This window comes from Carassius gibelio, chromosome B9 (assembly GCF_023724105.1).
Source record: "Carassius gibelio isolate Cgi1373 ecotype wild population from Czech Republic chromosome B9, carGib1.2-hapl.c, whole genome shotgun sequence".
Lineage (NCBI taxonomy): Eukaryota > Metazoa > Chordata > Actinopteri > Cypriniformes > Cyprinidae > Carassius > Carassius gibelio.
In genome coordinates this window covers 24,502,755-24,746,547 of record NC_068404.1, presented here as the reverse complement: position 1 = coordinate 24,746,547, position 243,793 = coordinate 24,502,755, and the positions used below count along the sequence as shown (strand labels likewise).

The 243,793-nt window shown below is 36.0% G+C and overlaps 7 protein-coding genes and 3 long non-coding RNA genes across 19 annotated transcripts; 5 read left to right on the top strand and 5 right to left on the bottom strand.

Moving 5' to 3' along the window:
* Nucleotides 1–1,711: 1,711 nt before the first annotated feature.
* LOC127964663 (PWWP domain-containing DNA repair factor 3A-like) lies at nt 1,712–2,939 on the top strand. Of its 3 annotated transcripts, none has more exons than XM_052564917.1 (4): nt 1,712–1,826; nt 2,103–2,241; nt 2,451–2,539; nt 2,660–2,939. In XM_052564917.1, exons 1-4 carry the CDS (start codon nt 1,789–1,791, stop codon nt 2,748–2,750), a joined length of 357 nt encoding a protein of 118 aa, XP_052420877.1. In that variant the 5' UTR covers nt 1,712–1,788; the 3' UTR covers nt 2,751–2,939. The 3 variants fall into 3 exon arrangements, 1 of the variants encoding a protein (XP_052420877.1); XR_008155109.1 differs by having other exon boundaries at nt 1,764–1,826; nt 2,129–2,241; XR_008155110.1 differs by having other exon boundaries at nt 1,770–1,826; nt 2,134–2,241.
* A 1,414-nt stretch (nt 2,940–4,353) lies between these two features.
* On the top strand, nt 4,354–64,217 carry LOC127965203 (dual specificity calcium/calmodulin-dependent 3',5'-cyclic nucleotide phosphodiesterase 1A-like). 3 transcript variants are annotated; one of them, XM_052565869.1, is made up of 16 exons: nt 4,354–4,599; nt 5,030–5,160; nt 6,891–6,917; nt 44,048–44,161; nt 47,814–47,996; nt 50,189–50,255; nt 50,360–50,476; nt 52,516–52,656; nt 52,861–52,961; nt 55,631–55,756; nt 55,847–55,948; nt 57,023–57,143; nt 58,069–58,150; nt 59,787–59,901; nt 59,985–60,172; nt 62,704–64,217. In XM_052565869.1, exons 2-16 carry the CDS (start codon nt 5,063–5,065, stop codon nt 62,970–62,972), a joined length of 1,851 nt encoding a protein of 616 aa, XP_052421829.1. In that variant the 5' UTR covers nt 4,354–4,599; nt 5,030–5,062; the 3' UTR covers nt 62,973–64,217. The 3 variants fall into 3 exon arrangements, with proteins under 3 accessions (XP_052421829.1, XP_052421828.1, XP_052421830.1); XM_052565868.1 differs by lacking the exon at nt 4,354–4,599 and having other exon boundaries at nt 4,681–5,160; XM_052565870.1 differs by lacking the exons at nt 4,354–4,599; nt 5,030–5,160; nt 6,891–6,917 and adding an exon at nt 24,879–25,219.
* LOC127965206 (uncharacterized) lies at nt 54,896–61,439 on the bottom strand. Its single transcript, XR_008155265.1, has 2 exons — nt 60,812–61,439; nt 54,896–55,964 (listed from the first exon to the last, which is right to left on the bottom strand). It is a non-coding gene; the product is annotated as an uncharacterized LOC127965206 (long non-coding RNA).
* A 95-nt stretch (nt 64,218–64,312) lies between the features above and the next one.
* LOC127965204 (protein phosphatase 1 regulatory subunit 1C) lies at nt 64,313–86,292 on the bottom strand. Of its 3 annotated transcripts, none has more exons than XM_052565873.1 (7): nt 86,140–86,288; nt 85,833–86,010; nt 83,427–83,487; nt 73,208–73,242; nt 72,812–72,878; nt 66,586–66,741; nt 64,313–65,833 (listed from the first exon to the last, which is right to left on the bottom strand). In XM_052565873.1, the coding sequence occupies exons 2-7, from the start codon at nt 85,911–85,913 to the stop codon at nt 65,739–65,741; spliced, it is 495 nt and encodes a 164-aa protein (XP_052421833.1). In that variant the 5' UTR covers nt 85,914–86,010; nt 86,140–86,288; the 3' UTR covers nt 64,313–65,738. The 3 variants fall into 3 exon arrangements, with proteins under 3 accessions (XP_052421833.1, XP_052421831.1, XP_052421832.1); XM_052565871.1 differs by lacking the exons at nt 64,313–65,833; nt 66,586–66,741 and adding exons at nt 67,412–67,905; nt 68,802–69,005 and having other exon boundaries at nt 86,140–86,292; XM_052565872.1 differs by lacking the exons at nt 64,313–65,833; nt 66,586–66,741; nt 86,140–86,288 and adding exons at nt 67,412–67,905; nt 68,802–69,005 and having other exon boundaries at nt 85,833–86,015.
* A 3,722-nt stretch (nt 86,293–90,014) lies between these two features.
* LOC127964789 (protein ITPRID2) lies at nt 90,015–133,782 on the bottom strand. Of its 3 annotated transcripts, XM_052565126.1 has the most exons (19): nt 133,632–133,782; nt 115,725–115,920; nt 114,866–114,908; nt 112,707–112,756; nt 112,042–112,095; nt 110,588–110,630; nt 110,410–110,508; nt 109,306–109,514; nt 104,742–105,403; nt 102,781–102,841; nt 101,876–101,964; nt 99,425–100,993; nt 97,520–97,594; nt 97,239–97,354; nt 95,723–95,870; nt 94,979–95,044; nt 94,475–94,870; nt 92,815–92,943; nt 90,015–92,376 (listed from the first exon to the last, which is right to left on the bottom strand). In XM_052565126.1, the coding sequence occupies exons 2-18, from the start codon at nt 115,876–115,878 to the stop codon at nt 92,836–92,838; spliced, it is 3,942 nt and encodes a 1,313-aa protein (XP_052421086.1). In that variant the 5' UTR covers nt 115,879–115,920; nt 133,632–133,782; the 3' UTR covers nt 90,015–92,376; nt 92,815–92,835. The 3 variants fall into 3 exon arrangements, with proteins under 3 accessions (XP_052421086.1, XP_052421087.1, XP_052421088.1); XM_052565127.1 differs by lacking the exons at nt 114,866–114,908; nt 115,725–115,920; nt 133,632–133,782 and adding an exon at nt 112,929–113,157; XM_052565128.1 differs by lacking the exons at nt 112,707–112,756; nt 114,866–114,908; nt 115,725–115,920; nt 133,632–133,782 and adding an exon at nt 112,302–112,518.
* LOC127964791 (uncharacterized) lies at nt 123,499–129,336 on the top strand. The gene is made up of 2 exons (XR_008155137.1): nt 123,499–124,998; nt 127,935–129,336. It is a non-coding gene; the product is annotated as an uncharacterized LOC127964791 (long non-coding RNA).
* Nucleotides 133,783–139,381: 5,599 nt separating the features above from the next.
* On the top strand, nt 139,382–142,406 carry LOC127964486 (neurogenic differentiation factor 1-like). The gene is made up of 2 exons (XM_052564707.1): nt 139,382–139,541; nt 140,362–142,406. Exon 2 carries the CDS (start codon nt 140,371–140,373, stop codon nt 141,415–141,417), a length of 1,047 nt encoding a protein of 348 aa, XP_052420667.1. The 5' UTR covers nt 139,382–139,541; nt 140,362–140,370; the 3' UTR covers nt 141,418–142,406.
* A 1,812-nt stretch (nt 142,407–144,218) lies between these two features.
* On the top strand, nt 144,219–198,079 carry LOC127964763 (ceramide kinase-like protein). 2 transcript variants are annotated; one of them, XM_052565084.1, is made up of 13 exons: nt 144,223–144,679; nt 156,166–156,399; nt 169,675–169,806; nt 173,795–173,858; nt 180,449–180,591; nt 187,434–187,508; nt 191,245–191,422; nt 191,665–191,721; nt 191,983–192,014; nt 192,622–192,730; nt 194,537–194,633; nt 197,241–197,440; nt 197,964–198,079. In XM_052565084.1, the coding sequence occupies exons 1-13, from the start codon at nt 144,355–144,357 to the stop codon at nt 198,043–198,045; spliced, it is 1,728 nt and encodes a 575-aa protein (XP_052421044.1). In that variant the 5' UTR covers nt 144,223–144,354; the 3' UTR covers nt 198,046–198,079. The 2 variants fall into 2 exon arrangements, with proteins under 2 accessions (XP_052421045.1, XP_052421044.1); XM_052565085.1 differs by lacking the exons at nt 194,537–194,633; nt 197,964–198,079 and having other exon boundaries at nt 144,219–144,679; nt 197,241–197,424.
* Nucleotides 184,920–186,172, bottom strand: LOC127964764 (uncharacterized). Its single transcript, XR_008155135.1, has 2 exons — nt 185,501–186,172; nt 184,920–185,408 (listed from the first exon to the last, which is right to left on the bottom strand). It is a non-coding gene; the product is annotated as an uncharacterized LOC127964764 (long non-coding RNA).
* Nucleotides 198,080–198,128: 49 nt separating the features above from the next.
* LOC127964762 (integrin alpha-4-like) lies at nt 198,129–223,836 on the bottom strand. Its single transcript, XM_052565083.1, has 28 exons — nt 223,444–223,836; nt 222,649–222,764; nt 220,998–221,095; nt 220,185–220,314; nt 219,998–220,065; nt 219,789–219,918; nt 218,453–218,538; nt 217,142–217,204; nt 216,919–217,056; nt 215,324–215,432; nt 213,642–213,736; nt 212,201–212,291; nt 210,707–210,752; nt 209,516–209,670; nt 208,282–208,436; nt 205,518–205,670; nt 205,333–205,409; nt 203,484–203,631; nt 203,275–203,373; nt 203,125–203,201; nt 202,473–202,562; nt 202,288–202,375; nt 202,095–202,202; nt 201,717–201,842; nt 200,963–201,088; nt 200,745–200,843; nt 200,534–200,653; nt 198,129–200,227 (listed from the first exon to the last, which is right to left on the bottom strand). Exons 1-28 carry the CDS (start codon nt 223,791–223,793, stop codon nt 200,141–200,143), a joined length of 3,228 nt encoding a protein of 1,075 aa, XP_052421043.1. The 5' UTR covers nt 223,794–223,836; the 3' UTR covers nt 198,129–200,140.
* Between the last annotated feature and the right edge of the window lie 19,957 nt (nt 223,837–243,793).

Here is a 243,793-nt window from a genome sequence, read left to right as displayed (position 1 = left end):
ATATAGACATAATTCATTAAATACAAAAATGATTTTTTTTTACCCAATATTTATGTGATTATATCATATATTACCCATGTTTTGTGTGACTATATCATTGCATAGCACTAACTCTTGCAATCAACAGTCATGTCTCCCATGTGCTCTGCAGGAGAAGCAATGTTGATATAATATAGAATTGCTTCATATGCAGAGCGTTCCTAATCAATCACTTATGAGGTTTCATGTCAGTTAACGCTGCCTTAAAAGGCAGTAGACAGCAAGGCAGCTCACTAGGCATTGGAGCAGAGCCATTATGTTTGGTTAATGGAGTTCTGTGCACCGTCTAACCGTCGACACTCCTCACAAATCACAGTGGTACGACATGTCAGGAGGTCCTGCAAGTGTTTGCCACAACCACAACCTCTTAGGTGATCATGTCTGAACAGTCTTTACTGATCGCTCTCTAGCCGACGAGCACAAAAGCTTCCCTGATGTGCTGAATCAAACGGCACCTTCTTCCTCTTGTACTTGCTCTTTTGAGTCGATAATCACCGTCATCATAACGACAATCATACGGGATAAGTGGACCTTTATAGATCACCCTGCAGCACCGTTGTTATTTTGGGGCTTTGTTGCAGCTCTTTTCATCTCGATTTGTCTGTCTGTGCATCTGTCTCTCCATGAGACCTTCAAGTTATTCTTTCACCGCCGTAATCATTCCCTCCAAATCCATTTGTATGGCAGTGTGTGTTGCCATGGCAACACCTTTCATCAATCACCAGTTTAGTGCTGAAAGTGAATATGAATAATGTTTTATTTACACACAGACTGTCCCATTTTATGCATTTCCATTTATCAGGACTGCTTTATATGAAACAAACGGCTCAATCAACCTCCCAACAGTCAACAAACATCCTATCTCATTAAACAGAAATGAGATAGCAGACAGACAAGAGGCTATTTTTCCACCTAATGCAGTCTTAAGGAAAACATGGTTATTTTGTTATGGCATGACAACTGTCTGAACCACCTCTATGTGAACCCCCCCACCCCTATGAAGGTATTTTTGATTCAAATTAACTGAGCACCTGTGGCAGTGCGATTTGTAGTTGTAGAGAAAAGCCACACATGTGTATCAGTAAATTTGAAGTCACAGAGTGAAATGTTTTAAGAGTTGCAAACCTGTAGCCTTTTTTTCTCTCCCACAAACACAACACAACAGTTACACCTTCTCAAATTCTTCATTGCAGGTGCACAAATCCTATTCTACAAATCACACATTTAGAAACTCGTACGCTCACATTTTTGAAACAATTGCTGCAGTGAATGTGGTGCAAAACGCATTTACACACCCGCATCAAGAAATGTGCAGTCGTGGAGAAATGTTGAACATCCGCAAATCAGTACGTGAATTCATCAAATGAGAGTTGCACACTTGTAGAATATTTTCTCAGAATGTCTTGTATATTTTTCTAACACAAACACAAAGTACATAACTACAGCTGCTTGAATCTGCTGCGATGAATCTCAAACACTGTTTTTTCGCTTTCAAGCGACAAGTTTCGCGCTCTCCCTTTTGCACCGAGATATTTGGTTCAAAAGTGATTTGTGCATCTGTAGAGGTAGTGGGCGGGACTGTTTAGAGATTACAGAATTTCAGCCAATCAGAAGAGCTTACTGAGCCGGTAGATATACGCCCCAAGCAGTTTTACGCCCCTGTTGTTCCTCATGCGTCCAGTAGGGGGAAGCAGTATATTAGTATATGAGCCCAGTCATTTATAAGAACAGCAGACCATATCTATATGTATGATAGCAGCAGACCTTCTTGAAGCGATACGGATGAGGTATGTTAAATAATCTGCTAAAGTTATTGTTGTTGATTGTATTGTGTAATGATGCAACATTTATTATTTATAAAAGATTGATCAATTAAATAAGAAAGAATAGCGATATCAATTCAAAAGATGGATCAGTTTATTTCGAGAGGCAAAAGTACTTGATTGAGTCAGATGTTCTGTCTGACTCAAACTTAACTAACCACAGTCTATCATCAATGGTCAAAAAAAAAAAAAAAAAAAAAAAAAAAAAAACAATCAAAGTGACTTGACACTTTTTCCAAGTGTTCCATCAATATTGTTCATTGAAGATCAGGAGCGAATTGATGTTATCTACACTCAGATGACTTCAATTTTGGATGGCACACCTACACACACCCACAGTGACCAGATCAGATTCATTATGGATGTCCCTTTTCCAGAGGTATGGTCTTGTGTGTTAGTTGTGCTCTGCATGGTGTCATATTCACATTGTTTTTAATGTCAAATAGTTTATCCATAATGTTAGATAATTTCTATAAAATAATAGTTTTGTGCTTAATATAGAAAAGGAACTTTGGATTTTGTTGTAAAAAAAAAAAAAGCAAAATGATGCTTGGCTTATTTGGGCTGTGATAAATCTTTCTCTGGTAGTCCATCATCTGTGCTCTTGCTGTTGTGAAAGATGTGTCCATCTTGGAGGCTGAGGAGAAATTCCTTCGAGGACCTGTCATTGACGCAAGGTACTGTAAGGATCCTATAAAGGAAAAAAAAAATTGAAACATGACATCCTGCCATTATTTATAAATAACCATTGTTTTCTACCACTATGCAACTTTTGCTTTTTTATTTATTTTTATCAGTGAGTGGGATCACTTTGACCGCAGGATAAAGAAACAATTAAAGAAGAGTGGCAAACCATTGGAGAGTCATCTACAGGAGTCATGCTGTTAAGAAATAACCAAGTCATGGTGTTAATAAATTTTTTTTGTGAACAACAATATTGTCTTTCTTTTAAATGACCCTTGGAACTTTAGAAAATTGTTAAATTTTGTTGGTCTTCATAAAATGCTATGTAGAACATGTTCTGTTGCTGTATAACGAGCAATTGTGAATTGTAAAGCAAATATTTCATTTAGGATCCATATGATTACACAGTACTGTATGTCTAATGGCCTGAATATGGTTAATATCTAAATATAACTTAATATAAATTCACAACATCATATATCAGTCAATCTCTGTATATAAAAACAGTTTATAAATATATATAAATAATACATTTTACAGTAGGTCATAGGTCTGCAGCCTCCCCCTACTGGACGCATGAGGAACAACAGGGGCGTAAAACTGCTTGGGGCGTATATCTACCGGCTCAGTAAGCTCTTCTGATTGGCTGAAATTCTGTAATCTCTAAACAGTCCCGCCCACTACCTCTACAGATGCACAAATCACTTTTGAACCAAATATCTCGGTGCAAAAGGGAGAGCGCGAAACTTGTCGCTTGAAAGCGAAAAAACAGTGTTTGAGATTCATCGCAGCAGATTCAAGCAGCTGTAGTTATGTACTTTGTGTTTGTGTTAGAAAAATATACAAGACATTCTGAGAAAATATTCTACAAGTGTGCAACTCTCATTTGATGAATTCACGTACTGATTTGCGGATGTTCAACATTTCTCCACGACTGCACATTTCTTGATGCGGGTGTGTAAATGCGTTTTGCACCACATTCACTGCAGCAATTGTTTCAAAAATGTGAGCGTACGAGTTTCTAAATGTGTGATTTGTAGAATAGGATTTGTGCACCTGCAATGAAGAATTTGAGAAGGTGTAACTGTTGTGTTGTGTTTGTGGGAGAGAAAAAAAGGCTACAGGTTTGCAACTCTTAAAACATTTCACTCTGTGACTTCAAATTTACTGATACACATGTGTGGCTTTTCTCTACAACTACAAATCGCACTGCCACAGGTGCTCAGTTAATTTGAATCAAAAATACCTTCATACACCCCCCCCAAAAAAATAATAATCAGCTTTGTCTAATTTCATAGGAATTCCTATGTGATGAAATGAACTATGCTAATGTTCCTATGCTAATGCTGGAATGATTAAGCTGTTTTACATTGTAGAGTGTAATCCAATAGACCAGTAACCCCAAAGAAGGGATCATTAGGATTCAGTCTATTCATGCTGTGGATGCTCCGTAGGCAGGAGATGATGTGCCCTTCCCCCTAATGAATGAAATTCAGCCATGCCTGGCTGCAGCAACACCAAAAAAAATCCCACAATTCCTTTCTTATTTGCTGGAATGAGATACAGGGGTGTTGCTATATTAGGCAAGGTACTCTTCAAATTTATTCGCCGAAGAAACCCTTCATGGTCTCTTTGAGTGTGTGCCTGCCTAATCAGCCCTTTTGTATTTAACAAACAATCATGAAATTTTTATCAGCACGCTGCTTCTTGCAGCTGCGCTGGAATGAGGGGATAAGAGCGCGTTGAAACTAGGCTGCCGGGCGCGGGACGATAGCGCACAGGTTAATTTCATTAAAACGCCAGCCTGGGACCAGGAGATGCCGCCGGGGGAGCTTATCGCTCAGCTGGTTAACGGGAGGGAAGGCACGCTAAAGTACAAGGGCTTTGCGATGGCTTCTTCTGCCGGGGGAAGACAGGTGAATCTCGGCCGGGTGGTGATGATGATGCTGATGATGCTGGAGAGGATGTGAGGAGAACATTCTCTCTCCTTCTCTCTGGTGTTGAAGAGGAGGGGGAAAGCACTGCCTCCAGCCAGCGGATTCCATCGACACAGGTGCCCGTTTCGGTACTTGAGGTGTGTGTGTGTGTTTGTATAAATGCGTGAGATTAGAGATGCCAAAAGGAAGCAGCGCAGGGTGAAAGGCTGAGAATAAGAGGGTAAAAGAACGAGAGGGTGAGATGTTTAGACACAGTGCTGCTTTTCCGGTCAGCGGGAGAGCAAGAGCAAGCGAGAGAGAGAGAGAAACATTCGTGTGACGTGCGTGTGGTTGTGTGTGTGTGTGTGTGACAGCGTTCCCTCAGTGCATAGCAGAGAGACAGGTCTGCATGCTGACACTCACTTCAACGGGCTGATGCACTCTGGAGCAGCGAGCAGGACCCTCTGGGAGACGTTTGTCATTCAAACTGCCCGAGATGCTTTTAGGACCCTGATCTCTGCGCTACACGTGTTGAATCGCATACCTGCGTATCCCTCTGCATCTTAGATCACTCCACACGCTCGCGCGTCTGTGCAAACCATGGATGCTCTTTCCAACGACACGGACGGACTGGAGAACTCCTTGAAGTACTCCAAGTGTGACCAGACGGAGAAGATGTGGATTAGGCTGAAAGGAATGTAAGTGCTTCTTGTTTCATGCTCTTTCGTCAGCACTCGGTTTGATTCCTGCGCGGCAGAGCGGTGTGGTTGTGTTCACTGTACGCTGTGATGCTGGGAGTGGGTGAATCTTGACTCTTGGGGCAGCAAGTGTGTGAATGTAATACTAATGAGACCGTCAAGCCTAATCAAGCAATGTTGTTGTTCACATACTTGCTGCTGCTGACAGTTTTGCTTAATTAATTCATATGAGTCTTGAAGTGGTGAGATTCGGCTGTGTTTGGATTGGGTCTTTTTTTTTTTTTTGGGAAAAACTTTAACAATCCAAACGTCATTCGTGGATTTAATTTTTAATGCAGATGTTTGAACATTGCATTTCACCACAAACTCGGTTGTTACTACAGTTGTGTAACACATCTTTCAGCCACAATAAATAATAACAGATAATTTATCACACTTTATACTACAAACATAAATACTGTCCTCATTTGTAAGTCACTTTTGATAGAGGCGTCTGCAGAATGATTAAATGTAAAATTTAAAAGGATACTACAAACTACAAAATATTTTAAGTATGATTAATTGATGTGCAATTGAATTAAAATTAATTTAATATTAACTAAGCATTTCAGCGTATTATTCAACAATAAATCAAACTTTAGTGCTATTTTAATATTATTTATATACTGTTCAATTTTTTTTATATTTTAAATTAGATTTGATCTAACATCTTTATCAATGTTATTTTAATTTTACAGTTTTCGTATTTTTTTTATAAATCTAATATATCATAATTTATTTTATTGTAATTTTATGTTGCATTGGCAACTAGCACAAATAAGTTTGATTTTTTTTTTATATGTACGTTTTTCAGTTAATGTTTATAATTTTTATTTATTTATTTTTAATTCAGTTTTTCAGTTAATGTTTTTTTTTCTTGGGTTAGTTAACAATAATTGCCCTGCTTTATGTCCAAAACAGTAAAAAAAATATATATTCTCTTGACTCTTTATTCAGTATGACTGATGTACAATATTCATTTATTTTTATTACGGCAATAAATTCATTTTCCACCATAAAAATGACCTTCTGTTGCTCTAGTTGCTGCTAAAAACAAAACCTCCAGTCTGATGTTAAATGCAATGGTGCTGAAGCAGAGGGCAATTTAATCAGACATTATGACCCACAATAGAAGGAAATTTGTGGAAGTCACTGAATGGCTGATCCCTGGATTTAAACCAGGCTAGCTCCATTACCTCCATGCAAAGCCTCTTTGGTGAGCTCCATCTACCCCTATAGACTGATCGCGCTCTTCCAATCATCCCATCAGAGGTGGACAATGTTGTTTTGGGATGTGTTGAAACGTCCCTCCTGCTCAGAATCCAGGCCACAGTTGTTCCTCAGAATCTCCTAGTTGGAATAAACACAATCAAAATCAAAATGAATTATGTAGGCGGTTTAATATATAATGAAATATATTAGCTAATGATTTGCAATATGTTCCACTGCGTCTATGCTCAGCGAGAGCTCTAGATTTTCAGTTGCATCAGATAACAGCAGCTTCATACGATGACTAATTCACTGCAGCGGGAAAGTGAGAATTCCTCGAGATCCTGGCTTTGTTCACACTGGAAACAGAGCATGCTGTTCTTGTCAGTCCTGACTTTTACATACGTAAAACATCTTTCTCCCATGGCATGTGCTCATTATGGCTGCAAGCTAACGTGCTTCCATTTTTTTTTGTCTTACAGGCAGAAGTACAAAAGCACATCTCAAAGGTAAGTCCAAAGTTGGTCTCTATTTGTGTCACAGCAATTCATTGGACCAAATGAACATTTCACGCATGACAAGTAATGCAGGCTTAGATGAATCTAACCGCAATCTTATCACTCCAGCTGGGTCACTAATGGTTTCATTGCCACCTCCATAGTGTGGGGGTTGTGTAATGGGTAAAGATCTGGCGTGCTAAAGTGATGCTTGCAGCTAAAATCACGATAAAATAGGCCGATGAAGGAGCTGGAGAGATATTGACAACACAGTCCAACTCTTTCACCTGTGCCAATGAACATGGTGCTCCAAGGAGACAGTCTCTGTAATTAGGCTTCATTAAACGGCTAAGCATCTCGATCCAGACAAAACACCAACCAGGAACGGGACACTGGTGTTCTTCCATTTCCCTGTATGGCAGCCCACACAATACAAACTGCACTCGCTGTCTGATGCTGTCTTGTGATGTACGGATTACAGAAGTGGGGCAGCTCTGGAATGGAACGCTGAAGAGATTATCACAACGCTTGCATGGCAGCTCTGTATTGATATTCCTCAAACATTCTGCTTAGGGTTGGTTCTAAAGCCCTGACATTAAGTATTGAACTTGTGCTATTGATTCAGCCCGAACCATTTAACATACAGACTTTATTCGAACTGTTTAGTGGATAATGTTAGCTTTGGGTGTGCTTTTGTAAACTGTAAGCTTGCATAGAACATTGATACACTCTTAAAAATAAAGGTTTTTTATTGGAATCCGTGGTTCCACAAAGAGCCTTTAACATCCATGGAACCCTTCCATTGCACAAAAGGTTCTTTATAATGTTTTTTTTTTTTTTAGATTATTAAAATTGTGCTTTTAAGAGCTGTTCACTGAAAAGGGAAGCAAATGGTTCTTTTATGGCATCACTGCAAAAAGCACTTTTTAGAATCTTTATTTTTAAGTAGAACACTTTTCTTTACTGTATCTATTTGAATATTGAATTGTGATCAGTCTTGTCTTCATGCATAGGCAGATGCCTTCTAAGGCAGCGTTCTACAGTAACTTGAGATGGAGACTTGACTTAAATGATTCCTGCCTTGCAAATGATGCAGCAAATTGATAGACACAAGTGCACAATAATCACATAATCATGAATTAATTTTACATGCCAAAGCATTCAAAGTATACAGATGTAGTGCATACATCAAACAAGTGCCAATGCATTTTCTCTGACACACACAAAGCACCACTGACTCTAAAGAGCCCTGATGCCTTCACTGTCCCTCTGTGTGCAAGCTCTTATGTGAAGGCCAATCAGAGCAGTCTAGTTCAGGTGAAGTGGCCCTCACACACCCCCACATTACTGCCTCTGATGCTAAAGACTCGCCTGCCCTCGGTAACAGCCCCACATTTATGTAATGCACGCTGAGAGGTGCTACTCAAACAATGGGCTTCCTTCAAAGCACAGCTCTCCACTATCAGTTAGGCGGACCTCGGCGTGTGCACTTCAGAGTGTCTCTGGAGAGGACAAAAACATCTTTGCATCAGTATTCACCTCAGGAAACTAAAGTCGATTGGTAATCCATGCGTCAAAATCAGTCATGTCCCAAAGGTGGGAGAGGTTTATGTGCAAAACATTGGTTACTGTAATTGGGTGAACCTCTCAAAATCTGTCAGGAACAAGTCCAGGGGACATTTCACCCCCAGTTCAAAAGAAAGAAATAAGAAATGCATTTCGCTTAAAAACAACAAAGCCTTCTTTAGAACTATTGGAATTTGTTTTACATTATTTCACCCATAAATGCATATTTTTAAAAAGCACATTATATATCATTGATTATGTCATGGTGGTAATGAATTTATGCTGGTTAAAATATATTTGACCTGCATTAATATATTAATTGGATTACAGTTCTTCTAATTATGAGAATCAGCATTGTGAATAATGGATATATATATCACATTAATATTATTACATATAATATTAATATATAATGAGAATCAGCTTTAACAATAATGGGATGAAAAAAAAGTCAAATCAGAAGTAAAATGACCTGTCCATTGTTTTATGACAGTTTCTCCCTTAATCTCGGAATAAATAAATTAAATGTATTGTGATAAAAATATAAACATTACTGTTAGTAGGTACACTCTAAAAATACTTGGTGGTTTTAACCCAACTTTGGGTCAAATATGGACTAACCCAACTTTTGGATTAAAAATTCAGTGTAGAAATTTAACCTAAATTCTGGGTAATTCTATATTGGACTCAAAGCTGGGTTGAAACAAGTAAGTAAATAAATAACTCAAAAGTAAATTATCCAAATGTATTACAATAATGACAATTTCCTAGGAAATTGTCTTAATTGTTATGAAAATAATGCCACAATGAAAAAAAAAAAACTTAATTTATGTTATGTAAAAACAACCAATTCTTTTTTTCCATTCATTTTAAAATGACATGACACTAACATGTATTCATGAGATTCATTTGTAAATAAGATTGCACCTCCAGTTTTGTAAGTGGTTGTTTTGTATTGTGAGAGGTATATTCAACCACAATTAGTCCTGTAGTGTGAACTTAAACAGCTTGAGACACCTTATAATGCAGAAGATAATCAATCCAACTAATTATATCAGCAGTGCTTTAAGCACTGGGTGTTCAGCAAGCTGTCAGTAATGAATAATGTATGGTGGTCTGACTGATTAAATGACTCTAAATGATATTGATTTAAATTCTAGATGATGTTAAAATGAAGGTTTCTTAGACAAATCTTTGGAAATATAGAAGATATGAGTAATGTATCCACTAGAGGCCCCCATTAAACTGTCCCAACAAAGTTCATTTGAAATATTCACATGCATTATGTGGCTTCTTACTAAAAAGATTATTTCTAAACGGTTCTTTGGGGAACCTAAGATGGTTCTTGTAAAATATATCTGCAAAAAAATACAATGTTTTTTCAATAGCCTTGTCTTTTACTGACAATGACAAAGTTACCATTATATTAATGTGGGGTCAACTTATTTACACATGAAAACAACTGCATATATTTTCTTTTCAAACACTTATATTCTTGGTTTCAGCTGCAGCAAAACCACTTCAGAGTCACCAAAAGCTTGCTCATCCCGACCTTTACATTAGAGCAACGCTGTCTTTAAGGCTGTTGAGTATATATAAATGTGTGAGGAGCTGGATGTCAGCAATGTGTTGGCCCTCTTTCTCTGAAAACACAATAGAAAAGAATAAAGCATAGTACACCGAGTGTCAAGTAGCCATCCAACAATTTCCTGCTGTGTTGTCATTAGCTGTTGAAGTATAAAAGACTCTGAAACACAGGCTTGTGAGACGAATATAGATAAAGCATCAATTCCACACAAAATGTGCAGCATTAACATTTGTTTTTGTTGTGTAAGTGGTAAAAAGTAAAGGAAAGAAAAGAAAATTCATAGATAAAATGTCAATTGTACACATAACGTACTTTAAAAGAAAACTTCAAAAGATCATACCCAGCAAACTGAACATTCTGCCAAGGTTTTCTCAAAGTTTGAACAAACATTTTTCCAGTGATGATAATAGAATGTTTGTTCAATGTTATCAGGTCTTTAAAAATGTTCTCAATGTTATTTTAATAACATTTTTTTTTTTTTTTTAAATTTTTTTTGGGACGGGTGTCTTAATTGTCACTGCTTATTTCAGAAAGTTCAGACAAAATTCTAAAGTAACATTCTGAAAACATTTGCAAATTTATAAAATAGAATGTTTTCTTAACATTTGCATAATTGAGAAAGAAAGAAAAAAATCAATAAACTGGACATTTTTACCGTTCAGAGAATAATGTTCAGAAATATTGCTTTCATGACTTAACGGAATGTCAGCCAAATGTTCACAGAACATATTTTTGTTCGCTGGATGAGTACCAACTTTAGCCAGTGTCTGTCAGTTCTGAGGTACACTAATTTACTAATAAACATTGACAAAATTTATGTTATGCATGTATGCATGTATGCACATTTGAAATGTAAAGTCTTTCTCTCCTGGGAAAAATATATTGCTGGCTTTTCTTGCACTGCAACTTTTTGTCTGATAAAATGCTCAAAAATTCACCTGCTTGTGATTAGCAGGTAGCAAACGATGGCTATTTATGGCTATGTAAAGTCTATTTGATATTTAAAATTGTCCAACTTATTAAGCCAATGGCAGAATGAGCACACAAGCACAAATTGTTTAGTGTTTCAATCATCATACTGTGTGTATTTTAAAACTAGCTGCTAATGCGAGAAAGAAAGTATGACATCTGCACAGTAGACCTTCCAGATATTTCTGCATTGTGTTGTGTGGGCTTCCTGTCAACAGGTGCCTGTCTCTCAGGCCTCGTACCATCTCTCCAGCATTTGCTGAAACATTCTGGTGACGTCTCCTGGCAACTGAGTGTTTCCTGTTCTCTGGATCTGTAGTCATTTCAAGCTGTCCAGATATTGGCAGATGTTAACAAACAGACCGGCATCCTGTGAGCAAAAAGGCTTTAGGGTCTTTGGTTGTGTTACTTGAGCTCATTTGGGAACGTGTATCTTATTAATCTACTGTTGTTTCGGAGAAGTCAGAGAGGCGACCGTGAACATGCCAGAAGTGAGCGTCTGTTTCTGCTTCTTGTCAGAAATAAGCCACACACTCTCTTGCATGAGGGGAGAACGAATGCTGTAGTTTATTTTATCCACTTCCTATGCATGTCTGTGATTTACTTGAGAACTTTTGTACTTTGTGTGTCTACTAAAGCAAGCTAAAAACCATGTTTGGATTAGTGCACATTTATTTAAGAAGGCAGTTCATTAAAAAAGAGCTTCTGTCTTCATTTACTCACTGTTACGTCATTCCGAAGTGAATAATGATCACAGCTGGCCTTGATCCCCATCCACTTTCATTATTAGAGGATTGTGTTAAATCTATCCCTTTGTGTTACATACAAAAATTGATTCACAACATAAGGGTGAGTAAATGATGACAAAACCTCAATTGTTTGTGTGAATTATTACTTTAATACCTTATTTACACTGACAGCAACTTGCAGCAACAAAGTATCTGAAAAATTATTCTCACATACTGTATAATATAATATACAATCCCATTCAAATGTTTGGAGCCAGTAGGAATTAATTAATTTACTTTCTTTATTTATTGATTGATTTATCTATTGAAGAAAGAAACAAGAATGCAATAAATCAATAAAAGTGACAGTAAATACTTATACTTAAATATATATACAGTATATAATCTATTTGAAATACATTTTCTTGAAAGAATCCTGAAATCAAGGATCATGGTTTCAACTAAAATATTAAGCAGCACAACTGTTTACAACATTAATATTAAGAAGGCATGTTTCTAAATCAGTATATCATCAAGGATCATGTGACACTGAAGACTGAAAAAAAACTCAGCTTTGCATCACAGGAATAAATTAGATTTTAAAATATAATCAGATAGAAAACAGTCATTTTAAATTCTAATAATATGCCTTATTTGTGTCTCATTTGTGATAACGTTTCAAAAGGAAGTCCACAATCCTCCATTGCTAAAATAGCTGTCAGTGTGAACAGGCTTCAGCTGGCAGCTAAACTATTTGTTTAGTGGACTGGAATACCAGAACGTGGCACCATATGTGCACCAGAACAATACGCCTGTACGACAGCTATCTGCAGCTGTATTTAGAGCAGTTTAGACCATAATTTCTCCTTGCTTTTTAAATCTCTCTCTTCTAATTTTTGAAACCTCTCTTGCTTTGTTTTATGTCCACCTGATGTTGACTGTTTAAATATGGCCGGCTGACCTTGACTTGATTCGATCATGACCTGGAGGGAGATCGGCTCCCTGACAAACAATTTTGCCTGAAAATGAACGTGTAGCAATGCAATTACCATTTTCTCACATTCAATCAGCGAATGCTCGAGGCCTCTAATGATTTTGGCAAACAACCAAATCCTTGCTTTCTTAAAGAGGCTCTTTCTGTGTGATTGTGGAAGAATAAAGGAAGTGCTTTCATGACAATATGTCATCAATATGTTGAGAGCACCTATCAAAAAGGGAAAATGCCAACTGTCCCTTCTCAATTATTTTATCACTTGCTATCAGTGTAAAGCTTCAAAGCAAAAAAAGCTGGCCATGAGTGATAAAAGAAACAGAAGTGAACAGAAAACAGGACAAAAATCCATTTATTCTTGATATCAGCTCTATCCCCTCCGTGCTCACGTATGATGGTTGCTATAGCAACATGAATCACAGTGTGAGGCTATAAGGTTAAATTATGATTGCTTTATCAGTTTTAGATCGGGAGAAAAAACGGCTTTGCCTGGCTATGAAAAAAAAACAAAAACAAACAGTCTTTAGCAACTAAATGCAAAATTGTTTTGATTCTCTTTCTCTCCATGACATCATCTCAAATTTTCAGAGCTAATGTTTTTTTTTTTTTTTTTTTTGACAAGTCTGTCAAGAATAAAAGAACACAAGGCTTAGAAACGGTACTGTGGGAATTTCAGTGTGACTAAGCCGACCTGAGCAGCTAGAGAGAGAGAGAGAGAGAGAGAGAAAGAGAGAAAAAGAGATACTCAATCCAGTGGTGGTTTGTTCATAGCTCACAAGACTTCATGCTTTTCCAAATCAATATGACTTTCTTTCAAAAGTTGGGTTTTTGAATACAAAACTGAAAGGTATTTTATGAAAATGCATTAAAAAGGATTAAAGAAGCCATGTGAAATCCATTCCGATCTGACATAATGACATCATAATTCACATGGCGCAGCTGATTGGTTTCTTTTTGCATCAGCAGCCAATGAGCTTGCTGCTCAACATTCAAATACTCGTCTAGCTAATGCTTGCTGTAGCACTTGCAGTGACACTTCAGAAACTCTCCACCTTCCCCAGCTCCACCTGTATAGATCTGCTATGGCCTAATTTCATGTATGTTATATATGAGGTTATATTATATATCTTATATGTCCTGCAGCAGTATTTCTTCTGTGTTCTCAGCACCTGGTTTTTGAATGTATTGGCTGTAGCATGTCTCTGTACTTGCTCTGTCGCCACATTAGCAACATAGCAGATCTATTCTGCCAAAACCAAACACATTAACATTACAATGTTTATTACCATGCTAAACTCGCCGAGAGTCATCATGACAGAATCATCATTGCTGTCATGCATGATTTGACAGCTGACAGATATTTTGAAGAATGTGTGTAACCCAAGAGTTGACGGTAGCCATTGACTCCCATAGTATGGCTACCATCATTTGCTGGGTTTCCAACATTCTTCTAAATATTTTATTTTGTGCTCAACAGCTGAGTTAAATTTATACAAGAAACAACCTGAGGGTGAGTAAATGATGACAGAATTAAAATTTTTGAGTGAACTATCCCTTTAAATTGTTGTTTTGCAAATTACATCAAATAACTTCAGTACAATTGAGTCATATGGACTTAATATTTTTTGTTTATCACCAGAGAACGAAAAAAAAAAAGAAATATGCAGTTTTAAAACAACACAAATGTCAACACATGATGACAAAATAAACATTTTTGTGTAAAATATGTCTTTAATAGAGTTCCCAGGTCAACTTTGTCCTTAAATTTATAGGAGGAAAAAAATGGACTATTCCTGAGATATTACTTGGTCCTTTAATAAGAAATGTTTGAGTTCATATTGAGAAGTCTTATATTTATAAACATCTGACATCTGAACAGTTTGAGCCATTGATGATATCTCTTCTGAAACTCTAAAGAAGTAACATCTGAACACTAAAAAAAAATTAGTTTTTAATAAGTCTCCATTTGCTGTCTAGGACAAACAACTGTGACATAAAAGAAATCCGAGTTATGACTTTTCATCCCTGTGGGAAGCAATGGCATTTTTTAATTTAAGTTCAAAGCCTATTTAAGATCAAAAGGCTGTTTGAATGATGTTTGTGTGTTTTAATATTCAAGAACCAGCAGCTGATATTACCTCACTTTGATATAAAATAATCAAATGTTCAGTCAAAAGCCATCAAGGCCATTTGCACGGAAAAACACAATCTGAACAGTCTTCACATCGACTGTATGTTGCATTTAGTGCCACTCTGAACTGCAGAAATGATTTTATTTTATGTGCGTGAAGGTTTTTTAATAAGAAGCTCCATGCTTACTTGAAATGTCAAATCAATTCTCATAATATCATCATCTAAGGAATTTCATCAAAAGGGCTGTTACCACGAGAAACACACTCTTTAGCCTCATAATGGCACGAGCGATGTAAAAGGGGCCTGAGTGATGTTTTCCTCAGCCTCCTGCGGGGAATGACTCATGCTTCCCAAGGGCTTTCAGTCGGGGCTCAGTCTTTACAGAATGCACTGCAGACAAGCTAATTATCAGCATGTTAGCCTGTGCGTGCTAATTAATCCAACGTCTTGCTGTCTCAAACTTACAGCTTTGTGCTCCACTGCCCCACTAGTACAGTTCTGCCATTTATTTTACATGAAGTGCAACAGAGTTTTTTTTTGTCTGCCATGTTGTGTTCCAGTCATTTTGATTATGAGATTTTTTTAATGTTATCACATTGGACTAAAATGTACTGGCTTTTCTCACACAGTGCATACCTACACACTACATTAAAAGTGTGATAATTTTTGTATGTTTTGTGATTTTTTTTCTTGTCACACTTGTGTCCAGCATACAAAACATTGCTTAGAATCTTTTTATCAACATGTTTTCTTTCAGTTTGCACTGGTTTCATGTGTATTGCATGTGTAATGTATTGCAGTCACAGAGTGAAAAATAACAAGCAAAGATCAAATATTTAAAAACACGTGTAAAATAATAACGCACAAAACCGAAAAACAAATGTAGTTTTTTTTTTATGGCAAAAAGCGCAGTCATGGATCGAAAAATAATAAGCGTAAATCAAAAATGTAAACGCATTTAAAATTCTATTGCACAAAACTGAAACATGAATTCAAAATTTTTCAAATTTTGGTTTCCTGCTCATATGTAATTCGTTTTTCGGTTTTGTGCGTTATTATTTTACACGTGTTTTTAAATATTTTATTTATACTTATTATTTTTAGATCTGTGACTGCAATACATTTCGCGGGATTATAATCCCATATTTTAATGTTTTTTTTTTTAACTGATTGGTCATAGGCCTAATTGGTCTGAGCTTATGCATCTCAGTTTTTAAGTGAACACTGCCAAAACTATCCAACAATAATATATATATATATATATATATATAATTTTTTTTTTTTTCACTCAAAAACTGAGGTGCATAAACTCACATGAATGAGACCTATGATCATCATCTCCAAAGAGAAATGCAAAACCTGTGAATTAAAAAACAAGTTGACAAAATGACAGAATCCGAGATTTGGTGACAATTTAGCATAATGTGTTTTACATGCAGTTTTAAACACTGTTGGGAACGTTACTTTAAAAAAGTAATTAGTTATAGTTACTCACTAGTTGTTCCAAAAAGTAAATGAGTTAGTAACTGAATTACTCTATAATAAAAGTAACTCGTTAACAGGGAAAGTAACTATTTGCGTTACTGTAAAAAAAAAAAAAAGTTGCTATATGTCAAATATATATATATATATTTTTTAAGATTTTCACAAGTCAGTTAAAATGAGTAGAACAGACAGGTGTTCGTACATAACTTTCGATATTTATTGCACGTCAACAGACAGCAAGAGTTTTATCCTGCACTTCAAGTATTATATTTGTAAGGGAAAGTGTTTTTGGCCACTAGCTTTGTAGATGCGTGTGTCACACATTGCATGTACACATTACATGCAATTTCTTGACTTTGACCACAATGAATTTGAAGTAGTGCTTATATCTCCACCTTGAAAATGGCAAATTTTCATCGGATTGCTCCTGACTCGCCATTTCTGCTGCTGCTGCGAATCTCTGTGTAGCCGCGTGTGTGTGTTGTGTGTGTGTGTGTTTGGCGCCGCTGGCTCGTGTGCCAGCATGTGTGTAAAAACACTGGCTCTGATTGGCTACCATGAAACACATGACTCTGCCTTAGCCAATCATAATCTCGTTATTAAACCCACCTCCTCACTCGCTGTGTGAGCCAGGGGTGCGTTCGGATTACATAGTTTATTAAATTAATGCATAGTAACGCACCACATTTAACGTCCAGTAATGGTAACGGCGTTGTAACGATGGGAAAAGTAATTAGTTAGATTGCCCCGTTACTGAAAAAATAATGTTGTTACCTAACGCCGTTCTTTTAAACGCCGTTATTCCAAACACTGGTTTTAAAAGGATGTCATTTTTGACCTATAACACTTAATTAGGGTACATTTCCAGCACAGCACACTGGTTAAATGCTTGAGCTCTTTAATGCAGTATGGGTTCTGTTTCGGCTGTCAATGTTTTTATATTTTTCATCAGCTGAAGGAAAAATATTTTTGAAAGGGATTCTAGCAGTATTGTTCCTCTGTGTCGTTATTGTTATAGTTGTGATCTGGACTTCCATTTTCTCATAGAATTAGAATGAAAAAAATCTTTGAAAATCTTTTCTTGCAGGTTTTACATATCTGTAGCCACAGGAAATCTGAAACTTGGAAGCCAGCAGTGGAAGTAGTCACACTTCAGCAGTTTTGTGTGGGAGGTCTCAAGTTTCTGTGATTATGACACATATGAAGTAGTGCACTGAGAAATCTCCCATAGAAAAAGAAAAAATTTTATCTCCTAGACAGTATACAGACCAAATGGAGACTTTTTTTTTTATCTGAGATATAACATATGACATTTTAAAACTATGATGAAATTTGCAAAAGATGCCTTCTGCCAGCAAATGTCAGAGATCTCAATATGACCTCAAATATTTCTCAGCCAAATTCTTTCAAAAGCAAAATATCAGAAATATTAGATCCATAGTAATTTCCTAGCTCTGTATATATGTACTGTATATTTGTATAAACTATAATGAAATATTTTATGGTGCAAATAATGTACAAAGTTGTCACTTTAAAGGTAAAATGTGAATATTTTGAAAGAAATGTTAGGAGAAAAAAAGAATTTAACATGTCATTGCAACATTACTGCGAGCTCTTTTACTACGCCTGTCCCTGAAAGTGAGATTCCTGACACATGCTGTTTTTAAAGATGCCGTTGTAACACATTCGATAAAGAGTGCATTTGTATTGTGGAACAAATGTTGTTAATCATGAGGTGATGAAGGCACTTTAGGACAGGAATGCAGAGAAAGCAGCAGCGGTTTGTTACCATAGAGACCAAAAGCGCAACTTGTGGTGCAAGGCATTTGTTCAGCGTTCCACCTGCAGTTAATCTAGATACAAAAGGTTGAACGCATTTCACAAGACATAAACACTTTTCAAGACAGAAATATAGATTTGAAGAGGTAAAGGAATGCAGGTTTACTTCTATGATGTGGAGTTCTGATGAACAGTGTGTGTACAACTAGAAAATGATATGAAGTAAATGATGTATGGCGTAATAGAAATCAAAATGTTTCCATCTTTTGGTGAATTACTGCTACCACATGGTCAATGTACTGCAAAAGTCTTATACTTTATACTTGAGTATTTTGGTCAAATTTTCCATAAAAACAAATCAACATAATTTGTAGCTTAAAACAACACTTACTTAAAGCAACACTGCTCAAGATTTAAAAAATATATTTTAGAGTGTGATATCATTTCACAAAATTGCTGTTTTATAATATGTTTTGATCAAATAAAGGCAACTTTGGTAATCATCTGAGACTTCTTTTAAAAACAGTAAAATCTTAGATTTTCTAAACTTTTGACTAGTAATGTATATTGAAGTTTTTTTTTTTTTTTTGTGGACTTAATGAACTTTTTTTCTGTTTTAAGTATACTTAAAAGTTTAAATTTAGTGGAAAATATGCCAGTGCAGTACAACAAAATATACTCATATTTAATTTATTATTAATTTATGAAAACAAATCTTAATATTTTATTAAATTAGATGTTATCTTATTTTTACTGTAAAAAATGTCAAAAAGATTCTTTCTTTTCAAGTTTTTAACTTGTACACAATAATCCTAAATATACGACTTTTTATAAATAAGAACAGTGTGGGGTTAATAGAGACTTTTGAGTAAAACACAATGTATAAGGAAACTTAAAATAAAAAAGCACTGAAAAGAATGGCAGTGATGAAATTTATACTCAAGAAGTTGTGTTGATCTTTATGTACCTGGATATACTTGACTGCAGATGGTTAGTAAATAAGATGCAGGTTTTGTGGTGTTTGTGACTCTATAGTATGCAGGTTTCCATTACGGATTTGTGCAAAAGTTTACGAAATGTTCTAAATATCGATAAAACAATCTATTGAAAATATTCCTTTTTCTAATTGCCTGAAAAGCCACCTCATGTGAACGTAAAAACTTTTTTACGATATATGGGAGTTTTTGCGAAATTGACATTTTAATTAGGAATTTTAAAAAGGAAAGGAAATTTAAAGTGTAATGGAAACGCGGCTAGTGTCTATAAGCAAAAGCCTTCATCTGCTTTTGCAGTTGAGGTCAGTGATGTGGCTTTGAGACCTCACATTTATCGTGTGACTTCACAACATAAATTTGAGAATCAGGTACTGTTTTATCACATCTTGGCATCAGACAATATATCCAATGACCATCTGATACACATGCACATACACTAAAATCCACCCATACAAACAAGCCAAATCAGTATTTTTCTCCTGGCCAGGAATTGGTCTAGTTTCAACATTACTATAATGCAGGATGACCTTTGAAGTTTAAGAGAGAAAACACACATTAAACTTAATATTAGTGTCATGTGGCTTCTCTGGGGTGGTACCCAAGAAGAGCAGACCGTGCAACCTGTGCATTTGTGTTTTTAACATTGCCTCTAAAGAAGTCCAATAATAAAGTCTGTATTGTCCTTTTGAATATCTGCTGGATTCCTGGATTGTGAAGTCTGTTGCTATAGATACTGTGGCTGGAGGCTTTCATTGGGTGTTAGACTTATCCTCTATCTTTGATCTCTTCATTGGCTGCTTTCTCCTGTGTTATACCATGTGGATATGTTCAGTCATGTCTGAATGACATTTTATATTTGGCCGAGTTAGTGTTTTCCACATTGTGGTGATTCCATCTTCACGTTTCCATTCTGGATTTTAAAAAACATCAAGGATTATGGTAGGATTAAGTTTTCTATACCGCACTCTCAGATATTTTTGGCTTGCATATGGTATTCTGTATTGTTTCAAAAGCTAACTTGCAGTAAGTGTATAAGACTTGGTGTTTTCATATGTGATTTGGAAAATGGCAGATGTTTCTACAGCTGTTGTTTTTATCCATACTCAAAAATGTATTCAAAATGATATTTATACAGACAATTATTTGAATACACTTCTTCGATGAGCCAATCATTATTTTAATGTTATTACTTTAAATAATAAAAGGCTGGTTTAAAAATTAAACACCATTTTAAATCAATAAAAAATAAAACACCAACAACTAAAATATATATAAGTGAATTTAGGCATCACACCATTATAATGTACAATCTAAAAATGGATATATGTAAAGTTAACATTTAACTATGTTATTCAATTATTGGAGTTTTTAAAGATTAATTTTGGGAAAATTTAGCTGATGGCAAAGGCAATATAAATGTAAAAATTAGGTAAATAAGTATGCACAATTAAATATATAGGCCAATGTATATCCAAAACTGATTTAAAAAAAAAATCTAAAATTAGCCACTATATGGTACTGTGCTCATTAGAAGTTAAAAAATAATTCAGTTTGATATACAGTCATGCATAACCTAAGAGGTGTACATTACCTGGATAGCGTTTTCTGTTACCTTTCCCATTCATCTCAGTGGCCAATTATATGAGCTGTACAATAAAGGCCATGCATCACCGAGTCGTGGGAAGTGACATCATGACAATGTTGTTTTGCTGAAGGCTCCTCAAGAATGCACACAGTGCTACAGCCTTCACAAGCAACTATGCTGTGCTGTGACGTCAAAGACTGCAGATGTGGAAAAATATCACATTTCACATTAACAAGACCCTCCAAAGTGGATTCAGCAATGGCAAACATCTGCTATATTTTGACAAATTAAAAGTAAATATGTGAACACACTGCTACTTTTGAATGGCCGTCAATGGAGTTGCATTTTAGAAGCAGATGGTGTAGTTACAGTATCTACCAAAAGGGGCTAGATGGGTAAAAACGACATGCAAGGAAGCTGTTTTGTTGTCATGTGACAAGAAATCCGGGAAATGATATCACACAGGCCCTTTACTATCCTATTAAATATAAGTGCTTTTGTGTAATGTGTTTTATTTAAGTATAATCAAACCCTTAACACACAATGAACTAAATTAATTATTTAATGAACTAATTAATTTATGTAATTATTTAATTAATTGTTTTTATTAGAGCGGTCTATAAAAACGCATGTAAAAGTAGAGTTATCGGTCAGGAGAAGGAGGTGGATTTAAAGTGCCCATAAAATTTTTTTATGAGTCCTAAAACAGGTTTACATGCATGCAAGCTCAAAAAAGACGTTACTTTTCTCAGAAAATAGATTTAATTTTACCTCATTTCTAAATGATTCATAAATGACTTGTGTGAAGCAGTTCAAAGAATCAGTCTCTCTAAACCCCTCCTTTCCGGGAGCCCTCAGTGCTGTGATTGGTCAGAAGGCGCAGTCCTTTGTGATTGGTCCAGAGTAATATAGACATTTGCTAAGCGTGTCGGAAATGAAAGCCCATTGCTATGACAGAATGACAGCCCTGGAGACTTAAGGAGTCTTAATAAATAGAAAAGATAGTATCGATTGTACCTCACCAATTCAAGCTTGAGTCTGATGATGAAACGGTTGATCTGTCTGGTCAACAAGAGACTGATTCACAAGCAAGACATTTCTCAGTGGTAAGTGTCAAGTGTTAACAAGTTTGTGGTAATTATGAGATTTGATAAATTAAAATTACTCTCACAGCGAAGGATACAGCGTCTTCTCGAAGTGATGTTAACCAAACTGAAATTTTACTGTGTTTGTGGGCAGGCAAGTTTGCGATGTAAAACGTGGGCGGACATTATGCAAATATGTTCATTTGTGACATAGAGCCGTAACATATTCAAATTTCCTGACGACTCGTTTAGGCAATTGCAAGCCTTCTCTTTTTTTTTTGATAGGCAATAACTTTATCTATTGTGCACTGTCGGCTTAACAGCTTTGCAGATAGTTTATGTTCACATACAGCTACATGACACAATAGATGAAAGGTAGTAGTCAAATAGGCATAATAGGGGCACTTTAATTCTATCTTAAGCTCATTTTGTTATTTTTAAGGTATGGTGGGATTTGTATGTATTTTTATATTTTTTTTTAATATATAGCTATCTTTTGTTTAACCCACAAAATCTGACCCTGAATTCTTTATTTTTTATAGTAAAAATGTGTGGTATTTCATGTCACATGATTAACTGGGCAACAAGAAGTGGTTCATGGGTTAATTTTGAGATCAACACCCCTAGAGTTGAACCATCGTGAACAATTTTGAAACGTTTCGAAACAGTTTAACATAGCGAATCATTGTTTGGTAAAATCACATGACCTGGCCGGTTTGATATGCACTCTGAAACACTGATTCGAAGCAAAAGATTCAAAAATGTTTCAAAGCTTCGGTGAAGCAATGTTTTGAATGTGCTCATCACTACTATTTTGAAAGGTCAGTAGTTTTTTTTATATATGTATATTTATATATATATACCTATTTATGACATTGCAAGATTAGTTTGGGTTCTTTTATGACTCAAAGAAAATGGGAATTAACAAATTTTGATTTTAACTAAAAAAGACTATTTGATTTTGATGATTTTCCCGTGACACACCACTTGATTCATTAATTCTGTAAAAAATATTTTGTAGAATTTTATAGAGAATAATTTTTCAAAAGTGCATGACGCAAACAGATTGCATTTTCTAAGAACGTGGAACATGCATTTGATATAGATTTTACATTTAAAACAAAGCTTTTTTTAAATGGTGAAATCTAGTCTCCTTTTCATCATCTCAGATCTCCTGATTTATCACTGAGCATTAAGCCATTATTAAAATGGCATCAGATATGCTGGAGATGACTGCCTAAACCGTCTGCTGTATTCTGTCTTTGTGAGCCTCATTATAGATGAGTAAACAGTTTAGATTGTTTGTACTTTATTTGATGGGCCAGTTCAAAGTAACTCAAACATTACTCAGACTTTGCTGTCTGCAAATCCCCCCCCCCCCCCCCATATTAATGTTTCTTTGAAAAATGATCACATATGTTCAATCTGTAACTAATCACAGAGCCTGGATAATTTCTGGATTACCTGAAAACATGGGATATGTTTGCTTGAGGTTCATGCTGACTTTATGTGGAATTTCCTACATTTGAGTACCACTTTTAGCCCAGTGCCACATATTTTATTAGTGTATGCTGAAAATATAGCACTTCTTCATTTTCATTTCATTTGTATTTGGACTAGTCTAGTATTTCTCTTTGACACATCAGCATCCTGGTCTTCATAATTTTTGGTTTTATTTTGTTCACTGCCTTATTAGGACACTTTAGTCTTTCTCTCCAGTGCCCATGTTTGTGTAACATATCTGGATTTTATATGTCATGTTTTTTTTTTTTTTTTTTTTTTTTGATTGAGTGTTGTTGAATTTGTAATATATTAACAACAATGCATGTTATGTCTTATTATTATTATCTTGATGATGAGTTTTCCCAAATCAAAAGTCTATAGTGACCCCTGATGCACTATTAATGGTTTGCAGAACAGATTTTAGAACAGGTTTAATTTATTTTTCTATCTCCAGACAAAAAATTAAGATGCCATAGAAGAATCATTTCGGCTCCTCAAAGAACCTTTGAGTTATTTTCTTTGTTTTTAAAATTTCACATTTCATAACATAACATTTCAAAAATCCAAAGAATCTGTTCTTTCTATAAAGAACAGTTTGTAGAATGTAAAGGTTCTGTAAATATTAAAGCTTCTTCATGTAACCATCAATGGCGATCATGAACCTTAATTTCTGAGAGAATAGTATAGATCAGTACTTGTTTGTAGCTAGTAAATCTTAAAATAAATGTATTTTTCATAAAGTTGTGCCTTGCATATTTTGAAAAGGTTAAATTTTTTTTGACATACTGTAAACCTGGAGTTAATGTGTTCTTTTTAAAGATGCTTTTAATGATCAAGCAAATGTAGTTGCCAGATATGTTTCTTTTTTCCTCTCTATTTTTGATGTGTCGCCCTCCTAGTCCATGCCGTTAGTCTCTGTGATTGACATCCCTACTCTCCTGAAGATCATTTTAGCGTTTGCAATTATGTTCTCTCTGAAGTCCACTTATAATGTTAGCAACGTTTTTTTAGTGCCAAAAACGGTCAGTATTTAGTTTTCCATGACAATTTTCCACTCTCTCCCTGACCCTTTGACTGTGTCTTAACCAGGCATGATGCAACAAGCTTCAAATCAGTTTGTATTTCCACATACAGATACAATTTCTCAATACCAAATTGCCATTGTCGAAGTGTAATTTTATTTATTTATTATTTGTTCAAATGTAATATCAGAAAGATAAAGCTAGAAGCAGAAGGTTACAACAAACTGTTTTAGCATCTGGAGAAGTTTTTCAGAGATTAAAAGTTACAGTATGTTTGCAAAGTACACCAAAAGATGTAGGAAAATCAGATTCCTCATGACACAACCGTTTTAAACACACACCTCCCGAAACAAGGACCCGCTCTGCATCGCATAACTTTGTCCACACATCACACTAAACCCAAGCCAGATTGTGATATAATTACTGTTTCCTGACAAGGGTCCAGCCCCTTTTTTGACCAGACCCTGTCCGCCAGCGTTAATTTGCGTGCTCGACAGCTTTTCTGGAAGGGAGAGCGCCTGTACAGGACGTGACTCTTAGGAGGCAGGCATTTGGGAAGCGTTTTTGCATTAGGGACAAAGAGATAAGAGCCACCTTGAAGAGTTCAATATTGGCACAGGAGCTCCATTGGGTGCCTGGCTCTCTGAGCGTTTGGTGTCTGCCTCAGCGTTTTCTGTGATGTGGCCTCCGTGGCCTTTTGCACTGGGCCGTCAGTGAGAGAGAAAGAGGAAAGGGAGGCTGGATCGGGCAGAGCACACGGCGATGTGACGAGCAGCTGGGGACAGTCTGAATGAAACCTCAGCTCACACACTCTCTGGACTCGTGCTCTTAAATGGATGAGTATGTGACCATCAAAAGAAAGCTTCTCCATAGACCTATCTTCAGGTAAGAGGGTTTCACCTGCGGCCTCCTGGCCACTCCAGTTAAATTTTTCATCTTTTGTGACTGAGTTTGTCAGGGAACTCTGTTTTGAAGTTGTACGTTTGTTTTCTGTAGTCATGAGTCTGAAGAAGATTGGCTTGTATTGTAATTAAGTCATCTCCTCCTTTTTAGATGTTTCTCCTTAGAGAAAATACATCACGTGTATCTCCTTGAATTCAAAACAGATCAGTGTCAACAACGTGTTCAGATTTGACCAATCAAAAGTCAAATATCCCAGTATGGATTTATCAAGATTTTGTCTAAGTTATTCATGTGAATTTCATAGTGATAAACTCTTACTCTACAACAACAATTGTCACATTTCTCTTAAAGAATTGTAGGAGAAACATCTGAGACAAAGTCAACACATAAACAAAACTTTTGAGAGCGAATAGTATAATAATCTAAAGCATGACTTGATTCCCCTTACGAAAGGAAAATATATTTACCCATATATTTCTTAAAATATATTGTGATATATTGTAATATATTATTTTCCCTTTTTATTTTCTAATATTTTATATTTTTTAATACATTTAATAATATATTGATGATACATATATTATCTAATATATTTCAAAATATACAAATGATTGCCGCTTTCAATATATTGCAATATATTGGAAAAAAAATAATATATATAAGAATATATGCTAATATATTAAATGATATTTTCCAATATACTGCAATATATTTTTGTTTCGTAAGGGTCCCAGGGGCACTTCCAACCCTATCTGCTTTTTGCTCTGTTATCAGCCACAGTGCATTTCCAAAGAATGGGAGCAAAATACCCTCACTAAATGCCCACATTTAATGTGGTTACGCGGTCATTAGAGGCATAAAATTAAGCTGTGGTTTATTGCATTCTCTGTTATTTCAAGCAGGTTGCTAATTTTTTTTTGTGCATGTAAAATGGAAGCAGATGTCAAACAGGTACATCTTAAGAATGCATCTCAAACCGGAGTTCTATGTTCTTGAGGATAAAGTCCCGCTCTGTTTTAAAGCGCAGTGAGTTGCGTGTGTACATACTGTAGTGCTCAGGGTACTAACTCATTTGGGACCCTTATAAGTGACTGACTTGGAACGAGCTGCATAGACAACAACAACAACGACATGGGTCAAAAAAACAGCAGTTCTCACGCAAAGCTCGGTTGATTTGAGTAGTTTAGTGCTAACATGTTGCAAAGCTAATGGTACTTATAAGCATAAATATACATAGCATGCACACATATTCAGTACAATGCTTTTATAGATCATTTTGTTATCAAATATATTATAAAGATGTTTATAATTCACCTATCTCTCATTTTGTCCACCATCTTGGGAAACTTGTTGCAGTGCATTATGGGATTTTCTTCTACATGCAGTAATGTCTTTAGAATGTAGCCAGAAGTTGTCTTAAAAGTTTTTGCAACAGTCTTTGTGTCAGAAACCTTACATCTATGTCTTAACTCCCAGTGTTATCTTAGAATTATTTGTATATAATTATAGAATTTATTTTTATTTTGAATTATTTTATGCTTTACATTTTTTTTTTATTAACATTTATTTTTTGGCAGATTTAGTTTTAGCAATTTTAGAAGCAACATTTCATTTGTGTACAATTCTGAGAATCTAATACTTTGTTTTCAGCTTTATTTGAATAGTTTTAGTTTTTGTTAACAATGCCTATGTATGTAATTTGGTAGGTTTTAAAACAGAACAGTTTTTTGTCAGCTGTACAGAGTTTGCAATAATGTTGTTTGAAGGACTTTTAGGCTTCTAAAGACTTCTTGGCTTTTCAAGCATCCTTGGATGTATTTCTGTATGTGTCTCTTGTTCTGTCTTGGGGCTTTCCTGGTATGTTTTGTACCCCTGATGTTCCCCTAGAGGTTCCTCTCCTTACAGTCTCCAATATCAGCCTGCTTGGAGGCCTGCATGGGAATATAAGATTTCTGAAACTTGCAGGCAAGGCTCTGGAAATCAGACTTCTCCTACCATTTGTTTGTGATGAGTAACATCCCATTGGGCAGTTCTACGTGACATCTGCAGTCCATCACATGGAGTGCTTTAAAGCATGGTTGTTTACTATAAGGACCAAACAGACAAACTGAATCAGCTGTGATTCAACCAACAAATCATCTTCTTTTTTTCCTGCTATATTTGTTTGTTGGTCCAGACTGGTTTATGCTTGTTTAATGCTGGTACAGCATTGGCTAGTAAAATTGTTTGCCCTGCTTAATACTTTTATCAACCAAAGAAAATCTTGCTGGTTAGGTTAGTTAAAAGGTTAGTGGGCCAAATCTCACTCGCTCTCATATTGTTCTATATGACCTTCTTTCTTCTGTGGAACACATAAGAATAAATAGTTGCTCTGTTCCAAGCAGTTACAATAAATTGGGATTCCATGCTTTTAAAAGGATGCAAAAGTACCATAAAATTATCATAAAAACAGTCCATATGTGATGTCTGATGAAAAGCACAACAGCTGAAACCATTCAGTGGTCAATCAATTGCTGGATCTCTGATGAAACCTCTATGATCTTTTTTATGGTGCTTTTTCAGTCTTATCTTTGTTGATATGCACGAAGAATGCTTTGGGAAGCATCTAAAAGAAGACTAAATTAGTAAGGTAGATTAAACAGCCTATCCGATTGCATTTTTTGCAGATACTATCATAATGTCAAGGGAAAACAATGGAGTGTTGCACATTTTTCAGAGCTGACATCTTGCTTTTGCAAGCTATTAGGAATTCATTACAAAGCACAGAGGATGTCAATTGAATTAACTTCTTACATTTGACATTAGTTGCCTCAGTTAGGTAGTAAAAAATATATTTATGCAGATCTTTTCTCACCTTTAAAGCAAATATTCTACACTGAATTGAAGTGTTATACTGTGTGGCTTTGAATACAGAAGAATATAAAAGATTATTGTTATGAAGCCTGCATACATTAAACATTTGTTTGTAACTAAAAACAGCTGTTCGTCTGCTTGAGAGGGGGCACACTGTATAACCTTAGTATTAAAATGTGCAATGTGAGTAATATTTTCTGAAATGTATTGCAGGTATAACATAACTTTGCAAAATATACACTCAAATTCAAGAGTTGAGGGGTGAGTAAGATTTATTTATTTAAAGAAATGTAAGAAATGTTATATTTCTTTTAAATCAAAGATTAAATTAAGTTGGTCAAATGCAATTTGCTCAGACACTTTCAGAAACATAAAAACACATGATGACCCAAAACTTTTGCACAATTGTTCATTAATGTACATATCAATTATAGCAATGATGGAATGTAGTAGATTGAAAAAAATCTGTTTACCTTGAAGCAAAACTATGCAGAATGTATGAGCTGAAGAGTAGATTTTTACTTTCATAAATTATGCAGAGTTGTTGCCTGAAACCTCTGTAAATCAGCCTAATAGGCCTCTGTAGCTTTCTGTAGATTTTACTTTTTAAATCAACACTGTCTTTGCCAGGGGTGATTATATATGTTGCGATGCTTTGAGCTTTTTGTAGCGTTTTTATAGATTGTGCTAATTTGTCCTGTGAGACTTAGATGCAATCTGTATCACATGACTCGACCCTGACACCCATAATGCAACAGCATCTCACATCTCAAGGTTTGAAACATAAAGATTTACATACCAGAATCAGTACTCGATAATCTGTTTTGAGAACATACAGTATGATATCTAGTGTCTGTCACTGTGGAATAAGTCAGTGAGGAAAACTTTGGCCCATAGTTACCTAGTCAAAGCCAGCAACATTTAGTAAGTTAATGAAAAATATGAACACATTCATAACCCAGCCTTATTTACCCTGAAGAGCATATTGTGTATTCCTCTTTGGGGAGATTCAGTTTTCAAACCATTGACCTCACAAACGCGTCCCCTGACATTTCTGGCTTGTTTCTAAAAGAAAATGAGTCAAGGCTTTTTTAAGGGTAGAGAACGGCTCGTACTAAAGCAATGTGATAGATGACCCAATTGTGAATAAACAGTTACTATTGGGTTGTGTTAGATCAATCACAGCTCTCTTGTTTAAAGGGGTGTGACATGGCAATACATTAAGGATGATTTTGTTACTGCTATTTCACCCTGCTTATAATATTAATACACTGTCTGATTAATTTACCTTTCATCAGGAGTTTGTGCATTAATTGGTCAAATAAATCACAGGCACAGTGACTCTGTCATATTCATTTACCAGATTAATCCATCAGTTTATAATCTGATGACATGACATTTTATAAGAATAAAGCGATGGAAATAAGCCTGTTTTTTAAATGTTTTATTCTGAAAGTTTATGTAAAAGGTATACTTTCAAGGACAGTAGGACAAGACAGAGTAATACATGGAAATAATGAATGCTTGTAGAGTAATAAATGGGAGATATTGCAGTAAGAAAAATCCTCTCAGCTGAATCAGGTGCGAAATCTGCACAGATAAAGCACCATTTTATGTTTTAAAGATGTTTTAATAATGGATTTGTTACAAACGTAGATTTTTCACTTCACAAGACATTAATTGATGGACTGGAGTCATGTGGATTACTTGTGGATTATTGGGATGTTTTTATCAGCTGTTTTGACTGTTTGGATGGCACCTATTCATTGCAGAGCATCCGTTTGTGAGCAAGAGCCGTAATGTTAAATTTATCTAAATCTGTCGCCTGAAGACTGTATTTATAAATAGTTTTCAGTTATAATAGCCAATAACCTTTTAGAACCAACAGAGAAACTGTTATTTTGCATGATCTAAGATAAAGAAGCAAAGTTTTATACAGTTGTTTTACATTTTATTGCTGATTTGAAGTATGCTATTGAAACGTAATCTGTTTTTGGAGATTTTTGCTTGTAACCACAAATGTGCTAGCATGACTGGAAAGTAGCTTCCAAAAATGTAACAAAGACGACTGCAGAGTATTTTGCATTAACTTTTGGAGAAGTCTTTAAAAGACACATCTTCTTAGAATGGATGGGCTTGTGATAAATGATCAGTCTAGGGGCCACTGTTGCACCACCTACGTCCTCCTGCTCTCAAGTAACTATTTTCTGAGGCTTTTCTTTATACTAAGATGCCTTCATCATTTTCGTTTTTTAAAGCAGTCCTTCACTATGATAGCCCTCAATGATTCGGTGGTTGGTTGAAAGAAGAAAAATGCCTTCAGAAGGGCCTGCTGATAGAAGTAACTATACTATATATTTGCGTGGCTATGTATTTCTAAAGCTCACTTTGCATTTGTTCTGGACCATTTGACATGATGTTATGGTGCCTTTGGAAGCTGGATGGAAGAACTCTGCAGGCGGCGGATGTAATAGAAGCTTGTTTACAGAGTGAAAATGAAACAGGCCGGATGAATTTCCTCAATTTCTGTTGATTAGGGGTTGTTATCATTCAAACGGCTGGAGGAGCATTGACCTCCGTGACCCCGGACTTGTTCCTAAGTTAAATATGCAAGTGTGTTTCACTCATCATTGTGAATAAAGAACAATGTATTGATAACCAGGTATTCTTGGACTATCAGAAGTCTGTTTAGACTTTAACTAAAGAATTGTTCACCTAAAAATTTTAATTGGCTGAAAATGTACTCATCCTCAGGCCATTTTTAGATGAGTTTGAAATTTTGCATAACATCATTTACTCACCAGTGGATCCTCTGCATTGAATGGGTGCCGCCAGAATAAGATTCTAAATACCACAACTGAGGTGCCCTTGAGCAAGGCACTGGACACCCAACTGCTCCCTGGGTGCTGCAGCATAAATGGCTGCCCACTGCTCTGTGTGTGATCACGGTATTTGGTATGATGTATTAAATGCAGAGCACGAATTCTGAATATGGGTCACCATACTTGACTGTATGTCACATCTCTTTCACTTTCAAATATATATGACCCGTAAGTAATCACCTGTGCTCAGTTGATCTCTCCCTCTCGATGTCTGTCTAGGCATGTTAAGTGCAAATCTACGGAGCCTCTGAATGGTACACATTATGTTATCATTACTAACTTATTTAATATTCAGTACACATGCACTAAGTGTAAACGAGAAGGACACAACCCTATGAAAAAAGAAAACGCAAAACTAACGGTTGCTGTGGTTTTTGCATTCCTCTGTGGTTTGCTCATCAATATTCGCTCGTCATATTGCGATATTGCAGTTATCGCCACAGCCCTATCTTGAAACTTATCTCATGTTACATCTGCATTAAATGCACACTTTAAACAGCTCACTGTAAGCTCATGACCTCATCTCAGCATGACGTTTTTAGATCTGGGCTTCCACTGGAGCTGCTCTCATTATTTTTGTCAAGTGTCAAGTTACTTATAAAAGCATTCGATTAATTAAGATTTGACTGATTGCATCGCATCTCAATTTTCCCATTTATTGAATAACGTGTCAGTTGCGATAAGACTTTCTGGTTTGTTATGAGAATCACTATACTTGATATTCACAGTTTTCACTTTTACTATGGTACATATTTTATTCACAGTAATTATGAGGTATGAATAGGAAAACTCAAGAGTCACATTTATCAGTAAATATGGTTTTAAAACCCAAATACTGACTTTGGCAACAAAAATGCTTCACCAACTAAGTCACAATGGCTCCAGCTTTCTATTGAAGGGCAGACTGATCTAACTGATGATCACAAAATGAACATGACTGTTGAAATCCAAATAGGGCAGTCAAGGACTCCAGTCTGATTCTCTGCCTGATTATCTTGTGATTGTCTCTTTAAATTTCCATTTCAGGAAAAGATTTTTTTAAGGCAACTGACTAGATGTATTCAGAGCCAATGGCAGACAGACTTCGGTCTCTTTTGTGATGACATTTTTAATAGGGCTCCTAATTAAATTGATTTTTCTTGAGCCTTAAGACTGTAAGCTTTGGAAAAGCACTTTATTATTATTCTATTATTATTATTATTGTTGTTGTTGCATAATGAAAAATGTTTATTATTATTAATGTTAATTATTATTATTATTATTATTATTATTATTCAGTGTAGTAATAATAATAATTTATTTTAGATTTGATTTATAAATTGTTGTTTTTGTTGTTATTTATATGCTGTAAAAATATTCCTTGTGAGTAACTGATGTATGATTTTGTAATTAAATTTCATTATATTTTTGTAAAGCAAGTTAAATATTCAAATAATAATAAATAATAAATAATATATTATATAATTATGTATTTTATAATATAACGGTATAATAATAATAACAATTAGTAGTAATAGTGGTTGTTGTTGTAGTTGTAACCTAGGAGTCATGACGACAGAGGTGTGGATCCAAATGCAGGCTTTATTATTTATACGTAGTTAGACAGGCAGGGTCAAAACACCAGCAAACAGTAGCACACAAGGTAATCCAAAAGAGTAATCCAGAAAAAGGCGAAAGTCAGGGCAGGCAGCAGACAATAACAAAACAGAAAACAGTCCAAGATCAAAGAAAACAAAGGCAAGGCAAGGAAACACAAAAGACTGGGAAATGTTTCAGGCTAGCAATCAACCTCAATAGCCGCATTTCCACTGTCGGGTCAATGCGAGCCAGGGCTTAAAATGCGCCGGGCGGGGCTAATAGCCTCGGGCCAGTAGCACCAAGGCCAGAATAGTGCAGGGTTTCCACAGTCGAACCTGAAGCTCCGCTCGCGTCACTAAAACAAGCCCTTTACACACCTCTCAGGAACAACGTCACGCAACCTCATCATTTCACCAACAAAGAGAAGTTATCAGAAAACTAAGAAATAAGTCACTGGAACATGCGCGATCACAAAACACACATGATAAAAGAGGCAGAGTGTTTGCATGCTTTGTTAAATATTCAAATTCAAAAGCATCGATGTAGTGATATATTGATCATAATGAATTAATTTATCAGGACTCAAAATTAAATCACACAGAAATAAATGTATTTGTATTTTATTTATTTATTTTTAACGTTTATGAAAATAGCTTGCTTATTCAGTCGAGTCCGTTTCTGTTTATTGGTAGCCACAGTAGCCTATACGTCACATTTAGAATGAATGATAATATCTCTTTTTTTTATAAAAGCTCCAGAACAAAAAAAAAAAAAACATTATTTTCTTTTTATGATAGGCTACGTGGAGCTAAACTCTCGAAATGAGACTTATGACAGATAATATAAGTTACTAAATGAATACACGATTGCGATAGAGAAAAAGAAGCTGACGTCTGATTTCTTCAAGCTGTCATATTTACTATGTTTAATGTGGTAAAGTTATAAATATTTCTGCCTTGTATGATTATAATCCACATCGGATCAAATTATTTCAAACACACGCTGCCGACTTATGGTAATGTTAATGTTTATTGTGCATAGTGTTTTACATCGCTTTTAAATATTTCTGCCTTGAATGGTGATCATAATCCACATCGGATCAAGTTATTTCAAACACCCGCCCAAGGTTTTCGTCGGGCCAAGAAACCCTGGCCGTTGGCCCTGAGGAAGCCCCAACGAGGCACGATCAAGCCCCGGAAGTGACAGTGGAAACACGACTGGCCCTGGCACGCACTAGCACGCCCGGTTTAAGCTCGGCAGTGGAAAAACGGCTAGCGTGGGAGTGTTTGTGTGCCATTCTTATAGTGTGATACTGATGAGGTAATGAGAGACAGGTGACTGCAATTGATGATGAGTGCAGAGGAGTCCGGGCTCCGGGCAGTCCGGGCATTGTACGGCTCCTTATTTGAATCTAATTAATTGCAGTTAATTAAATATATCAGTGTTTGGTGAGAATGAAGATAACTCAGAGACAGTAATGTGCTATTGTGGCAGAACATGTCATGTCCTGAATGTGTCCTAACCAGCTCCTACAGGTATAGTAGACATGATAAATGACCCTAATTTCAGTATTTTTATTACAATTAATCACAACAAAATTGCACATTATTTTTTAGTCCAGTTTCTTGCACATCAAAGTCATTCACATCCCCCAAGGGTTGGGATTTATGTGGCTAGCGGAGGACAAGCACGGGGAGATGTTTAACAGAGATAGTCTTAGACAGTAAATCAGTGCCCTCTGTGCTGCCAAAACACGACTAGACCGACGTTACTTGCATTTAGAGCTTCAGCTTAACTGCTCCAAATAGGAATCCAAGAGGTTAGTTTACAATCCAGTGTAAACCAACCTGTCCTGTGGGCATTAAGATGTGGCTTCAATAATTGGAGGCCTGTGGAGAAACAGGCTTGTGAAGAATGGGATGTTTGTTTAATCAGAGCTCTGCTGGCTTGAGGAATTGTTCTCTGGCAGAGCGGATCACTGCAGACTGCTTATGTCAACCTGGGTTTAGCACGTCACCAGAGGGGCTGAAGTTCTCTAGTCAAGTCCATGCACGCACAATCTTGCTGGAATTATGGTTGTGCATGATCCCTAGGCACCAGCCTCATCGCAGGTCCCTTCTTGTAACAATTAAGATGTCTTGTCTGAATGATAAGAAATGTTATATTGTCAACTTGGAATGTATGTTTCTGATTGGCTAGTTTTCTGATTGTCTAAAAAAAGTGTGGGTTGCTTCCCTGATCCAAACAAGACATTTACTTCAGTGATATTTTTCAGGCTGTAGGGATTTTTATGTGTGGTATTTTAAACTAATGGCACGCCCCACCACCCAGCATGTATGTATTTGGATGCAGTAATTTATTTTCATGTAAAGAGACTTTGAGCTTTGAAAAAGTGCTATATTAGTATTTATTTATTGTTATTTTTTTGTAATGTATTGTTATACTGTATAATGAAAATATTTTATTTTATTATTATTATTATAATTATTTGAATTATGCAATAATATTGATTATTGTTAGTAGCAGTAGTAGTAGTAGTAGTTGTTATTAATAATGATTCACTATAAATGTAAAATTACAATGAAATTATAATTAATAATATATATATATATTGGTGCTATCAAACTATTAATCACATCGAAAATAAAGGGTTTTGTTTACATATTATGTGTGTGTGTGTGTGCTGTGTATATTTATTATGTATATATAAATACACATGCATGTATAAATTTAAGAAAAATAATAATATATATATACATATTAATAATAAATACATAATTTAATGACCCAGTGATTGAATTCATATTTTAGTTTGTGTTACACTTTATTTTAAGGTGTCCTTGTTACAGTGTAATTATGTATTTAAGTACTGATTAATATTAATTAACTACATGTACTTACTATATGGTTAGGATTAGGGTTTGTTTTAGGATTACTTGCATGCAATTATGCATAATTTATTGTTATTATAATAGTAAGTACATGTAACAAGGACACCTTAAAATAAAGTGTTACCTTAGTTTGGTTTTTGGTTCTTTTAATTTATTTCATAAGCCTTTTAATTGTATGCTATTACTGTAATAAACCCATATTCAAATTCCTAACAGTCAGTAGTTAGTTAACTGATCTCTAGGTTAACTGAAAAGAAAGTGGACTAAAGCATGATTACGATCCACTTTCTTTCAAATTTTTGCCTGTGTTCACAATCTATAAATACGTTTGGTAAGCAGTGTTGGCGTCCAGGGAGGACAATTTATGACAATATTTTCCCTGTTGCCGAGGGGACTTTTTTGGAACCGAAAAGTCAGCAGCGGGATATTTGTGACATCAGAGAACACTTCCATTTATTTGTCAGAATAAATGGGGCGGGAAACAGCTTGCGGATGACTTGTGCACATTATACATGCAATTTTTTATACTTGAAAAGAGCTGGTCTGCGTCTCTGGACTCATCACACGCTCTTCCTCACCTATCTAATTTTTCTCAGGTCAGTGAGTGGTCCTATGAGTGCCATCTTGGCGGGGTGAGGAATTTAGAGTTGTTTGAGAGACTGGCAGCACGTCTTTTCTTTTTTTCCTTTCCATCGCAGGGCCTTCGCCAGATTCCAGAGGGACCTTCAGTGACGGCAGTGGCTCTGAGTTTAGGACTTTTGTGCGTAGAATGGCACAGCAAGCTCATGGGAAAATGTTTGAGGTTGACCTTCCTCTGTACTTGTGTTATGGGGGCACGGTGGCCTGTGCCAGCGTCTCACTGGGCCGCTGCTAGTGACGACGAGAAACATCCCTTCGCCCTTTCTCCAGGGCTTTCTCATGCACCCTCAGAGAATGAGCTGGCTCTGAGGAGCACTTCTTGAAAAACTCGAAGCAAACTTCCAGGGTTTGTTTTGTTTTGCAATCCCTACTCTGACATGGACGGGTACACTGTGAGCTATCAAAAGCCTTGGTGGGTCTAGATTTGGAAAAAAGGGACTTAGAAAAGGGGTGGGGATGGATTTGAACGGGTCCCTGAGGAACATTTCAGATGGAGCAGCATGTTACTGCATGGCCCGAAGAATCCAAAAAGAGGATGATACAAGTCTCTAATATATATATATATATATATATATATATATATATATATATATATATATATATATATATATATATATATATATATATATATTAGGGCCGGGACTTTAACGCGTTAATTGAGATTAATTAATTACACAAAAAATAACGCGTTAACTAAGATTAATTAATTACAGAAAAAAAATCCCGCATTTTTAATAACTTATTTTTGCACCACGGAACATTTCTCACTGGATTTGTTTCGGCGGACCGATTATACTGGAGCTCCAACTAGCGTTCGCATATCACCGCAGCACATCCGAGTCTCAAGTATCACCTCAACGCAAACCATATAGCAGCTAGCGTGGACTTTACACTTTATGTTGAACTATGTATTATTTTGTTGGTGCAACAGTTTATGTTGAACTCTTTATTGTTTTGGCCAAGGTTATTGAGAGTTGGACTTAGTATGTTATGGCCTCTGAAGCAACAGAGAGATGTTTTCTAATAGTCAGTGTTTCCAATGTTCTGAATGTAATTGACAGTATTGTGTTTTACTTAAAAAACACTTTACAGAAGGTTCCAGCACCTATAAGCTTCCTGAATTTCTGAAATGTACTATTTCTAAATTGTTTCTAAATATGCTATTGCTACACTTCATGGCAAAAATTACACTGGTCTGCTAGACTTGGTTGAACTAAAATAAACAATATTTTGTTGCTTAAGCTTATGTATTCAGTTATTATTCAATGGTATACTATAAATCCATGTGAAAAAAAATTACTTCTCACTGTTCTCAGGTCAAATATTTATATGCGATTAAAATGCGATTAATTTCGATTAATTAATTACAAAGCCTCTAATTAATTAGATAAATTTTTTTAATCGAGTCCCGGCCCTAATATATATATATATAATATTTTTATTGTTGTTGTTTTTTTTGTTTGTTTTTTTTACAAAAAACTGTAACCAACATAAGATAACAAAATACATATATTTACACACACACACACACACGCAAAACAACCCAGACTGCCTCAATTAACAAATATATACAACATAGTATTCACAATTGTTTTATAAATGCAATACTTCAGAAATATATATTTAAAAAAAATAATAATACATAAAATAGAAGGGAAGAGTAAAAACCAAGAGACCATGAGTAATATGATTTACAGGTTCATTTATAAACAGTGGAATATTTTTCTTTACATAATTTCTAATTTTCAAATAACGGAAAAAAGTAAGACTGTGGGAGTGTAAACTTACTTTTAAGTTGTGAAAAATATGCAAATTGATCTTGATACAGGTCTCTTTGTGGGGTTTCTGCTTCTGGGAGGCCTACTATAGAAGTAAAAGAGTCTTTTTCTATGCAGGCCTCTTTTAGATGCTTATTTTCATTTCCATACAGATCTGAAGGCCCTCCCCAGTTCACTGTCCCCAGTCTCCAAAAGGACAGTCAGTCTAAGTGGATGTGCTCTGAAAGCACTCGACAGGATTGTCAGATATTTCTGTTTAACAGCCACTAAACCAGAGAAGATGGCACATATGCCTCGTAAGCCCGTCATACAGTATAATGCTCTGGCGCCGTTGAATCACTTTCAGAGTTTTACGATGGTCAGTATCCGCTTACCATAAAAAAGATTGCAGCTAAACTGTCTTTAACTTCTTTTAAACAACCGCAATTTTATTGGTAGCAGACATATTGGTGTAATTTTAGTTTTTTTTATTTTTTTATTTAGGCTTTATTTTTATATTTTTATATTATTAGTCTTCATTTTAAATTTAATTGAATTTTTATTATTCTTATTTTTTTTACATGCTTTTGTAATATTTAAAAATTTCTATATTGCTTCAGTTTCTTTTTATTTCAGGTTTTGTTTGTCATTTTTGTACTTAAACTTATTTTATTTCAGTTAGTTGCCAAGTTGCTCATATTCATTAATTTAATTACATTTTTTATAGAATCTTTATTTCATCTTTTAATTTAAATAAATAGTTTTAGAGTTTTTAATAGTTTAGTTTTAGTTAGCAATAACAAAACTGCTTCAAAAAGCACTCTCCTTAGTGAATGTGTCATGTAAAATCTTTGTATGTAAAATTATGCATTGAGATTGTAGCACAGTCTAATTTGCATCTAAGGTCTTTAGAAAAACGAAACAAAGATTTACACTATTAGTCATATTATACTTTCTTCTTTTCTTTCGTTAAACAATAAGTTAATTTATTAGTGGCTATATTGTGTATGTTGAAAACAAGCATACAAGCAGTGATTATCACAAAATCAACTCTTCAGAGTGGTGCAAGACCCCTCTGCTTTGTTTTCTGATCACCCTGTCAGTGTTTATTTTCCAATAATGACCAGATTACTTAGTGTTTGTTTTTTTTAATCATATTTAAGCAGGTTATATTCTCTGTGCATTGTAAACTAGTATACTTATTTTAGTATTTCTGCAGTATATAGCATGCACTAATCTGCATGTGATGCCCCATTGACCTACTACATTTGCTAAAATGTATGATACATAAAAAAAATTGAATGCTGCATCCCATAATGTAATGCAGTTGTTTTGAACTTCCAGTGTTATGAATGATTACAACTCTTTCTCGGCTGACTAGATTGCCAAAGTTAAGACATTTTTAAACAAAGTTACATGATGCATTCTGTTTCACATATTATATTACACATTCACATATTTCACATACACTATTATGGCAAATAGCAGGCAATATATTTTGCACAGTATTCTGTGTAAGTGGTGTTGTAGAATCCTAAAATGAGAGTACACTGGCATGAGTACATTTAATAAATCATCTGAGCGAGCAGTGCATGTCGGAGGTTCTGCTCTCTTGCTGTCCTCAATGATAAACACACTCTTACAGGCTTTATGTGAATGCTGATAAGCACAAGTTGTTGTGAGGGGACCAGAGGGAGGGTGAAGCACTCAAGGCTCTGCATCCCGTTGCATTTGTGTCATATTAAATGTCATATACAAAGGGGTTCAAAAGTTTGAAACCACAAAATAGGATTTAATGTTATTGTTTCTTTCTTCCATTAAAGCACAAGATGTTATTTTGAACACTGCTGGAGCACATGATGATCAGGCGTTGTACATGTCAGCATCAGTGCTGCTGCCATTAAATCAAAACAGAGACAAACTGAATACTAAGACTTTCTGAAATCAGTCTTTGCATTTATAATTTTCTTTGCATTTTTTATATAAATTAATAAAAATGGTGCATTAAATGAGTAACAATTTGCATTTATGTTCTCTTACACTACTAATTAAAAGGACACATTTATTATTAGAAAAAAATAAAGAAGTAATATATTAAAATAATGATAATAACACAAAAAATATTGGAAAGTACTGTCTTTCTTTCTTTCCTTCTTTCTTGTGCTCATTATAAGTTTGACTCATTGGGCCCTATTCTAACGATCTAATGCAAAGTGTAAAGTGCATGGCGCAGGTGCACTCAGGGAGTGTCATAATCCACTTTTGCTATTTTACCAACAGAAAAACGGTTGGCGTATGGTCCAATGGGTTGTCCCTATTCTCTTAATGAGTAATGGGTGTTTTTTTGGGCGTAACGTGCAATAAACCAATCAGAGTCTCATCTTCCATTCCCTTTAAGAGCCAGTTGTGCTAATGCCATGACGGATTTGCTATTTACGCGGCGGAATTTGGCAAGCGCAGAGACAGAACGCATCTCTGAGATGAAACGGAGCTGATAGTGTGCGAGCAAATTACTCCACGTAGGCATATCTATATATATATATATATATTATATATATATTATTAAACACAGGGACATATATATATATATATATATATATATATATATATATATATATATATATATATATATATATATATATATATAGCCTACAAAAAAAATCTTATGCATTGCAATCCTTAAATTTTGAATATTTGGCATGTTTGTGTGCTGCTGTGCGTCCCTGTGTTTAATAAGCAGCGTGTACGTTCTTTAAATAACAAATAAAAAACATTACGCCAAACTTTAGACCAGGTTTGAGCTGGTCTATGACGCAGTCTATTTTCAGCTCCTTAAAATAACAATGCGCCTGAACACACCTCTTTTTTAGACCAGCACACCCATGGGCGCATAAATGAGTGCAAATGCATTTGCTAATTAAACAACGTTGCACTGGACGGAAAGAAACAACATTTAGACAGGAAAATATCAAGGAGATATGAGATGTGAACTGTAAATCCCCTCCTAAAACAGAGCCTCATGGTTATCATGCTTTGGAAAGTCAACCCTTCTACAGCCTGCAGAAGTGATGTGATAATTATACACACTGTGACAGTTTAAGTTGTGTGTGTAATGCAGTTACACACCCTTGTCTGTATTATACTTCATTACCCAGGAGCTCAAAGTTGGGGATCGCTACAGACGCAGTTTACCATCAAACGAGGGAAGGAATGAGAGTTGCTCACAATGTTTCCAAAGTCCTTATCAATCTCTTGCCCTTTGCCTCTGCCACTCTCCACAAGTCAGATGGACTCCGTCTCCTTCACACACTTTCACACACTCCAGGTAAAAATAGGCCCTGATAGGTTGAGAAGTCACTGCAATGCTGTTCGCCCCCGGCCTCTTAGCCTGAACCAGATTCTGTCCTCCTGCTGATTGTTGTATGGAAACAACTCTAATCACATTACAAATATTTCATGGTATTTTAATGTGCTTGTTTATATTTTTTTATTTAGATTTAAAGGCCTTGAATTTAGATCACCCTCAGGCCTTTCAAAATGTAGTTTGTTTCTTCATCGATTGCTGTACAGTTGTTTTAGTTGTCACATCAGTTGTTTCTTTAACAGATTTGGAGAAATGTAGCATTGCATCACTTGTTTACCAATGGATCCTTGCAGTAAATGGGTGCCGTCAGAACGAGAGTCCAAACATCTAAATAAAACATTACAATCATTTACAAGTAATTTCACTGGAGATAATAATATTATGGATAGAGGACCTGAAGCATTTCGTAATTCAGCTCTCAGTTTGTGGTGATGAAATCTAGTAATTTAAGAAAGTCTTCATATTAAAAGAGCCGCAGTAATATCAGACCCACATTTTCACAGAAACGACAGTGGATCTTCCAAAGGTAATTCATTATTTCCGGTCACACTTGACAGACAAACTGGATGAATGCAAGAATGACTAGCTTGGCTTAGAAGCACTTTACCGTGAACATTTGCGTCACTTTCACATCAGATGTTATTCTGATCCACCCCAGACTGCAATCAGAGTCCGACATCATTCCAGATCCTATCGTGACTGGAATTGGGAATGGCTGGAGAATGAAGTCAGGTTAGACTTCAGGAGATTCAACACTGACAAAAACAACAGGCTCGGTGTTCACTGCTGTTTTTCACTTAACCAGTGGTTTCATCTGTTTGTATTCCTGCTGTTGTTTGTCTTTCATCCTGTCGTGGCGTTTCTGTGGCAGAGAGCCTCATCCAGTTGTAGTTTAGGCGTATGTGTTATCTGTCAATAGCACACTGATGAAGGGGTGTATATTCAAGTTGCTACAGTACCGAAGTCACAGTGCCAAGTCCACTGTCATGAACCAAAAGGCGGCTGGGTGATTGAAAGCAGACATTAATCAGAGGACATTTGGCCATTTCACTTGGCTGATTAATAGAAGTTTTACCTACCCTTTTAGTGGAATACCCATATTAACTGACTGACAGATGTCAACCATCAATCACATGGTTGTTTCTTTTAAAGCTACAGATATCACAGTGCTGGATACCTTAGTGCAGTGTGATTGACAGGTGATTGACAGGTGAGTGGGTGGTACTTCGGTGTTGTCTGGGACTCATCTGAATGGATAAGCATAATACCTCACCAATAAAACGTGCATGTGTTTTCAGCAGCTTTCGAATGTGGTTGAAACAGATTAATCTTGAGATATTTCGGATCCCGATTAGCTGTATAAAGTGTGGTCCGGTTTTAATGGGTTTCATATAGTTTGGTGTTCTTGGCTTCTTAATCTCTTATTATCCGATGTTGTCACCAAATCTTGATTCATGTATATTAGGGATCTTTATCCCTGAAATATCAAGCTACTGTATCGTTTTAGATATCAGAAGCATATGTGTCCCTTTTTGCTGCATATAGCTGATTGTGATTGAGACTTTGTTGATCAGGGACTGTGCTCGACTGGTTAGAAGTGTGTTTCTGACAGCTTCTCCTTAAGACTCCTTAAGTCCTTGAAATAGATGAAAGAACGTTGTTCTTTTCATACTCTGGGGTATATGTGAAATTGCAGTGTGATGTCTATATGTGTATAAAAATATTTGTAATTAAAGCTCAAATTAAAGCTCAGAGTGTGATCTTTGTTCATTATATAACTGTAACTTCAATATGTTTTGGTCAGCAGCTAAAATAATAGAATTTGGGCCTGTGTCCAATTTTTTTAGAGCTCAAACATTTCTTTAAAAAAAAAAAAAAAAAAAAAAAGACCAATCATAGGAGTCCCTCTAATTCTTCTTAAATTTTTTGAAAGTCTTTATTAATTTTTATTTTATTTAATTCTTTTAATTAATGTCTTTTAAGAAAACCATCAGAGACAAAACATGACGATGAGGATTCGGTGGGGTTATATTATATTTTTCTATAATTTTGTGCTTTCATCTCACTGCACTGTGTAAATCATTTCTACGTTATAATTTTTCAGGAGAGATAAGAGGGATGTTGTTCAAAAAACAAGGAATGAGAGGCAGTATGTGATTGGATTACATGGAATTCATTACTGTCAAATGTTAACTTTGTTTTTTCGACCTACATATTTACAGGGTTACCTCACATTAACTCTCCCAAGATATTTGCTTTGCTTATTAAAATAAATTCTTATTGTGAGTGCCATGAGAGATTAACTGAGCGTAGCGTTTTGGCTCATGAGATTTGATGATTAAGATGCTGATGAACTGTAATCTTTTATTTTATATGTTTAACGCTCTTTGTTTTTCTGTGGGTGTGGAATTGGCAGTGTCTGTCTCATTTATCTGTTTCGTTTGTTTTAGAAAACAGATTGCGTTCTCCTGTGTCATGGACAGATATCTCTTTGCGCGTGTTCATTGTAGGTTTTCAAGGAAAAATTCACACAACAATGAGGATTTTTATCATCATTACACACCCTCGTGTCATTCCAAACCCTTATTACTTCCTTTTAGAGCTGCTCTTTTTAATGAAAATAGACTGTGATATAAGGTTTGGATTCAGAACCAAATTTTGAACAAATCTGTTTGCATTTCACAGATGAAAAAAATTATAATACAGATATGGGGTTGAATAAATGATGTAAAAATGTGAACTATTTCTGTAACCGACAGTGGAATGTCAAAGAATAACTTTAGAGCTTTCAGATCAGACGTGGAATTTTCCCGAATTTCCTCACATTGACTGTTGTTTTCCTGCAGATTGAGATGTCTGGTGAAGCAGCTGGATAAGGGGGAGGTGAATGTCGTAGATCTGAGAAAAAACATTGAATATGCCGCATCGGTTCTGGAAGCAGTGTACATTGACGAAACTAGGTAAGTGAACGCTTGGCTTTCAACAGTCTCACGTATAAGGTTGCCAACAAAACACAAAATAAAGTCCAGGCCTGGTCCTCTCTCGTCCTTCACTGTCGCCGCTCCTCTTTTGTATCTTTCCAATCTCCTCCGTGGGACTTGAGACCGGTGGGTCGAGCAGGTGTCGCTCATTTCCAATCACTCCACCGGCCTCGCTCCATTCCCACAGCTCTCGGCCCCGCCCCACTCGTCACATATAATTTTATACAACTTATTAAAGTATTTTTTACAGTGTAAAACATTTTTGACTTTAAAGGGTTCATTTGATGCAATTTCAATTTTTCCTTTCTCTTTGGAGTGTTACAAGCTGTTCCTGATTAGATAAGGTCCCTAAAGTTGCAAAGACTAAAGTCTCAAACCTAAAGAGATATTCTTTATAAAAGTTAAGCCTCTTCCATGCCCCTCTAAAACACCTTGTTTAAACAAACCCCCACATCTCTACACCACTGTGTGGGGAGATTTGCATAGCCCGCCCAAATGTTTACGCAAAGAAAGAATGCGTAACTTTTATTCTCTCTGTAGTATTGTTTCATTGTGAAAGCAAAAACTACTTCGATTGGCTTTCCAAAAGAGTAAACAACTAAAAAATCTAGAAATCAGTAGTTAAGTTATATCTACAACACCAGAACAGTTCAACCCAAATATTCAGATGTGTGCAGCGCATTTAATGGAGGACTGTTTCCTGAACCAGGGAGAGTAGCCTATAATTCCAGCTGTTCTGACTCACAGCCTATAAGTATGATAAAGAATTTGCCACTGATGATTCAAACGCGAGTTTTGAGCAGTGTAGGGCAGCGCTTGTTGTTTGTCATTTCTTAGATCACAAAAACAGTTATGTTTTTTTGTTTACGTGGCACGATGCCACACAGCGCGTAAAAGACAGTATAAGTCATTATAATCAGTAATTATGTCCTCAAAGGATGCAACAAATGCCTAGTTTATAATGGGTTAATATAAATATATTATTATAATTTATTGTTTTGTCTCATCGCACCGGGGACATGTCATGACAGTGTGGCAAGGGAAGTAACATTGGCGTCACACCCTTGAGGTATTCAGCCAATCACAATGCACTGTATAGCTGGCCAATCAGCATACACCTCACTTTTCAGAATAAAAATCTATGCGTTTCAGAAAAGCGGGGCATAGAGGAGAAACAATAATGTACAGTATGTGGAAAATGTTTTTTTTTTTTTTTTACATTAGACCGCATAAATGCATTTCATTACACCAAATACACAAAATAATGTTATTTTTTAGCAACGTCATATGACCCCTTTAAATATTTACAGACAGTTTTTTATATTTTAGACATTAATGAACATATCATCACCATTTAGACAAAATGGTAAAACCCAACAGATAAAAGTTGCTGTTAATTACTCTTGATTTTTTTTTTAAAGAAATTAATACTTTGATTCAACAGAGATGTGTTAAATTGATCACAAGTGAAAAAAACTTTTGCATTGCACCAATAAATGCTGTTCATTTGAAATTTCTGTTCTTTAAAGAAACCTGAACAAATTGCAGTTTCCCCCAAAAAATTAAGCAGGACAAGTTTTGACATGGGTAACAATAAGAAATATTTCTTAAGCAGTAAATTTCTGAAGGATCATGTGACACAGAAGAATGGAATAATGATACTGAAAACTCAGTTTTGATTACATCTTATTGAAAATACAATGAAGTTATTTTAAATGGTAATGACATTACACAATATCACTGATTTTACTTAATAAGATAAGATAATTAATATGATAGCATAAGAGAAAAAAAAACATAAAAAATATGTTTTACATTTTAATCTGTAATTTTATTCAAATTCAAATGCATTTTCAGTTGTTTGCGAGTAAAACGCTAAAATATGGGACAAACAGCATATGGATTTAATGGGCCAGTTGATCTGTTTCATTTCTTCTAGTTTTTTTCTAGATAATAAAAGCTTCTTGGTTCTCTCTCTTTCTCTGATTTTTACTTTGATGGAGACCATGGCAAGGGTGCAACACATATAAATGGTATGAGTGCCCTTTCCCTGAAGGATCTAGTCCCTTCTGTTGTTCAAGCATTCTCATCTTTATTTCCAGCAGTTAGCAGGAGGTGTTTCATATTCGTCTAAAGAGTATTCATGTTCAGCTCGCTCCCTGCAGAAGTCAGCCTCACAGTTATTTGGCAGAGCTGCCCATGGGCCCTCGATCCTAATTAACCAAGACCTAGAGCTCTGTCACTCGCTTGTGCTCCAGACTGATGTGTACAGAGCGCTAGCGTTGTCCCACTAGAGCCCTGACAGCCTCTCGTTTGATGGGCTTGTGTTTAGACAGACTCGGCTATGGCTAATTACGTTTTCCTAATGACAGGCACAGGATGTATTTCCATGGTAGCAGCTTTGAGCAATTTTAGCTTGTTACTGGAACTCGGCGAATATTTGTTATGATAACATGTCGCATTTCCTGCGCCGGCCGGGCTTCCTACGTAAGACTGAGCAATAACAGTCACTATTCTTTCTGCCGCATTCATTTCTCAGGAAAAGCGTATTTATTTAATCTTATGCTGGTTGCTTAAGGTACTTCAGTGTTGAATACTGGCTTTCTCTCCAGTAGAGCGAGGGCAGGATGAGTCACCGCACTATGAGTAAATGAGCAAGCGGCTGTGGAGACGGTTTCTTGCTTTCTGTCTGCACGTACTCGTAAACAGCACCTTCAGTTCAGAACATCACACAGGTGTGGAACTGAATTTGGGTTAATGGTCACAAAAACATGTAGAGATCACATTTGACCATACACTACTACTTTGTATAAAAGTATGTGTGTAATTCTCTTTCTCTCTCCACAAACATCACACACACACATACACATTCTTAATAAATAAAATAACTTAATAAATAAAATAAAACCTATTTTAGGACCATTACCATTTTTTATTTTAAAGGTTCATTATCACAATGCAAAAAGTCTTACTGTTTCTGAAAATGGGCTGTATTTTCAAAAAGGTTTTTTTTTTTTTTTTTTTTTTTTTGACTTGGGTGTGAAATATGACTGGGACATATTCCTGACAGGTTTTGTGAGGCTCATCCTATTACAACCCACATAGAGAGCCAAAAATAACCCCTAAATACAGTATTCTTAATCTTTATACATCAGTTATTGCACATTCCAGCGATTGTAACACCCACCGACGCACATTTGAATGTAGACTGCAGCCTCCTATGGGTTTCCCAGCTCTGTACTTCTGATTTCCACTGATGTTTTCTTATACTGTCACTAGAGCACAGATTCCATGTTGACCGATATAGTTCGACCACATGCAGATATAGGTCGAACGGACTATAGCTTTTCAATTACTGTAGCTGATATCTAGAGACCAGCGTTGACAGATGTCACGATGGTGATTGTTTTTATTTACATATTTTTCTATTTGCAATATTCATTACTCAATATTTGAAAGCAAAAAATTGTCAATTCCACTTCCAATTGCACAACTGCTACCAGCACTCTTCTGCTTCGCACACTAACATGTAATATTTATCTCGGTAAAGGTCATGCTGTGGGCTCTTCAAAGCAGCTGCTGTAGACTCTTTGTAGTAATGCCCTCTCTGAAAATGTTTGTTGTTCTCCAGGCGGCTTCTGGACACAGAGGATGAGCTCAGTGATATCCAGGCAGACTCTGTGCCCATGGAGGTGCGAGATTGGCTGGCCTCCACCTTCACCAGGAAGATGGGAGTGGTGCGCAGACGGCCGGAAGAAAAGCCCCGGTTCCGCAGCATCGTTCACGCCGTTCAGGCTGGGATCTTTGTTGAACGGTATCTATTCTATTTGTTATCCAAGAGTTAGTATGTTCGCCATAATCAGAAATTATTTAGAATTAGCTTCAACATGACCAAAGTTCATGATAGTTTGATCTGGAAATTTTCAATGATTCATTTGATAATTAATGCATTGTGATTTATGCTAAGATAAGAATTGTCAGTAACATTTTACACAAAACCTCACGATGATATTTGTTAAGTTCACCCAAAGATTTATATTCTGTCATTGTTTATTCGCCCCAGTGTTGTTCTGATATAATATAAAGAATGTTGGTTACCAAACAGTTTCAGTTCCCATTGGACAAAAAAATACAATAGAAGTCATTGGGAGCCAACCGAAACATCTTGGTTACGAACATTCTTTCAAATAAATAGAAATTTATTTGATTCAGTACTGAAAAATATCAGTACAAAGTGCATTTTATTAAAGTTGCACTATTAACTAGTTGCTTATTGGCATGCCTATTATTAACATATTGGCTGTTTGTTAGTACTTATAAAGCACATATTCTGCAATGCGATATTCTGCATCCGTAATCCTACCAAACAGCTAAATAACAAAATTACTGACAAAATTATAAGTTTAATAGTTTGTTAATAGCAGGAATCTGACCTTAAAATAAAGTATGAATGAATATCATGTTGCTGAATGAAAAGCATGCTAACATTAAACTCAAATTAAAAAGGAATGTTGAACATTCTAAATCAGTTACTTGAGTTCCATCTTGACCAAGGTATTTCCTTTAAAGGAAGCGGTCTAGGTAGGCTTGCTTGCTAGGTTTTGGGACAGAGCCTTTGTTTGACCGTTTTACTAAGTGAGTTTAAATCATACAGACAGTCCCATTTCACAGACCTGCCTGTTTTTTCTCGCTAACTGGGGAAAGTGTCTACCAAGATTACCGACACGTAAGACACACTTAAGGGCTTGTTCTGCATAATCTTTTCCAGTTGCCATTCCATTTGCATCGCAGCCGTCCTCTCTGTGGCATGTCCCCTCACGTCTGAGTAATGCACATGAGCCGCTCCCTCCGACACGAGCAGAGCTCCTCATTTCCATGGAAACTCATTCAGAATGTCATAGACACCTGTTGAGCTTGAAGCGCTGATCCCCGCGTGCTGTGTGATATCCAGTGCATGTTTGGGCTCTCTTAATGATACGAGACATTTAAAGGAGAACAAAAAACAATTATAAAAAAAAAACACATAATGACCAACCATATACAGTGTATATATATATTTAAAGTTGGAATGATTTAGTTGATATTAAGAGATATTTACATTAAGAGAAATGCTCTGCATAGTGTGAACCTGTTCATTTTCCATTATTGTGATTTATCAGCGAGAGACAGGTTAATAAGAACGCTGGAACTGAATTCGATCACGATGTACTTTTATTTTGGCCTCTGGACTGTGAGAAGTAACATGACGTTTTAAGTGCTTTTCCAGCCTCATTAAAAAAGGAACGTTTTAGTGTTATGTCCTGCGTATTCTTTGCTTTGATTCCCACTTGAATGTACTTCTACAGGGGAATAAAGTTCTGTGATGGTTCAGTCAACCACATGTAGATGTATCACAAAATCTGAATTTATTGCCACTGTCAAAATCCAAGCCAAAATCCAGTGTTGTTTCTGCAGTTATGTCCCTGTCGGTAATATCCTCTCCTCCATCCTCATCTCTTCAGTAAAGATCCATTTATACTCCAGAGCTTAATCGAACCCTCCTGATTGTGATTGTCTTGTATATAATGTAACTTAGATTATATGCTTAAAGAGTTCTCTGAAATTCACTGTACTAAAGTCATAGTGGAAACATTTTGAACATAATTCATGTCAATTTTTTTAAACCTCCTTCAGACCCTTTTTTTTTAACCAACTTTAAGAATACTGTTTAAACTGTTTATTGTTTATATGTATTTAAAACATGGAAATGTATATTTCAGATTAAATTCAGAACTTTTATCATCTTAGGCCTGTACTGGTTCATTTTACATGGTGTGACAGATAGTTTTACATCCATCAAATAATGTGCTTTTTAAAAAATAGCTTTAGATGGAGAATGCAGCAACACTGCAGGGCTTCCAAAAAGTATTCCGTGTCAACTAAACTAATGCAAACCTGGCATTACATTGTGATTTGTTGACTAAATAAAATGGCAAAAGATTTATGATGGTTTGTGTATGTTTGCAGAATGTACAGAAGAACATCCAACATGGCAGGGTTGACCTATCCACCATCTGTAATTACAGCTCTTAAGGTACAGATTATCTTTACAGTAGACTATAACATGGCTTTAGTTTTGCATCCTTAAACTTTTATACTGTATCTGCCACCAATTCATGAGTCTTCCTCTTTTTTTAGGATGTTGATAAATGGTCATTTGACGTCTTCACGCTTCAAGAGGCGAGTAATGAACACGCTCTGAAGTTCCTGGTGTATGAACTGCTCACCAGATATGACCTGATCAGCCGCTTTAGGGTATGAGAGACTTGAAAACCAGACCCACTCCAAAACTGTGATATTAAACACATTGTTTACCTGGGATACTGACGGGAACATCCATAGGGAAACTGAATAGAATTAAATCTGTCATTCACTAACCGTTATGTCCTTTCAAACCATATATGTATATGCAGTTACAATGAATACTGACTGATGCATTCAAACTTCTAAAAGAACACACAAATAATCATATCTGTAGCCTACTGCATTTTACTTATGCATTTTTATTTAAAGTCTTTTGAAAGCATGTAACATTGTGTGAGAAAAGACTGAAATGTAAGTCATTATTCACTTTTGATCAATAAATCAGTTCAGTCTGATCAGTCCGAACTGATTAAATCTGATTCAGTGATTCAGTCTTATGAACCAGATTGGATGATCAATTAAAAAGATCTGACTCAAATAATGATGATCATGATGATTCAGTGAATAGCATCTTAAATTACAATCTGTTTTACTGACAAAAAGCTATAATTTGTCATCAAAAGACTTGAAATGCAATGCACAAGTTAAATTAACTAGTTTATATACATACATACATATACATATTATATATATATATATATATATATATATATATACACACACACACACACACACACACACACACATCAAATAATCTTTCCATTTGCATTCAGGAAGAAAGAAACTCATACAGGTTTGAAACGACATGGAAGTGAGTTGTTATGTGAAGTATTTCTATAATATATTATGATTTCATCCTTTTGGAATAACACTTTTTTTTCTTAGCCAAAGTTTTAACCAAAGTTGACGTTGTCTCCAAAGCATGCATGTTTTTTCCCCCTTTAACAGGAGATTTATGTGATATACATCTGATATGGGTCATCTGACATTTTCCATCTGTGCTATTTCTTTGTTTTTCATCATTGTGTCAGCTCTCATAACTTCTTACCCTTTTCACAAGCACGGTGACGACAGACTTTAACTCACACACACACACACAGCCTCATGATTACAATATAAATGCAAGCGACACACGTGGCCTGTTTTGGGTTTAGGTGGTCAGGTATGGAGTCCCTTCTCTTCATGTGATTACACACATGGATATAACGCTCCGGGAAATGTGTCCTTCACTCTTCGGTTGCCTGTAACATGCTCCATTAATCTGCTGTGGCAGGGAGTTTATAGCATCAGACTGAAGCCTGAAAGCACATTCTGTGTTTCTAGTGGGGTTGGAAATCAAATATTAGTTCCATTTAAAAAAATTATGTTAATGGATCTTAAACCAACTTTTATTTTAATTTTCTTAATATTTATTTTGAGGTTTAGTTTAGTACTTTATCTTAAACTTTTTTTTGTAAATTTCTAGTGTGTCATTTTCATCTAATATTTTGCTTTTGCTTTAAAAAAATTTATATTATATTTAGTTTTAATTACAGAAACATGTTTAATATTTTAAACATGTCTTTAGTTTGTTAGTTTTAGTAAACAATAACAACAGTGTCAATATATTTTAGTACTGCATTCTATCCACCTTGGTGAAAGAATACAGATGTTTCCAAGCCAAAAAAATAATTAAAAATGTATGATGGCGAGTTTGAGTCCAAATTTAATGTAATGATGAAGGAACATAGAGTGCAAAAACTCAAAAATCACTGGAACATGACATACTGTACAAATAGACAATAATGTTTTCGCCTTGAGGTGAAAAAAAAGCAATTGTGAGAGAAAGTTTTAAATAAATGTAAACCAATAAAATAAAAGTTATTTTACAATAAATTTTGTGAGATAAGGTTGCAACCTTGAGATATAAAGTCATAATTATGATAAATAAATTTGAAGCTTTAAGATATCAGGTCAAAAAAAAAAAAATTTATAATAATAAATAATAAAAAAATAATAATTTGTACACAGTCTTAGGTAAAAATGAGTATTACTTTCTTTTAAATAAATAAATATAATTCTTACTAACCCCAAACTTTTGAAATGTAGTGTAGTTCCAATGTAGTTGTACAGTGGTTTTGTAATTGTGAGTTTTGTTCTTCTCTGTGCAGATACCAGTGTCCTCCTTGGTGTTATTTGTGGAAGCTCTGGAAATAGGCTACAGCAAGCACAGAAACCCTTACCACAATCTGATCCACGCTGCCGATGTCACGCAGACAGCACACTATCTGATGCTTCACACTGGCATTATGGTGAGTGAGCGGTGCGCTCAGTGAATTGTGCATGCATGTCTCGCACCAATAAATATGACATCTGTTTGTAGTCAATACAAGCTGAATGCTTGAGGTCTCAACTTGCAGGTTAATATGCGCAGCTGTTGAAATTCATTTTGATGATGTTGTATCATGGTTATGATGATTATTTGGGTAATGGCTGATTGGTTTGCTCTCCCACAGCACTGGCTCACTGAACTGGAAATATTGGCCATGGTGTTTGCTGCTGCTATCCACGACTTTGAACACACTGGAACCACCAACAACTTCCACATCCAGACCAGGTGTGTGGTGGCCATACAGTAAGAAGCAGCCAGTGGTTCGAAATAAGCTACCGTAAAGCAATAGTTCACCCAAAAATGTACATTTTTTGAAAATTTTCTCACCCTTAGGTCATCCAAAATGTAGATGAGTGTGTATCTTAACCAGAATAGATTTGGAGAAATGTAACATGCTCACCAATGGATCCTCTGCAGCGAATGGATGCCGTCCAAACACCATAATGATAGATTACTTTCTTACAAAACACAGCTTTTCACTTCACAAGATGTCGATTGATGTACTGATGGTTACTTGTGAATTATTGTGATGTTTAATCAGCTGTTTGGAATGTCATTCTGACGGCACCCATTCACTGCAGAGGATCCATTGGTGAGCAAGTGATGTAGTTTTACACTTTTCTAAATCCCTTCTGATTAAGAAAAAACCCATCTACATTAATTTCTTTTATGTTTCAGTATCTTATGATGGACAAGTGTCTTTGTATATAGGCACCTGCTATAAAAACTAGATTTAGACTGGCTTTAAAAGACACAAGAACTTCAAACCTGCATCTACAGCAAATTCTATGAAATCTAGATATAAGCAAGCTAATATTTAATAAGTCAAATACTTGTTTCTTGGTATAAATAAAGACATATGTTGATTATAGATTTCATTTTTAAATTATATTAATATATTATCTTTTTTAAGCATTTCCAATATATATTTGAATATATTCAAAATAAAAATTAAAGCATTATTTAAAATAAAACTTAATGACTTTTTTTTTTAACAAAGCTTGTAGCAATGCATGTGCATTATTCTCTTTAATTGCATTGCTGCCTTATGGAGTTGTCTTAAAATTGTAATAATGCTACCTACCATTTGGAACAGTTTGCATCCGGATCGTGTCGGTGATGCATTACAAAGCTGCCTACATAGGCAGCTTACTAGATTTTGGACTGGAGCCTAGTGTAAGAGCCACAGAGATAGTGTGTGTGTATGTACTAGAGAGAGATAATACACTGGTCACATTTTAACACAGTTCATCTTCCTTCTGGTGGGCTGTTGCAGAGCTGAGAGCAGAACTGATCATGTTTTCAATTAATCTTCAGTGGCAGAATCTGCGGCAGAATCTCCACTCACGTTGCTGTTGTTGTTCTGTGTTGGTTCACGTCAAGCAGGACATCTTTTTTGCATTAATACATGCCAGATGATCCTTGAGATCCTTTTTACAGTAACAGGGCTCATTTTGCATGACAGCCCATGGCAGATGTCATTATTCTGAGAAGTATACTGTATCATGGCATTAGATTTTGCAGCAGACAGACACCGATGGTACTGCAACATGCAGTGATTTTGGAGGAGCGCTCGATCATCAGTTGTGGGAGACGACACTGAGCCATTACTCTTGATATCTCCGATTGCTGCTGATGTTCCACCTCAGCTTGTAGCTCTCCTCAAATTTATTCCTCAAGAGAATGAAAAAAAATATCTCACGGAATAAAATGGGTTTTCTTAGAAATGCATTTGTGTGGAACGGGCTAAAAGGTGAATAACAGGAACTTACAGTAAGATATAGTTAAGCCTTAAGGACTTTTGGTTCAGAAAAAGCCCTGTTCTTATCAAGAAACATTTTTGGTTAATATAGAGTTGCTTGTTTGGGTTTTAGTACATTTTTTTAAAGTCTGAATCAACAAGTAGTTTCTGTTTCAGATAAATTCAACAACAACAAAAAAATTCTGTTGATCAAACAAATATATTAGGCACGACAAGTTTTCAACATTTATAATTATAAGAAATAAAATCATCACCAAATATGCATATTAGAATAATATCTGCCGAACCATGTGACACTGAAGACTGCAGTAATGGCTGATAGAAAAAAATGAATTACAATTTAAAATACAATTCAAATGAAAACAGTTATTTTAAATTGTAAAAAGATTTCACAATATTAAAGTTTTTACTGTATTTTTTAATCAAATAAATGCAACATTGATGAGCATAAGAGGCTTCTATTAAAAACAATATATAATATACAGCAGGTTATTTTCATTTCCTAATGAAGTAGAGAATAAATATTTGTAACTTCATTTCTTCTTGCATGGGACACAGAATGAGAAAATCTAATGCATGTCCAAGCTGCTCCATTTCATACCAAAAAAAGAGAGAGAGAAAGTGTGCATTCCAATATTTAAACTGGTGCAATAAAATATGTAATTTACATTAAATGATAAAGCCCTAATTCTTTTCATTACCAAAGGTATGTACTGTATCCATCATGCAAAGTTTAACATCAATGATGCCGAATTAGTTCTTGTGCGTCACATCGCTGGTTACAGCCTGACAGGTTTGAACAACTAAGTGCAGTATTTTCAGCCAAAATCACTTTGAAATTTCCGTCATTTCTTCACACAAAACTTCAGAACACTTAAAAGGTACTGTATGAGTCATATGATCTACTTTTATGTTGTTTTATGGTCCTTTTTGAAGCTTGACAGCCCTTGGTGACAATAAGCTTCCATTAAAAACATCTTTTGTGTTCCACGGAAAAAAGAAAGAAAGACTTGAAATGATGTAAAGGCAACTAAATGATGATGAAATTGTCATTTTTGAGTGAACTAACCTTCACTAACCTTAAAGGTACTACACAGATATCTTTGGCTCTTCTTTCTTTGGTCCTGCACAGATCAGAAGTGGCCATCCTGTACAACGATCGCTCGGTTCTGGAAAACCACCACGTGAGCGCAGCCTACAGACTCATGCAAGAAGATGAGATGAACATCCTGGTCAACCTCCCGAAGGACGACTGGAGGTACGCTGGGGCTCGTTCCTGCGAGGAATGGAGGATCTGTTGTGGGGGAGTGCATGTGCTTTGAGTTGTGCTGTTTTGTGTTTTCCACAGGGAGCTGCGGACGCTGGTGATCGAGATGGTCATGAGCACAGATATGTCCTGCCATTTCCAGCAGATCAAGACGATGAGGAACACGCTGCAGCAGCCGGAGGGGTGAGAGGCGCTCCTGCTGTGAATCAATGAGTGTGATGGAGAGTGTCATACTTCTTGCGTAGTACCTGTTAGGACTGGGTTACATTGTATGACGTCTATGCTGTGTGATGATATAAATGCTTTAAAACTAGAGATTTTCTCTTCATTCATTTGTTATGAATGAATGCGTCCATTAAGCTCTGAACAGAATCTGTGGACACAGGTCATTAACCAGGCTCAGAAGACGATTAACAAAAACAACTAAAACTCCAGGGTCTATTTTCCCAGGGGAAAAAAGACAATTCAGATCTATGAGGACATGTATTCTCTCTATTTTGTACTTCAGATGCATCCTTCAGATGGAAGGAACCTTTTTTTTTTTTTACCAGGACTTTATTTCAAATGTATCACTTGACATTTTAAGTTCATTTTAAAATTATTTTACGTCTGCTTGTTTAATCTGACCTAGGCCGTTCTTTTTTTGCCAATGCCAAAGTCAAATGATATGCTAAAGTGACTAGATAATAAACCAAAAAGTGAATATACACTACTATAATATTGTGAAATAATATTACACTTGAAGAACTAATAATACATTTTTTACAATTAATTAATAATGTGAATTATTCTTATATGCCGATTTGATAACATGTATTATGAAGATTTATATTATATATAACTATATGTTTAAATTAAAAGATTTTGACCATATCTTAAATTTGTGTATATTGTGCTTGTTATAACATACATTTGATAGTAGTATTCATTTTTTATTTATTCCTTTAGTGTAGTGTTTTTTTCCAAACTGACTTTTAAAAAAAAAAATTCTACAATAAAATTCAGTAGTGTAGTATTTCTGCCAAAATATAGTTGTTACTACAGCGGCAAATTGCTAATTTTAAACCGAGAAACAGACTGACAGACAGAGGATGATGATGCCATTTAGACAATCCTCTCATGTCCTTTGTTTGCGAATGTGTGTGTGTGTGAATGTGGGTGTGTAATTTATGGATTCATAATTTGTTTACACGCACTCCAGTGGATTTTACAGCTAGTGTTTGTGACTGATGAAGCTCTGATGAATGTGTCTATCAGAATAGACAAGGCTAAAGTGCTGTCCCTGATGCTGCACGCGGCTGATATCAGCCATCCCGCTAAGGGCTGGAAACTGCACTACCGCTGGACACAAGCCCTCATGGAGGAGTTCTTCAGACAGGTACACTCTTCATAATATTTATCTCTCATAACACAAACAGAACTCCCAGAGACACACACTTACTAGATACAAACATCATTTGGGAAAACTGGACTCCATCAAAGAGCTGTGTTTTTTTTTTTTACTACCATTAAGATATGTATAAATATTTTTTTCTGTTTTCCATTTTGATTTTATTTTTTTAATTAAATAACAAACTTGAATGAATTTATATTTTTGTTGTGGGTTTTTTTTGTCATATTTATTAGTTATTGTTTTAAATATATCAATTTAGTTTTGATACTTTTTTTAGTTTTATTTTTAAAAAATGTTCAACAATGTCTTTATTGATTTTAATACAGTTTCTTAAATACAGTAAGAAAAAAAAGTTTAAGTTTTAGTTTGAAGGAAAGTGAGAAATTAGTAGCTTGAGCAACTAGCTTATTATTATAATTTTTTTACAATTTATTTGCAGTTTAAGTTAAAATTTATTTTTATTTGAAATAACATTTTATTATTATTATTAGTTTTAGTTTAAGCCATAATTAATAACCATATGTAAGAGGCTATGCACATGCACATGACCAAATAATTTAGTTGCAATTAATTGCTCTTTGTGAGTGTAAATTTATAAGTGTAGATATATTTAATGACGAAATATTAATAATAATAGAATAGAATAGAATAGAATAGAAGAAAAAGAAAAGAAACATTTATAACCATGCAAAGTTGTAACTGAACTTAACCAGGATCCATTTGTATTCGGAGTTGTTTTGGAAGTTGCACTCAGAATCCCATAGGCTCAGAAATCTCGGGTACATGATGTCTCTGTCTGCTTTGCTTCTCAAGCACAAAGACGGAAGAGGAAAGTTTTATTAGACTATTCACAGGACTCTGAATCAGTGCGAGTGAGTAATTCTTTCTGATTCCTTTATTGCTTCTGCAGGGTGACAAGGAGGCAGAGCTAGGGCTGCCATTCTCTCCACTGTGTGACCGGAAAGCCACCATGATTGCCCAGTCTCAGATAGGTACAGTAGAGTTAACACACACACACACACACACACACACACGTGTGAACACTGACAGCCACTGAGGCCATGTTTGGAACAGCATGCTCAAATACTACTTCTACTATCACTGTATAGTATTTTTATTTGCTTGCTTTACAAATGTTATGGATGAATTAGGTGGCCGTCTTTCTACAACTATAACGCTGTATTCCATGATGCTTCCATTTTCAAGGCTGACAAAGAAACATTGTTATTTTGAGTCATTATTTAATTGGATTACCAAATATACTAAACCAGTTGATTAACACCTTCAAGTACTGTTTGAACAAAACTTCAGTGTTTATTTAGAATAGGGCTGTTAAGCGATTACATTTTTTAATCTAATTATTTATATGTGACCCTGGACCAGAAAACCTCTTAAGTGTAAACTTTTCGAAATTGAGATTTATACATCATCTGAAAGCTGAATAAATAAGCTTTCCATTGATATATAGTTTGTTAGGATCACAATATTTGGCCGAGATACAACTACAGTATTTGGAAATACTGGAATCTGGAATCTGACAAAATCACCTTTAAAGTTGTTCAAATGAAGTTCTTAGCGATGCATATTATTAATCAAAAAATAAGTTTTGATATATTTACGGTAGGAAATTAAGATAATATCTTCATGGAACATGATCTTTACTCAATATCCTAATGACTTTTGGCCTAAAAGAAAAATGTACATTCATACAATTTTTTTTTTTTTTTTTTTTTGTGGCAATTGCTAAAAATATACCCCAGCGATTTAAGACTTTAAGATTTTGTGCTCCAGGGTCACATACTATGTGCTGATTAACTAATCAAACTGATCACAAATTAATCGCAATTTTAGCTGAGAAATTACCCTGTATAAAAGATAATTTATTAGTATTGCTTTACCTGAGAAAAAGCATTGAATAGACATTGCAAAAACTACCTTTAGAAAGAAAGATTTTTTTTTGAATATTGAAATGATTTTTTTTTTTATTATTAGAACAATATTAGTCAAGACATAGCAACTGATACAGATCTTTGTAAAATGAATAATATATAGTTTTTCATTTCCCTGTAATATTTTGTAATTTTTTCTTGTGCTTTTATATATTATGTTTAGATTTTTTTTTACATTTGGAAATATATTTAGTTTTGTTTTTTTTTTGTTTTCAGAATGACAATAAAAACAACAAAAGTTGTAAAAATATATATATTTTTTAGAAAAAACAATCAAATAAAAAAAGTTTTTTGCAAGATGATAACTTGATGCCACTAATTAACATCAATGTATTCTATACAAAATGTACATATTTATGCGCAGTATACATATTATAATACTGTAGAAATATTTCAGTATGAGAGAATAATATGAGAGAACAATGTTACTATTCTATTTTGAACATAGATGTGCCTCTAGTGGTCATGCTCAGCTCATTACTGCCATCAAGAGGCTGCTGAGGCAATTACAAGCTCTCTTGTGATATTTAATGGAGCTCATAAAACAAATGGGTTTGGATTTAATGACACAATAACTAAAGGCGTCTTGATTGGATCAAAAGCCATTATTGCTAATGAGTTTCTAGCTGGTAAATAAATAACAAAGGTTTCTAAACAAATAAAATTTTTTGCTTTAAAGGGTTCATCGATTTCATCGTCGAGCCCACGTTCTCTGTTCTTGTCGACACAACAGAGAAGATCATTAGTCCTCTCATAGAGGAAGCTGTAAAATCTGGGGGTGTCCGCAGGTCAAGGTGAGGTGATGGACATGTGTTCATCATGGTAATGGTGTTTGATTGAGAGATGATAATCTGTGTAATCTGCTGTTGCGGTGCAGTTTGACGGGCCGGGGCTCGGCCGCGGTGGTAGAGTCAGTACAGAGACACAGCGGTCGGGGTTCGAATGATGAGCAGGGAGGCACTACAGATTACTCACTGAGCAGCCTCGACCTGAAACGAGTCCGACACCTGCTCTGTGAGATCATCCAGAACAACAAGGAGCGCTGGAAAGAGCTGTCTGTTCAAGGTCTGCACACATCTGGTCACTATACACTCCAACTCATTCATTACAAATAAATTAATTAATAAAAACATGTGCATGTGCCAATGCCTTTAGATTAAACATTTAATTATCATAAAAAAAGCATACATTTAGTAGAGTGTCTCTAAACATTTGAGTGGCGGTGTTTAAGTAACAGAAGGAACAAAAATATAGGGATACTATATCTAAGTTACATATATTAGATTGTAATATATTAATAATTCACACAATGTTTTGTAATCCAAATAATAACTCTGAGTTAGCACCTCAATTATATATATATATATATATATATATATATATATATATATATATATATATACAGTAAAGACCAAAAGTTTGGAAACATTACTATTTGTAATGTTTTTGAAAGAAGTTTATTTTGCTATTTATACACAGTGGCGTAGCAAGTCAGTCCCGGGCCCATATGCAAAAAAAAAAAAAAATTACGGGCCCCCTTATAGCCCCACCGTTGAGCGGGGTGTCAGGTGTGCAAAAAAAAAAAACATCTTAAACACTTTTAAACTACTGATCTTGCCACGGTAGCCCAAAATGTAAAAACATAAAACTAATCAAGTCATTTTAGCACGGCGGCCAAAAATGTAAAAACACAAAACTACTCACTCATTTTAGTTGCATTCTCCAGGCCTTTCTTTCGGCAAATTCATCCACGATGAACGTGGTGTTTAATTCACGGCTTTGTGCATTCTCGATGGAAAGAATTGCCAGTCCCGATAGTCTGTTTTGCGACATGGTGCTCCGCCAATAATTTTTTTTGACATATTTCTTTTACTGTCTATGCATATTTCCCACCGAATATCCAGCTTTTGGCTCGTCTGCGACTGCTTCTTTGCGCCCAGACTCTCTGCACCTCATCAAGCTTTCTCATCCAAAGACGTGCCTCTCACCTTCGACGTCGTTGTTGTCCTTCGCACTAACGTTATGTAGGCAAGAAAAACGGTCTATTTTGGGTAGTTTTTGTGTCGTGACTAACTTCTCCATAGCCGCTATAGTAACCTCTCACATTGTGTTTTGGCGCGACGACGATGCGTCATGTAAATAAATGATGGCGTAGTAGTCTACGGCAGCCGCGGAGTGCAAAAAAAAAAGAAAATGACGCAAAAAATAAATGACGGAGAAATTAGACATTACGGAGCAATAAGAAATTAATACACATGGTATGCATAAAACAATATATTTACAAATTAACAAATGAAACTTAAACTGAAAAAAAAACAATTGTATTAAAAGCTGGCCCGGGCCCTGCATGCCCAGACGCTACGCCACTAATAAAATAACGCCACTAACACCATTTAATAAAAGTATATATATTGTATTTATATTTTATTTAATATTGTTTAAAATGATATATTTTATTTTATTATTAAAAAAATTCAATACATCTAGTTTTTTGACTGTGATAAAATAAGTTATTATGTATAGTTTTTAAAAAAAATGATAGACTTCACCATTTATAATTTAAATCCTTTGTTATCTTATATGCAAATTATTTTATTTTATTAAAGCCACTGTAACCAGACAAAAAAGTTATTTAATTCAATTAAAAGACTCTTTGTTGTTTGTATTCTCTTTTTACTTTTTTTTTTGTGTGTGTGTGTGTGTGTGTGTGATTAGCATTAGGACTGAACAAATTATTAATAGCGATTGATGGCGTTTAAAAATAAGTTTATGTTTACATACTATATGTGTAATGTGTATGTATATTATGTATATATATATATATATATATATATATATATATATACACACATACATGTATATATTAAGGAAACATATGTTAGATTTGTATATAAAATTTTTATATTTATGTACAATTTAAATGATATACAAGTATAAATATATATACATACAAAAATTTTGTGTGTAGTGCTGTCAAACAATTAATTGCATCCAAAATAAAAGTTTTTTTTTACATAATATATGAATGTGTACTATGTATATTATGTATATATAAATACACACACATGCATTCACATATTTCAGAAAAATGTTTTTGTTTATATTTGAAATATATATATTTATAATATAAATTATATGAATTTAAATATAGACATTTTCAAAATACATACTGAATGTGTGGGTATTGATATATTCATAATAACTATACACAGTACACACACATATAGTATGTAATCATAAACTTTTTTTTTTGAATGTGAGTAATCGTGGTTAATCGTTCTGCAGCTCTAATTAACAGTATGCCACTAATTCTTAAACTTAATTTCTATTGTATTAATTTAATTATAACATCTCTTACACGACCCTTTTGCTTGTTACACTGTAATAAATAAATAAAATGTAGCCTTTCTGCTTCAAAATGTCCTGTTCATTTCAGTGTTACTGGCCGATTCTCTCATTATTCTTGAAACTTACTTGTAATTTCTGAGTAAAAATGTTTTCTATACCCACATTGAATAGTGACCCATCAGTAGTGTTTAGTGAGATATGGATAACATCATGCCCTATATCTGACCTCACTTCCTGTCTCTTCCCAGAGTTTGCCAACAAACAACACGAGAGAATGTCAGACCTGGAAGAGGAGCCCATGAGAAACACACAAGTCACACTGTCCCGCAGCAGTCCAGCCAGAGGGAGTCACGACTCGGAGTCAAAGTCCCTGAACGAACTGAACAATACAGACTCCACTCACTCTTCCCAGGAATCTCTGGAACAGAGTTCCCAGTCCCCAGCGGAGGGGCCAGGCGACGGGTCACCAGAGGAGCACAGCTCAGAAACTCTGCCTTGGAACGGCAAAAGCGCCTGACATCCCACGGACGCTGCCAAGCCTGAATGTTTTTAATCAGAAACAGGATGATGTACATAGCATTGTCCTCATTGTATTGTAATGCTATTATACTCTCGGGCTCGGAGGGCTCATTGTGCAGACGGATGCGCAGAATGTCCCCGCAGCGCATCGTAGAGACGGTAGTGTGCAGTGTTGTCATTGAGACTGTGTTATTGCTGGAGACAGACCTCTATGGTCCTCTTGAGGAAGATTTAGCAAGTCCCTGAAATGCAACGCTACCTATTTGCTTCCTGGGCTTTATTCCTGTTGGGTCAATTCTCTTTTCTCTTTTTTTTTTTTGTTTTGTTTTGTAGACTGTCATTATTTATTAAAGATTATGCAGCTACACTTTACACCATAATTAGTTTCAGTATTTTATTCTCGATACGGCTCTCAGCGGCACATTAGGACAGAAAGGCTGGAAAATTTTACTTCATTCTGGCATGATATATCTCTGTAGACTTTTGAATGTTATTCCCTCCAATTTCCAGAACAGTCCATAAAGAGCTTTTTTTTATTGTAGCATGACACGTATAGTATGTGCAGCTGTAAAGTTTTAGTAGAACATGGCGCCTATTAAATTATGAGCCAATTTTTTAACAGTAGAGGTGCATGTCCTCGAGGGGGCGTTGTTTCATTTTAACAAACCACACTCTCCAAATGAACAAAACTGTGTCCCTTTAAATCCATACAGTATTAAAGTACATAGAAGTGTCTAAATAAATGTTACATACATTGGCTGTGTTCGGATGGAATACTAGCTAACTACTCACCGAATACTGTGCAGTATATACTGTTTCAATTGTGAAACAGAATAATTATGAAACAGTTTAATGGAATATGCTCTTTTAAGTGTTTAAAAGTTTTAGTCTGATGTTAGAAGTCGCTAATATTGTATTCGTTTTCATGAAACACTGGAGATGAAGGGGTCAAATCAAGCAATTTGGCAAATGTGGTAAATCATTTGGGTATTTCATGTAAACTGTGCCCTGTATACATAATGTATACTGAGAAACAGTAATAGTATGCTTTTCTGAACGCAGCCATTGTGCATTACACTGTTCTTCAGAATTTCAGAACATTCATGAGGTACTAAACATGTGCTACCAAATCACTGTATCATGTTTTATAACTTTTATGTGAAAATACTGATCAAGTTTAATTTATTTAATTTTTTTTTCTTTCTTTTTTTGCATTATGTATGACATAAACCGCCCAAAACAAGATTTTTGTCATTGTATCTCTTTTAAAGTCTGATGTAACACTGCTGCCTTCACACTCACACGCATTATGAAAAGCACATACGAGCTCAGGGTCTGTTTAATTGTAGAAAGTAAGTTTATTTAAAGTTTATTAAACAGAAAAGCTTAAAAAAAAAAGAATACTGCATTTCATTTATCAGTCAGGGATGACAGAAACACCTGTAGAATATATCTGTTGAAATCAACTCCTCAATGCCTTTCAGATGAAATGGGTCTAAAGAGTTGTTTTATAATGATGCATTTCATAAAAAAAAGTCTTGTCTCAAGAACCATATAATTTTTTTGCACTGATGTCATTTTCATTTTAATTGAGCACAAACACAAAACAGAAGGCTTAGAAACATGACATAGAAATGTATAGATGTATTGTGCAGTTTCACTTTTTCTTGCATTAATATGAATATTAAAGGGGATTTTCATTATAATGAAAATGAAATCATGCACCACCAACAACAACAAAAAGTAAAAATGATTTTTTTTGGTTGAAATGTACCTACATTTCTTCATAGTTTTTGTGAGATTTGGCTATAATTGTTTAGACTTTCTTTATAATTATGCTACTAACGTCAACAATAAGATGTTGAAATGTCCACAAATTTACTACAGATTTTAAAAGCATTTACACAAAAAATAAAACTGCCCTGTCATTTCATAAAACCATCTCTTTCTGACAGTATTATAGCACATTAATGCAGGCTGATTATTTTTGGGGAAGAAAAAAGTGTGTGTGTGTGTGTGTGTGTGTTGCAGAAGATCTAAAATACTCTAATAATGTTAGCATGTACAGTATCAAGCTTTAACTCCATGTATAATGCCCACTCTTCAGACACTTATGTCATAGAGCCGGTGGGCTGTACAACAGCCGTGTGGGACTTCAGAGTCACGTCTGCATACAAAACAGCCATATTCCTACAAAAATATTGCTTCTGTCAGAGAAAGTTATATCAAAGCAACGGGCTCTTTCCACATGAGGTGATCAAAAATAATATGGCAGGATGTCATTGGCTTTGCAATCCTCCCAGTGTATTGCTAAATCATCTGCGGAGCAAAAGTTTTCTTTCGTTTTCATATTACAACTCATGATGAAATACAACTACATTAAAGTTTATATTATGAAATAAATCACAATACGAGAGAATATAGCGTGGGGAGAAAAAAGGTTGAGATCACTGCTGAAAAAGCCTCTATTTTGAATATATATATATATATATATATATATATATATATATATATATATATATATATATATATATATATATATATGCTTCATCAATTAAAGTTTAAAAGTTTGCTGTCTCAACATTTGGACCTCTTAGTACTGCGTAAATGTATTTATTTACTGTAGATAAAAACTACTGTGTAATTTCCTCGCAAACTATTTCCACTCGGATAAGAAAAACAAAAAATGTTAAACTAAAAAAGGGAAAACAGTTCCCAAACAGTATAATAAATGACCTCACTTCCTCATGTAATTCAAGCAGTGTTACTCTGTGTGACTGTCTTTCCGATCCTCGCTGTTCTCCTCTTCCTCCTGGAAAAGTGAAGAAGGGTCTGTCTGGTTTTTCAGCATCTTTACCCCTGTGAAAAGAACGAGATTTGGGCAAGAGGCAACCTTTCACCTTTCCACAATAGGCGTGAGTTTTAAACCATCTCTGATCCTTATTAATAAGACTAGGCCTATATAACAACCCAGTGTCAATCCCCTTCGTTCTCGCATTAAATCGCGATACAGTTGCAGTATGAGTTTATATAAATGTATCTCTGTGGGGAACTATATGTAGAAAAGTCTAAACAATGCATATTAAAGTAGTGTTCATACTGTAATGCAGCTCTGCTTTGTTTACAGCGGTAACCCTTGTTTGGATCATGATTAAAATCCAGTGGTTGCCTTTAATTTTAAATGGAAACAGCACAGACAAAGCCTTTTTTCATTTTTCAATGAAAATTAGTATTAGTTTTTTTTTTTTATGTAATAATATTTCACAATATCACTGTTTTTTATTATTATTATTATTATTATTATTATTATTAATACAGATTTTCAATCAAATTAATGCAGGCTTGGGGAATAAAAGAGAATTCCTTCATTTGAAAAAAAAAATCACAAGCATACTGTACAGGTAAAATACATGAGTGACTGCATTCTGCTGTTTTGTGAACGTAACATTGGATTCTCTTTTGGTCAAGCATCTTTTTGCTGAATTCAAAAGACACCAAAACAAATTCAATGGACCATCAGATCAATAGAATATGCAAATCGCGGTGAAAGCTTTTCCTACATGTCATGTTTCTGCAGTATTATGTATTATGTGTTCTTGATCTGGTCCTACCAGGGACGAAGGGTGGCTGGTGCTGGTACGGTGTGTCTTTGCGTCGTGGTGACAGGTCTCCAGGTTCCTCAGACAATGTGTCCAGGTGTTTCTGAGAGAGTTTCGGAGGATGATGACTCTCTTGTTCCTCTTGCTGGCTATCGCTGTGCTCTCTACCTGCAGGACGAACACAGCGTGAGTCCCAGCATGCACCTGTCCCAGGGTGACCTGACTTACCCATCTAGAGCCAGCTGCCTAGACTAATGTTTTTTTTAAAGGTTGATTGCAGTCATCTTGATGCAGAAGAGTATAGACAATTATAGGAGGTTATGATAAGCCCCGGTGAAGCATGGTATTTCTGAGCAAACACAACTGCAGAATGAATTAATATTTTTTAAGTTTCATCTTTCATCTGGACAAGCTTGCTGGCCATCTTTATCATGCACTTGGACATTAAAAAATGTAAAAAGTTACTGCTCATATCTACTTCAACGGGTCAAGACCAACATTCCTTGATGCCCACAACTGTTGTTGGTGCAACATATTTTTATATCAGCAATAAACTCTGACATGGATCACATTTTGAATAGTGTCAAGTTACAAAAAAGCATGCCGTTATTGAAAAGCTGAACTGAAAAGCAGGACTTTAATTTTTACAGTTGCCATATTAAATGAAGTGATTTTTTCTCAATTATTGTTGTATCAGGTTTACTGCTGCTACTTTGCACATAAATTACATACTTAACCTATAAGCCTCATGACATTTATTTATCTATAAGACTGGGGCATTTTGGAAGTGGGAGATTAAAAACCAAAAGGAAAGTAACATTAGATAAACAGCACTTACTCAAAATTATTTACTTATTTATTATTATTTTTTATTTCAAGCTCCAAAAAAGTTTATTTCATCAACTCTACTTCACAAGTAAATCCAAACCCATAAATAAATTATTACAACTGATCTGAAAGTGCCAAAAATATGCTGCCCGCATTTCACAGATATACATATTGGAAATATTTCAAATGCCATTTTATCAAATAGAAAAACAAACAGGACGGATCATTTTAGTACAGGGTTCAAAGTGAAGCACAAGCATTTCACTTCACACAAGTAAAACTGATCAAAGGAAGTCATCACTGGAACTCAGAAAGAGGTGAGAAAGTACAATGTGTGTATTTAGAGAAAGCATGTCTTCTTATTCAGAGTCCAAAGAGTGGAGGGGACAGTAAATGTTTAGGAAGGGTCTGCGGTGAGCCAGGTACGTTATTACGGCTATCGAGAGACAGATGAAGGACTGCTCATGTTTTTCTGCTCACTTCCTGAGGTGTCTGCTGTGTCTCCTGTATATGAATATACAAAGCAATGGTAGTAATAATATTCAAAATAATAATAGAACAAAAATAAGAATTTAACAAAAAGTGGAGGAGAGACAGAGACAAAAAAAAAGCCTTGTCAGTCAAGTGCAGCAGATCTTCCAACCAAGCAATCAGCTTTTATTTATATAATCGTACAAAAAATATATTGTTTATGAAGGATAAACACACTCAAAATAAATTAATCAAATCAATAAGTAATTAAACAGAAATTACATGTATTAATTTAGTTTGTATTTTTAAAAATGTAAACAATTTATTAAATCTATTATATGTGCACATTTATTTTGCAATGATAAAATTTATCAATAACCAATTTAATTTGTAATATTTGTTTTAAAAACCTGATTAAGAACCTTTTCATGATATCCACTTACATAAAACTGTAAGTAAAAGAGCTAAAATACTGCATAAAATAAACGAATATGCTTACTAAAACTTTGTATTTCCAGCAGGGTTATTATGGTTCATTAAAATGTCAACTTCAAATTAAAACCATAAAAATTATAAATCATAAAAATATTTTTGTTACATAATAAATAATTAAAAACAAAAAATGCTAAAACTTAAACTATGAAAAATTCTGATTCAAAATATTATAATAAACAATAGTATGATACTACATACTACATATAATTGAATAAATTATATAATAAATTGAAATAAATTAATTATTTATTTAACTGATTTCATTATTTAATTTAGAGTACATTGGTCCTCCATAATTCTCTGCACAGATTTATTCTAACCTGATTTTAATATATTTACAAATGACGGATTGTTACATATACATTCCTAGCTTCCTGTGTATTGTTAAAAGCCACAATATTATCACTTCTTCCCAGTTTTTGTTCTGGACTTACCCCCGTCCCCACTGCTGCCTGGCTGCCCCTCAGTACTGACACAAGAAGCATTGCCATTGGGCTCTGAGCTGTTCTGATTGGCCCACTGAGCTTCGTTGGCAAAATGCTGTGCTGTGATTGGACTGGGCGTGTCTGGGCTGTCAGAGAGCCCCGCCTCCTGCTGCTCCTGCTTCTGAAAGTGCTGCTCCACCACCAGCTGCAGCTCTGCACTCAACACAGGACACACAGCACAGCGCCACACAGTGGACACAGGCTATCAGCACAGGCGTGCAGTGTGCGGAAACAGTGAGAGACCTCTGAACTCCATCCAAATGTATGACATCAATCAAAGTGCACTCAACGGGTGGCTATGGGGCGGCTATGAAATGGAAAATGAATGAATTGCGAGATTTATGCATGTATGTCAAACCAAAAAACTGTTTGGACAAAAAGACAAGTATTTAGTCATTAAAAGTATTTATTGCAGTTCTAATAAAAGTAAATATGAAAAATAAAATCATGAATACTCGATATAGCCCAGCCCTAGTGTCGCTGACATCAGTTTTGATCAACAGCACTATATTTCTTGGTGACGTTTCAAAGTAGAGAGCTAATGCATTGTAAGCTGATAGCTCTCTCATGAAGCAGGTCTGAAAGCATCTTAAGAGCTTTCAGCAGGTTTCATCAGCAGACCTCCAAATGTAAATGTCTAACATACTCATCTAGAACGCCATAATTACCAATGTGTTAATAAAATAAAAAAGTAAATCAGGGAATCCTGAATAATAAACTACTGGTAACAAAACAGAACTGTGATCTACACAGAGACGAAAGAGCGCAACAGATATAGATGAGTTTGTTTCTTAATCAAAACAGGTTTGGAGAATTTCTTAATTGCTCACTACTCACTAATACAGTAATGCTGCAGTGAATGGGTGCCGTCAGAATCAGAGTCCAAACAGCTGATCAAAACATCACAATAATGTACAAGTAATCCACACCACTTCAGTCCATCTTGTAAAGTGAAAAAGGGTGTTTGTAAGAAACAAATCCATCATGAAACTGGTTTAACTTGAAACCGATTCGTTGAAGAAACAAACTCATCTACATCGTCTGAGGGTACTTTTCACAATTGTTAATTTTCAGGTGAATTATTTCTTAAGTCTTTAAACAATGAAATTAATACTTTTTTCCCCCTGCTTCACATCAAAGTATATAATATTATAATTGATCTCAGATCTAGTTGGCTTAAGTCATGGCTTTGAACTCTTAATTGAAGTGCATTTTGAAATCCCAATAGAGAAAGTGAATGAGGAAAACACTCCCACAATCAAGGGCACTATAAAGTGGGAGCTCAATGAACTTCTATACACTCGTTGAGTGTATGGGTTCAGCTCACCACTTTGTCGCAATCAAAAGCAATCGTCTCAAAACTTTTATCGATCTTTTCACAGACAAGAGACCACTAAACAAATGAGGTTCTGACACCATTGAACCATGACTAGCCCACACCAGCACAGCACGCTAGCTTGGCATCACTGCAAATCAGATTGCTTTAGCTGTTTCTGCCCTGCACTGACCGAAAGGATGCTGAGTGTTGATTCAAAACTGCTCTGCAAGGCTCTGCATTTGAGCCCATCTATCTAGTATGATGCATTTCTCTCTCCTCCCCCCACTCCAATCAATAACTCAAGCTAATGTGAATTTAGCACATCCATGCCAGGAAATGGCCTTGTCTATGTGTCAGCGAGGTGGACTCCACTGTCCTCCCTCCCCCATCTCATTGCCTTAAAACTTCGACTTTGTCACAAACGTGGCCTGGCAGACAGTCCACATGTGATGCACTGTGGCACTTAAATGCAGACGAGCTTAAATTAAAACGAAAAAGCTTAAAACGAGTTTAAATCCAGTTTACTGCCCTTGTAATTGGCAAAAAATAAGCAATTATTAAAATAAACAAACTCTAATCTCAAGATAAAAAAATTTTCATCTTTGATCTGGACAAGCACTCCTAAAATTTTTTTTAGGAGTGACAGAATCATTACAAGGCTCAACATTGTATAAATGGCATAAACACAAATAAATCAAAAATAAACTGCAGCTGAAAATCAGGAAGAAGTGAATATTAAATGAAGTGCTAAATGATGGGAAAACTAAAGAATCAGAAATTTAAATAAAATCTGAAAAGCTGTTCACTAGATCTATTGCCATGATCTGTGCAAAAGACTTTACTTTGAATTAAGTCACTGCTTATAATGGTCAAATCTTTCAGATTATTATTATTATTATTATTCATTTATTTTTAATGAAGAACAATGAATGAACACAGGCAGTGTATTTTATTTTTTACATTGGGTTTAAAGTGTTCAAATGTTTGGTATTCTAATTTAAAAAAAAAAACATTTTTTAAACGTTGCTGGATTTCTAGGCTTTTAATAAAATCTATGACAATGATCATGTGATTAATAGATGTTCTTTCTTTTGTTGGAGCTCAAGATGCTCTTTGGATGATTCTCAAATCATGCTGGGAAAAACAGACGCATCTTCACTAGTGTACTCAGACTTTGGACCTGTTCGTGGTTAAGAGTGGAGGAATTGTATTAATATCAGCGACTGATTCATAAGCACACGCAGTGTGAGTAGTCTGTTGAGTGGGCTGCATGTGTGGGTCACTGGATGTAAAACACCGCCTCCATTGGTGAAAGATGTAATGTGAATGGAGAAGATGGCATGGCTGATTAAGTCAGTGTACTGTGCATCACACTGTACACTCACAGATGGCATAGACATATCATTCCTACTATGCAGTAACTTTTCATTACCTTAATATATATATATATTTATATATATTTAGAACTATTTCAAATGTTTCATTTAAAAAAAAAAAGTTTTCTGATCATATTTTATTTATTTTTTTTACTGAAAATCAATTTATAGATTTCTTTTCTGTGTACTGTCCAGTATCACTTTGCAACCTGTTAGTCCTTTGTATAATCAAGTAACAGAGTAAAAGTAACAAAAATCAGCTCCTTAATTACATAATACTCCAGAAAGTGACATCACTTTTTGAGGGAAAACAGCAGCACAAACATCAATAAGTGAATCTATCATCAGTTAATAAGTACCAGAGTACATACATACATAAATATATAAAGCTAATATAACTCATTTTATTTCAAAACAAGTCAAAACATTTCTCATTTTTGTTTAGTTTAAGCTAAAATAACGAAAACTAAATACTCTAAAACCTAATAAAAACTGTATACTTTTATATGTATATAAAAAAGATAATAAAGATGGCAAATCACAAAACAAAACTACTAAAATTTTACTAAAATTAAATAATAATAATAATTATGAATATTAACAAAAAATACAGTATAATGGTATATCAATTATTAATGGATCTGTTATGTTCCGTGCATCACTAATCAGAATCCAACAATATTTATTTGCCAAGTGTGCAAATAAGTAAGATTAAGAATAAGAATAAAAAGCAGTATAAAAATTAAAAATAATATACATGTATATTGAATAAGCAGTAGACTTATGTACCGATTGAGCATATTATAAATATAAATTATATGGCAATAATAATATCTTATAAATATATTTACTCATATTAACTGTATAAATCTAAATATTAATTGGGTTGTTTGCCTCTAAATCAATCCATTTAGACTGATACCGTACAGTTACAGTATAAAAACAGTGATAAAATCAAAATATAAAGGTATAGAAAAATATCAAATGTAAGCTCTATCTTTAGCTCTTAATTTCCATCATCCAGTAAATTTCTTGTCATTGTATGAATAATTAAGTGTAATTCAACTTTCTGAGTTTGGCCTTTTTTATTCTGAAAATGTGGTCCTTTTATAGAAATACTAAATTATGACAAAAGCATTTTAGTTTTTTTTTTCAACTCGAATGGTACTGCAGAAGAGGAATGACTCAGATGGTATGGTTAGGTAAGAGCCTGAAACGTCACATAATATGCAGATGGTGTATATGTTTGAGTGCAGGTCTCATACCTCTCATGGTCGGTGGCGTGTAGACGCTCTGTTTCCTCTGGGCTGGAGAGAGCTGGTCACTCTGGGCCTGCCGTGGACAGTGGAGAGAGAGGATCTGATTTCACACCGACTCTATTTCAGGAGCTTTGCTCCAGCAGGTAATCAATGACAACTGCATCAGAGCTCCACACATCTCATAGCAAACCCTGCACTGAGCATCATAGAGAGCTCTGCAGAGAAGCAGCTGGAGGCTTTGCTTATATACTGCCACGGCCACGGAGACGTCTGAACAGAACACCGTGTGATGTCTGATACAGTGATGGAGGAGACCAGAGTGAAGGAGATCATATCTAATGCTCGTTTGAAGTGCTAGGGTTAATCTCTCATCTCTGTGATTGATATAGATACAGTACTCACCTCTGTTTGATTGCTTGTAGTCTGCTTGTCATCTCCTGAAGGGGAAAAAGAACAGGGGGACTTACTTCGAATCCCAATTTATCTATCTATCATTTTGCCATTAACTGTAATAGATTTGAGGGTTTGGGGGTTTGATTCCTCGGGAACACATGACATGTAAAAATTGATAGCCTGAATGCACTGTAAGTCGCTTTGGATAAAAGCGTCTGCTAAATGCATAAACTTAATTTTAATTTAATTAAATTTTTATGGACATTTTTAATGTTCAGACAACATGTTTTCAAAGCAAAACTTTAAACATTTTTCTTAGCTGCAGTGTAACTAATTGGCTGTTTTTTTGTTCAGGGACCACAAGTTTTTTAACATTCGAGTCACATCTAATCTGTAAGACTGGGTCACAGAACCATCTGTGTGCTTCATTTCTCCTGAGTTTCTATCTCCACAAATTCTGTTAAAGGACACTAAGAGCAGAGCCATATTTAGACCAATTATATCTTGATCCAAGAATGGAATGCATTAGGCAACTAACAAAATTAGATTTTACACTCCCAAGTTTCTTTTTCATAATGCAGAACTGCTTTTAGGAGGCTGACCCATTTATTTCTGTGACTGCACTAAGAGAGGCTTATACATTATTTTAGATGGTATGAAATGTAGGGCTATTTGTTCATTTTAGGACTTGAAAGACCAATTTATCTTCTATATCTTCTAAAAATGTTTTATTTAATTAATTTTGTTTCATGTTTTTTAAATCAGTCGCTAAATTTATTTGATCAAAAATACAGTAAAACAGCAATTTTGTGATATTTTACTAAAATTGAAAGATCAGTTTTTGTTTTATTTTTATTATTTTTATTTGAATATGTTTTAAAATGTAATGTATTGCTCTAATTTATACAGTGTCATTACTCCTTCCTTCCAATTCTTTCTAATTTTTTGATTTGGCACTCAAGAAACAATTTTTATTATCAATATTAAATATTAAACAAGATTATTTGTTTAATAGAAAGTTGAAAACAACAGCAGTTATTTGAAATGTAACTATTTTGTAACAGTATAAATCACTCTTGATCTATTTATTGCATACTTGTTTAATGAAAGTATTCATTTGATGAAAAAAAAAAAACATTCTGACCTAAAACTTTTGAACAGTAGTACATATTTGCCACCAAAATATCTTCAGATGTTACTGCATTTAAATTATTTGTTAGTTGTATTTCAAGTGTCCTCTGTGAATGACATTCTTCATGACAAAATAAGTTGTTTGTAAATGCTGTTTAGTTCGAAAATGAAATTCATATTTTGGAGGGCCACTGTATATATTTAAATATATGTGTTCCTGGAACATTAAACATTTTTTTGAGATGTATCTTACTAAATAAGTTTCCACTGATGTTTGGTTTGTTATGATATAAGAGAATACTAGGTCAAGATACAACTATTTGAAAATCTGGAATCTGAGGGTGCAAAAAAATAAAAATATTGAGAAAATCACCTTTAAAGTTGTCTAAATTAAGTCATAAGCAATGCATATTACTAATCAAACTTAAGTTTTTATATATTTACGGTAGGAAATTACAAAATATCTTAATGGAACATGATCTTAAATTAATGTCCTAAAGATTTTGGGCATAAAAGCAAATCGATCATTTTGATGCATACAATTGGCTATTGCCATAAATATACCAGTGTGACTTTGTGGTCCAGGGTGACATATACTGAATTGTTTTGAATGTATTCTATGAACTATTATATACAATTAATAGTTTTTCATACCATTAAACTATTATGTAGTCTGAGGACTGTGTGCACCACTACTGGACTGTCGTTACACTTGTTTAGGGTGGAAAGAAGACTTTAAAAGCCCCTGATTTCTCTTAAATCCACTGAGCATCTTTATTTCCTCACCTAATAGCCTGACGTTAAGTAGAACCAGAGGCACACAGTGAATTTCTGCTTTTATGGGCCCAGTGGCTCCACACACAAGGACCTCATTACAAAGACGTATCGCACAAAGCGTTTCTGCCAAAGCCACAGGTTCTGCTTTATGAACACTGCACCAAATTACCACTCTAACCACAATAACGAGCCAAGCCGCTCTTCAACTTCATCTTCTGTTCATGGGTACATGGTGCCCAGTTTATGACGAGCAGCAATCGTGTGACGCAAGTTCATAAAGCTTCAAAAACTTTCTTTATAAGGGACCGATTCCAAGTGTTTTGGATCAGAGGAAGAAATGCCAGCCAAACAAAGAGGTGCTTGTTTTGTGAATGCAGCTCTGTGCGTCCCACCTCCTCAACACGCCCCTGCGATCTACATCCAAAATCAGCAGGGGAAAATAGGCAGCACAACCACAACGCCACAACAACCTCCCAGCGATCGCCTGCATCAATCAGGAAAAACAAACAGCTCTGAAATTAACAGCGCTTCCCGGTCATTTGTCGAGTTTGAATGGCTTTGCTGGAGAGCATGTCATCTCTGTTGAGTAAGACCTGGCACCCGACAGGAGACAATAAATGCTCTTAGTCGAGGGAAGCTCGTGAGCTCATAACAAGGCCCTCTTCTCAAGCAGAACTAGCAGATGGCAGTGCTGGCTCCAGCGAGGAGGTTTGGTTAAGCTTTATCAAGAAAACCAGCCATATCTGCCAAGTCCAATACATGATACTGGCTGTGGGTTTCGGTACCCAACCCTACATATGATATCTGTGAGCTTGAACACTCGGATGAGGTGGATCATTGCTGTTTATTCACTGAACCATTTATGAAGACACTCTCTGATTCTTGAGACTCAAGACAGAAACATAAATCTTTACCTGTCATTAGATTATATGTAAAATACATATTATCACTGGAATGTTCCTAATACATATAAAACACTTTGATTAGCAAAATAATGACATTAAATATCACTCACAACCGCTAACATCACCTCCAATCAATTATTTGTACATATGAAAAATAATAGATGTATAATACTATATAATATTTAAAACAGTACTATGTTAAACATTTTAATATAAAAATGTTTAATGTTTAATAAAATATTTGATAATATGGTTTGGCATTTGTGGTTTGTTGTGTGTGTGTGAGTGTGTGTGTTTATATAATACCTGGTGAGTTAAACAATTATAATTATAATTAAGTGTTTTTTCTTTTCTTTTTTTTTCTGTCACAACCATTTTAGCATAAGTAATAATAATTCAAAAACTGATGCTTCAAATCAGCATTTCAAACCAGTGGCGTAGTGGCAGCTGACACCTAAAAATAGATGAAGAATTATTTTTTATAGTCTCAATAAAAAATGTTTACTAAACTTGGGCTATTGTTGCAGTAGTGTAGCCAGAAAAGAGACTCTGGGTGTGCATATGAAAATCTGGGTGTGCCACATTTATTGTCAGATTACTGTGCAAAATTATGGGATAGTATTTTTGTCACACTGCTTCTGTCCAAATATAGCTACTTCTAGTGTTAATTTGCAGATCGTGTCAAAATGTAGTTAATTGTTAAATGTAATAATTTTCTTCCAAATACGATAATTTTGAACTTTAGCTATTTCATTTTGTTTATTTCCATTACAATTTATTCATTTTAAATAAATTATAATATATAAATATAGGATTAAAATGAATTGTAGTTGCTCAATATAGATCTTTTTTTTTCATGTTTTTGTAATGTCTGGGAAGCCAGAATGCGCATGCATCAACAGAAACATTTATTAGCTGAACCCTGTTTTTTTTTTACGTGCCATTTATAGCAAGCCATATTACAGATGATATTACAGATGCTTTGTCAGATTTAAGTTGAAGCGCGTGCCGAACCGTGTGTGGTGAACCGAACGGTTTGGTTTTTTTTATTTCAGCGAACCGTACCATCCCTATTACCTCAATAATCAATCAATTACAGGCCTAAAACAATCATGCCCGAGCAGACGGATATTAGTACATCTCATCACACCGGCACCCGCGTCTAAATCAGTTGTATGGTCTGGTTTTCAGTCTAAAACAGTTGTGTCAAGTATAAATGTCTCGTCTGTTTCGGGAGGTGCGCGCGCAGTCAGCGGAGGCTCGCACCTCCCAACTCGCACCGGAGGCTCACACCTTTTTTTCTCAGATTTTGAAAAATCTTCGCGATCGACTTAAAATGCTTCCAAGATCGACTTGTCGACCGCGATCGAAGGGTTGGTGACTCCAGATATAGCGACCAACTTTTTTTGAGCAAGCTTTGATTATGCGTGACACAGTCTCAATTTGTGGGAGGCACGCATTGGGCTCAAACGCTGTGCGCGCACGCGCTAGCGGGACGGGTGGTCACCCTACCTGGCACACCCGTCTAGAGTGTGTCCACCTTTGTGTGTGGGTCCATGTACATGCTGAATCGACAGGTAAAAAAAATATTCATTTATCACCAATTAACTGTTTGACAAACACTTCCTGCTTCGATGTCCAGATCTGAATTTAAAAAAATCTCCAACATGCTACGAAGTCCCGATCTGAATTAACCGAGCCGCGAACAGGCTCCGAAGTGCCGATCTGAATCAGCCGAGTCGCGAACAGGCTCCGAAGTGCCGATCTGAATCAACCGAGTCGCGAACAGGCTCCGAAGTCCCGATCTGAATTAACCGAGCCGCGAACAGGCTCCGAAGTCCCGATCTGAATCAACCGAGTCGCGAACAGGCTCCGAAGTGCCGATCTGAATCAGCCGAGTCGCGAACAGGCTCCGAAGTCCCGATCTGAATCAACCGAGTCGCGAACAGGCTCCGAAGTCCCGATCTGAATCAACCGAGTCGCGAACAGGCTCCGAAGTCCCGATCTGAATCAACCGAGTCACGAACAGGCTCCGAAGTGCCGATCTGAATCAACCGAGTCGCGAACAGGCTCCGCTGTGCCGATCTGAATCAACCGAGTCGCGAACAGGCTCCGAAGTGCCGATCTGAATCAACCGAGTCGCGAACAGGCTCCGAAGTGCCGATCTGAATCAACCGAGTCGCGAAAAAAAAAATATTCTAAGTAAACAACAATATCCCAAGTTTAGTAAACACTTTTATTGAGACTATAAAAAATAATTCTGCATCTATTTTTAGGTGTGTCAGCTGCCACTGTGGGTTGGTTGATTCAGATCGGCACAGCGGAGCCTGTTCGCGACTCGGTTGATTCAGATCGGCACTTCGGAGCCGGTTCGCGACTCGGTTGATTCAGATCGGCACTTCGGAGCCTGTTCGCGACTCGGCTGATTCAGATCGGCACTTCGGAGCAGGAAGAGTTTGTCAAACAGTTAACTGGTGATAAATGAATATTTGGACTTGAGGCTTTTTTTTACCTGTCGATTCAGCATGTACATGGACCCACACACAAAGGTGGACACACTCTAGACGGGTGTGCCAGGTAGGGTGACCACCCGTCCCGCTAGCGCGTGCGCTCACAGCGTTTGAGCCCAATGCGTGCCTCCCACAAATTGAGACTGTGTCACGCATAATCAAAGCTTGCTCAAAAAAAGTTGGTCGCTATATCTGGAGTCACCAACCCTTCGATCGCGGTCGACAAGTCGATCTTGAAGCATTTTAAGTCGATCGAGCAGATTTTTCAAAATCTGAGAAAAAAAGGTGCGAGCCTCCGGTGCGAGTTGGGAGGTGCGAGCCTCCGCTGACTGCGCGCGCACCTCCTTCTTCTTCTTCTTTTAGAAGCGCGCGCACCTCCCGAAACAGACGAGACATTTATACTTGACACAACTGTTTTAGACTGAAAACCAGACCATACAACTGATTTAGACGCGGGTGCCGGTGTGATTAGATGTACTAATATCCGTCTGCTCGGGCATGATTGTTTTAGGCCTGTAATTGATTGATTATTGAGGTAATAGGGATGGTACGGTTCGCTGAAATAAAAAAACCAAACCGTTCGGTTCACCACACACGGTTCGGCACGCGCTTCAACTTAAATCTGACAAAGCATCTGTAATATCATCTGTAATATGGCTTGCTATAAATGGCACGTAAAAAAAAAAACAGGGTTCAGCTAATAAATGTTTCTGTTGATGCATGCGCATTCTGGCTTCCCAGACATTACAAAAACATGAAAAAAAAGATCTATATTGAGCAACTACAATTCATTTTAATCATATTATTATATATTATAATTTATTTAAAGTGAATAAATTGTAATGGAAATAAACAAAATGAAATAGCTAAAGTTCAAAATGATCGTACTTGGAAGAAAATTATACATTTAACAATTAACTACATTTTGACACGATCTGCAAATTAACACTAGGAGTAGCTATGGTTGGATGGAAGCAGTGTGACAAAAATACTATCCCATAATTTTGCACAGTATTCTGACAATAAATGTGGCACACCCAGATTTTCATATGCACACCCAGAGTCTCTTTTCTGGCTACACTACTGTTTCAAACCAAAAAATAAAAAATCTAAACCTTTACAAAAAGCTGTCTTTGAAAATGTCTAAATATATATCCAAATCTACAACTTCATAAAAATAAGTATTTATGTCTAAAATCAACTAGAGAATATTTACGTAGGTCTTTTATATGGAGCTATATAAAATACAAAATAAATATTATTAAACAAAAATACATTACATTGATCTTACTGGGAGGGTTGAGGTAAATTTCAGGTGTCTGGTCACTTTTGACCACAAAGACCACAAGTGTGACTCCCAAATAAGGAGCACCACATGAATACATAGAGTAAACTTTATTTTTTCAGTTCTCTAGCCTGTTTTGTCCTAATTCTCAGAAAGCATTGATGTCTGACCACAAAGTAGGTGGTAGGTCTCATCAGCAACAGCGATGTAATGCACTACAGAGAGGAAATGGCAAAGCTGGCTGAATGGTGTCCCTCAATGTGGAGAAGACAAAGGAGGTTGTGATGGACTTCAGGAGAAACTCCTCTGACCACCCCCCACTGACCTTCGATAGCTTGACTTTGGAGAGAGGCAGCAGCACTTCATAACCCTGAGGGTGCAAATCACAGAGGACCACCAACACCATGTCATTCTCCAAGAAGGCACAACAGCGGCTACACTTTCTCTGCTGGCTGAAAAGAGCAAGTCTCACTCCACACATTCTACAGAGGAACCATAGAGAGTGTGCTGACCAGCTGCATCCCTGTCTGGTACAGGAACTGCAATGCTGCTGACAGTAAGACCCTCCAGAAGATAGTGAACACAACTGAAAAAAAGTCATTGGTGCCCTCCATCATGGACATGTTCTTCACACGATGCTCTAGCAAAGCCAGCAGTATCATGAAGGATACAATCTCTTCCAGCTCCTACCATCAGGGAGATGTTACCAGAGCATCAGAGCCTGCCCCGCCAGACTGCTCAACAGCTTTTTCCCCCAGGCTATGAGAGCCCTGACCTCAAATCACCCCACCCTCCTCTGAAACCCCATACAAACCCCCTACCTCTATTTTGTGCAATTCTCCTCTATACGCACTAGACACTTTTCACACACACTGCTATATGTACATGATCCCACAAAAGACTGTTTACATGCTCATGCACTACAAATCACCTTGCACTGTTCCCCAGCCAGCTGCTTGACTTATGATGCACGCGTACAGTATTATGTGAAGCATTCGTATAGTCCATATATTTTTCCTTTTCAGTCTATGCATAGGTAAACATTTATATATATATATATATATAGTATATTCATATTCAAAATCTGTCAGTAGGTTAGCTGTGTATAGGTTTATACTGTTTTACTTCATTGTTGTATGTCTGTATTTATGTAGCACTGTGGTACTGTGAGGCACGACATTTCGTTCCACTGTATGTCCACACATGTAGCTGAATGACAATAAAGCTCAACTTGACTTGGCTTGACTTAAAATTGGACGCATTGAGCAATTTCATATTTCTCTCTTTTCACTTGGCAAACACAGGGAATGTTTTTAGCACTAATGCAACACTGTAGATCAAAGGATGTGCATTAGGTGTGGAAGTTATGCTTTATCTGTGTATTTTACCATTTTCATGCTGCCACAGAGAATTATGGGAATTTTTGTCCCACAAGCCTGGCGCCTCATAAGAGTGCTGTCTGGCAAGCTTTGTTGTTATTCTTCATCAAAATACAAAGCGCAAAGTCAATTATGTTGAAAATTAAAATGTAATTATGAAAGATACCAATTAGCTTCCACCTTCACTGTTTAATTTCCAAGCAAAAACATTGTGATGTCATTCACGTGTGCTCAAATCGTGAACGTGATCGTTCTGACATGACTTGAAGGCAGCATTTGTTTAGACTGTGGAATGGTTTCTCTACATTTACAGTGCCAAAAACTGGTTTCTGGTGTGGGCTGTTGAGTGGGATTAGGGTTGAGGTTACCGTGTTTACTGATGACGCTGATGTGCTGGCAGTTCCCTCAAGTGGAAAACTTCATTGATTCAGCTTGCATAATGTAGGTTTAATGTACTGTAGGTTTGAAAACAAAAGTCTTAAGGTAAAGACCACATGAATGTTCCATGAAAGTCTTTAGGAACAGTTATAGTATTTTACTGTATGTAAAGCCAGTTACTGTAAAAAAGAAAAAAAAAACATAATTGTGAGTTTAAAATAAGAAATGAAGTGAGATAATATGTCACACTGTGAGATTTTCAATTGTGATATATAAAGCCACAATTTAGTATGAGGAAAAAATTTGTGGTTTTCAAAGCCACATTATTTGTGAAAGATAGATTTACACTGAGCGATAGAAATCCACATTGTAAGATTTAAAGTCACATTTGTGAGATATATAATAATATTGTGAGGTATAAAGTTACACTTGTGAGATATAGTCACATTTTGAGATATATTGTTGGATAAATAGTAATATTATGAGATATAAAGTAAATTATTATGTAATCATATTTTGAGATATAGTCACATTTGTGAGATATATAGTAATAATGTCAGATATAAAGTTAACATTTTAAGATATATAGTCGCATGGTGAGATATAGTCACATTGTGAGATATATAGTCACATTTGTTAGATAAATAGTAATATTATGAGATATAAAGTAAATTATTATGCAATAATATTCTGAGATATAGTCACATTTGTGAGATATATAGTAATAATGTCAGATATAAAGTTACAATTGTGAGATATATAGTCAAAATTGTGAGATATATAGTCCTATTGTGAGAAATATAAAGACAATTATGAGAAATATAGTTGTATTGTGACAAATGAAGACATGGTTGTGGGATAAGAAGTCATCCTAGGAGATTTAAAGTCACACTGAGAGCTATAAAGTCATTTTGTGTTATTTAAAGTCACAATCTGGGATATATTTCCCTTTTTATTTGCTCTGAGGCAGGAACAGGCTTCTGTATTAACCTTCTAAAGGGTCATTTGGAGATAGTAGGTATAATTGAAGCTCAGCAAAATACATCCCATCCATTCCCCAAATAACCCTGAATTCCACTCATAGATAAGCTGTATCATTCTACATTGAGGTTAAAATGAGAGTTCACCCAGAAGAGACAACACTTGAAAAAGATGAGAGAGCTACAGTGCACCGGTCCACACAGCCTGTCCGGCTGCAGATGCTGACGCAATAGGTGGGTTGTTTGTGCTGATAGTGGCCTGTTGACCGTTGCCACATTCACAGCGTGTTGGGCTGTTCCGAGCCAAGGCTAGATTACAGACGCTCCGACATGAAATGACCTCGTCAGACCTATCAAGCTGTCCTTTAAACCAGAAGAGCACATTTCCTCCCGCAATATCATATAATGATTGTACATGAGAATTGGAGAGGGCCTATTTTCATAACAATACAGAAACCCACGGCTTTATGTAAACAATAGCGGAAATTCAAAAGAAATACTCCACAGCTGAAATACTACAGCACCGAACCTTGAAAAACACCTCTAAATGATGCACAAATAGGCCAACTATTGTATGTTTTTGAAAAGAACAGTAATGAGTTCTAGTACTAATTCATTAGGGATGCTGATCAAGTTAACTGAAGCAAACCTATAGAGTTAGAGATCCGCACAATGAGGGAATACTGAGAACTTTACTCTAAACTTACAGCTTAATGAAAGAAAGACCATTCAGTGTAGATTTGTATCTTAATTTAGATGCACAGAAGGGCTGTAGTTCAATAGCGCCTTGTTTGCTTTGACCCAATGGCCCATGTAGGTTGAACCAGCCCTTTCATTGACTACAAAGAAGCACACAACTTGTTTAATGGTTTAAGGCTCTTACCTGATGCACTGGGTTCATTGTAGATGACCAATGTGGCTGGAGTAGGTCTGCGTTTGCGAATCTGAAGAAAACAAAAAATATATATATATATATTATACTAATTATACTGCCATTAACAAAAGTAAAGTGGATGTAGTAAAACCCATTTAACTGTTTTAAAATCACTGATTCACATCCCCGAGTGGCTTACCAGTTTAATTTAATACAATGTCCAGCTGGAAAAACCACAAGCCTAAGCTGGCTCACTGGTTTAAGCAGATCCCACAGCCCTACCAATAGGAAAATGCCCTAAAACCAGTTAATAGACCAGCCTGGAGACCAGCAGTCAAGCTTAAAGGGATACTTAAAGAGATGGACTATTCTGACAATGTCTTTCCTACTTTTCTGGACCTTGACAGTGTAATTTACTTGGCAGTCAATGGGACAGTCACAAGACTACCAATTTTCATCCAAAATATCTTAAATTGTGTTCCGTAGATGAACAAAGCTTTACGGGTTTGGAACAACATGGGTGTAAGTGATTAATGACTAAAATTTCATTTTGTGGTGGAGTAACCCTTCAAGCTAGTTAAAGATTTTTTTGTTTGTTAATTTTTTTTTAAGCAAAGCAGCAACAGTAATATAATAATCTAAATGAAAATAATGGAATAATACTAATACTTAAATAGCTAGGGAATATTTGTAGCAACAGCCAACAATACATTGCATTGGTCAAAATTTTTCTTTTTCTTTCATGCCAAAAATCATTAGGGTATTAAGTAAATATTATGTTCCATGAAGATATTTTGTAAATGTCCTACTGTAAATATATTAAACCTTTATTTTTGATTAGTGATTTGCATTGGTAAGAACTACATTTGGACAACTTTAAAGGCAATTTTCTCAAAACAATATATATATATATATATATATATATATATATATATATATATATATATATATATATATATATATATATATATATATATATATATATATATAAATCAGAATTTAGCTTGCACTTGTAGTATTGCCATGGTACTTTTAGGAACTTTTGTAAGTGCTAAGTGACAATAACAGATGGGACATGGGCGTAAAATGTTCATGCTGACTGATTTACCCCATGTGCCCAGACACCAGCATTTGTTGTGTGATTCACTAGGGGCAATACAATCAATTCCCTGAAGAAGGCTGCTGGGTTTTTGATCATGTTTATCCTCACAACATGCTGTCTCAACACATGTGAAACAGCAAGAGCTCACACACAACAATGTCGTCCACGTCCATGCGGTTTGAAATATACCTGAACATCAGAGTATGTTTTAAATAAGAGATAAACTTCTTGAGCCATCACCTGACCTATCAAGCCAGTACTGGGTTCTCACAACATGCAATGTTTGTTGATCGTGTACATCTGTTATCAAGCCCAGCCACCTCACTAGTTGCACAACCACAAGTTTCTCATGACCTTAATGTTGTGTTGGTGCAGTGGATAAGACACATGCCGTTGATGTGAGAGACCCGGGTTTGAATCCACTGTGAGACACCAATGTGTCCCTGAGCAAGACACTTAACCCGTAGTTGCTCCAGAGGCGTGCGACCTCTGACACATTTAGCAATTGTAAGTCGCTTTGGATAAAAGCATCAGCTAAATGTAATGTTGCTGCATTATATAATGCGAATGGTGACACCAAGGTAACATTCAATTAAAATGGCAAAAGCTGAGTAAAAACTTCATCCTAACAAAAAAAAAAAAAGACTTGGATTGGGTCTTAAAGTATCTTTCAATATGCAGATATTATTAAATCAGGGTCAGTACACATTAATAATACACAGATCCCTGAACCTGCAACAGACTAGGTTCTTTAAAAAAAAAAGAAAAAAAGAAAAGAAAATTGCTCCAAGAAACAAAGTCGAACACTGCCTTTACTGAGCACAAGAGAGACTGCCACTGATTGGACAAGTCAGCATCGTCATAAAATCAGCCCAGCGCTTTCCTGTTATGACATTGTCAGCAACAGCGACAGCATCAACATCAAACACTTTAACTGACGGGCATGAAGCCTCACCGCTGGATATGGATCCATCAACAGCAGGAACACAATAAGAATCTATTCTGCTGCACAAACAACAATTTTACAAAGAACAAAACAATTTTTTTTTTTTTACCACCAATTCACACTCTTTGAATGAAAATAGTCAACAAAAACTCCCTCCTTGCACTAAAGAGCATTCAAAACACTATTTGATCAAGCCATTAAAATGGTGTGCACTACAGTCTCACTATGTATGACATCATATCATAAAACTGATTTTGGCAGCAATCTGAACAGATCTGATGCTTCAAGACAGCCTCAAAGGAGCCAAAGAACAATGCAGGCCACTCTCTATTAGACACATGCAATAAAAGAGCTTCTCTCTACTTACATGCTCGGCTGCCTGGGGATCCAACTGGCTCTGGAAGAGTGGAACAGCAAACTGAATTTTCTTAGGGCTGTTGGGCTCCATGCTGAACGAGAGCTGACGGAGAGAGAGAGATGGAGACAAACTGGACCCTATTTATCAGCCCCTGTGATTTCCTTTCCCTCCTGTATGGCCCGCCTTCCTTTACTCCACAGAGAGAGAGAGAAAGAGAAAGAGAGAGTGTGGGTGAGAGAGAGAGAATGAGCCACACAGACAAACAGCAGAACAAATAGTCAGTTTGTCCTTCCCACATTCGTGTTGTCCCACTCACTTTGCTGTGATCCTGTGTCCCATAAACCTCAGAGAAGCAGAGATGGCTGCAGGTCTTCTCAGTGTGAGTTTTCCGACTGCTCCGGGACACACTCAGATCTCTCTCTGCTCTGCTGTCTCTCTCTCTCTCTCTTTTCCTCTCACTATCATTAGCAAGACTCAGAGCAATGCAATATAAGCCCCCACCGGGACCTGCTGATGCTCCTACATTATTTATGATCCTGATTCAGGATGCTGTCGGCAGTTTTCGCATCACATGGCCGGATTTCTCTGCATGGGCACGGGTAAACTGGGAGACAAGAGAATGTTCTTTATAATGTATAACAAGCTCTATCACACTGGCACTTCATTTATGGATTTTTAATTATTCAGGGATTCTTGGGAGGTGGGAATGATTCACTGTCCTGCTAAAACAGATGTTTTATTTTTAGCCAGAGCGGATGTAGTATGAATCAAGGATTTAAGATTCAAGGATTTTTTTTTTTTTTTTTTGTAGTAATATGTAAAATGTTCAATTAAGATTCCAGTACTTTTGATACAGTGGATTAAAATTAATTAAACAAAGCTATATCTAGCTGATATATTTTATATTAATAACACTTTCTAAGGCAAACATCACCAGTGCTATAGGTTTTGGTATTTGAACAAAACATAAACTATACATAAAAAGGTATATTAAACTTGAGTGCACTTGTTGTTCTGTACCATCTGGTCTATACAGGCATGAATGACAGCTAAAATGATATGGTATATTGAGGTAGATGTATGTTATTATGTTTCTAGATTTACAATTTTTACATGGCAGATGATAAAACAGGAAATAATAATAATTAAAAAAAGAAAGAATGAATTAATTAATCCAAATTAATATCATAGATACCTGGGGGAGATAATTTCTATTTACTTATTTATGTTGACTTGGGCTATAAGTAACAACAAAACATAGCCTTGGGAACCAACCACAAGTTTTGAACATACACACCCTCCCTTATAAAATGTTGTTTATGTTGTAAATCCAGACATACAATTCATAAATGTAAAACACTACTAGGTTTCTACTAGTCTCCTACGTTTCTAGTAGATATTTCTACTAGGTTTTCCATAACCTTGAAATAAAGCTGATATTAAACATAAATATTAAAAGGACCCCCCCCCCCCCAAAAAAAAAAAAAATGAAAATGAAAATGAAATGTTGCCTTTGTAAAATGAAAAAAATAAGATTAGAACTAACCTTTTGATAATAAAAAGGTTCTTATTAAAATAATAAATTGATATTTATTGTTAAAAGCAACTTTTACATTTTATTAATGAAATAATTAGCAAAATAGTTTTAGCTGCATTCTGGATCACAGCAATTTAACTAATTTTTTCTATCCTTTATTTTGACTATTGGTTTAATATCTCCATTTCCCCCTTCAGGTTGTGTTTTAGACAGACTGCAGACTAATGACCTATTTCAAAGCAGGCAGGTGGATCAATAACAGTTACCTCACTGGCAGATGTCCAGTGACCCGAGCAAGCAGGGTGGCGTCTGTCCTGGGTTAAGCTTAGGATCAATACATGGTCACACTTTGAACTATTATGCCACAGTTTACTTTCATTAATCACAAAAATGCCATCGCTTCTTTTCCAAGGAACTGGACAAATTTGAAATGGAGATAACATCAAGTTTAAATGTGTGTGTACATAATTTACATAATTTATTCCTTTTTTTTTAACTGCCACTCTAATTTGCCGTAAAACACTAGAGCCATAGCTAAACAAATTGTTCCGAAACGGTTTTCTGTTTTTTTTCCACGCTTGTTAAACAAATAGTATATTATGGTCAGGAGTCAGCAGATGTAACCTGGGGTTAGCAAGAGCGAAGAAACGAACCCAGAGGTTCACCCTATTAACCTCTGGAAAAAACCACCTGACCTCACTCATGTTTACACCCTGTCCTCACTGTCCCATTTAGGTTAAAGCGTGACCTCATGACCCTCATCATCAGGAGCAGGTAATATCAGGGAGGAAATTACTGGAGCTTAGTGAACGTCACCGGGTGGAGAAGGCACAAAACAGGCACTGTTTATTACCCACGTCCCAGTGCGTCTGACAGAGTGTTATGCAAGATTTAACAGATATACTTTTATTTCACTGCGAGTGCAATTATTCTGAACAGCAGAGGCTTGTGTCACACAAGCTGTCAAAATCATTGAGGTTTGATGAAAAAGCAAGGTGATGTCATCATTTGACTGACCAGGTTGTCCCGTCCAAGAGTCCATTTGTGTTTTCAAGTACAAGCGTGTCCTTGTGTTCCTGGGTGTTTGCCTGAAGCAAGAGGCTGAAAGATGAAGAAAAGTGGGACTGAGTGGTCGAGAAACATATCCAGCAGCCTCTCTAAGACGTGACGGTGAGTGAAATCCAATAGTGACTGTAATAAAGTTAATTTTTCCTGACTACTCAGTCTGTCTCCTCTGTAGACGAACTCAAAACACCTTTATGCTGCTGTTCTGGAACAGTTCGAAATCATCGAGCTATTCAACCCAGAACTGTTATATATATATCAGTATCCCCCAGGTCTAAAGTAGCCTTTTTATGTTAATGGCCCTCTGAATCTATTCAAGCGTGCCCAAAATATCAAACTCACTCTCCTGCCAACCTTCCATCTCGGAGATGTGTTGCCATGGTAACAGTGGGCCGAATTGAGTTATGTATCAAAATAATTTTTCTGACCCACAGGTATTTTCATCGTCATACTTGGCTAAACACAGCAGTGGGAGTCCGCCATTAACATTGCTGCCCGCATCAAAAATGTTAAGCGCAAAGGACAAGCACGATCAGGACCAAAAAAAAAAAAAAAAAAGAGCAGCATTGCTGAAAAACGTAATCCAGCGTGATTCAAATATTGGAGGGTTCTAATGGGTATATTTGGAACCCTTAAAAAGGTTTTATATAAGACGGCTTTTAAAGGTTCCATTAAACATGTTCTATATATGCAACATGGTAACACTTTAGAATAGGTAACACTTGTTAACTATTAACTATGACATTTCTTCCAATAAAGTCTTAATTTGCTGCTTATTAATAGTTAGTAAGGTTTTTGGGTTGCACTTTATTTTACAGTACGTGTACTAACATGTACCTATAGTGTACTTACAGTGTATTTATCTAAGAAAGTTCTGGTAACAGAAGGTAACTACATGGGGTAGGGGTAGGTTTAGGCGTAGGTTCAGGGTTAGTACCTAGTTATTACATAGTTATTGTAGTTACTATTATAAGTACATAGTATGTACTTGAGGAACAGGACTGTAAAATAAAATGCTACCGGTATTTGTTAGGTTTAGGTATTGGGTAAGATTAGGGATGTAGAATAAGGTAAAGTAGAATAAGGCATTAATATGTTCTTAATTAGCACTAATACATGGCTAATATTTTAGTAATATGCATGCTAATAAGCAGCTAATATGTATTACCTATTCTAAAGTGTTACAAAAGCTTTTAGGGGTTCCAAACATGGAACACAGCCTACTGTTCAAAGGTTTGTAAGCATGCAGTATTAATATTGTTAACCAAAAGTCACAGTAAAAAAATTTCTGTTTCAAACAAATGCTGTTCTTTGGCCCTTTCTATTCATTATAGAATCCTGAAAAGTGCAACCCAGCTTCCATAAAATATTGATAAGGAATTTTCCTTGAGCAGCAAATCAGCACATTAGAATGATTTCTGAGGGGTTAATGATGCGGAAAATTCATTCATATGAATAAATTAAAATTTTAAATATATTAAAACAGAAAAAAAAATTCCTGTATTTTTGCAGCCTTAGTGAGAATAAAATACTTATTTCAAAAACAGTTGTTACAAATCTCACCAACCCCAAATTTCTGAACAGTCATGCACTTTATGGAATGTTTTATTGCCAAATCATATCATGGTTCATATTTTCCTGGATCAGCATCAAACAAATGTACCCAAGATCAGATAAGAACACAATTAATAAGAATTTAAGACATAAGAAACATAAGAACAAATATTTATGTATCAACAAATGTAGTTCAACACAAGTATGTTTACTTTCTGGAAGCTGAGTTAGCTGATCAAACACCATATATGAATTCCCGGACTGGACAAGATTTTCAGGCACCTCTCAGATCTTAAATACACACACAGCACGTAAAACTCATAAAAGAAAAAAAAAAAAAAAAACATGCAGTGAATAAATGCACTCGATTAAGAAGACTAATGAACTGTTGTTGACACAATAATAACAATCATTTGTAAATGTAATTTCAAACTCAATAAACCAAAAAGAAAGCATAATAATAATAAAAAGTAGGCATTGTAAATCCACCCTTCAGACATTTATGGAATGCGGCATACCAAAGGTATGTGCAACTCATATTTTTACTTAAGTGCTTATATATAACACTTCTGTTCAAACTTGAGTGTTATTACAGCTGTAAAAGTGTATAAAAATCATCCAGACTACAGGGAATTTGCAGGGTAGAGAGGTAAACATTCCCTTTCCGGTATCTTTTCACATATCGTTAAATAAGTTAAACAGGTTTTATAGTAAAAAATTGGGTGTAATTTTACATGGACAAAATTACTGAGCATTTAAAGAAATAGTTGCTGCAGAAGTAATAGTTACCCAAAACATATAATGTGCTGAAAATGTACTCACCCTCAGGCCATCAAAGATATAGAGGAGTTTGTTTCATTATCAAAACAGATTTGGAGAATAATAGCATTACATCACTTGCTCACCAATGGATCCTCTACAGTGAATGGGTGCCATCAGAATGAAAGTTAAAAAAGCGTATAAAAACATCACAAATAATCCATGAGTGATCTACGCAACTCCAGTTCATCAATTAACGTCTTGTGAAGTGAAAAGCGGTTTTTGAAAAAAAAAAAATAGTCCTCTATCCATAATATTGCGTTCTCCAGTGAAATTTGTATGTCACGTGAATCAGGAGAGAAATATGCACATATTAAGCACCACCGACAAGCAAAATAATTCCAAAACTTTCTAAACAAATAAATCAGTGGCTTTTTTTTATGTGAGAGGAAAACATGGGCAGGATGTTTCTTCTGGAGGAAGCTTTATTATGGATTATGGACTTTGGCCAGAAGCAAAAGTTAAAGTTGTTAATTGAGGGACTGGAGCAGTGTGGAATGCTTGTGGATTATTGTGATGTTTCTATTAGCTGTTTGGACTCTCCTTCTGATGGCACCCATTCACTGCAGAGAATCCATTAGTGAGTAAGTGATTTAACAACGAATTTCTCCAAATCTGTTTCAATGATATGTACAGAATACAAACACCATCGACCATCCCCAGGAACTCAAACAAAATTAATTATAAAATAAATAAATCTTTATTATTTGCATTAACGATTATCCCTCATGCATCCCAAGCGGAAAGGAAACATGTCCCCTTTTCACATAAATCAATTAGTATTACAGTTCATTACAGCTTAGAAAAAAAAAAAACTTATTCACACTGAGGAAAATTAAGTCGAACACTTTAAATCCTCATCAGAAGATCTGACAGACTATCCACTGTTGTTTGTAAGAATAAAAATATATTTTATGGGCGTGCTAATGTATATATATATATATATATATATAGTATTTAGTGCTTTTTCTTCTCACAGGACAGTATGTTTATGAATGTGCTTTGAAGACTTAAGTGTCTATACATACAGTATGTGACCATCAACAGGAAATGAAGACAGCGGTGTGCATTTGAGCAGAACAGTAGTTGTGACTGTTTAGTTCAAGTTTAAGAGAAAAAAGTGAAATGTATTGCACAGTTAGTTTAGTTCCTCACAGAGGCTGAATTAGAAAACAAGTCTGATTACAGTAGACATTTTTGTCCTAGACAAAGACACACTTGCACAGAAAACCTTAGTCTCCCACAAATCTTTTCAACTGCTGCAAACATCCAATAAGACCTGCATCACATACTTGAATACATCCCAATAGATTCATTACATTGCAGTAATATGTACCAGACGGATATCACAATAAGCTGTATGCCCTTTGTGGATTCGGACAGTGGAAGATCTCAACCACTGCAAACGTGGAATCTGGACTCAAACGCACGAGCAGATTCTCTGCAGCTTTAAAGTCCAGAAGCAATCGAGTCTGGAAGGGCTTTACAGACCGAAGCAGAGAGAGGTGCTGGGCCGTTCTCAGTGCAGAGCTTTAACCAGTGTTCATTGTGACTATTTCACAGGATTTACTTCTTCACCTGCCGAAGGAAACAAAACAGTGATATTGATTGATAAGATTGTTCCAAAACCCAGTGAGCTGCATTCCTATTGCCTTCTATTGAGAGTAAAATTACACAGCCCACACAAATATTGGATAAAATGCTGAATATATTTCAAGTGACTTTTTCCCCTCAAAAAGAACTATTACTTTAGCACCAAATCATCATATTATAGCATGTGACACTGAGGACTGAAGTAATGGTGCTAAAAATTCAGCTTTGCCATCACAGGAATAAATTCCATTTTAAAACATATTAAACCAGAAAACAGTCTTTTAAACTGTACTAATGTGTCACAATATTATTTTTTTACTGTGTTGTAATCAAATAAATGCAGATTTGGTAAGCATAAGAGACTCATTTCAAAAAGTTCAAAACAGTTCTGTATTTGGCATAATGTGGTCCATCAAAACCAACCTCCATTCTCCGTTATGATTCTTACACAGGGGGCTTCCTGGCTGGGAGAGGAGATCTATGTGGTGACACAGCAGCCAGAAGCTCGTTCACAATCTCCTGCCTGATTTCATGTGCAATACTTTCTTTAATCTGTGGGAGGATGAGTAAGAAATGATGTTAAACTGCAATAAAGGCAGGAAATCAAACCTAAATCAAACCTAAAATGCTGCATAGAGACTCAAAAATGTTTATTTACAAAAACGTTTGGCGACACCCTACTACTAATCCATCAAAAAAGTAGGTTACATTTTATTTTAAGGTGTCCTTGTTGTGTGATTATACATTTAAAAGCACTGAGTAATATTTCCTAACTACATGTACTCACTACTGTATACGGTAAGGTTTGAGATTAGGATTTGGCTTAGGGTTACGTGCATGCAATAATGCATAATTAGTTGCTATTATAACAGTAATTACATGTAACAAGGAAACCTTAAAATTAAGTTTTACCAAAAAGTATTTTCTGTATTATAAATCTTCGTTAAGCATATTTATGCCGAATGAGAGTGGTACAAAAGCTAGTTTTGCATGAAATTAATTTAGTCTTGGCTTGCTACTAGAAGAATACAGTTAAACTGCTATCATACTGCTGAAAAAGTTAAGTTACAACTTACAGACCAACACTGTTTGGGAATAGGCATCTATAAACATCCCATACAACAACATCATAATTTATGTTAAACAATTTGAACAGTTCTTTCTATATGTAATCCAAAGAACTGGCAGTGTTGTGCAGTGTCAAAAACATATTGACACACCGATGAGGAACAACAGGTCTTGCCAGGCTGTTCCGTCACTCCACAGGCCATGAAATTACCCAGGCGACTACAAGGATCCAATTCAGTCCAAGTTTCCCTTAGACCGTCATGACAGTCTAGTAAATTTGCATAAACTGATGCATGATATTTCATGAGAAACTCTGTCAATCATCACAAACACCACCAAAATCCATTAGTGTTACAAAGAACTCGCTCAAACGGTGCCAAAGACACAGTTAAATATGCTTTTTCCGCTTTCTTTTCAGATGGAGAAGGAAACACATGTGGCTTTTTTGTTTTCAGGATTGAAATAGCGTTAATTTCTAGATACTTTGGCAGAATCTAACAGTATAAGTCTCTCTTTGGAAGTTTATTTCATAAATCAAACCATTAATCACAAATTAGCATTTATATCTCAAACTTCAGACTTTTTCCTCACTGAATTGAGTGTTTATATCTCAAAAATCAAACCTTGCATCACAAATTAGTGTTTATATCTCACAATTCTGTCTTTACTTCATAGAACAGAGTGTTGACGTCTCGCAGTTCAGGTCATTCTTCACAGAACTGAGTGTTTATATCTCACAAAACAAAACTTTCCTCTCGGAATTGAGTGTTATGTCTCACAATTCAGGCGTCTCTTCTCAGTTTGCCAAGATAATATCCCACAACTCTTCACTTTTTTATCAGAATTGTGAGATAAAACGGCTTCTCTTCTTTAAAAAAAAAATTTGGAGCCAATAAGACCATCCCATTCTGATTGGTCAGTTGTTGCATTTAGCTGTCAGATATTTCTTTATATTAGCTGAAGGCAATGCTGTATTTTAGTCTTCATATCAGGGTACCTGCATTAGTTCTCTCACCTCCTGTATGAGATGTTGCAGGTCACCATTCCCTCCACCTCTACTCCTCCATTCAGTGGGAGTGCACACATCTGTCGTCCTGCTCCTGCGACCATCCAGTGACATCTCGTCCTCATCTCTGTTCAACTCCAAGGAAGTAGGTGTCACGCTCTCCTCCATCCTCTCTGGAGAAACGGGCCGAGCAACCTCCATTCCAGGCCGTGGAGGGACGGTGGGGGTGAGATTAAGGGTGGCCCGATAAACGCTGCCTCTCTGCGGGGAAGAAAAGCAAGACTCGAGCGTCTGGTTGAGTCTTCCAGGGCTGGACGCCCTCGATGAGCGGCCAGAACTGGGTGTGACATCATCATATCCCAATTCAGACTGAAGGTACAATTGCTCCTTCAGGAGGTCCGACACCTGTGCATTCACATACAAGAATTTATAATGGATGAGAGGAAACAGTAGAATAAGGCATGCAGATGATATTTGATACAGGACTCTAGAACATGAGAATAATCCCCTCACCGGCTCCATGGCCCGCAGTGCTGAAGAATTAGACAGGCTGTCCATGCTGGGACCTCTGTGCATGCCCTGCGAGACACATATCTGTCACTGAAGGTTCAAAAACATCAACACTGCCAATCAAAAGATTGAAGTCTGTAAAATTTTTATTGTTTTTGAAGGAGGTCTCTTATGCTCTTCAAGGCTTTAAGTTTACTTAAAAAAATATAGTAATAATGTGAAATATTACTACAGTTAAAAATCCAAGTACATTTTAAAATATAATTTATTCTTGTGACACAAAACTGAATTTTCAGTATCATTACTCCAGTCTTCAGTATCACAAGTTTCTCCGGAAATCATTCTAATATGCTTATTCGCTGCAAAAAAAAAAATAAAAAAAAAAAATATTTATTTTAAAATATAAATTGTGTATCACACCAACGGTGTATAACAGTGATAGTTATTTTTTCTGTATATGTAACTAGATGTTACACAATCACAATGAAATGTCTGTTTATGGTTATTCTAAATATATCAGGTTTATTGAAATACACATTGGAATTCACATTTAGACTAGTCTGAACTTCCAATCCTGAGAGGTTATAAGAAAACTGAGGAAAAAATGTTTTGTTCTATTACCTTCTAACAGATGAAATACTCTAGGGTGCATATTAGTTCAAGCAGAATAGGTCTAAGTTATGCTATTACATCATAATTACAGTATTTATTCATTCTTATGTGGCAGTTGTGGTTAGATGCACTGACCATGTGTTGTCGGTAGAGGTTGCTGTGCTGCGAGCTGCTGCGCATCTGTTCATTCAGGGACAGCAGACGATCTTCCAACTGCAGCTCCAAGTCCTGCAGCTCCTGCCTGACTGCAGTCCGCAGTGACTGAAGTTGTTCTGCATCCCGCCTGCAACGTCACACACACAAATAAAAGACATAAGCATTCAAGTTTCTCACACTTTGGTTTGGCGAACAGTCAGTAAATACTTAAGTCGCGTTTCGAGCAGGCAGTGATCATATGAATTAAAGCTTGATACAGAAAAGCAATATTAGAACACTGTGATTATCCAGTAGCAAACTGACGGCTTTTATTTATTTTTTAACACTGAAAAATCATTAGTATGCGTTAAAATGTCCACCTACTTCAACTACCACTTCATTTGGATCTCATTTAAACTTACATTATATTAAGTTATTAAGTTGAATTCCATATAACTTAATTTTTTGTTAAAGTAATAAGAAAACTGCATTTTTTTTACAGTGTATTTATGTTTTGTTCACACATTTTAGAGCAATTTGTTATACAATTGATCAAGTGATTGTATATTTATTCAGTGCTACAGGAAATTAAAAACATAATATTGTGAAATAGTGAAATAGATGTTTTTTTATTTTATTAAGTTGTTAAATATAACACATTACTGTGACGGCACAGCTATATTTTCAGCATTATTACTCCAGTCTTCAGTGTCACATGATTGTCCTGCAGGAATCATTCTGATATGCTGATAAATCATTAGTAACACTTAAAATATCAGCTTAAAAACTTGGCTGAAGGCGAATCAAGTATGTGATCATTAATCCATGGAATGTGTAACTATATCTGTGTTTTGGTTTATATGCGAGTACGGTTTGTTACATTTTGTTTGTTTTATGTGTTTTGATAGTATTGTCTATATTGTCTGTATTGCTCCTTTTTTTCTTTTATTATTATTGTTTTTTTTTATCTTCCTTGCCCAGGGACCACAGATGTAAATTAGCTTTACAGCTAACTCTTGTACAGGGCTTGAACTGTGCACGGTCCCTGTCAAATAAACTAATAAAAAAATAAAAAAAAGTATTTATGATTTGTTTACACATTTAAGGGTTCTTTGTTTAATGATTAATTTATAACTATACCCAGCTTATAGGCACGTAGTGCAACAGGAAATTAATACAGTATTTAGATTTTCTTTAGACATTAGAACCGTGGTGCAAATATATACATGTTTTTTTATTTTTAAGGATTAAGTCTATTATTTATGTGATTTAAAAAAAAAATAGCAACAAAAAGGAAATTTTAAATATCTACTTTACAATATTTACAGTACAAAACACATGTCATATTATATTTTTTCGTAATTGTTTTGTGGTCCTCAGACCCACAATAAGAACTGTTTTTTTGGCTTTCTAGACCATAAAATCATATGGTGTCTGCGATTTGGGCAAAAGGAGCCAGAGGGTTAAGCTTTTGCCCTTTATGGCTTTGTGATTTGGGGACCTATGAGTTCCTCACCTCTCGTCTGGACTAAGATGCTGGAAGACCATTGACTGCTGTCTCATGAGAGCCAGCTCCAGATCCATCATCTGAGTCCGGAAGACATTCAGACTCCTGCGCCGCATCTGGAGCTCCTGCAGCACACAGCAAATCAGCAGGGACAAAAACAATGAGTTAAAGACTACTCTTGCACAAGCTATGAGCATCTCGATTTCAGTAGAGGCTTCTAGTGATGCAACACAGGTTTCCTGAAAAAAAAAACTAGCATGTGACTGCTTCATCTTTGGGAAATGATGTACCTCATAAAGCAGTTGGACAGAGCGTGGTGTACTGATCCTGTCAGTGGGTGTGTGTCCTCCGTGCACAGATGAGCTCTGCCAACAAAACCACAGATGGTTTATGACTTATGAGTCACACAGGAAAAGCATGTCTAAACTGAGCCCAGGATAATGCAGAATGCTGAGTCTGCTGATTATTTGCATTTCGGGTGGGATTCGCAAGAAACCGGAACATACTTCCTTGTTCTGCTTTATGCAGATATATTACCGTGCAAAACAAAACAGTTATTACAGGTCAGAGGCTTACCAGACACGTATATGTATATGTATGCATGTATACACAGGGGTTAAATTGGGATTTGTTATGCCTGGGGGCTTTATAGTTTGCAGTTTTTTTGGAGTGCACATGTGTATGCAAAGCCTACAAATTTAATTAACAAGCAATTAACAATTACACTGTAATTATATTGTAACAATTAACAATTCTATCAATTGACAAACTTGAAAACAAAAAACAAAACAAAAAAACAAAAGGAGGCAGGCAGTGGTGTATGATATCACATCTAGTCTTATTGTAAATATACAGTGAGGAAAATTGCAGTAGCCAAGACGAGCTGACTGATTTTATCAAGTACACTGCTGTTTGCAGAATTACCGAACTTGCGTCATCCGTCAGTGGGAGTTCACATTTAACCCGTGTGTATATATACTTTGTATATGTGTGTGTATCATATGTATAAGTACATATGGCAGATTTTTAATATTACTTATAATATTAATAATATTTAATTATAATTTTTATACATTGTAATTCAGCAACGATGCATTAAATTGAAAAAAGTAACAGTTAAGACTTATAACAGATACAAATGACTTCTGATTTCCATTTAAACTATACAGTATGCTTTTTTTTTTTTAAATCAAACAATCTTGACAAAAATATATTTGCACAATTATTAAGCAGCACAACAGTTTAATGGCACGAAATACTATAAACACAAAATCCTTTGATGATTTTCTGTTTTTATTTTGAAATTATTTGTTCATTTATAAATAATAAGAATAAATGTAACTGTAGATATGTAATAACAGCATTATCAGCATAGGCATAAGCATTATCAGCATAATAACAGCATAAGTCGAGGCCTAGTGGTTAGAGAGTTTGACTCCTAACCCTAGGGTTGTGGGTTCGAATCTCGGGCCGGCAATAACACAACTTAGGTTCCCTTGAGCAAGGCATTGAACCCCCAACTGCTCCCCGGGCGCCGCAGCATAAATGGCTGCCCACTGCTCCGGGTGTGTTTGTGTGTGTGTGTGTGTGTGTGAGTGTGTGAGTGAGTTTGTGTGTTCACTGTTCTGTGTGTGTGCACTTCGGATGGGTTAAATGCAGAGCACGAATTCGGAGTATGGGTCACCATACTTGGCTGAATGTCACATCACTTATTATTATTATCATTATTGTTAACACTATTATTATTATCATCAATAATAATAAAATACAACCAAAAGTGCTGACTTTGCTTATCATATTAAAATAAATACTAAGTTGCAACACTGCTTGGTAATCATAAACATCTAAATTCCACTTCACTAGCAACATCACTTTAGAAGTTATTTCTCGTCTCGACTTGTTTGGGACACACCCCACTCTATGTTTCGCAATCACTGTTATGTGTAAATAACAAAACAGTTCAGCCCATGCAAATATATCTTCTGTGTTATAGCAAAAACCAGCTAACCTATTCCTACCGTCAAATAGTGTATACTGTCATTCCACTCAGCTTTTATCACAAACAATTACTAATAAGAGCATGTCAGGCACAGCCTTATTAATAACCACATTTACCACAGATTAAGATTGTTTAGAGAATCATGAAATCAGTTCATGTAATACATAAGTATACAAAGAATTTTGGCAATTCTTACCTGACCAAGATTCTGCATTGTCCCACGAATGTCATGCAGGACCCTCCTGAGCTGCATCTCTGTGCTGCCCATTGCAAGTGCTGGGGCAGGTGGTGTCTCAAATGAGTAAGGGAAGGGGGGAGATGGATAATATGGATGACTGTAGGCGGCGCCAGAGTGATGAGTATAACAATTGAAGCCCAGACTGTAGGGGGCGCTGTGGGATTGCGCGAGAGGGACGTGAGGTTGATACAGGTTGCCCTGCATGTTCAACGAGGGGCCGTAGGGAGCTCCCTGAGGAACGTGATAAGGTGAGTAGAACGGGCTGTAAGGCACACTGTGAGGATGAGCATAATGCATACTGTGCTGGGGTGTAAATGGCGCCCCCTGTGGTGGAGTAAATGTATTGCTCTGAAGAGGTTGAGGATGAGGTGAGCTCTGTGGTTGTGGGAAGGGATTGTGGTGGGGAAGTCTGGTAGGGTATGAGGAGTTGGAGGCCACTCCTTGATGTGGAGAGTAGAAGGCCCCATGAGGAGGAAGAGGAGGAGGGTGGCCCGGACCTGTAAATTGACTAAGGTTTGGGACGCTACTTGTGCTCCAGTTTGGACCTTCTCCCAAGGGCTTCTGAAGCCAGTCTGCAGGGACACTATAAAGCGAGCTGGAAGAGCGAGTCAGATGCTGGGGTACATTGAGAAGGTGTGGTGGTGTTTCCCTGCCTGTCTTTAAACCACCTGCTGGAGCAGAATTTAAGAGAACTGATTGGCCACCATCATGATCCACTTCATCTTCTTCCATAATGGAATCCCCTTCTTCTCGGTCACTGCGATTCTCTCCATCGTAGCGGTACGAGTATGAGGGTGGGGTACAATGCTTGACCGAACCCTTTCCGAGTTGGATTCGCATGGAGGTGACCACTCGAGCTGGGCTGAGCGGAGGTGTTGGGAGGGAGCTAGATCTCCTTAAAGGATTCCTCTCCAAGCTTTCCCTCAGCAAGTTCCTGTCCCTCACCCATACTCGGCCGGGACGTTCCTCGTCCACAGAGGATGACCTTTGATGGGCTGTTTGGAGGGCCATTTGTCTTCTTTGAGTTGTAGGGTGGCATTGCTTAAGATCCGAAGACTCTGGAAGATCTGAAGACTCTGGTCCGGAGGATGGATGTAAATCCTCAGAGTCGAGATCTATGCCTAAATCAGGCTGGGATAGGTTGCCTTCATGAGCTACATCCAAGATGGAATCTGTTGCAGGATCTACCATCGTACTCAAATCCACTTCTGGAGAGTCTCCGGTGGGTTTTTGTGCTGTGGTGAAATTGCATTCAACTATGGAAGCCCTATCAGAGTCAGGAGAAAGGGGTGGTCCATTGGTGCTAAAATTGTCAGAGTCTGAACTGGGAATCTGGAGGCTGGTGATCTCAGGGACTTCTCGGTTGGCTCTACTCTGGCTAAATGTCCCTTTGTTGGACTGAGGATGGGCTTCCTCACACTGTAACCTCTCAAAGTTGGGGTACTCCAATGATATGTTTGTTCTGACTTCTCCTGCATGTGATGTCACTGTGTTTTCGCTGTCACAGCTATCTGAGCTTTCCTGTACCTAAGAAAGTTCAAGAGAGAAGTTTCACTTCCATTATCCATGAGGGACTGGTTCTTAGAAACGTTGTTGTTGAAAGAACACAGCAATTTATTTTTGTCCTCATTTATGTTTTGTAAATTCCCCTATGAACACACATGCCACAATTTTAAGCTCTGGTACATCTTAATTCATAATTTCAAAAACATTTCTTAAGATTCAGAGGGAGATACCAAGATTTCAGAGATACCAAATACTGGGTTAGACCATGACAATGTCCACTACTTACTACATATTCATATTCCTATGAAAAAAATGGATATTCCTATAGAACTTATTGAAGTCAATATTCTCAATGTTTGTATAAAAAGTAATCTGAAAGCATGTTCATAAATTACTAGACAATATTAATGAGGTTGGGAACATCCCAACAACATGTACTTTAAACCAATAAGTATAATAAGCATTTGCATATACAATTTATTCTGTATCTTTTATAACATAGCAAGCACAAATTTGGTTTATCTACATTTAATGAAATTTAAGATTTCTTTGGCAAATATATTCAGAAAAACACACTTGATTACATTTCATTTAAATGGAGGCACTGCTAATTTATTTTATTATTATTCATAAAAGTTGTATTTGCATAAATAATAAATTAATGCATTAATAATGATTATTTTTTATAATTAAAAATAATAATAATTTTCCTACTATAAAATATTTGTAAAAAATATATCAAACTTTTACATTATTTTAAGTTTCATACTTTTTGATGTCAGTGCAAGCTGAATTCAGACAAAGTTGTTTTTTTTTTTTTTTTTTACTGGGCTCAAGGAGAATGACAATCTTAGTATTCATAGGCTGTAGAGAGCCCAGATGGTTATGCCCACACTCACGTACCTTCAGGTGATTACCCGAACCGTCTGTGGATGGGTCCTCAGCAAACCCGCTGCTGTCAGACTGCTGGCTGGCAGTCCTCAATAACCTCTCTGTAGGGAGACCAAACTGAGAGTGACTGACTGATTTCCCAGCAGTCCAAGACTTCTCAAAATTCAAGCCTGTTATTATAAATCATGCTTATGAGTTTTAAGGCTTCAATCTCATTATTTAGGTTCAGTCCACCTGTTTTTGTTTTCATATCACTGTTTTAGTGTAATTCCATAACCTACTTTGAGGAATGTCTGAACACAGATAGATATAGCTTTGGTTGCTTAAGACCGATCATAATAATGGCTCTACTATTTTATGTTGAAATCTTCATAATGACACACATGCTATTGATAAAACTTGAAGCCAGAATTCTACGTACTTGAATAGTGAACATCTACTGAATTCTACCACACGAGGGCAGACTTGATCCAAACTTAATCTAAAACACATATTACAGTCTCCTTCAGCTCTTTAGGGCTGGGCATGATAAAACACATCACAGTTATGTCTAGTGTTTAAATAAGACATGTCTTCCTCTGCATTCTTGGAAAAAAAGTGCCTGTGTTTTTCTTTAGGGAAAGGAAACCGGATTTGATCACATGGTCATTATGTTCTCAAGAGGAATGAGTCTGAAAACATTTTTAAAACTCAATAAAAAAAAAAAATACAAAAACACAAAAGCCTTATATAGCAATCCAAATCTCACAGATGTTGTAAACAATACCATAGCCAAACAAACAACAAGCTAACAAACTAAAAAACAAACTATTTTACATGATATTTGTTTTGATTTAAAAAGGCATATACTTTTAGACACTATTACAAATTTGGTTTCCTGGTAGCATGACTGATAACCGCAGTGGGTACACACTTACCGCTGCCAGCTCGAGACATGCCACCAGGACCAGGAAGAGCTTCATCCTCATTACTCTGCAACTGCAAAGAAATCGATTATTACCAGTCAGACAGATCACACTTGACACTTGAACATTACACCAATTTTAGATACTCAAACTATGCAACTCATGAGCCATCCTTTAGAAAATGCACTATGAACAGAGGCCAGCATATAAAATGAGCTGATAAAAGTACTGAGTGGTTGGACAAACGGATAGTCACACCCCGGACTGACACTGTAGGTCAAGCCAGTGTTACTGTCTCATACCCTGACAGGATGTTCAGACAAATAGAGCTATAACAGACTTATAAATGGTTTACTTATAATTTTCTTAGCTTTTTAAAGGGATAACTCAACCAAAATTTTAAAGTGTAATTATTTACTCACCCTCATGTTGGTCCAAACCTATAGTTTATGACCTACTGACTTGCTTCTACAGAGCACAAAAAATAAAAAAAAATAAAAAATAACTTGGAGTTCACTGGAGTCCCCTGACTGTGTTTAAGTGTGTAAAAATGACACATCAAAATATTATCATTTGTGCTCCACAGAGCACAAGAAAATATGTCATACAGGTTTATAATGATATGAGGGTGAGTAAATGATTAACTTTTTTGAAACTTGATACACCAAAAAAAAAAAAAAAAAAAAAAAAAAAAAATTAACTGAACACTGATATTAAAAATTATATTTATCATGACTATTATTATTTTCTAATAGTAAATTACAATTATTATTTTTGAGTTTTCAATTCTTTAAAATATATTCATATAATATAATATAATATAATTTAAGCTTCCTTCTAAAAAATACTACTAATAAATTAATAAATAAGTACCAATATTGATATACAAATATTTGTATAATATAATATGAGTAAAAAATAAAGAAATTAACTGAACACTGATATTAAAAATTATATTTATCATGACTATTATTATTTTCTAATAGTAAATTACAATTATTATTTTTGAGTTTTCAATTCTTTAAAATATATTCATATAATATAATATAATATAATTTAAGCTTCCTTCTAAAAAATACTACTAATAAATTAATAAATAAGTACCAATATTGATATACAAATATTTGTATAATATAATATGAGTAAAAAATAAAGAAATTAACTGAACACTGATATTAAAAATTATATTTATCATGACTATTATTATTTTCTAATAGTAAATTACAATTATTATTTTTGAGTTTTCAATTCTTTAAAATATATTAATATATAATATAATATAATATAATATAATATAATATAATATAATATAATATAATATAAGCTTCCTTCTAAAAATACTACTAATAAATTAATAAATAAGTACCAATATTGATATACAAATATTTGTATAATATAATATGAGTAGTACAGGGCTTAAAAAAATCACCCTGATCATATTTTTATTGAAACCGTCGAATCTCATCACAAATCATACTGAAGTGAGTGCAGGAGTCATCTTTCTGAATCATGGACAGAATCAGCTCAGATGATTCACTCGCTCAACTGAAGTGCATAATATAATATCAAACTCAAAATTAGTAAATAACTTTTAATTCGTTCAAATAGCTAAAATAGCAGAAAATGATATGAGGAAACGTTTTATTGTCAGAAACTGCTCACTTGTACGTTTTGGAGGCCATGGTGTTGGCCACTGATAAACTTGCGGCAAGCCGGACTTGAGTATCACTGATGAACACTGTCTGCTATCAGGATCAGGATCCAGTAGCATGCTTTAACATTATCAAAGGCAAAACCATAATCCCCAGAACATCCTCCCTACTTATTTTTAGCTTGCAGTGTCATGACCCTCCGCTGTTTTTACAACAAAAAAAACTTTGGGAGAAGTTTGGAGATGATTGTCAGCGTGAGAACTGGACAAGGACAAGCAGGGAGGATTGTTCTGTTAAAGTGGAAGCAAGAGAGAACCGTACCTCCTCCATTTCAAACGAGTCTCTGGGCTGGCTGAGCAGGTGGGCTATGTGTGGGTTGGGCAACAGGTTGGACGCTTCTTTATCTGGGGTGGAAGTGATGGTCTCCTGGCTCTCAGGTTTCTTGAAGTCACTCTCGTCGGACACCCGACTGATGTTCACCTGGACGGGGGAATGTGGCATGTGTTTATCCAGAGCTGGTGTCTCAGTGGAGTGGTCACCATTCATTAACGTAGAGTCCTTGAGCAAAGGTTCTGGGAGGTCTCCATTGACTGAAGCCTCTGAGATACTTTGCTGGGCCTCTTCAGTCACTGTGGCCAGAGATGAATCTTTTTTCCTAAAGCCTTTCTGCTGTGGTTTGTGCTCGGTATCCATGAGTCCGGCCCGTGCGTCAGAGATTGCACCTTCTGTGTTGTCAGAGTCAGGCGCTGAAAGCTGTTTGGCTGCTCCTTCCATGGCAGAGGCCAACAGGTTCTGTTTCGTAATGTTCCGTTTTAGGATCTTGGCTACATTTAGAGCGGAATTATTCCTTTTTAATGGAGTGGGGGGTTTAGTCTCCATGTCGCAACTGCCGATTTTCTCCATGGGTCTTCCAGACACTTGGGAGTAGATCTCAGAGAAGACGTTTGCCACCGTGGCCAGAACTTCTGTTTGACGGAACCGACCTACAGAAAAAGAAGGAGAGCTTTAGAACAGACCATTTCCTGCCGGTTTCCAAATGCAACTTTTATTTACTCTTCAATTAAAAATTTAAGAAATTCAAACGAAAAAAAAAAAAAAAACACTAGAGAAACGGTCAATTTTAAACAGTGCTTCCTGCAATTACTATGGCAATTAAAAAAAGTAATATTTAAAAAACTTAATGTAATACAATTTACAATTTATTATATTCTATTATATTGTTGTTTTTGTTAAAATTTTAATATAATATAATATAATATATTCTAAACATTATGTATTCTAAAGCTCTAAACAAACAATAATTTATTATTAATTTAATATTATAAATTATATAATATAATATAATATAATATAATATAATATAATATAATATAATATAATATAATATAATATAATATAATAATATTCTTAATTGGAAAGAACTTCAACAAATAGATAAACAAACAAACGAATAAATGATAACTGACAAATAAAATAATTTCTGAAATGGATTCCATAGGAATCAGATTTGGCTCAGTCAGATTCAAAATGAGTCAAGAACCGTTTCTGTTTAGGGTCTTGTCATTTAAACCGTTGCTCTAAAAATTTTGGCGAACAAAATTGAGTCACTACAATCATAATCCGTGCAATTTGGAATATTCTAAAAATTCAGGGCTTCCTGTTGCAAAAAACCCCCCCAAAAAAACAAAAAAAGGATCCAGTACAAAACACGATGGTGTTCAAGTCCTGTACAAGACTTGATGGTTTTTATCAACATCAAGCTCATCATTTGTTCCGTCAGACATAAAGGTAAAGGATTTGACAATACTGCAGGCATGTGTTGGAATGATAACAAGTGATAAAAAGCCAGTGATGTGTGCTGTTCAGAAATCAATAGTCTTCATTTATCTCCTACAATGCAGTCAGCGTTCAGGAACTGCATGCAGGACTTAAGCCAGAAAAAGAAAAGAGGAACAGAGCACATGGCTTTCTGTAAGAGAGGGACAAGCACGTCCGATTCGAGATCTCAGCCCCCACAGACGAGTATTTGGGGAGGAGGAAGCAAGTCTTATGTAAGAAAAGTCAACAAGACATGGGAGAACAAATCCACTGAACACTTCACTGTAATGTGAATAAACATTCACATACACTTCTTGGTCGGAATGTCTGCCTAGTGGTTATTAGCATAAACTGTTGGTCTTAAGTGAATGTAAACAAGCAGCAGCAAACAATAAATAAAAATAATAAAGTCAGTAGTAAGCTTATAGACCTGTTGCTGATTGTAATGTTATTTGTTTCTTAACACTTTAAATTGTCCTTATTACAGTGTAATTATACATTTAAGTACAAAGTAATATTATTTGACTACATGGTTAGGGTTAGGATGAGGGTTACTTGCACGCAATTGGATAATTAATTTTTATTATAATAGAAAGTAGATGTAACGTGCAAGAAGAACACCTTAAAATAAAGTGTTACCATTTGCTCTATTGCTCATAATTTGTTTCCTTGTTAATTTTTTAATAATTAACTTAAATAATTGCTTTACAGTAATTACTTTTAATTTGTAACTTATTAACTTATTATTGCTGTAATAATTACTTACTGTAAGTACTAATATAATGTACTATGTAATGATTACTTGCGTCAATATTTATTTAAATTAATTTACGAGTGACAAATTGTTTTATACACACACACACACACACACACGAACACACACACACACACACACACACACATATATATATAGACTTTATACATTTTTATTAATTAGTTTTAGTTTTTCAACTAGTACCTAAAGTTAAACAAAATTAAAATAATACATGTTACCTTGAACACTGGCTGGAATAAAAATAGTTTACGTTTTTTTTTTTGTTTGTTTGTTTGTTTTTTTAATTATGAAATATGTTTTAATTTCAGTTAACTATAATAACATACATATAAATAAAAATACAAAGACAGAGAGACAGATGGATAGATAGCTAGACAGATAGCTAGACAGACACTGAGACAGACTGACCGATTTTTAAGTTAGACGTAAGTTTTTATGGCTCTTTTCTTGGTTTGGAATGACATAAGGGTGAGTAAATTATAACTGGCATATTAATGATATTGAAATTTACATTTTGTCCCAACAGTTAAATGTCAGGCTAGTTAAAATCAGCAGAATGTGCACAAGCTTTAACTAAAACTAAGCTGCAAAACAATCCTGAAGCAAAAAGCAGTGCACTCCCAATCAAACAGGCCGTATTACAGACTTCACACATCCCTACCCTCACCCAGGCTCTTCCTGTTCCGCTGCTTTGTCTTGGCTCAGTGAGAATTATGCAAATGTAGGCCAATTCACAAGCTGGCACAGAGCTGGCACACAGGCCGAATCCTGATGTGAGCGGATGGCAGAATCAGCTCTGCTTGACACTTTCTCTCTCTGTTGCCGTCTGTCTCTCCCTCTCGTTTCTGTGCTCATGGAGGACAATGGCTTCATTGTGTTCTGCTTCTTTTGAGCTGAGTCTGTACAGCACTCTTAGTTGATCAGAGAGTGTTGGAAGGCTCAAAGCTCAGCGTTTGCTTAAAGATACGTAGTTATTGATAAATGAGCACAAAGCATTTTGCAATGTGATCTTAAAATTAAAACCACTTCTCTTTTAGGCACCACAACTTCCTTCATCTCTTGCCTGGCTGTCTTTGTCTTTCTTCTTTATGGTTAGATACATGCATCCAGTTGCACAAGACTGTCTAGTGAGAATCTCTTTCAAAATGCTGTTCTCAAAGATCGCTCCACATAGCTCTGTCTATATACTGACGAAAATTTGAACCGCTGAAGAAGAGGTGGATTAATTTGTGGATTAATTTGCGCATCACAGAGCGTCACTCCCGGAAAATCAAAAATGGGCAAAAAGGCGGGAGCTGGCTGCTGAAACCACGCCCACCTAACTCAAAGGTGGTGACAGCAGCGGCAATTTTTGGGTATGAGCCAAAGCGCATAATTTCCGTGTCTTCCCCTTTAAATGCAAATGAGCTGGTGCAACTTTATATTTTTAGTTAAAGTCTGACTAGTTTTGATGTTTTTTTTATTTAATTTTATTTCAAATATCTATGAAGTTATACATTTTAATGTCTTAGTTTAATATTACTAATATTTCATGTTAGATAAAACATTTTGAATATTTAAATATTTATTAAACTATTAACATTTTGAAGAATGACTTTAAGATAACATGAACAATTAAATAATTGATTATTTTAAATTTGTAATACCAGTAATTGATACAAATGAAAAAAAAAAAAAAATACTGGTCAAAAGGTATATAACATCGATAATTTTGATTGCATGTCAGAAATATACATTTAATTAAACACTAACAGACTAGAAGCAAACAAAATACAATGAAGATTTGTGAAACATTACAGAGATTATATTGGAAATTATAATAGATTATTATAGGAGACTATAATAGGAAACCCGGAATGGAGATATCGGAGAATGTTTTGAATGTGAGCCAAAAAAGAAAGTAATTTCAAAATGTAGACAAACGTATTAACTTATTTGGACAGAAGATTTCTATGACAAACATTTGTTATTTGAAATAACACGCACAATAGGACTGAGAACGTGCATTAAAAGTAAACTTTGTGTTGATTTAAAAGTTGTCCAGTTGCCTGGTTACAATGTTTTTTCTTTGCACCATGGCTAGCGAAAAACGAAACTATGATGTAATTATTATTTTTCAAATAAAAAAAGCAGGGGACAATCAAAATGACTAATTGCTGTAAATGCTACACCCTTCTTGAAACATGTAATATTTACTTTCATGCCTCCATTAATTTTGAACGTGCACAGGCACGGTGGCTGAAGTACTATCAGATGCCATGAATTGTGTTGAGCACAGCACGTTCTACATACTTGTCAGGGCATAGTTTGGGTTCTCCAGCTCCATGCGCTGAATCTGGGCTCCCAGGTAAACTTTGATATCAATGCCCTTGGCGCCAGAAGAGGAGTTGAAGAAACGAGAAGGGATTTTTGAGGCGATGTCAGGCTCCTCACGCCCAAAGCCGAGGTTGTACAAGATCTGCTCTGGATCCTCCTCATACAGGTCCAGAAGTTCTGACACGCTGCAGGAAAAACAACAAATATTAAAGACATACACCTTCATCTACATGCAAACAGACAATCGATGTTTGCCAAAGCAATTAATAAGTCGCTGCATACAGAAGATCGTCAGATAAACTTTACCATGTGACTTACCAAGTACATTTTAAATGAAAAAAAAGTACTCAAAAGTCAGCTAATATTTATAATAATATTTTAATATCGATATTGATAGATATTAATTTAAGAGGTACATCGTGCAATTTTCTGCACCATTAACAGTATCAGAAAGAATTACAATTTGTTTGTGAAAATTAAATAAAATAAAACTAAATAAACAAGTTACAGATCAAGGCCAGAAAAAACACTTAAGCGACACTTAAAAACAAAATATCACACAAAAAGATTTCATGAAATAAAGGCAAAAAATGTAATGATGTAATTTCATAAAAATGAAATTATAAATCAGAAATGAGGGCAAAAAGTGAAAAAATAAAAATAAAAGCACTAATGGCTCAGGAATGTGAAGTTTTGAGAAGACCCTCTAGCAATGTTTGTTTGCAGATGTCACTTGGAAATATATTATTTGTATTATTATTTTACAATATTTTATTATAATTGGTATTATCCAGCTAACCGATATGGGCATCAGTTTTCATACAAATATCTAGAGTGCAGTATATCAGCATAATTCTGATATAATAAGTTAATATACCATAGCTTTGGCTTTTTTTAATGTGTGTATATTAGAATCTAGCTCAGTTATGTAAGAAATAGGTTGCCATTGACCACACACACACACACACACACACACATATATGGCTAAAATGAGTATAAAATATATCCCTTGCCCTATCACTGGTTCACTGGAGATTTTGCATGCGTTAATGACCACAGTCCATCATTGTGGTAAAGTACCTGGACACAGTGGTGCTGCTCTTTCCAGAGCCTGTGGAGTTCATACTTCTGCCCTTCTGCTTGAACTGGCTCCTTTTTGCCTCGGCTGCGATTTCATAGCTGAGGAAAGAAGACAGTGACCAGCCTGTGACCAGACCAAAACGGAAAGAAATGGGAACATTTAGCAAGACCTACTTACCCATTGGCCACCATTTTTGTGCTGCTCTTCTGGAGGTGATTGGCTTTAGAGACATGAGAGAAAGAGAAGCTTAACTGTGCTGGATTCCTACCCAATGATACCACATTGATACCACACTCCCTTGAACCCACCTCTCGATTTTTGACACAACAAGGGAAATTTACCATAAGCCCTGGCTGTCATTTTAGCATAGTGGGAGTTGTCAGAAATTCCTTACGAAAGAGCCTTATTCAACATTGTGATGATGTTAATTTCCAAAAGTGATTTATTCAGTGGAGAACCATCCACTCCGGATGACAATCCACATTGTGGAACATTTTCCTCAGCACTCAGCACACAATGACAGAATTATATGAGCACACATCCTAACCTGCCAAATGATTCGTGTTACAAATCACATTAGACACCAGGTTTTAGTTCACTAAGGAGGACAGGATTGAACACAGAGATGTAGAGGACATTAACCAGAGCTTTTCTGTTCTGAAGCGTCCTGTCTCGCATGTACTCATCCATCAGCCTCAGGTAAAAATGCTCAACCTTAAATTTCCACAGAAATTCCAAGAACTGGTGCTGCCTGATTCCTGTGCTCTTGTCAATAAGAGCAAAAAGAGTTTCAGTGGAACTAGTCTGGACTCGTTTCTTCACGTACAGACACACCGAAGGGTGACATCTGCTCGACTGCAATAACACAATAGCTTGTGGGGAGTCTGTGAAGAACGTTTTCACTTTAAACTAGTCATTCTAGAAGTGTAAAAATACACCCACACATACAATACAATTTACCAGGAAAAAAGAGCTCCAATTATACATGCAAATACCACGAGTACTTTTAACAATAATAATATTTGTAAATGTTACTGATGCAAAGTTATAATTATTGTTTTAATTATTTGGTAACTTTTTTTTGCACACATAGGGTCCAAAATGAACAATTATCAAGCACTAAATGTGAAAAAAATTATGCATCAGCATAAAATAATTCCTGATTGCAAATAACTGTCAGCTAACAAAAGACTTCTGCTACATTTCTGACATTGAGACCTTGTGGAATAAAAAGTGAGATGTAAAGTCACTTTTATTATTAAACCCTTCCACACCCGTTAACACATGGGCCATAGGGTACACACCATGAAACCAGAGATAAGGTATCTGATGTGCCAAGACCAGTCTTTTAACCTGAGTATCACATGCAAGTGTGTGCATGCCGCCTTGTGTCCTTGTGCAAACTCAAAACAGCACATAATCCAAAGAGAAAGCAAAGACTAATCAGCACAAAAATCGACAAATGATATACTATGTTAACAACGGCAGCAGTCATTCTTGTTTGTCAGTCGCTTTTTATAAACCTCAAAATAGCTATGTGGAATTCTTGAAATTCTTTGTCAGATTCCTCACAAAGGAACACAATTGAGAGAAATGATGTCTGATTGAAGAAGAAAGTGGAGAGTACTTACCCTCAGCTCCCAGGGACAGGTCATCTTCAAAGCTACAGCCATTCTTCAATGGTCCTAAAAAAACACAAAGCAAAGAAAACAGCTTTCAGAGAGCAAACACTTTGCACTGACCCATCGTGCCGAACAAGTGTTCATTTCCCATTCTCTTCCCCCATAAAAAAAACACTCCAACGCTACCCTTCAAAGCCTGAATGTGGCTTAAGCTCGCACGCACGGAGAGGTTAACGGTAAATATTTACTCTTAAGTGCAAATGGCTTACCTAAGTAGTTATCTGAAATAATGCCAATGCAGTTTAGAATGACCTGATCCATAACACATTATCCTGCTCTTGGATTCAATCCTGTTTAGCATTAAACTCTGAGGAAATGTACGTCTAATCAGGCGCTTCTTTGCCTGGAGTGTGTGGGGGTCTGCTATTGGCCCCAAAGCAGTGAGCGTGCATGTGCGTGCATGTGTGTGTGTATGTGTGTGTGCCAGTGAATGTGCATGCGCTGTAGTGCAGTGCGAGAGACCTTGCTCCAAAGTTCACAAGGAGTGGTAGAGAAAAGAGTCAGCAGGCAGTTGAGTAACTTTTTGCAGTAAAACCTACTTCAGACTAACATAGAAATCTTCTGTAAATGCAGATAAACGCAGCAATTCGGTCTGAAGATGATGATAGACTCACCTCTGGACGGAGTGCCACTTTGTTCATCCAAAGAGGCCCCGAGAGGAGTCCTGTTGAAAGATCAGTAACACGTCATATCCTCTTTCTATTCGACAAAACTCTCCCTAAAAAAATGTCACTCGAGCAGAAACACGCACAAACACCTTTCCCTCTCTTGAAGTGTTACTTAGCAAAGCGCTGACACAGATTTTCTTGGCATGAACTTGTCGTCTCGACACTTACAAAACGCTGCCTTCGAAATCCCCTGCCACTTTCATCCAGACACCTGGAGATCCGAACGGCGTGAGAAAAAACACACACCACGTAAAACGAGGCTAAGAATAGCTTGCGCTCTGCCGCGCGCTGGCCATGTTTCACAACACCAGCAGCAGCACCAGCACCGAAATCTCTCTAGCTCCGGATATCCAGCAAACTCTCAGCAATAAAGACACTTACATTTCCTGTCAGGCTACAGGAGGATGTCGGTCTCGTGTGTGTTCTAATGAGCAGGAATTGGGAATAGGACGAGCACGAGGTATTTTTATTGACCTAGTGTGTGGCGTTGATGCTCAAACACCCTGCATCTGGGTGGAATTTACACTAGGAGCATTTGATTAAATCAACTGTGAAAGATAAGATCAGCCCCAAAAATGTACTCATAATACCATCTCAGACTGGTTATTTACATTTAATAACAGTTATTTATTTTTCATTAGGACACAAAATTAGTTTTTTGTTTTTTTTTAAGCTGTCAAAACGATTAATCACAGCCAAAATAAAATTTTATAAAATACAAAAATAATTATTATAAATATATAAATGTACAGTAAATACATCTAAATTTTTTCATAATAAATACTGTATGTGTGTGTATTTATATAAGCATAATAAATATACACAGCGCACCCACATATATTATATAAACAAAGAAAAATATTTTGGATGTGATGAACTGCGATTAATCGTTTGACTTATAGCACTTATATATATGATAGACTATTATATCTTACACTTATTACATATACTAAAGTTCAAAAGTTTGGATGCATTAAATCGATCAACAGTGACAATAATGTTTTATAATGTTACTAACACTTTTTTTTTTTTTACTTTCTATTCATCGGAATTGGTGATGATTTTCTTGATTACCAAATCAGAATATTAAAATGACTTCTTAAGGATCATGTGACAATGAAGACTGGAGTAATGGCTTCATCTATGCCATACAGGAAATACATTATATTTTACATATAATCAAATAAAAAGTAGTTATTTTTAATTGTATAAATATTTCATAATATTTCAGTCTTAAGTTCCTCTTAACAAATTTTTTGGTTAAAATAAATGCAGAATTGGTCAGCATAACAGACTTTTAAAAACATTTAATGTTAAATTTTTTTATTTGATGTGGGTCCATTTTAGTAGTTTTTCTTTACTCTGAAACAGCGGCATAACTTAATTCTAAACAAAAGTTTTTTATTCCTTCACTGTACCAAAAAAAAAAAAAAAGTGAGTATGGCTCAAACAGCAATTAAATATGACATCATCAACAACAAACGGTTCTCACATGTTTTCTGTGAAAACCCAAGTAAATGACGTAAAGCCAAATCACCTGCAACATTCAAACAAACATACGGCTTCCTTCTAGATCACAAGATGACACGGTTGACAGGGACACGTACCAGAAATTCTGGAATCTCTGTTTTGTTTTTCACATGGAAGGTTTATGTTGGTCATGAAGGACGTATATCTACTAAGTAAATCTATGGCTTTTTCCTCCTACGCTTCAGAGCTTAAAAAAAAAATAAAGCAGCCTGGCAGTACAGAGAGAAAGACTAAAAACTCTCAGAGGAAAACTTTAGCATTAATGGGCCCCAAAGGACTTAAACAAAACACCAAAAAAAACACTGGCAGCACAGAGAACAATGGTCAGTCCTCACAAGTAACGACTTTCCTGAGTCTGAGAGAACCAGGACTGAACCCTCTGAACCATTCACACGATTCTCCCTAATTTACTGCTTGTCAGAGACACCAAAGACAACGGACAGAGTGCTTTTCTCTGCCGCATCTGAGCGTTTTGTTTGCTTACCGATTCACGTCATACTGTGGCGTGTACACAGATCATTCTCACACCATTTGCATTTGTATTTTATGAGCAGCGAGTCTGTTAGCTAACTCACCTGCAGGTCCTGAGCCAGTTCTCTACTTGATTTGGTTTACGACCTGAGGAGAAAAAAAGACAAGTAAATGTTCCGTGTTATAAACAAATTAATTTCCCTAAAAGCAAAAAACGAGCAAAGAGTAAACAACAAATCTAACAGAGACTACTAACACGGAGTGGTTTTCTGAACTACCACTGTGGTCCGCGATTCTTTCGTTTTCCAGAAACCTTTATTAGTTCTTAATTGGTTTATCGTGACTTGAATGGAGAATCAAATGCCAAGCCGAGCAGCCAGACCTCAGTAAATCTCTCCCTGCTGTGTTCAAAACCGCATTACAGCTTCCAGCACACCTTCCCACAGAGTTTCTAACCCTCAAAATCCCAGCATCGAGTTGGGAATCTCAGATATAAATGATCAAAATGACAACCGTACGGTTTGCATCTGAAAACAGAAATATCATGCCAACTTTATTGCTGAATCTTTATAGTGCAATAAATGCTGACATTCAAAATGCAGAGTGTTATCTGTAAGCCTAATGTATGGTAAAAGCAGTGACATTTAAAGACAATACAATCCATAATAGGCAAATTACCTCTTTTTAGTTTAAAAAATGCTTAAGTAAAAAAATATATGGTAATAAAAATAGAAATATTGCTGGTTATTAGTATGCATTGCTATATTTAAAAGCACATACAATTAAAATAAATCCTTTTAACTTGCACTGTATGTATTTTAGCAGCATTTCTACTGATCTAAGTTCTTGCAATAAATATTTTGAATCTACATGGCTGCTTGGTTAAATTCTCTAGTATGTAGTGTCTGTTAGTACAGAAACAAATAGATCTGAAGCATTACACCATTAACAGAAGCACTGTACCTGTTTCTGAGGCTGTCGAAGTCTTATCCTCCATAGGCTGTTCAGACAGCGGCTCCTCTGCGCCCTGGTCCTGAGACTCAGAAGCCTGCCAGGAGCCTCGGCTCTGAGCCCAGGCCATCCTCTTGACTCTGGCAGGGGGGGACTCGCACTCCATGTCCTTAGCTTGGACAGGATACTACAGTGGAGGACGGTTCACCTGCAGAGAAGCGAAAAGGGACGGAGTCAGACCTGAATGACACGACAATAGCCAATCCCCCTTGTCTCCAGAGGGATTGATAGAATAGTCTTGTGTCATATGAAGCAGATATGTAAGAATCTCAACGAAGTCACATTAAACAAAATGGTACACATCTTATGCTCATTTGAGCACTTTAAGAACAGAACTGCAAGAGCCAGCATGTCTTTAATGCATTAGCTGCAAATGAGTTTAAGGGTCAAAACAAAATGTGTAACAGACCATTTTTCACACTGTCTGCAATCACACATACACCCGGAACTCCCGAAATCAAGGTGCATAGCATAGAGTAGATGGCCTTGATTCAAAACCTCTATAATAATATACATGTACTAGCTTAAATTTGTATGAATTTCTACATTCTTATTTTACATGATAATTAATGTGAATTTGCAATCTAGGGTAAGTGTAATGCATATCACAAAAGCGGAGTGTTAAAGGAAGAGTGCACCCAAAAATGAAAATGTGGTGAAAGTTGTAGATGATTTGGAGAAATGCAGCATTACATCACTTGCGCTGCAGTGAATGGGTGCCATCAAAGTGAGTGTCCAACAACATCAAACAAGTAACACACATGGTCCATCAATTAAACAAAAAAGAAACAATTCCATCATTAAGGCATTTTAACTTTAATCTGTTACGTCTGGCCAAAATATGAATCCATGATCTACAATAATAATGCTTCCTGTAGTAAAAACGGCCATCACCTGTTGTCCTCACACATCAAAGCCCACAACATATTTCTTTAGAAATGTTTTGGAATTTGAACTGTTTACAACTTGTAAACAGTGTTTAATCTGTGCATATCTCTTGCCTGATTCAGACAAGCAATAATATGACTAGATGACTTGTATTTTAGCCAGAAGCAACAGTTAAGTTGAAAACATCATAAAGATGCCAGCTGTGTGGATTACTTGTGATTATTGTGATGTTATTTTCAGATGTTTTGGTCTTTGATAGCCTAAGGGTGAGTACATTTTCAGCATTTTCTTTTTTGGGTAAACTATTCCTTGAAAAAAGCAATTATCTGTGGCGTGTTTTTGTCCAATAATAGATGCTAGACATGCAGAAATGTGACACTGCAGCTTTAAATAGCATAGTCATCATCCAAAAAATTTTGCTAAAATTTATATATATATATATATATATATATATGTGTGTGTGTGTGTGTGTGTGTGTGTGTGTGTGGTGATAACACAAATAACCTAAATAAATAACCTATGCCTGTCCAACAGAAATACATTTCACTTAGCAAGAACAAAAAAACAGATGGAACATTGATTCCAGAAATTACTGGAAAATCAAATAAGAGACAAGGCCAAGTGAAGACAGCAACAACAAATAACCAGCATGAGAAACTAATAACATCTACAGAGATTACAAGATTCTTGTCCATAAGAAGCAAAGAAAGTGATTGAAGAGGAGGGAGAGAGAGATGGGGGCGAAGCTGGGTCTTAACTGGAATATATGGTAAAAAAGGAAAAGTCAAAAAACAAGTTGAGCAGGAAATGTCTGTTTAGTTGAAAGATTACAAGCTGGTGCGGAGTCATTTCCTGTTTTGGGATCTGGCACTTTTTGAAGGAACAGATGAGCTTGACCAAATGGGATGGCCAAATTCAGCATTCTGATCTCCCACAATTCACACACTACTATTAATAGAATTTGTCTATTTTCAGACAGATCATTGAAGTGTGACAAATGTAAACCACCAAGAAACACCACCACATTTTATGACCAAAGCCTATAATAAGGAAACACATCAACATTGGGGAATATAGCCTACCTACACGAATACACATTCCAGAATTAGAATCTACAACAATGGTTCTCAAAATAAGACCAAACAAGCATTAAAATAAAAATAAAAAAATCCCACCATCCTGAAAAATGCATATATGAGGCAGCCGAATTTTAAAAGATCTGTAAATGTCATGGAAAGCAATAATACATTATCATTTCAGGGGCATTTTTTAAAATACATTTTACTACTTTTGTCAAGCTCTAAAATATTTATTGGGTGGAAAATGTGTGAAAACTAATTATTTTTCGTACATTCGCCTCTTTATTAATTATATGCATCTATTAAAATATAAAAAAAATATACAATATTAATGAGTAGACTTTTTTTAATTATTTGAGAAATAAAATTAGCAATACATAAGAAACAAACTACCACAGTTATGTCTGGAAATCATCTGACAGCGACAACATTTTTTAACATTCATTCTACAACAATATATAACGGAAAAATGCTGCGAAGCAACCAGTCACAATCAGGTATTCCATAGAGGCATGTCCTAATATTGTAGAATAGTCTACTAGGTTTTGATAAATAAGTCTATAATGCAAACACAGTCTAGGTTTCATCTGCATATCTGTTCACAAGTTCAAATCCCATCAGAGGTTTGTTATTTTTGGACTCCAGGAAGCAAACCGTGTAGTACTCCAGAATGTAGACTCCCTAAAAACCGTTTCAAACACCCGTTTTCTCATTAAAAACAAATTGTTCACTCGCAACACACAATGATAAATTACATTGCCACACAAATAGGCCCTCTATAACGTCACGTTAACCGTAAGTTATGCATCACATCAGCAAATGTCGATTAGCTATAGCAATCCAAACTAGAACACTGTGTCCACTGACATCTTTTATGTAGTTCAAAGAAAACATTAATATCTGACTTGAAATACTAATAAATACTGTAAGTATGAGTCGTACTACCAGTTTGATACATGGCTGCTCCAACAAAAAAGAACAAAATGCTAACCTAAATAGCGTGTTTATTGATTCAATAAACAGACAACAAGAAAGTCTGTCAACAAGCCATGTAACAGCAGTCATATATGAGAGCAACAACTTCCATTCCCTTTCACTGACAGCGTAGATGTTTAATTCTATAAACACGGGAGGACTTGTGCTCTCCGCTCCATTTTGGACCTGAGATTTGTAAACAGTGCTGACTGAGTTACATACTCTGCTTTAAATGGATAGAGACTTCAGGAAGGAGGATGAGGAAAGCAGTGACTTTACATAAATAAGCGCTACTAAGCAACGTCAAGCATGCCGCTCATCTACCAATCACAGAACAGATGCAGAATGCTAACTAGGGGAAACCTTTGCAGCAAACTGTAAACACAATGTCCCAATATTCCCAGCATTCCAGCTGTGTTTTTGTTATGAACCTTGCATTATATAAGATACACTGTATGCATTCATTCGACTGAGATACAAAACTGCAAAAAAAAGTTGCATAAATTTAATTTAATTTCTATTTTTAAATGCATCTTATTGTGAACAACTCATTTGTGCATTTTCTTTTAAATTTATTTGTCTATTTAAAATTTTTTGACTTCGAAATGTTTAATCACAACTAGACCTTCCATTTAGAATTACGTTCTCTGTGGTGATGAAAGCAGAACATATGCAATTATTTAGTCTGCTTATCAGACTCCATGCTTTAACACTTAAGTAAAAGATCCAAACATAGACCCCTTAAAATGCAGTCTATATGTACACATGTTGGTCCACATTGGTAGGGGCCACATCTCAGACCACTTTTTAACATCTCAGACCACTTTTCATTCATACTATGGCTTTGTGGAAACCAAAGAACTGTAATTTTTTATATTCAATACATTTATAATAATAACAATAACAATAATAATAATAATAATAATAATATGAAGAAGAAGAAGACAACGTATGTATAAATAGTGAACAGACTTTAAAATGAGAAAAGAAAAAAACGTATTTAACCCTGATCCTTTGTCATTAAAGCAGACTAACCACTTCAAACATTGGAAACCAATAGAGTCTGTGATGAATAGCTGGATGTCAGAGCTGTGAGGAACATCAGTGACCCCCTCAATTCCACAGAATAAACACTCTGTCGATATCATCCTTCTCAAACCCTTCAACAAAAGCTTGTTTGGCTGAAAACGCGGACTATTTTTAAAACGCTGCATGCACCCCACACATGCTCCCGCTATGACCTCTTTCTGTTGAAGTGAGTACGTCCCAGTTCCCACATCTCATTCCAGATTTGACCGGTTGCTCGTTGTGTCAGTCCCCACGTCCCAAGGCCCCAAACAAAAACAGGACTGGGGCTCCAAAACAAACAAGGCACAAACAACAGAACATCAAAGTCCATCCTAAGAAACATCCCACAGTTAATGCATCATTCTTACACAGAGACCTAGTGATTTAATACCATATCCGGTCCAAACAGGCTGATTCTCAGAAGAACCAGGCAATTTATTTAATATAATCAGGATGAGTTCACTGGAAATATATATTTAAACACATACATTTGGATACTCAGGATATCACAATGTCATAAGATTTTATTATGCTTTAAAAAGTCAGACTAGTTTCAAGATCATTCCATGTCTCAAGCATGAAAGTTCAAGACAGACAAGTATTAGTGATTCTGAGTTATACATGAAGCCATTGGATGGACAAACTAGTAATTATTAAATATTGGGGGGGGGGGGGCATGCCTTGATTAGAGGCTATTTGAAATGGTTGGCCATTTGGTTGAAATGATGGTTCCAGACATAACAAATCCCAAATGTTAAAAATATTTTTAATCATACATAGTCAAAATGTTGAAAAAAACTGAAATCCAATTGCTTTTAGCAACTCCGCACAGCCATGAATCTCAGTACTATTTAACCTTTAGAAGGAGCTTAATCATTTTACAGACATCTACAGCGAAAACAATATCCCAGTGAGGAAAACACAGCTAGTTTTAAGAAAGAATGGCCAGAGACCTGAAAGTAATGTTATCTTGCATCCATGCAGTGATGTCATGAGCTTCAAAGCAGAACAAGATAAGCCTTGCACAGCAAGCTGTTCTTTTCGAACCACACCTGTAATGTTTTCTTCCAAATATAGAAACACAATATCCAGTAGAAACCAGCACCAGTGTCTTGGTGAACTACCACCCTTAATGACCTTTAGTATTGGCTCTAAACACAAGCCCAAGGCCTAGCCTGTGAAATAACATGGCATTTTGACGAAGTCCTCCATTGTGATATTGTTTTAGAGACCACAGCATCTAAGAAAGAAAAGGTTATTCTGTAGCTGTACCATAAATCCCATGGGTGTGAATGTGCTGCTGTTGACAAAATTTTAGGGTTAAATATAGAGCCCTGTGGTACGCCAAAAGCAAAACAACCCTATATTCCTCCAGCTCAGGATTTTTAAACTGATAATGTTCATATATAACTACATCACGAATACTTTTAGAATAAGGCACCATTACTTCAGGATACTTTTATAATTTATTTTTATTTTATCATTTATTGCTTTGATAAATTTTACAGATCAATTATTGGTATGAAAAATGATGCATCACAGACTTCTATAATACTGCAATACTGGCCAAAAGTGAAGCTACCTAGGGCTGCACGACAAATAAAATGCGATTTTTAATGAGCATCTTGTCAGTAAAGCCGGTTCTGTAATCAGCAGTTTCATGGAGTAGCATATACTACACAGAGCAGTTGTTCATTGACAATATGCACAAAACATTTTTGTGCTTTTGCGCAGCTTGTCAGTGAATAATGGCTCTGTGTAGTAAATGCTGCTCCATGTGAAAGCGTGCAGGTGATGGAGATTTACCACTGATTAGAGAACCCGCTTTACTGACAAGATGTGCATTAAAGCTGCGGTAGGTATCTTTTGACGCTCTAGCAGTTAATAAACAGAACTGCTTGCGTCTTGCGGAAGAACATCGTAGCCGGAACTACTTCTCTCTGTTTATGTCTATGAAGAATCACAAAGGTACTGGGTTACTCCGCCGCGGTACCCCCGAAGCAATCTAAAATAGTCTGAATATAAACACTTATTATAGGTGCACCCTAGTGATTCATGGCAATAGGACCACTGGGAGGAGCCAGAGGAGCTTGATTTTTTCACAGATTATCTGTCTCATATTCTACTGTCAGGACATAATGACAGGTTTAACAAATATGTAAAAAATATATTTTTACAAAAGTTACCTACTGCAGCTTTAAATAGAGTGAGAGAGATTTAAAATGATACCACAGATTCACACTCTCTCCCACACTTCTGGTCCAATGTTAATCTCAATCCAATTATGTCACTGATGTTTCACAATATTCTAAATCGTAATACAATGTGTATAATGAGGTAGTTGCTGATGCTCAAATGTAATTTTTAGGATAAGAACATTACATTGCACAGAGAACATTTCAGTAGTTGCATAGAGTATGTTTCTGGTCTTTCACATGCCGTGTGAATACCACAACATGTTGATATGGGCACCAAATTGTATGTGTCACTTGTGCACCGCAGACAGGAAATACGTAGAACAGACCTAAACCTAAAACTGCCTCGCTGCTTTCAGCTTAAAAAAAGATCAAGGGAAAATGCTTCGGAACATCTCTTTGTTATGCAAGTGTTCACCCGAGGGCTGAAGTCCAAAAATCAGTCTCCTCTGAGAATGTGACAAGCTTTTGTTTTGAACACGTGACACAGTATTTACTTTAATGCCAATTTGGGTAATTCCCCCTCTCTGCTTACATTTCTTTGACAGCAAGTGAGAAGAAGGATTGTGACAATAATTTCAGACACTATCAAACTCAGTGTGTCAAGAACCAGAACAGCTGGAAGTTTCTCTGGTGCACACACACACACACACACACACACACACAATGTGTGTTGTAAATGGTGAAGCACAATGAACTATATATTTTTAAATATAGAGGTAATATATGTAAAACATCTTCAGTCTTGCATTACCCCACATTAGGCTAAAAGTAAATGTTGATGGAATAGCTTACTAGTTAATATTTAACCGTTTCATTTTTTTTTTCATAAACTGCAATATTGATTTTTTTGTGAGGGGTGGGGGGGATTCTTTCCTTTATAATTGCACACAAATTCATAAACGTTTTTTTATACAGTGTAAGCAGACAAAATCATAAAAAAAATCATATCATGCAGTTATTGCATGTGTTATTACAGCCATTCTTAAGTGTTTTTGCTGAAAATTTCCATTATACTTTCGAAAACAAGTGGCGACCCAACAAATTAGCATAACTGTGTATGATGCACAGGTAAACAAAACGAATGGTTTATAAACATTTATTTTACCTTGCATAGCTTTGTAAGTTCTAATAAATTAGGCATCTGCCTAATTTGTCTAGTTTCTAAGCAACAGATGGACCAACATTTTAATGTCAACATCAAAAGCCCACTCATTTTAAGATAGCTATCAAAACTATTCCCCTTAAATCAGTGCAGAAAATGTGAGCACACCGAGTCCATCTGGGCCTTCTCATTTTCCCAGTTAATTTAATTCTAAATATGTTTCTAATTGCAAGAGGCAGATAAAAAACACTGATTTGCGTTCCTCGGCCTTGCTTCACACTGTTTTTTTTTTTGGTTTTTAATCCATGTGTGTTTTATGGCACACTTTGTATTCCAGACACTGTGTCCTGGAGCTTGGAAGTGAGCAAGGGTAAAAGAGAGAAGGGGGTGCCAGGGTAACGCACAAGGTCAAACAAACCATTTGACAGATCTTAATACTTTACAAGTGGCAAAAGCAACAGGACATTCTGTCACAGCTACTCTACCACCCAAGAAATGAGATGGGAGATGTGGGACGTCATCTGCGTTTGGAGAGCTGATGATGTAACCTAATAATAACCTAACGTAACCTACACAATCAACACAGTTCTTGTAATGCAGTGAAGTTAGTTCAATTATCTTAGACCTTAAACAACATACCTCAAGGTCTGTGAACCACTGCCATCATGCATCTTATAGCAAAAATGAAGCCAAACGACATTGTTTCTTAACAGTTGAGGAACCTTAATGATTTTTTTAGTAGCCTACTTCAACAATAACTGATTGTATAATTCAAAAGATTTTATTTTAGTATTTCTTTTTATTTTATAGTTTTTTTCCTTTTTTTTTCAGAAAGGATGCATTAAACGGATCAAAAGTGACAGTAAATAGATTTAGGTATAACGTTATACATATATATATTTTTTTATTAAATGCTGTTCTTTTGAACTTTCTATTAATCAAAGAATCCTGAGAAAAATACATTGCGGTTTCCACCAAAATATCAAGCAGTGCAATTGTTTTCATTGTTGATAATAATAAGAAATGTTTTCTTGAACATCAAGTCAGCATATTAGAATGATTTCTAATATGCTGATTTCAAAGGAAATTGTATTTTCTGGTAAGGATTTTAATGTTAAGTATTTAATTAAGCAACATTCTGTGAACAATTAACTATTCTAATTCAAGTGTCATACCACTTTAGTACACATAATACCATAATAGTCCTTGGATTATTTTGGGTTGGACATGATGCAAGTAAAGACATGCACCAAGTCCAGAGCTGTTTTGACTAGGGCTGCCAATAATACAACTAACCGTTAGTCAATCAGAAGAGGCTTGGTCGACCAAAAATTTTATTAGATGCTTAGTTGCAGAAAAAATAAATAAATTAGGTTAAACCGACTTGATCCAAACTAATAATTGAATGGTCCTAGATTGATTCATTAAAACAGAATCTGCTCAGAAGAGTCATTTGCTTATGAGATAGATTACACTTAATTGGTAAAACACAGTAAAGAAATGAAATAACAGAAACAGATTTCAGTTCCCAAGCCAAATTGTTTCCTTATTTAAGAGCTGTATCAGATCTGTAGCACTGTAACAATGACCCAAAAAGGCAGAATAGAAAAGCAACGTACAAAAAAAAACTGATTATACAAGCCCGGGCCTCCTCATTGCCTGCCTGTTCCAGCCACAGAGACACACCATGTACCAGCATTATGATAAAACCGTTTAATCATTAGCCTGAACAAGGTCAGTGGTTCCCAGGGTTTCAATTTGCGTAGTGTGAAACAAACATATGGAGCGCCCAGGGTGTTACCGTTAGCATGCTAGCACAACAGACACTGAGATTCAGTCAGAAACAGGTGCGGCTCCAATTTCATACCTTTCAGTAGAAATCTCTGACTTCCAGCACCTCACAGAGTCAAGCTTAAGTGAGTAATAATAATCTTTTATTTTTTCATAACATTACAAACGCACACACACACCCTTGTGATGAATAGCACTGACATGGGACCCAGAGGAGGGCTGGCTGGAATCCCAGGCAACTAGACCTTGGCTAAGGATCTGATTATGAAAGAAATATGGAAAGCAATAGGAGGGAGTTGATGAGATAAACCAATGCGAGATCCATCAGACTACCACGCTTCTTCAGAACAGCACTGTAAACATCTCAACACATAGTCCTGATGGATTTATGAGCTCACTGCTTTTCATTCCAGCTACTCTTAGATGCTCCACGCAGAATCGCCTAGAGCACTGCCAGAAGTACGAGTAATGAATATTTAATGGCAGCTTTTTCACATGAATTTCAAGCTTTGAAAGGGAGAAAAACAAAAAAACAAATGTCAAAGCTTAAATGTCATCATAAAACTTTAAATCATGATTAGAGGAGTAATTTTTAACATCACTGGAAACTGTAGATAATAAGGCTGTGCAAAAAAATCGAATGCGATTTTTATGCACATCTCATCAGCAAAGACGCTCCTGTAATTAGAAGCATATCTCCAGCACATGCATTCAGATCAGGGTTGCCAGGTTTTCACAACAAATCCTGACCAGTTGCTTCTCAAAACTAGTCCAAAACTAGCCCATTTGCATTTACAGGAGGTTCCCCAAAAAATTGCTTCCCGGGCTTAAAATATAAGTTTTTTGACAGGGTTGCTTTGATAAAACTCACATTTTAGGGGCTAAATATTACGTTGTTGACAAATATTTTTGTTGTTGAGTAGTCGTTTGATCTCAAATGACGTAATGTTAGGCTGCAATAACACAGTTTGACCAGTGTGGCGCTGTAGTGAAAGACTGTAATTTAGCCCTCCTAGATGCAATTCAAGAGAAGACAGCACTTCAGAGCAAACGCAGAACGGACCCTGAAGCTGCTGAGTGGCGTTTGGAAGATTATGTAAACATATGCTGCACGCTTTCTTCTCAATAATAAATACAACAAAAACTGGCCGTGGTGTGAAAGCAGCAGTATAAAACATATTTGGATGTTTGCACAAACTCTGCAGTTGGGTACTCCAGTGAAGTCACGTTTATTCTGACTATTATTAATTCCTCATTGTTATTAAGATATGTCCCCAAAACCTTCAAACTGGCTGTTATTAAGCCTCTCATAAAAAAAAAAACACAACTTGACCCCAAAGAACTAGTTAATTATAGACCAATCTCGAATCTCCCTTTTCTGTCCAAGATACTAGAAAAGGTGGTATCCTCACAATTATATTCCTTCTTAGAGAAAAATGGTATATGTGAGGATTTCCAGTCAGGATTTAGACCATATCATAGTACTGAGACTGCTGTCCTTAGAGTTACAAATGACCTGCTCTTATCACCTTATCATGGTTGTATTTCTCTATTAGTTCTATTGGATCTTAGTGCTGCGTTTGACACAATTGACTACAACATTTTTTGCATCGACTTGAACACTTTGTTGGCATTAATGGAAGTGCATTAGCATGGTTTAAATCGTACTTATATGACCACCATAGGTTTGTAGCAGTGAAAGAAGATGCATCATATCGATCACATATTGATCACATATTGATCACAAGTCCAGTATGGAGTACCTCAAGGCTCAATACTAGGGCCGCTACTTTTCACGCTTTATATGTTACCCTTGGGAGATATCATCAGGAAACATGGTGTTAGCTTTCACTGTTATGCTGATGATACTCTATTTTTTTGCGACCTGGTGAAACACACCAATTTGAAAAACTAATGGAATGCATAGTCGATATAAAAAAACTGGATGACGAGTAATTTCTTACTGCTAAATTCTGAAGAAAAAAAACAGAGGTTAATTATAGGACCTAAAAACTCTGCATGTAATAACCTTGAACACTAGGGCTGCACGATATTGGGAAAAAATGACATTGCGATATTTTATTTTTCTGCGACATATATTGCGATTTTTTCTTACAAACAAAAATGGTGTGAGCACACTTACATTCTCATTTTAAATGATTTAAACATCGACACCATCGTGTCAATTGATTAATATGCACGAGGGAGAGAGAGCAAGACAGCGGTCGCTCTCTCTCTCTCTCGCTCATGCTCACTCTCTCTCTCTTGCGCATGCTCTCCCTCTGTCTCTCTCTCTCTCTCTCTCTCTCTCTCTCTCGCTCGCTCGCGCTCTCTCTCTCTCTCTCTCTCTCTCTCTCTGTCTGTCTCTCTCGCGCACGCTCTCTGTGTCTCTCTCGCGCTCTCTCTCTCTGCCCTGTTAAACTTGCATGTGTTTTTCAGTCCTGTCAATGATAAACTTTCACTCTATGATGGTTAAGATGTGCAATTAATCCACGAATCACATTCGTCAAGGGCCGGGGAGCAGCTGGCCCGTACAGTTAATGAATAACAGATCAACTACGACAGCCTACATCGCACATCCTGCGATGTGACTATCGTGGATTCGTACATCGCGATATTGATGCTTAAACAACACATCGTGCAGCCCTATTGAACACTGTCTAAAACTTGATGGCTGCTCTGTCAGTTTTTCGTCATCAGTTAGGAACCTAGGTGTGCTATTTGATCGCATTCTATTCCTTAGAAAGCCACGTTTCTAGCATTTGTAAAACTGCATTTTTCCATTTCAAAAATATATCTAAATTACGGCCTATGCTCTCAATGTAAAATGCAGAAATGTTAATCTATGCATTTATGACCTCAAGGTTAGATTATTGTAATGCTTTATTGAGTGGTTGTTCTGCACGCTTAGTAAACAAACTACAGCTAGTCCAAAATTACTAGAACCAGGAAGTATGACCATATTAGCCCGGTCCTGTCAACACTGCACTGGCTCCCTATCAAACATCGTATAGATTATAAAATATTGCTTATTACTTATAACGCCCTGAATGGTTCACAGAGGGTCACTGCAGTCACCCGGATCCAGTACGTATCCAGACCAGATGGTGGATCAGAACCTAGAAAGGACCTCTACATCCCTGAAAGACAGTGAAGACCAGGACAACTGGAGCCCCAGATACAGATCCCCTGTAAAGACCTTGTCTCAGATGACCACCAGGACAAGACCACAGGAAACAGATGATTCTTCTGCACAATCTGACTTTCCTGCAGCCTGGAATTGAACTACTGGTTTCGTCTGGTCAGAGGAGAACTGGCCCCCCAAATGAGTCTGGTTTTTCCCAAGGTTTTTTTATCCATTCTGTCACCGATGGAGTTTTGGCTCCTTGCCGCTGTCGCCTGGTTTGCTTAGTTGGGGTCACTTCATCTACAGCAATATCGTTGACTTGATTGCAAATAAATGCACAGACACTATTTAAACTGAACAGAGATGACATCACTGAATTCAATGATGAACTAACTTTAAACTGTCATTTTGCATTATTGACACACTGTTTTGCTAATGAATGCTGTTCAGTTGCTTTGACGCAATGTATTTTGTTTAAATACATTATACATTATATGCGCTATATAAATAAAGGTGACTTGACTAATTTATATAGTAATTTATACAATATATAGCCTTAAATCACTCAGCTTAAATACAGTATTAAACATAAAAATACAGTATTAATACAGTATGAAAAAAAAAAACAGAGTCAGTGTCGCTTTCAGTTAGAATTACAACCTGATTTTCTGTTATAAAGCAGCTCTCCAGTGTAGAGCTAGCTAATGATAAAATATATTTTTTTTATATTTAATTAAAGTGAAAGTTTGGTTTGCAGAAACTAGCTCAGGACGGTTTTGATTATCATTACCCTATAAGGTATTTTAAGAGAGATTATGTTCTGAAGGTTGTGCTTGAATAAAATAGTTTATCCAAAATAAAGGGCTCGTCATCACTTACCTCTATTTTGTTTCATATCCATATGACTCACAAAAGATGTCAGTCAGAATGATGTCATTCAGTGCATTTTTCAACTAAATGGTGATTGAGAGAGTTTCTTTGTCATCTCATTTTGTGCCAAATACATTTATTTGTATAATTAATTGTATAATAACTGTAATAATATGATTTTCAAAAGCTTTATTTGTTTGTTAGAATATGTATAACACAATATTTAAACTAATTGCAAAGGCTGAATAATAAAAGACTACTGATTAATCAGTGAATTAATCATCAAATCATCATACTAATAATCTTCAGATTAATCGATTATCAAAATAATAGTTTGTTACAGCCCTAAATTACATTAATGCGAATGTTTACACATGAATGAAATTCTGTCATCAGTTGTGTCCACACAAAACTGAGCTCCATTGACTGTCAATGTATGGACAATAAAAAAACAATGTGTTCCAAACATTTCTTGTATACATTTCAAAGAAGTTAAGTCACACAGGTTTTGAATGACAAAAAGGTTGACTATATAGTGAGAGAATTTTCATTTTCAGATAAACTATCCCTTTAATGCAAGCACATTTAAAAGCAATAAGCTTTAGTCCCACAGTAAAGGAGGTATAAAATCGTCTGTTTTACAATAAGTTTCATAAGTTAATATTAGTTAACTACTTTAGTTATCGTGAACTAAGAATGAATAATACTTCTACAGCATTTATTAATCTTAATGTTAATTTCAACATCTACTAATACATTATTAAAATCAAAAGTTGTGCTTAACATTAGTTAGTCGTGCACTTTGAATTGACACAACCTAACAATGAATGACTATCTTCATTAACTAAAACTAACAAAGATTAGTAAATACTATAATAAAATGTACTGTCCATACACAGCATTCAAATATGAATAGCATAATTACCCAAAACAGGAATATCACTCCTTCTACATTTGACTAGAAATAACATAAGTGGCAAATCATGACTTATGACAGACTGGCCATTAAACAAAAACCTTTCAATTTCAATACATCCAAAAAGAAAAAAAATTCTGTGTTGTAGTCATACCATTTGGGTTTATGAATTATTCACCAAACCCTCATCTTACTAACAACTATTGAGTGAGTGATGTAAACTGTACAACACAACAGTGTCATTTCCCTCATGTATCTTTGAAGCCTTTCTCTTGAGGTTTCAATAAGCCGGGTCTGTTTCAGGCCCCTAGCTGAATTCATTTCCTGTGGACAAAGCCCCTGATAGCATTCATATTGGTTTGTTTTTCTGAAAAGGGAAAAACAAACAATTTAGGACTCATTAACTATTACTAGGACTCATTTACTATTTGTAAGATAGCTCTCTTAAGTGAAGCAAAGCATGAGACAGACGGCTGCTAAAATGCACCAGAAAACCTTCTCACCTGCTTTCGTTCTGTGTTACAGACTTCCTTCTTCATCATGTAAAGATAAAGCAGCATCAGCAGTTGGCGCATAACAACAGTTTTGCATGTCTTATATGGGAAAATTACAGTTGATAGCTGTAAATTGTTCCTTGGATCTGAAACAACAGGCATTATGCCAAACTAAACTAGATGGCATCTAGATCTGGGAAGGAAATGCAATATAGTTGCAGTGACCGTTTCAAAATGGAAATTGTTCACTATAATATAATCTAACTTCCCACTGTAAATAACAGTACTTAGGAAAACAGAGCCGCACCTTTTGTTTAGTTAACGTGACACATATTCCACGAGAAGCAACTTGAGACCTGTTAACACAAAAACTTGGCTTACTTTTCCAACCACTAATGCTGATTTCTCTTGTTAAAGAGATAGCTCACTCAAATGGAAATGTTACTAATTGCAATGCAGTGAGTTTGAGTAACAGAACCACAAATGAGATTTCAGAGCTCTTCCAGTGAATGACGGCTTCAATTTCAGGCTATCCCTATAATTGTAAATCTACAGAGGTATGTTTTTTCTTTCTTTTGGAGGAACTTTTCCTTTAAGAATTTGTTAACATGGTCTCTCCCTGTGGCAGGAATGCAGTGAATCATGCGACAACACGGATTCAGCCGTGTTATCTCTGCAAATACACATCAGTATCTCTTGTTTGCTCAAACACTCTTTTACACACACACACACACACACACACACACACGTCAGCTGTGTTTACACCTGACCAGTGTTATCTGAAGACACCCAGAAGACAGCACTCCTGCTTTTATGTTTGCATAGAACAGAACTGCCCTACTTTTAATATTCACATAAAAGTCACGAACATGAGACAGTGGAATGAACTTTTAAGGAGACTAGAGAGCCACTAAACTAAACTTAACTAGGAAGTCCTGGCAATGGTTAAAAGCACTAAAGCTTCAGTTCAAAAATTAATAAGTGTCAAACTTAAACGCCCAAAAACTTTCTTTGTATTTTAATATTAATTTATTTTTAATTGCTCAACAACTCCCAAACGATTCACTCGATTATTCATTTTTCCAAACCCCTCCTTTGCGTAATGCTAATTTGCGGTGATTGGTCAGATTGGTCTCATTTTAATTTCATCATGCCTGATGAAGCAGCGTTTGTAAGCGCAGTGCTACTTTATGTATACCGTTACCGGAGAAACCGTTATTTTATAACTAGTGGTAAAGAATGAATTTGCATTTTCATTCAGACCAACGAGAAAAGACCAACAAATGGACGGGCAATATGCTAATATTTCAGGTTGACATTACTATGAAACAACTTGTTTCAATTATTCAGAGTTGACTCTTTCTTTCAAGAGACAGTCCCTGTGTCTCTACAATTACAGGTAGATTGTTGAAGTGTGGATCCGTGCACACACTGATGGTTAACACTACCTACAATCCATTGCACTTCGACGAAAGATTTGGTTCAGAACTACAAAACATTAACAAAAACTTTAAAAAAAAACTACAAACATGGCGGATGTGAGCGACCGACGGTTAAGTAGAAAGGTTTAGATAAAGGGGTTTGAGTTACTAATAATCACTAAACATTTAACCTGCTATCTATGTTAGGATATTGCATCTAGAACAGCAATTTGAACTTTTATAAACATCCATTTGCCCATTAACTTTTAAATGCATCATTATGCAAAAAATATATAAGCAGAGCTCTCTTCATAAAGACTAGCGACTGGAAGATAAACTTGCTACTTCATTTCTCTCCAATATGGAAGGAAGTTAAATGAAATGTGAAGGATGTTATCTATGACAAGATGATTGACATGCCAGTTTACAGTGACAGTGTGCGTGTAACTATGCGTCAGAGCGGTCTGTTAAAGACACAATTGTATGAATTGATAGTATGCCCTAAAGCTTGCCTACACTTTTATTACAGTCAGTAAAAATTTACTTTTTGAAATACCACTTTGTCCACCAAGGCTGTGTTTATTTGTCAAAAAATACAGTAAAAATTTTAATAGACAAATATTAATATAATTTAAAATAAAGGTTTTTTATTTTGATACATTTTAAAATGTAATTTATTCCAGTGATGACAAAGCTGAATTTTCAGCATCATTACTCCAGTCTTCAGTGTTCATTTTTTACTGTCACTTTTGGTAAATTTAATGCATCATTGCTGATTAAATGTACTGACTGTAAACTTTTGAACAGTAATTTACATAACATAATTAAAATTGATAGGGGGCACCAACATTTAATGAATCAAGTGTTTAACTCATAAAAATAAATAACAGATCAAAAATAATTAATGATCAACTGCTTTAGTTGTCTCACTTAATTAACATAACATGTCAGTGTACGAAAATGTTGGATCCAACTTTCAGAAACATTATGCATTCGTAAAAGTAAGGCTATTTTCATTGAATAATGTATTTTACAAACTTATTTTTACATTATGTAAGAATAACTGTTCTAGATGTTAAGTGTTTAAGGTTTTTTGTGCTGTTCAGTTGGTCCAACTTCAGAAAAAGTTTGAGACACTAAACCAAAAAAAGAGCTTGTTTTAACAGCACAAAGCATCAAATAAAATACATTTTTCAAAAAAAGAAAAGAAAAAAAGGATGCAATCTGGGATGGTCAACATAACGTAAAACAATCACAAAGCCTAAACCACTTCAGGTGAGAGCTTTGGGTGGCCCTAAATGAGTTCAGATTTTCTTCTAGTCACCTAACCTGATTAGCAATGGATCAAGAATGTAAAAAGAGAGATATCTCCATCTTTGAATAGCATGTAATTATCATTCCTATAAACATCACAAAAACTCAAGCAAACAAGGAGTATCTGAAGAGGCTATAAACTTAACAGGTGGTCGCTTTCTAGACATATGCAAGAGGGTGCAGCAGGTGACACGGACATGACCCACTAACCTATCCATGATCATCCGTATCAGCCAAAGGAGGCATTCAAGAAAAAAAAGGGGGGAAATCATTGCAACGTCATCCGATTAGTTGTAAAACTGTTCGCCGAACCTAAAAGCCCATTCATTACAACGCAAAAGTCCCCTTTACTTTGCTTTTGCAAATATTAATACTAATATAGCGTTTCATTCACACGCGCATGCAAAACAACTCCATTAGACTCTGTAAATAAACTTTAGAAATGAACGCGAGCGTGCTGAAACGCCATATTACGCATTAAACTAGCAAGAGCGCTTAAATGTCTGTCTTTCAGTAAGCATCTGCGTGTAAAACAACATCAATCCAGCAACAAATACAGGAGAGCGCGCAAGATTAAACACAAACACTAGAGAAATAACAGAAAAACACATCTTACCATCTCAACGGGACGTGATGATGATCGCACGCGGATAGTTAGAAAGTATCTAGTGCACTGAATCATCTGCCAAAACTATTCCAAAACTTCAAGTACAATGCTTCCGCTTCCGGAAAAAAGAGTGAAAAGTAACAACATGGGCGAGACGGAGCCCAAAAATATGCCTGGCCTGAAACCTGCTGGAAGATGATAAGCAGTGCACCGTTCCTACCTGATCCAAAACTGAGCTGTCACACTTGACATCTGCAGTGTGAAGTCTGAGTATTACACTGGGGAAAAAATGGCGTACAAACAATTTTCACTCAGAAAGATCTGAGACTGAACGTGAAATTGAAAGAATGTGAAGGAGAAAGATCTATCTATCTATATCACACACACACACACACACACATTACATACATACACACACACACATATATATATACACATACATATATATATATATATATATATATATATATATATATATATATATATATATATATGTGTGTGTGTGTGTGTGTGTGTGTGTGTGTGTGTGTATGTGTGTGTGTGTGTGCTTGTGTGTGTGTGTGTGTGTTTGAAAGTGAAAGTGTCACCTGAGCACTCTGCAAGATTAATATTAGACTAGTAAATACATTAATGAATTTTAATGCTTTGAAGTTATGAATGTAAGTATAATATTCATTTTCAGATTTTGTTTTAGGTCTGGCTGTTTGGTTGTTGACTTTTTAACAAGATAGCTTTAAGGATAAATAAAGTTAATGTATCTTTATGAGAAAGGGCATGAAACCTTTAATGTCATACAGACAAAAACAGATGTCTGTGAATGTATTGATGAACTAAAAAGGAAGTTTCATTGGTGAGCAAGGCGGGGAAGTGGTTCACCAAGCAATGCAGCTGTGATGAGGCACCTGTGATAGACATCTAACCATGAGACTATAAAACCACAATGTATCTTATTCACTACCCTGCATGAGGGTCAATGTATAAAATCTACTGCTGAAAGGGAGACAGCTGATTTACAACACCCCTCGAGCTGTTATAAGAGCTATTCGCCAACAGAATAACACACTATGCTGTGTTTCTAGAAGGGAAGAAATATTTTAAAACATCTGTAATGTAATTATTTCAGTCTATGTTAAGTGCTCCAGAATAATTCACAAGAAATTATTAATAATAAAAAAACGTTGCAAATGTGATGCCTATTTGTTATAGCTAATTCAATTCAATTGTATTGCCAACTTTTCTCAGTGGAATCTTAATTACTGTTCTTTTGCCATAAAACAGATGGGAAGAGGTATTGTGTTCATGTTATTACCCAGTGGATGGTTACAACTTGATTTATGGACCACTGTCAGGATTTCTGAAGCAGTATATCTCCGAGGTGCACAACAATGAGTATCCATTTGATATTATGAATCCTAAATGTTTCCAAATATGATATATGAGTAGAATATATTATCTGCCCCCTTAAAAACATAATATACGTTGTATTTACAGTTCTGGGTAGATTTAATCTTAAATGTAAGGTAAAGCACTACTCGTGGAAAAGGCAACATATGCTATAAAACTGCAGAACTGCATGAGTTTGCTAGAATTTTTGAACTGCCCAAATAATGCTGAAGACCTTTACATTTTTTTGCTTGCGAGGTAAAAACCCAGTAGGTATTTAACAGGTGGTAAACGGGTGTTCACGATTATTGAGGTAGGGTAGGCCAGAGCTAGTTGTCACACATGGACTACACCTATATCTTAAAAACTTTTAGTAAGGTTTAGTAAGGTTTTCAGTTAAAAGCCAAATTTTGAAAATGCTTGTTTGTTCTAGCAGTGCACTCTTATGTAACACACACCTCTAAAGCGCTTTTAAAATTACAATCAATTAATTTCAGTATCAGTATAAGCTTGAACTGTGTTTACAGGACAAATATATACGGTGTTGGCCAAAATTATAAGAACACTAGTATTTTGACCAGCTAAAAATGGGTTTAAGTCAGTTATTATTACATTTCCAAACATTCATTTTGCCATTAATTGCAATAATCCAGAGAGATTTTTGTTTGCACAAGGAGTCTGACAACAGCTAGTGCTCCACACAGAGATGTGATCTCATCATCATCAGTCTGTCTGGAATGACATGAAGAAACAGAACAAACTGAGACAGACTCAATCCAGAAGAACTGTGGCAACGTCTCCAAGATGCTTCAAGAGACCTGCAAAACTACCTGAAAAACTATGTTACCTCAGGCAAAAACTGCTTTAAACGCAAAGGATGTTTTGCAGATATTTAATTTAGTTAATAAAAGTTGATTGATAAACAAAATCTATTTATGACATTCTTTTTGACAGCATCTTTATTTCACAAAAGTGCCTAAAATATTTAACAGTACTTTGCAAGTAGATTTCTTGAAGAATATTATATATATATATAATTATTATTATTATTATTTATGTTTTTTATGAATTATTATAAAGTATTCTTTTTGAAAATTTGTGAAATAAATTTGATATTTTGAAAAAGAGAATAAATTGTAGGATTTTTTTTACTTAATAAAAATAGAAATAAATTAAATCATTAGATTACATTGTACAAGAAAAACACTATTTCAAGTCTATTTTCATTTTTCACATTTACTTGAGTGTTACTTGCCTTTTTTTCAGTGTAGTTTCTCCATTTAATCAGAAGATGGCGCTCGTGACCATATTTAGACTCTTCCGATCTCACACACAGGGTTCCTAAGTAAACATACCAGAATATTAAACGTAAAATGCGTTGACTTATAAGCATTTTAAATAATATAATATATTTACAGTACATTTAAATATAATAAGGGAGTTGTTTGTATCTATTTAAATAGCTAGGCTCATTTAATACACTGGCAATTAATTCCATAAATGATTGCTAAATAATACAAAGAATGTTTTTGTTAAACATGAATACAAATGTTTTATACAATCACTTTAATACAACATTAATAAAAATTATTTCATTAGAATGCACATGATTATTTAAAGATGAATAGCCTGCTATAATTATGTGTTTTTATAAGCTATGATATGGCGAGGCCTACTGATGTTTTTTATTAGGCTATACAAAATTAACGACTTGTTAAAGGAAATGATTTTACCCCTGTTAGCCGTTTATTTTCTTGTTAAATGTGTGTGAATTGAAATGCTGTTGAAGCGTGCAGCAGACTGCCTCGAGTGTGCAGCAGGTGGCCTTACCTGCATCCCGAACGAGTTCTTGAACTACAGTAGAGAAACACTGAATCCACAGAGCTGCACAGATGGGTCACCAGCCAAAACGAGCGCCTCTGCATGATTTATTGCGCCAAAATACCACAGAACTAATCAGCGGACAAACTAATTAATACAAATCTGCATTTTTGCATAAGTAATTAGAGCAACTCGCAATGAAATAAGAGATAGGGCTTTATTCAGTCGGGAGAGCCATACAAGCAGAGAGAGATTTGGTTTGAATCCACTGTTCCAGTCTGAGGAAAGGTCTGCTGGTTTAAGCAGAGGGCCTTAAAGGTCAAATAATTAATAAATATAATTGGGGTGACCTCATATCGTGTCGAGAGCGGAAGCTTACAGGAAGCTTAAAGAACGCGACCTACTTCTGTTCTTTAAATACCGGATAGAATGTTGTAGTTGTTGTTGTTGTTTTAATAGGCTATAGCATAGCCGGGTTTTTTTATTTATTTATTCAAAAGATAGAATACAAGTTCACGAACAAATCGTCTTTGCCGGTAACCGTAGCAAGGCTCTCGGTTTGTATCCGACGCCACATGAATATATAAATAGTTGTTGTAGATTAGCACAGATTCGAGAAAAAATAATGATGTGACAGTTGGATAATTGTGCTAAGGGCGTCAAGCGAACTAGAATTGCCCTATTAATTACGATATTTTACTCAAAGTCATTGAATAAATACATTATTTTATATATCAGCTTAAGCAATAATCTGACATTTAGCCCTTTATTTATTCACCTCAGATTTAAGTCAGAGAAAATATCAGTATGTGCAAAGCAATGTAATAAGACATCATACTCTGTATATTTTTATGCCTGTAAATTGTACTAATAGCAGATCAAATGAAAAGTGCCAGTGTGTGGGATGCTGAAGAAACGAGGACTGCAAAAGCAGCATGAACTAAATCGAGTTGCTGTCAGAGGTGCTGAAATCACTCTCCTCACGTCTCTTGGTTTGCATGGCAACAGCGAGATACACTCACAGGCAAACAGACGGCTTCCTTTCGGACCTTTGACCGGCGCAAACTTGTCGATTTTTATGAGAAAGATTAGCAGCACTCAGAGCCCATGAGTGTTCGTGGACACTTCACGGTTACCTGGTTCTCAAATGTCTGCGGTAGGCCATTAACAGATGTCAGGAGAGATAATCACAGAAAAGCAAACAATGGAAATGAAATATTTTCCACGCATGAACAAACAGCATGGGAAGGATAGAGACGAGAGCAAGACTTGGAGAGCACAAAAATAATTGCATTACCTCAACGGAACAAATGGAATACATGAATGCAAAAAATATTTAATATGCTCTTATGAAGTTGACATATTCAAAGCTGAGCAAGCCTAAATTACACTTAGCCTATTTATGCATATGCTATGTTCGGTGGTCTGATATTAAGATTTTTTTCTGAACTGATTCTATCGCAAAAATAAATTGGTCAATATATTAAATGCTCTCAAAACTAACAAATACGTGATTAATTGATACATGATTAGATCATGCACCCATATTTACAGTGAAAAGGTTACTTTGTCAGCTGTTTAAATAATTCCAGGGGAAAAATATAGCAGGCCTAGGGTAATTTCCTCAAAGCACAACTGCTCCACATGCGTTTAAATGCCATTGTAGTTATTGCCTCATTTATGTCCTCGCTTTTCAACGGTCATCACATTGGTCTATCTTTTTGTAGGGGGGTTGGATTGGCAATGATATTAAATTGAATAGAAACCAGCAGATTTCGGACGCTGGATCAGGTTAGTGAGGCGTGAAACAGGCTTTTTGTCAGTACGCGTGTGACTCGCGTGCCGACCGACCAGCGTTGAAAAGAGGGGGACTCATTACCGGGGTCTCGAGCCAGACTTTGCAATCACCGTTTACAATCAATATCACGAGATCTTTGTAAAAGATTAGCGACGAATCCACCCCAACAAACCACACATTTCTCAAAAATCATATTGTAATTCAGCATAAAATTCGATTGTTTTATTTATTTATGTTTTTAAAAATAGGCCCAGTAGGCTAAAGTCAGATAATAAAAAGTACGAATAGTAATAATAATATAACAATATCCTAATACTTGTGATTGAATTTACATATTATATATAATTTGGGCGTATTTATATTCTTTTAGACAGGACCTATTTCCACTTATAATTAGTGACAAAACCTAGGCTACTGAGTGATTGTGAGCTAATTTATGGACACGCATAAGGAATTAAGACAACGGGATGTATCCTAGCTAAAGAAAGAGCCGGTCGTGATTGAATGTGTCCCACGCTTGAAAGGGTTAATCCATCCTGCGGGTACAAACAGGTCCACGGAGTCTCTAACTGGCGACAGATGGCCACTTTCTTTCGGCCACAAAGGGACGGAATACGGAGCTCTGGCGAATACAAATGGAAGAGATCACGTGACGCTCGAGGCCGTTTTCCTGACGTAGCCGGCCATATGGCGCGTGCCGGGGGAAGGGGCGGGGCCAGATGCCAATCACGGGCGCAGGGTGGGACTGTAGAGGCAGCCAGAGACAGACATCCACTCGCATCTTCCAGCATCAGCAGCACCGCTATATAACCAGAGCATCCCATCGGCGCAGCCACATTAGGCTTCAATCCGCAGGACTTCCCACATCACTACGAGGGGCATGAAACTATCATAACAAGACATTCAACACATCCTAGGTAGGCTATGTCATGTTTTTTTTCTCTGTATTTATGTATTTCACATATTTGTGTAGATCTATTTTACATTAAGATCATTCTTATGATGACGATAACGTTTTGGTAAACTCAACTGATCAGACGTGTAATTTTGATCGGCATAGCTAGATCTTGTTTAGCTGATCCACTATAATGAAGAATATAATTCGTAAAACCCACACAAAAACCTATAAAACCCGAAAACGTAAATTAATTGTTACATTAGATAGTGAAGAAGTGCTAACTTGCAATGACAAGTTAAATGCGCGTTTCAGTTTAATTGCTGATGAAGAAAACTATTCTGTTAACAATTTTTTTTTCCAGTGGATTATACACATAAAAAAATACAAACTTTACCATCTTAATATCTAAACTTCTGATGTTGCTACAACACTTGCTTTTAAGAATACAATTCAAAACTAGTTATAGGCAGGAATGCAATAGCCTACCAATTTACTTATGAGAATTCAGTTCAATAATTGATTCTAAATCAAACAGAAATTAGATTTGGTTTCTGAATACCTATAGAATAAAAAAACATAAAAATATATTCCTTATTAAATTCCTTTACTTCAAAATGAACAACAAGGGCTCTATCTGATTAGGAAACACTGATGATGTTACATAATAAAGCTGCATAAAGTAAGCAGCTATGATTCATCCACAGGTCATGTGTTGTTGCATTTTGGGCGTGCAGCGTAGCGCATTTCATTTCTTAATGTTGCATGGCTCTCTCATTTGAAAGATAATACAGAAAATGTGACCGAGTGGACGTTTAAAGGCTTTATTTATCACTTTGCAGAGTTCCAACATGACGAAATCTTACACCGAGGAAAGCATGATGCTGGAGTCTCAAACCAGCACGAACTGGACCGACAAGTGTCACAGCAGCTCCCAAGACGAGCGAGACGAGGAGAACTCCAGCGTGCCCATGCATAAAGATATGGAGGACGACGAAGTAGGACTCAACCGACTCGAAGATGAGGATGACGATGAGGAAGAGGAGGAGGAAGAAGACGGCGACGACACCAAGCCGAAAAGACGAGGACCCAAAAAGAAGAAGATGACCAAGGCGCGTCTGCAGAGGTTCAAAATGAGGCGCATGAAGGCGAACGCCCGGGAGAGGAACCGCATGCACGGCCTCAACGATGCGCTCGAGAGCCTGCGCAAAGTTGTGCCGTGCTACTCCAAAACGCAGAAGCTCTCCAAGATCGAAACGCTCCGACTGGCCAAGAACTACATTTGGGCGCTATCAGAAACCCTGAGGTCGGGCAAGAGCCCGGATCTGATGTCTTTCGTGCAGGCCCTGTGCAAGGGCTTGTCCCAGCCCACGACCAATTTGGTTGCAGGATGCCTCCAACTGAACCCCAGAACTTTTCTCCCCGAGCAGAGCCAGGAAATGCCCCCTCATATGCAAACAGCAAGTGCTTCCTTTTCCGCTCTTCCCTACTCCTACCAGACGCCCGGTCTTCCCAGCCCTCCGTACGGTACAATGGACAGCTCTCATATCTTTCACGTCAAGCCACACTCGTACGGGAGCGCACTGGAGCCGTTCTTTGACACCGCGCTCACAGACTGCACCAGTCCCTCGTTTGACGGACCCCTTAGCCCGCCTTTGAGCGTCAATGGGAACTTTTCCTTCAAACACGAGCATTCGTCGGAATTCGAGAAGAACTACGCCTTTACCATGCACTATCAGGCAGCGGGCTTGGCCGGCGCGCAGGGACACGCGTCTCTTTACGCGGGCTCCACGCAGCGCTGTGATGTACCCATGGAGAACATTATGTCGTACGAAGGGCACTCGCATCACGAGCGGGTCATGAACGCCCAGCTGAACGCGATATTTCACGACTCGTGATTTTATCGGACATTTGTGAGACTTGCTCGTCACGGTCTTCTGTTATGGCTGATGCAAAAAGAGCAACAACATTATATGCTTAATCTTATGTACGTATTTATTGTTGTTACTGCCTTTAGGAGAAGAGAGAATTCGTTTATTCTCGTTCACCTTATGTATTGTATTCTATAGCGCTTCTACGTTGCGGTCACACACAGGTGGGAACATGCGTGACCTTCTTCAGAATGTGTTACTTATCCATGCTACAAAATCACAAGCAATAATTTGGAATCTATGCAATTTTTAATCCAATACTGGGCCAATTATAGAAATTAATAGAGATTGATATATTTTTCAACCTATTACATTTTACTACTTATCTATCCCATACTGAATTATTTTGTTGTGATTTTGTATAGAATTGTTAATTTTTATAATGTCAGATCCCTGCACCATTCCATGCAACCCCTCATGTTAATGTTTTATAAAACTGATTTATCTCTTGTTTATACAGAACAGTACTCAATCTAGTAATAACCAGCAGGCAAGTGCTTCAAAATCTGTAATGTTGCCTTAGCAATGAATTACTGTAAAATCATGCAGAGTTGCACAATTCCCATCCTCTGAATCCCGTCTAATGTTACGTTCAATCAGTGATCCTTTGTGAAATTGCGAATTGCTTTGAGTGCTGGGGAAAAAAAAAATCGATGTTAGAGTCTCAGTGTTGTATATAAAAGCTTGACTATCACCTTTTAAATTCACCCTGTGTAAAAGCTGATCGAGAGGCCTGTCTTTCTAAGATGGAAAATAAATCATGGACTGAATTAGTCTGCTCTAACTATTCGGGTATTTTCGACTGGGAATTTTAATTGGTTGCGAAGAAGGAACAAACAACAAAGATGCAATCAAAAAGAGGTTGATTTCAAAGTGATTCTAGTTTTGAGACTGTTGTATGTGTGTATAGGTTCATGATGGAGGTTTAAGAAATAAAACAAATGGTTTGAACTGAACATTATTAAAGTCATTTATGTGATGAACTCCCAGCCATTCAGAATACGTTTTACCTTCATTAATTATGATTGGTATTTTCTTTAAAACACATACTTGCTCTAATCTGATTATTTAGATAGAAACAAAAATATGGATGAATAAATGTGATTCAAGTTAGTCTGAAAATCTAGGCTACAGTATCAAAAGTTTCGTGTAATGAATAGTTTAGACATTTGAAACTGTTGGCTAAATTGTGAACATATTAATATTAAATCTCAAGGTCATGTGAATTTATACCCTTGAATATGAATAAACACAAAGCCTATTTCTTTCTGTCCTAAATGATATTCACTTTTTTATCGATTTATTGAGCAATGAAGGTGTTTCTTACCTGAGCGCACTGCCTAGAGCTAAAATAAATATTAAAACAGTGAGATGAGCCCAACGCAGAGCCACGATATAAATGCACCTTCTACAGTCTGAAATTTCGATACATTTGTAAAAGGTTTTCATCTCTAAAAAACTATTTTGAATTTCTAGACACTATATTACCAAATACATAGAGGAAAAATTCACATCATGCATCAGTGTAAATGAATTTGTCCTGGATTCGTTTATAATCCACAACTGTCCGTGCCACGCCAGCAAACAAATCTTCTTAAAATGTATCGGGTATTTGTTCACTAATAAATTACATTAGTTGTCACGCAAAATAGAGATAATAAAAAAGATGAAAAGATAATGGTGTAAATTAAAGTTAATGAAATACCCCCGCATTTTAGAAACGTTCACGTAGATAAATTATTAAAACAACGTTCTGTGTGAAGATCAAAGTATTTGAATATATAATATAATATAATATAATATAATATAATATAATATAATATAATATAATATAATATAATATAATATAAAAAGACTTAATAAAAATATGGTAAAATCCTGTAAAATAGGCACCTGTTAATTGAGAAAAAGATTTTTGGAGGCTTTGGGAGAAATACATTACGACTAATACCGCTCTTTAGAAATGTGTTTAATTTATACTACTTCATCGAGACTGTTGACAAGACATTAAAAAAAATCATCTGGGATATAAAAAGGGGAAACATCCACTGAGAGTAAAGTGCTTATAGTCTCAGAAGCTTTGGCCACATCCAGGAACTGTCCAAGGTGCTGTGTGAGGAAGACTTTTTCTCACCTGTTCACCTAGTACTCGGGCTTATTCTTTAGCACACCAAATAAACAAGGCATGCAGTCATTAGAATAAGAAGACAAATGCAAATAGTCGTCCAAGTCTGAGGCAACCTATACATTTATTAACTTGTAAATACTGTAACATAAGTGCCATCAATATTTGACAAAATGTAAGTATTTTTGTAAACTCCTTTTCTATTGCAAGATGTTGTTTATTATTTAACTAACTAGTATCTAGGCTACTTTTAAAATCACTAGTAATTAAAAGTAATGCAATAGTTAATTTTTTTTTTAATTAATTTCTATAGGGAAATGTTCACATATCAGCTATAGCTATAGGCCTATGCCTATTAATTTTTTTTAGCAGGCCAATGCTTTACTAGTAGCACTACTAACTACTAACTCTATAGGTTTTTTTTTTTTTTTACATTTATAGTTGGTTTTCCAATCTTTTTTGTTGTTTTTCAAGCACTAGCACTTTAACTGCTGATTTTAAATGAAACATTTTGTTACTAGTTTTATAGTTTAAAATGAATAAATGTTAAACCGGTTTGTCATAGTATTTCACACTGCCACACAAATGTTATGAACAGTTGAAATAGTAAAAACAGACTAAATGCCGAGTGAGGGCAGCGCGCGTGCTCGGCTAATAAAGCCCATCGGGCGCGCGCGCTCTAGAGGTGCACGGAGACGGGGAAGTTCCTCAAGAGCCTAGCAACCGAGAGCCGGTGAATAAATACACAAAGGCGAGTTTGCCCTGCAAGCTTTGACGTTATGTTTGAATCCCCGTGTAAATCGTTAGATGTCCTCAACGCTTGGTCGGAGAGTCAGGAAGAGTTGCGCGAGACACAACCGGTGGCGAGAAAGCGAGTCAAGGCAAAAAAGAAAAAGCGAAAACAGCAACAGCAAAACGAGAACCGCTCTGTTTCGGCCCCTCAGTTAAGCACGGATGACGCCGATAAGGGGCGAACAGAAAAGAAATATAGACCGGACGAACCGATTGTGAGAGGAATCTTCCAAATCGGGAAGAAGAGCCATGACGTGGTTCTCACGGAAACGCGGGTAACATGGACGCCCATTCAGCCCGAGACCCCTACAGGTGAGGCCGCCGTCTCCATGGTGATTGCGTGCTACTCCTGTTTACTTCCTGTGTGTCTGGCGCTCGAAGTCATTCAAGCAACAAGGTATTAATGTATCGTGTTTACTGACACGACTGCGACTCTCCTGACACTGCGCAAGTGCTTGCTGAGATTTATTAGCACGTGGACTCAAAATAAGCAATGACTGTAGGCTAGCCTGTAAACCTGGTTTTATGACCGTTGTAGAATGTTGGAATTAATATTAATTCGAAATTTCAAAATGAATCATTTGAATTTTATTAACTTTTTCTTATTTTGGTTATGTAGGCCTCTTTCTGTCTTGCATATTAATACAAAGAAGAGAAAAGTGCTTACTGAGATTTATTATGAGAGAGACGTTAGAAACTTGGTTTTATGAATGTTTTAGAATGAATTGTTTTTGAATTTAGAATTAAATACTCTAAAATACTCTTACACTCACATACTTTGGTTATGTATATATATAACAGATGATGCACACTTAGGCCTACAATTAACACACAAATTCTAGAATCACACATCAGAAAGTTGCATTTTCAGAAATATATGCATCCTTCTACCAAAGCACAGCTTTCCTAAACACCTGTTTGTCTCTGTAAAGTTTGCAAAACAAAGTGACGTCATCCACAATGCTATTGCTTCAATGACAAATGTTAAATATGTAGATATGACAGATATCTAGCCAATGAGAATAACTGAAATTATCACATATAAAAAATTAAATTGACATTTTATGGATTTGGCAGACACTTTAATCTAAAGCGACTTACATTGCAACAGTGGTGTACATTTTATTAAATTATGCATCCCTTGGAAATTGAACTCAAAGCTGAATTAATACGCTTTCCATTGATGTATGTTTTGTTAGGATGGGACAATATCTGGATGAGATACAACTATTTGAAAATCTGGAATCTGAGAGTGCGAAAAATCTTTAAAGAACATTGCCTTTAAAGTTGTCCAAATGAAATTAATATTGTAGCAATACATATTACAAATAAAAAATAAGTTTTAATGTACTTACAGTAGGATATGTACAAAATATATATTCAAAGCCTATAATTTGGACCCATACAATGTATTTTTGGCTTTTGCTATAAAAATATACTCCAGCTAGGTAAGATTGGTTTTGTGGTCCAGGGTCACATTTGTGAAAACAGTGACATCATGCGTATTATGCATTCAGTATGGGGAGCAATGCTTCTTTAGAAAAAGACATTGCTGACTACTGGCCTGGCATGCATAATACAGCATTTTTTAGTAGTTTTCATGGATCCGTGTGAATTAAAAAAGCCACCTTGTAACAACATTAAAAAGATCCATAAAGATCCCTTTTAAATGCTTTTTAATAAAACACATTTCTTTGTCAATTATTTTCACAAAAAGTGTGCTGCTCCATCAATTTTCAATAAAACAAGTTGATCATTGTAAACATTCGAACCAGAAGTAAGCAAACTGTGGGCCGCCTTTAGTTGCATTGTACCCTACTGTAATAATTACACAAACAAAAGAGGGGTACAACCATATAACAATCCAAATAAAGGGGGGAAAAAGGGGGTAATGTTAGTCCTGCCAGAAACTCATGTGTAACAGCTGTGTTGGTAATGGACTCCGGCTGACTGTTGTGACCACCTAAAGTAGGGCATCTGTCAGTCTTGTGGACAGTTAGCAAATGTCCAAGTAAATGATACTCAAAACTACCATCTGCATCATTAAAACTAAGAAGATAACCATATGACTTTAGGAGGATTTAATTTCATTCAATATTAGTGAAACTCTAAGCTGTGTAGTTTTTCGCTTTGGGTTTTATTTAAGGAATCCGCACCCGCATTTGGAGTAACTAGAAATTAATGCAAACATGAGGGGGTCTTTATATGGAAAACACAGCAGCAGCAGCATCAAATACAAACGTGCATTAATATGTATATAAGACCACCTTTGCTGTCGTCTTTGAGGCATTCATTTAAAAAGCCCTCCAAAATTGCTCTTAAAGAGTGGATTCTTGATTAGTGTTGTTTGATTGATCAAGGAACAAAACCGAATGGGGAAAATGAAACAATGTTGAAACACGCCCAGCAGTTTGAAGCTGAGGCATGTACTTCCTGTCTTTGGCTGTTATTTTGTGCAGGCACTTCAAAGCGTGAGCGCTGCCGAGTGCAAGAGAGACTTTCAGTCAGCGTAAGCTTTATAGACAGTACTTTTCATCTGTGATCCAAGCTAATGTTATTAAGCCAGAGCTCTCATTACACAGAAAGCATTCATCTAATAACCCCCTATGGCCTTTACCAAATGTTCTCTTGAAAATGCCAAAAAATGACAGCGAGATCCCGATATGCTGGGGTTCTCTATTTGACGCTCATGTGCTTTTTTTCTGCTGAGGGATAACAGATCAGAATATTGCCCCTGATCCCTCACTACAGACAACCGAGAGAGGGATCGAAGGATATTAACCAGCAGACAAACACAATATCAAATTACATGATTGCAATGTGGCATTTCAGTGCTTGTTTCTATGACAACACTGTGTGTTGGATTTCAGTGATGATGTGATACCTGTTTACATCTCCCATTGCTTAATTTCTGGTTATGCATCTTATTTGCAATGTCACATGCTTTAGACCTACAAAACAGAAACAGCCGTTATCAAATTTACTTATTAACATTTAAACAGATTGATGCAAAAACCTCCAAGATTTTTTCTTTTAAATGAGCATTTATATCAGGCTTCTATGTTTAGTTCAGTGATTTCACTGTAATGGCAAAGAAAAGGTTATTAGACAGTTGTTGAATGACTTCTTTTCTAAAATTATCCAATGTTATTTTCATAGGTGCCTAAAATAAAATAAAAAAACATGACTGATCTAGAATATATTTGCATAATTATTCCAAATGCTTGATCAAAAGTGTGTTTGTGTGTGTATGTATATATATATATATATATATATATATATATATATATATATATATATATATATATATATATATATATATATATTTGTTCTTGAATACATTTGTGACACTTTTTTGTCTTTTGTCAGAATAATATCATGTGGGTTTGGATGGAATGATGTGAGTAAATGATGACAGAAGTTTCATTTTTGGGTGAACTATCCACTATCCACTATCCACAGAGTTGACAAAAGACAAACTGTAAATAATATATAGAGTTTCTTTTTTTAGCACTATTCCTACTGTATGTTTTAAAAATACCAGTGAATAATTCTCTCATTGCATCAGCCGATCCAGAGTAAACACCTTGCCAGTTAGCTCACCTTTCAGAAATGAAAGTAGAGCCGGGTGAATTGGCCTCATATTCAGCCGCAACCACAGCGCGCAGGAGACTGGGATTGTTTGCCAAAGGGATCTGCGTTTGACTTTTTGAACCCTGAATTTGCTTAGCATTGGCCTTGGCTTTACTTCAGTTTGTCTGCTGAATGTACAAACACCGTGATTTGATCTAAGTGCCAGAGCAGTTCACGCCTCCAGTCCACGCAGTTCATTTAGATCACTCTGGTGGGTTCACGCCTTGTGTGCGCTGATTTTACCTCTGGCTCTGTAGATGTATACAAACAAAGCTCCTGGGTCAGAGATTGCAAATGTATGCTTTTAATTATTTTTTTAATCATAAAACTGGATACAGAAGGAAACAGTTTAAGTAAATGATGCATTTTGTATAAACACTGAATTTAATCCACCGCTAAAATGTTTACACTGAATTCTACTGATTAAATGATGGCTAATTTAAACAGATTAACCTATAGGACAGAAAACACACATGAGATTGCTTCAGTATCTCAATTGATTCTCCTTAAAAGCAATGTTATTATATTGAAGTATTTTGTTTCTCAGATTTTGTACTAACAAAACATTCTTATAATCTCACGTGTCAGAGTTTCATAAATTGCAAATTCGAGGCGGCATGTGAAATCTGAGATGAATATGGAACCAGACATTATTTAATATCTCAACTGTTGTGTCCTATGCAATTTTAGGAGAAACATCTGACGAAAGTCCGGCTAAGAACTCAATTAGGTCTTCTGAGCTATGCAGAGCAACCTCTGTGCAATAATAATAAGAATAAAAAAGAACATGGTTGGATTAAACAATTTTTAAATCCACAATCAGATATGACCACTGTTGGGATTTTCTTTCTACAATGAGAGAATCTAATTACTTTCATAGAGTATATCCTTTATGCATGCTCACTTATCTCAAAGATGGAATAATACATTAGATGAGAGATGCACAATGCCATTCTTCTTCTGTATGCATTTAAAATGATTTTGTTTTAGATTAGATCCTAACATATTGACTTTAGTTCTCAGCTTTTTATTTCATCGATCACTAGCAATTTACATGAGCACTGAGCTGAATGAGCATGTCATGCAAGCAAATGCTAGATGGTTTACCATACACAAACTGCGGTACTAGATCTTTTAAAATGACCTGTTTTTCCCAGAACTCAGAGGACTTTGGTTGACCATTGCGGTGAGCATGGAGCATCTGCCCCAGTGTAGCTCTCTGGAACTGGACTGACTGGCTCAGCCTCAGATTTCTGAGGCTAATTGCACCGCTGAGGTTATCTGATCCCATTTCACAGTACCGAGGGACAGAAGGGGGACATTTTTTAGTCCAGACACATTCTCCATCCTCCGCATGGAAAAATGCTGGGCAGAGTCAATGTCAGTTCTTCATAATGGTACACTCTTCAGTAAACATCAATCAACCAACAAAAATCATGTTTTGCAACTTCAGATATGCTGATAAGTAATGTTAATTTAGCAATTTAGCTACATTAATGAAGTTATGTTACACATTAAGGTATACACTCTTACAGATCACGTTTTTTCCTCTTTCATATCTGTAAATTATTTTGGCCGGGAGCATAATGAAAAGTAGGTGACGATAATTGTTTATTTCTAGAGCCTGTTTAAAAATAATGAGCAGAACATCATTAGCATCAATAATGAGTCATTATGCTGAGACATGCTCAGCTCTTCTACTAACACCTGAGACTCAGAGTAGGAGCCTCTGGTTACAGACCCAACGAGATAGATGTACAGTACATGCTTCCAAAAGTGCATGACAGCATAAGAATAAGCATAAGAGCTGTTTTGCATTGTATGAAAAAATGCATCTCCCTGTAAGCCTGCAGTGTTTTTACCAAGGCAAACTGTTTTAAACACAAGTCGTTCTAAATTTGTATGACTTCATTTGTTTGCAAAACACAAAAGAGGATATTTTGAAAAATTCCAAACAACATTTGACCTTACTTACAAGACAAACAAAACAAAACAAAAATGTGCCTATAACAAAACAAAACAAATGAAAACAAAATGTGGCTAAACAAAACAAAACAAAACAAAATGCGGCTAAACAAAGCCACAAAAAACAAAACAAAAAAAAAACATCAAAAGAAATGTTGATAATAATATTAACTTTTTATGAATCAACCAATATTAAACAACAAAACAAAACAGAAATCAAAACAAAAAACATCAAAAGCTCCAGACCTGTCCGGAACCACAAATTGGATTCTGATTCACTTTGGACCTTGACGGATAAATCAGTAAAATGTGTTTAAACAATAAAGTGAGAGTATTACACTTATTGCTAAAACATATTTAATTAAATTAAAAATACAAGGGGCTGTATCCAATTTATGGAAATCTGCATGCACAGACCAAAACCAAAATATACAGTACGGTAATAAGCTGCACTGCAAATGCAAAGTGGTGTTTCATTTTATAGAATCTTTTAAAATGCTACTTTATCAGGCAGATTGTCCCATGCACACCACTCAGCTGGCTTGTGTACCGAACACAGTCAAAGTTCAAGTGTGTGACCCCTCTGTATTACAATAGGGATATACAGTGTCACAGTCTAATTGCACACAGGGAAAAAGCAGACGCTGTCTCCTTTGTTTGCTTCCTGGGGGCTTGAAAACGGCAATATAAAAATGTAAATATTGGGTTTTGGTGTGTGGGTCTGGGCACACAGGCTTCCACAGGCACAGGTGGAAAATATGCTCTCGGACGCCATGCTGGGAACCACATGGCCCCACACAACATGGGGGCAAAGAGTGGCTTGCTGACCTGGCACACGCTTTCCGCAGTTGGACTCTTTTCAAACCACCGTATTAGTTTCATCTGTGAGAGTGATGCACGCATCAACGAAGAGTAGGGAGAAGATGAGACAAAGAGACCCTCTGCCAAACTGCACCCTGTGAATGCAGATTTAAAAGACAGTCAGGGATAGTTTCTATATGGAGAAGTAACTATAGATTTTTATATTTTCTGAAGGAAAGAGTGCAGATTTCACTAGCACGATGCTAGGATGTTGTAGGTGGTTACCAGGGCTTTGCTAAGCAGTTTCTAGAGGTTTCTATGAGGTTACTTGCTGGTCCAAGTTGAATAGCCTACTTTAAAGTCTTTACACTGCAAACTCATGCTTAAAGTTACATTTTCCTGGTTAAAATATCACAAAAAAATATTTAACATGATTTTAATTTACTTGAAATGCAAGATTCATTAGATATTAGACTTGTATTGTTGTATCTTTAATACAAGTGTATTTTTATCTTACTGCACTGGCAGATTTTTTATTTATTTTACCATATAAAAAACAAGAGTTAAAAACAAGAGGAAAAAACAATTGCAATATTTTATGGACAAGTAGGAAACGACAATAAAGTCTTAATATTTTACGCAGTGTTGCTTATCTTGTTTTAATGATTTTTACTGAAAAACAAGTCCAAAAATATGACTATTTGTGTCATAATCTTCTGGCCCACTAGCAAAAGTCTCTAGATATGGCTTGGGTCCATATGTCAAAGCGAAATCTTTTGACTATTTTATTGTCTAACATGCAAAAATTGTTAGTCTAATCACTTAAAAAGTAACAAAACACTTCTCAGCTAGCCCCAGGTATCATTTATGTCTGGCTCACGAACTGTATAAGATGAGTAACATAATACCTTAGCTTTTTCATGTAACTGATGTTAAGTACGAACAATAATAAAAACGATTCTTTAAGCACTGCTCTTAAAATCAATGCATATACATCAGACCACATGCATATTGAAATCTCACTGCAATAAAATCTAACAGCTCAGATCACTGCCGGTGTAGAATTGATTCTTTTTGTCCATACATTAGTTGCATGATGACATGACGTCGGGCCCCCTGCGTCTCGCCTTTGCTGGAGCACTGCTGAGAGGAAGCTTGTATCCATCTGGAAGCAATAAAGTTTTCTAGAAGAGTGCACAGTTTTATTTAATCTCCCCATGTCTTACTGTGCCTCAAATGAAGGGCTGTTCCCATCTTGTCATCTGAAATCAGCCTCATGTGCGCCAGAATATGACACTTGCCACGCTGGGGGCCACAGACACGTTGTTCCCTGCTTTGTTTTCTGCTCTCTGGATATCCGCCTTGCAAGGTTCAACAGAATTGGTATTTTCAAACTAATTAACAGTTTCCTAGCATGCAAAGCTTTTATGACAACCAATTCTTATTTCTTAAAAATATAATTTAAAATTCTTTTTAAATTCTTTTTGTTTTGCATGCATGCTGCACAGTGCACTTGTGCATGCAATTTTAGGATTTAGGTAAATTTTTGCTAAAACAGGCATCACTAATAATATTTATCATGCGTTAGGGATTTGTTTAGATCACTTACATAAAGTAAGGTGTATTGGACATGGATAATCTTTAATCATGTGGCTTGTTGAAGACATCATAGATACTTGGATTTGGATTATTGCTAATAAATTGGATTATTGATAATAAATCTTAAAGATGTTTGAGGCACAATTCCAATTAACATTTTCAGAAAATGTTTCAGAGTGTAATTACTCGTCCCGCTCTACTGAGATTCATATCATCCAGCCTGATTTCATAATAATCCAGAGAACATGAATCAGCAGCCGGTGAGTGTGATGAGAGCAGGCGTGTGTCATCGCTGGCTGTGAGTGGTGCCTACACACAGACACGCATGTAATTGTCAATGAGAGAGATGAGATCTCTGGAGATGACAGATCCATAGTCAGTCTTCAGGAGGGCTCTGTGTTATATGACCTCGTGTGTTACCAGACGTGTCATATTGATTTGGCCCCTTACAGCCCCTTTAGACCAATGACCCTGAACATATGGACCTTCTTATTTGCGAACTTGTGTGCCCTGCAGCAGAGGCACCAGCGGCCAAAATCTTCTTCAACCCCCTTCTCCATCCCCGACTGGGTTTCTGTATGGATTACTCTCAAATCCCTTTTAGATCACACAAAAGAGGCGTGACGGCTTTTACAAGAAATCTACATATTCTGTCAATGCATCTTAAAGGTGTATTTTGCCTTTTTAATTACTGCAATATAGAATCTTTCAGATTATGTACTGTTTGAACTTGTGAGTGTGTGTATATGCCACTGGTAATCACAAACCACATGATCACATGATTACCTGTGGCATACAAAGGGACAGTTTATCCCAAAATTAAGTTTCAGTCATCAATTACAGTTGAGGTCAAAAGTTTTCATCCCCTGTTCCGAATCTGCAAAATGTGCAGATGTTGGGATCAAACAAAATGCATGTTATTGTTCATTTAGTACTAACCTGGATAAGATATTTCACAGAAAATATGTTTACAGTACATATAGTCCACATATAGTTACCTAAATGATCCACAGCTGTGTTTTTTGTTTTTTGGTTTGTTTAGTGATAGTTGTTCATGAGTCCCTTGTTTGTCCTGAACAGTTAAACTGCCTGCTGTTCTTCAGAAAAATCCTTCAGGTCTCAAAAATTCTTTGGTTTTCCAGCATTTTTGTGTATTTGAACCCTTTCCAACAATGACTGTATGATTTTGAGATCCATCTTTTCACACTGAGGATAACTGAGGGACTTACATGTAACTATATATTGTAACTGAGGGACTTATATGTAACTATCACAGAAGGTTCAAATGCTTCAGAAGGATAAACCATGCATTAAGAGCCAGGGATGAAAACCTTTTGAATTTGAAGATCAGGCTAAATGTAACTAATTTTGTCTTCAGGGAAACATGTAAACTATCTTCCGTAGCCTCTGAATGGTAGTAATAAATTAAGAAATATAACATTTAGGCAAAATAAGAATAATGTACACATCTCCATATTGTTCAAAAGTTTTCACCCCCAGGCTCTTAACGTAATTTTTTTCCTTCTGGAGCATCAGTGAGTGTTTGAACCTTCTGTAATAGTTGCACATGAGTCCATCTGTTGTCTTCTAGACACTATTGCCTATATCATGAAAAGCTCCCATTATTACTTAAATATTCCAGTATATTGATAGTAGAGTAACCACCTTTATACATAATTGGAATATGACCAAATAAATAAATACAAAATCATTCAGTGACTTTTATTGTGCAAAGCCATGACACTTCAAGTTCTCATTGCACAAGGAAACTGGAACAATCATTCATCAGCAAGAAGTTCTTTATCTTGGTTTTTCTTTCTTTCTAGCATAATTTCAGTTTACGTCAGCTTTCTAATACTTGCGTTAGCTTCCTAATTGCATCAGCAAAGCCACGTCAAGAGATTAATTTTGCTGCCAATTTTAATGTAGTTGTTAAAGTTGCATCATTATTTCCTTAAAAATAGATTAGCAAGTGTGCAGCTGTAAAGTGGTTAAAATACAGTAGAGAGATATATATATATATAAAAAGTTTGTGTAAGCACAAATTTATGGGCTCCCAAAAATAGAGGGAGCACAGTATTAGCAAAAAGTAAAGTTCCAATTGTGTGGCCTGTTTTTTTGAGCAGATCAGCAGGAAACACCAGTCAGGCTCATGCTTTACTAGGTGTATTATCTCAATCTACATCTCATTGCTTCTACTTAGCGGGCTGCTCATTTAAACTCAATTTTCCTGCTCTTAATTGGAGGGACTAATTAGGTCCTATTGCCAAAGACTTAAAAAAAAAACTCAGAGCCCAGACCAACCTGACTAGTGCCCATGCTGATAAGCTCGGCCTGAAAAGGGCAGTTGCACAGCAGCATTTGGAGTCTCTCTATTAAAAGGGTGGACATGTGCAAAAACTGCAACACAATTAGCATCAAGCAGATAAGTCGGTCTCTAATCCTGTTTACGGTCGGCATTAGGCAGATGTGCCAAGATTGATTCGGACAAGGCGCAGGCTTACTGTAATGTAGCAAGGAAAAACCCCCCTTTTCAGCCTTGTCCTGGTCTCCACCTACCCTTCAAGACCCTCCCTCGCCCCCTTGGAGGAAGCTTCCTGTACACGGCCGTTAACATGGGCCATTTTGTCATTTGCCCCGGCTCTCGGAAACTCTGCCGGGAGAGATTATCTCTAGTTCCCACTAATTCAATTGACTCAGGGTTTTTGTAGAGTGACCACAATGACACGCAGCTTCGGAGTTAAATAAATAGAGTGGTGGAGGTATAGAGAGGTTCAAGCAGAAGCCTGAGTAGGAACAGATGGCGGCGGGTGTCCTGCGCAGTAATGTGAGAGGGTAGTTAATGTTCTGAAACGCGGAGGTGCAGCTTGGGGTGCTCCTAATGAAGAAAGGCTTTCACATGAGGAGAGAGAGTGTCATTTAGAGAGGCAGCTACAGAACTTGGTCCATCTTGAGGCTCGGCGACAGATTTCAGTGTGGTTTAATTGGAGTTTGCCTGTGGGTAATGGTTTACATCAGGGGGTCGGGGAGAATAAGAAGCTCGTAGCCCAATGTGACGCTGGGGTATCAAGTGTGGCGCTGTTGAATGTCTGAATTCTAACCCATCAAAACTTTATGGTGTTGCTTGTTTTTGGTACATATTTTATCTATACAATGCAAGTCGAAGGGGTCTGATATTGAGACCCCACTGATCTTTGAAGGTTTGGAGTCAGTAGTGAAGACTTTTATTTAACAAGGACACATTTAACTGATCAAAAAGTGACAGCAAAGACGCTTACATTGTTAAAAATTCTATTTCAAATAAATGTTGTGAACTTTCCTATCGTGTACTTTCTATTCATCAGGAAATTATAAAGAAAAAAAGATATATTAAGCAGCACAAATGTTTTCAATGTTGGTAATAATAATAAAAACCCTTAAGGCTGACGATAGCCATTGCAAGAATAAATACATTTTAAAATATATTAAAACATGGAACATTTCTTTGAAATAGTAATTATGTTAAAAAATTATGTTTTTTTTTGTGAAATATGCCATTAAAACCATTTAATTGTCAGTGCTGCTTCCCTGTTATCAAAAAAAAAAGTTAAGAAAAAAGGAAATAAACATAAAGAGAGCCAAACTTAAATAAGCTGGTCATATTTTACATAATTATATCTGCTTATTGTTTTGAGAAAAAAACTTTCTCCCATGCACCAAGTTTTGCCATTTGAAAACATAACGTTAAAACCCAACTCAGGAGAGAAGAAATGTGTAATATGAAATATCTTTTTGAAATATGTCTTGTGTGTTTGCTTTAGCTGACCGTGATGTGAAGAAGCAGGAAGAGTATGTGGAGCTTAAGGACGTGTTTGCTGTGAAGGTAAAGAAGCGGCGCTCTGCGGGGCAGCAGACGGGTGGAACTCTGCTGGGCATCACACTCTTCCAGTGCAAGAAGAAAGGACTCAAACTCAAAGAACATGCCATCCACTTCAACAACCTCAGTGCGGACCACTGTGAGATTTGGTTCAAGAGCCTCAAAGAGATCCTTAGCGGTACGTGCACACACCAAAGCTGCTCAACATCCACCAGCCGCTGAAAAAATAAGGTCACAAATCAAACATTAGGCATTTTAGAATTACTTTATCTAGGAGCTTCAGTGAATTTTATGGCATGCAAACAGTAACCTGGTCAACATTTGCTAAATTTTATTGTGCTTGCTGACATTTATTGAATAAAGATAGCCTTGCCCAGTAATGAATCGGAGACAATTACTCTGTACCTAAACCTAGTGTGTGTAGCATTTTAAGTGTGCTCTTTATGCAAAGACAGTGTTAATTATGCTGTTTTCTAAGATACTTTTTATGCCGAATTCTGTAGCAGCATGTCTCATTTGCAGTGAAGGCAATCTCATAATGCACTGAAGAGAAACAAAAATATTGCAAATGACAGAGAAAGTCAGAGAAATACAGCAATCTTTAAATATATATATATATATATATATATATATATATATATATATATATATATATATATATATATATATATATATATATATAAAATTATTAAATAAATACCCAATATTTTCGTGTGCTGTGTTTACTAAAGCTTAAAAGTTTGAGGTATTTTTTTACATGCTTTAAATTGATAAAAAGTGACAATGAAGTTCCACTTCTACGTTCTAACAAAAAATTACATAGCTCAACTGTTTTCAACATAGATAATAAGAAACGTTTCTTGAGCACCACATCAGCATATAAGAATGATTTCTGAATATCATGTGACACGGAAGACTGGAGTAATTATGCTGAAATTCAGCTTTTCATCACAGGAATAAATTACATTTGAAAATATTTAAACAGAAAACAATTATTTTCAGTTGCACTAATATCTCACAATTGTACTGTTCTTACTGTGATCAAATAAATGCATAACATATTTAGTCAAAAACATTGGACAAAAATCTTACTAGACTAACTTTTGGACATTTTGTGTATTTTTATGCTTATTAGAGTACAGTTTAGCAAAATGTGAACACCAAACTCAAAACAAGTTAGCTATATGTATATGTAACTCATTGAGCTGCCTATTAGCATTAAACTCACTTGCTCATTAGGATTTGGAACAGAGCCTTTGTATCACAATTAAATGATTTCTCAAGTATGCATCAGACCTACAAATATGATGTGAAATGATGTTCAAGGTGTGTCAGCAACATCCTGACTACACAAAACAGTCATGAATAAACTCCACGGACTGCATTATAAGGTACTCTTGTTGAGAAAGCCGAGGGGCACCATCTCTTTTGTGTGATGACCGTATCATTGTGCCTGAAGGGGGAAGGGGTCTTGAAAGAGGTGGTGTTGGCCGCAAGGACCTGCTGGATCAGACTAGAGGAACAGGTTGGTCCTACGGCCTCCCTGGAGTTTGTAATTATCTGTGCTCCTCTCGATAGCATTCACTGCCAAGACGGGCCAGCGGCCTGCCTAGCGCTTCGCTGTGCTGCACGGGAGACAGGTGTCCTTCCAAATGCGTCAGAGCTCTTCGTTCTCTGGTTCTCCAAAACTTGGGGGAGGGATGCAAAGAGGAGATTTCATAGCGGGGGATTCAGTAAAAGCCCGTCTGAGACTCTCCCGAGGACCAACAAAATGATTTAGGATAAACTTCCTTCGTCAGCTAAACAAGCGTTGAGCATTCAGATGATGCCTTTGTGAAAATGTTTAATCTCTGTTAATCCCGGTCTGCAGACAATGCAGCGCTGCACATTTTCACTGATTTAATCTAGCGTCACAATTAGGCTGAAAGTTCAATTTCAGGAATCCTTCTTCTGCCCACTGTGCACCCCACATAAATACCAGACACCATACATGTAGTAGGCTGTATTTCAAACCAGATTGGATATGAGATGTGAGTTTGGGACTAGATAATGGTGTGGGGGAAATCTCTGGAAACTTGTTTTTGTCCGATGAGGGCCTAGGCATAATGCTGTATTAATGCCGGCTAATCCTTGAAATTTCAGTTACAGCACTGAGTAAGAGGTGATGTAACAGCAGCAGTGCTCAGGAGGTGCATTACTCACTGGGAATTAAGGAGGGCATTGTCCAGGCCTCACAACTTTATACTATCAAACCCTTCCCCCAGCTTGATGAATCCTTCTTAAGACTATGGCCATGTAACTTCTTTGCACGAAAGTGTTTAAAGATTGAAATGCTGGATTTTTTGCTGGTAATTGTGAGTGAGGGCTGCATGTACTGTGGGTAGAATATGAATTAATTAGCATAATTAAAGAATATGCCTTGAGGGAGCCCAGAGGAGAGAGGACATGCTTATTTAGTGCTGTGAGGAGAGAAATTAATAAGCAAAGATGAGATTCATTGTGGTGTTTTACAATTGAATTGTTGAAACATTTAAAAACCATCCAAATACAGTGTTTAAAAAGTATATAGCATGTAGATTTACACTGTATGTCTGTTGGCATAACATTTGAATCACTTCTGGATCTTGTCTTAGTTACATCCAGTCTTGTATATTCATGACTTGTAATGCTGGTATGCTAGTAAAATAACCACACATTTCACAGCTAAATATTACTTCTTAATTAGATTAATTTGTTGTAAAAATATTTAAAACTTAAGTCTTAAAGTAACCTAAATGTACTTTTTTGCTTCTACATCAGATATTAAGACTTGTTTTCTAACAAGGGATGTAGCGATTCACTCAACTCACAATTCGATTCATGAGTTTAATTTAACGATTCGATTCAATTCACTATTTCTTTTTAACAAAATTTGATTTTAGGCAAATTATAAATTAAATGTGTCCTTTTATTATTTCTTGGACAAAATGATGCACTTTTATTTGTGAAATTAAAATATTTAACACTATAATAATATACTAATAGCACTTGCATATTTTAATAAATTTAAATTAAAATGTAATTAAATTTCTGCTCTATATCATAATGCTCTACCACTTGAGCCAATGTAAATAACAACTCTAAATTGAAATTTTAAAACAAGACCCAAATCAAATAAATAAGAAACGCTAATAAAAGAAAACTCTTCATGTAAACAAGATAAGTCTTTATCTGTTCTCTTTCCATTTAGAATTAAAAGCAGGCAACCACTGCATTTTAATCATGATCCAAACAAAGACGCTACATTTGAAGCAAAAACAGAATGGTTTGATGTTAGTTTTGTGAAACTATACATAACAAATATCAGCATGAAACAGAAACAGCAAACGAGCTGAATGAGATGCAGATTCACTCTCTGCCAGCAGGTGGCGATTAAAGTGTTTCCTTGGTTTACGCTGTTAACAAAGCAGCGCTGTAATTATGAACTTTAATATGAATTACACAGAGGCAAGAGAGAGAAAAAATACCCTCAGAAGTTTGTGATCGTGATTTTCTAGCATCTCAACCGAATTGAATCTTCACATATTTTAATTGATTTTCAACCGGCTCACAGTTAATCGTTACATCCTTATTTATAACAAGTATTCTGCAGACCAAATTATAAACAAGTTTTTACTGAATAATTAATTTACAGATGAGGTCATTTCGGTGACAAAACAGAATTACAAAAGCAATTAAAAATACTTGAAAAAAAAAAATTCATTTCACATGCATTCATTTGCAACCTGAGGAAGGTCGTTTAACAGATATGTTGCTTAAAAATATATGATGATGACGCAAGTTTGAGTACTGCAAGAATAGCATATTAGTAATAGCATATTAGTAATAACACAGGCAGAAATAGTGAGAGTATAATGAAAGGATCTTTTCTTGATTTCAGCTACAGAATTAAAACAAAAGTAAAAATGCAATTGGCTGAACAAGCAATAAAAAAACGTACTTCACACATTAAGCTGAATTGAGCATCAGGTGTTTCTTCTTAGAAGTGTATGGATTTGTTTAACTAAACCCCAGAGCTATAAGGTTTTTTTTTTTTTTTTTTTTTTTTTTTTGGTAAGTCTGATTGTTTAAATGAGCAATATCTGATCATTGTTTATTGTAAATGAAAGGTTTCAATAATTTTGGGTCATGATAAATCATGTACATTATCTCTTCTATACAGTATGTGACCCTGGACCACAAAACCAGTCAAAAGGGTAAATTTTCTAAAACTGAGATTTATACATCATCTGAAATCTGAATAAATAAGCTTTCCATTGATGTATGGTTTGTTAGGATAGGAAAATATTTGGCCGACATACAACTTTAATAAAATCTGGAATCTGAGGATGCAAAAAAATCTAAATATTGAGAAAATTGTCCAAATAAAGTTCTTAGCAATGTATATTACTAATCATAAATTAAGTTTTGATATATTTACGGTAGGAAATGTACAAAATATATTCATGGAACATCTATATCATAATGATTTTTGGCTTAAAAGAAAAATGTATCATTTTGACTCATACATTGTATTGTTGGTTATTTCTACAAATATACCAGTGCTACTTATGACTGATTTTATGGTCCAGGGTCACATATACTGTATGTAATAAAGAAACATTGATTAAGGCCCATTTCTTTCCTTCTCCAGGTTCTGATAAGCAGCAGCACAGTTGTCATGTGCTACACAATCACCAACTAAATCTATACCTTCACAAACACATGCAGTTGTTAAGAAAGCGTGGCAGTTTGTTTGGTCCTCGTGGAAACATCCACCCCACTCTCTGCATCCCATGCACATGCTCTCACACGCACATCGACACATGTTTTCCATAGCTGGATTATCTCTGTTATTTTATTGGCTGTTAAGCGAGTGCTGCCGAATCATTAGACCCGAGGCACACTGGATTACAGGGGTGCTCACCTGTTACAGTGATGTTTCCCAGGGAGGCGGCACAAAGGAGGGTGTGTCCCAGCTGACACTCCGCACAAAAGGTGAACGGTCCAAACCCCCAACCACCCACCACCCAGACCCACAATCCCCAGTGTGATTTTATTCAAGGTGAGCTGTGAATGCCGTCTGCAGCATCGCCGTGTTTTTCTGACAAGCCATGTGATGTGTGCTGACACATGAGGTGCGGCCGCCCAGCTGACAGATTAAACCCTGCGGTCATAGAGCGAGTGCTCGGGCCAGGCCACAGACCAAACGTGTGGGGAGACGGCCGGCAACAATAGTAGCACCTGTACTACAGTCTACTCGGGTCCGACGTAGTCATCGAGTTGAACTGGAATAGACTCCTTGTGTCCTTAAACCCTCTTTTGAAGGATTAGTCTAGGCAGGTCAATCAGAGCCCGGGAAGCCCTCCGCGCTCCGCTCCGGACACATAATGTGCTCTTGGTGCTCTTGTCAAAGCGCATGGTCACACTCCTGCGTCAAGCTGGACTTTATTGTTGTAGCCCTAAAGGAAGGAGAAAAGACAAACAGAGAGAGGAGAGAACTCAAGGGTCAAGCACCGGGTCCATCTCATTCCTCCAAAGGCTTTTGTCACCCATCTGAATTCATATGTGCATTTGGCATAAAGCACAACGTTGGCTATTGTGCGCCGTGCATGAAATTGCTTTGAGTTGTTTAACAAGATAATAGGTGAAGCGAAATCTCCCTCGGAACGCGATTTTAAAAACACGTTCGGCATTTGAAGGAAGCATGGGCCTGCGCTGCCTTTACGTGAGCTGATGTACAATAGCTCGATAGCTGAGTGGATAATGTTACACATTAACAGGTTTTCCATTAAGTCAACCTGCGTATCCATGGTGACTCTTTCCCCTTGGCTCTTTGGAAACGGATCAGTCTGTGTATCTTATTGACTGGAGCACTCTTACTTCAGCTGGGATGTTTTCTGACCAACCCAAACTCTGTCTTGCTTTGATCCTTTTTTACATTAAAGCCAAAAAAGGTTAATAAAGAGTTAAAGGTTTAGTTCAAGTCCACAGTGACAGAGTTAATGGAAAGATAATTCTGGAATAATTTATATATTTACTCTTCTGTGGAAGAGTAAATACTTTCTATTTCTTATAAGTGGCACCACCAGCACTGCCAAACAGAAAATAAATAAATAAATAAACCTAAATTTACTTAAAGTTTAACTTTTCTTACACTTCCCTGTCTTCCATTATTGACTGCAATTCCTATTGGCACTACTAGTGGAGTAAAAAATAACAGACTTGACCTTTAAAGATTATGTTTAATGTAGCACATCAGTGCATTTGCATAGGCTTCACTTGAAAGTTGAACACCGTCATGCATGCATGACGACAGAAAATAAGATGCTAATGAAAAAGTCTGCAAAAAATCTCTTTAGTGAGTATTTACGTCCTATTTTAAAATAACAATATTTAAATATCTGGTAATCTGCTTTAGTATCGGGAGCAATTCTCACTATTAACTAATTACATATTAGCATGCCTATTATTAACAAATTAGTAGTTTATTGAGGCAAAAGTCATAATCAATGGTTTGTTAATAGCAAGAACTGAACTTCAAAGAACATAAACGTATCTGGACAATGTACAGTATTTCACGATTTGTGGTAATATCTTAAATATACTTGTATTTTATCTTACTGGCGATTTTTTTTTTAATAAAATCTATTTAACAATAAAAAACTCTGCCAGTGTAGTAAGACAAAATATACTTATAAAAGGAACAATCTTTGAAAACAAGTATTAATGTCTTTTACAGCATTTCTTCTCAAGGAAAATTCAACTTAGAAAGATTTTACCTGAAGAACAAGTCTAATTAAACTGAAAGTCTAATTTATATAGACTATATTTTGACAGTAATATTTTTCCCTTTTTGCAGTTGAAGTTTGCTCATAAATTGTAAGATTTGTTTATAGCCTTTGTACCTTTAGAGTTACAACAACTTATCACTTGGACAGGAGCCTTAAAGAGAGAACTTTGTGTCTTATCTACCTTTAAAAGGTGTATATTTGTACCTTAGAGTAGTAATGTGTATCCTAAATGTACTAATATGAGCCCTTTAGGGGTAAATAAGGAACAAAGATGTCCCTTTTAGGGTACTGTCCAAGCTGTTAGTGACAAGCTGTTGTAACCTTAAAGGCACATTTTTAAAAAAAAAAATTTTTCCTGAGAGTGTCCAAATTCAATCAAATCTTGAGGTGCCTAAAGATTCCCAACCCACTGTGAGAGGTATCTGGGGCTCTGTCGGGACGTCTCAGGGTGGACAGATGCTCCTGTGGGCTCTGCTGTAGGTACAACAGTATTACTTTCACTGAGTGCTGCTTGTGGATTTTTTCTGCGTATTCCCAACGGATCTTCCCCATTTCTCTGTCTGTCCCACCTGCCCCCAGATAGACATGTACGGAGACATAATGGAGTCACCTTACTCATGGGGCTATTTTTCCCCTCTCTGCTTAATATTAGGAAAGGTGTTTTTGTCCACATCGAGAACTACAATGGCTCTAATTGAACAATATGCATGTGTGTCCCACGTTTTAACATGGAATAATTAATAGAATGCATTATACGCTTAATTTTCTTCTCCAAGCAGCTCTGTTCGTCTCATTATATGGCGCCTGTTTGAATTAATTGTTCCAATGAAAGCAAGTGTATTGATTTGAAGCCCAAACCTCCACCGCAGTTCCCCACCTCGTCTAGCGGTTGGAGCAGCTCCTGCCTGGTGATGCCCTGCTGGAGGGGACAAATCTGGAGAGGGCTGGGTCTCCCCCACTGCTAATGCGCGCTAATGCCAGTCCCTGACACCATGCCAGATGCTCCGCTCTTGGCAGAGGATCTAAGGAAATGTTGAAGCACTCGTCCCCCGTATGGAGATCTCACGGCCGGTAGGAAAGCGGGACAGGACAGTGACACTCTTTTTCTCTCACCCATTCCATCTCCTGTATGGCCCCCAGATCTCTTACCTCCCCTCGGGCCTGCCGGATCCAGCTCCTCTCCGATCATGACCTTTCCCACTGCAAGGCCCCAATCTGGGCTTATCTGTTGGAGGGCTCACTCCCCTCGCCAGTCAGCCAGCCAGCCAGGGATTTCAGGGCAAAAATAAGACATCTGTTCTTGAGGATTAGCAAATATTCTGTGCACCCCAGAAAGCCCGTTTGGGAGCTGTGGGCTCAGGGAGTGGAACGCTTTATGGGTTACTTAAGTGCAGTTTGATGGCTGTGTTATGTATGTTGTGACTTTCTTGTCCTCTATGTGCCTTTTTAAGTGGTCTTGGCCAAATGAATATACATTACTGGAATTGTATAAAAATTTACTTATTTTTCAAAATCCTTAACTTTTTTGATCTATCTATCTATCTATCTATCTATCTATCTATCTATCTATCTATCTATCTATCTATCTATCTATCTATCTATCTATCTATCTATCCATTGAGTTTCTATCTATCTATCTATCTATCTATCTATCTATCTATCTATCTATCTATCTATCTATCTATCTATCTATCTATCTATCTATCTATCTATCTATCCATTGAGTTTCTATCTATCTATCTATCTATCTATCTATCTATCTATCTATCTATCTATCTATCTATCTATCTATCTATCTATCTATCTATCTATCTATCTATCTATCTATCTATCTATCCATTGAGTTTCTATCTATCTATCTATCTATCTATCTATCTATCTATCTATCTATCTATCTATCTATCTATCTATCTATCTATCTATCTATCCATCCATCCATCCATTGAGTTTCTATCTATCCGTCCTTCCTTCCGTCCGTCCAAAATGCTTCTCAAATCTTCTCAAAAGGCTTTATTCCCCAAAAATTTCAAACAAAGATTTGTCAAGCTAATATTCAAAGTTTGACTTTATGAATTTCAATTTATTTTAATTCTACTTCCTTACATTTTAAACCAAACAATTTATTTGGAATTCTAAAGCAAATCTCCTTCAGAGTTCTTCAGGGCACATAACCCAGAAAAAGAATGAATTCACAGTCACTCAAATGATGCTGCACTGTAATATAAAGCATCGATGTCTTGCAGTCAAACCATGAGTGGACCGCATGGTCAGTCCTCACATTAGCGCAGTGGGCGAGTGTTTACGGGCAGTCCTGGGGCTTTGTTTGTCTCTGAAATCAATGTGTAACCTGACCCCACTTTCAGGTAATTTACCCCTGATTATGGGAAAAGTGCTCCCCTGTGCCGAATTATCTTCTCCACAGGGAGACCCTCAGCCACACCATTCAGATGCTCCTTACCTTTCCCATCAGCACCCTCTGTGCCCTGAGACGGGGGCTGGACAGAGACAGATGTAGCTACTGTGTTGGGTGACATTAGCCGGTCTTGATAGCCCTCAGGGGTAAAACAGCCTTAAGCCTCTGAGTCATAAGGCGGCTGTATCACCGCAGAACGTGCTGACCTCATGGAATGTCCGCAGGTGGCAGAGACACATGTCTGAAATGTGGACGTCACTGCAAAGCTATAGAGAGGACAAACATGGCCAACTTGCTCACTTGAAGGGCATAATACATTTGGGTTAATGTCAATGAAAACATGCCCAGGTCACATTTCATCCAGGTCATATACACTTTCAGAAAATAAGGCATAAAGATTTTACTGAATGGTTCCCTATGGTAAAAAAGCTAAAAGGTACATATTTTATATTGTATTAACCTGTAAATGATACATATTAGTACCTTAAAAGTATATATTAGTACCTAGGGTCGACAAATATGTACTGTTTAGGGGTAAATGAGATTCAAATATGTACTTTTTAGCTTTTGTAACTCAGGGTACATACCTTAAGTGACAATGACAGCTTTTTTTGTCATTTTGTAAGGGTGTATAAAGTGTGTGTGTGTGTGTGTGTCTATATATATATATATATATATATATATATATATATATATATATATATATATATATATATTTATGGTAACATTTGTTGTACAGACTTTTCTTTTATATATATATACACTCTTACATACAATTTTCATTTTCTCGAATAAAAATTTATAAAAGTATTATTATTACTTGTTTTATTATAAATATTTATATTTTAACATTGAACTACTTATATAATATAACTTTTTTGTGAAATGTGACCCTGGTACGTTCTAAACATGTTTTGTGAAATTCACCCATTTAAGTGAAAACACTACCGAATTGATTAATGTCAGAACACAATATTTAGATATGTCGTCTGGTGTCTCCAAAAGGTTATAATTAACGTGTGAACACAGGTTGTCTGAAGTCTTTCAGGCTGCTAATCACAGTGGCCTTTTGCGGGAACACAAACAGTACTTATAGAGGTGAAACCTGAGTGTGGCCCCTTCGTCTGGATTGTCTTTCAGCGAGCTCCTGGGAGCCACCGTGCATCGCTCACACAAACATGGGATTATGTGCCATAGTAACACGGTATTGTGCATAAAGACGGGCTACGTCCCCACTCTCCCTTCTGTGGAGTTTAGATTTACTGTATCCTGAACTCCAGCTCAGATATGATCATTTAAACAACAGAAACACAAGTTTCCTGTTTCAGTGTAATTAATTAATAAGAGATGAGGGCTCTGTTCCAATACCTTGTGAGCTGTCTCGCTGTCTACTGCCTATATAGACAACTACCTTCTAAGGCAGGATCCTAACTGGAATAGAACCTGAACTGATTTGGAACATTCTATACATACAAGTTTGGTGTTAGCATATTGCTAACCTAACAATGTAATATGCTAATAAACAACAATTCATATACAATGAACTCTAAATAAACTGAATAAACAAATAACCAAAGTCAAGCACCAATACTATTATTGCAAAAGAGGGAATAACTCCTGAAATGAATGAATGAATGATATAATATATAATGACTTATATATTTTTTCTTGTACATGATCAGGACAATAAAAAAAAAAAAAAAAAAAAAAAAAAAAAATATATATATATATATATATATATATATATATATATATATATATATATATATATATATATATATATATATATATTCATAATTTAAAATAAAAATCAATAAATCAAGAACAAACATTTTTATAATAAAAATAAAAATTGTCATATATATATATATATATATATATATATATATATATATATATATATATATATATATAAAACCTAATAAAGGTTTTTACATTTTTCATTTTCAGTATTTGTTATAAAGTCTTGCTATCATATATACATTTGTAAAAAGCATTTCTCTATTTTTTTTGTCAGCAAGCTTTTCACCAAGTTCACTGCATTTCTGGGATTACCCTCTCTGCAAAGTGTACATTAAATGCAGTACAAATTATGCATCATAGAACGCATAATGGTTATGCTACCTACCTTTGAGCATAGTCATTGCCCTTTATATAATATAATAAAAAATAATATAATATAATATAATATAATGCTGTCTATATAGGAAGCACACCAGGTTTTAGAACAGAGAGCATCTTGGGAAAACCAGAGACTAAAAGGAGACTTTATAAATAGCATGTTTTGTGTTGGTATTTTGAACTACATTTATGAAACGATGATGCAAATGTGGCCACTAAATCTGATGCAATAGATGAGTGTTTCCTCACAGCGTTGTTTTCATGTGTCGTGTGGTGGGCCCAAAGCCCCCTCGGTGAGGATGAGGGTTACTGAGCCTCCTGAGCCCCATTCACAGTTATAACAGCAGCGGTGGTGCCTCCCCCCTGCACCTGCTCCCCGCGTGGACCCCACCGTCCCGGCACAGCGGCCCCCAAGAGCCACATAGTGGGAGATGGGATCAGCATCCCCACGCTGAGCGAGACTCACAACCTTCTTTCAAGATCCCAAATCCCCCCCAGCCTCCCCATCTCACATCCTGCATCTACTTTGGTGCACGTTTTGTGTCTATTTGAACTGTGACCTTGGGCACCCCCTAGAAGTCCTATGCTGTGATGTCAGCAGGGGGTACGGCGGAGGGCAAGCCGAGGGTAGCGGCTCGTTAGCAGGTCGAGGGTCGAGAGCTTCAGGGGCAGGATTAGAGTAATGAGGGAGATGATGGAGGAAGGAGAGAGAGCGTTGAGCTTCCCCTCAGCTTCCATCGATCTCAGGCACTCCAGGAAGGCCGGGAGAGATAGCAGCTCCCTAATTTCTGCTAATTATGATCCACTGTTACTCAATACTGGATTCTCCCTTTTAAAGAAGGAAGAAGTACAGAAAACAATAAATCAAACATCGATGGCAAATCCTGTAAAAAAAAAGTATCACAGTTTTCACATAAATATTAATTGATAATAGTCAGAAATGTTTCTTGAGCAGCAAATCAGCACATTAGAATGATTTCTGAAGGATCATGTGACACTGAAGACTGGAGTAATGATGCTGATAATTCAGCTTTGAATCACTGGGATAAATTATGTTTTATAATATATGAAGAGTTAATTTGCAAAAACAGATAACTTTTTTTTAAATGTTCAAAAATCATGTTGTTGTTTTTTATCCTGTATTACAATTAATATTAATCAAACTGCAATTAGGTTGTTTTAATAAAATAATAATAATAATAAAAAAATACAGCTAATTAACATGACAAAACAATAAGAACATGATAATACAATAAAAACATGATTTATGAAAATGAATAAAAATGTAGTTATTTGCTTTTGCAAATTACGTTTTCATATGAAAATATGAAAACAGTTATTTTTTATTTAATTATTATTATTATTTACTGTTTTTTAGATCAATTAAACGCAGATTTGGAGAACATAAGTTTTTTTTTTTTTCTAAGACATTTAAAAAATATATTTTACTGATCCCAAACTTTTGATTGGTAGCGTAGGTGCACATAGACGTAATTGCTATTTGGGATTGACAACAGTTATTAACTATTAACCAACAGGTGCAACTGTCAAACTGTCTTGTTTGTCCTCAGATTGACCTGTAATAAGAACAGCTTAAAATATTTCAGATTTAGCTCAATTCTGGGTACAGATCTGTACCCATATAATAATCACATATTATGTGTAATTAATGCACAATAATGCATTGACTACCCCACTTTATATTTTTTGGTATCACTCATCAATACCACATATCAATCGACCACTTCTCCCACCACAAAAACAGAGAGAAACCAAGAGCCTACATGGTGTATTTCTTCAAGCTTTCTCCTCATTCTTGGCAGAGGTTCAGCTGCTGTAAACAACAGACACTGATCTGACCTTTTCAATTGGTGGAGACTGAACTCACACTGTGTGAGAGCCATTCTGCAGCAAGGGTGGCAGACAAAAGCTGAACTCACCACAAGAAATCGTTATTATGTAGGACAGGGGCTTTGGCTCACATTAACAGATGTGCACTTCTCTAAACTGGACAAATATCAAGCACTTAAATGAATGCCCATGGGATTCATGACACAAGGGGATTGATGAATCTTCCCGCTCTTTGTTTTTTTTCTTTGCTCTGCAGGTTTTAAGAACCGTCCCAAGTCTCTCAAAGTCTTCGTGAACCCCATCAGCCACAAGAAAGAGGCGTACCAGCTCTACCTGGACGAAGTTGCCCCGCTCTTCAAGCTGGCTGACATAGAAGCCGATGTGACCAGTAAGTCTCATGCATCTGCGCTGTACAGGATAACAAATAATTACATAGGTAGCTTTTCTTCACTGTTTCAGCTTGAAATCATCACCCACAGGTGATTGCTGCCCCCCGAGGTCAATGTGCATTAACGTCTGCCCTCAGGATCTGTTCACTCATAGGATTCATCCCTCAGTGCTCAACAATTCCCTATATGATAACAAGCTTGTGCTGGTGCAACGCCATTAGGCATTGGTAGTGGATCATAGGAAATCAATATTTTAGGGTGAGGAATGTCAAGGTCCCTATGTTAATGCATAATTTGAATGCACACTTAAAAGCAAAATTAATCATGTTTACCATTGTAATTGCCATCTCTCCAAGCTACTTATTAAAAACCAATGTAACTGGAAAAACGAAATATTAGAATATCCAGCATTGACCATTTTTTTTTAAATTCTAAAAATGCTTGAAATGAAATACTTAAACTTGTTTTCATAGATTCATAGTTTGAATTTAAATGCATTTTAATAAAAAAAAAAAAATCACAGATTATTAAAACTTGTTTATACTTAAAACAAGTGGATAGAAACTGCCATTACAGTTAAACAAAGTACACTTGTGTTACTGGTGCATGCTCTGAAAACATATTTATGTATTTAACATGCAGTGATGCTTTTTAATACATTTATCTTGTTTAAAAGTATTTTTTGCTATTTTGCTATTTATTTTAACTACTAGAAAATTGGACAAAGCATTGCTAAAAATAGGATTAGTGTAGAATATTAAGAGTGGGCCATCAAGTTACCACCTAGCAACCACTCAGAATTCCCTAGCAACCACATAGCATCAGACTAGCCAACTTTCCGAACTTTATTATAACTGTGTGCTGCAGTTACATCATCTGCTGCTCAATTTGATCATTCATCATCTGAAAAAAGAAAAAGGTTGTGAAAGTGATACCAGTAATTTCGTTCCTCAGTGTTATAGTTGTGATGTGGACACTGAATTAGAATAATTATTAAAACTTCATAGTTATTGTTGTCAATCTTGGTGTGAACAGCCATCCATTTGAATAAATTTGTACAATTGTATTCTTACATTTTCATACTGTGATCTGCTTATGCCCCACTGGTGGTTTAAGATAGAGGAGAACCCTGATGCTTGCTTTGTTCTAAAAATCGTATGCTGGGCTTGCTCTTTAGATTTGGGTTGTTGTAACTGAAACAGTACAGTTTGGTGCTAACAACTTTAAAAATCATTCCTAAGAAAAAAAACACATACTGATCAAACCTACCAAGTGCATACATGTAAATGCATATGGATAGATCTTCTTATGCCCTGCTAACAGTTAGGTTTAAGGGAAAACTTCAATGCTTATTTTATTTATTTATTTTTTTAAATCATACGTTCCCATACAAATCACATTCTACGAATTTAAATGAAATCACCACTTCGTAAAATAGTCAAGTTTTCCCATTAATTGGATTGAGATAATTAAATTACTTGCTTTATTAAATTTGGCTTGCTGTAGCAACAACTGATCAAATGAATACAATAGAGTTATTTTGCTTTCTTAAATTTGTGTAGAGCATGGGGCTAGCAAAAACATTCTCAGGAAATGCATGAACTGATAAAATGCATACAGATGTGGTGCTTATGAATATGCACAAATGTTTGCAGAACCGAGCTCTCCTTTTAATTTATTCCCACCTCTCTCGATATCTCTTTGCAGTATGTTTGAGGTTGTGTATGTGTGTGTGCTCATCCTGGAAGTAGCAGCTGTACAAAACTGCTGTGGATGGTCCTAAATGCATCTCACGCTCATAATGACAGGAGAAGTGTATCCTCCGTCAGTAACCTGACCCAAGGGGAGGGACTGCACCCATCTGTTCTAACACAGTGTGGGACTCCCCCCCCTCTCCCCCCCTTTACCCACCTCCTCACACACACACACACACACACAGGACCCCATACTATATACATAGACATCCACACTAGTACACACACACCCGAACACGCACCAGGCGCCCCCTGCTTTTGGGAAGGGGACTCCACAATCTGTGCTCTAATGAATGTGGCTACCTGATTCCAGAAGCCATTTGAACAGTAATAGAATCCGTTTCCTGATGATGTGCTCCCGAGGGCAGAGGCTGAGAGCTCGAGGTGGAGCCATTAAACAACATTTTACCTAATAGAAATTAAATATCTCATTCTGCCGCTCACAACGCAGAGCTTTGAGAATATATGTGATCGAATTAGCTCTATAGAATTTGTGAGAGATGAACTGGCAATATTAGCGAACTGTCACAATTGAGAGGAGCAATTACAGTGTGTAACTCGAGGCTATTTTCTGATAACTAAAGCTTATACATGGATATCTTATTTTTTGTACTTTTATGGTATTTAAGGGTCTAATTTAGCATTTTGTGTGCTTAGACCAGTTTTAAATCTAAGTTTGATTTTTAATCTAAATGAATGATATTTCCCAGCTCAGGGCAGAATGTGGCTCAGTCAGTGAAGTGTGACAAATGTACCTGGGTTGTGGTTTTGTTTGGCAAGGTCAGGGCCACATGATCCTTTAAGTTCACTTTGATTTGCAAGCTCTCCCCCTACAGGTCAGAAATAAGAATTGAACTCAGAATGTCTGGAACAGCATACTTACTACTATCTCTAAAAGTAAAAAGATTATTTTTTTTTTATTATTATTATTTTATTCAGCAAGGACATGTTAAATTGATCACAACTTTTGTCATTTTTACAAAAAATATTTCTAATAAATTGTTCTTTTGGACTATTTATTTATCAAAGAATCCTAATCAAATCAAATGAAATTAAAATGTATCATGGTTCTTAAAAGTTTTTAAAACTGATAATAATCAGAAATGTTTCTTGCAAAGCAAATCAGCACATTAGGACGATTTCTGATGAATCATGTGACAATGAAGACTGAAGTAATGGCTACTGAAAGTGTACTTTTTCCAACACGTGATCCAAAAAAAAAAAAAAAATAATAATAATTACCACAATTTTTTTTTTTAAATCTATTAAAATAAGAGTATTTTTATTTGTAGTATTTTTTCACAATACTGCGGTTTTACAGTATTTCTGATCAAATAAATCCTGCCTGGGTGAAACATCTTTCAAAAACAAATGAAATCTAAGTAACCCAGTTTCTGAAATGAATAAAACTCAGACAGAAAAATATAAACAGTTTGATTTAAAGCTTTAATCATATGATCTTCTGTCCCCACAGTCGTGTGCAGGTTCTGTAGTCTGTGTGCTTCGGTTTTGGAGCTGGTACCAGGAATAGCCGGGCATGTCATAATGAACAGACACAGCACTTGCATCTCTGTGTGCATCGTAAAACACGTTCTTAAACAACAAAAAAAAAACATCCATCTGCAAGTGTCACATCAGCCACGGTGAGCCCTTTGATGGTTGGTCACAGCTGGGACCCGCTCAATGGCGGAGATGCCCCAGAAAATGCTAAGTGGGGCACGGGCGTGCACAATACCATCTGCAGCGTGCCACCCCTCTTCCCCCGCATTCAGTGGCATTCTTGCGTGCCACACAGGCCAGGGGTTTCTGCCACACGACACCAAACCTGAATCCACAATTCTACTGGATCAAGCCTTTGTCCAACAAACTGACCACATTTAACCTTGTTTTTTGGACCCATGACCCTCTGATTACCTTGTTACCCAAGTGACGTCACAGCACTGCAGTAAGTGTAAACCACACAGTGAATGCTGGGAACAATCTTGACCTTGTTTTGTGCAGCTTGGGCAAGCTGAACACAAGAGCAGTTGCCTCGCTGTACCACAACTCATATTCTTGATTAAAAATGCAAACAGCATGCAAGTATAAATTCTGCTTTACAGCCAGGACCATATGTTCGGCTTAAGCCATTTGCCAATGCCTGGAAAAGGGTACTAAAGGCAGTTTGGAGTGCTTTGGTTTAAAAAAATAAAAATAAAAAAATAATAAAAAATTAACTCTTTCTTTTCCACAGTCACCAAAAGAAAGGGCCACGCACTGTCCATTCTGAAAGACTGCAGCCTGGAAGACTATAATGGGTATGTATACTTCATGACAAAAATATTAAATAAAAAAATCTCCAATAGTAGATTCTGTCTATGAAACATTTTAGCAGTGGGTTGGAGCAGTGCATTTTAACTGTCATAAATATGCTTCACTTTTAAACAGATATATTGTTTTTTAAATAATGTTTGTGCTTATATATATATATATATATTTTTTTTTTTTTTTTTTTTTTTTTAACAATGCAAATTATACTTTTTTTCTTATATTTAAAGTCAATTATATAAGAAAATAAGAAAAGAAAAGTAAATGTAATAAATAAATAACTAGCTAGCTCAGCTATTTGCCAAGGAAATATTTCATAATCTTTAACAATATTTAACCAATCTAATAAAAATTATAATCATGACAAAATGAAAATAGAAAAATAAAAACGAATTTAAATAAAAAATTAATTTAAAAAATCTCACTGATCTAAAATAACAGTGTCCTCTCTGAGCAATTGCCAACCAAAAGAATAGCAAAAGTAAACTAAACTAATTAAAAGGATAGAATTCTGTCATCAAAAGTGTCATTTATGGTAGTTAATGTTCAAGTTGCTCCTTTCCATACAGTAAAAGTAAATGGTGACCACGGCTGTCAGTCAGGATTTTGGTCACACTTTAGTTTTGGAAAGAATGCTCACAATTAACTAGCTATTAATGATGACTTTTGCCTCAAACTCCTAATTTACTGCTAATTTAAACTAGTTAGCATGGTAGTTGTTACATTTAAGTATGGGGTAGATTTAACCAATCCAGAGTAAAACATTAATATATGCTTTATTAGTACTAATAAACAGCCAATATTCCTGGTAATATGCTTGCTAATAAGCGACTACTTAATAGTGAAATGTGGTCCCTTAAAGGGGGGGTGAAATGCTATTTCATGCATACTGAGTCTTTTACACTGTTAAAGAGTTGGATTCCCATGCTAAACATGGACAAAGTTTCAAAAATTAAGTTGTACGTTTGAAGGAGTATTTCTGTTCCAAAAATACCTCTTCCGGTTTGTCACAAGTTTCGGAAAGTTTTTTCCGAGTATGGGTCTGTGTGACGTTAGATGGAGTGGAATTTCCTTATATGGGTCCTGAGGGCACGTCTGCCGGAAGAGCGCGCGCTCCCGTATAGCACAGCACTGAGAGCACAACAGACATTCACTGATCAGAGCGAGAGCGTTGCGAATTGTCACAAAAGAAGTGTGTTTTTGGTTGCCAGGGCAAGACAACCCTGCACAGATTACCAAAAGAGAAACAGCATTAAGGGACCAGTGGATGGAGTTTATTTTTACAGAGCATCAACGGAGTTGTGCAAGTGTTTTTGTTTGTTCCCTGCATTTCGAAGATGCTTGTTTTATAAACAAGGCCCAGTTTGACGCTGGATTTGCACATCGCTTATTTCTTAAGGATAATGCAGTCCTAAAACGAAAAAGGGTCACGATCGTGTGTTGGAACCGCAGGCGGTGAGTAAAACTGCTTCAAATATCTCTGTGCTGTTAACTTAACTATCGGCGCGTAAGCACATCAAGTAAACAACATGCGATGTTGTCATCAAACTGCACTTTCCACATGTACAGCTTAAAAAAAAAAAAAAAAAAAAAAGACGTTCTCGGGCTTGTGATTCTTTAGCTCCGCCCACACGTCTCGCATCCAGGCGCTCGTGTTTTTCCGGGAAAAATCAGTACAGACCATCTTTCTCTTATAAATATAATAAAACTAAAGACTTTTTGGAGTTATGAAGGATGCAGTACTACTCTATAGGTACTCAAGATTAACAGGAGATTGTGTGAAAACAAGCATTTCACCCCCCCCCCCCCCCCTTAACTAAAATATTACAAGCATATTTCCATGCATTTTTTGCCTTTACTGATAAGAAAATATACAGACCAGGCATGAAAGTTGTGAACAGCATCTGTAAAGGACTCAAGCCGGAAATCGATCTCCGGTTTATTTGAGGTGTAATTGCACTCTATGTCGGAATGCAGCTCAGAGGCTATAGTTTCCGATGGGATTTTCAATTAATAAATACATTTTAGTCTATTCATCACAGAAAGCTATCATACGGTTTTAGAATATTTGTATTATACTGTATCGCACAAGTTGCATGAACAACAAGTAGTCCTTTGGGAGTTCGTCAACCTCTGGTCACCATTCACTGTATGGAAGAGAACGGTCATTCTTTTATAGAAGACAGCAAGGAAGAAAGAGCATGACAAAAGGAGTACCATGCCTTTAAAGGTCGTTTTACGATGTGAGTGAAGATGGCATGGATTCAAAGCCAGATGACAGAGTAATCCTGCCTCTCTCGAGGTGACATTTAGCCTTAATAAATAAAGTAGTGTTTGGGACACAGAGAAGAGAGAGAGAGAGAGAGAGAAAGGCAGAGGTTGATTTTTGCAAAATGAGTGATAATACTTTGATTGGAGCGGCGTGCCGCAGGGCCCAGTGCGGAGCTCTCCGGTAGAGCAGGTCTCTCCGGTGTGGCTCGGCAGGTGGCTCCTTAATTACCTGTTCTGGAAGCAGTGATGAAGTACCACCATCCAGCCGACCGCGGGTGCGGGGCATCGCTCACACCACATTGTACGGTCTCTCTCCGTGTGCTCCAGTACTTCTCACAATTAGCTCCTCTTAAATATCTCCGGCCCCGGCTTAACGCTCATCCGTTACTGCCGCCCTACTGTTCCGCTGCATCCTCTGGGCTCGGTGGGAGGGGACGTGCTGGGTCTGGCACAGTGGTCTTTGATTAAAAACACAGCGTGCAGGTTCACGGCAGTGACAAAGGGGCAAGGGCAAGCGCCGAGTGAAGAACACATTCATGTTGAATGGTGATTAATCTGTGGTGTATGAAGGTGGTAAGAGGGCTTGGTGGCCAGGTTCTTGCGAATCTAGAAATAAAGAGATCAGACACTGTACGAGGTCGAAGTGGAAGAGTAAGATGGAGTTTGCACAGGTAGACGTAAAACCACAGGGTTGCGGATCAAAGACGTGGTGTTGGTATTACTGTGAGACCTATAGGGCTGGGTGGTATCACAATATTTACTGATGATAGAGATGTGTGCTGGACTGACTTATATTATTTTATATGCGAGAGTGATGAAGAAACATGGAGTGATGAGAAAATAGAGAGCATGAATTATTCTAGATGAAGTCCAGATGAGGAAAAACGGGTTGATTTTAGTGATTTATAGAAATGTGCCACATTTATATTAAATTTAATTGAAGTGAAGCTGTTTTCGCACCAAGTGCGGATAAAAGGGGGTGGGGGGGGTGGACTAAGAGAAAACTAATATAATTTTATCTGCTTTAATATAAATATTATTCTAGAGATGTATATATATTTTTTATATTATTTTGTTACTATTTGGGGGCTTTACGATTTTTTATTTTAATTTTAAAGTATCTTAGGCTCACCAAGGCTGTATTTATTTGATCAAAATCAAGTAAAAGCTTTAATATTGTGAAATATTATTACTATTTAAAATAACTGTTTTCTGTTTGAAAATATTATAAATGTAATCTATTCCTGCAAGGGTAAGGCAATATATATATATATATATATATATATATATATATATATATATATATATATATATATATATATATATATATATATATATAAATAAAATTGGCATAGCCATTTTTTTAGGATTTGGATGAACAAAGTTTAATGAACAGCATTTATTTTATTTTTCAAAATAGAAATGTATTGTGACATAATAAATGTCTTTACTGTCACGTTTGGTAAATCTAATGCATCCTTACTGAATAAAAGTTTTAATTTATATATATAAAAAACAAAATGTACTAACTTGTACAGAAATTTACGGATATATAATTTAAGTCAAATTCTGATCAGATTATATAACGGCCTAAAAAAAGAGCAATATTAAATCAAAGAATAATGCTATCAATAAAAGTGATTACATTAAACCTAAATCATTTTACAAAGAAACAACTCAAAGTAATGCTATTGAAAAAAATGTTGTTATAGGTGAAGTGTGTAAACATACAGTAATTCCAAAGGTTTTTTTCCAACACTGAACAAACAGAAACATCCAACTTAAATTTACCCAGTTGGCTGAGCCAATTTTAGTGTGTAGAGCTGCTCAAACACTTCAACCCACAAATACCTTCTAGTTTTCTCTGCATGTAAAAAAAAAAGAATAATTTCAGCTTAACATTATGTTAGTAGCATTATTGCTTTAGTTACACCTTTATTTACTCCTCACTGTTAGGACCCTGTGGCATCATACATCATATCTCTGCACTTACGCTAATAGATTTCATTTCAGATAATAGATTTCTCTTGTTCCTGTAAAGCTTAACGCTGAGGATAATGCCTGGAATTTCGACATCAGTCATGATCTGTCTGTGTATTCCAATTTCACAAAGCTTATTCTTTATCGAGGATTATAGAAATGATGCTCCGATGATTTTTGTTGAAATTTAATTTTCTGTCAGCATGACAAATCACTGAGGATATCTAAGCTACTTAACCCGATGGGGGAAAAGAGAGAGAGAGAGAAAAAAGATCACTCTTTCTGTTGTTTGCTAAACAGGATAATCTTCAAGAAGGGAATTTGTGTCAGTACAATTGTTACAGCAACATGGGGAACATTTCAGTCACAAGTGGTCTTCACAAGGATAGTTTGCTTGAGAAAATACAAATTGTCATCATTTAGTCCCTCTCATGTTGTTCCAAAAGTCAGTTATTGTACATATACAATATATACATAGGCTGCATATATATTTCAGTAGGCTTTATCAAGGTGATAATACCAGTCCAGATTTTACACAACAGCTTGGCAAGAACAATTATTAGAAACATTAAAACACACCATCTTCAAAACCTCAGCAAAAGCAAAAAGAAAGAAGGAACTTGAATAATTCCCCACATCCCATTTCTCCCGGTCTTGGAAACGTGTTACAGCGCTCTAAACCCAGTCCCCTGTCCTCATTCCTCTGAACTCGATTAATTAACCTCTGAAGAACTAATTCTGCAAAGGTAATACTAATCACACCTTTTTTCATTAATAGATCATCACTCATTAATTACTCCAGCAACTGATGCTTCCGCCAGTTTAAATGGAGTGCTGCTATTTCATTTGTGTCTCACGTGCCACACACAATAGACGTTAAAGTGATGGCACATCAGCGATAGATGCAATTATTCCCCTCACACTTTTATGGTAATTATCAGCACCATGAATGGAAAGACCTTATTTGTGCAAATTTTAATGCCGTCACATTGACTGCTGATAGATGGGAAGTGAGATAAGTGCCACAGTATTAGACAGACATGCTGCATTGAGGAACGTTACTTTTATGTAATCAATATATTATATTACTTTTGCATTAGTTTTCCGAACCTTCAGCTCCCCAATATTCTCTTTCCTTTAAAATGGAAGCCGTATGGCTGGACTTTCAGGCATTTTTATATTGAAAATTCTGTTTTGCTTGCCTTATATAAGCTATAATAGGCTCTCAGACAAAAACATACAAAACTATTAAAAATAAAAAGTACAAAACTGGGGCAGTACACTTTCAAAAGTTACTAATATGTACCATTAGAGAGTAAATAAAGGACCCTGATTTGCCTTTGTACCACTGCAAAATTGTGTAATTGATCTGATTAATATTCTTAATAAGTTCCTCCTCATGCAACGTTACCTTCAACCGTTAACTTTGGTTAATGTGGAATGGGACTTGTTCATCTCGACCCCATCCGTCATTCCCATAAAGCTCTACATTGTCTCTGCACGCCGTGTGTTTGGTGAGGCCTCTAGATTGAAGCTTTAACCTCTACAGATGAAGATAAGGCACAGTCTCTGACACCTGCCAAAAGGATCACAGTTAGCCCCTTCCACTCCTCCATAAAATAACCCAAAGGTGAATAGGTGAGCTTTGATGTATCGCTTAATATTTACTATCCCGATTTGGTAGATTCGCGGCGTCCTTCGAGGCTTAACATATATGGCGGATCAAAACATCGCAATCAGATTTATCCCAAACACCTGCGACTGCAAGGTCACAGAACTCATTTTGTGAGTGGCATGACTACTTGCTTATTAGTGCTGGCCGTGTCTCCTAAACAAATCTATTTGTGAGATTGTACAGTATTGCTAAAGGGCATTTTTGAATTAAATGTAATCAGCTTTACTAGGCTGTGTTCATTTATTAGTAATGTGCTTAAAGCAGATTAGTGGGCTCAGCCGTTTTTAATGATTTATTTTGCTGCTGAGATCTGACAGATTTTCTGCTATTCTTGAAAAAAAAAGGACATTTCCCAATTAGAATACACGCTTTCCACGGTTTAATCCATTGTTCAATACGCCGTAATGGGAATTATGGTTTCCATTAATTGAAATGGATTCCTCTAATAAAGACTTGCTAGGAATTTTTAATCATATTTAAGGAATAACTGTGCCATGTGTTATCTGTATTTTCAATCAAATACTCGTCCATATGGACTTACATTTATCCACATATGAGTGAACAACAGCCTAATTGTTACATGTGTGTTAGCCAGCCCTTGGCCATGAGTTTGGGTCACGTGACTCACTGCCCATCCGTTTGCTTTCTCTCTAGTGTGGTATGTGTTGGGGGAGATGGCTCTGTAGCTGAGGTGGCCCACGGGTTGCTTCTCCGGGCCCAGATGGACGCTGGGAGGGACACAGATTCCATCTTCACGCCTGTCCAAGCAGCACTTCCTCTCGGCATAATACCAGCAGGTGAGGATCAGGGGTGGTGTATCTCTTTCTCCTGCAGCTGTCCCAGTACAGCCCAGAATGTCCAGCTCTTTTCAAAAGAGCGCATGAGAATCAGCTCAGTGTCCTCGCTGAGTCAACACAAATTCAAAATTGACCCAATTTGCTTTTATTACACGTTTCTGATCTTACTGTGCATAATTCATCATATGCTTTAGACACGTTACATAGAGTACATGTTATTCTGAAAGTAAGAATTTTATTTTTTTGTTTTGCATATTTATATCAATACATCCCTGGCTTTTTCCAGATGATGTCACAAAACCAAACCTTTAACCCCTCCCCCTTAAACCACCTGGCTCCATTCTAGTATGTAACACCCACTTTCCAAAACACAAATTCCCAATGGTTATTCCTGTTGAATATCATGTTTCAGAAGTACATTAGAGTATTGAAGTAAATGGCAATTTTACTTGCATAATCTTTCAAATTTATTTTATTACAAAACCAAAATATTAATGAGAACAATAGCATACGTTTACATACTCAAAAAAGACAAAAACTAAAAGCCACAAACAATTTTGAGGTACTTGAATACCTTCATGAGGTATTTAAATTAAGAAAACAAATAAAACCGATAATTAATAAATCGCAGCAAGTCAAAATAGGAGTAAAACATGACAATTTATAACATCAGCATTGTGGGTAAACCATGGGACTTTTTATGCTTCATTCCAGCACTAAAACAATCAGAGGCGTGCTGCCAATTAAAAATCGAACCCTGTAGTAATTTCGGGTCTCTAGTTTCTGTGCTGTCAGAATGATTTAGTTTGATTGTGTTCTGAAACTCCTCTAGCGAAAACAAACAGGCAGCTCATAACAGCAGCAAGCGAGTGTATCATTATCAAATTGATTTAATCACAGTCAGGCCTCCGAATGGCCCACTCGCACACTGAGTTAATTGCCTTCAAGAGTGTCTGAAATGGAGCATCCTCCATTTGACTCTCCTTTGCTGCCTTTGAAACAGACTCCACTGGCCTTGGATCAGCAGCCCAGAGCCCTGACTATTGTGCACACTCACACAGGACTGACTAAGCTCAGATATTTTCTCTTTTTTTGCGGGAGTGTGGCACAAACCAACCACGAAGAGCTGCCAAACTGGGCTGGGAAGAGGAGGGGAGAGCAGGGTAGATGGGTTCGGTTGCGGCCTCTACTTTTTCGGCCAAGAGATTGACCTTCACTTGTCATTTCAGGCACAGCAAAATGGAGTGCTGTTGTTAGGAGCAATGGAAGCCCTCCAACTCCACACCCGCTGCAAACTGACCGTATCAGGGTCACGCTTTCTCTTCATTAGTGCCGTATCCCACAGGAGTATTTGTAAACAGTTTCCTGTCACAAATGCAGAGGGGAAAAAAACGACCCCCTGCTTCTGCCGTTTTCCTGGGCAGGTTTGGATGTGTCGTTTGGTGTGACATCAGTCCCAGGTCAATCCTCAGGGATAGAGGAAATGGAGTCAAATCGACTCTCTTTGTTACAGCTTTGCAAAAACACCCATATAATCTCTTAAAAATAAAGGTTTCCAAAAGGGTGCTTTCACAGCATTGCCATAGAAGGACCATTATTGGACTTTTTCAGTAATCAGAATCAGATCCTAAAAGAACCATGATTTTCTTGGTGTGAACAAAATTGTAATAATCTACATTCTTAAAGACCACTTTTTTTTTTTTTTTTTTTTTTTTTTGCAGAAGTAGAACAATTTTGGGGTCTTCAAAGAACCTTTTGATGAACCATTCAATTTTTTTTGTTAGTGTGAAGAACACTTTTTCCACTATAAAGATCCTTTTGCATTACGGAAATTTTCCATGAATGTTAAAGGTTGGACATGGAACCATCAATTCAAATGAAGAAACTTTATTTCAAGAATTGAACAAACCTTTTGTGTAATCGAAACGTTCAATGAATGTTAAAGGTTCCTAATGGAACCATTGATGCCAGTGAAGAAACTTTAACAATGTAAAACTTTTGTGCAATGGAAAGGTTCAATTGAGGTTGAAGGTTCTTCATGGAAGGGTCTATGCCAATAAAGAACCCGAATCAACTACCGCAAGTAGTTACAATGTGCACATCAATAAAATATACAAGAAATGCCAAGCCAAGTTGATGTCTAATTATCTTAGCTGGAAAACAGACTAGCTTCTTTAACACTTTAATTTGTCATTTTTATGCTTTTTGTCAGTATTCATAACACAGTGAAGTTGAACAAACATTCAAGTTTTTTTTTTTTTTTTTGGAAAGACTAATTCCAATGAGCGTTTCAAATACCTTCTTTACACAATGCAGGATAAACATGCAAAAATGCAGCGCCCTGCCCAATTAAAGGCTTTCCCACTGCACCATAGTATATACTCCTCCTTGGTACATATAGCATATAAATTGCAGGCATCTAATTAATTTGCCTGCTTTTAAGGGTTTCAGGGGGACTGTTAATTTCTTTGATATTCCAGGCAAAGAACCAAAATGTTGGTGCAGTTTCCACGAGACTCTTAGACATGCTTGACTAGCGAGTCATTGCATCACATTCATCTGCCTGGATGAGGGAGACATTAACTGCCTTATGAATATTCATGCTGTCTGCTTAATTAAGTTAATTGTTCTGCAGAAGTGCTCGCACTTCCAAGGACAATTTTTTTTCTCTCTCTCCATTTCTCCCCCACATCTCTCTTTTTCAAAGCCCCCTTCCTTCCTATTCGCCCCCCTACTCTAATATCTGGGCGCTACTACCATTCGTCACCGGGTTCTGGAATGGAGATTGGTAATATATGGAGCTCCCGATGATGTTGGCACAGGCTGTTGCTCTGAGCCTTGCGGGAGAGACAGATGCACGCTTGAAATATAGTGTTACTGCACGGCAGCAGCGCTACAGACACCACCCAAAAACAAAAGAACAAAACGATCAATGTCAAACACCGAAAACATTGTCTTACATGCAGTACATACGATGTGGTAGGACAACACTTGGGCGAACCTCAAGTGGGATTTACCAGATCTTTGTTAGAAATGGTAATTTTAGCATTCAGATAATGAGTTTTTAATATCATACTCACTGAGACTGTTAAGTAACCGCATTCATTATATTTATTTTAATTGGCTGTAGACCAAGCGCTCCTTATATTCCAGATTCTCACATGACTATTGCTTGCACTGGAATTTATTCCTGCAGAACTCGCTTTGCTAAAGCCACAGCTTGACATTTATGATGGGGAGTGAGATCAGCTCTGTTCCAAAACCTAGTGAGCTGTCTACGTAGGCAGTATTTTAAGATGTAATATGCATGCTCCTGATGTGAAGACTGTTTCAAAATGAAAAAAGAAACTATGTGCATCAGGCCAAATTCTGAAGCATCTTCACGCTGAGAACGCTAGCCCCATAATTGAAAAAAATTCTAAGATGGGATATACTATATTATAATCTAAAGATAACACTGTAAAAAAATTTTTTGATCAATACTTCATGGTAACATATGTTTTTCTATTTTAAATAAGTTCACCTTTAAAAAAAATATACAAGATTCAGCTAAATCTTAAGTCATTTTAATACAAGTCAAAATTACTTGTATAGCTATTGTGATTATAAATTTGTGGCAGCAACTGAACTTAATTTTAAGCAGGTGGGATTTTTTTATAGAGTACAGAATTTTTTTTTAGAGTAAAATGTGAATGATTAAAAATTACTAAAAATTATATTTAATAAAAAAAATAAAAAAAAAATCCAATCAGTGTGCTATGTCTGCACATTTTTCAAAGCAATTTGCATAATGACATTTTGCCAAACTTTTCTTTTTTTTTTAAAGCTAGAATTAGTATTAATTAAATTCAGTACAATAAAACTACAATATCATCTACATAACATTTAAATAACTATTTGGGCAGATTATCTTAATTGTATTACCAAAAGACTAAAATCCTCATTATCACAATACAATAAATCTTATCATTACTGCAGTGAGGAAAATTTCTCATAAATATATATATATATATATATATATATATATATATATATATATATATATATATATATATACACAAGTTTTCATTCTTACAGACACTGTAATAATATGCACTTCTTTAAAGGTGGCATGAATAAAATAAAATAAAAATGTGATTAACTTTCATGAAAACATCACGATACTTAAATAGCATTTGAATGGTATCGACTGAAGGGCCTACTGTGCACATTATCAATTACCACTAAACTCAAAAACATTAATAATTAACATTGATAGCCATGCTCCAATAGTTTAATTTAATATGGGGCAAATATCTATTCTGCAGAAAGCTCAGAGATACTCAGTTTTATTGAGTTTGGCAGCAAGTCTTGCCTTATGTTTTAATGGGACATAGAATAATAAATATACAAAATGCTTCCAAAAAAGTGACTTGTGAAACAATGCCATGTATGATACATACAGGATGTACTCATCTACCAAGTACTCATGTAAACGAAATGACTAAAAATGTCCATCCCTAGTAGTTAGTAGACAGCACAGCAGTTCACGGTTTTGGAAGTCAGTCCGTCAGAAGCTGTTATCTTTACCGAGTCTCAGAGCTGGGCTTTTGTGTTGAAATCATCATAACATATGGAAACTCCCAGAGAGGCCCGGAAGCATCATGGATGTGTTTGGGAGGGAGGGTTACATTACCAGTGACCTGGTAGGTGGGAAGAGGCACATGTACTTGCAGCCAAATTCAGTTGGAGTGTGAGTGAGTGTGTGTCCAGCACTGTAGGCCTGGCCGTCTCATTCGGCAGAAAGGGAGGGAACGGTTTCATCCAACACCTCCGTCCTGTTCTCATTTACAGACATTTGCTTTCATACCCTGTTGATCTGAGCAAACACACTGGCCAGATAACTGCATGAAAGGAAATGCCTACTCACCCGACAAGGACAAGCCTCTCTCTGCTGTTTGTCTCTGGTAGTAATCAGTACAAATACACACACCTGTTCTCCCTTCGCAAGCTGCCAGCAAGGTAAACTGCCTTAATTGGCACAAGGCGATATTAACTTAAATTAATGCCCTTTAACAAAGTCCTCATCCTGTAATGATTAACTTTACCTCACTCATTAGATGGGTGAAGCTGCTGCTGTTTTTAAATCAATACTGCGTCCCAACTCAAATACAATCTAAACAGTGTGCCAGACGAGATTTAGTGTGTCCCAAATCACAGGACATTGACAATAATATTGCAAACTTTCCTGATATTCCTAATGGGTGAATATTAAGACCGTAATGCCTTTATCTCCCGTTTTACCTTAAAAACAAATATGTTGCACAGTATTCAGATGATCTCGTAGCATCAGCATTTGTCTAATGAGAAAGCTTTATCTAAAAATCACCTGTCCAGAGAACAGATTATTATTATTATTTAAATACTGTGCTATATTCCAAGCCTTATGAGGCCATATGATAACTCTGTGTGACAAACAGACAAAATTTGGACGTTTTTCACTGATAATTGCACAAAGTCTCATATCACATTCAGAAGACTTGGAATATAGTGCATTTTCTATAGCATTTGTTGAAACAACATTGTGAAATTGACAAATCAAGTCTTGTGTACAATATTGTGATTATAATGGATAAAATATTTTCATTTTAATATACACTGTAATACAATTATCGACTGTTTGGACACAAAGGCAGCATACATTAAACGTTTATATACTAAAATCAAAAGGGTAAATACATTCAAAAATAGTTGCATTTTTAGGATTATAATATAATATAATATAACATTTTCTGACTTTTGATTTTTGGTGGGGTTTTTACAACCATTGGTCGACAAGTTTTTAAAATTCACAGCATAAATTAAGTAAATTTGTACAAATATGTGTACTTACAAATTTCATATTTGACTAATAATATAATATAATATAATATAATATAATATAATATAATATAATAATATTGCCCATAACTTCTTGTGCTATGATGTTTGTGGACAAGTATTTCTTTGCAGTACAGTATGTCACAACAGCATCACTACAGACTCATAAGCATGCACTTGGTTTTAGTGCATAGTGTATCAATTTAATAGAAATAACTAAAAAAATCGGCTGAAATCCATCTTTTAATATTGATATGCTCTGAAAAAATACATGCTAAACAAAGAAGACTGCAATTAGAAAGTATAAAGGCCATAGATTGTTAAGGACTTTAAGTGAGCCGTGATTGGTCGAACAGAAATTGAATGGACAGGTTCCCATTCTGTCCCCTGTAGCAGGTGCTGGAGAACATTGATATGCAGAGGAGAGAGTCTACTATAATAAAGCAAAGCTACATTTTTTCACGTTTCTGTAGCCATTCTTAATGGAATCTCATCACTCACGGAGAGTAAACAGTGTCTGTGCAGGGATACACACTATAGCAAACATCATGGGACCATATGCCACAGCATTCAGACGGTCTCATAGCATCAGCATCAGTGTGTGTCTAACGAGGAAAAGCTTTATCATAAAATCACCTGTGCGGAGAACAGAATTTATCCACACAGAAAGCTTGCTTGTTTATGAAATGCACAAGTAACAGTTTACCCTAAAAGCAAATCCAAATCTGAGTGCTGTGTCTGTGGCACACAAGAGAAATACTGATGAATCTTAACTCATGTTATTTTCTTACCACGAATCAGGCTCCAAATATAAGACTTGTGCTATATTCCAAGTCTTCTAAAACATAGCTCTGTAGAACAAGCAGACCAAAATATATATGCCATATGCCAGTTTTTGGTACTATCACGTTGGTTCTTTTAGTGTGTTTTGGGGCTTAATCACTATTAAACGGTGTTAAAATGTGTTTATTATCGCTCTATAGGTTCTACTGATGTGGTGGCCTGCTCCGTGCATGGAATAAGACGCGCTGTGACTGCTGCATTACACATCATCATGGGTATGTTTTTTTAATTTGGAGTTTCTTTCTTTACTTCATGCATGAGCTTCTAGTCATTCTCAGTAAGGCCTCGAGGAACCATGGGACTTAATGGAGCACACATATACATGATAATAATACTTATATGGGATTCGTATTTACTTGAGTTATGTGTGAAGGGGCGACGGTTTCATTTTCACCCACTGGAAGTCTCTCTCCCTGTTTTCGGTGTATCATAATGGCGGCGCATGCGGTGGCTCTCTGTAATCTGTTGTTTAATTAGAGTGCACAGACTGTTATTATGGGGGCCGAGAGAAGACAAACCCCCCGGACGGGCTCTGCCTCTCTAGCTTTGGAGATCATGGTTAACAGGTCCCATGGAACGATAGACGTCCCGGGAGAGGTGGAGATACGTCTGTCGTCAATCACCCATACGGTCTCGCCACAAACACTGAGTTTCTTTGACGTTGCTGTGGGCCGGCGTTGGAAGTGTTACTTCTGGCTGGCAGTGTTCGCTTTGGCTTTAGTGCTGCGTGTTCCTGTCTGTCTGTCTTTCCGCGAGGCGTTTCTGAAGTTAGCACCAATATGTCTGGGCCATTGTGTCGACTGTGCAAGCTCTCCTGGGCTTAGCTTAACAGACAAGCGGATTTGGCTTGTGTCAGGGGATTACATGCACAAGCTAAGCTCGCATCCTCCAAAAAAAGAAAAACTGAAAAGGAAAAAGAACACGTACTGGCAAAATTTTTGCTTTACAGCTGAATTACGACAGGGATGAACACAATCAGAACTGCACAACAGAATTACAGAATCAGTTGTGTGTGAGTTAATGAGTTTTTTTTTTTTTTTTTTCTGTTTGTTGTTGTCACTGTATTGTTTTTTTCTTTGTGGATTATTGAGAAATGATTATCTGGTGATATTTTGTTTTCCAATCACAGGCTTCATATGAAGTTCCTTGTTGCATTAAAGGGATGGTTCACCCAAAAATGAAAATCCTGTCATTATTTACTCACGCTCATGTTGTTCCAGAACACTTCTGGAGAAGACAAAGAGAGCATTTTAGGGAACCTTCATATTGTTATTTTCCATACAATGACAATCAAACTTCAAAATGTACAAAAACAGCATGAAAAGCAAGAAATATAAAATTAGTCCAAATGACTCATCTAAAGCTTTGGGTGAAGAACAGGATGATAGTTCACCCAAATATGAAAACCCTGTCATTTACTCACTCTCATATCATTACAGAATGATGTATGCAGTTATTTTCTTCTGTAGAAGACAAAAGAAGAATTGTCAGTGAATTTTCACAGGTCTTTTCCATAAAATGACAATCAGAGTTCAAAATGTACAAAGCAATTTAAAAAGCACCAAAAAAGTGGTCCACATGACACATGCACAATATATTCGAAGTCATTTGAAGTCATATTATAGCTTTGTGTGAAGACACAAATTCTGAAAATTCTGTTATTATTTACTCACCCTTACATCATTCCAGAATGATATATGCATATTTACATCTGTAAAAGACAAAAGGAGATTTGAGAGAATATTCACATAGTCCTTTTTAATACAATGACAATAAATATGACTCATGCACTATATTCTAAGACTTATAAGATATCCAAGTTAACCCAAGACAGTTAACCCAAAAAAGATAATTTATCCTAATCTTGTTCCAAATATTTGACATTATTTCTTCTGTGCAACACAAATATATTGAAGATTTTCTGTGTATATTAAAAACAATTCTACTTTATGGAATTCTATGTTGTTGTTTTTTGATTGTATGGAAAAAAAAAAATCATGCAGGTTTGATTAAATCCTTTAAAGGGACAAAACTGGATTGTGTGACAAAATGGGATGACAAACCCTCAGAACTGGTGCTGCCTAAAACGTAGCGGCCCATTTTTGTACTCGCTTGGCTACAGACTTGGATGATTAACCACAGTCTGACCTCCACATGTGCGAGAATGCATCTCATCATTAAGTCCTAAGAATTGAGCCATATGGTATTGTAACTCATAGCTTTTGACTAAAGGGAGGTGTGAGTTTTAAGAAGGAGTGCTGAATTTCTTTTGTTCGCCGAGATTGGCATCTTCTCTGAGCACCGCGGTACGCTCGCCATCTCAGCAGGAACGTTGAGAGACATCCTCGTACCGTCGTGATTAATTGCTCCATCAAAAAATTGTGGCTCTTGGTACGAACCGCTGAGCTAAGTGTAGGCACTCGCTCAACAAAAGACAGCTTTTCCTTGGAAGACATTCTGACTTGCAGGCATTAGGCATCTTATGTTAAGCGAACTGGATGAAACCACGTTTTTCCCCTTTCTGTACTACACAAAATGTCTGGCTTTTGTCGCTGCGAGGCACAAGAGAAACATCAACGGCACATAAGACATAAGACACCTGACACGAATGAGAGCGTAATGCCCATTTAGGAGGGCCAATATAGGGCTTGTACATTTCTAATTAAGCAATATTTACGCATGTGAATAAGGCCAACTGGCGGGATTTGGAAGGTTTCGGATGAATAATTCATGAGCGGGGAGAGCGTATGCATGGAGAGACAGAAGGAGGTCAGGAATGTGCCGGGGCGACGGGGACTGGACTCAACCAATGGGCCACCAGATCCAGTCATTCCTGTTCACATTTCGACATATGCAATGAATTAACTCAAGAGATGTCACATTGACACTTGATAGATGACTCTATTGATTCTAATGCACTAGAATTAAATTTGCTGATTATAGAATGCACATTAATCTTTACTTAAATATGTACATATACACACGTGCATAAATACATGCATATACTTACTGTACACTACCGTTAAAAATACTTTTTTTTTTTTTTTGAAAGAAATAATAGTTCTGTTCAGCAAGGACACAATAAATTAATTAAAAGTGACAGTAAATATTTTTTTTGTTGTAAAAATGTAAAAATGTATCAGGGTTTCCTTAAAAATATCAAGCATCACAACTGTTTTCAACATTGATAATAATAAGAAATGGTTCTTCAGTTCAAATCAGCATACAGTATAAGAATGATTTCTGAAGGATCACGTGGAACTTTAGACTGGAATAATGGATGCTGAAAATTCATCTTGGCCTCACAAAAACAAAATGCATTTTAAAATATATTTAAAATACAAAACTGTTGTTTTAAATATTAATACTATTTCACAATATGACTGTTTTTACGTTATTTTTGATGCAGCCTATGTCTTTCAAAAATCTTACCATATTTATGTTTGCATAAGGTATTGTCATGCTCTCAATGGCTCTGTTTTAAATCCTCACTGTCTACTACCCACATAGGTAGCTACCTTTTAAGACAGCATCTTAAATGATGCCTCATAAGTGACCCCTTTCATTTACTAGCAAAGTAGCGCTCCTCTCATGAAGTGCACAGGACACTCGACTGAGAATATCAACAGAGCATATATAGGGGTAAAACCGTCAAATTTTGGGTAGAATGGTCAATTTGATTGGATTTTTATACTTTTTGGTATGGAATCCAATGTATTTCAAATTAACACCCAATCTCTTACCATTATTTTTTAATCGAAATGCTTTATGAGATGCCATACTGCTTTCGAATTTGGTCATATGTAACAGAACTATAATCTTCATTTGTAATGGGTTTGTGTTTAACCCCTCCTGTGGCTCTACTGTTCATTGTTCCCAGTGGTTTGTACTTGTTTTAGGGCAGTGCCTTGGTACTTCAGCATACTGACTGCATTACGTGGCTTGTTCTAGGTCATCATCAGCCCGTGGACGTGTGCAGCTTTAGCTCTATGGGTCGCCTGCTGAGGTTCGGCTTCTCTGCCATGTTTGGTTTCGGTGGGCGGACGCTAGCACTGGCAGAGAGACACCGCTGGATGCCACCCAGCCAGCGCCGCGAGTTCGCTCTCATTAAAACACTGGCAAACCTCAAGTAAGCATTCTTTCTTTCTTTCTTTCTCAGTTGTGTTGTCAGCTGTAGCTGTCTCTCATCTGGTGGGCTCCAAGGGACTGGCTGGTGCTCTATCAAATCTGGGATTAGTGTCAGAGACGCCTGGCACAGCACACATGGGCAGCGTCTCTTAGAATCACCCTCTTCTTATCATAACACTCCATCTAACGTGTTTGTTCTCTCTCCTCGTGTCCCTCCCCGATCGACCGGCGATGCCTGTGAAGACCTGAAGACTGCGAGCTGTCCTTTATAACCAGCAGAGGAGCCGCGGATCAGACAAAGTGTGTTAAAGTGCATTTTTAAGGTTTTCTCGCCCCTCATCCCCATCCAATTTTGAGCATAATTATTTGAATGCTATTTTAAATAAACCACCCCTGCTTAATTGGCCACTGGAAAGAAATCAAAATGCTGGAGATGCTGAAGGTCACCCAGCTAATGCTAATAAGTCAGGATGCCCCACACTGTGAGGAGCCCATGAAACTCTATTACTACCCTGATGCAGATAATGGTTGTGCACTAAAAACATCTCTTCTTTTACACAGAGCTGAGCGAAATGGAGATGGAGGGGACATTTGTGAGTACATCTAAATTAGAAGATAGTCTGAAGATAATGCACCACTAGATATCTGCTTCATTGGGCAGCAAATGCTCTTGGATAATAAGGGCCTCCTATGACAAACAAAGGGGGTGTTTACCGGCTGAATTAAAGGCTGAATTCTCCAATGAGCTGCATTCAAATTTTAGAATAGGTTTTAGAATACTGGATTTATACACAATACAAATCTGAAAATGATTGATTAAAATAGCCTGTTATCACAAATGACTGTGATGGGTTCTATATGGTCCATCTCTAGCAGCGCTGAGAATAGTAAATGCACCATGTGACAAAAATGTTTTACATCTTAGTTCAGCAGTGGTCTGGATGATAATGCCTTGCAATTAAATATTAATATAATTTATACAGGACTTTATAATTGCATTGTATTAAATTATATCATATTTTATCATATATATATATATATATTTTGTAAGCGTCATCATAACTACCCATTTAGAAAAATCATCCAGATGGCTGCTGGACCCCTGCTTCAATGCTAGCTGCCGTTCTTTCCTATTTCTATTTCAAGTGCACATAAGAGTATTATATACATGTGAAAATCTCTCTCTCTATTTTTTGATAGGTGAGGGTGGATCCTGGCAGACCAGACAAGGCCTGTACCTGAATATCAGCATCATGGCTATTCCCTGCCTGTGCTCCATGGCCCCCAGGGGCCTGGCCCCAACCACCAGGTCAGAACTTCCTCCACACCACCTCAATCCCTTCAGGAGAAAACCTTTTTGCAGTAATCATGACAATATTCTTCCAAGTTTCTAATACTCACAGAGCCTGCATTTATTTGATTTGAAATACAGTAAAGGTTTTTTTTCTTTTGCCATTTAAAACACATTCTCTATTTGAATATATTTTACAGTGTAATTTATCCCAATGATGCAAAGCTGAATTTTCAGCATATTCCTCCAGTCTTCAGTGTCACATGATTCTCCAGAAATCATTCTAATATGCTGCTTTAATTCTCAATAAACATTTCCAATTATTTCCAATCAATTATCAATGTTGAAAGCATGAAACTCACCACCAGTGATGTGGCAGTATATCAATGCATCTGTTCTATTGAATCTACACTATAAGCGACCGTTGCAACTAAACAAAACCAGATCAGTCCCACTATGTTCAGTGAAATGCCCGGAAGCTTTGTTAAATGTCAATAGAGTAGGAACGATGTTTATGTACAGAGGTCAACATTTGAAGTGGATCAAAAAAAGTTAAGCAAAGTTGTCCTAAAACAAGAACAGGTATTGTTTTGGTTTTTGGACAAGGTTTGGATCCATTTTAAATGTTGACTACTATATTTATTTTTATCTTGGCTTTTAATGTACAAACTAAGCACTGCCCTCAATCCTTCAGACTGTACGGCTTAAAAGCAAGTAAGCTGATGTGAGAGTAGACTGTAAAACCTTGAGACCAGGTCAGTGTGTCAGCAACACGCAAGGCTGAGTATCCTGACTGTTTTCTGGTCCGTGTCATGGGTGTTTGGTGCGTGAAGCTGGCCAGAGTAGGCCAACATAATCCTGGAATCAGTGTTTGAATCAGACTCGTAAGGTCAAAGCCACCTAACTGGACTAATCAGCACATAATTACTCTGATTAAAGGGAGTGACCGGGCTGACTTAAGGACTGAGCATCTGTCTCTCCTTCCTGTCTTTACAGAGCGACACAAGTTAAGCTCAGCTTCTTGTAAGCAGCATCTTTATTTGGGGACGGAGTCCATGCGGTCACAGAGTTCACCCTGCAAAAAATCTTTTCTTTATTTGATATTATTTTTTTTTCCATTACAAAAATCTTTCAATAAAATACATATATTTGAAGGACATTGCATAAAATATGAAGACGAGCTTACTGAAAATATATCTTCAATTATATTAACAATTTTTTTTCTTGTTCTAAGCAGAAATCGCACAAAACTTTGTGATGCTTATGCAGAAAACAAGAAAAATGGAAAAATCTAATCCGAATACATACAGTAACACAACTTTTTATTTTTCATCAACTTTTAAAACTTTACGTATATATATACAATATATAATTTTTTGCTCTCTCTCAAAAAAGATAATACAGAAATCAATTAAAAAATGATTTAAAAAATATTTACAAATAAATATACATAAATATCAGAGTCTTCCTCATAGCTAAAGAAGACACTGGTCAAACCAATTGGATTGACAACATTTATAGTTTAATAGATTCTCTCAGGACCTGTTTATGTCTTGAAGCTCCCATTTACATTTTCCTGTGACGTGTAGATATGGAACAGTACAAGTAGGAGTTACATCTATTTATAGACCTGTGGTAAACCAGAAGAGAAACTGGTTTTATTAAATCAACAACTCTCATTTCCATATGAAAAGAGTGTGGGCTTATTATAATGTTGAACTGGCTTACCACAGACTCTCCATACACGACAGGCACAGAAGATTTTATTAACAAATGTACCACCTTAACACAATAAACACAAATAACCTTTTCTGTCTAGCGCAGGTTAGACAATGGCAGTATGGCACTGATAGCTGTCGGAAACACCTCCAGGTCAGAGTTCATCAAGCACTTGAAGAGATACAGCAGCACAAACAACCAGGTGAGCTCACCTGCCTACTGAGGGAACTTACTGAACTCACATCAGCCAGACACGCAGGAAAACCAGCCCACGCTAACGGAGTTAACATCCTCCCCAGCTTAAACAGAATTAGCATACTGTCAAGTCAAATTAGTCGCTGATTGTCAGCTTCCCACAAAACACTTTTCAGACTAATACAGATTAGCCCATTTCAGAGCCTGTTTCTTCTTTTTCTTAAGCAATCCAATCTAGTGCTGTTTGTTAACCCACATTCTATAAATAATCTGTGTACTGTGGAGGTACTGCTCTTCACTCTCGCGTGAGATGTCATTGTGCCACAGAGTGGGGTTCTCTGCTGTACTATTGGGCTTTTATTGCCCACTTTAAAAGAGCTTGTGTTGTGTGTGTTCAGCTCATTTACATGAAGAAAGACACATTTATTTAAATATGATTGAAATTTAAAAAAGAAATGTATCTAGAAATGTATTCAAATTAATTCTATTTTTAAAACCTATTGCAAAAAAGAAGAGAATAAAAATAAAAACATTCTTATTTCAGCGCTTTGAAAAAATGGTATATATTATTTACATTTTAAATATTTAGAAATCCTGATAGTGTTTTTTAAACAATTTAAATGTGAATTAAATTTAATTCTATTAAATTAATGTGTATCAGCAGCATTGAGAATGTCAAAAAGGTTAAACACTGAAATATAAAACATAATTTACTGTCAACTTAATATATTCTGGTAATGGAAAATTGTAATTAAAAATTATAACAATTTACAATATACAATGTAATTATATATATATATATATATATATATATATATATATATATATATATATATATATATATATATATATATATATATATATTAGGGTTGTCACTCAATTCAAACTTTTAATATAATTAATTTCATGATGTTTCGATTAATTAATTTAATAAATCACAAAATAAAGTTAAAGTTAAGAGTTCTTTTTGTTTTAAATGAGCGTATCAAGTAGACATTACAAATTGTAGCCTTAGAAATACATATTTTATTTGATTCAACATAAAATGTATTACACATAAACATTAAGGCTACAACGGCATAACATAAACTATAAACATAAAAAATGATAATTTGAGATACATCTCAGTATTTTTTTGTTCATATAGTGAATGTAATTGATAACCAAAACAGCTTTGTAACTAACAAAATACCTTCTCTTACGTTCCAAAACGTTCCGTTTGAAACGACATGAGGGTGAGTAAATTATGACAGAATTAACATTTTTTGGGTGTGTGAACTATCCCTTTAATGTGTTTTTATTTTTATTATTTTATTTTTATTAAATTATACTCTAAATAAGAAACGAAATCTGCCAGCAGGTGACTGTAAATGTCTAATGAGTCATTCATTCATTTGAACGCTGATTCATTCAGGAATTAAGTAATGGCTCTCTTTTTAAATGAATTTTTGAATCATTGAATCATTGATTCACGCGATTCGTTCAAAGCACAGATTTATTCAGAAGCTAAACACCACTGTGTTCTTCGGAGATGCACATCAATTCTGCTATGTCTTCAAAGGTAATATGTTCTCTGTAAAACTGAGAAAAAACAGATAATATTGTGTTTTAAAATATGACAAAATATCAACTTATTTACTGAACTGTTGTATAAAATCACATTTAAACTCATGATATTCAGGACAAAATCAGAACTCGTTTGATATTGTTCTCACTCTCTGCTGATGTGATATCGCCTATTGTATAAAAATATGAGACAAAAACCATACAGGGGCATTTTGTGAAAATATCTTGAATTTTAGGGCATAACTGCATATATGGAGTTGTTACCCTGCGTCATATTTATGTCAACTATATGAAATGTATTGTACAGCATGTGTCCAGGTCACATTCCACCCCTGAATGACAGCAAAATGTAATTTTCTGTCATTCTGGGGTGGAATGTGAATGTTTTTTTTTTTTTTTTTGTGAGATTTACAGTCAAATCAATTTGCATGTGAACTCATCACCCACTAAGACCCTAAACAGGAACATTCCTGTAGTTGATACACATTGTCTGGGTCAAGCTTTACATCATGACTGCCGTAAAGATTTGGGTCAGAGCCAGTATTATTCCACCAAAACACTAGGGTTAATATACATCACATTTACACTAGGTAAATTGTACTAACAGAAGACCTCTGAAAGCACTGAAGAATTCTAATGCCTGCTAAGCCATTTATCTAATTAGGAATTTGATGGACATACCTGGTTATCTGAATATTGGGACATATGTTGTGATGGACTGAAAGACCAGTCCTGGCCTGGTTCTGTATCCAGGTTCACTCCAGGTCTCTCTCTCTCTCACACACACACACACACACACACACACACAGGACTGAGGTGAGCCGATGAGGATCAGCTGTTCATTACTGCCTCCTTGTGGACCTAAAGTAAACTACAGCCTCCAATAAAACCGATTACAGAAAAATAAACCATGCAGATTAATAAAATAAATACAAATAATGCAGTACAGTCAAATATATATTTTATACATGATATATATATATTTTCCCTTGAGGTTTGGTTATTGCCAAAATCATTAAATGAGAGAATGTTCTTTATCTCTCTGCAGTTTGGATTCTCATTTATTGAGACACACACCGTAAAGGCTGTGAAGCTGCGGCCACGCTCTCAGGGAAGCTGGGCTGATGACGCATCAGAGGAGAACGAGGAGTCTGATTCAAAAACTGTGCCCATCATCTCCTCTGAAGGAACATACCCCTGGAACATTGACGGAGATCTATTGGAGATCCCATCCGAACTCCTGATCAGGTCAAATCTCAGTCAGACACAAACGTACAGCAGTAATCCATTAGAGGACAGTGTTTTATGTGTTTCTGACTCAGAAACTGACTCATAACCATAGTAAAAACACTGTGATACATAACATTGAGTGTCTCTTGCAAGATGCAAATACAGCAATATCATAAAAGACAAATATTCAATGTCCTAAAAGTATTACAAACGTCAGAATTGTCCTTTTCAAACCACTGAATAAGTCCCATCTCTATTTATTTGCACAACAGTAGTACAGGTAGCCACTGTATACTTGTAGGTATGAACTTCAGGTGACCTGTGTAAGCACAGGCTGTGTTGTTTAAAGACACTGCAAACATTATTTGAGCAGAACTTGATAAAAGAAAAATCTCAATTCATCTTCTTAAAGCTGCAGAAAGAGTGACAGAAGAATAAACAGAACAGTGTTGAGCTTCTAGGGAAAAGGGAGGGACGTGTGCGTATATCAGATAATTCCTTGTAATGTTTAAATGTCCTGACAGCTCTGTTTATTTTCCAGAGTTCACCCGCAGCTTCTCACACTTTTTGGAGCAGACATGGAGGAGGCGGAGGAGGCGCCGGTTAAATGCAGCTGTATCTGAACACACACAACCACATTAAAGAGAGATTGTGCTAGATAGTAGAGCTACAGTACCAGAAACTGAAAGAACAAACTGCCCAGAGCCAAGCTTTAACATTTATATGTTAAGACAAAGCAAAAACATATGACACGTACTGTTGTACATTCCAGTGCATAACAACTTAAACCAAAGTATTTTTTTTTTCAAAGTAATTTTTTCTAAAGACATGAAATAAAATGAAAACATTAACTTATTAAAAATAATGATAAAAAAAAAATTATAATTGCATTTTTTACACCATTTCCTGAACAGAAGAGACTTATTTTTTATTTTTTTCTCTTTGTATATTTTATATAAAAAGCCCTGACAAGCAACTCATCCGATGTGGCTTCCCAAATCTAAAGATTATATCCCACATTTTCAGCTTTAATTATTTTTTTATTCATGCACCAGCACACTCCTTTGACCAGGCCCAAGCAAAAACAGAGAAAGAATATTTGGGGAAAAAAATGTAAAATTATTTGGGGAAAAAGAGATTTGTAAAAAAAAATTGTATAAATGTTTTATAATCTGGAATACATCAAAAAAAATATATATATACATTTTTATTTATAAAATGTTTTTATTTTATTTTATTATTATTAACAACTACAACAACCATTATGATAAAAAAAAAAAATTCAGTTTAGTTCATAATTTTGTTTGTTTGAATATTTAGAAACAAATGTATTCATAAAATGTCAGTAAATTTTAGTTTTAGTTTCTTATAACAGCACCAAAATCACTTTGCATATGATGATACATTTGACATAATCGGGTTTGGGAAATTAAATGTAATTAAAAAAAAAAAAAAATCAATATCTAATTTTATAGATTTTTTTCCTCTCTCTAATTTTTCCTTTTTTTATTGACTCTGTGTTGTTTTTTCAAATGTTTTCAATTATAACAATTATAGTATATTAATTATAATATTAAGTATATATTGTATTGAATATAATTTTTCACTAACATTTGATTTTGGCGGAAAGATTTCTGTGCGTGTGGGTTTGCCATGGACCTGCACATGAGTGAGTGGTCATGGTGCTTTGTATATTTGTGGATTTCATGTCCTATAAATGAATACAACACACACACACACTCCCTCTCTCTTAAGCAATGGCTGGGAGCCAGACACATGCCAATCCTGTCACTCTTCTGTAGCACAGTACAGACACACAACAGCAGCCTCCTTTGCCCCGTTTCCATGGCACCCAGCCAGAGCACACAGCAAACACTCGCTCTTTCCATCTGGCGTCTCAGTTAAACTTCTAACTATTGAACTCAGCAGCGAGAGTTTGGGAGGAGGGAGAGAATGCATCCTTTTTCTGCAAGAAGATCCGATACTGCAGTGATGCAAAGGTGTGAAAACCCTTATCGCAGCAATGTTCCGCTTCGCAAAGGGTGACTGAAAGTGCAAGAAAATCCTGTGTCACCTCTGTAGAGGGTATACTAACTTTCAGGCGTAAAAGAGCAAGCCTCTATTCAGATAAACACAGGAATAACCTTAGTAAGAAAAGCTACAGCAGTGCAATTTCTCCTCTACAGCAGGCCATCAGCCAATGTTCAGTGATCATAGGCAAACCTGTGATGAACCATTTAGGCTCCGTTCCAAAACCTAGTGAGCTGCCTTGCTGTCTACACCCTAAATAGGCAGCTGTTAATGCAGAATCCGAACTCAAATAGCACCTTATAAATTGTAATGCTGCCTTAAAATTTGGCCCTGCTTCCTACCTTTAAGAAACGCCTCCAAAGCAATGCTGCCTACTTAGGTTGCTCACTAGGTTTTGGAACAGAGCCGTAACGTTTTGTAGCGACAGTACATTCTGAATCCTTTTCTCCCTTGACACAGTCCCGGAGCGATTCATTGAGCTCATGTAGTATGTTCCGTTCTCTAAAGTGCATTGGCTTCATCCTGCTAACAGAAAATGCAGATTCTTTTGTCAGTCTTTGTACTCTTCATCGCTTTGTGGTTCATGGCTGTAGGTTATTATGAGTCCAGCTCATGATGTCGACACAGCAGTAGTCCTTCATGGTTTGTCCCTTCCAATCGAATTGGTTTTGTGATGTAAATCCCTTATTATGACACAGACTCTTTCTTAGGTACATAGTCCCAACTGTCCTGGTCAAACTGCTCCTCCTTCAACTTCCGCTCAAAGAATCCAAACTAATAAAAGCAAGAGAATGCACGATAGTCAATAAGCAAAAGTATGTCTCAAACATAAAGAATCGTGCTGGATTAGAACTGGTTCTCGTTTACCAGAAACCAATCAGACTACTTTCTTAGCTACTTAAACCATCTGTGAAGTTAAACCATCCGTGAGATGGTGTATCTCTAAAAAAAGACATATCTTCAGATATTTCAGGTCTAGCTTTAGTGAAATGAATGAACGATTCCTATGAGTCTTCCTAAGAGTCTTGCATTAGGATATGACATTAAGTCACACTTGAGAATGTGTCATATGATACATACCTTCCAGAGGGCAATGACAAGCAGTGCTAAAATCATCAGTCCAACGATCAGACTGGATACTATTAGAAAAATCTGCACAGCCATCACAGGATAACTGCTGTACAGAGCCTCCAAGGAGACCTGAAACATTACAAACATTCAAGTGTAACAAAAAGCTGTAAATGCAGCATCTCGTCAAGTATTTCTGGCTTTAGAGATTCAGACTACTTACTCTAGCAGAAACGTCATCCTTTAGTAGGATGGTGTCGGCATCCTTCACTGGTGAAATAAGGTCAATCATGCCACGTATCGTCATGACATTGTGTCTGCCCTGTAGGAAATATACATGCATAAGGTCATGTGTCTTGGTTATGAAATTCAGGTTATCTATCTGTCAAACAATGGTTTGAGTGGGCAATATTCTTCTTCTCATCTCTAACAAATACTCACTGGACTCATCTGGAGAACCCTGGGGTTGAGCTCCACTTCCATAGTGATGGTAACTTCCTTTCCAACTTCCAAGTCACCGAAGTGACACTCTACCATCCTACAGGTCTTATCTTCAGGAGCACAGAACTGCAGAACAACAGAGCGTGAGACCTCCTCATAACATTTACACTAGGGCTGTCAAAAATGATTTGAATTTCGAATATCTGTCAAATGATAAATAAAAATTCACATTCAAATGCAAAAACGTTGCATTAATTTTTTTTTCATGTGCGTTAAGGAGGCAGACTCATCAGCGGCGAACGAGATAACAATAATGATGTACGTTTCGTTGCATTATAATGTTTTGTTAGCCTATCTAGTTGACGCCACTAGATGTGGCGCTGCTGCATTATTCATTAAAAATATTGCAGAAAAAAAGAGCATCAATGTGGAGAAAATCTTATTTAGATTAAACTGAAACCAAGCCGTTCGCACAGAACACATATTTCGCGCATTTTCTACAGGGAGATCTTTTACCATTGCAATCGCGTCTCACACGAAGAAGTTTTTTTATGCTCGATGTGACCTCTTGTGGTCTCAGAAGAGAAGCCGAAAGCTTTTCTTCACGCCTACTGAAATTATGCATTTTAAATTCAAATATAATTCAGATTTTGATCATATTTAAGTAAAAATTTGACTTTAGTTTTTCAGCCATTTTGACAGCCCTCATTTACACTAAACACACTAGAACTCAATAGTGTGACTATTATTTTACCATTATGCGCTTGGTTTTTGGGGGAAAAAAGAAAACAATTTCTTCAATAAAGGAAGCTTCTGGGATGTCACAGTCATCAATAATCTGTACTGAATCGTTCCTCTGGAAGCAATGCCCAAGAGTTGTCTGCAAGACAAAAAGCAACTAAAGTTTAATGAAAGAAAAAGATGTGTACATATAGATCATGTATAGCATATATTACAAGCCAAGTAATAGGCACCTTTAGGAATAATTTGTGTGTTTCTTCTGTGAATAAATGTCTTAATGTCACATCTGATCATTTTAATACATCCTTAGTGAATAAAAGCATTCATTTATTTCATTCAAAAACAATCTTACAGACCCTAAATGCATATTTGTTACATATGTAAATCTCACCTGTAAATCGGTGATCCTGATTAGCTGGTATTTGTATGGTACCAGCATCAGAGGCAAGCCGATCTTTACTCCTGTATCAAGAGATTTACTAGGACCCATATTCATCACCTGCGAGTTGTAATGAAACAAATCATGTCAAATGATTCATTAGTGCTTAATGACATTGTTGTCTGTCTGACGAGAGCTAAAATACCTTGAACGTATAATTGAACTTCTCAGGATAGCAGTCGACCGTCATCGACTCTTCTTTTCCAATCAGAAATGAAGTCGGAGAGACGAATCTGCAGAGGAGAGATGAAGAGAATCGTCCCGTAACTTGGCCTGTTATTCTTCCGGAATTTACGGGATCCACATTCATTAGCAAACCAGACAACTTACCCGTGAACATTGAGGTCAACTGCATATCTCAAGGGCAACGTGAGAACAGCCACATTGTCGTGCTGAAGATCTGTGTTCTCAAAGTTCTCGCTGAAAAACACACATTAGATTGGTTCACACTCACTATGAAGGAAACATACAACAGTGACAAAAATTAACTAGCTATTTTATGCATTTTTAACAGTTAAAAATGGTTCTTAAAAGGGTGTAGTTAGCTCTGAGGAAAGCTCTAGCAGCTTTTATTTGCAGACGCCGCTTAGTTTGATAGTGCCCTATCTAATGAAATGTCATGTTAAGTGAAGTGTAAGTGTGCTTTTTGGGGTCATTGTATATGTGGGAAAATGTTTAATGAGTTTAATTATCGGAGTAAAACCCTCATATACCCTGAGATTTCATTATAGGAACTCATTACGTAGGCTATGTAGGCATCCATCTTTAGATCCAGTTTTACTTGTTTCTAATATTAAAACTGAAAGCACACAGTGTGCTGTTTAATGCCTTTGTTTGTCTTTTGCATTCTGATGTCAATTTACAACCATAAGCAGTAGTGAGATGCTCTACACAAATGTTTACTTTTGGCTCAGATGTCTTTGTATTTGTGTAAACCATCATTTGTAATGAATTCCTCAGATCTAGTGCTGAGATCTCTCACCTCGTCACATTGATGTTAATGCTAAGGTTCCCCGCGCTGCTGTTCTGCATCACATCCAATAAAAAGGTGATGTTGATCTGGAAGAAAGCAAAGAGATGTTTATATTCCAACAAGCAAACTCATTTATCTACCATTGCTAAAGACATGTACCTTTGAGAAAGGAGAGATGTATAAATTCCCAACATTGCAGTCCAGTCCAATGACCACTTTGTTCTCCTCTGCGATTACACAGCTGATGTATTTATCTTCCTGAAATAATATCACAAATATTAAAGCACATTAAAGGCAAGAGTGAAGTGAAGTGCATCAGAAACAAATAGAGCTAAAAGCTGTCTGAAAACCAAACCAAATGAAATGACCTCCAGCACTTTGATGAAATGCAGGTTACTGGGAAACCTCAGGTGAAGTTTGGGTAGAAGAGCATCATCTCCAATGTTGACCAGTGTGGTGTTTAACATGATGCTTTTTCCATGACCCAGCGCAAAGTATGGCATGTTCCCATAGGACCTGTTGAGGAAACAGTTATTTTAAACATAAATGAATTCATTTTATAAATGAAGCATTTTTAATCCATATTAAATCTATTGTTTAGTCTGTATAATTTTTATATCAGAGTGAAGAAAATATTCTGAAAAAAAAAATACAAATAATAATAATAATAGTTATTATTATGGTTTAAGCATCATTTTAACCACAGAAAATGTTGAGTATGAAATACCATTTTCAATATTTGAAAATATTACACATTTTAAAAGCTGCCAAAAAGAACAATAGTTAAAAAAAAAGTTCGGTAATTAAAAAATAGTGAATAACTGAATAATAATTGTATGCCAAAGGATGTGCAAGACAATTAAATACTTTAATATAAAAATTTATATATTGTGGTAACTGGTGCAAAAGCAAAAATTCAATGTCACTGCAACTGTAATCAGTTCCTTGCAATCAACTCCTCTTTATTTCATCCCATTTAAAAAATAAATAAAAAATACAAATAAAAACATTTAAAATATTTGTTTTGATCAATTAACTAAACTGATAACTGTAAATACACACACACACACACACACACATAAATATATTAAATTAAAATTTAATTTAGTCATTTAGCAGATGCTTTTATCCAAAGCGACTAACAGTGCATTCAGGCTATCAATTTATATATATATATATATATATATATATATATATATATATATATATATATATATATATATATATATATATATATATATATATATATATATATATATATATATATATATACATGAAGATATATAATAGTTAATACTCAATATTGTAGAATTTAATAGGAAAATGAACCAGTGTTTTTCCTGCATGTGTTTGTGTAGCTAAAGCCTGATGTTTCACATCTAAAGGCACCAGGTGCATCTGGGAGAGTGACAAGACACTCTCCCCCTCACTCTTTTTCTCTCATACACACTTACACACACAGCCCTTATAAATAATCAGATCATGTATTATCACCAATGGGTGAGGGGTGGGGGGGGGGTGTCCATAAATTAGTTTGCATAGGGCTGCAAACATGATCCAAAATGCTAATGTGCACACTCACGCTTTCGCCTCAATCGGGCGAGTCCAAGAAATGTGATGCATAAAGTACATCGATATAAAGCTTTGGCTGCTGTGCTGCTTGGTTTAATGGGTGTATCCATGAGGAGAGCAGATCATCTCAAAAACCCTCCTGTTAGTCACGAACAAAACCAGCACAACTAGAATATTTAGAGAGGTCTGTACCTGTCACCGTGCACTAGAAAAGAAAATCAGCTCAAGAAAACTATAAGTATTAAAGCTTAAGCTTACAACAGTGTACAATGTACAACATTTAATACAGTAAATATCCTCATTTTATCCCACAATTAAAATAAATATTTTTTATTAGGAGTATTTTTAATCTTATTTTAGGATTGTTTAGATGTTTTGTATTGTGACATTATAAATGTCATTATAAATGTAATATCTTTCTAAATGCAATTATTTTTTTATGAAAATCAGCATAAATTAAATTTTGTACATAAATGACTTCTAAGATATATATATATATATATATATATATATATATATATATATATATATATATGTACAATTGTAATTTTTGTATTATTTAAATCATATTAAATAACAAATACATTTCTATGCAATTTCCCAGAGATGCACCCAGTCTGCCTAGAAAACACGTTGATGACTTACTGTGGTAAAACCAGATGAGCAGAAACCTGTAGGTTGGTCGAACAGTTTTCCCAGGAACAATATCTGGCAAAGATGGTCTACAGAAACAGAGAAAGATTTCAAATCAAGACACATTGTGACTTACAATGAGGTTAATAAAGTGGCCTCAGAAATGAACCACAATAACGAAGCAAAGAAAAACAGACATTGTTTTTCACAACGTTGCTTTGTTCATCCTTCTGCTGTAGAATGGGTTTGAGCGAATGCAAGTCCCCGGAGTCCTTCTGTAGCACGTGGTGCTCTCCAAGTTCATATTTCACCTCAAAATGGATGGGTGAGAAGATATCCCGGATGTCTTTCTGCACATGTAAGAAATAAAATATATTATATATATTCATTCATATAAATATATATATAATAGCAAGATGTTCTAAAGAAAATGACCGGTGTTTTTCCATCCAAATGTCACCTCCACCAATGCAAGGTGCTCCGATATACTCTTAAATTAAATTAAGACATAATATTACAAATGATTTATATTTCTAATAATTGTTTCCAAACAGGTTTCTGAATCATTCCTGCTATATGCCATTTGGTTAAAAACCCAGTTTCAACATCAAATTTCACATGATTCGATTAGTTTCTACTTGTACACTAGTACTCTCAGAAAATCTGCAATCAGTACAATTTATTTATCTTTGGAAGGAAATTAAAACATTTAATTCAGTAATACAGTAAATAAACGTTTGACATTATAAAACATTTCTATTTAAAACAAATGCTGTTCTTTTTAACTTTCTACTCAACGAAATCAGGACAAAAGTATGTCATGGTATCCACAAAAATATGAAGCACCAATGTTTCAAACATTCATAATAATTAACCAGCATATTATTTCTGAAAGATTGTGTAACACAGAAGACGGGAGCCATGATGCTGAAAATTCAGCATTGCATTACAGGAATAAATGACATTTTAAAATATAACAAAATAGAAAACAGATATTTTATATTATACGAATATTTCACGATATTACTGTTTATTTTTGAACAAACAAATGCAGCCTCGTTGAACAGAAGATACTTTGTTTAAAAGCATCTAAAAACCTTACCGACCCCAAACTTGTGTTTGACAATATTTCTTATTCCTATCATCTTAATTTTCCTAACCTAAGTGCAGATAATTCATGCAGGTTTGCTCTGTCGGCTGTGATGGCCGTCTCTAATTGGGGGCTCAGAGGTTGGGAGTTGTCCTGTGGGGTCTCTCGGGCCCGTATTTAGCTGCAGGGGAGATGTGTGACCGGGGTTTTGGAAAGCTCTTCCATGGCCAGTGTAAATGAGCTGGACTCTAGCCACAACAACAACCTCAGAGAGACACTCGTTTCTGCAGCAAAGGCTAAACTCAAAGTCAAAGTCAAAGCTGTGAACTTGCATACTTTGCTCAGGATGTGGCCGCTAAACTCAGTCATCCAAATGTTCTCACACGCATCTGGTGTATTACTGGCGTTTCTAATCTCATAGGTTTAGCCCAGACAGACGGGTGATATTTCATAGAACCTGTAGAATGATTTTATGAGAAAACTGCTGTGGTTCACTATGGGTGGTGAGAATGGCTTTACATAGTCGTGAGCAACTGGGTGTTTCCTTCACACCTTTATTCAGCTCAAAGCAAGAGCTAAAACATTGCTTGCTTTTTCAGAAATTCAGCGCTGGTACATTTCCAACTCTCAGTGACACACTATCAAAACAACAGCGCTTTAGATAGGCTTCCTTTAGTTTTCGGTGGAGAGGTATTGAAGAAAATACATACCAAAATACCAAAACATTTCCAACAACATCGCTCTCACCAATACCCCCTGAATATTAGCAAGCAGCAACTGACATAAACAAGACTAAAGCTATTTTTAAAAACGAACACACCCTTCAATGCACTCATCTCAAACTTCCTGTTCTAATAATAAATAGTAAATATGACAAAATATAACAGGGCTCGACAAGCTCCTCTGACACCTTTCTAAAACACAGCACACATCTGTTTGTGTTCCGTTCGTTACTCTTATTGCTCATTAATAATTAAACTCTAAAAATACCTGGAATAGAGCAGCCTCCTTGTTTAGGTTTACCTCTGACAGATAATCACACTTGTTTATGGCCATCGTCTCCATCGGCAGCCATTAATAACAGTGAAGCTACACACTGGCCTCCATTAATTACTGTGTAAAACATGAACTGGATCAGATGGCCGTGATTACAGGAAGAGACGGAGGGAGAGGTGTCCAGAGGGGCCCACCAAACACCTGGAACATTCACTCATACTCACAGAGCCATCTATCTGCACTTTATCAACTGTCTAGGTGTCTTTCTGCACCATCCTCCCCCGCGCCATCCTGCCTGGCTCTTCCTCCTGTTCGCCAGCAGCGACAACCTGCTATCGACTCCAACAAACTATCTGTAAGAGCCTCTTTATCATCCCGGCCTCCTGCGTGGAGCCACGCTGTAAACCTAGAGAGAGTCACACCACCTGGGTTTCTCAGAGAGGCTGATTAACTCCAGCATGAAGAGCAGAGTGACGTGGGCTTCGGTCTGAATCAGCACTTTTGTGTAGAGGATTTAAGTTTGGGACACACAGCAAGGGCCGATCTAAGAAAACATCAAGACCCATCTGGCTTTTTACATGAATTTCATCCATACACTGAAATGCTGGAGGAGATTTCTGTACCTAAGGGATTTTCGTTACTGTACTTAATCTAACTAATGGTTCTCACTAGTGAACGGTAAAAGAATGCCAACATAATAAATAAACACCAAACAACAACATTTCTAAATCCAAAAAACAGTGTCGGGGTAACTTCTAAAATAAACTAAATTATGAATCTGCCTTTGTCATAAAATGCATAGTAATTTGTTTAAGATTTAAGTCATAACGTGACATCCTCCAACACAGGTAAAGAACATAAACAGAGTCTCGCACCTTCATGAAGGCCTGATGGGTGGCACAAGTGAGCTTCTGATGCTCGGCCTTCACTTTCCCCGATGTGACATTGGATGTGCCATTTCCAATGAAATAAAATCGGGAAGGGAAGCCATCTTTGTGGTGAACATCGGCTGTTATGTTGTACTTCAGCTCTGCACAGGAAGAATATGGCATTCAGAGACAAAGTTAAAGTCAGGCAAAGACATCCTGTTAAATCTTCAGAACAATTCAGATTCTCATTATCATCTTATGGTGAAGGAACTTCAGGGGATTTGTAAGATGCCGAAAATATATTAATTGCATTGAATGCAAAAAAAAAAAAAAAAAGCCTAAAAACATTTGAACATTGAGGTCATACAGATTTAGCGGACAGAAAGGCTAAATAACAACCCGTTTTAGATAAGCAAGTGAATTAAATACGTTACAAATTAAAAGTTAATTATTTTCTCTTTAATGAAGCCTAATCAAAAGGTTATTCATTATAAAAAAAGAAAACATGGCATACAACAGTACAACTAATAATATAAAATATACATTTTGATTATGAAATCAGATTGGATGAGCTACAGTCAAAGCCGTTATGATGTTCCTGTGTGACCGTTAACAATGAAACGAAACAGTTCTACTCTTGTTTGGGACATCCCGCTCTTTATTATCGCACTGTTAAATAACACATGCAGCAGTCCTGTAAACGGACAGATATACTGTATCAATCTACTGTTGTATAAGCGCTACAGCAAAATCTCTGGGGGGCACATTTCTGCCATCGATACGTCATATCAGTTTCAAGATTGTGAGTATTTGTCATCAAGCACGGCTCTGTTGTTTACTATTTGGACACAGAGCGTCAATCTATCATTAAAGGCAGGCCTTGACACACACCCTGAGCCCTCCAACCGCCACAACAAAAGAGGGGATGTGGGGCCGAGATAAAGAGCTAGGAAAGATGTCTGAAGCACAGCGAACTACCACTGCCTTAAGCGTGGCAACTGATAAGAGCAGCCAACACACAACCTCTCACAAACAACGTCCATCCTTGAACTCTGAGAGCATGTGCGGGAAGCTCAAAATATCACAGGTCACTTCAAATCGTATCTAAAGAGTAAGATAGCACTGCAGGAAGTTGCGTAATGAATCACTTGAATCACTGTTGGGTTTTATTGAAGACATACTGTTGATTTGAAGGGAATTTAAGTCAAAAGTACAGTTTTCAAAACGGTTATGCTCTTACCTATAAGTCCTGGGATTTTTTTCCCTTCGACACTAAAGCACACGTTAACTTTGACACATACAGCAGGAAGACCATTTTCAGTGCACTGGGCTATGGACCGGTTCAAGCTCTCAGGCAGCAACATGACAGCATCCACCTTCACTACTGGACGCGTCCTGAAACAACCAGAGTTACTGGGTTAGTTGTCAGGTCCAAAAATTACCACAGGAGGCCAGGGCTATCCAGAGAATCTGTCATACATATTGTGATTAATTATTGGTATATTTTTTTTATTGTACTTTATTAATAAAAACTTTATCTTTTCCATTTAAAGTGTTGGTAGCATTACTGAAAGCCTTCATGCATTATGCATTACAAAAGTAGTTTTAATAGATTAATTATGCCTTGTAATGCACCTTTTAATGCATTATATTATCTCATGGAAAAACTATAACCACAGTTAATACACCATCAATTCATTGTTACATTATGCATTTTAAATTTGGTTATAATTATTTACAACAATATATAATGTATTACAACACATTACAACATTATGAATCATTATGTTGCATTATACCCTTTAATAATCCTTTATAATGCATGGTAAAAAAAAAAGGCTTGACATAAAGTGTTACAAAAGTGTTTAGATGTTTAGTTTTTAAATACAATTTAGTTGATGAATTAAGTTAGTATATAGATTTTTAGTTGCAGGATCCCATTATGACAGCTTATCCCATACAACAACAAGAAGTGACTTTTAATATATATATATATATATATATATATATATATATATATATATATATATATATATATATATATATATATATATATATATATATATATATATATATATATACACATATACATATATATATATATATATATATGTGTGTGTGTGTGTGTGTGTGTGTGTGTGTGTGTGTGTGTGTGTGTGTGTGTGTGTATTCATTTACATGCTGATTTTAGAAGATCATTAACATAATTCTATGGAATCTATTTAAATTTGCTAAATAAAGTTCTATAGTCTTATTGGAACCGAAAAACAACATTAAATTTGCTTTAGTAAACTTAAGGAGTGGAAGATGTATAGAATTCAATGATGGCCATTCACATTCAGTTATGCAGAAATAAATTCCCGTGACAATACCAAATCTTAAAAGTTACCAAAGCAAATGTGTGTGAAAAAAATGCATCTGCTGTTTTTACCTGAACACCACAGCTGAGTCTGACAGGAAAGCTCCCACTGCAACATCTGGGTGAGAACATAAAATTCCCATAAAACATACAGTACCTGACTGGGTTATTCTTTCACACATTCCTAAGTGCACTAGTATTCTTTAAAATATTAAACAATTCTACAAACAAACCAAAACTATTGTCTAAATAATGTTTTCAAGACTAGGATTTTCTCTGTTATAAAACCAAAATAGCTGCCTATTATTTGAGACAAAACAAGATCTCAGAACTCTCAGAACTCAAAACTTTCTTGTTTGTCTAAAAACTGTTTATGTTGAAGCTATACTGCCAAAACGACAGATTGTGGAATGTACCACACAGAACACAGAAGAAGATCAACACAGATTCACAAATATATAGTGTAAATAACAAAGGCGCAAACGCCGGTTGATAACATTATAAGTGAACCTCAGAGAACAGTACAAAATAATAAAAAAGGTAGTTCATGACAAATAGCGAGCCTGAAAACAGCTTGTTCTTAATTAAATGAAAGTTGAGTACAATCATCTTCCACACACTGTGCTTTAATTGCAAATTTGAGAAAAAGTAGTGAGCTAGGTAATCAGGGTGTTTCCTTCATACAGACGATTTGCATACTGTTCACAGTAAACATACAGTACTACTACTTTCTTTCACAACAGTATGTAGTACTTTTCCATTCTGGTTCTGTGCATATTTTTCTGCCTTCAAAAAGTTTACTTCTCAAGACAGGAAACAGAGTCTGAGAACAAGAAGTTCTGACACATCTGAGAGAAAAAAAATGTTGTGTCAGCTCTATTTTGTGTCTCTTTTTGATTTGTGATACATACTAAGGAAGTTCTTCACAGCTGACACCCACAGCATAATTAATAACACAAATGATCTGAAAACGTCACACCATGACATTTCCTCTAAAGATGTGCTATAATATTGCCCTGTACACACACTAACTGGCTGCTCTTCATTTGTGCATGCAGAGTTTGGTTGTTTACAGAAAGGAAAACCACATTTGACTAGTGAATTCACTCCCAAAATGTCAGGGAGTGATGACCACATTTACATTGAATGCAAGTAGTGTGCACAGAACTGAACAACTATACGTCGAGGCAGTAACACCACTCTCTAATACTTTGTCTGAGGTCCAGTCTATAGAGTCACATGATCCTTCAGAAATCAGTCTAAAATATGCCTAATGTTAAAAAGCTTAATATTTCAATATACAGTGCTGTTTAATATTTTTGTGGAAACTATGATCATTTTTTAAAAATTCCTTCAGGACACAATTTATTTAAAATAAATATTTTGTAACATTATAAATGTCTTTTTTATGTAATTTTTTTTACAAAAATGCATACATTCTGAATAAAAGAATTAAGTTAAAAAATACTACTGAGCCCAAACTTTTGAAAGTATTGTAGGTTGAACATGCTTCCTGTTCCCAGAGGAAACATATGCTATTTATGTTTTTTGTGCTTAAAGCGTTACCTGGGTAATTGTTGCTATCAACATCAACTCCTCCAGACACTGATTGGCCAAACATCCTGAAGTTGTTGCCCAACAAAGAGCCCGTTATTCTCTGCATTGAAGAAAGCACAAAGACGGCATTCAGAAAATATTAATGGCACTTTTCCACTGCGGGGTACAACTCGGTGCGGCTCAGTACGGCACGGCTCCGTTTGCATTTCCACTGCAGTTTAGTATCGCTTTAGAGTGGGCGGGATTATTCACATCATTGTAATTGTGCCACCTCTACTGCCGCGACTCCTGAAAAACATTTTCATTGCATGTTATGGAACTGGGCTACTTTAATACTCTTGACGCAGGTTTTTTTTTCATGTCCGCAGGTTTAAGCGATCCTGTTAACGTGATAATTAGCCCCTTTAATGCTAATTTTGCTTTGTTTTATCCACACCAAAAACATATATTTTACCCCCACCTTAATGCGATTCACTGGGGGATCCCCCTCAAAACATAATTGGGCTAGTTTTGAGAAGCAGTTGAGTGGGTTTTGTTGTGAAAACCTGGCAACCCTGCTTGGAACCTCAAACAAGCTTGTACTAAAAGAAAACCCTAAAAGTGAACCGTACCAAACTGTACCTTGCCATACCATACAGTGGAAAAGCGCCATAAGAATTCAAATTTGACATATTGAATGCCAATGGAGTTGCGCTGTATTCCAAGAGAAATGCAAATAATCTTATTTATGGACATTCTTACATCTATTTCAAGAGATCACATGTTAATATAATACTTAAACGGGAAGAAGGTAAACTGATTTGGTAATCTATAATGGAAAAATGGAAAAATTTGTCAAATGAGCAATGTTTTCTCATTGTTTTGGCTAATTTAAATGCCCATGCTCTCTGGAATACTTGATATTGAATTGTTTATTTTGCAATAATGACCAGCTGAATGCATATTATAGCCTTTTTTTTTTTTTTTTTTTTGCAGACACTTTTATTGAGTGACTAACATTTAAGTTCTACATTTAATTAGTTTGTGTAACCCTGGGATCAAACCCATGACCTTTGACATTTGCTCTCATCATGCTCTAAAAATACTGAAAAACCACAGTACTGTCACAAGGCCACAAGAGCCGCTGCTGATCACTACAAACATCCTGTATGTAATCATTTTGGCCTGAAGTTAATATAATTAGATGATGTTCTTCTTAAACATTTGTTTTTATAACTGGATTCTCATGATTTGGATTTGTCCTGATCACTGCTCGAAACTACACATGGAGAGAGAAGGATTTCAGGACTGAACACTTAGTACTCCGGTGTGGAAGAGAGAAGAAGAAAGACTCAAAACAATAGGGCAATTTGCACAGGATGGGAAGGACTGCTCAGGTCTGACCTTTCCCGCCTCCGTTTCATTCTTCCCTACCCATAATATCAGCATTAACAGCAGCTGGGGAACGTACTTGAGAGAAACTCTGTCCAATACCACTTCTCCTCCCATTGTAGATATATATAGCACCACGCAGATCGTCCTCCTGAGGGGCTCCGATGGCCACATCTGAAACACAAGCACTGTTCCGTTAGCTTTGTTCCAAAACCTAGTGTTCAGTCTAAGGAGACAGCATTTTATGAGTCTTGCAAAACTGTAAGGTATTTAAGGTACATTTTAAGGTATAGCATTAAAAAGATTTTTTTAATGTTTTTGAAAAAAGCCTCACCAAGGCTGCATTTATTGGATCAAAATATAGTGAAAACAGCAATACTGAAAAATACTATTGCATTTTTTTTTAAATACAGTTTTGTATTTTAAGATTGTTTGTATGTATTCCTGTGATGACAAAGCTCAATTTTCAACAGCCATTACTCCGGTCTTCAGTGTCACACGATGGTTTAGAAATCTTTCTAATATGCTGATTTGGAATTGGAGAATTATTACGAAGAAAGATTATTATAAATGTTGTGGAAACAGTAAAACAGTTGTTGATGAATAGAAAGTTGAATAAAAAACTAAAAACAGCACATATATTTGAAATCTTTTGAATGTCTTTACTGTCACTTTTTAATCAATTTAATGCATCCTTGTTTGATACAAATATTAATTTCTTTACAAACAAATTACTATTCCTAAACTTTGGAATGGTACTGTACATTATTTTGGTCACATTCTATTATTTTCTTATTTTGGTCAAATGGTCAAATTCTAACCTAGCATTGCATGCATTATATAATATACATACGGACCATAAAACCATTCATAAGCCAATTTTGACCCACACAGTGTATTGTTGACTATTGCTTCAAATATACCACTGCAACTTATGACTGCTTTTGTGGTTCATGGTCACATGATATATCATTCACAAAAAGGCTCAGTGAAAGTATTCATTTCAGAGAAATCCTAACAAATATACATAAAATGCATGCAGTTCTGACAAGAACTGATAGACTAATGATTTGTGTGCTAGACATTTTCAGGTTTATTAGAATAGATAGATTTTAATAGATGTTTTCTCAAATAATAGGCAGCTATTTGGGTTTTATAACAGAGAAAATCCTAGTCTTGAAAACATTATTTAGACAATAGTTTTGGTTTATGCTGATGCACTGACACTAGTCAGTAACAATGTGACAATATGACAGTAAGGTCTGTGCAAGTTTAAGTATGTGTGAGCAGGCGTGTTTCACTCTTTTAACAGCTGTTTTACTGTGGTCCACTATAGTAGATGTGATATTGTTCTTTCTAACCATGCTCTGTCTGCAAACCTCTGTCTATAATCTACTGAAAATTATCAAGATCATCTTCATATCTGATTCAGACATTAAGAAATACCTAGCCATGAAACCACTCTAAAGTGAAGATGGGGTTTCTATGACAAAAAACGGGCACTGAAATATAAAGAAGATACAAAAGGAGGAAGTGAAACATTGAGGTTTACCATCAAACCTTGCTTGAGAAAAAAAAAAAAAAAACCCTTAACGAAAAAAAAAACATTTTTAAATCCAGCAAAACATGATACAGTGCAATTTTAGTACACTTGGCTAGTCACATAAAGCAATTCACCGTGAAAAACCTACAAAACTGAAGTGGTTTATAAAGGATTTATACACAGACATTGATGTGTCAGTCAGACATACAGTACTGTACCTGGATATCCGTCATCATCAATATCACCAAGGTTCATGATGGTTTCCCCAAAACGTGCTGCATAAGAGTCACTCCCAACTAACTCAAAGTCTGCCTCTTTCAGTTTAGCCTGAGAAAGATACACAGTGATGCTGAGGATGTTTTCAACAGAAGCATGGTGTTAAGTGTTAAGAAGCAGATAAACAATTGACCACAGTTGACCAAACTGTTTTTGTACTTCAACTGTGACCAAAAAAATGTGCAAACTATGGTTTGTGGTAGCATAAAACAACACAGAAAAGGGTGATAGTCAAGCAGTCATATGTGTAGTGTTAAAAGCATGGTGCTTTTTGGAGTAGCTGGTTAATTTTTGACATTATGGGAAAGGGAAACCTGTTCTATTGATAAGGGCTTGGTGGTCACAGTCAAAGCCAGAATACATACTTGTACACTGAACAAATACAACAAGATAAAACAGTCCTAAATATGCAGATATAAAACTCGTACCATTAAATTATTAAATTGGTTAGGAATAAATGGGTGATTTGCATCAAACCCATCAAGATCACATACTGGTCATATTCCACCCCAAAAGCTTTATGGTTTAAAAAATTAAGCACATTTTCTAATAATCCTTTAACATCTTTTTTAGCAATGCAAATTTATTAAATATATAATATAAACATATTATTTAGAAAAATATTTAAATAAGTAAATATATATATATATATATATATATATATATATATAATATACAGTTAAATAAACATAAAATAATATCATGTATATTAAAATTATATATATATATATATATATATATATATATATATATATATATATATATATATATATATATATATATATATAATAAAATAAATATAATTTACTTCATTATTATTTAAAAATAAATTACAACTTAGAAATAAATATTTAAAAATCGTTTGGTAGTAATTTGATTTAATGCATTTAATTTATGCTAATTTACATGTAAAACAATAAAATAATATTTATTTATTATTTTTAATTTCGTTTATTTTTATGCATAGTTTAGGTCCATAAAAATTACTTTTAAAAATTATTTTATGTGTGTCTGTGTAATAACAAAATTTATTTTAACAGTACTTTTGGTGGTCCTAAAAACAAACATACATTATTTTATTGCTTTTATTTTTAGAATAAACAATTTCTTTGTGAGATCAGATCATAGGTATGTATTAAAACATAATGAAATGTTACTCTGGACCACAGAACCAGTCATAAGGGTACATTTTAAAAAAAAATTGAGATCATGTGAAAGCTGAATAAATAAACTTCCCATTGATGTATGGTTTGTTAGGATAGAGCAAAGAGATACTGTACAACTATTTGAAAATCTGGTATCTGAGGGTGCAAATAAATCGAAATATTGAGAAAATCGACCTTAAAGTTGTCCAAATTAAGTTCTTAGCAATGCATATTATTAATCCAAAATCCAAATGTAGGAAATTTACAAAATATCTTCATGGAACATGATCTTTTCTTAATATCCTAATGATTTTTGGCATAAAATAAAAAACATTAATTTTGACCCATACAATGTTGTTTTTTGGTCCAGGGTCACATATCATGTCACTCACCTCTCCCTGGTTTATGTAGACATGAACTCGTCCCTCCTCCCTGACTGAGCTGAACGTAGGAGCCCCAACCAGCAGATCGGACAGTCCGTCTGCATTCAGGTCAACAGCACATAAACTAGCTCCATAATAAGAGCCAATCTGTAAACAGGAGCAAACATCACTATCGTGTTCATTCAGCAGGAAAATGACCTACGAACACTAGGAAATTCTTTAAATTTCTTACCTTCTTGCCTTTGGTTTTGGCAACGATTTTCAAAGTGTTGCCCTCAATCCTAAATATGTAGGCCTGGAGTAAAAAAACAACAACACAGGAATATGGGAAATGGGAACTTGCTAACACACAGTAGCCTAACAATGGATTGTTTATGCTAGTGAATTAAATACGTTCACATAGTTTCAACACAAATATGAATGGTAGCTCACTGATAAGCTTTTTTCCAGTGTCTGTTTCTTTGGTAAAATCATCAGACAGACACCATAACGTTATCCACAAAACTCATAAATGCTGCAGACTCAGCACATCTGCAAATAAAAACCTACTTCCTCTTCCGCACAGATGGAAGAAGAGTTCAGTTTAACTGTTTTACCTTTCACATCTGTCTACAGAGTAAAGATGTCAAGAGGGTCTCATATTTAAATCCATTTAAACACAACTACTGATATTCAGTATAGTGTATTCAGAAGACTGCTATGAACAGGGGTGCACATAATTGGTCCGCATGCGCGACCAAAATAAAAAATGCGTAATATAAATATGTTCTGACAGCGCATTTGCGACATTGTTGACAGCTGTTAATACACAATTACCATTTAAGATCAGAAACTGTACTATATACGTTTTATTTTCAACTTGAAAGCCTAAATCTAAGTTAGGCCATGCCGTTTTCAAAGCACAATACAAAACTGTGACGTTCATCCACTGACGCGCTTTAATCAGCTGCGCTAAATCCGGAAGCGCGTATACTTACTTGCCGAAAACCCGCCAAAATAAAAGCCTGCTGATTTTAAGTTTGAATATGATGAAAACGCTTTTATTTATTTATTTTTAGATGCTTTTATCCAAAGCGACTTAAAATTAGGGAATACATAAAGCGATTCTTTTTAAAGAGGCAAACAAAGAAAGTAGTAGTAAATATTAGCATTTTATTTTTAAGTTTACTATAAAATAAATGTATTTGTATTTAATACTAGGACTGCCTTTTATTTTTATTAATATTATCACACACTATTATTTAGTTTATTTACTATTATTTTATAAAAAATAAATAAAAAAAACGAAATGAATAAAGTGCAATAATATTATAACTATTATTAATTCATTTTTTATAGTTATATTTAATGGGTCACGGTGTATGCAGTGTGAGGACCAAATCAAATCTGAACCAGGCCGAAAAAATTATGTGCACCCCTGGCTATGAAGCTACAAAAACCTGACCAAACTAGAGAACTGTGACATTAAAATACTTCAAAATTGGGTCTGTTCTAATAGATAGATGACTGTGGTGGTGGTGGTGGTTGTGGTGTTAACCCTTACTTTACCAGTCTGTTCATGCTGGGGAGCACCACCCACTATCTCAGTGCTTTGAGGATCTAGAAAGTGTCCAGCACCAACAGCATAACCTGATGGGAAGAAAAGCCTACATTGTGGTAAAATGTCCCAAATGCCCATTCAAAGTCTTCAAAAACACTGTAAAAAGCAATTATTTAAAGACCAAATCTTCCTAATCTACAGAGTTATTATGGATAACTAAAATGTGACATAAACATTAACTGAAATAAAACAAAATACAAAAATTGTATTGATGTAGTTTAACTCGAAGAACAAAAAAACTAACATTTACATTAAAAAGAACTGTGAGGACATATTTAATATATATATATACATATATGACAAAAAAACACTAAAATCCCTAAAACTTTCAATTTAGCAGCAGGAGCCCTTTAAATAATGAAGGTCTGAAGGGCGTGAAGATTTTAAGATATTAAATATAAACATTAACATTGTTACAATATTATTATTTAATTGCTTATAACAAATGTATTGTGAAAATCTAATTTATACAAATAAATTTGATTTGACGGACTACTTTACTGTTAAGAGAGGAACCCACAAAATCACATGTACAAAATGCAATATCCATGACTAAAATGAGACATTACTGAAATGTATGTTTGTTTAGAAAGTATAAATAGGTTGCCATGAGATCAAAACAAAGTGACACATTAGTTATATTTTGCAACAGTGTGATGCTCGTAAATTATGCAACGGTGTCTGTTTCCTGTTTAAACTGAAAAACATAATGCCATATAAAAGCAAAAGTCTGTATCCTGCTGCACGTCTTAAGAAGCTGATTATCCCTGGATTATATGTATCTTTTTACACGCTTAATAATAAACATTTTAGCAAAATTAGACCACTGTATCTCTAAACCCCAAAAGGAAAATCACTTATTATCAACACGACCCAATAAACAAATCTTAAAAATAAAAAAAAAACAGACCATACAGTATTTCTGTTCCAAAACCTGCACAGGCAGGAATACACATACACACACCTGCCATTATAGATGTAATGATCTTGTGGCTTTTAACTTTTCTAAATAAAGTGAGAACAAGTGTGCAGATCCTTTTCCCATGATTTGTTGTATCTTTTGATCTTGCACCTGCCTAAGAAGCTTCAACTCTTTTTATGCAATGATCTTTTTTGCAATGCATTTTGGAATGGCCTTCTCCATGAAAAAATACATGCTGCCTTAGAATATTTATAAAATGAAGTATCTTAGCAGACAGCACAATAATTCTGCCTTAGTTCTTATAACTGTGCCTACTGTATATACTTACTTGGATGTGTTATCAATTTCAGAACTCACCTAAATAGCTGCCATAGAGAACTTCGCCTTCATCATCCACATAAGCAGCTGAAATGTTGCTTGTGGTGTTGTAGACAAGAACGGATCCGGTCCAGTATGAGGTACCAGGGGCTCCCATGACCATCATGTCCTACAAATCCAATGTATTCTTACCAAATCAATTGAATTAAATGCCAGCTCAATCAAAATGCCATAAAAGTTCCTTATACCTCTGTGAATAAATTGGATATCCCCGCTTGACATGACCCATAACCTTCACCAAACTTCCTTTGATGATCTAAGAAGAGAAAGTGAACACTGGTGCTCATTTGACAACAATTAGTTTGCGGTAGGATATGCTAGGTTTAAACCTGTGAATCACAACCTAACCAATGCAGTAGTTATGGATATCTGTACCTTTATAGCAGGGGATAATATGACTGGCACGTTTCAAATCTGGGCTGAAACGGAAGCAAACACCAAGTGGCAGCTTGTTCTGATTGTCTTTACTAGAGTAGAAGACGTTCTTCCACCGATGTCCACATGCCTAAAGTTTAAACCAGAACAGTGTTACTAAACAATTATTTACTCACTATACCCTTCATCATACAGTACATATTTCACACAAAAATACCAAAAGCTGCATTTATTCGATCAAAATACAATAAATCAACAATACTATGAAATATGATCATTTAAGATAGCTGTTTTCTATTTATTATATCTTAACAACTAATTTATTATTTTGATGGCAAAGCAAGATTTTCAGCCGTCACTGCTCAAGTCTTCTGATATACTGATTTGGTACTTAATAATCAATTATTATTGGTGCTCCATTATTAATAATGTTTCGTATTACGACCAATCTTTAAAAACTGTTGTTGCTGCCTCTTTTTTTTTTTTACACCAAACATTTATATGTTAGCATGTCACAGTTTCCATAAAACACACACACACACACGCACACACACACACATTAAGTGGCAACTGTTTTCAACATTTACAATATTTAAGGAATGTTTCTTAAGCAGCATATTAGACTGATTTCTGGAGGATCCAGTGACACTGATTTTTGGAGCAAAGGCTAATAAAAAATTCAACTTTGTCATCACAGGAATATATGACATTTCAAAATGAATTCAGATAGAAACAATAATATTACAGCTGTGTTTTTGATCAAATAAATGCAGGCTTGGTGAATGAAATGCATGCTTTAACCAAAAGACATACCAAAACATGGCCTTTTGAGGGCTGCCGGGACAGACTGACACCAAGCCACTGGTTATTATTCTCTGCCAAACAGTGTTTTCCACAGTACTGTACACCTCCTGAAAGCATGCAGTCAAATTAATACACTTAATATGCCTAAATTAATACACAATCCATCAGAAGCCCAAACTACTTTAGTAAAAGTGCAAATTATTTTCCTCTCAAGCAAATTCACACCTGTGGCTCACAAGCTCACTACTGAATGTCACCGGATGAGGAGCATGTGGTGAAACTTGCGAAAACAACTCTACAAATATATCTGAAAGTATCACGTTGAGATGTAAAAAATGTTCTTTGAGCATCACTTATGAACCATGTCCATTCCACACCATATTAAATCTTCTTGTAAAACAATTAGCAGCAACTAGATTCCTACATTTCAGAACAAAACTACACAATGTGGTCTTGTAGATGGTTCCCAGGGTACTGCATGTGGTTGCTAAGGTATTTTGAATGTTTTCAGCCTGTGGTTGCCACCTGGCCCAAGTGAAAAGGTGTCTAAAAAACCAAATCTGGTCACGATGTATGGCTCAGTCACTCAATGAAAGTCTATTATACTGTAGTTTTTCTCTGCCATTTTATTATTGCCAGGAGAAACCCATATAAACTTGATTGACTAGAAAAGTAACAGCACACAACTCCTCAAAAACCCATCTATAGCACATGGATCACAGTGAATTACGTGGAAAAGTTACAGTAGATACAAGCAATAATAATAGTGATACCTCTCTTAGCAAATGCCACTAATAATGAAACCTTTTCAGACACATCAACAATCTCTAAATGAGCATGTTTTCTCTCGAGCTTGGCTTTTGGTGGGAATTATTTGTTTAATGCCATTTCCCTTAACTAAACAGAGATATTTTATTTGCGACCTATATATATCCTGTAGCTTGATCTACAAAGAAGACTATCCCTCGCCCTTGTTTCAGGCTGAGAATATAAGCATCCTCTTCTTGACAGGAGGAAACCCTCCACAGTCTGGCTTACCCTGCAAGGGGAATTCATTCACAGGATGTTTTCACACTCAGTGGTCTATAAAGCATACTTAAGTTCAATCAGAGTGCTCTCAGAAAGTGTGTCTAAACGGTACAACGTGGTCAAATGGAAATGCATGCCTGTTAAGAGGTGGTCTAGAAGGACAAAAACGAGATCCAGAGGAATACATATATATATATATATATATATATATATATGATATATATATATATATATATATATATATATATATGATCAGTCTTCGTTTGGATATTTTCTTTGTCCCCATTAGCATTAATGACTGGAGCTGACATGGACAAAACCTGATGATCATGTTCTCCATCATGATTTGAGAGCAGTTTTAAGATATGATTATCTAGTAAAATCCTAATATATATATTTTTTTTCAGGATTAAATTGGATTTCAATGTTTTGGTGAATTTTTGGACCCCACTTGAACTGCTGATCTCTTAAGCATTGTATAACAGTTTACTGCCAAATGACCACATATTATTTCACTTTTAAAAGTAACATTTAAAAAAAAATATTTCTTACACAACTCTACCTTTCAGATTATAGATAAAACAACATTTAGAGAAGCTGGATTTCTGAAGGTAAGGGAGGGAAGACCTACCAACAGGGAGCTGCACACATTGGGAGCTCCTCACACTGCAGCTGTAGATGGCTCCAGGCTTTTTGGTAGTATTAGGATAAAAGCTGGAATCTGCCACAGGCGCTCCAACTATCAGCCTTAACAATAAATATGACATTTAACAAGTGGGTTTTGCCACTTTTGAAACCAACATCAATATTTTAGAAAGAATGATTCATTATAAACAGTCCATCAGTGCGACAAATGAATATAAGTACAAATATTTGCCATTGAATTAATAAGATAGCATTAAAGCAGCAAGCTTGCAGTTTAAAATAGTTTTAGACGGAGAAAAGCATGTTTTGCAAACATGAATCCATGGTCTGAAGTTACTCGGGGCTAGGGGCAAAAGAAACTCTGAGATATGCTCATGTGAGATCCTATCATGAGCAAGTTCATCTGCAACATTTGATGCAATTCACAATATTCTTCTAGGCCTATTAGTTCAGACTTTGAATTAAAAACAAATAATAAAGTAATCTCTGAAACAATAAATGTGAAAAACCACTCCCAACAACTCTAAAGCTTGACACAGTGATTAATGCGTATAAAAATATACACTGGCATGAAAGTTTGATAGTAAAGGTGAAAGTCATAATCATTCACACGTGAGAATATATTTTATGCAATTGATTCGACTTGGGTTAGAAATACAAATGCACCAAATTTGTAGAAAATGCTCCTGAGCAGGGCAAAAATTACAGTAGTTTAAATCTCATTGTTGCCCATTCAGCTCTGAATTACAACATCAAAACTTCTCAAGCACGAGTCTCTTACCATGAGTCCTCAGCATGCTGATGAAGCAGAACCGAGTATCCGAATAATGATCCATTGGGTCCATGAAAAACTAAAGGATGCTCCACATCCAGATTATAGCAGTCACACAGAATCAACAGATACCACATGATCCCAACTACACATCTCCACTTCAGCGAATCTCTATTGAGTTGAGATGAATTCATCTCTTCAGCAGTCATAGCACCACACAGAACACAAAAGAAAGCCAATACTGCCTTGGAACGAAAGTGCAAAGAGTTCGAATAAACTTTTGGTAAAGATATCAGGAAGTTATCATTGCAGTTGTGAGCTCGAGATGTGCGCTCGCCTGTTGCGCTCCGGCATCTCATCTGCTCGAGCGTATGCGCGCCTCGCGTCTCATGACGTCACAGCGCTCTGAGTCCAGGGAAGCCTTTGAAGTGAGTGCGGACGCGCCGCGGGGACGGGAACGCGCGGACGCTTCTCACAAGCTCTGGTCTCCAGACTCCAGAAACTGAGGAAATGATGAAGAACACGATGTAGAAACCGTCAGATGTTCTGTTTGAGAACTGCTTAGAAATACGATCCGACTTTTTTATTTTATTTTTTAATTTTACTTATTTGAGTGCTACTATAATTCACCGCCCACCGGTGGCCCCAATGCATTTTCGCACATTTTTTTATTAGGCGAATCATAATAAACTATGTATAACCAAAGTCGTTTTATTTTTATAAACTGTCTCTGGTATCACTTAAAAGCTTAAAACCTTAGCATCCAACTTCATTTTTAAATCGGACATTGCGTTACCATGTAAATGGTAGATAACCCTTAGTGGGTGGAGTCAAGTGTCATATTAAAAATGTATTACGGTCTTTTTCAGCTTTCCTGAATTATAACAGTTTTGGATAGTCCACTTTCACAACTATGTTAAAAAATGGAGGTTGACACTTAAAGGGTTCATCTAATAAAAAAAAAACTAAACAACATTTTATATTTGGAATTACACTGCAAATATTAAATTTAAAATTAAATGAAATTAAAATTGAATATTTAATAAAAAATTTTAATACAATTTATTTTTTATTTAAAATATAAATGATTAGCCCTAAAAAAAGTGTTACAATGCTTGATAATCATCTTTTTGAAAATGGCATGACTTATTGTGGTAAAACAGAGTAGAGAATTCTCAGTAGAGAATATTAAAAGAATCTGAAGAGCGAAAAATTATATTTTGATATACAGAATATTTTTCAAAACAATGAGAAAGTACATTTTTAACAGCACTTGTAAGCTCGCTCTAAAAATACTTTCAGAAAGATTTTTCAATTTATATGGTTGACTTGACGCAAACCGCTTACATTTGTTTATGCATAAACTTTAGATTTACAGGTCGTGGAAGCAGTTATAGAGGAATGCAATGGGTTTTATGGACAGATGGTAATGTCTTGCAGCACAAACAATGTACACAAATAAAGCCGAGATTTTAAAAGCTTTGTGAAAGCTTGTTTAGTTTGGGTGATGTCTGTCTATTACTGTTCTATAAGACAATCTATCAATCTAACCATCTTTTTAATCCTTTTTCACTTTCATGAGAGCCTAATGACTATGACAAAGCAGATTATTACGCACACACGTGGCCTTATTAAATGTGTGAGTCTCAGGATGCCTCAGACACAATTCCCCTCTGAGTGATAATAGCGAGCGCACATGTGCTGTGGATCAGGAGCACAGTGTGAGTCCTGGGACATCATCAAGTCTCTCAGACACTCTTTAAGCACATTTGTGTGTCACTTTTTTGCTCTGAGACTCACAGTTTATGAGTGCATTTCTTTCAGTACCTATCAATAGTTACAGCCGCTCTCTCCTTCCTCCTTAGGGAAGAATCCACAGAGACTCTTTAATAAGTGTGAAAGAGAGTCTTGTCTCTCTCTCTCTCTCTCTCTCTCTCTCTCAGAATGCGAGGCAATGAATGACCAGCCAGCTGCATCACTCACTTGGATATTCTGGGCGTTATATTTTACATCTTTAAAGCGTTTTTATTTTTCCTTTTACCTTAACATATTTGATATTTTGAATAACCATCAACAGAGAATTATACTTTATCATCCTTCATTTGTTTTAAAATAGGCCTACTGTAAAAACAGCAATACTGTGAAATAATTTACAAATTAAATGCATCTTTGTGAATTATGAAGTATGTATGTTAAGTATGTTAATTACCCAAACTTCTGAACTGTTGTGGAGCTAACTAGATTATGCAAAACAATGATATGACAACCCACCCCTCCCCCCCATCCCCACCCTTCCCAGCTTGATATTGTATCACTGGCTGTTTTTTGATTGAGTATCTGGGAAACCTATTTGAAAACAATCAATATTTTTTACATTTACAGTATAGATGCCGTAATTATATGCTGCACCTTTAACTATGCTGAGAGTCAAATGCTTAAAAAAACACATCTGTTCTGTCCAAGTGAGTGGCCCTGATATTTTCACCCTTGCTGATGGAGTTTATGAAATACATTTTCGGATAAACAAACAATCCTTAAAGTGTGTTCGGGGACAAAATGGGGCTGATTTGTGGAAACTTCTGGGAGGTCCTGAAAAAAAAGAGAGAGAAAGGAATGAACTGAATTTTAAGAGGTGCTAAACTTTAAATTTACAAACAATTGCAAATGCAAAGAGCAAAAAAAGAGAGCAAAGGTCATGGAAGGGATGACTAGTTCTTCATGGGTGTTTTGCATGGTCATTGCAATACATATTGCTTATGTTTGTGCAAGACACCACATGCAAAGCATGAAAAACACATGCACATATATACTATATATGATTACACATTCAGCCAAATGCATTTCACAACTTCACTTTTCATGTTCCCCTCAGCATCACAGTACATAAACACCAGACAAAACTTTCCTACATTGATTTTAGGTGAAATCTGCAGAGTATCTGTTTTATAAACGTATTTTCTTTTATTAAATATTGTTAAATTATTTTTATTATCATTATTATTATTATTATTATTACCAACTAATGTATTGGATTAAAAATATATAATTCTTTGTTATTATTTAGCTGAAATATTTAATAAACTATCATGTAAAGGGGTGCACATAACAATGCAAATTACAATAAACCAGTTTGTGCCCTAGACATGTTATACTGAACATTAATATTAAACAAAAAGCTTTACTGTCACAGATTCCCTCCATTGCCCTGTAGGTCATGACCTTCCAGTGATTCACAACCAGTTTGGGAAAAATGTCCATGCTAACACCTGCCAGATGGACCGCTGAATGTTTCCACAGTTGTGCTTATTCAAACTATTACATATATTGCAAATAAAAGCCATACATAATTATATAAAGGGTTAATTACAGCATTATGGGATTATTTTGAATCCGCAGATTAATTAAAGTAGCACATGAATGGAGTTATTCTAAAATGTGACCCAGATTCCTCTATCTTTTGGAAAGCTCCCATTTTGAACACATCGAGGGCTTGCTATCTGATCCTGCAAACAAAGTGGAAAGAAACTGGATCTGTTAAGATAAAATAAGGATTATATTGTGCAATCCTGATAAGGGTCCATTTTCCTGTTCGCTCTGTGATGTTATGGCCTCTGGGAGCAGAAATAATGCTTGATGAATTGCCTTTAACATCAAAACGTCCTTGTTCTGTGAAACACCTCATGACCCGGGTGACGTCTCTGGAGCTGCGATAGAAAAGCAGTTTTGCTAATCAGATGGTCAACATGGATATGGCTACTACTAAACTTCATACAAAGATCTGCGTTTTCCCAAAAATTGGAATGTCCATCAAGTTGCATAAATGTTCGAAAGAAAGAAATCATGGTTAAAAGAGGTTGTTGTGTAAAATGAGTGGCCTGTTGCTTTTATTTAACATTGACTACATAAAAAATCATAGACACAATGGCAAATAAATCAATAAATAATTTAATTAATATTAAATAAATCAATAAATACATTTATTCTCACAAATCTGACTTTTATCTCACAATTTTTAGTTTATTTCATGCAATTGTAAGTGTACAATTAGAATTACAAGATGCAAACTCAGAATTGCAAGTTCATATCTGTGAATATGTTTTTTTAAATTTTCGAATAAATTTTTAAATCACAACTTTTAATTAGCAAAAATGTATTTTTATTCAATTACGGAGAAGCAAATTAATGTTTACATCTATCTATCTATCTACATCATAATCATAATATAACACATATAATACAACACAATAAGCTGAAATTAAAGTGAACACTGAAAGCATAAAAATAAAAGCCAAATCAAAATACTAATAAATACTACGTAAACAATACCAGAATAACATCCCCACTAGCATTAGCTGAACTATTGCATTAGCTGAACTAATCAAAGGACTATCTGTTTGTCCAATTCATGAGAGATCGGTGTATTGTGGTGTGTTAGTGGAATACAAATGTCATTACAGGAAGTATGTTTGGCTAATGCTTTTAGCCACCCATACAACGGTAGTATTCTCACCTTCATTTAACACATTTTAGCATGTTCAAATCCATTCAGAACCATAACATGCACAGATTTCAAACTGGCCTGCTAATCAGTCTACAACAAGGTTTCAGATCTCTCAAAGCAGCAGAGATTCTGCAGGAGGCTGTTCTTGGCAGATATCGCTATCAGCAGAAATGCTAATGGGATTCACCTCTTACCTAGGCAGAGCCAAGAATGTGGCCTCACAGTGGGATACAGACCTTCCCTCCTTCCCCCGCTACTGTCCCAGAAACACTTCCCCATGAGATCACTACCTTCATCACCTCTCAATTACATACAAGACATACATACAAACATCATAGAGGATGTTAAAGTTAAGACTGTCCAGACTTGCTCTCTGTTTGCTATTTTACAATATGAGCTAGTTATTTACATTTATACAAAGAAAAATGTATAAACATAAAAAATATGACTGGAAACCTTGTTTTGGTACTTTTTTTTTTTTTCATTGAAAAGAATGTAGGACTTCCTGTGTGTCAATGGCCCTGACCTCCATGAATAAACTAAAACCAACTGACAAATGATTTCAAAGACATTATGAAACCATTTTCAAGGCATAAAATACAATTGATACAGCAAAACCAAAACGCAATTCATAAAATATATATGTTAAATATATAACATTTAAATTGTTTTAATTGTAAATATATTTCAATTAAACCCCTGAATGATGAAAATATATTGCATTATTATTTTGGGTAAATGCAAAATGCATGGACAATATACTACAAACAAACAAACAAATAAATAAAATATCTGAGTAAAAGTTAATATGAGACTAAAGAGAGAAACCGTAACATTAATGATATGAATGAAATAGCTCAGAGCAGTACAATTTTACTCTGTTTGGGAGGTTTGGGGAGCTCAGGAGAGATATGATAAGAGCCAAAGCTATCAGTAAAGATGAAGCCCAGCTGTGGCCGTGGCATGCGGTGTTCCAGGGGGCTTTAAATCTCTAAATCTTTCTCCTCTACCCTCTGTTTGAGGAAGCGATTTAAAAGACAAAGAACAACAGTGTTTTAAAACAGTCAGCAGTGGACCAAACATCCAACAAATGTATCATCAAATGTTAACTCAATACAATAAACTACAAAAATTGTTTTGAATAAAATAACAACAACAACAACAAAAAGATCAAATTAAATGTAAAAAGTGATTTATATATTACCATGAAATATTCAAAATCAATAACATGACACATTAATTATTAGTCTTCCAAGCATTGGATACATGGTCTTTTTCACCTCCCTTTGCTACTGTAGCTATAGATTTCACCAGAATTTGGCATTGTTTTTTTTCTTCTCTCTGTGCCCGTTTTTTGGTTTGCAACACACCAACAGAGAACAACTGGCTTAGGATTTTTAGTAGGCCACCCAGCATCTCAAGAAAAAACGACAACATGAAGTCATTTCTGAGAAACTATTTCTATGTAAAAATTTAGTAATTCCAAAAAAGCCAGTGAAAACTAATCAAGCAAAATTAAAACGGATGTACAAAACCAGGCAACTCCAGGCCCATTGGGCAAACAAACGGTCACTAAATCGTCCACAGGCACATATACAGCCCAGCTAATTGAATCCATCAGCACATGAGCACAGCGTGGAGAATGTGAACCACTGTCATGGGAATAAAAACTATTTAAATCTTATGGCGTTACGCTGCCGGGGACCGGGGGACATCTCTCACGTGGGACTGTAATTAGTCATCGTTACTTTTCAATCACTGGCTGTCGTTTGGAATTGACGTGAGGGACTTTTTGACAGTTATGACTTTACTATCATTGGCCCGTTTCACCTGCCATTAATTATATCATTGTTTCACCATATTCTATTACATCAGAGGTTACAGCTCCTCAAAATCTTCTGTCAGCTACCAACTTAAAAAATAAATAAATCAATAAATAAATAAAGACAATTAAAAATGCTTTCCTATCATTTTGAAAGATAAACACAAGGTGGTCTTTTTATGCTTCGCTACTTTAAAAACATTCCCACAGTAAAGGATGCCATGGAGATTAACAGTGAAAATGGGGAGAAAGTTACTCTACAAAAACAGATCAAATGTTGTGAGTGAGTATTGGTGTGTTGCCTTTTTCACATTACAAGAGCAGAATAAAAACAAAAACAAACCAACAAACAGGAAAAAAGAGCATGACAGAAAAATGCACAATGATTATTTGTAATATGAATAATTAAAATACATTAGCATTTACATTATTGTTTTTGTTGACCAAAACTTTTTAAAAGTTTTTATAACCTGTAGATGACAAATTCAAAGTTAGACAAAATAGACAAAGTTTAAAGACACACGATTATGGGTTTATAAATTAAGTTAGACATAATGTGAAAACAATGTGTGCAAAACCTTAGATTTCAAAAATCATTTGAATTAATTACAGTAATTCATTAATACAGTGCATTAATAAAGTGAAGACCGTTGGACAAATCAACAACAACAACAACAACAAAACAGATTAAATTAATTCTTTTTTGACAATGTGCAATAGGTCTATAAAAAAAAGATTGTTCACTTGATGCAAATAATGAGTGATTTACAGTTTTGTAGTTATTATTGTGTCTAAAAGAAGAAAAATGACAATAATTAAAGACTTGAATATCATAAAAAAAACAGTAGTTGATTCCTGATGTGGTTTTAATGATCTGACCACAACGCATCTTAGATTTATTTAATGCAATCCAGTTGTGATCCTGAACAGAAAGCACATGTTAAGTCTGATGTCACACTATCCGTTTCTCCTTTTGCTGGTTTCTTTCCACTCTCCAACTTCTCCAATCCAGCTTCCTCCCCTTCCTCCGTTCTCAGCTCATCTCAGCTGGGACGTACCCAGCTGAAGGCGAGCAGCGGGCTGCTTCATCATCCGATCCTCTCATCTCATCTGATCTCCAGGCTGTGGAGACATTTGGCATGTGGCTCGGGCCCCTCTCCCTGACATCTTCATCAGGGGGGCCGAGCCGAAACGGCAACTCTCTGGTTTCGGTGCAAGGCATCGCTGCCGGGAGGCCTCTTGCCCTTTCGGGAAGGTTACAACGCCCCGGTAAGCCCCACAGTGGAGAGGGAGACAGAGGCGGCCCTCGAGGTGCAGCCAGCCAGAGGAGCTCAGCTGTGGCAGAGCGTTGGCACCAACCACTCGCCATATACCTGCACCATCCTGTGAATCTAATTGGCATTCAGTGGCTTGATAAATGAATTGGTATAATGGGACAATATACTTGACATATGTGGGGCTCTCTTGAGAAATAGGATTCATCTTTTGTACTTCACACGTCGACATGCTGCAGATACCGACACAGGCTCTTCCAAAACAGCTGCGGCCCTCACACTGACAGCCCCCTACCCATCACCTCGGCAGCCAATCAGCTCACAGCCAGGTTCACGGCCCAATGCCTCCCTCCACGGGGGATGAGATTAGAGAAGAGAGGAGTCAAAGCTCTACCTCTCGCTTTCGCAGCTGCTTTGAGGCGACCCTCAAAAAAATCCACATTGGTTTTCAGCCCTGTTGAAGCATCCAGTGATCTGTGTCGCCGTTCCTTCCCAGGACTAAAGGCAGACTGCAAATACACAAACAGAATCAACCTCATTTGTCTCAGGGGCAGTGAATAACAATGAGCATTGGATCAACACATTTGCATATCCAATGAATACAAACCGGTCACATCTGTGAGCGGGACGCATCAAGGCTCTCTCGTAGGTTGCCATGGTGATGAATAACAGACGTGATATCGCAATAAATGAGGCGGTTTGCATGCTCCGCTTTCCCCTTTTGTTTTTATTTATGTTTATTTGCTGGGAACTCATTGTGACCACCATTAATCGAAAGCAGGCCAAACAGTACGAACAGACTGGTTCACAGTGGAACTGCAACTCGGAATTCGACCTTTGTATGTTCCTGGGGTCAAAGTTCGCAGCAGGTATTTAGTTTGGTTTGGATGATCCGCCGCTGTATAATCGGTTCAGGCCTCAGCGGATGGCGGTCTGAGAACAGATGCATCATCAGAAGAACTGACCGGAATAATGAAATCATATGTGTCAGTAGATCTTATAGGGGAAACACAGGAGAAGCCTTTAAATCAGTGTTTGTTCAAATATATATGTGTGTGTGTGTGTGTGTAAGAGAGAAAAAGCATAGGACAGATTCTAATTACTGTGTAAAAACAACATATGGAAACTTCATTGTCCATTTCATCCTTCAATGTGAGCCATCAAATCGTATTTTTCTTGCTCAATCATCTTCAGCAATGGGAGGGGCTATCTTGTGGCGGGCCGATGATCTTATTTACTGCAGCTGCCATTACACTAAAAATTAATCCAACAACATTTCATACAGGTTTATTCTATCTATCCATACTGGAAACACATATAAAGTAGGCCTGAAGCACTTGTGACATTTCCAATCCTGTTTCCCCCTCTTCTTCCTGTTATTTTTCAATACAAATATGATATCAGTATCAATAAATTGGGAATAAACACAGAAGAAAATCAAATAACATAATATATCTATCTATCTATCTATCTATCTATCTATCTATCTATCTATCTATCTATCTATCTATCTATCTATCTATCTATCTATCTATCTATCTGTCTATCTGTCTATCTGTCTATCTGTCTATCTATCTATCTATCTATCTATCTATCTTTCTATCTATCTATATATATATGTGTGTGTGTGTGTGTGTGTGTGTGTATAGGTCAATATGTTAGGTTCCTTGATTTTCTTTTGTGTGTGTGTGTCTATATATATATATATATATATATATATATATATATATATATATATATATATATATATATATATATATATATATATATATATATATATATATATATATAGCTTTAATTTATTTTTATTTCAGTTTTAGTAATGCTAGTTACACTATGGTACTAGTTAGTAAAGTAATAGTTAGTAACATAACTTTAATCCATTGCCGATGCACCATTTCTATTTCTCATTTCATCTAATATTTCAGCTTTAATTCAATTAATATTAACTATTTTCAATAATTGCATTTGTTATCTTTTGAAATGGTGTGTATACATATTAATGTACATTTATTTGACTTCCATTGTAAGTGTAATTTTGTGACAAATTGTAATAAAAAGTGTAATATGAGGCATACATTTTAAAAAGTCAAAATACTTTGTGGAAACTGATACTATACCACAAATACTGCAGAATTTGATAGAGCTAATGTTGTATTGAACCTGACCTCAAATAGGTGTCATTTATGTCTGTGGTCTATAGTTAACACACTGGTGAGTAAGAGCACACACATTCAACACTGGCACCCCTATCATTAAAAGGACTTTCCACTAATACACACACACACACACACACACATAGACAGAGAGAGAGAGAGAAAGTGAGAGAGAGAACATATCCCAGGGAGCACACTATCTTTCTCACATCACGTATACACTCATGTCTCTTGGTTAACCCAACCCCTCTTCCCCCACTCCAGCACCACAACCTCCCCTCAAATATCTACCGTAAACCCCTCTGGCCACTGCAACTACGTCAGTTAATGAATCAGAAAAGAAGCTGGTTACCAGATGTCCCAGCTTATTAACACACTCTATGTCTCCAGCGTACAATGTAATGGAATTCAGGGTTTAGAGAGAGACTGAGAAAAAAGTCCAAAAAGAGAAAGACAAAGCGAGTAGGAGAAATGGGCAAATACATACATTTTTACCTAAAATTCATGTTTATCCTGCTTTTTTAGATACAGTGTGTTGTTCAAATACTAAGGCAGTGCATGCATCCATCACGGATGTTGCTGCTGTAAAGCAGCTTTACAGTGCTAAACAGGAAACAGTGTGTCAATAATGCAAACTAAATTAAATTCTGCTCTAAAGCAGCTCTAAAAAAAAGACAATAGTAAACAGTTAATTTTTCAGCTAAAATAAGCTCATTGTCCAGCTTGGTTCATTTCTCTTTAAAAGTGTCTGTGCAATCAAGACGTCAATATTGGCAAAAATTAAGTGTCCCCAACTACGCAAGCCAAAGGCAACAGTGGCAAGGAACCCAAACTCCATCACTGACAGAAATGGAGAAAAAGAAAACATGGGAGAAGCTCAATTGGGTTGCCAGTTCATAATGCATTCAAGGTGGTGGATTAAGTCAAATAAACATGACGGCGCTCTGCCCACGAGACAATTGTCCCATCATGTAATGCAAAATTAATTTGACAGTTTACCCCCAAAATTCTGCATTTTGTAATCATTTATTCATCCTCATATCTTAGGACTTACTTTCTTGAAAAACAACACTGGACCCCAAAGACTTCGATTTTACCCAAAGATATTTTTTAAAACTATTATCTTTTGTGTTTTGCAGATAACAGCCAATTATATGGGGCTGGAAGGAAATGGGAACAGAATTTTCATATTTGGCTGAACTATCCCTTTAAAGTTTCACTATAAACTGAAGTCTGACACATTTCTAAATGCATGAAATCAAATTTGCGCAACTAAACTCTAATATTCTGCCTTGGAAGGCAACTGACATTAAGCAGGATATAGATCTAATGTAAAACGTGATACATGATTCAAATTATTTTAGGGATCCGAACCCCCTATGTACATAACCTGGGCCTGTCATATAGTCCTGGTTCTCCTCTATCACACTATACTGCTCTTTGTGTTAAAGGCTATAAAACAGTCAAGCAACATCTTCACAAGTTTATTAAGACTTTCTCAGAAAGGTCCCCTTGTGTTTAGAGGATTCTGATGGTCAAAGTCATGGAGAACTACCCTGGGAGGTCAAAATGAAGTAGACGACGAGGGATGCAGGAAAGAATTGTGGTTAGCTGATGACTGTTTTCTCAGTGAAGGTTAAATGGAATGACATTGCTCAACTGCATTTGCAACACAGTCCACAAAATAATGTAAAGCCAGTTTAACAAGTTCAATGACATGAAGTTACTCAACATCATCCATTAGAACAAAGAATACGCAGGCCCAGTTGATCTATTAAGTACAGATGTCATTTAAACCACCCCAAAGACGTACAGTAGACCATATTTGCGCAACAGTTTACCTTTAACTGCATGTCCAAATAAACAGAATGGGAATCTGACCTCGCAATGGTTTCATTTGGGTGAAGTCAAGCACACACTGAAACCGCCAAGGATCTTCTAGGTCTGTATACAAAGTCAGGGATGTGAGGGGAACACTAATTAGTGATATATCAATGACCTACTTGTGTCTCGTCTAAATAAACCGGCAGTCAGCAGGAGCTGAATGCCGTTTAACCCCCCCAAGCCCAAAGCTGCAATATTCCCCAAAGATTACAGCTTCCTTCCTGACCACCCCAGACCACTGCACTAGATATGCCTAGCTTTTGAAATTCTCAGCAAAACATTGAGAAAGTGCTAGATTAACCACTTCTTAAGCACTTAAACACAGTGTTTCAATGAGTCGGTCATAACTCCATTTTTTTAATGTGCATAAATGCATAAAGCAATTTGTGTCCTGAAGTGTTTCTGAAAAGGACAACATCATTATGGTTCAAAATTGGTACTAAAGTTGTCGAGTATACAAAAAGCAACATAACAACCATAGTAATGACTGTGAATGTGATTTATGAGCAAATCTGCAGGGAAACTAATTCAAATATAATTCAGTGCCGCAGGTTAATAACTGCAGCAAGTAAATCCCCAGAAAGAATGTAATATGAATGCTGTGAAAGATTAAAGGCAAGTAAAAGCAAATGTAATCCCAGACTAACTGACTTTATAAAATCGGAGGGATTGTGTGATATTGCAATTCAATTTGAAACAATTATTTGGATTTTTGTGTCAGTAGGGCAGGGAGCCCTAAAATTATATATTTTAGAGTAAAGACAAGTTGGTGTGCTACTGTGTAAATGTGAGTTAATATACAGTAATAGTTTATCCTGTTATTTACATTCCAAACTTATCTTTGTTTCTATGCAATGGCAGAAAACATGGGGTGATGTAATAGCAGTTAATGTTATTGGGCAAACTATTTCTTTAATTCTACACAGGACACTGTGTACACTGGCTTCCTCATTTTTTGTCGGGTCATGAAACGGTGATTTGTCTTAATATAGGACAATGAACTTTCAGAAGTACAAAATCTCAGAAAAGAGGAAAATAATGTGCTAAATCAGTAGCATCTGATTCAGCGGTTGTGGTTATATTTGCACGATCAAACAATATCATTAAACATCTTACTGTCATGTTTCAGAAAGCACACCCGCTCAACAGTTCACCAGAATATAGAGATTATTGCTTTTATACACAAAAACAATAAAAAACAATTACATATATATTCTTGTAATTAGTTTTCTCATTTTGTTCACATTTGCGGCAAAAAAAATACATATAATAATAACAATAATTGTTAGATATAGATAATACTTTTTTTTTATATTGCTAACAAGCAATTACCAGTACTTAAAGTACTTTTTCTCTTAACCCAGCAACATATCTACATCACAAAACTGGCCAAATAGTTAATTTTCTGGCCAAAACCAAAATGCATTTCAAAATGCTAAATACCCTTTTCATCAAAATACTGGAATGTACAACAGAAAAGAAATATGGTACCCTGTGCAAAAATTACGTTGGAACCTTGATTGAAATTGCTTTCCAGTGGGTAGAGGTTGGATGTTGATGGTGCATCAATTGAATGATGCCAGTGATCAACAAAAATACCAACATACAAGGCCTTTGTTTCTGTAACAGAACATAAAAGTAAATATGGTAATTGTGACCTTTTTATGTCACAACTCAGAATTCTATTATTGGAATTGCGAGTTTACATCTTGTAATTCAGATTTTATCAGAATTGTGAGATACTGTAAATTCACAATTGCAAGAAAAAAGTCAGTATTCTGAGATAAAATCACAACTCTTTATATTCCATGGCAGAAATAAGCTTTCATAAGTTCCACATGCAAGGGGAAAAAACAAATAAACAAACATAAAAAATGCACAGACCAACACACATTCTCACTCCTCTCCCCTACTTCTTCTTCTCCCTTTTTTCTGATCCTACTCTCCCTCCTACAATTATTCCTCTCCCTCTTCCAGGCATTACTTTTTATCTTTCTCTCTCTAATTATGCATTCTGCATCCACAAAACCAATTCAAAAAAGCATTTGATGTAATGGAAAGAGCTTCAACACCTGACTATTACTCCAACTGAGACTGGAATCAGCTATTTCAGTGATCTGTTACTCAAAAAAGCTTATCAGCTGTTACAAAATTTTATATAAAGGGATTTTTTTCAATACTTTTGAGCTGCTGTTGCTTCAGAAGTAGAAGCTTTATACTACATTAAAATTTTGGAACATTATGTCTTCATTTCTGACATGCTGTGTTTAAGAATTTGTAAATAGTACTAAAAAGATCCATGGTTTTGGATAAGCTTAAATAAAAAGAAAATGTAAGCATTTTAGAAGCATGGTAATTGACTGCATATTGCGTGAAAACAACACAAATCGTGTTAATGGTATGGTCACAACAGATGGATGGTATGCTAATTGTGTTTAGAGTTTTGAAAATGTTACTAGTGATTGGACAAATGGATGCTAGCAATTGTAAAAAACTAAACTTTAGAAACTAATATGTACAATTAAGGTACCAATATGCACCTTTTAGTGGTAAATAAGGTACAAAAGCATCCCAGTGAGAGTGCACTGGGTGTAAAGACGCATCTCTCAAACTGGGGCTATTAAAATCAAACAAACCAGCGGAAATATGTAACATACAATTAATATTTTCTACAAAATCTCAGGTAAAGACCTCAAAATGAATGACCGACAGGCATCAACCAGGACCACATAAACATAAACTACAAAATTATTATTTAAATTGTTCATCACATGGAAAGTCTTTTAGAAAGACCTTGTAGTGAATGGATTTGGTTGCTGAAGTTCATTTGCAATATCCTTTCCCAGTATCCTTCTCAGCTGCCTAGATGACATTTGGAATTCACAAAGAGACTATCAGCTTAAAAATGGATAAATCGTGTCTGTTCTTCTGACTAGGGGACAAAAATCTTATAAGCACACACTTCAAAGAGGTTACGAAAGCATCTTGACAGACCCTCTGTCGCTTTTGTATTATAAATTGCCATCATAACTTTTCCCAGTGACAATCAGTCTTCTTTATTACAGAGTCAGATACCCTACAGAGATATTGCGTGCTGTCACCGTGGCGGGCTACCATCCAGCTTTAAGTAATGTGTACAAATGACCATACATGCATATTTCTCCCATGTTCTGATTTTATTATACATCTCTCACCTGCTTATTATTTCATGCAGTTCACAGGGATTTCACACAATGGTCTCAGCCTGTCTTTTATAATTTATTTCTTGACAGCGCAGCACAAATTCACTAAAGCATTATTCATTCGAGTGTTCATTAATTATGCAAATGAGTTGCAATTAACTAATCTCTTCATAAGACGCCATTTGCATGTTAATGAACTGCATGGTTGTGACATTATTTAATTGGGTAGATAGATACATTAAATGCACAGTGTGAGTCTCCAACTGATATTATAGTCGATGCTTTAAAACAAGTAAAAATTAATAATGCGTGTCACTTTGGAATTTGATCAGAAAAACACAAACGTTTATCTGCATCTTTAAAGAAAGTTTTTAATACTCTGAACATTTCTGAATACATTAATGAATACATACAGGATTTATGCACTACTGTAGAATTATATAGGGTTGTAAAGTCACACTTGCCCTGGAGAGCTTAGGTTACAGGCCAGAGAGATACAGACAGACTAAACATGTCTCTGAATGAAGCGGGATATCTACATGTTATCAGAGGTCTTTTGAAGAACATCTGTGTTTGGAGTGTTTGTGCTGATTTCAGTCCCGATCTGAAGTGGTGGAGCTGCTCTTTTATTATCTCCAAGGACCTCCACCCACTAACGGACGTTTCCGTTCATCTCCTTAGGAACCTTGCTGCTAAAAAATTTCCCCCATTATCCGACTTACACCCCCGTCTGCGCTGAAGTGTTTCCTCAGAAAAACGATCTGTGGATCTGTGAACGGGGAAAGATCTGGAGAACCAATATGGTCTGCTTCCTGGAGAAATGGTCATGAATGAAAATAAACATTCCCATACATCGCAACAGCAATTGATCACACAGCCAATTTCTGAGGCAAGCCAAGCCTGCTTACAACTGGAAATCAATTAAACAAATTAATTTCACACATTTAAAGGGATTGTTTACCCAAAAATAAGCTTTCTGTCATCATTTACGTAATCTCATTTTCTTCTGTGAAACACACAAAACATTTGAACAACGCTGATTTTCAAAGTAAACAAAGACATTTTTCCAAATATCTTCTTTTTTGCTCCACAAAACAAAGTCAAAGCTGTTTGGAACAACAAGAGTGAATTATTAAGAGAAGTAGTAAGAAAATTTTAAATTGTTTGCAAATAATGCCCTAAAAATTCAATCTCGTCATTACAAACCTGTTTGACTTTCTTTGTTCTACGAAATACAAAAGAACAACATTGGACTATATTAGCTTACATTTTATGAATCAAAAAACAAAGACATTTTTCAAAATATCTTCTGTTGTGTTCCACAGAACAAAGTGAGACATGAGTGAATTATTAAGAGTCCTGAAAATGTTTGCAAATAATGCCCTAATATTTCACTCATGTCTTTCGTTTGATGTTCTTTGTTCTGTGGAACACAGAATAAGATATTTTTTAAAATGTTCTGGTTTTGTTTTGTCCATAAAATGAATGTCATTAGAGTTGCATACAAAAATCTCAACCCCCCACCCGAAATTACCTACATTTGATCATCAATCAGTGGCACATATTGTAAACACTGGCTAATATAAATGTTATGTTTGGTGTGAACAAACCATTGTCAGTCTGCTTTTTCAACATAGCTGAAACATACTGCACAACTTAAAAAGCAGCTTAAAAATCTAGAAAGTAAGAAAGCCCTTTTCACACGTTTTGCATTTAAGTAAAGTGTTGGAAATGTCTTGGCTTGCCAAATGAACCCTGACTTCCTAGGGGTTTGGAAAACCTGGCTCAAATCCCCTCTTTCCAGATATCAACGAGGTCGTTGCTGTGACGTGAGGATGCATAATTAGCAGCAGCATGAGAGCGAAGTGGTATTAATTATTACAATTAAAACATTAGCCATGCAGCTCATGCGTTCATTGTGATGAAATGGGCCTGCGTCCCTCTGACCTACAAACCACTGTGCACAGGCACCAGAAGGAAGATGCGTAATTGTGTTTCCAGTTCTCCTTAAGACGCTGGCATAATTAGTGTGCTTCTCGCCCGAAAGAATAGAGGTAATTTGGAAAGTGTCCAAATTGCAAGCCTTAATGAAAACGCGCTATCGGTGAAGGGTAGTCTGTCAAAGGAAGCAAACTTCTCTAGGGCGAATGTGTTCGTGTGACTTGGCCGTGTTTAAATGGGATCTAGCTGTCCCGTGAGACATGGGAGACAGGGTGGTTTTGGGGGGAGGGGTGCCGGATTTGGGACTAAACTAAACAGATTTTGAGCCAGAGGGGCTCTGCAGTTAAAGTTTAATGAAACCGTATACACAATGAGGAATGAGTGTATGCACATAGTCCATGTAGTGTCCTCACACCCCCTAAACAAAACCGAAATGCTCTGTCAGAACAAATGGCTTTTATCTCCACTGATGTCCCTTCTGATCAAATGGCACTCTCTGAAATCTGAGTTTATTATTAAAGAAATAATGGTAATACAATAAAAAATAATAAAGTTCAATAAAACTTATTATTGACCATCATTGTTCTGTTCTGGGTCTCATAGACTCTTTTTTTTTTCAATTATAATAAACAAATATGCTTTAATATGTTTTTATTATATTTTCCTTTTATATTTTTATAACATTTTTTTTTTATATTTCATTAAAATAATATATTTTCTGTACATAAGTAAATATATATATATATATATATATATATATATATATATATATATATATATATATATATATATATATATATATATATATATATATATATATATGTATATATATATATATATATATATATATATATATATATATGTATATATATATATATATATATATATATATATATATATATATATATACATGTATAAACAAAATTGCTTTTTAACCTTTATAGGTAATTTTTGCTTAATTAAATGCATTTTATTTCATTTAAAAATTATTTCATCAGGTAGTGTGAATAAAAACACTCAAACATATTTGTTTGCTATAATTAAAAATAACAACAACAACAAAAATCGATGGTACATCTTTTCAGATATTTCAAAGGACAGCAAGCCTATTAATGCTGGCTGTTTGAATTATCCAGAGACATCGAATGAGGATAAATCTGTAATGACTTTAAATTAAGTAATCGTCTTTAGAAAATAAAGATGTGTACTGAATTAATCACCACGGAAATCAAAAAACTGCCCATGAGTGCAGCTGCGCCCAATGAAAGAGTTTCAGTTAAATGCTAAAAAATGTACATAATTTATCCACCCTTCTGAAAGGGCCTCAGCTTGGAGGCCAGCATGAAAAAAGCGCCATGTAAGCGGTACAATAAAATGCCCACTTTTATACACGCAGGCAGTGACGAGTTTCACTTAAGGCTCTATGCGTTAATGAAGTTTCTCTAAACATAACCCGCAACTCTCTAGTTCTGACACCTACCAATTAACACTCCCCAGTATGAAGCCTTCCATTACCAATAAACTGAGCAGGCAAAACACTGCCGTGGCTCCCCTGTAATGGAAAATAATTGAAGAGTTAAGTGGGTCTTATTACTTATCCACCAAGACTCTGCATGCTAACACACACTAGCTAATATCAGAGTTCATTGCCCAAAATGCCTTTGAAGATCATTTAATTGGCCCCCAACCGATGATTATTCATTAGCTAGCCATTCGGAGGAAGGAATTCAACTTCAGCTCTTTCTTCTTGGAAAATAATGTTGAATCTGCAAAGTAACAGTGCTGCATGCTAGATCTTTTTACACAAACTGAAACAGGTTGTTGACATCATGGAAATGGCAGCTAACCATATTTTTACAAGCTTGAAAAAAAAAAAAAAATGACATAATGCTCAAACAATATCAGCCCTGTAAAAACAATATCAAAATCAACTTACATTGCATTTAAGGCATAAATATCATTCAATTTAAATTAAATCCATGACCATTGCTAGTTACAGCTACAGGAAAATCGGCAGAAAATACATGGGCTTCATTGTAGACAAACAAGTTCATGATTATTAAATAGTCTTATAACAATGCGAAAAATTTTACCACCAGACACAAAAACATTGTGTGAAAGCTGAGGGTGGAGCCCCCAAGCTGCAGTAGCCATTGAAAGCCCAATTCATTAGTAGTCATCTAGGGACTTTCAGATGGCTACTTGCCAATTCCCAAAACACATGCTTGCCTACATATACTAGCTGTCTGTGGAATCATGATCTTTTGCATTAAACATATAGACAACACAGAAGGGTTCTGAACCATATGACAGACCAACACAATGACCGCTCATTTTATTCACATCATTGTCATTGTTTTTCATTATCTTTCAGCTGATCTCAGTACTCTGTGGAATTGTTTGGGAGTTTCTTGCGATTCACATATCACTACTATTTCATTAGAAAAGTACAGCCATAACTACTGGAATGTTGAAGTTCCAAGAAACACTATAAAGTTAGTCTATAACTAGATAATCATGTAAACTAGTCATGTTCCTGGCAGACAACTACTGAGTGAGTCAGGGTACTTCCCTTGGCTCTTTAAGGCTTTTTAAGTTTGCGTTTTCCTCAAAAGCAATGTCAATAATTTCAGCCGGTTAAAGCATAAAGGCTGTTGAATATCGAATGTTAGTACAAAAACTGCAAAGTAGGCTCAAAATAAACAGGTGGAGGACAAGTGGTATAAATCAGAACCACAAATATAATGACTGTGTTCAAACAGGTTTCAAACACATCCAATGCAAAGATTATTGTGACTTTTCTAACCTTATTTTGACATTTTGATATTAGCAAAATGAAATCTGTCATATTATCTAACAGGATTCATTTTTTTTTAAAATGAGACAAACAAATACCGTAAAACAAGACCAAATCCATTGAATAGTCAATATTTGTGCTGTTGGTTTTCTCTAATATGATGTCACTTCCTGCATGGCAATGTCATTAAAAAAGAGTCTTTTGTTATATTACAAAAGACAAACAGGATGGAATAAAGATAGTCAGGGACACTATTACCAAGAAAATATTTCGTTTTCTTTGGAAACATCTGCTTTACCTAAACAATAACAAATAATAGTTTCTAATATACATTACACATTTGTTTATTTAAAATGTTAAAGTTACATGGATGCATGGGAAAGTACTGCATAGCCGGAATGAATGATCTAGTAATTCATACATTTATTGTAATTACAATCCATATTAAAGTTTCTTAACGACACAAAATATGCTTATGTATTAACATAAATGTTTATTTGGTTATTTATGACTAATTGCATCATTAATTAAATTAGATTTTTTTTTATCTTAATTAAATTACGTTTATTGTAGTATAAAAAAATTCTACAAATTCACACATGCTTGGACCAGATGCAGTTATCACAGGTGCATTTATTTTGCCCAATATGTTTCACTGGAGTTTGACAGTGATTTTCATCTGTGCTTGGTTGTTGTTACCCTGGCTCGCCCTGGTGCGCCGGCAACAGATGTGTGCTGCTGACTCAGTTTCCTCACATTCGCGTTTCCCTCTTTCCTCTTTCCCTCTTTTCCTCCATCAAGA

What these genes read in the sequence shown, in the direction of transcription:
- LOC127964663 (XM_052564917.1), top strand. Translation starts at nt 1,789, where the DNA reads ATGATAGCAGCAGACCTTCTTGAAGCGATACGGATGAG. An exon ending in CTTGAAGCGATACGGATGAG is followed by an intron (nt 1,827 to 2,102) that starts GTATGTTAAATA and finishes ACTTTTTCCAAG; the next exon opens with TGTTCCATCAATATTGTTCA. An exon ending in GGACCTGTCATTGACGCAAG is followed by an intron (nt 2,540 to 2,659) that starts GTACTGTAAGGA and finishes TATTTTTATCAG; the next exon opens with TGAGTGGGATCACTTTGACC.
- LOC127965203 (XM_052565869.1), top strand. Translation starts at nt 5,063, where the DNA reads ATGGATGCTCTTTCCAACGACACGGACGGACTGGAGAACTCCTTGAAG. An exon ending in TGGAGGAGTTCTTCAGACAG is followed by an intron (nt 57,144 to 58,068) that starts GTACACTCTTCA and finishes TTGCTTCTGCAG; the next exon opens with GGTGACAAGGAGGCAGAGCT. An exon ending in GATTGCCCAGTCTCAGATAG is followed by an intron (nt 58,151 to 59,786) that starts GTACAGTAGAGT and finishes TTTGCTTTAAAG; the next exon opens with GGTTCATCGATTTCATCGTC.
- LOC127965204 (XM_052565871.1), bottom strand. Translation starts at nt 85,913, where the DNA reads ATGGAGCCCAACAGCCCTAAGAAAATTCAGTTTGCTGTTCCACTCTTC. An exon ending in ATCCCCAGGCAGCCGAGCAT is followed by an intron (nt 83,488 to 85,832) that starts GTAAGTAGAGAG and finishes TGTTTTCTTCAG; the next exon opens with ATTCGCAAACGCAGACCTAC. An exon ending in CACGCCACCGACCATGAGAG is followed by an intron (nt 69,006 to 72,811) that starts GTATGAGACCTG and finishes TGTTGAGTGCAG; the next exon opens with AGCTGCAGCTGGTGGTGGAG.
- LOC127964789 (XM_052565126.1), bottom strand. Translation starts at nt 115,878, where the DNA reads ATGGAGTGCGAGTCCCCCCCTGCCAGAGTCAAGAGGATGGCCTGGGCT. An exon ending in ACAAAAATGGTGGCCAATGG is followed by an intron (nt 110,509 to 110,587) that starts GTAAGTAGGTCT and finishes TTCTTTCCTCAG; the next exon opens with CTATGAAATCGCAGCCGAGG. An exon ending in CAATGCAGAATCTTGGTCAG is followed by an intron (nt 97,595 to 99,424) that starts GTAAGAATTGCC and finishes TTTTGTTGGCAG; the next exon opens with AGCTCATCTGTGCACGGAGG.
- LOC127964486 (XM_052564707.1), top strand. Translation starts at nt 140,371, where the DNA reads ATGACGAAATCTTACACCGAGGAAAGCATGATGCTGGAGTCTCAAACC.
- LOC127964763 (XM_052565084.1), top strand. Translation starts at nt 144,355, where the DNA reads ATGTTTGAATCCCCGTGTAAATCGTTAGATGTCCTCAACGCTTGGTCG. An exon ending in CATAGAAGCCGATGTGACCA is followed by an intron (nt 169,807 to 173,794) that starts GTAAGTCTCATG and finishes TCTTTTCCACAG; the next exon opens with TCACCAAAAGAAAGGGCCAC. An exon ending in ACAGCAGCACAAACAACCAG is followed by an intron (nt 194,634 to 197,240) that starts GTGAGCTCACCT and finishes ATCTCTCTGCAG; the next exon opens with TTTGGATTCTCATTTATTGA.
- LOC127964762 (XM_052565083.1), bottom strand. Translation starts at nt 223,793, where the DNA reads ATGAGATGCCGGAGCGCAACAGGCGAGCGCACATCTCGAGCTCACAAC. An exon ending in CAGCATGCTGAGGACTCATG is followed by an intron (nt 222,765 to 223,443) that starts GTAAGAGACTCG and finishes TTTATTGTTAAG; the next exon opens with GCTGATAGTTGGAGCGCCTG. An exon ending in TCTCTATGGCAGCTATTTAG is followed by an intron (nt 218,539 to 219,788) that starts GTGAGTTCTGAA and finishes TCTTCCCATCAG; the next exon opens with GTTATGCTGTTGGTGCTGGA.